The 285,647-nt window shown below is 38.5% G+C and overlaps 3 protein-coding genes across 4 annotated transcripts in view; 1 reads left to right on the top strand and 2 right to left on the bottom strand.

Moving 5' to 3' along the window:
* The first annotated feature begins 42,055 nt into the window (after positions 1–42,055).
* LOC146003764 (uncharacterized) lies at positions 42,056–161,047 on the top strand. Of its 2 annotated transcripts, none has more exons than XM_083142185.1 (12): positions 42,056–42,497; positions 124,319–126,895; positions 127,521–127,752; positions 130,111–130,275; positions 134,397–134,533; positions 137,610–137,737; positions 138,186–138,441; positions 145,512–145,728; positions 146,517–146,642; positions 148,802–148,985; positions 152,416–152,673; positions 160,240–161,047. In XM_083142185.1, the coding sequence occupies exons 1-12, from the start codon at positions 42,416–42,418 to the stop codon at positions 160,387–160,389; spliced, it is 4,512 nt and encodes a 1,503-aa protein (XP_082998311.1). In that variant the 5' UTR covers positions 42,056–42,415; the 3' UTR covers positions 160,390–161,047. The 2 variants fall into 2 exon arrangements, with proteins under 2 accessions (XP_082998311.1, XP_082998305.1); XM_083142179.1 differs by having other exon boundaries at positions 152,413–152,673.
* A 15,244-nt stretch (positions 161,048–176,291) lies between these two features.
* Positions 176,292–177,988, bottom strand: LOC145989901 (uncharacterized). The gene has a single exon (XM_083125399.1). The coding sequence runs from the start codon at positions 177,329–177,331 to the stop codon at positions 176,468–176,470; it is 864 nt and encodes a 287-aa protein (XP_082981525.1). The 5' UTR covers positions 177,332–177,988; the 3' UTR covers positions 176,292–176,467.
* A 19,364-nt stretch (positions 177,989–197,352) lies between these two features.
* spdo (sanpodo) overlaps positions 197,353–285,647 on the bottom strand; it is a 281,416-nt gene continuing 193,121 nt past the window's right edge. Inside the window, exons 2-5 of the mRNA XM_083142171.1 lie at positions 247,315–247,377; positions 215,242–215,425; positions 203,050–203,170; positions 197,353–200,145 (exon numbers count right to left, since the gene is read on the bottom strand). Of these exons, the coding sequence (XP_082998297.1) occupies positions 199,910–200,145; positions 203,050–203,170; positions 215,242–215,425; positions 247,315–247,367 (594 nt within the window). The 5' untranslated portion in view covers positions 247,368–247,377 and the 3' untranslated portion in view covers positions 197,353–199,909. The remainder of the gene's footprint in view (positions 200,146–203,049; positions 203,171–215,241; positions 215,426–247,314; positions 247,378–285,647) is intronic.

Here is a 285,647-nt window from a genome sequence, read left to right as displayed (position 1 = left end):
TAATTACACTGGGGAACAAAAAAAAGATTTTATTTTGTGGCATAAAGTTTAATAACAGTTTCAGCACACAAAACAGCTGTGATTGCCAATTGTATGATTGATTCAGTTGAATTGACTCCAGTTACAAAAATAAACACACCATGGAAAATGTAGGAGGTAAAATTACTCCACACTTTTCTCGGTAATATCAAAATTTGATAATTGGCTGAAATTCCCATTAAGAAACTTATTTATTTATTTGTAAATTGTTGCTAGCCAACTTATGAAGCATTGCTAGGCAATATATCTCTTAATGTTGAATTTTGTAGTATAACTAAGCGAAATGCGTTTAATGTGAATACATTGGAAATATGAGTTCCTCACGTAGTATGTGTTTCAATAACCCTAATGTTTTTTGCTATATATGTGGAATATAGCCTATTGTCTACCATCACAGAGAAGAAATATCACGGATGTAGTGAGAGATTTGTATCAGGCTTTTTTTGCCAAAAATCTGGGACAACAGAATAAAAAATGGGTCCAACATATAGTTTGCAAAACTTGTTTGGAATCACTTCGTTATTGAGGCCAAGGTGGACCCAAATTTGGAGTGCCCATGACATGGAGTGAACCAAAAAAATCATGTTAATGATTGCTATTTTTGTGCTGTAAATGTTAAAGGCATGAATAGATTCAAAAAGCGTAACTGGGTGTACCCTAATGTAGAGTCAGCAAAGCCGTCAATACTGCACAGTGAAAATTTACCTTTACCAGTATGTATCTTTTCGCAAAATATCGACGATGACGTTGAGATATCAGATGAAAGTGCTAGTGACAATAAAAACGAAAGTGATTTTGAAGGATGTAGTTCTACACCGCAAGCATTCTCCCAAAGCGAACTGAATGATTTGATTCGTGACCTACATTTGTCAAAAAAATCATCTGAGATTCTAGCATCGCGACTAAGAGAAAAACATTGTCTTCAGCCTGGTGTTACTGTAACATCATATAGAACTAGAGAACACATTATTCTTCCTTACTTTAGCGAAGACAATGATCTTGTGTATTGTAACAATATTCCTGAGCTTTTGCTGCTGTTAGGTCTATCAACATATCACCCAGAGGATTGGCGTTTATTTCTGGACAGTTCTAAAAGAAGTTTGAAATGTGTTTTACTACACAATGGTAATAAACATCGTTCAGTTCCTATCGGACACTCAACAAAGCTTAAGGAAGAATACCAAATCATAAAAATGGTTTTAGAAAAAAATGAATATACTGAACATAAGTGGCTCGTGTGTGTGGATTTGAAGATGGTGATTTTTTTACTAGGACAGCAAAGTGGGTACACAAAACATCCCTGTTTGCTATGCGTGTGGGATAGTCGTGCTAGAGAAAAGCATTGGACGATAAAATTTTGGTCCTCAAGGGAAAATATTACAGTGGGAAAAGCTAATGTCATTCATGAACCGCTGATAGATAGGGACAAAATCATCCTTCCCCCCACTGCATATTAAACTTGGGTTGATAAAACAGTTTGTCAAGGCCTTAGATACAAGTGGTGATTGTTTCAAATATATATGCCACACTTTTCCAGGACTAAGTATTAAAAAATTGAAGGCAGGAATCTTTGACGGACCACAAATTCGTACACTTATAAATGATGCCAATTTTACAACTTACATGTCCTACATCGAATCTGAGGCCTGGCTGAGCTTTGTGTCCGTCGTCAAAAACTTTTTGGGGAATCACAGAGCAGAAAACTACCGCGTTATAGGTGGAAATATGTTGAAAAAGTTTGAGAAGTTGGGAGGTAATAAGAGTGTGATGATACATTTTCTACATAGCCACATTGACAGATTCCCTCAGAACCTTGGTGATTTTAGTGAAGAACAGGCAGAAAGGTTCCATCAGGATATAAGGATAATGGAAGAAAGGTACCAGGGACGGTGGGATCGCCACATGATGGCCGACTACTGTTGGAGCTTACAGAGGGATTGTCCTAAAAAGCAATACAGCAGGAAATCGTATAGAAAACGTTTCACATAGTTTGTTACTTCATTGTGTACATATTTTCTTAATTATTATGATCATACGCCTATATAAATTTATTTTTCTAATAATGATTGTAATCACAAAAAGAAATATTAAATTGTTGTTGGAAGTTCATTTATATGTATGTCTTATGTTTCCGCCATTTTGGTTTAGTTGCATTTATTTCATAAATTAGAGCCAATTCAGGAAATATATTATTATATCATTATTCAGCAGCATGAAATCACCCTAAATTAGCTCTCAAACACTGTGCCGCAATTTCACTGTTCCCCAGTGTTATTAATTTTAGATGTCAAAAGATAATACTGTTACGTTACTACAAATTTTATTATGAATTTGTACTTCAAGTGGTACGATAACCCCACCCCCTTAATTCACCTAAGGTAAAGGTAGTTTCCCCCAACCAGTGGCGATGATCGAGTGCCAAAACAGAGGGGGTGCAAGTGACAGTACTGGAAAAAATCCGACCTCTATTTTCTGTTCATCTCTCAGAAATATTCTAAAATAAATGGTTGTGACTGTGCATGGATTTATGTACTTGGCGTTTAAAAGTTTATGGAAACATTTCGTGATTTTTGTGTTAACTAAGACTAGAGCTTCAGCCATTACGCATTCGGGGATATATTTTTGAATTACTCTACCTGATAACACCTTAGCTTGCTTTTATTTAAAATTAGACAAAGTTAGAGGATGTAAGAACGCCCACAGTTTTTTTTTAACAACACATTCAAAGTATACTCGCATTGATGGTAATGGAGAAGGGCTATCATGCCTGAACCCCCGAAATATCCTTGAATTAAAATTTTACTTTCAATCAAGGAAGGTAACCAACCAGTATTACACAGATTGATTGATTGATTTGGTTTATTTTACTTCGCATCTGCCACATTTGTCTAATCATAAAGATGTGAAATTGATGAAGGGACACTCACAAAGAGCACCCATGCCAGTCCGGGATTCGAACCCGGAAACCAGTATCAGACAAGTCGCAGGTTTTTTCTTCAACTTTTTTCCCAGTCACTCCAGACAATGTAAATGTTAATTAAATCGCCTTTTGCATTCGAGGATTATCTGGTATAAAATCGGGAAAGAGAATTTCTACCGCCACAGTATTGATTGAGTATAAAGGTACATAAGAACAATTGTAGTATCAGTTACGCTCAGAAATGGCTTAAATAAAAACATGAACTATTATTTCTAAGTTAAGAGACTGCGACGTACAAGCATAGGTATAAGTCTGCAACAGCAGTTTACTAAGCCGACCTCCGTGGCTGAGTAGTTAGCACAGATTGATTGATTGATTGATTTAGTTTATTTTACTTCGCGTTTTGTGCTTCTTGGCAAATTCGATGGGGATGAGTGATGAAATGATGAAATTGATGAATGGACATTCACAAACAACCAAGCCCGAGCGGGATTCGAACCCGGGACCCTTGGCGTCGCAGCGCGATGTGCTAAAAACTCGACCCCAGGGTCCGGCCGTCTCGGGATCGAATCTCGGCCTGGGCACGGTTATCTCTTTATCAATTTCATCATATCATCATTCATTCTCGTCTTCGCGATTAGCCAAAAGTGGCAGAAATGCGAAGTAAAATAAACCAAATCAATCAATCGACATTTTACTAAGAGCTTTTGTAACCATAACCTTTAGCTGCATTCGTTATGTGGACTCCCTTTTTATCCGAGTTGCAATAAACACTACCATAAAACGGAAAACTTGTTCCTATGTGTGGGTGGCAACATTGGTATTTAGTTGTAACCAGTTTTCAGTTACCTCCCCTTTGACAAAAACCGCACCAGATGGGACACCCATGTTGGAGTTCCCAATGCACAATGGGCTCAAGAAGCCGCGCGTCTTTCCCAATGTCATCAAGCCTGGTATAACCATTTTCTATGGTATAACCCTCCTCCACCACCTACCCCTCTCTCTCTCTCTCTCTGCAGAATATGCATAGGTCTTTGATGTAATTGGGCCTTGCCTAGCAGCCATGGGTCGAAAATAAAAAAAGTTAGACTTTTTACACTACGCCTAATGTTTCCTTTTTCTGGTTGCGAATACTAATTCAACAGCGGAAGTAGGAATCTGATATATACTTCTCAAAATTGAAACGAAAATGTATTAAGTGCGTAAGCGCATGATATTTTTTATTATTATACACTATGACACTGTACCCTATCCGATATTATAATATTAATTCTTTCCCCTCCTATTTTCGTCCTATATTTCTTTGGTTTCAACAATTTTAAAATTATAGTTCCTGTAAATAAGAAAGCGGTAGAGATTGCGAGACATGAAACAGAATATACAATATTCTTGGCAATAACTTTTCTCTATAAATGTGCATGTATAAAATAGAAAACCATATTTACTAGTCATGAGGGAAAAGTATGATATCACGTTAAAAAAAGTTAGTTACGAAATAACAACTATAAAAATAAGAATACAGTCGCGTGGAAGTATTATGTATTATTATTTACCAGATTCACAAGAATAAAGCACTTAAGGGGGTTCTAAAGCCATGTTAAAGCATAGGCCCAAATTTCAAAATATAATCGTACAACTAATATAGATTCGGTAAGGAAGAAATTTTCCGATATAAAAGATTGTTTTATTCACTAAAAAATGTGAGCCTTATATTTTTGTAAAAATTGAAGGTATATAAGAAAATAACAGAAAAGTCTCCGTCATGTTCAAACTTCTGCGTACAGATGGCGCTGAAGTGGTAGTTTTGTCAATACCGGTGCATTTTTTATTGTATGACTAGTATGGAAGATTTCGTGGTGAAACAAAGATCACATTTTCTTCCCCCAAGCATCTGAAATTCTATGTGAAAAAATGCAAACATTTCGTACCTTCAGAGAGTAGTGCTTATCATCAAAATTTTTGAAGTGGCGTTTCGTCGCAATTTAGTTCGTGGTGCAGATTTTAGCCAACACTGTTGCCGAGATTTCACTCCGTGCTTTCTAACGATATGATCAATGCGAGTGCTTCGAAATTGTGAAAGTTAAACCAAGTTACTAGAGAATAACGAATCCCAGTAAATGTTGGAAGAAGGAAACATCGGATCCCACTTTAAATTGTAGGTCCAGTCCTGATTAGCCTATCTGTGCATAAAAAGAACTTAAATCATCAATTCAAGGTTTTCAAAAAAATAATTTGCTTAAAGTATAGTAATTTGAGCTTTAATTTCCATTGTAACACTGTTAAGCCTTGTTTCCATGTCATTAAAATGTTGAAGGAAAGCTTTTATAGTATAAAAAATATACATAAAAATGCAACGTTTCCACCCTCTAACAGGGTCTTCATCAGACGAATATTCAAAATTGACAATAAGCAAAGATTATTTGGTCTTATCATCATCCTGAGAAAATGGAACACTTTTTTGTATCAATTGGAATTCTGCAAGAATAATACATTAAGAAACTGAAATTTACGGCCTTGTGGAAAAATTAACATTAATACTTTTAAGCATTTTCCAACAATGTTTATAATTAAAAAAATTGAAAACTTGTTTTATCTTTAATTTCATTTTACTAATACAGGGTGCGGAATTGCAAATGGCATTTTAACAATGAAAGCACGGTGCGTTGCGTTGCGTTCTACCCAAGAATATTTTGAACGGTCGCAACATACACAAGAAAAGAACTTCGCTGGAGCAAGCGAACGAAAGCAAGTCTCTTCACACAATCCACTTGACGATGTGAGATTCAAACTGTGGGCTGCGAACTGGACGCACATAGTTCTCGAATAGTTCTCCCTGATTCGAGCCTGAACACCACTAATGTGTCTTGTCTTCCCATGTATGCAGCTCTTATAACAGCTGAAACCCACCAAATTGTTCATATTCAGGCCTAAGCACTTGCAAGTGTTCAAAATTGTCCGTCACACAGCTTCCACAGTCTTGTCATAATATATCGGCACGAAACAAAGGAAGTCTTCTCGAACACAGCTGCATCGAGAAACAATTAGGCTAATGCACAGTGAAAACCCTTCCGTTCCCAACACATCTAATGTTTCGACTTCAATATGATAAAATGCTCACTCATTTATCTCCAGTGGCGTGACGGGGGTCATAACCCTCCTTTGGCCCAGTATTTCTAAAAAAAAATGAACGTCAAAGGCAGACAAATATGGCAAAATGAGGACTGACTACCGAAAAAAGTATACGTACCCCCCCCCTTTTCGAAAATCCTAGGTATACCAGTAGAGCGCAACGGCACGACATGCCAGAGACCATAGGCGTAGCTAGAACTTTATATTTGGGTGTGCACAAAGAAAAAAAAAATGAGTTCTTGTACCTTTCTAATAACATATTTTGCAACACAATCATTTGCTCTTTAACTGCACTGATGTTTGTAAAGGAATATAAATTCACTAAATGACAGTGTTGAAAATTTCTGAATATATGTAATAGAAAAATCAAATTGCATAGAAATTACACACACACAAAATGTTCATAAATGTTACAAACAAATACATTAAAATACACGTCATCTATAACAAGAGACGTCTGTCAAAAGGTACAATGTTCTCAAACTCCTCAATAACATCATTTACATCAATATAAAAGACAGCTTTTTCCTGTTCCACAAATAGCAAGAACAGGGCTTCCAATCTATCCTGCTTCTGAGTTGCTCTTAATTTAGTTTTAACTTGGGTAAGCTTGGAGAAAGCTCTCTCTCACACGTGCAGCTTGTGACAGGTATAGAATAATGGCGCTGCAGTACAGAGTAGAATGCAGTAAATATCTTCTTTCTCCAATGACATAAAAAAATCGAAAATCTATAGACACTAGTTTCATCAGCGATAATGCACACGTTTGTACCAAGTAATGACATTTTCAACTCCTTACAAACTGCCGCTTATTTTCTCTCTTATTGAAATATCTGTCTCTAATTCTCTTTGATAAAGCAGCCCTTTAGGGTGTGCCTAAGCACACCCGGCACACCTCGTAGCTACGCCAATGCCAGAGACCCTGGTTCGGGTCCTGACAGAGCCTGAAAATTCCGCTAAAATATCTACATATGCAACATCTTCCTGCTTTCTCTTCTCGACATTCATATAATTTTCGGCTGTCCCTTTGTAGTGGTTAAGTGTTTGAGTGTGTGTCGAACCCAGTTGGCTTAAATAAAAGTCCTTTTGGGGCACAAATAAAATTACAGTTGATCTGTGCAACTTATTTATGTCTTAATAAACCGCCCCAACATCCGGTACTCCTGAAATATTCACTTTAGACCTTCGATCTCTTCGGCTCATGGTCCCGGGTTCGATACCCGGTGGAGGCACGTAGTGGTTCGGATCCCACTTTAAACTGTAGGTCCAGTCCCAATTAGCCTTACTGTGCATAAAGTGGACTTAAAACATCAATTCAATTCAATTCTTCGGCTCATGCCCCGAACTAGCACTACACTGAGTCTCCTAGAGTTCCACAGACGTAGTGTTGCCCACGAGACGAGACTTTGGCCTGTCTCGTCTCGTGGAAATGCTGTGAAATGCTGTCTCGTCTCGAAAATATTCGTTTGTTCTCGGGACACATGATCCATCTCGTCTCGTCTCGAATTTTTAAAAGCCTGTCCCGTCTCGTCCCGTGGGCAACACTACACAGACGTCCATATCTTCAACTTTGGACACGAACTAGAAGTAGACTTCGGTAGTTTACGGGAAATTGTGTCACTAGTTCTCTTCATTTTCGAATTACTAACAGATTCTGTTGTACTGATCAACCGAGAAATTGAAGCCAGGTATTTATGTCTTCATTATATTCTAGAATGTTCCGCAGATAAAACGTTTCATTAATATTACCAGTAGTTCGACTCCACCTCTTACTTAAGAACGTTTCCTTTCCCGCTTTCCAAAGAATAAGTAATACAAAGAATAGTCCTACTCGTGGCACGCTTTGTTGTGCAGCTTCCAAATGATGACAAATCTTTACACAATGATCGCTCTCGCTGCGACGGCAACAATGAAAGCGCAAGAAACGTTTGCGTGCAATATTGTCAATGAAAGGGTTATAGAACATTCTCCGTCTTGCCTCGATAATTACTCTCCTTAAATTATCGTCACATTATTCAAGAAGCCAAAAAAACTAATTTATCCAGTGTAAACTGATAGATTTCCTGCGGGGGCTCGACCCCCTGATCTCCACCTTGGATACGTGCTATTATCAATAAAATGGCTATGGAACATTCTCTATCTTGCCCCGATAATTATATCTCTCCTTAAATTGTCGCATTTTAAAGAAACCAAAAACCTAATTTTATCTAGTGTAAACTGAAACATTTCTTGGGGAGGGGGTCGACCCACCTTATCCCCACCTTGGACACGTGCTATTATCAATTACAGGGTTGTAGAAAAATTTACCTTGCCTCGATAATTATTTCTCTCCTTAAATTTTCGTCACACACACAAGAAACCAAAAAGCCTCATTTTATCTAGTGTAAACCGAAAACTTTCGGGGGGGGGGGGCTCTAGCCGCCTGAACGCCCCCTTGGATACGTGTCTGAGTCAACGCAGCATTCTCTTCAAACGCGTTCACAAAATGTTTTCAGTTATTTCAATTACTGTCCTTACTTGGTCCGTTTCGTGTTTGAATTAACTACACTTATTATTGTATTTTCTTCTCTGCGTTCTGAATATTAAAATAAATACTGAACATAAAACAACGGATTTTATATTAATATTTAACTACACTTATTATTGCATTTTCTTCTCTGCGTTCTAAATATTAAAACAAATACTTAATATAAAACAACGGATTTTATTTTAATATTTCGACTATTACTACCTTCCACTAATGATATTGCATATTTCTGTAAGAACATATAACTAAAATATCATGATTATCAATTTCCCTGATTTACTACTATTTTTTAATCCACTAACTCACCTCTAACCAATATGGCGTCATCTCACATCGAGTACCCTAATCGACCAACCTGTATGTATCTACCTTGGTTATATTTACGCGGAGATCTGGCAACATGGCTCTCGGTAGCCATGGCAAACGGTGCTGCCATCTGTAAGCGAAAAATTACCACAAAATTGCCTTTAGTACGGCCTTAAATTGTGAAAAATGTAAGGCTTTTTTTGAGTTCCGATGTCTGTTCTGTTGACAATTGTCTCATTAAAATTCTTAGTGTCACAGCACTGATTAATCGTCTATCATGATCTGACATAATTTCTAAAGTTAAGATGAATGTAATAGAATCACGCTCTGCATCAAATTCCCTATGTATTTAAATGGGAGAACAATTGGCCATCAAAAGCGTAGGGATTGAACAGGGGTGCTGCCAGCATATTTTCGTTTCGCATTCACCAAGCTAATGCGTCATTAATTAGCAATTGCACATTCTAATATCTACCCGTTAGCATGCATGGTTGATTGATTAAAGTCCACATTATGCATGGGTGACCGCAGGGGGGGGGGCACTTGCCTCCCCTGAGATATCTGGAAAGAATTAACGTAATTCGAATAGTGACATTGTAGAGATATTTTATTCGCGATCCCAGTCCCGACTTTTCGGAATCCCGCACATTCCTCAAATGATGTAAATGCTGTGTACGGGATCCTGAAAAGTTGGGACCCGGATATCGGGGAAAAAATTTCCCGTTCCGATCCCGAATTCGGGAAAATATTTCCCGACTTTTCGTTATTATAAGCAGTCGAGAAATGCCAAATGGTCGTTTTAAAATGAAGTGTGTGAAAATTATCGGAAATTGTTCGGGAAATTTCTATCCCTTCCTTTCCGGAAAATTTCCCGACTTAGTCCGGAAATGACTAATTTTTCACATCCCGAATGCAGGGAATATCGGGATTTAAAAAATTCCCGTCCCGACCCAAAAAAATCTTCCCCTCACACCCCTAATGACAGCGAAGATGCCAAAAAGAAGAGAACTGGCAACGTTGGAGATCTTCCACCTCGCAAAAATCTGCAACAAGAAATACCCACGATACCGGTAGATATTGGAATGTGCAATTGCTCATTAATATGCGTGCTGCCCCCTACACACCCCTAATGGCAGCGAAGACGCTGCAAAGAGATCTGGCAACGTTGTACATCTTCCGCCTCGCGAAATGCATGGATCTCGCGCATGCGTATTAATACAACCCAATTGTGCAGGATTACCAAAAAGCTGGGGTACTCGTAAGCATACTCTAAACAACGTCAATTTTTACCCTTATAAGTTAGTATGTATTAATTATTAAGTTAATACGCAATACGCTTTATGAGTTTAATAATTTAGACCATTACATTTTTAAAAAATAGAAGAAATGAAAACAAACTTACTATTTTACAGTACTTTAAGCTCAACAACAGTGAAGCAAAAAGCAAACTAGCTGAACTGGCTGTTTCAGTCTTATGGGAGATTGGTTGACCCATAGACATACTACTACAAGATGTTACAGCTGCGGGTTAAAAATGGTTGACAGTATGGCGGCACTGGAAGCTCGTTTCCTCGCGACCACCGACGGCAGCACCGTCGGGGAAAAAACAGAAGACGAACGATATGCGCAAGGACTCGTAGATTGCTCGAAACGACAAAACACTATCGTGTTCCGTACCATTCGCTTTTCGATACTTTCTAACCGCGTTCAGCCGATTTGCGCGTATAATAAATTATACGCGCAAATTGACTAAACGTAGATAGAAGTGGCGGAAATTAATTATTTGCAATGCTTTCGTTTAATTACAAACTTTTCGCATTAAACTTGATTTCTATCAAACAAAAATAAAAGTATACGAAAGTTATATGGAAAACGTACTATTACCAAAACTTCCTGAAATTGCACTATTACTTTCAGCGGAAATATATAATTTCCTCTAAAAGCATTTTTTTTAAAAAAAAATCTACATCATACGAAAATGACAGTCTTAAAATAGGTAACTTTTTTTCTTGGGTGGAGAAATGGAATGAAATAAGTATACAAGAATTCAGAATGATTTATGTCATGTTAATCCATATTTGCAAAAATATTTTTTTTCCTGATTGATCCTTCGGCTATACAGGATTGTATTGCAAGATTTTACATCGATCAATAAAAAATATTTTCTTTGCCACACATTAAAACAGAAAAAAATAACTGCGTAGAGCAACTACGCTCCATTCGATAATAAAAATGTCAATACTGTCAGGGATCAGTTCACATACCTTATGGCACTGATTAGAAATAGGTTAGTCTGCACAGAAAAAAAATATAATAATTACCAAGAGAATGCTCGGAAGTTTTCTCAAAAATCAAATAAATAAAAAGTACTAGGTTGAATGCTACGAAAAAGTTCAGCCTTTAAAACAAATTTACTGTCATGACACTGACTATTAAGATGAAGTGAAATTTCATACCTTCTTATAGCAAGTGCAGCAGCACCTACTATACACATATGCTTTTTACACTGAAAGAAAAGCATGAAAACATATTTTCGAAAATTAATAGTTGTTCCCTGAAGACTTCTACCAGCAATTGAAAGAATGAAAACCGGTAATATTGAAAATTAATATTTCTACTTTAAAAATACACAGAAAATATTAACAAAAATAACATCTCTTACATAAAACAGCTTATTTAAAAACCAAATATTCATCATTTACTAAATAGCTGAACATGAATGAAGAAATGTTGATTTATTTCCCTCCACGATGAACTTTGTGCCAGCTGATACGAGACTTAAACAGAGAAGTGCCATATTTATTACACTTCCCACGTCCAAGTCCCATACCGGACTTTGCATTTGCATCTCTTCTACTATCTTGATGTGTGCATAAAACACGCACAACGGTGGATAATTCCTAGAAATTAAATAAATCCTCTACAGTGCTGTACAGTGGGATTAATTTTCTTGCTTTTTCATGTTCAAATACTATTAAAAAAATATGTACTGGGAACTGCCCAATGGGTAACATAGTTTCCCTGGTGACAATAACATTTCAGTAGCCAACATGCTAGAGTGTTCACCATACAAATGAGAGTACACTTTGCAAAAATAAAGTCGACCAAAGCTATGGCAAACAAAAATAATGTACTTAATGTACTCACTTTAAGAAATGCATGACTTCATTATCAACTTTGGCTGCTTTATCCTAGGGACATACGAGCGCCATTACAAAATGAAAAATTCATATTGGACCTTGCTACTCCATACCTCCTTTCTGTAGTTATTACGTATAGTTTTATAACATGAGCAACTAGTATTTAATGAAGTACAACATAAACAGTGTGGAGCAGAGACTAATTACTTTCATACATATCACTGGACTTGATTAATCTGTTATATCAGTAATTACTGTACTGTGTGTATCATGATACATGCATGTTACTGAACACAAAAATGTTCATCTTAAAATAGATAAATTGTGGAAATGATCACACTCTGAAGTGTTGTTTTTTTTTTCCAGAGAAAGGTTTCTCCGCACTGAAAATTTGTTTGCAGTACTGAAAGCACCTTTTCATTCTCTTGTATAGCTTCTAAAAAAAACTTCACACAATGGGAACCATGATTTTCAGTAATTATTCTCAAAATAAAAATGTGCAACTACATTCATGAAGTGTTGGGACTAGCAGAACAAGTTATTTTCACCAGTTTATTATTATTATTATTATGGTAACAGTTTCATACATCGGAGACACATCGGAAATGTTCTCTAAGGTTTCCAACGTTAGTTAAGGTATTTTATTTCATCGTGGTACCTATTTGACCGGGAAATCATGTCAGTGTTTCCAACCCCCCTTTTTTTCACTATGCTTGCCTAACCTAACCAAACCTAACCTTATCGAAATTGTCCGTGGGGCTATCCGTCAGCAATGTACAATTTGCACACGTGACGAACACGATAGTAGGTATTTTTCGGTGAAGAAGGTTGGAAAACACTGATATTGGAAAACAAAAGAAGCGATATCACTCACAAAGTAAGTGATATCGCACCGTTACGTGCATTCCATAGCACATAGATAAATGCATTTTATTTTCAGTAGAAAAAGTGTTTGTTTTTGTGTAAAAAGCATAATAGCACCTTGAACTATGTTCCGCAATACACAATTGGTAGGTACGAACCATGCAAAACACAAAATATCTGATTTTAATGTGTCTCCGATCTATGAAACTGGTACCTTTATTATTAAGTACAGATGCTATTATATTTCACACATTGTCAATTTTTGCAAGTTAAATCACTCAACTAACCATAGAGCTTAACACAAATTAAAAATGCTGATTATTGATTATTATTACCAGTTTTTAGAGAGAGCAGTGATATCACATGGTATAGATGATTATTTTTGAGACATAGAACCTAACAAGCAATGCAAAACAAAATCTTACAGGAGAACGTGAATGTTTTATAAAATAATTCCCACATTGTGAAGAATCAAGAATTTAGGTGAAAATAGCACAAAAACTTGGTGAAAATAGTAACTGAAAATATGCTGCTTTCAATACAAAGTTGCATTTACCTCAAATGATCCTTAAGGATTACCTACATACAAATAAAAAAAGGCTGAGACTATTTTCACCAGGTGGTGAGAAGAGCATGTAGGGTTATTTTCACTAGCAAAATAATTACCGGAATCATAACATAAGTAGGTTAGGATCATTAGGTGTAATTATCTGATTATTTCCGCGCGTGTGTATAATTATTATATAAAAGTAAGCGAACCAAACCTGGTCCACCTAAACCACTCAAGCAAGCAAATGTGAGAGGAACTTAAAAATAAGTTATTGCAGAAGCATAACATCACAGATTAAGTTATACACATGGAACTTGGCCCTTGCAGAACAGTATATAATATTATTACCATTTCATTAAAATTCCCGAGTTTTTATTTCACACAACAAATGATACATAATTGCAATCAGAAAGTTCGATTTCGATACTGAATGCAAGCCTGTACTGATGTATGAAATGAACGGAATTTGGTTCGCGTTTGGCGATACTTCTTTATCACTTTTGAAAAAAAAGCTTTGATACGTCTTACGCAGTGATTTCATACAATGTTAAATTACGATTTCATTAACTACATTAGGCAACACTTACCGCATCCCCAAAATAATATTCTAATGACAAGAATCAGACGACACAATTTCAAAATTTAAACAGACTGGTCGGCCGGATGAAGCTACTTATCCAAATTAAAAACTAAATATTGTGTAAATGAAAGAGTTGTAGAATACGTACATTGCTGGTACTATTTGTAAATATTACACGTATTCTACTCACATTCTTGCAATAACATTTAAGCCCCTATCACACGGAACTAGATTTCTAGTAGGAATGCTCTAGTTGATGCTGGACTGACTATCCATTAGTTTTCGTCTCACACGGTACTTGTTACACCGTACTTGTCGATAGTCTTTCGTTCCGATAATGGCGGCCGCGCGAGATGTAAACAACGTATCACTTCACACTTTTAAAATACGATAACTATTCAACCGAGAGGAATATCGCGTCGTATTAAATAGTTTTAGGTAGAGAAGAATGGCGCTGATAAAATACATACTTTACAACGTTCATTATACACGTATGGAAGAATATTTTAGCTTTTTCAATTGTAAACACCGTGCACTCAGTCACCATAGATGATACTCGACATGCCTTTCGTGCTGTATGCACTCGGAAACCACAGACAAAAAACGCTACTTTGCAAACTCACAGATTATCTTCACATGGCGAAACTTTGCTCTGATTGGCTGTTCCACAGAATCTAGTCGAAGAATTAGTAGCAATTAGAACATGTCCTATTCCTCCAAACCAGTCAAGCAGTCAGCCAGGCAGCCATGATTGCTACCTGAAAAGTTAGTTCAGCGCCAACCTACTAGAAATCCAGTTCCGTGTGATAGGGGCTTTAGTAGAAGAAAAGGTTCGTAAATATATGGACACGAATTTGACTTCAGCCGGTTCGCGAGGAACAGTAGAAACACAGAATACTAACTACGATCAACCAATCTCCCATAAGACTGAAAGCATATTCGCGGATCCCACTCAGTTCAGCATAGGAGGAACAATTCTTGCTTCCGATTGGTCGACTTGGCGGAAGTGACCTACCACTTGTCTTCTGCTGGTATTTTGAAAGCAAGACACGTATTCGGCAGCCAAACGATGTATTTGTTGAAAATGTAGCCTAATGAGAATTGTAAAATGTCCACTATTTTCTAAAAATTTAATGAAAATGCGTATTTTTATTCTGATGGTACGTTCCTCGGAAGGTAACTGTAGCTAGTAGAAAATAAAATCCATTCATTTAAATCGTAAAATTAATCTTTAAATATTCCAACTTAGTGAAGCTTTGCAAGCAAAATAATTCTTGTACGTCCTTTGATTTGCGTTTCATTTTTCTATCTGCGAGAAAGCAACAAAAATATACTTGGAATATTTTATCAATGAGTAGTACGGTAAATTACTGGAATTATGCCTGCTTCTCGAAAATTTGAATATTTTACAATTCCCATGCCAAGACACCTAAATGAAATCAACCGATTACAAGTTTCAATGTAAATCGTGAGATGGTACATAATTATTTGTCCATTTTGGTACTTGTTTACTATCCTTCGGGCACATTTATTTATTTTTACAGAAGAAACTACTTACCGTAATAAGTTCCTGTAGCATTGTCGAACATCGGGAAGGTGTTTTGTGTGATGTGGGAATGTTTCATAACTGAAATTCATGTTGTTCGTTGAAAATTAATTCTCCGACGGAGAATAGCTAGCCCCACGAACCATTGGCGCGTGGATAGGTTAGTTCTGTTAGGTTAGGAAATGTAGTTAAAATTTGGTGTCATGTTAGTATCAGGATCTAGAAATTGGAAATAATTGCGAACCATTGGCACTAGCCCCACGAACCATTGGCACGTGGTTAGGTTAGTTCTGTTAGGTTAGGAAACATAGTTTAAATTTCATCAAAACAACGTTGATACTCCTTCAGGAATGTTCCGCGAAGCAGATACGTAAGTACAAATGTCAAAAATTGACGAAACAAAAAAATTAGAGGTGTCCGAAGGATAGTAAATTTTTACCAAATTGCGAAATAAATCATTGATAGGTGTCTTTGGTATAGTAAAGTAGTACCGTTTTAAGTCCACTTTATGCACAGTAAGGCTAATCGGATCGGGACTGGACCAACAGTTTAAAGTGGAATCCGAACCACTATGTGCCTCCACCGGGTATCCAAATCGGGACCCCTTTAGGTGGCGACGCTACCACTGCACCATCAGGGAGGCCCTGTACCTAGCAGGAATCTTACCTGAGACCATTTGATTACTACACGTATTTATTGATTGATTGATCAAAGGATCCCGGGTTTGATACCTGATGGAGGCACATAGTGGTTCGGATCCCACTTTAAACTGTAGGTCCAGTACAAATTAGCCGTACTGTGCATAAATGGACTTAAAACACAAAATCATAGATTAAAACAGAACAGTCATATTTCAACAACTTGAATATTATCTCTGCCTCTTTAGGTTGAATATTGTTATGTGAGGACTCAGTCTGCTTTTCCTTTAAAAGTAGACCATGTCCCGGTATAAAAGTACAGTTCAATTTTTCTTTATATTTTTAGGCATATGTAAAATTGCAAGTTCAAGAAGTGGCAGAGGTTACAGACAGAACTTGATATATATACTGGGCTCAGTCGGTAACGCGTCTGACTACCATGCTAAAGGTCCCGGGTTCGATCCCCGGCCGGTTCAAATCCGGGAACTTTTCTAACGTTGGAAGCGTCCACCCAGCGTCGAATAACATGGGTACCTGGGGGAAACCCTGGGGGGTAAAGGCGGTCAGGGGCGTGATGCTGATCACATCACCCCCATTCATGACCGGATCAAGAAAGTGTGGGGCGTTACCCCCACACCACCTATACGCCTTCATGGCGTGGTGCTAAGCACAGGGGAGAGCTTTACCTTATATATCAAGCTCACTTTATGTATTAAATCAGGGTGGCTACTCTCCGTGAATTCCGGGAATTATACCTGAATTTTTCACTGCAGACGTGAAAAATTGTAATTTTTATTAATCCAAATCCCATTCAATTTATACTAATTTATAGATCCCCTGGGGCAAGTTTCACCATTTATCTTTTATTAAGGAAGGCATGAAAAAAATATGCATAGAAAATAGAACAGAATTCTCTCAATCCATGACCTATGTGACAGACGAAAGATTATTGCAAGATATCTAAGTTTATTAGGTAATTTGAGTATGAAATTCTCATACAACTAACAATTTCTGATAGGTTACTATATCTTGTAACATTTGTGACTTGTGTTTGTAGATGTATTTCAAGTCTGAGTATGTGAAATAGCAAATGTAAATTATGTACCTTAAATTATTTTAAATGGATATAAACCATTTAATTGAATTAGACTTGTTGGATAAGTTTGAATCACACGGGACTCTTTGTATTGTTAACATATTTGTGTGGATGGTGAGAGGCGGTAATACGTAAAGTTGAAATAGAGAAAACATCTTCTTGTATACCTCTGAATTTTTTGAAAGTTTGTCTTGAAAACTGGCAATTATAATTGAATTTTATCATGTTCCTAGAGTAGCCACCCTGTAAATGTATCCATGTTATAGCTTGTTAATTATTTATTTTTATTACTTGTTCAACATACCAGTGACCATTACCTTACATACCAAGATTGAGAATGGTTTCTCCAGAGTGTCTGACATGCCACTGTTGATTTCTATTTTGCAACTGCAACTATATAATTTCAGAATGTCCACAAGTACTGGAGGATTATTACCTTCGCATTTCATAAATTTTTGTTTGTGAATAAAAAAACTGATTTGGAGTCTTATACAGAATCTATTTGGTGAACAAATAATACCATGGAAAGAAGCATGCTAACGGTAACGAATGTTAATATTCAAATATCCTGCTTCATAGATGTGAACTTAGAAATGATTCTTATCTTGGATAAAAATGATTGATTTTAATGTGATACTTCAAGTGGTTCTGCTGTCTTCACTATATTTTATTTTTTACACTTGTTCATTAACTGAAAAACTCCCACCTAAAGTTTGAAAAAGATAATAGCAAAGAAATTGCATTTTTTCGATGGTATAACGTGTGTGTTAATGATGAACATCTTGAAAATACTAAGCCATGCAGAAAAGGCATGAGGATGGAGAGCACAGAAGATTTTATATAAAGAAACTTCAAAAGATAACAAACTGTACAGACCAATAAACTTCATTATACATTCTTCATATATTTACATATGACTTAATTTAGCCTCTTCATGAAGCAAAGTTAAGTTGACTCATGATCTCACCACCAAACGTTCCAGTCAAGTGGTCAGGAGTGGCATGTTGAATTGTTTCTACATGTAACCACTGACTTTAGTGTTTGTATGTGCCTATGTTTCAGAGACTGGTTCTGTCTCACTCTTACATGGGACAAGATGGAAGCAAATACAGTACACTACCCAGAAAACGGGAGCAGAATCAGTTTCTGAAACATTGGTACATATGGAAACTAAAGAGAGGACTTTACACTAAAATGACGTCTCACCTGGAATGAATAGCAATGATTCACACTGATCCACTGCACAAGCCACCATTGGATTGTCTCATCCTCAACTGATACATGTTGCTTCAGTGTAAAAAATATCCCTAAAAAAACAAGCAATGCAAAGTCCCAACCAACTTTGTCTTGGTTGTTTTTATGGTGTTAATATTTGATGTAAAACAACCTTTTTGAAATAAATTCCCCATACCCGTCCATAGCTTCCATCACAAGGAACAATGCCTCGCCATCCTGAATGACCTTTTCCACAGGGCAGTAACCTAAAAGACAATAGTGCCCATCTCAAAGCACATCATCTCCCAGTCGTGAATATTCTCGCCCGCAAGGTTGACACACACACACACACAGAAAGTTGGTATCTATATTTATTTTCTACATCTGCAAACCAGTAGAAACATACATGCCTTGTCCAGGTTTGAAAGTCAGCATCCCTGGTTTTACAGTGCAGAATAGAAGAAACAGCATGCCAAATACAATTTGCTGGTATTACAAACCTATGTATTGTTTAACTGCTTGCTCTTTTAATGCACTGATTTCTAGTGCTGCTTGTAGACATACCTTCATGATCAGTGCTTTAAGTGGTTTCAGTCAATAGCCAGAATGTCAACCACAAATGAATCAACATGAGTACTACTACTAATGATGACAATAATAATGGTGATTGGTATTATTATTATTGCATACAAAGTAAATATAAACACAAACTATCACATCTGTTATTTCAGAAAATTTAAGTTGTCATTTGGATTATAAAAGACAGCACTTGCCCATTTATAATATTTTTTTCCAAAATTTCCACACTGCTTACTGATGAGAGACAAATTTAGTATCTATTGTTTGCAAAAAATAATGTAACAATGGACAGACTTTTGTAGTGTAGTAAATAAATAAAATGGATGACTGGCAGGAACTGAGTTCTGGCACAAAAGTGATTTACCAGAATGGAGTTCCAGCTCACTTTAAGCCCTGTTCATGACATGGCATTGTAAAGGACTTTCTAGATTTGTACGCATCCATCATTGGTTTCAAATTTGAAGCATTATGCTTAAGTAAGAAAAACACATGTTTCTGTAACTCAATACAAAAGATAAGCATTTGCACTACTTTCATTTACAACCTAACAAGACTGTTGCATGGGTGTATTTAATCCAGGATCACTTGTGTCTATAATTGTTACAAGTGCTCAAAGTGGCGGGTAACATGGAAAAATTTCCATAAAGCATCCATCAGTTTGGATAACTTGCACAGGCATCTTCCCACCTACTGCATTGTTTCCATGTTGGTTCATACAAGCACCCTCCTATCCCCAAGCATTCCACCAGCCTAGCTATTAATTTCCACTTCAAGCATTGATGATAGGGAGACTCGGGAGGACCACTAGTGGCAAGATATTTTCTATCCTATTTTCCATCAATCTTTGTTTCTATGATTACAATTATTATGAATGGGAATGAACGGCAATTTATAGTAGATTCAATTGCTGAATATATTAGGTGATCACATTTCAAAAGTGTCACTGAAATTCCCAGGTTTGAGTTCCAACCTGTTCATAGATGTTCTTCGTGGGTGTGTCTTCATCAATTTCATCCAATAATCACTTATCCTCATCATGATTAGCCAAAATGACACAAGAAGAGAAATTAAATAACAATACAACAATAATTTGAAGGTAATAAAGGGTGTTCCATATAGGGTGCCGAATTTGAATCGAGTGCTATTGTTTTGTTTTGAGGTTGGCAGACCTGTTCTTACCAATGTTGGTATCTGTTGTTATGCAGATTAATGTAGCCTCAATTGTTTTGACTCGTTTGTTGTGGTTACGATATGGAACTCCATGAAAAATTCTCACAAGAAGTGATCTCTTTGCACGGTGACCAGGAATGGCCGGCAAGGTCATGTGATCTTACACCCTGTGATTTCTTCTCATGAGGGTTTGTGAAATCACAGGTGTAAGCCAACAAACCACAAACCCTTTTGGAACTGAAGGCAGAAATCATATGGGTAATTGGAGGCATCAGGACAGACATCTGCGAGAGGGTTATCAGTAATTTTGTGGAGCGCATAAATGTATGCAGACTCAGTAGAGGTGGACATATGCCTGACGTTGTTTTTCATACGTAAATGGGAGATGTTACTGCTTACATATATGTTAGATATAAATATTTTCATGATATTTTCCCTATTGTTATTTAATTTTCTAATTCGGCATCCTATACGGAACACACACACACACACACACACACACACACACATATATATATATATATATATATATATGTACACCCAACGGCGAAAGAAACAGTAGGCGAATTGTCCACCACCATTTTCATTCGGTCTGAATTACACAATGTGATGACAATGAATTGAAATAATGACTTCAATAAGCAATGCCTGCTTCGAACCAACATAGTTTCATTCCTTAAAACAACACAGGATGTAGAATAAAGAAGTAATGAAAATGGCAGTGGACAATTCGCCTACCATTATCTTTGCCATTGACTGTACATGTAATGTATATGTATCGCTAGTAACAATCTACCAGATGCGACCACATGCTATATAAGCAAAGAACAAAAAGATGTAGAACTAAGTAAACTTTTCCCCAAAAATATTATAATGTTTAAGAAGAGTGGATGTACATTTTATGCATAAGTGAAAGTCTCAAGAGTAGCACACTTCAGGTTGCACTTATTTTTGGTTGTTTTTTATTTTTGTTAGTAGTGTGAATTGGAATAGGGGTATGGGGAATTAATTATTTTATTGGGTTATATTTATCAAAGTGCGAACGTAAGAAATTTCAAGGTGGCAAAAATAAGCATTTTAAGTTAGATATACACCTATACTAAAATTCTAACACACACAGACACAATCAGCAAAGCAGCTGAAATGTTAACATTTTATCCACCCCTTGACAAATGACCATCCTTATTAACACACCCAAAGAACATGAGAGGGAACCCTTTAACTGGTTTATTGGACTTCGCATACATGACCCCCTGTAGTTTATCTTTATTTCTTGATTTGGTTTCACTTTGTTTATTTTATGTCACTTTTATCCACAACTTTGGCTAATCACGAAGGTGAAGATGAATGATGATAAGATGAGAGTGATGAAGGGATCATCACAAACACATATGGATGACACAAAAACAAACTCCTGGAAACTCATACCTGTTATCACATATTGTGAAGTTTAATTGTTTGGTTTGCAATAACAAATTTCTTCACTCGACAAATGCATACCAAATGAAATTAAAAAGATGATAATGAATATATAATAAAAAATATAATACTACATCTCCTCATTTTAAGAAATAACAAATTTTGTCAAGGAGACCAGGAGAGACTCCCAGCTGTTCCGGGAGCAAGCCTATTCATCTCATGACACATTATCATTGTTTTCACACTCAATGTGTTAAACACCAAACCATTACACCAGGTTAGCATACACTAAAGCCCCTATCACACGGAACTGGATTTCTAGTTGGAATTCTCTAGTTGACGCTGGACTGGCTACCCATTTGCTAGTTTTCGCCTCACACGGTACTTGTTATACCGTACTTGTCCATAGTCTTTCGTTCCCATAATGGCGGCCGCGCGAGATGTAAACAACGTATCACTTCATACTTTTAAAATACGATAACTATCCAACCGAGAGGAATATTGCATCGCATTAAATGATTTTAGGTAGAGAAGAACGGTGCTGATAAAATACATACTTTACAACGTTTACTATACACGTATGGAAGAATATTTTAGCTTTTTCAATTGTAAACATGCCTTTCGTGTTGTATGCACTCGGAAGCCACAGACAAAAAAAAGGCTACTTTACAAACTCACAGATTATCTTCACATGGCCAAACTTTGCTCTGATTGGCTGTTCCACCGAATCTAGTCGAAAAAGTTAGTAGCAATTAGAACATGTCCTATTCCTCAAAACCAGTCAAGCAGTCAGCCAGGTGGCCATGATTACTACCCAGAAAGTCAGTTCATCGCCAACTAGGGCATTCCAACTAGAAATCCAGTTCCGTGTGATAGAGGCTTTACCCTGGGTATATGTAGTGTTCACCACTGCTGTTTAAATTGGAAGTTTATTGAAAATTAAAGTTCTTGTCTTTGTTAATTTAAAAATATTGACTGGATTTAATGAGATCTGTCAAATGTAGTTCTTTTATAAATATATTTGGAAATAGATTAGTTTTTCCAATGGTAACACTTATAATAATCTTGTAACTAGCTAAAGATAAATTGTATGACTGCTTTTTTATTTGCACAATTATGACATTCTTGTTCTAATGTTAGTTTGGTATGATATATTTAACCATAATATTCAAAATTAAGAGCATTTCAAGTGAGAAAAATAAAACTACAATGCATTTATGTTCCCTATCTGTATTGTGACTGTGACCAATAAATGTTAAATACTGAAATACGCAATGAACACACATTAAGAAACAATCATGTCTTATATTTGTTGAGAATTGTAAGGAAGAATTCCTGGCTTCACAGCCCACAGTGGAAGAAATAACTCGCCTAATGGGATTTGGTAGTGCACCATTAAACTTAAAACTCTTATTTTGCACCATTTCATGGTGTTTCACATTGTAGACATGCACACAACATGAATGGGCATTGTCTATGCATAATAATATAACAACATTTTTTAGTGGTTTTCATTTTTCCTGCAATGTTTCGTCTGGTTTCCCAGAACATTTTCAAGCTTACATCAAAATTAAATAAACACACACACATGGCTAGCCATTCTACACTTCTACATAGTGAGCTACACTGTGTATCAGAAGAACTTTCCATGTGCAATGTTTTCACATCAAAACACAACAGTGATGTTTATTTTTTTTACTTAGAATTAAATAACAAAGCTCCCCACACGCATGCATGAACTGAAGCTAAAACCATTGTACTAATCTGATATTCCCCGGACAAATTTCTTCATTTTTACACAAGAAACTACTTACGGTAATAAGTTGTCTAATATCTGGAAGGTGTTTTGTGTGATGTAATGGATTTCTTCAAATTTAAAAGTTTTGGGGCTCATTTGGGGGCAGGTGACTCCGGCCAATTTCTAACATGCCTTTAACAGAAACTCTATAGATAAAGCCAGGGAGCCGGAGCGGATGCGGGGCCGCGTTAGCGGTTGGGGGTGGTAGGTCAATTACCCCAGGGGCAGAGCCCGGAATCGGTGGGAAATTTGGACTCAAAAATTTCAAACAAAAATAATTTTTTAGTTTAAATTTCCCACCGATTCCGGGACGAAAAACATATATACACCTTAAAGAATGTTCCACGAAGCAGATAGGTAAGTACAAATGTCAAAAATTGACAAAACGAAGAAGTTATAGGTGTCCGGGGAATATCAGATTTTACCAAAACTGCCTATCAGTTAAACAGGCATATACTGAACAAATTAGCAAATTGCTTTTTCCAAACTTGAAGCTTATTTCTGCACACATTTCCAATATTCTAAATGAAGTGACCAGGTTTCTAAACTCCACATGTGCATAATCTACCTAACCTGGCCTCTTATATGCATACATGCACTCTCTAGTTGTTAGCATGTATCAAGCTTACGTCAGTTTGCATTTATTTTCGTTTGGGTGACAAGTACTTCTACTTCTGCACACCATGGGTTTGGAAAAATTACCACAAGGTGTTCCGATATTCACTGCTACTATGTCACTTGACATAGGTACGAACGTGTACTTAACACATTCCCAAATGCTTTTGTTGTTAGGTTAGACAGGTCAGGTTTAGAGTTATTAGCGTTAAAAATACTTCTGTACATAATTCCAATACCTGATAATCATAACGTGATTTGTGGTATTCAGCACTTTCCACTGTCCCATATGTTATTCTCAGAAACTGGTGAAAATAGCTCCCATGCCATCCTCACAACCTGGTGACAGTAGCCTCATATACTATTCTCACCACCTGGTGAAAATAGTCGCGACGTATGTAAATGCATTTTCCACCCTTCTAGACAAATTGTTATAATGATTACACAGTCAAAACTTAGACGCATTTTAGTGTAAAAATAGAACGAAAGAAATATTTAAAGGATAAAATTAAAGTTATCAAGAATACTGCTTCGTACTTAACAACGTGTTTTTATTTTCTGCACATTACACCATTACAATATTTCTCTGCTGTACGAAACTAAAATTTAGCAGGTGATAAAGAATTTTATGGTTCACTTCAAATGTCTACGTTTTCGCTTCTGTTGATTTTTTTAGACTGATATATGCTGCAATTTTTCCAAACAATCACAAACACCTTTTGTCATTATTGTACACTATTATGTTAAAAATACATACAGATATCCTTCTCGCTTTGATTTGCTCTTACCTCAAGTAGCACTACATTTTGTTATATCTCCTGTTTACAGTACGAAAGTGACTTTTTTGTACACACTACACACAATTTCCACCGTTGTTACATTAATATATACATTTTTAATGCACACACGCATGTTTGTTGTTTATTAATTCGCATTATCCATTCATTTGTTTTTGTGTTGGTGTGACGTCACATCCGCAAAATCAGCCAATCGGAGAGGAGAATCAAATCGCCTATGCTGAACTGAGTGGGATTGGCATATATGCCTCCAGCACGGAGGTCGAGTACCACTGAGCTACCACCGAGCCGGTCTGGCTGATTTTTCGCTGGCGGTGAATCACTGCAGACGTCGACGTCTTCTAGTATGAAGTTGCGTCAATAGATGGCAGTTTCTTACTTCTGTGTAAAGTTCGGTAAGAATTTCAGCACCATCTGTTGGCAGTTCAGGAAACATGTCCTGGCAATAGCGAAACATGAACATTGTGCAACCAGCCCAGGCGCGGATTAACGGGGGATGAAAGGGGCGATTGCCACTCCCAAGTGGCTATTTTTTAAGGTTTGATTTAAGTCAATTTTATGCTCATATAGGCTAATCGGAACTGAACCGCTGTGCAATGTTCCTCAAAAGGGAATCGAACCCAAAACCTCTTGAGAGAATAGGTTTTTGTCTGCTTGGTTTAATCACTTTACTCCTCATCTGATCGTTGAGTTTACAATGGCAATGGGAAGAACTATGATAACGACATACAATAATAACCATCTACCCTATTCCAGTCCTACGTCCCTATTTTGCAAAACAATATTCTAATCTCTAGAATATGGAAGCCAGCTTGGTTTCTTTATACAGTACTATATATAGTAGTATATAAAAGAGTGCAAGTGCAGGTTAGAAATGCCTCTCGGCGAGTTGAGGCACCCGACTGAAATTCGCCTCTCTCAATCTCAACTGTAACTTCCGGATTCGCCACGGTGTGCAACCGTGGGTATTCGTGTTTTCTTCGCTTTTCTACCACATCGTCTAATCACAACGATGAGGAATGATGATTAGATGAGACTGAGGAATGAATACACACACACACACTGGAACACCCAGACCAGGATTCAAACCTGGAACCTTGACTGGCACAATTGTGAGTCCAGGAGTTATTCAGATTTTTCTTCTTCTTGGGGTGTAAAGATCATACTTAGCGGCACAATAACCTTGAATTGAACTTTTGTGAAACATTTCAGTGGGCACTGAAATAAATAAAAACTGGGGCAATGTTAGGGCTGCCGACTCGCGTGTGGCTTCATGTCAGCACAACAGAGAATGAATACAATTTGGAAATTTTAAAATACTACGGAAGTCGGTAGGGAATTAAGAAACGTTTCTATGCAATAATCCAGAACCACTGAGGTGGAAAGGGTCTTGCATGACGTATTGAGAGATACAAGAGTTATTTATTTATTTATTTATTTATTATTATTATTATTTTAGAACCATCTACGGAAACTAAACTCTGTGGTGCAACAGACCCTTGAGGGCCAAGCACTACCAAGGGACTTTCCATTGGGTCACATGTGATCATCGCATCGGGACCCATCGCCACTGTTACCTGGCTCCTCATTTACCATCACGATGCTAGGTAAGGATCGACATTTTGGAAGTCCCACTGGTGGTCGAACGTCGAACCTGGGAAAGCTCTAAAAAGGACGTGAGTGCATTCTCTAACCATTCGGTTACAGCTTGACCAAGATAAGTATGCCACTGTGGCGCTTTAGTTGAATTTTGAAACTTAAGCGAGCTGAGGGTGCGTGGGCGTGGGAGATGCAATCAGCTGCTTGCATTGTTCCCGTTGATTTCTTTATGCAGATATAGGCTAATCGGGATTGGGATCCGAACCATTTTATGGCTCCACCGAGTATCTAACCCGTGGTTCATTGATTAATTGATTTTGATTGGTTTTATTTTACTTCGCTTCTTTTGTGCCACTTTTGGCTAATTTGCGAAGTTGGGAATGAGGGATGATATGATGAAATTGATGAATGGATATTCGCAAACATCCATGCCCAGGCCAGGATTCGAACCCGGGACCCCTGGCGTCGTAGCGCTATGTGCTAACCACTCCGCCACGGGGGGTTCATTGATTAAAAGGCAACAACGTTAGCAATACCAAGTATGCACTAGGGATTGTATTGAGACGAGACAAAAGCTTTCCAGTGTTTCTCTTGTCTGAAATTGAAAATGCCTGTCTTTTACAGAATTATAAACATCCATCTGCTTCTTGGTCCTGTCTCAAGTTTTTTGAGTTGGCATTTTAAGTCCACTTTATGCACAGTAAGGCTAATCGGGACTGGACTTACAGTTTAAAGTGGAATCCGAACCACTATATTCCTTACCAAGTATCGTACCCGGGACCCCTTGATTACAAGGCGACGACGCTACCACTGCTCCATCGGGAAGGAGCAGTACTATATTAATATTATACTAATATTAATAGTACTACAAGAGAAAGAGAGAGAGAGAGATTCATCTTACCAGTTCCAATAAGTTTATGGGAAATTTAAAATATATTTGCACTAAGAATAATTATTTGATTATGTCAATCATAACTTCTCAAAATAAATTCGCACAACTTGCATTGCCTAACCAATATTTATACATCTTAATTTTTTCCCACGCTTTTGTTTTGAAGAGCTTCAGCCGAATAAGCCATACACTTGCGTACGCTCTTGTTGCAGTTGTTCAATGGGTCACCTGATCAGCGCTGCTGCGGGGCACATTAATTCGCTCGTAAAATTAATTGCTCGAAGTAACAGGAAAAAAACGCCTTGATCCGGAACGGGACAGTTAGTCTTATCTTGTGTTTTCCTTGGCAGCGTTCTTCTTGACCAGTAAAGTAGCCACTCACAACAGCGGAAAGAAAGACCCACAATGTTCAAGCACTCAAGCGTAACGACGAGAATTTCGTACAGGAAAGCAACGAGTGCCTCAATATGCTATAAAGCAGTGGTTTTCAACTTTGGCGAGAATGCGGCCCTGAAATTTAATATTAATTAATAAATTATGGCAGAGTAATAGTTCGATTATGTCTAGGCTTGTTGATAAATATAAATTTGGTTTAAATTGTTGACAACGACTTAATCCAGTGGCAACGATTAGGGGGGGCGAGGGTGGGCATTGGCCCTCCCCACTTTTCGAAACTTTTGCTCCAGAACTATGCTAAACAGGGTTGTTAAAGGTCAGGAATTTTAAATAAATTCAATTCCGGTCCAGGAGAGAAAATCAGTAAGCGTAAATGGATTCTGGACCGTAAAGAACCTTTTTATCTGTAAAGTATTTCAATTCCGCCCAGGAACCTTTTTTCCCGATCATCTTAAATACGATCCAGGAACTTTTTTTCCGGCTGAATTTAAATACGGTTTAGGGTTCTTTTTCCTGCTCAATTTAAATTCGATCCAGGAACCTTTTTTTCAATGAAACAATACGCAACTTGGACCGAATTTAAAGTGTGCGAGACATAGAACCTATTAGAATTTATGGGTTCATGAACCTTTAACAACCCTGATGCTAAACCTAATATACAAAGGAAAATATACTGTCTTTGCCCCCCAAGTTCTGGCACCTTGCCCCTCCCCCAGCCGCTCCCGGTTTTGGAAGCCAATCGCCGCCACTGACTGGATCTAATGGAATCTTTTAGTTTCATCCCGCGAATATAATTAAATTTATTTGGCAAGTGCTGATTTTCATTAGCATGTTCATTTAGGACACAGAATAATTCAAATTAATCAGAATGCTTCCACTTCAATATATTTGTAATGAAAATCGACCGTGACTCCCGTCCGCCAACCTCCAAATTTCGGGACGAGAACCAACACGCCCCCGGGTTAGATCGCTCATCGCCACTGTCGCGATAGGATTTCCTGTTGCAGCAGTCGAACTGAAACTCGAGAAAGAGCCTTAAGATTCAAATTTGTAGGCTGCACGGATGACAGTCCCCTCCCAGAGGCTTTGATTTTCACCAACACTAACGAGAAAGGATTTCCTCTTATCGCCAGTGAACCCCGAACGACCCCAACCAGGTGGTTGCCAGCTTGGGCTGCAAGCCGCAGACTTCAAGAACTTCGCGTGGCCCGGTATAATTGACTCCAGGGCCCGGTATCTGACCGCTGCCTCCTAGAGGTTGAGAAACACTTCTCTAAAGTAAGGGAGTGGAGATAATTTCGTGTTAATTTCTTCCACTCCCTGAATCACGCACACACACACACACACACAACCCTACCAAGACGGACAACTAACAAATTAAATTCCACACAACTTTATGAACTTTGTTTTCTTAGAAATATACAATGAATAATTTACATTTTGTTTTTGATCGGTAAGAGTTTTCATTCCGTCTCCTGAATGATAAAATTATTCTGATTGATTGACTGGCTATAAAATTCTGGACACCATATTGGCTTTTTCACCTTAGGAATGTAAAGTAAAAAGTAAAGTGCTTCCCTGTGCTTTGCACAACGCCATGAAGGCGTATAGCATGTGTGGGGTTAGGGCTGGGGGTGATGTGATCAGCACCACGCCACTGGCCGCCTTTACCCCCCCCACATACAGTTTCCTCCAGGTACCCACTTTATACGACGCTGGGTGGGCGCCGGAGCCGCTTGAACAGGTTGAAAAAGTTCCGGTTCTCCCGCGCCGGGGATCGAAGCCGGGTCTCTCGCATGGTATTCATACGCCCTAACGACTGAGCTACATCGGCTTAGGAATGTATAATGAATAATTTACAAATGGGTCGGAAACCGAAAAACAAAACCATGGAAGATCAGGATGGTCTCACCACAGATAAAATACATGAAGGGGTTGCGGAAGTAGCATGGTTAATTCCAATTCGAAAGATAACATCCTTTCGTTATCTTTCACACGTTGCCATTACTAAAATCAGTTAACACTTATTGTTATCTTCTGGATAAGGTGATAATCGAAGTGCTTTGAGCTAAATGTGCAAAACTGAGGATGACATTCATTAATTATTTATCAGTCATACTTCTGCATCACACATGGTAAATTTCTATATTTTGTAAATTAAAATAAAAAATAATAGCAACACCACAACGCATGTTCTGTCTTTGTATTTTTCCTATTTTACGTCACTTTTCTGCCCCTCTTGTGTAATTTCGACGATGTATGATGCTTGTACATGAAATTGTTAAAGGAGCCAGCCACTCATGAAGAACACCCATGCGTAGACCAGAACTTCTGACAGCACCTTTTTGTATGACTGATAATTTCTCAAATATAGTTATGCCGGCCCCCGTGGTGGAGTGGTTAGCACATCGCGCTACGACGCCAGGGGTCTCGGGATCGAATCCCGGCCTGGGCATGGATGTTTGTGAGTGTCCATTCATCAATTTCATCATATCATCACTCATCCCCATCTTCGCAAATTAGCCAAAAGTGGCACAAGAAGCGAAGTAAAATAAAGAAAATCATTCATTGATTCATTCAAATATAGTTATAACAATTCATCAGTTCACACGTTACAAAAAGGAAATCTTTACATGGGGAATGCTGAGCAAAGTTAACTAGAAAATCAAATGTCGTTCGCCCAGACGATACCAACTGAATAAACTGCTTCCCATTATAATTACAATTTCATCAACCAAAAGATATACGGCGATGCGATTGGTTCCAAGGAGTCTATTAAAAAGTGGCACGTCACGCCACAGAGAGAAGGGTGGGGGTAATTGGAATCATAAAATTACAGCCCCAAGAAAATCTGTAGTGGACAGATATAAAAATGACAATAGTTCAAACTCTTGTCAAAACCACACTTCCATTATTCATTTAGTGTTAGGCCGTCTCCTGTCTTTAGGGGGATGTACCCGATGAGGGGTCAAAATTTCGATTTTTCAAAATAAGTATTTTCTTGAAGTACATAACTTCCTCGTTACACCATGTAAATTTTATGAATGAATGAAAAGTCTAAGGCACGAAAACTTTACTTTATATGTTTGAAGATGTGAGATTGTTTAAAGAAATAGTTAAGTTTAATTTCCCCCCTGAGCTCAGCTCTTGCTTCGTTCTTTCCTTACAGGATAGTTTCTACGAAAGTGGCATTTTTCTTCGTTCATGCAGGGATTGTTGATATCATGAATGACGATGTGGAATGTAGGACTGATATTTGTGTAAGTGTAGATGGAACATGGATGAAAAAAGGCCACACTTCCTTATATGGTGTAACGTCTGTTATTAGCATAGACACAGGGAAGGTTTTAGATATGCAATGCATGTCCAAATATTGTCATGGTTGTTCTACTAAACTAAAACTGGATAATGAAAATGCAGAATGGAAGTAAAATCATTTATCATCATGTTCAAAGAAATACAGTGGATCGAGTGGAGGTAGAACTGTACAACTGTTCCGTCAAGGAAATTAATATCACATATATAAAGAACTGAATATTTTTTGAATAACAAAAAGGAGTTATATACAATTGACAGAAAGTAAAGTTCCTGATTAACATTTTATGCATATTAACATGAGTAGTAGTGTGCATAAGTCTTTGGAACTGTCCTTCAAAGACGTATTATCCCAATTTCTTGGCTTCCAATAGGTTCGGCGGAAACAAATAACCATCGCTTACATAACAAGTGCTAAACAATTATATTTTGTTTATTTATTTTAGTACATGGTAAGTCTTTCGGGGGGGGGGGGGGTGCTAAATACGTCCTTGTCCAACCTATACACTGACAATTATGACAAAGAAGGTGGAAGTTAAGCATGGCCCGCTTAACATATTGTTGCACAAGGGGTCCGGACAATTGCGACTGAGGACAATTGCGAATACATCCCAACCACACCAGTTTAAGATAAAAATTGTCACGGACAATTGCGATCTAAAGGCTGAACTCCTCTCCCATCACCCGTATTTCTTTGTTTATTTGTAATTAATTACAGCCGACCTCCGTGGCGGAGTGGTTAGCACAGCGCGCTACTACGCCAGGGGTTCCGGTTCGAATCCCGTATGTTCTTTGTGAATGTCCCTTCATTAATTTTATCATACCATCAATCATAGCATTTCATCAACAAAGTAACAATGATTTTGCCACTCTGTTACACGTACCGGCGATCTAGTAGGCAATTACGCGAAAAAATTCAATCACTACAACATATAAATGGTACGCACAGAAGGGTCAAATACATTCAGCTTAGACTGGGGATTGCAATGCTTCTTGAATACGTATAGTAGGTGTATGTGGGAATTCCAGCTTGTTTCCGCCAAAGGTCGGTCGACGTGGTCGCAATTATTCGTCCATCAACATTTAAAGAGTTAAGCGATCGCAATTGTCATGTTCTTGGTATTTTTAAATCTTAGGCAGCTTTCAGACCGAGGCGACACATGTTGCTCGGGAACGAGCCAATCAACAGCAACATTTCACACCTTACTGACATGACAGACCGCACAAGCCGAGTTCGGTGGGGAGATCATGAGTCATGGCTCAACGCACTAAGCTACCGACCCTTTGTTGGTAAATATACATTTACACCTGTTGAGAAAATTCCCGTACTGTCCTTGCAAATTGAAAAATCTAATTAAATTGTAGATATATTTATTTATGTGTATAAGCGGTACACGGTTCTATTGGCATTTCTTAAATGTCTGTATGCTACGGTAAAGCAACGAATTGGGTTATTTTCTTATGTAGTACAATAACCGTTACGATTTCAAAGCAAAGTAACTTTTACTTAGTAACTTAGATAACACTACTTCCTATTTTCGAGAGATGATGTACGAAGAAATCGTACATCATCTCCCGCGCTATTCTCTAAAACTGAAGTCGCCTTGTAATCAAGGGGTCCCGGGTTCGATACCCTGCAGGGTGCGAAATCATTGAAAACTGGTGGGGGGAGAAAATTCTTCATCTACAAACCCCCTCCCCCACATACGATACATATTTGTAATGTTATTAAAAGTAAAAATAAATTACTCAATTAAATATATTATTATTACTATTATTATTAATTACATAAAGGAAATTAATTTGTTACTTTTATACATATAAGATATTCCAAAGCAGATAATTAATTCCTTTACTAACTGGTTAAAGATGTTAATAAATTATGAAATAGTTCAAGTGGTTTTATTATGTGTCAGTTTTTGTTAGTTTGTGCTTTATGATAAATCAGATTTCATAGTTATTATTGTCTTGCATTCTTGTTTTACTTTTATTGTGTGTATTAATGTAGATTTGTTAATGATCTCTTGAGAGAGAAGGGATTCAATACTCACAACTACACTAATTTGTTTGTGTTTTTGATATTATTCTTAGTAAAGTATGTTTGAAATTAAAAGTAATTGCTTATCTTTTGTTTGTTATAACAAAAACTCTCCCCCCGAAAATTTTTTTGGGGGGGAATTTTTGAGGCCAAGATTGTTGGTGGGGGATTTCGCACCCTGGGTACATGGTGGTTCGGATCCCACTTTAAACTATAGGCCCAGTCCCGATTAGCCTTACTGTGCATAAAGTGGACTTAAAACACCAAATCAATCAATCAAATCTAAAACTGAAGGTAATGTTCCTATAGTGAACAAATCTGGCGATCGTGTTTGCCAATGAAAATTTTTTAGAGTTTGTTCTTGAAATTAAAACGTAATTAGGCCTTATACTTTTTCCCCCGGTTTTACTGTTCACTCATGGCTCGTGAAAGTTTCTTGAACTTTTACGAATGCTAGTGTTTCATCCTGGAGAAAGACAATATTTAGTGTTTCGTAATCTGAGATTACGAATATCTGAAATTACACACGAGCTTGGTTGCTTAGTCACACTCTCCGCTCCACAGACCTACTCGATGAATGAGCCATGAAGCAGCGGACACTTCGAGAAACAGAAATGCACTGCAGAAAAGTCATTAATGTTCCATTAGCAGAAACTGCACTTTGTAACAGTTAGAATAGATTAATAAAACATAAGCCATATATCTGTATACGTATCGTGCAGACAGTATGTAATCTAATGCAATTCCTTTGTTTATTGCATCGTCAAATTATTTCATGCAATATGACACTCATGTTACGAGCACCGCATACGGACCAATCACGTGCATGGATGGTATTTGTAGGTGGGGATACTTGCATCTCTCTTATGCGGAGGATATAGTATATAACTGTTGAAGAGGTACACGGGAAAATTAGAAGATTTGTTTCCGATAAAAACCTACGGGACAATGCTTCGGAATTGTAAACTCTTACTTAAACTGAGATGCTAAGTCATTCTATGCACAACCGCTTGAAATTATCCTAATTTAATTTGTTATTATTGGAAAACGAATCTCCGAGTACGAACTCAGTGCATTTCTTTTTAAAGAGCCAGAAGTATGTGTTTCTTATGGGATAAATAACTTTCAACTGTTAATTAGTTTGAAGACAAGAACTTAACTGCATGTCCAGGAGGATGTCAACTTCACTGTACCAATCCACTTGTCATTCTTTCTTTTCTTATATTTTCAGTTTCTATTTCGGTCGCTTTTCTACCTCCTGAGTTAATTTTTGCGATGATGATGGACTGATGATAGAGATGATGGAACAAACACAATGATACATCCAGATCCATGCCTTCGAATATGTGACCCTTGGCTTTATAGCGCCTGTGTTCGGTCCTTTTAAACGACTAAAAGTATGGTGCTGTGGGCGAAGCGCACAGTGATTGAAGCACACTTCGTGGCCTTGACTGCACCTAACTTGTGGTTCGCGGAACCGGTCATATGACTAAGATAGTAGAGTGGAGGGTTGTAGGAGTTGTCAGTCGTAGGAGTGCTATTATTATTATAATTATAGTATAGGAACAATATTGTTATTGACTGATTAATGGATTTGGTGACTTAAGTTCACTTCATGCACAGTGAGGCTAACCCAGACTGAAGTTGAGCCCGTGAATATTATTATTAGGTTAGGTTAGGTTAGGTTGACCAACGAATACGGAGGGTTGTGAATATGTACTTGTAAGGATATTTGCTGAAATGCTTACGTACACTGGCGTATATTACGAAGCTAGAATAAGGGTTATCCCTGTAAATGATGTCATTTTGTAATTACTTATGACACATTGTGCGACACGACACGAAAAACGCCATATTGTATACATTTTTAAATATGGTGTCATAATTTTAAGTCTATAGCATGCCAATCTCTGTAGATGGGGATGTCATTTTGTAAATATTTGTATATTTTCTGACTGTATTTGTGGATTAGGCTTAGTCATTCTAGTAATATGCAAGTTGCTTGTACAGAAGAGTAACCCACGACCTGACCCACCGAATACCCTTTGTGCGTTTCGCTCACCGAACGTCCCCTGTGCGCTTCGCCCGCGTGCGTCTCGTCCACGGAATCAAAAGTATAACTACCAAATACAAAGTGTCGAATTACACAAGCCGAAACGTAGCGAAAAATGTATTAGCGTGCAAATTGTGGCGTAAAGTAACACCAAGCGTCGTCTTTCAAATACTCATAGTTGGGGGGACACAGAACATTCCTTTTTGGTGTTAATGGAACATTGATGTTCAGCATCATCTTTGGTGTCTTGTTACTGTTCACTGTCAAACAACACTCGATTAGGAGGCGTGTTATAATATTTTTGGTAGCTACTGAGTTGCCAGCATGCGGATCACCGGAAAATAGGCTTCTTCCTCTTTCTCTCTCTTTCTTTCCCTGTTTTCTGTCCTTCTTTCTTTCTATCATTCTCTCTCAGACATCTTTCTCTTCCCTCTTTTTCTATCCCCCCTCTCTCTTTTTCTTTCTCTCCTCTCCGTCCCTTCTCTTCTCCACTACATAAAGGATATTAGCAAAATATTTGGTGATCTTGGAAATCACGATTCTTCTATTCAGATTGATACTTCAGTTGCCAAAACCGTATAAAAATCACGACGAGAGCGAGCAACCATAATATGATGCAAGAGCATGTTCAGCGAAAAAAAAAAATCTGACTAAATGCCTACGGACTTCTGCATCTCTTCCAGAATCACCCAAAAATATTGTTCTCCACTTTTTCGTCGATCGCGACTGATTATGTTTTAAAGTACGAAACGATACTTATTTGATGAAAATATTTGTTACAAATGTGAATGTTATTTATGGGGATGGCGATCAAATCATTTCTGGCAGAGTTGAAAATGTATATCTGTTGCCAGGGAAACCTGGGTCTATGGGTGGGGGGGGAAGCGGGAGAACTTCTGTTATACCCTCCTTAATTAACACACTGCACTGAAAGAAAACGCTGGTGTTAAAGCAGTGATTTAATCGCACACCCCTTAACGCTCCCCAAATTTTCTCAACACCCCTATAATTTTTCACAAAGGCCCAATTTATGGCCAGTTTGGCTCTAAATTTACCCTTACTCCCCTAATACGAACTTATACTACTCCGATGGAAAATTCTGGATAAACACCTGGGTTAAAATGGTGTTGATTGATTGATTTGCTTAATTTTATTTTGCCTTTTGTGCCACTTTTTGGGCTATTTGCGAAGATGGGAATGAGTGATGATATGATGAAATTGATGAATTGACACTCACAAACATCAATGCCACCCCGGGATTCGAACTCGGGATCCCTTGCGTCGTAGCGCGATGTGCTAACCACTCCGCCACGGAGGCCGGCAAAATGATGTTTTTTACAATAATTTATATATGGTATTTCAACACCACTGAGGTCAAACGTTGACCAACACGTGGTGTGGACCTCCTGGGACAACTGTGTGTGTCGCTTTAACACCATTTCTTTAAAACCATGGTGACATGTATGTTACAGGTTGTTTCAACACTATTTTCTACAATATTTTCCAATACAGTTTTATTTATTATTTTTTATTTTTATCGAAGGCCGGAAAAATCCTAGTTGCGCCTTTGGATCCTGAGAAATTCCTCCAAACGTCATTGGATTTCGTATCAAATGTGACTCCAAATGACTGCGTGACAACGAGGGTTCTCGACACTCACATTCACCGGCAATAAATTACAGCTATCGTCATCGCCTACGATGCCAGTTCCGTTTCTCGATCGAAGAGGATTAATTTTCACCACCGACATCCTGGAACGGTCCCACAAACCCACTTTGCATCGCCGTCGCGGGTGAAAGTTCTGCAGCCTCGGCCGCCTACTATTGTGTGGGTCCTCGCGACCACTCTCTTCCTTCCACAAAGCTCACGAAGGGAATCCCGGTGGCATAACAAATTTCGCGAGGGGATTCCGACAGGACATCGGATATGCTTTCGGTGAAAGTTTCTTTGGGGGGAAAACCAGCCGGAACGTATGCAGAAGTAACTATTTATGACGTGTTACGTAAACAACTGTGAAAGCTCTCTTATCCTGACCGTCGTACCTTTTCGTCCTATCGTGCCAACTAATCTCATAAATGGCATAATATTGGATATTACCATATATATATATATATATATATATATATATATATATATATATATATATATATATATATATATATATATAGGGACATTGAATTTTCGCGATGCGCGAAATCGCGAAATGTGAAAAAAAGATTAAATTTTGAACATTCTGCACGTAACTACACCCCAATGATAAAATATGCAGGAGTTTTATTCGCGAAGTAATGCGAAATGTTTGCTTTTCCACGAAATGAACGCTTTTTCGCGAAATAACCGTGAAATATCATCAAATTAAGTAGAAAACACGCAAAAACCGGCAATCGAGGTTGCGCGCGTAAACTTTCGATTTGTAACGAAACGTTTGCCTAAAGTTTCCTACCACTAGCAGCTGAAGAACGTTTTATCTTCGATCACATCAGGAAGACGCTGCAAATTGGGATTTCCCATTCACATAATCTCAGTTCGAAAACTTCGTTCCCTGTCAAGCTGCATGCCTTTCTTCCGCCGAATGTCTACTCAACTTCCAGTTTCATTGAACTTGCTAGCTGTAGCAGCGATAAGATTAGTCTGTTCCCGCACATGAAGGGAAACAATGGTGTCATTGGTGTTGTCATGAATGAATTTTGTTTATCATCATGTAATTTTTAACATGTGTTTGTGTATGTGCAGTAGTGATTATTTTATTTGTTGGATAGCAAGGATATCCTTTAAATACATACAATGAATAAATCACTTGAGATATGCAATTTAGAAATGAAGTGATTTTGTGTTAATGTTTTCTTTTTGGTTGGACAGCTAAGTACTTGTGCATGTGTACAGTATATAAAAATGAAGTAGTTTATCAATTTATAGCTCTTTTGTATGTTGTTTCCTCTCATAATGAAAAAGTATGTGCAATTTTATTTTCACCGCTGGTGTATACGCTGATCTAACATTTTATTTACCGCTCTCCTCAGTTTTTATTTACCATAAATTTGTGTCCCTATATATATATATATATATATATATATATATATATATATATATATATATATATATATATATATATATGTATTGAATATAAAGCATACGCAAGAAAATATATCTTATCTTTATAGAATATGCCAAATTAAGTAAAATAAATTCTGTGGCACAACAGCCTCCATTGAGTCAAGGATGTTGTGTTAAGGGAGGCCAGTGCATCCCCTCCAAATTTCCATGACTTTGATGAAATTTACAAAATATTTATTTAGAAAACTTCACACATAGATCACAATCAGTTCCACCCAGTAGCGGCGATTGGGTGCCAAAACGTGGAAGGAGGGACGGGAAGGACAGTTTACGTTTTACTTAACAACAACAGGGGCAAAAAGTGTGGGGCGTACTTGTTCGGATATAGACTAAGTTGAATGTAATGTGCCTCTTGTAAGTGTTTAAAATTATAGTCAACTTGCATTCTTTTATTTCAAGATTGACGAGTAACTCCATACTTCGATGTTCATGTTATATCTTGTTGAAATCATTGAAATGCTCTCTTGTTGTGCATATATTAGATAGAAATGCTGCTCTTTCGGAAACGTCATATATATAGATATATGTATTTAATTAATTGCTTCTTTTGGTATATTTCACTTCGCTTTTCTGCCACTTTTGGCTAATCGTGAAATGAGGATAAGTGATGATACAATGACATTGGTGAAGGGACACTCACAAACACACATGTCTAGGCTGGGATTCGAACCTGGTACCCCTGGCGTCGTAGCGCGCTGTGCTAACCACTCCGCCATAGAGGCCGGCTATAGGTATTTAAAAACAACTACTACTGTATATTAATAAAACTTAAAACGGCACATAAACTATATGTTATTATATAATTGTATAAGGAATATACAATATTAACGTGTAGAAAACAATACATAGTTTACAATATATAACTAAAATAAATATATTGATAAGGATGAAGAAAAATTGATGAAGCAGAAATATGGAGAAATTGAGGATCTGAATTTGATGTATCGTGAAGCAAACTGTATGGACTTTGGAAGGAAGAAATGGAAAACAATGTGGATGATAGAACATGACAAAGGTTGCAAAATCACAGACAAACCAGAAAAATATGAAGTTTTGGGGAAAGTATGTAGAAGAGGTATATGGCAAAAGGAATCGTTCAGATAACGTATGTTAAGAAAGGAAGAATCCATCCTAAAGGAAGAATTCGAGCAAGCTTTGAAGGAAATGAAGAATGGAAAGACAAAAGTAGGATGAGATCCCTATCTAACTAATGAAGTGCTTGGGTGAGGGAAAGAAGAAGATCTTATGGTTATGTAATGAAAGGCGATTAGCCCGAAAACTTCATCACAACTGTTCTAGTTATTTTGTAGAAGAAAAGTATGGACAATCAGCTTGATATGGCACTCAACGAAAATTCTCTGCGAGTGCTAAATAGAAGCTTATGGGCTAAGGTTGACGGAGAGTTGAAAGAAGAACAGTCTGGTTTCAGGAAGGGAAAAGGTACATGAAATGCAGTTGGACTACTCTGAACAATTAGCGAGAGATAGCTAGAGAAAGAAGAGGAAGCATTTTATAGTATTTGTGGATCTAGAGAAATAATTTGAAAGAGTGAAAAGTGCAGACATACTGAAAAGGACTGGTGTAGATTGGAATGAGAGAAGATAGGAAACAACGAGTTAAAGTGAGTGAGGGAAGTGAAATTGTGAGGAGTATGAGAAGGATCAGCATCCTTCGACTAGCATTATGCAATATCGACTGAGAAGAATTAGCAAAGAACTGCTTCCAGTATAAAAGAGGGTCAATAATATGAGGAAAAAATAAAATGTACAATATTTGCGTACGACATGGCCTTGGTAGGAGATGAAGCAGTTCGGTATGAAAATAAATGTGAACAAGACAAAGGAAAATGAACGTCAGAATAAGAGGCCAAAGTATTGAACAAGTTGACAATTTCAGATAATCTGGAGGTACCATAAGCAGTAACATGAACTGCAGTCAGAATATCAAAGTATGAACAGCAATGACAAAAGAAGCCTTTAATAGAAGTAGAAGAAGAACTGTGTTTTGTGAAAGTGTGGACAAACAATTCAGAAAAAGACCTAAGAAGTGATGTGTGTGTGGGGGGAGGGGGTGAAGCGTTGTATGGTGCAGAAACAGAATTAGAAGCTTTAGCAATGGACAAAGTAAAGAAAATAAAGAAACTGAATTGGAAAGAGTTGGTGAAAGACGATCCATGCTGGAAGTGATCAAAGAAAGTAAGAGAAACTGGCTGAGACACTGACAGAACCCAAAATGTGTCAATTGACACGAATATGTTGACTCCAGCAGCACATTAAAGACAAAGTGCATAAACTGCTAATGATGCACTTTTGGTGCACCAAAATACACACAGTAATGCATCAAAGTGTACTTTTATGAGCTGTTGTTCCATGTGATGCACTAAAAATGCATCATTGGGCAAGATCAGACACGATTACTTCAAATAAACAAATATCACAAGTTTAACCATGTCAGTCGATGCACCGAAATGCATCAACCTTGATTTGATGCAATTCGAGTTCTGTGTGTGGCTAAGAAGGAACTGCATGCTAAATGATGTACTGGAATGAGTGGTTAACGGGTAAATGATCCGTGGAAGAAGGTATCAGCTAGTAGATGATCCTAGACTGACATGAAGCGTAAGGCACAAAGTCGGAAAGCATTGAAGTTGCAGTGAATAACTACTCCGCCACGAAGGTCAGCAGCTATTTGCCTGTTTGAGGGCCAAGGTCTACCAAGCAGTGTTTGATCGCACTGATGCCTGGCCAGCGCATCAAGTCTGATCGTCGCTGACTTCTGACTTTCTAAATGAAACTTATAAATGGACAAACACAAAGGAACACCCACTTCCAGACTTAGACTCAAATCCAGAACCCTCGCTGACTACTTGTGTATGAAAAAGAACTGGACTCTGTTATGAAAGGCAGATAAACAATGATGAGGGAGTCTATGCAAACTACAACTCACCCCACCTCAGACCCGCCCCCGTAAAAAAAAAAAAAAAAAAAACTCCTGGTAGGACTTGACCATCAAAGTACTGTGCAGCGCCATTAAGTATTCTAAATTGCAATAATTGTTCCAACATGTCACAACAATGAATTAAATCAAAAGAACGGTATTTATGATTTGTATTTTTCTTCTTTTACGTCGCTTTTCCGATACTTTTGGTTAATCGCGGCGATGAGGATAAATGGTGATGAAGGGACACCCACAAAAAAGCTAATACCCAGGCCGGTAGTGGAACCTGGAACCTTCGACGGCGTTAAATACAAAAATTAAATTTCATTTTATTATTAAAATATAATTAAGCGACAATTGTCTGCGAGATGTGTTCGTTGCCAGAACCTATTGGAAATAACACCACTAATCATTTGAAATTCTTGACATACTTAGGCAAATTATAAACAATGCAAATAAAAGCTGGTGCTGCCTTTTGAAATGCCAAGAATTACCTTCGAGTACATCCTTCTTGTAGCAGTCAAGGAAAAGAACAAATTGACGGTAAAATATTCCGCAAAGTTTGTAAACATAAGGTTATTTTTCAGGAAAACTTAAAGATTTTGTATTGAGATATATTTTCTTGGGCATTGACCTTCTATTTGATGAATGGACGTGAGTTAAATCTCATCTTTTAGCTCCAACGCGAAAGTTTCTTCCAGGTGAAATTCCTTACCTGAATCGTCGGCGCGTCACCTGCACCGCTCTTCTTTCTCACGAACAACCTGTACTTCCAGTTGGAGAAGAGACTTCGAAGAGGTAACTTGGATAACGTCCGTCGACCCGGCTGTCGCCTGCAGCGACCATCAGCGGGCATTCAGTGTAACATGGCGGCAATATCAACGCCATCTTTAAGCCAGAGACCATGAAGAGGCGGAGGCGAAGAAAGATTTTTCGTGATTTGTCGCTTATTAACTTTATAATTTGTGGATATTATTTGTGTTTGAAGAAACAACAGTGATTTTTTTTCTCAACAATACATTAGTGCAGCAATGACACCGTTTAGTAGTGACACGATTTTGTGTTTCAGTGGTAGTGAATATTTGTGATTTTTTTTTTAATGTTCCTTCTTTGACGATAATTCTTGTGAAACTCCTGACAACAATGATGCTCAAAGTGGTGTTTGGAAATTCTCGGATGTGGATGTTTTTGGTGGTGGCGCAAGTGCTGCTAGGAGTACATGCAGGTAAGTGTGCTTCTGCATGTGTGATTCCATTACCTTTTTGTCATTTTTTTACAGTGCTTCATATAACTAACGTTTTCAATATTGTGAAATTATACATCATCGCATTATTGAATCTATTTACAAGCAGTGGCTGATTAATGACTTTTCCTAGGAGGTGGTTGTAGATATCTGTCGCTAATCTTACGGTTGTCAGCCTAAAGTTTTCGCTCTTTTTACTCTCTATTAGGATAAATGATGAATCGATGAAATAGATAAAGGAACAAAAATAATCATGGGCGAAGGGGAGGGGGGATCTACAGTTTAAAGTGGGACCCGAACCACTATGTGCCTCCACCGGGTATAGAACCCGGGAACCCTTGATTACAAGGCGAGAACGCTACCACTGCGCCATCGGGGAGGCCCTACCATCCTATGAAGATAGCGTCCAGGATTATTTGCTAAATAACTGTTACACTTGCGAAATCACAAATATTACTCTTTATTACAGGTCCAGGAGGTCAATAAAAGCACTATCCTTAACTTGTAAATTTTAAAGAACACTAAAAATTCAGCATGGGGGAACAGGCAAGTGCCCCCATACCCCCGCCAAGTTATGAGATAATGATCATAATTCATACATGAGCGCCATCAGGGAGGATCCAGGGGTAAATTTTCCGTAAGCCCTCATTTCATTTTACTCATATCTTACACAGGGCAAATGTTTGGTGGTTAGTCTCGCATACAATAATAATACAATCGTAATTCCTATTTATTAACACTGAATATATTATTCAGGAAGACATCTTGGAAGAGGCGTTCACTTCTGTACCCTCTTTAAACTTATCATATAGCCTGATATATTAGATCAAGAGAAGACTAAACAATAGAATCGACTAAAATCCTGAAATCCTTGAGGTGTTAGAACTACGTGATTCACAACCAAGAATCATATCAATCGGCTCAAATGTCCTTAAAAAGGAGGAGGGTTTTGAAGGGTTGAACTTTGAACACTCCCCTTCGAGTTGCATATTCGAAATAATTTAAACATGAAGAATTAGATTTCTTTGTCTACTTTTAAAGTTGTACTGTGTGCGTATTCAGGCCCGTAGCTAGAATTGATCTCCAAGGGGGGGGGGGGCGGTCACGGGTTATCAGGGGGCTTTGTAAACCAAGCCCAGTTTCCGAAAGTTTAACAGTATTAAATGAAGGTAAATTGGGGGGGGGGCATTATATTATTATAAAACATAAAATTTAGAAATATCATGCAAATACTACCGTTTTTTCTATATCTTCTAAAACATCTCTTGATGTGTTAATTGACTGCTACTGACACCATCCCTTAATACACACACTATACTATTTTTGATGATACAGGTATTTATGTCATACAAGTAAAATGTACAATATTCACTTCAATCATAGTGCCTACCGTGCCCTGGCCGAAGCAATAAAACTCCTCTTCGTTCCCAAAACTATGGATCTGTTGGCATGTGACGCAGCTGTGGAAGGAATGTGGACGATGACGTTCAAGTCCCAGATATTTGTCAAACAAGAGGCTGCAACAGGGGCAGGGAAGATCCCTTATGAATGAACTTTCTAAAGTCTAGAGAATCTTCTAAACACTTGCCGGTACTTAGATTTCTTGCCAAGAACAAGATGAACAAATATAATAGCTACTGTTCATGAATTTATCCCCCGCGAACTTGTGAACAAAATAATATATGCTGTCTACATTTTCACTCTTCACCTCAAAGAAATTAGAATACAAAATAGTTTTACCTAATGTCAAGGGGGCTGGCGGCCCTACAGGGGGGGGGGCTGCGCCCCCTGGCCCCCTGCCTGGCTACGGGCCTGTGCGTATTGTGGGGGTATGCGTGTCTGTATACTGCACACGGGCTGCTGGCAAAAAAAATAATCAAGGAAACAAAATATAATTTTTCAGAAATAAAATGAATGTTGGCTACCATTTACTACAAATACAACACTCTCGTTAAATTATTTTAATTCAGCAATCCCCTGCGCTTATCACCGTGCCATAAAAGCTAGTAAGGTATGTGGTCATCACCACACTCCGTTCACCTTCACACCCCAAATATCCATTGATTAGAGGCTGGGCGACCACCAGAGCATTGCTGGAAAGTTCCCACCTGAAATGACCCCCATCCGGGAATCGAACCCTGGTGCTCGGCATGGCAGACTTACTTTTTTTATTGGTTTCAGACTCCTCCAACAGTCTGTAAAGCTTTCAGGAATCTACCCGTTTCGATCATCTGGAAAAATCGCACTAACCAATGTAATCATAGTTAAGATTGTTAATTTTGATACATGAGTTTGGTTTAATAAGAAAATATCCTCAGTTATCTCTGAAAAAAATAACTCTTACTTTTCATTTTTGATACTTCACTGTCCTAAGCGACCAGAGCATGGACGTCTGCAGGATTTTTTAACCCTGAGAAGGACCATGCAAGGTATATTTTGCAGGAGGCCCTTTAAGTAACAGATTGAAATTTTGGCATTTCTGCAACAATCTATCTCATTATAACTGATAATTATCGGTAATTAACGTAAATTTCATTATTGGGACTGAAATGGAATTATGTGTGTAAAACATATAATTTTAGCTGACATCTTCCGAACGCACATGGACCAGAGGCAATTTGAACTCGAGTTTATTCAAATCTGAAACCAGGTTGATTAACTGATTAAGCGAATACTTAGGTATAAGTTTGGATTTTCTGTAAGACATCTCTCTCCTTTCAACAATCATAGAAGATATCGCCTCCCCTAATCCGTCTGTAGTGGAGATATGGCTCCAGACCGAAGAGGTACCCAAAGTGACTCAGTTCTCTGAACTAGTTGGCCTAATTTTTTGCCACCACCCCTAATTCTAATCCATATCAACTATTAAAGAAATCTGCAGCACTTTTGTTCTTTTCTCTTGATCTGTGCTATCCGGTGGTGTCATACAACATTAAAAACACTTTTTTGAAATCCCTGAATTGAGGAATTTGCTATAACAAAGCAAATCACAAGAGTAGCCAGCCAACCTTGAATATAAGCTCCAAAACATGCGTGAGCGCACATTATGTATAACAAATTGGAACACTCAGGTCGACATGGATACATTGGTGTCGTGGTTATTTCACAAGTATGCCAGAGAAATAACGAGAGCTGAATCAGATGAAACAAGGTTCTCTCTGCCTTTTAATCCTGAAGTCTTTGTGCCATTGTTCTTTGGCGAATTGGCGTCCATAACGTTTTCGCTGCAGGTTATCGACGGAGATGAAAATAGGCGGATAATGGCGATGCAAAGTAAATGAAAGTGACTATAAAATTCCCAAATTTTGATAAAAAATACAAACAGACAGTTTTGGTGCATAAATTGACACAGTTGAACGTGTCTTTTTTTAAATGATCACGTCTGATCAACTGATGCATTTTTAGTGAATCACACGGTATAGCAGATGAAAAAAATTGCCTTCAATCAGGCACGTATTTAGAAATATATTTCAGGGGGGGCGAACCAAGTGTCATAATATTATAATGTTTTAATTGAAATAATTGCATTAAATCAAATTAATACTAATTACAACATATACATTAATATTGTATTATTTACATGAATAGGTAAATTGGACGTTATAAGAATAAAGATATAACAGCGCATATTCGTTATGTAGCTTACCTGTAGTTAAGATCGGAATAATTTATATAAAACAAGTGCTCTGGCAATGAAATTAATCCCAAATACATGAAGAATTGAATATTTATTGAATAACAAAAACAATGTTAGATGCAGTTGGAGAAAAGTAAAAGTTTCTGATTAATATTTTATGCACATTATTATGAGTAGGCTAGTAGTGTGTATAAATCTTTGTAATGTCATTCAAAGCTATATCCCAATATAATTCTTGACTTTCAATAAGCTCAGAGGAAATTAATAACCATCAAATATACAACAAATGCTAAACGAGAATATGCTCATTATTTAATTTTAGCACTAGGTAATCTGTTGAGGGGGGTTCGGACACCATGGACCCCCTAAATACGTCCTTGCCTTCAATGCACAAAACATGCATCATTAGCATTATATAGTTACTTTAGGGTGTTACTGGAGTCAACAATTGATTAATTTTCGATTATGCATTTACGGGACAATTCCCCCCTCCCAAAAAAAGTCAGCACCATGCTATAAAAGGAACAACCAATTTTACGATAAAACTAAAGAAAGAAAATAATTTTTGATTTTTCTATTTTTGAAATGTAAAAAGAGATAAAACATTAAATTACCTTGATTATAGTTTTCGACACTGGCACAAGGGGAAAAAAATGTGCACATTACAACGTGCCGTGAAATTATATGGAAGGATCTGTAGATTGAATATATATATATATACCCCTCTCCTCCTAGGGTTGCCACCAGGTATCCATTTATTTGAGGCCGGGTGAACCCCAGAGCTGCTCCGTGCAGGGAAATTACTGGAAAGATTTCCGCCTGCGACCACGCATCCCGGGAATTGAATCCGGGTCTTCCGCGTGGTACATTACAGTGGTTCGGATCCCACGTCCAGTCCCGATTAGCCTGTCTGTGAATAAAGTGGACATAAAGGCAACCATATCTGTGTGGTTAGGTTTCGCCGCTGTACGATTCCAGGAACGTTGATGGACATTTTTCAGCGACTGGGCAGGCATTGTTTAAGACCAATGAAGTAAACACGTGAAGATTAATTAAAATATAAACTCGATTTCATGTAATAGGAAATACGCAAGATGATATTTCTTACGCTTTTGGTACTTCTCGTTGCTTTTCTGCCACTTTTTGGCTAATCGCGGCGACAAATTACAATGACGTTTTCCAAGAGACACTCACGAAGGAGCACCCATGCCCAGACTGGGATTCGAACCTGGAACCTTCGGTGGGCAACCGAGCCTTCAACGTCCTACCTTGTGTCCATATACAGGGTGTCTCATAAGTAATGGTGCAAACTGACACAGTTGAAAGTACACGATAATAGAAGCAAAAAAGTGTCAGTAAACATGGGTCTGCAAATGTGCCGTTTTCGAAATAATTGCGAATGTGTGGTTACAAGTCGCCACTGACTTCATTGTTTGTAAACGTCGTCCTAGTTGGTAAAATGCTAATAATGTGTGCGAATGTGTGGTTAGAAGCCGTCATTGATTGCATTTTGTAAACACCGAGTGCTTTACTCCTTGCGCGTTCCGAGGTTTGCTCTTTGTTTACAAAATACAACTTTCCGAGAGGTGGCGTTGTAATCACACAGGATGGATACAATCAGTACACAGAGTCTAATCGTACTGTGGGAGTCACGTCAGTTGTGCTGTACCGCGTAGAGAAAATGGAACCTTACTGCAACGAAGAGTACATTTTACTACATTGTAACATTGTAACCACACATTTGCGATTATCTCGAAAACGGCTCGTTTGCAGACCCATGTTTACTGAGACTTTATTTCTTCTATTATCGTGTACTTTCAACCGTGTCAGTTTGCGCTATTACTTATGAGACACCCTGTATACGAACAGTGAATCGGAAAGCATAATCCTTCAGTCACCACGTTGTTCAACGCTCCCGGCCATAATCCCTGTCGCCGTAAGCAAACACTGCTGGACGCAGAAGGATCCTCGCAAGCTTTTATTAATGTAATATTGCGGTAAAGGCAACGTTATACAAACAGGGAAGAACCTCATTAATATTTACGAAGCGCCACTTTTATTCCCACGGAAGCCTGCGCTGTGTTTCCATTGTGCTAGGTTTGTTCTGTTGCCATCTGACAAGCTTCATGTTTTTTATACATCTCGCCAAACCCCTCACTGTTGCACTGTGGCGTCCATGTTCGCATTATGATGAGAGTGGTAAGGAATGTTACAGTTTACAGAGATGCACTGGCATCAACGTGCCAAATAAAGTATGCATGCCATAGAAACAGCTCTTCACAAAGATATTCACATGTCAACGTGGTTTGGAAACTTCATCATTGGAGGTTATCTTTAATCAGCTAGGCAGTGACCAGGGGGGCTGAGCCTTCCCTGGAACTGCCGTCAGCCCCTTTGACATTAGGTAAAACTATTTTGTATAACTCGTCTGTAGTGAAGAGTGAAAATGTAGACAACAGATATTATTTTGATCACAACTTTGGTGAAGGATAAATTCACAGAACATGAACAGCAGATATTACATTCGTTCATCTGACTTACAAGAAGAAGCAATTACTTAAAAGATTCTCTTCTCTAGACTTTAGAAAGTTCCTTCATAGCGGAGCTTTTTTATCTGTACATTCACTGCCCCTGTTGCGCCCTCCCGTTTAAACAGAAATCTGTGACTTTGACGTCATCATCCATATTCCTTCCACATCTGCGTTAAAGGTCAACAGCTCACAAGTTTTTGCAACGAAGGGGAGTTCCATTGCTTCGGCCGGTGGTTGAATGTACTGTAGGCACTATGATTGAATATTGTGCATTTTCTTTTGTGTATCATCAAAAGTAGTAAGAGTGTGTAGTAAGGGATAGTGAATTAACACTTCAACCGATGTTTTAAAAGATATACAGAGCATTCCCTGACATTCGCTACGAAACTCGGCGGCAAGGGGCCCGGCATCAGCGCTTGTCTTTTTCGGTGAACGGGTCAGCGACAGTCGCTAGAGTCGGCTATTAAAATTACAGTTTTCATATTGTGTACTAACCTTGACTACAGAAGGTGTTGAAAATGTTGTCCCTCTGCTGCAACACATTCCTGGCATCTCCGAAGAAAATTGGTATTTACACGTGCAAGTTCGTCTACTGTAATTCTCCCAATTTTTCGTACAATACTCGCTTTTAACTCACGGATGGTGTGCGGATTGTCTTTGTATACTTCATTTCCCCATTTTTCTTTCCACTTTTATTCAGAACTGACCCTGTTACTCTAAACTTTTTTTACGAGGTTTACTATAGTGGTCCTATGTGGGACGGGAACACCAGGAAGTTTCGTTGCAAAACGTCGTCGCACTTCTCCACAATGCCTCTTTCCGAAGTAATACTCGACAAGATAAATCCTTTGTTGTAATGTAAACTTTTGTGGTGTCATATTAAGCCACAATCTTCAACACACGGACACGACACAACACAACTTCCGAGGGAAGATTATACTGGCGTCAGTCTGCAACGTCAACAGAAAGGGAAAGAAAGCGAAGGCAAGGAGAGCGAAAGAAACAGACTAGCGAGCGACTGTCGTGGACCCCGTTCACCGGTAAAGACAAGCGCTTATGCCGGGCCGCTTGCCGCCGAGCCTCGTAGCGAATGTCAGGGAATGCTCTAGAAAAAATGTAGTATTTGTATATTTCTAAATTTTATGTAACTTAATGAGCCCCTCCCACACTCCACAAAATTTACCTTCATTTAATACAGTTAAACTTTTGAAAAAGGGACTTGCCTTACAAACCCCCCCTGATAACCCGTGAGCCCCCTCCCCCGGAGATCAATTCTACCTACGGGCCTCTCTTTAATGAGTTATGTCAAAACTATTCACCGTGCTTCTAATGTTACTGTCTGAGTTTAACCCCTCACCCCCGAGTTATGACAGTCGACTCGCATCCGAAGGCGTTGAGAGTTCGGTTCACGATCTCGTCACAGAAGGTGCTGGGTTCGAGTTCTGGTTCGGATTGATGTTCCAAAGTGTTTCTTCTTTCATTCATTTCGTATAATCACCATTTATCCCTTTCGTCTTTATTAACACAAAGAGGCATAAATTAAAAGCAACAACTTACTGCAGACTAGCTCTGGCATCTGGGCCCGCCGTCAATAATAATCTGTGCTGTTCGTGTGTGTTTGTGACTGTCATATCATCAATTTTATTATATCCTAATTCATTCTCATCTTCGAGATTAGCTGAAAGTGGAAGAAAGGGAAATAAAATAAATCAAACCAATCAATCAAAAAGGAATGCCAACAGATTGCAGGCATAAATCTGGATCTGACAGTCAATAATCGAACAATGGGCTTTAGTTGGCGCAGTGGTAAAGTTGTTGCCTCGTAATTAAGTAATCCCAGGTTCGATCACCGGTGGAGACACATTGTACAGTGGTTAAGATCCAACTTTAAATTGTAGGTCCAGTCCAGATTAACTAATCACAGCTCAAAGTAGACGTAAAACAAATTTCGTTTGTCGAACAAAAGAAATCAAACTGTTCATTCTATTTATGGCTAACATTAACACTCCAACACTTCCGAAAGAATATAAGGTTCCTAGCGTTTTTAATAAGCGTGCAAAAAGAGGGGGAGGACTCATCATTTTAGTGTATATCTTCCAAAACTTTTTTCATGGCATCTTGCCCACAACTTCGTAACACGTTGAACACATAACAAGCATAGGTTAGTCTTTCGTGCAACCTCTGTAACACCTAACGTAACTTTCATACCTTGTAGCCTTCGGCAAAAGGAGCTTGCCGTTAAAAACTCTGGTAAAAAATGCAGTAGGCCAAGTCTGGATCATCATGTAGCTCTGAGCCAGAACCATTGGAGGTCAAGAAGTTTTTCCACGTAAAAGGTTTCGGGCACTTTCCAATGCCGCGTTCCAAAGCCGGTCGCACCGCACGGCACAGCAACGCAGCCAATATCAAGTACTTCATGAACAATGTTGCCAGTTTGTGTTTGTCCAGGTACTAAAATTGGGAGAGTTTTTTTTTTTTGTCTCCAGCATGAAAGTCAGTGGTTGGTGTGTGGAACAGGATTCAACACTTTCGGTTGCAACATCTCTTTCTTATATCATTCGACTGCATGATTTGGTGATGAAGAGATTCGTTTACAAATGCAGCAGGTTAATGTCTTTACACAGTATATTTGGAATCACATTGTTCAATTACATTTAACTCGTATTTTCTGTTTTACAATGCATTTTTTTAAGCGAAGGTGAAGCTTCTCTGCAGCATATTTTTGTAGCAGACCGTAAAGAAAGTCCATTTTTTTCTCATGGCCATACTGGACTGACTAGACTCGCTGTTTTTGTGAGACCTAAACCACAGCAGTTTGTGTTTCCACCCCCGGCAATTGAACCCAGAATGTAATTTATTTATCCAATTTCAACAGAGATTTTTTCAATTAGTTACAGAAGACTTACACGTAAATATACATGAAGCAGCTTTTACATAATTATTAATAATAATAAAATTATTACACTTGGTCTTAGACTCATTTGTTGATTGATTGAGTTGGTGTTCTAAGTTATGCACAGATAGGCTAATCGGGACTGGATCTACAGTTTATAGTGGGATCAAAACCACTATGTGCTTCCACCGGGAATCGAACCCGACACCCCTTGATTACAAGGCCACGACGCTACCACTGCCCCAATCTCATTTGTTGTAGGCTTCTCTGGACAGAAATTTATAGTAATTCCTGTTACACTCATACTGAAAACACTATTTGTAATGTTCTTTTATATCAGACATTGTAAGTCAGAATTATGTTGTGAACGGAGAATTATGTTGTGTGCAGAAGACATCTTAATGAATGGAGAAAAAGGTTCGTCGGTGAATGGTCGACCAACCATATCTCTTCCGAAGGTCTGGGCATCGAGTCCTGGCTATGGACTTTGGTATTTCTTTGAGCATCTTCATCAATTTCATTAATCATCATGGCCAAAGTGGAACCAAAGCGATTTGAAATAAGACAAATGTAAATAATGCAGTAGCATTCCTGTAGCGTTTACACGACTGCATACACGAGAATGCGTGAAATAAGTGACCAGCCTCATTAGGATTCGAATATATAGCAGTGTTGGCCCAATCTCAGAGCAGAATTTCATTTTGTCAGGTACGTACAAAATTTCCATTTTTGATCCAATTTATCCCGTCACTTTTATAAATTGAAATCCGCGATCTCAAAAGTTCATTATTATTATTATTTTCTAACCCATACACTACATCAACATAAATAAATATTAGAACTGACTGAATGGACGAAAATAACTGAAAATGAAGTTCAAATTTTATATTTTGCGAAGAATGTGGCAAAATATATTTCTTGGGAACGGTTATATCGTTAGGTTTATACTAGTTGCATTATTACAATCATTTTACAAAATAGATAATGGGAATGTATTAATTATTATTAGCGCAAATTAATATTATTATTATTTCGGTGAGAATAATTTACGGGACGAAAGTCTTCGAAGAAACTGAATGGATTATCTGAGCCCCATATCTTTAACTTTCGATGCCATTTCTCTTTTTCTTTTTCACCTCAAATATTTGCCTGAATTTCCGTGCAATGAGGGATTTCTTTTTTCATGTGGCAACACTGATTTATAGTGAGATTATTTCCGTAAAGTCTCTGGCTGTTATGCATTTACAGCTTGGGAGCGAGTCACAACTCCCAAAGCATCCAATCAACAAGTGAGCCGCTGACGTCATCTTAATCCAGCACCATTCGCTGATCTTCTTGCTCACGCTCTACGTGTTGGTAGGCTTGCTAGCTAGCTAATTAAGTCAGTTGGAGATGTTCCAGAAATAATATGACTCTACCGATCAGTCGTATTTCTCTATACACCAATAAATGAACTTTGCTGAAGAAAGTAGACTAATATATTTACGAATTAATTCACGATACACGTACTTTCACCACGCAATTATCCAGGATGTATTTCTACAACACTTTTCAGTACGTAATAATAGAATCACGCCCTGTGCTCCGTTCCGAAACAAAATAAGATTTATGTTCGAGATTTTCAGTGCAACGAGTTTGGCTGTAAATAATTACAAGAAGCTAATTAGTCCTTACGTCACGCAGGACTTGTATGAAGGTTGATAATTGTATTTATACCTTTGGAAGTAAAAAAAATCGTCGTTACTGTTAAAGCGTGAATGCATTTTGTTCCGGCAGTTAACCGTTCTTAATAATATTGAATACAAACATAATGGGTACATTCGACGAAAATGGGTTAACTTCTTTGAGAACACGTTTTGACCACCCGTTGTTTGTCACTAAAATATGCAACAATGAGAACCTTCCGTTTATTTATGTATGTATTGAATTACACTTAAGGGTTCGATCTAGATTTCTTAAATCTAACCAACACGGAAGAAGACGAAGAGGAGAAGTTACAATGTCTAATTTGATTAAGTAGCGGATTAATTTGATTTGATTTTGTTATTTAGCGTCGCTTTTCTGTCACTTTTGGCTAATCTTGACAGTGAGGATGAGTAATGATATGATGAAATTGATGGAAGGGACACTTAACAATAAACACTCATGTCCAGGTCGGGATTCGAACTCTGTAAAATAGCGAATTAAATCATTGAAATAGGCAGTTCAATGGGCACCAGAAAGAGTTGTTAAAAAGACACAAAAGATGGAAAATAGGACGTGTTATATGCAGGGCTCGAAAAATCCAGGTCAGCCTAACGACTTTTATGTTTTGCTGTAATATTGCCATTTTTTAAATTTGCATTTACGAAATTTTGAAGATTATTTGAAATTGCAGTACAGAGTAAATTATTGTTTTTTTTAGCAACGTTGTGAACATTCCATAGAATTAGTAACAATTCCTTACTCTTTGTCCCCCAACCCCATCGTCCTGCTTTTCCTTGGCAAGCACTTCGTAAAACGCTCTCAAGATTTAGCCATGTTTTGAATTCGGTTATGGTCAGCTTCTTATAGTATGCACAATTCCTAGTAGGTGGCCTAAGATTTCCTGGCGCCTGATTTATCAGAGCTGGCGCCTAGCTCTGAAGAAGCTTTTTCGAGCATTGGTTATATGTAAAACGGAATAATGGGGAGAATGACAAATTTCAGGGGAAATATTCAGGGTGATTTTTGAAAGGGGGATGAGGGGGTAATTTCCCCTTTGTCTTTTATGGCTCCCCCTGGAGGATTGAATATTTATAATATCCTGGTGATTCAAGAGTAGTAAATGGAATTTCCCCTCACTGGAAATAGCTATGGATTTTTATACGAAAAACAGTTAATAAAATCCCAATATGACACATTGGAGGATTAAGGGAGAAGGTGAAGGAGTTGATCACCCCTCGAGATATCTTAAAAAGAAAAAGACCGTCATCCCATTGACAGCTAAAGTTAAGCGATCACCCGGGATGTAAAAGGTAACCCTTTCTCAGACATCCAAATGTCAACCCCACTTCCTCGTAGTACACCCTGGACTACATTTTGCAGATTAGCGAGCTCTGGCGTGTGGACTCACAGCTAATGTAATACTCTATGGAGCTCGTGTTGTGTTGTGTCGTGCATTTATGTTTGCAATTGTCCTTTCGCCCATCTCATCACCAATTATTTTCATCTTCGCGATTAACAAAAGTGGCAGGAAAGCGAAGTTAAAAAAGAATAACAAAATCAATCAAAGCGATCACCCTTTCTGATTAACAAGAAGTCGTGAAATAACCTAAGAATCAATGATGATCGCCTCGCGCATTTCTGTTGTCCAGAAATTAACAATTAATAAGGCTTCTAAATCTAGCAATTAACTTTCAATGATTCTAGTGGACGAGAGCTAAAAAAGAGAAGAGAAACCGCCCCCAGGAGAGATCACTAATCCGCCATTGTTATGATATGATATAATATGGTGTTGCTATGTGCCACAACGACCAGGAAAACCATATTTACAAATGCAGAAAGGCAGCGGAGTGTACGACGGAAAACGCATTTATAAACAGGCAGATTCCGTTAATCTCCCGATTGTTTCCTCCACAGAACTTGGCTTCTGGATACGAAATGGATACATAAGTGGACGTTCACCAACTGCCAGGAGAGACAGAAAAAGCGGTAAAATGTAATTGGAGTCCTGTGGTGTCCATGGCTTGCATCCACTGTTACCAGTTGGGTGAATAACTCCACGTAAGTTTGACAAGATGTCCAGCTGTGTACCTTAACCTATAAGCTGGTTACACATGTTCTTGCGGTGTCCCGTTACGTTCCTAACTGTATCTCGGTGGACCAAGCACCGCTCCTTGAAAGGAAGGCGTAGCCCCGGCAACAACATGGGTAGATGAGCTATGGGAAGTGTTTCCAAACAACTGTATTAATCTTCATATCTTGTTTCTCGGAATTCGATTATATACTGCCCCATATTTCCAAGTTAAGATTAACCGTGAGAATGAAGGAAAAAAAAGGGCAAAACAGACATTTTTACTGCTGCTGGCATAACTCCAGAAAGTAATTCCTAGTAATCTAATACCGTTGAGAAGGCAAAGCTAATTTCTGCTGATTGCAACATGCCATGACAGTATGCATGGGAATTTGTTGGTGTGGTACAACTTTAAAATTAGTATTTGTACAGTAATTCCTTGTGCTCTGGACTTCCTGTCAGCATTTTCAGGTAGGAAAACAAATGTTCGCTTCACGAGACTAAACACAAACCAGAAAATAATCACCTAGTCGTCGACATCGAAGTGTCGTACAGTGGGATCCATGAGTATTACCGTACAAATTGTCCATCACCATGTTCGTGTACTTTGTTTGACCTATTAAGAGCATCAAGAATTAAAAGAAACCCCAAAACAAGCTGTTGACAACTTCTGCACCAGCATAAATAAAAAAACCATCTCTTAAAGACACACAGGATGCAAGAGAAAAATTAATGATAATCGTCATGGACATTACATACGTATGGACATTACATATGGACACGTACATACCACCATTGGGAAAAGTGGTAGAAAGGGAAGAATATGAATACCAAGACGAAGCAAGCGGGGAATTTTACTCGCAGAGTAAAAGTGACGAGAGAATGATCTTCCTTTAAATTCGCCTTTCCGTTAATCTTGAGTTAGAAACAGTGGCGTAAATAGCACCCCAGCAACCCCCGTGGTGCGGGGGGGGGGCGCAATAAGAATGATAAATTAAGATAGACTAACAGTTCACAAAAGTTTTCTTTTCCGCGTTAAAATATATTTTCAACCGAACATATCATATTTCTATGCCCCTACAACTACAAACAGAAAAATTAGTTAATAGAACAGTAGAAAGTGGATTACCAGATTGGAAGTAATAGCTGAATAGTTTACGTCGCCGAAGGATAGACGACAAGCAAGAAAATGCGTTGGCAACGCTGACTTTCACCGCTCCCCACCCCTACTTACAATTTCTACCAAGTTATCAACATAATATCAGTAACTTTCTCAACCCATTGGACTGTTTTAAAGTAAAGATTGTCTACCGTGCTTTAGATATTCTTGTAAATCAAATAAATAATAGATTTCAGGGCATGAAACAAATCAAAGAAAGCCTCACCTTTTTAGTTTTTAAGCCCTATGAAGATGTATCTTGCACTACAGCCACAGAAATTGTTTGTTTTCGGAATGTAATGAAAAGAAGAAACATGTCGAACATCAGAGAAGTTGCATAATTGCTCTTGATAGAAAACAAAATTCTGGCTAGTAGCATTCCTAACGTATTATATGCTGTACTTGACCCTACATGTGAGGTCTTCATCAGCTGAGAAGTCATTTTCCAAGCTAAAATTGATCAAACATTACTTGAGAAGCACAATGACAAGAATAAGATTGAGTGGACTGGCGCTCTTAAGAATCGAAAACGAGCTACCTCGAAAATTGGTCTCGACCAAACTAGCACAAGAACTTGTTTCCATAAGAAAACACAGAGAACTAGTAATGGGCATTTACCAGCATTGTAGGCTAATTTTTGTAGTAACAGTGCACTGTCATATGTAATTACAATATCTATTTTTTTAGTTGCATGTTGTCATAACCTTTCGTACCAGTTTTTACATTGATTCAAATTCATGTATGTATTTTCATATTTGTATACCTAATATAGCCTAAATGTAGGCGTGAATTAATATTTTAGAAGAGCATTTTTTATAACGAGTAGGGGGGTACAACTGAAAGTTGCGGAGGGGCGCAGACCGTGTTAGTTACGCTACTGGTTAGAAATATGGGAGACGAAAACGTATTATGGAGAGGGTCCAGGGGGTCTTAGCAAATATATAAATTATATATTAAAAATGTACTTGTTTAGCATTTTTTATCGATTATTATTTACTTCCTCTGAACTTACTAAAAGGCAAGGATTATATTGGAATCATACGGCTTTGAAAGACAATTCCAAAGAATGTTTATGCATAATATATACTACTACTTATTAATTAATATTAATACTAATACTTATTATTACTACTACAGTGTGTTTTAAAAGCCCTCCATGTTTCCTCTGTGTAAGAGCCAATATTTCGTTGTAATGCACGTATTAATTTAAAGTTATACCTTTTTAGAATCCTGCAGGACTTTTAAAACACGCAGTAGCTACTTTATATGCAGGAACTTTACTTTTCGTTACTTTTTTATTATTTAATAAATAATCAATTCTTTATCTATTTCACACCTTGCCAGGACAGATTTTGTACAAATTTTGGCGATCTTGAATTCTCGCAATCTAGATAATGAACACATGCTATTATATCTCTATTCGCATATTGTTTTTTGATGGAATAATAACAATGCAACATTAATTTAATACTATATTAATATTTTAATTTTAATTTAATATAATTTCATTATTTTAATTTATACATTATTATTTCTGAGACATTGGTTCGGACCTCCCTCCCCGAAATATATTTCTAGATAGGCTACGTCCCTGCTGGGAAAGTATAGAATCGAATTCCAAGAAACAAGATATGAATAATAATAATGACAATACAGTACGATCTGATAACCTTACATGGCTGCATCTGCACATGCATTGCTGCAGCCTGCCGCCTTCTCATTGTAGGCTATGGATGGATGGATGCAATGAAAACGAATACACGTGGCTTGTGATTCCAATGGCCGCTGTGCAGAAAACTTAGGCCAAAGCATATGGTGCATATCATAATGCCATACCACTCAACGCGTAAGTTGTGGAACCTTATATTCCGAGCTCTACAGTTATAAACCACTATATTCACGAGCAAAAAGAACTATTTCTCTAAAGTCATGTGATTTTTGTTACATTCATATCGTTTTTACGGTGGCTTGAGAATAGTGGGATTCAAATCCAGTAGCCCTCATCGGAATTTTCAAAAGTTACGGTTCTACCTTTCTGCGGTGATCATAGACACGCAACCAACGACCTCTTGTCCTTGACTAGCAAGGAAAGAAGTAGGTCAACCGCTCTCTCTTTCTCTTTCATAAAACACCCACCCCCGTTTGCGTGGCCAGGTAGGGTGAGTGAAGAAACACCTGAATTTCAACTTGAGCTGGAGACGTGACTTTGTGCAGGGTGGTTGTGCGGAGAGTGCTGGTACAGCAGAAGACGGTGGTGGTTGTTGGTATTACGCCAGACACACACGTACTTGAATACGTAGTTAAGGATAGAGGTGAAATAAGTTTGAAACTTTATCATAAAGAAATAGATCCATAAAAAAAGTAACATTCTTTTTATTTGCTTATTTTTATGCGATGTATTTTTTCATATAATGAATGATTGATAACGGACAAATGGATGGATAGTCGTGTACTTTGACTGAAATTAATATTAAAAAATATTTCAGTTTAGGGAGATCATAAGAGAGAGAGAGTGTGTGTGTTCTAATAGTTTTGCCCGTTAATATCTAACATTGCAAACACGGTTGGATCATTTATTAAGTTATCGTAGAAAGAGAGGCCCAATCGCAACTAATTTTCAAGTATAACGTGAACTCGATGCGTGCATGTAATACAAAATAATACAAATTAGTGAAAATAGTTACAAATATTTATTGAATTTCCTTGTTGCAGAGGAGTGTAACTCCGAAATGTAAAAGTCACTCCCAGCAACAAATTTTGAGAAAGAAACCCTCCAAAAAATACTAGGCACTTTTTAATCATTTTGGAGGTTCTTCAATTTTAAAAGCGACATCGAAATTCCCTACAATGTGAGAAAATATTTAATTTACTACTTCCATTAATATTCATTGATATGCATAGCTGTATATAAGGGGAAGGTTTAACGGGTCCGAACCCCTCCCAATAAACATTTTGCATTAATTGAATAATCGCCTCCAAAGACATAATAAATGCTCTTATATTCTTCATGTACAATAATCTTATTTTATTCATATTTTGAGGCTAACATTCATTATTTTAAAAATAAACTATAAAATAGCAATAACTCGTATAAATTTTCAAAAACTAATAAAAACACAGATATATAATTTGAAAACAGAAATCTACATTTATATAATGAAAAATAATATTGTAATTCTTAATTAGTGCACGTCGATAGGTGCTGCAGCGAGATATTTTGAAATAATCGAAATCGTTTGAAGACAGTAATAATGTAATTATTGACCAGTTTACCACAAATGAAGAACAATTGTAATCACTGTAATCAAGATATTATTAATATTACATGTGTATAAATGTTACTATCTTCCGACTACTGACAGTTCAATACATGAAACAACCTAATCGTTGATTTTTTTTCATAAGTTGGTACTACGAATATAAAAATGCGAATGGAGAATTAACAGGTTAAAAAAGTGAGAAAGTGTTCACCTCTGCACTGTTTCGTTATAGGCAAAGCAACATTCCACAAACAAAAAACGTTCATAGAACAACTACTACCGCCCTCTAGTACTAATAAATTCCGCGCGCAAAAACCGTTAACGAAACGCCTACAGTCAATTCGGTTCTTTCGTTCCACGATATTTTTTTTTCTTTTAACGAGGCATTTGGTTCTTCGATATCCGAAGCAGTTGGTGCAATCATAGCGGTATCTCGAGGAATATTATAGGTTCTCCGGGGGTATAGCGTCCATGGCTTAGCTCTTGGCAAGGCATTCCACGAAATATCTCAACCTGCAAAACACTCTCCACCACGCCATTGGATAACGGTGACGCGCTCTGTCGCATAAAAACCTAATCCGCATTTTAATGAAGACGAAAAACATAGTGATACGTTACTTTAAGCTTTTACGACGGAACGAAACGATCAACTTTCTTTATTTTTTAAAATTCTGATCAACTGAAGCCATTAACTTAATTTGGAACCGTAGGAATAACTGTGGAAACTGTAATATCCTTCTGCCTCTTAAGCTAGTGGCGGTTTGATGTGTCTACTTATATTTCTAAATTAACAACCATGTTAAAAAGAAGAAAAATAAAACTACTCATGTCGAAGTGTTCATGATGTTGTTGCTTATGATGGAAACGAAATGTTTGTTCCTCTCCATGGCTATTATAGAGAGGGGAATTTGTAGTAAACATTAACAGATTTTGACCGAAATGATTGATTATTCAACTCCTAAGTCTGTGTGTGGCCTGGTCATGAGGTTGGGGTTCTTCTGTGCTTATTTCGTACATCTAATTCGTCTGATTTTTGACGCAGCAATGTCGTCAACACAAAGGTGAGTGGCAAGGGGCTGGGGGCAGGGTTGTGCAATTACGCGTAAAGGAAGATTTTCTACATGACACATAAAAAACGCGTAAAATACGTAAGAAAACTAGAATCAAACATAAAAACTAAAAGGGAACATGGTTTTTGCTATGGTTATTGTTATGTATGGCAGTTGGCTATGGTAGAAAACAAAAAAAATGCTCTTACATTATAATTTTACAAACTGACATATTCACATTGACATCTTAATTAGCCTATGCAAGTGTATAATACGCATAAAAATGAATTTGAAGCTGTTATTAAAACTTTGAAATCGAATCCAAATAAATTACCATTAATTTAATCGTTATGTTATGTTGTAAATACAAGTAAGTGCAAGACGTACATATCCAACAGGTATCTCAACTTTTAAAAATTTTTTTTAAAAAAAATCTGTTAGTGGGATGGAGGGCGTGAGGTGGTTGTATAAACAATTTTTCAGATATAATGATTTTGCTGAAATATATGAGAAAATTAAAGTTTAAAATGTAAAAAAATTAGTATTTTTTATATTACTAATTTACGAAAGAAAATTAGTTTTTTACATCTGCGTAAAATACTGTTTTTTAAGCGAAGTAAATTACGCGTAATTATGGGGGGGGGTAGTAGCGTTGAGCAATAATTGAGGAGGAATTCCCCCTTCTGGTATCTGTACCTCCTCCCCCCGATTGCTAATTTTCTGGCACTTGTAGAGAATTATATGCCCTGGGTATAGATAATTTATACCGAAGTGGTATTTGCCCCAACTGGAAAATTTTTAAATACCACTGTTCATACCCCTAAATATCCACCCAAAATAGACTATGTGCAAGTTGGGCTGGGGGGGACAGGAAAGCGAACGCCTCATTCGTCAGCCAGTCCTCCCCCTATGCGACCCCCTCTGGTAATCAAGTAAAACTAGATATTAAATAAATAAATGCTTGCATTCAAAATACGTAATACTACTTTTGTGTAATTATGAAATTTGACTGCCTCCCAGGAATTATTGACGCTCCCCTCAACGATATTGCCTATTTAGGCCTCTTGCACAATGCTTTTGTGTCGTCATCAATTTTTGCATAGTTGTTTAGTTTAATAACGTACCCAAGCCTCATTGATGTCCATGTTCGGGAGGTTTTGGGAAGGAAGGAGAAAAGCTTTATTGTAGTTACCGTCTTGACTCGTCCTCACCAAACAGGTCTGTGGATAAGAGGGTTTTCCCTGTAGTGGGCGAAAATCATCCTCTTGTGGTACTGCAAGAAGAGAACTATCAGTCCACACTCAACCCGATACTTTTAAGTAGCACCCGAATCACTGAATCGGATCCCAGACCCTTGATTAGAGTCGAATCATTTTCGGAACATCTCCAGCGGATTACGTGAGTCTGTCTAGTGAGCCTAGTGGGCGTGTAGAGCTTGAGCAGGGGGAAGAAGAATAGGTTCTGGGTTGAGATGACGTCAGCGGCTCGCTTCGTTGATTGGCTGGTTCGAGAGTTGTGACTCGTTCCGAAGTTTCAAATGCATAGCAGCCAAAGATGTTATGGAAATAATCTCCCTCTACCAGGCGGAGGGTGGCTTTCAACTGTTTCCGTAAATGTCATTGCTGACCTTTCCAAGGCGGCCATAACCGGACACAAGATTGCAGACGCCCGACCTTGTCCAACGTTGAATGGACCGCTGGTTACGGAAGATGGCGCCTACGGTTCTTTTATCAATTACATTATTCAGTGCTTGCAACTCTAAATCACGGCCATTTTCCCCATTGCCTGTTACTCCGTAACTTCACGCACATGCGAATGTGCACGCGGGGAGCGAAGGGGGCAAAGAGAAACAGTGCATGGCGACTATATAGGCGCTGTGAACCTGCTTGTTCCATTAGCCGAGAATCGAGTGCTGGGCCGGCCTCGCGTTCGAATCTTATTTTGCCCTATTTAACTCTACTTTATGAACGGATGGGGTCCCTCATAGCTGAATGGGTGGATATTTCGGATTTATGTCTAGTAACGTTCACAGGTTCGAACCCCGCCCCAAGACCCCATAATTTCGAAGTTGCCCCAGCATCGTGACAACTGGAGAGCTATTTGAAAGAAAACATTGGGAACTGGGTCTTGAAGCCAGATGGATAATATCTGTGATGGAACTTGAAGCACTGACAATGTGTCACTCAAAGAAAAGTTGTTAGTATGTCCAGGCTCCTCACAGAGTTGTTGCCATACGTAGCTTATGCACAGAGGGGCTTATTCATACAGGGTGTGCCAGTTAAAAGTAGCCCGGCTCCGATCAACAGTTACATGCCAAGGATCATGAAAAGAAATGAAGTGTGTGTACTGATGACGTCCAGTACCTACCACGGTTCACGTTATAATGGACCATTCCATCTTACTGGTGTAATATAGCTGTTATTTGCCTCATAGACAAATGTCTTTGAGCCAGGTGACGTTTAACTGGGACATCCAGTATTTTCTTGCCGGCCCCCGTGGTGGAATGGCCAGCGCAATATGCTACAAAGTCAGACATTCCAGGTTCCAATCAGGAGCCAGGCATCACATGTATCATTGTGTTTGTCATATCACCATTTCATCAATTCATTCTCGTCGTCACGATTAGCCAAAGAGATAGAAAAGCAAAGTAAGATAACCAAATATAATAGTATAACTTTCTTATATTACGACGATTTGCTTCTTCTTTAGACTAATCGCGACAATGGGGACCGATGATGATTAGATGAAATTCATTAAGGAACACAAACACAAACGTTCATGCCCAAGCTGGGTCTTTAGGTGGCAAAATCATAAGTTGATCATCCAATGCACCCACAGAGGCGGCAGATTCGGAACAGTACATACATTTTTTTATATATAAAATGAGATACGAATCGGCTGAATGTGACATCAAAGGAAATAACCCCGCAATCCTTTGGTAACAAGTCCATATCGTTAACCACTACTCTCTACGGCATCCATTTTATTATGCCCATTTCAATGTATTGTATTTCTTTACAGAGGAGTAGGAAAGGGTTGATACTTTTGAAGATGCACGTTAATGAGTGTTTTCTTTCTGAAATTTTCATTTCCTCTTCAGTTCCTGTTTTATGGTCTCTCTTATTCTCATTTGTCTCTCTTCACTGACTTTTCTAAATAGCATTTCTCTCTTTTCATAGCATTTTTAGTGCCTATTTTCTTTTAGTAAAGTTACAGTACCATATCTTGTTAGTGTCTTGTTCCACGGCTTGGACTAATTGTATTAGCGATTAGACAGACACGCACAACAACAAGGATGTGTTCTCCATCGCACTTCTGAACATGGTCAGTAGCGGTGATGAGGAAGAATTTGATGAAACAGCTGAAGTAACGAACGCAACGAAACGGCTATGCTTTTCCCTGGATATGAACTTGAAACCTCTTGGATTGGCAGTGCGCTACCATTACCTCGTCTCGTCACGATTAACCCAAGGTGTAGAAAAACTAAAAGCGTTCATCACAAGGCATGAAAATGCGCTTAAAACGAGCGGCGGTCGTGCCTACCTATATTTCCTGTTGCTCAACTTTTGAATAGTGCGTAATACTCGAGAATGCGGGTACCTGCGGGAAAACATTTTTAATCTGGGTTAACCGTGTTGGCGCGTATCTATATCCTACGTTTCGCAGCAGCAGAGGCATTCAAGGGCTACATGAGAGGGGCTAATGGACGACTCCAGTCCCCCAAAATGAATAAAGAAAATACGGAGAAAATTGGTGATATTGGGGACCAGTGGCGTCGCGTGAAGTTCGCATACGAGTGTTCACAATAATGTTTTTGTACTGAGATTTACTCCTCTCTCTTATAACTTCATTTGAAAAAGTGAGAATAACAGTTCAATTTATTTTCAACATTTCCCCCCCAAAATCACGGTATATTTGAAGTAATACAAGATGACCATGGGGAAATTGTCCCTCTCCCCCTTAAAATTCGCTAGGTTTAGCGAATTCTCGCTAAAGTTTGCAACTATGTAGGACAGACCTTTTCGAGTCCCCCTAGACATGCCTTGTATATGCTGCACTCTGGTGCCGAATGTAAGAGGTATAGCCGCTTTAATCAGTGTTAGCACAGCGAAGTGAACATCTTCGGGGTATAGTGGCCAACAGCCCCTTAGCTGTCAGCTCTATGCAACAAGCACAGCAATTGTGTTCAACGCCCTCCGTGGAACACCGTGAGAGTCAGTGTTACCAACTATCTAGAAAAGTTATCAGACGTGAAAGAAGTCGTGTTAGAGTAAATTGTGTGCGTATACTCGTACATTAAACATAGTATTTTTTCGAATAAATATATGTATGCGTGTGCATTTAACATGTACGTAGCTAATTTAAGACATATACATGAGTGTTCACGTGCTCATGCGAACATTATCAGGCGACGCGCCTGTTGGGGACGCTGTTGACAGCCATCCTCTATTTCGCACATCTCAAGTATTGAAATTACAAAATATTTTTGGGTAATAACAATCAAAATTATGTTGTTTTTTTCAGCTGAATTTACTGTGAGATAGCGCGATGGTTAGTATCAATTGCATAACTCTAAGAAACAAATAAACAGCAGTAACAATGCATTTGCAGAAATTTGTAGTCCTTGTGCAAGATGTCGACTTGCCAACTCTCCTGGAATGACCGGGGGTCTCCCACAATGACGAGAATCAGTATTATTATATTTTTATTTTCTTCACAATATTATTTTGAAGACTCGTATTTCACTTTGAAGAATTCTGTTATAGCTAGTATCACGGCTTCAGAACATTGATCGAAGTGAGGGGAAATGTTATCCCTCCAGCTAGCAAAATTTTCGGAAAACATCCTTCCAGTTCTCTCATTGTCAGCATGTTTAACCATAAGACCAAACATTCTCCCAGCTAAGAATTTTCACTCTAAGAGCTGCTTCAGAAGAGCTTCTGTAACTGTATGTTGACCTTGTTATGTTTACTTACAAATTGTAGTTGCTAGGTTGTTTTGATCAAGTTGATTCAATCTTGTATTCACAGTAGCAAAACCCCAAGCAGATATCAACTGAGATTCAGGATATTAGTCTTCCAGAACATTTTAATCTAAAGGGTTTGAAGGCTGCAAAGATATCTCCAGGAATTTTAACTTTAAGTTAGCTAACCTAGTAACATGGTAAAATTAGATGTGGTAATTCGTTTTTTACATTTAAATGAGGGTTTTTATACGGGAAAAGTGCGAGACACACCCAGTTCCTAATACGTCGCAAAAAGGTGTAGCGACAAAACGTACCACTTGGGTTTTCGCGACGAAACGTACCACTAAGATAAACAGTTACCTGTGAAGGATTAAATAACTTCAAAATATTTACTCCTCGAAAAAACCTACCACTTCAAGGAAATAGAGCTAAGTGTTACTACTATAGCTTTCATGTGAATTTCCTGATTGGTCGTTTTCATATTAGTTTAGGGTAGGTTAGTTAGAGTTTGAAACGCTTTGCTCATTTTTCTTGGATGGTACTATTAAGTGCTGTAGTAAACAATTTTCTAAGATTTACAGCATCCATGCAGATTTTGGAAGCACGGCTGAAGAAACAAATATCAACCCCGTAGTTTTTGTTCTCTTGCCCAATAAGGATAAAGAGACCTATATTCGCTTGTTTCGACTCATCATTCAGGCTGTTCCGGAGTGGAAACCAGAAAGAATGAACGTGGATTTTGAATTGGCAGCGATATCTGCGATTCGCCAAGTGTTTCCTTCGACAGAAATCATTGGGTGCTTCTTCCATTTCAAGAAATGCCTTTGGCGTAAAGTTCAAGATATTGGATTTTCAAGTGGTACGTTTTATCACATCGCAAATACTTTAAGACTCATTAGAAGACCCTTCCCAGGTAGCCGCCCAGGTGGTAGGTACGTTTTGTCGCTGGTATGTTTTGTCAATGGTACGTTTTGTCGCTGGTACGTTTTGTCAATGGTACGTTTTGTCGCTGGTACGTTTTGTCAATGGTACGTTTTGTCGCGTATTCCTCGAAAATGGGTTGATACAGCCGGCCTCCTAACCTAACAACGTAGGCATTATTAGAATTGTAATTGTGAAAATAATGCATGTAAGTTGGTTAGGAAGGTTAAATTTGTTTATATCAACTTTTTTGAGCAACTGGATGTACCCCTCAACAAATCCGTTTTTATACTTATCTGTTTCGAGCAGTAGTTAGTACTCAGTACTTTCCTTGCCATAACACGTCCATGGAAACCTTCTGTAACCTTCAGCGAGGCCATTCACCCGTCTCGTAGGTGGCAGCGAGAGACACAGGGAGGAATTATAATGTTTGATATTCACTTCTATAAGCGGATGTGGTGTGGGCTTATCGGGGTCAATGACGCATGGCTTAAAAAAAGATACCTCCGGGTAGCGAGCAGAAAGAAAGTCGATGGCGGCAGGAGCTCTTTTTATGGATCCGGAAGCGACATGTTTTATTGTTTCTTTTACTTTCTTCGACGGCTGACGGCGACCATACGTGATTATAGCGCATTGGTTTAGCCCTGTTCAGAGAGGTGGCATCAGGAAATTCTCAGCTGGTGGGTGGAATGAATGCAATTATAGATCAGGGTGGGCGAATTCAAGTTTTCTTCTTCTTTTTTAAATCAGTTTCAAGCTGTCAATGAAAGTGGAAGTTGAAGATTCACTCCTTCATGAAAGATGTTTCATCTGCTGTTAATGTGCTATTAAGAAATGTTATCATACTTGCAGAAGAATGGCTGTTAATAATCTTTGATGCTACAATACTAAACTCAAGAATACTATGAAAAATAAGCTATCCATGTAATATACACATAAAAATTAAACTTATCATATATCTTTGAGGTGGGCGATTGAGTGGGCAGTTACTTTTTCGGCGAAGGGTCATTCACTCTCGCCTGTCCGCCCCAACACTGGTTGTTGAACAACAAAATTGCTTTCATAATTGACGGCTTTCCATATTCTTATAACTGGTCTAAATGCAAGAGTTTCATAATCACAACGGTTGATGTATTCTTATTTTACATAGTTTTTCTGGCCCTTTTAGGCTCATCGCGGCTATGAGGATGAAACTGACGAAGGGAGACTCAGAGATACATACACCTATGACCATGGCATGACTCTAAGCCGGAACCATCGAGTGCAAATCTTGTTTGTATACCAGTAAACCGCAGACAAGAAAACATACTTTGTTATTTTCTGATTGTTTTTGATTTGATTTGGTTTATAAGTCCACTGTATGCTCAAATAGGCAAGGCGGGGTGAAATGTATCTCCACCGTAGATCTAACTCGGGACCCCTTCATTGCAAAGCAACAGCGTTACAACTACGTCATCGGGGAGGCTCTCTTTCGTCTTCAAATCCTCTAATACGACTAAAGAAATCTTGCTCCACTTATTTCGTATCGTCCCAAGCCAGTAATGCAACATGAATCCCTAAGTTTTATAACGCAGGTTGGCAACCCTAGTTCAAATGCAAGTTCTCACAATTGGCAACACTGACAGAAACTTTGTTTATTGCATTGAATTTCCTTCCTTTACACCGGAAAGTTAAAGAAACACAATAAGCGAATCTCACACACTTTATTGTTTCCGTCACGACGACGGGAGGGGGAAAAAAATTGAAAATCTGGCAAGGACTCGATCTAAATAACAATGGCTTCCAAGTAGGATGGTTGTATTTGCCTGTTCCCACGGGTAAGAGGAAGTAAGCAGTTCCTCTTCGTGAAGCGCTAAAACCATAGCAAATATTGAAGTTCCATTACAAGTTAGAACTTAAATTGTTTTATCAAATGTTTATATGTATGGTTTATACTCATTAAAATTATCATGACGTACAAGCAAACAAATATTTGAGTTTGAGGACTGCTAATTTTGGCATAACAGGGGTAAACACGAACGAGCACAAATACAAATAAAACTGAGTACACATCATTAAAGAAACATCACAGATAACTATTCAATAATGCAGTTTATAGGGTACAGAAGCGCCCCAAGATAAATTTTTCACCCGAGCGAGGTAGATTTTTCCCCTGCCCCCCTTTAAACCCTGCCATCCCTAACTCTGCACCCTGGTCCTACTTTCCACCCCATATAAATACCTTGGCCATATTACATATTTACGGTTTTAAATAAGAATAATAGCCTATTTTTTTAAATACTCGTATTACTTTAAGTATTACCTACTGTTAAGGAATACGTTTATTGTAGGTATGTATTTATTTAATGCCTACATAACGATATCAAAATAACAGTAATCTCTTAGTTTAGATTGCAACATGATTTTGCAATATATTTATTTTGTTAATTCTTATCTACACAAATCCATTTTTTTCAAAAACAAATAGCCACACTTGAATAATTAAAAATAAGATTTTACCGCTCCTCAAAGAGGACACGCCGGTTTGGCGCCCACTGAGAACGACGCCCCGGGCATTCGTCCGGCCCTTAAGCTTGATAGGGTGCAATTTTTACATCTCGCGTGTGAGGAGGTCTGTCTTGTTCCCCAGAAGCCTTGAAATACACATTATTGGAAACATGCATAGCATGTCACTGTACAAGCACTTAGCGGATTTTACAAAAATTCAAAACCAGGAAATGAAAAAAATGTGGTGAGCCACGCTGGTATCACTCCAAATATAAAAGATATACTTTTGCGACGTATGGAGGCCATTAAGGCAAGCAGCTTTTCTTGCTAATGCTCTTTTTTTCGGTTTGATGTCTCGTTAAGACGCTACGAACCCTCTAAAGCGGCATTTTTTCTTGAAACGCCGGAAGTTGGTATTGCCCGCCTCAAACCTTGTCTCTGAATTTTTTCTGAGACTAATAATGTAGTTACAATGAAAAAAATATAATTTTCTGAAGTAAATACCCTAGCAGTAGCAATGTTGCCATTCGAGAAGACAGACTAACTTAAGAAAACAAACTGCAATCTTTGTGTTAAATTATTGATTGTGCAAAAAATGCTGAGAGGGAAATTTTTTTAACAGTTAACTTCGAAAAACGATCGATTTAATCGTTGCATAACCGAAAAGTTAATTACAAGAAAACAGTAAATTCTATTCTCTAAGATTGCAAACATAAATATAAGCTATTTGTGTTCAGAGTTTCCCGGTACGTTTCAGCTAATGTTACATAATATGTAGTGTGCAATGAAGCAACGAATCAGGGAAAAATGCGCCCGGGAAAAATGCGCTCTCGCAATAAAAGTGGGAAAAATGCGCCCTCCCAAGAGTAACCACATTAGAAAGTGGGAAAAATGCGCACAGCACACATGACCTTCACCAACTAATCCATTGAAGGGTTGGAATTTCCGGTTATCTAACTCTGTTCATTTGTTTGCTTCTATCGCACATCTGGTAAGCTTTCCAATGACTCAGTAGTCATTACCAACCCACCTCTGGCACAAGTCAGGTGTGTGTGTTTGTGTTTCTATTTGTGATGACTGATTTGACAATCACCGAGACGAACAGACGCATGCCGTGTGCTCTGTTCAATGGATTTCAATATCGAGTTAAGAAGAAGACGGATGAGAAAACTACAGTGCGTCCATTTCGATCTTCAGCCGAGAGATCGGGAGAAGCGTGGCGGGTGGCGCTGACGGAGATGCCGACGTTTGCGGCCTGTAATACCCGCTTATTTTTATGGACATATGCAGACATTTATATAAATATTGCAAAACGAGCACTAACCTGTGTTATAATTTATCATCTGTAATTCATCCAAGTTCTGCCCTTATATACACAAATAAATACGCTTTAGAAACGATGTTAAGAGCCACAGATAATAAACATTTTAACGTCCTGCTCAAGTTTATATCCTTGAAAGAGTTTTGTGTCGATGGGGATCGTTTGGAGGTTTCGAATGTGCAACACTGTATCAGCGTTAGAAGTCAATGGTTTTCGTGAGCTTCCTCGCAATCCGAAATCTCCGAGCTCGAGTTTTTTTTGTTCCTTCGCGACTAGATGAAGACAGAGCTGTGAATATAGTGGCGAGCAATGTAAACCAAGAGCGTGTTAATTTCGTACTGTGCGCAAGAGTGTTATTCTTGGTTACTTGCAGTTACTTGTTTGTGTTATTGCAGTGTGTATGTGTGTTGTGTCAGTTAGACGATTGGAATGCCAGCCGCAAGGTTCACGTTAGAACAAAGAATTTTTATGAATGACACTTACGTGAAAACAGACTCGTGTCGAGAAGTGTGTAGGCAATTTGTACAGAAATTCTCAGGCGTTTCACCTCCACATAGAGATACGGTTAGACATCTTGTCCTTAAATTACGAGAAACTGGATCGTTAAATTTTAAAACTAGTGTTGCCCACGAGACGAGACTTTGGCCTGTCTCGTCTCGTGGAAATGCTGTGAAATGCTGTTTCGTCTCGAAAATATTCGTTTGTCTCGGGACACATGATCAATTTCGTCTCGTCTCGAATTTTTAAAAGCCTATCCCGTCTCGTCCCGTGGGCAACACTATTTAAAACACCTAAGCAAAAACGACGGATTCTAACCGAAGCAAAACTCCATGATATTGGTGCAGCGTTAGAACGTTCTCCAAACAAACCTCTACGCCGTGTTTCAAAAGAGGTGGGCGTGTCAAAATCATCGGCACATACAGCTACGAAGCTAACTAAGCTACTAAAATTAAAACCGGAATCTTATAACACAGGTTAGTGCTCGTTTTGTAATAAAGTAAAGTAAAAAGTAAAGTGTTCCCCTGTGCTTAGCACCACGCCATGAAGGCGTATAGGGGTAACGCCCCACACTTTCTTGATCCATCGTTAGAAAAGTTCCCGGATTTGAACCGGCCGGGGATTAATATTTATATAAATGTCTGCATATGTCCATAAAAATAAGCGGGCATTACAGGGCGCAAACGTCGGCATCTCCGTCAGCGCCGCCCGCCACGCTTCTCCCGATCTCTCGGCTGAAGATCGAAATGGACGCACGGTACTTGGCTTTGTGTTAAAGAGAAGAAAGAGACAGTTAGTTACGAAAGGAAAATAAATCATCAGCTCAACACATCACAAGTGCAAACCGGACGTCGCCAAAACAGAAGTCCGAATTAAGCGAGTGGCAGCTAAGAAGCGAGCAAAAGAAGGTGACGACTCTATGTCTAAGCTCTACCAGGAAGAAATGGGTCCCTTCTTTAATCAAGGATTCGACCTCGTGGCGGAAGTTCCTGTGTACTCCAGCTTCAAACGCAGCATGAACTATGTGAGGAGGCAGGCACAAGGAGATCGTCGGGACCCGAATTCCAGACAGAACATCGTTTTATCTGAAGAAGACCTGAAAATGGGCGACAGTTCAAGTTTCCTTTTGGTAGATGAAGGAAACAAGCAGAGAATCCTCGTTTTTTGTAGCTCGAAAGGCAGGGAAATACCACAGAATCACAATCAGTTCTTCATGGACGGGACTTTCAAATCGTGTAGCAAGCAGTTCACCCAGCTCTATACAGCTCTTTTTTAAAAAAATCTCTTTCCTCACAGTCCCAAGCCTGTGTTAAGTGTGAGGGGAAGCTGCGTAAAGGTTGTTTTAATCAACATATTATCATATTGGTGAAGGTCGTGTGTGCTGGGCGCATTTTTCCCACTTTTCATTGTGGTTACTCCTGGGAGGGCGCATTTTTCTCACTTTTATTGCGAAAGCGCACTTTTCCCGGGCGCATTTTTCCCGACACCGAAGCAACATACATAACCAAATCAAATTAAAGATGTAAATGTTTATTTCTCACAGAGATAAGCTTAAAATATATTTTGTTCTTATAAAATGTATGACCTCTAAAATTTACATTTTTTCTTTGTAAACATTTGTAATGTATAAAAATATATTTTTACAATTACAAAAATGTAATACGGATTTTTATACTAAACCGCGAGAAATGTACTAAACCAGCAACAGCTGAACCTCGGCAGGTAATAAAGTCACTTCAATTTAATTGATTTAAAAAAATAATACCGAAATGTTGCCCAAAATAACACAGGAGGGAAAATAAAAGGAGACATACACGTCCCTACTTAAATGCAGTTAGTTTTTTTCTTCAATTTATCTGTATTTGTACCTTCTTGCTTCAAGAACAGGATTATCCATTGCTTAAAAACACGTAGGAAGCAACGGGTATATTAACGAAAATAGTCGTGAACAAATTGCTGAGCAATAGTTATGCATCCCACTGTACGTTCTGTTGGCAGATATCAGCTGGCACATTGTTACGCAATCATGTTCTTACGTAATGCAAACAAACATATAAATTACGCAAAAAATAAAGTGTACCATTGCACCAGTTAGTAAGAAATTTGCATCGCCGGGTGCAGGCGAGATACGCAGATAGGAAGAAATGAAGGAACGCAAAAACAGTTCAGTGTGACGATCTTTGCTGTGATTCTCACGCGACCGCCATCCTGTGGGAACATTCTCACTGAGCATCCATTAGAATTACGATTCCAGAAGAAGCTTTCTTTCTTTCCTCACTCTGTTGTGTAAAGCGACGCCAAGTGCTGACGATTGTTGAGAGAAGATGGACGCGGTGATGAGGCGGATTGAGGTTAAATGCTTAGCTTGCACCAATTACACTCGGTCTCTGCAGCGGCGGCATCGCGTGGCGGGGACGAACCAGTTACGGAACCATGACACTGATTGGCCCGACTCTTGATCTTGACAGATAGGATCCGAGAGATACATCCGCTCGTGAGAAAACAAATTGTTTGCTTTAGCGAAGTTTTGATAAAATATGTTGTGCACCAGGATGGATTGGAAGGAAATGTGCTATCTTTCTGTAACCGATAAATGCACGATGTTGTGTATTGTTAGTAAGTGTTTATACTACTGCTGCTACTGGTACTATTACTACCGCTAACAAAAACAGAGGAAAACATTAGGATAATTAACAAGTTCACAGAAAATCATTAATTTTCTCACACTGCTGGCTCTACTAAATATTTATTTTCATTTTTAATTGAATTCTGAAAACTTATTAGTCCAGAAGTCTCGTTATATAAGAAACTCAACTGTTTTCTATAGAACTAATATTATAAAATATTTACTAGAGCTCTCTCTATAAATGAACTTCCGAAAAAAGTTCATCAACTCTACTGTGAAAAGTTTAATATATGATTGACAGAACGAGAAGGTTTCCATTACAGTCATACCTTTTATTCCTTTTTAGCCAATAACAACAAACATATAACATATTTTAAGTACGTCTCGGTGATAGGTAGGGTACAGCACATACATACATGCGGTCAGTTTTTCAATGGTTCGATGTAATATTTCAAAACATGAAAAGTTACTTGTTTCGCGAACCTTTAGAAAATATTTGTGAACCCATCGAGTCAAAAAGTTTGTTTGAAGTCCACTCTTGTGCTCAGATGGGATAATCGGGACCGGACTTGCTTCAGATTGAAGTGAGACCCGATGTGCTTCCACTAGCAACCGAACCCGGGTAGGGGGGGGGAGGGGGCTCTCATTACAAGGTCAGAGCTAAGCCACTACACTATCGGAAAAGCTTCTCTACCATGAGCTTGCACCAATTACGCTGAGCGCTGAACGTGGCAACACGGCACACAGCGATATCCGTTAAACCGTGGAAACTGCAGGCTGTCACTGTCGATTTCTCAATGTGAATTGACAACAATAATGGATTTTAAAAACACATTCAAAGAAGCTTCCAAACAAGACCAATATTGTATTTGTAGGACTATCCAATACTAGGAAAAAGTTCTTTCGCAAAATTGATGATAACGGGTTTTTGACAAATTTTTAAAATCTGAAAATTAAGATTTATGTTTAAAACATTTCTGCCTGCACCATACCAAAATTTCATCACGATCGGACAACCCAATTTTGATTTACAGAATTTCATAAAGAGCAATCGTTTGCAAAACTAGAAAAAATGGCCCTTTTTGTTCTCACGACGATAAAAAATTTAAAGCCTACTCGAAAAAATAATTGTTTAGCATAGATTAACGCAGAATTGAATAAGCTAAATTTTGATGTAACTCATACTTTTGTAGGTCTACTGGTTAATTTTTTAATTGGAATCCAAACTCGAGTATCTATGATTTTTAATCCGATAGCAGGTGGAATGTCCTGTTGGTTGATTTGATAAATTGTAATTCACCGTCGTTAGGGACTGAAACACTGACATTTTTACAATTTATACCGGTACCCTATCCTGAATCCTGTATTGCTACCATTACTTGGAATTTGAGGGTGTGTTTTAATATCATAACAACGGCTATTTCTTCTTGACCGTGCATTGGAACCCGCATAATGTGAACAAACAAGAAGTATGTGAACATCCCAACATATAGCATTGATATTTAGAAAAAAAAACACGTATACATACGACAACATTTCATACTTCTCAATAGTTTATATTGTCTTTATTCTTACATAAATAGTTCTGCTCACGAAGCATAGTACATGAGAAAAGACAATCTATTAGTTAGAAATTTACGTTGTTGTTAGGATATATTTTTAGTTTTACGTTATATTTACGGAAATTTTAGGTCATATGTGCACTACCTTGCATATTTTGCCGACTTTTAGTTCTAAACCCTATACTTATTGATGTTCAGTGGGATCCATGAGTATTACCGTGCAAATTGTCCATGACTATTTTCATTAATTTCTTTTCACATCCTGTGTGTTTTTAAGAGATGGATTTTTACGTATTCTGGTGCAGAAGTTATCAACAGCTTGTTTTGAGATTTCTTTTAATTCTTGAAACTCTTATTGGGTCAAATAAAGTGCCCGAAAAATGATGATGGACAATTTGCACGGTAATACTCATGGATCCCACTGTACAGTGGGATGAACAAGTGATGCTCGGCAAATTGTCCATGAGTATTTTCATTAATTTTTATTTTGCATTTTACGTGTTTTAAAGAACTGGGTTTTTACGTATGGTGGGGGTGGGGTTGTCAGCAACTTGTTTGTCTATTTGATTCGAAAACAAAGAGAATAAACCTGGTGATGGACACTTTGCTTGGGAATACTTATTACTTATGCATCCCACTGTACACCCATTCGCGTGTATTCGGTGGTTCTTGATGTCTGGATCCGTTTGTACACATTCATTGCACATCCTCTCGGCAACATATACCGCATAGGTAGGAACAATCCATGTGCAGAACTGGCAAACCCTTGTGACATTCGTAGGAAATAAACGTAGTTCCTCCATCATGCAACATATTTAGTCTGCCCTTGTACATTTTGCGATCTTTTCCCGCAGATGAGGAGTTCAGTGAACCTTTATGGACTGCACGAGTCATTTTCTTCGCTTCATCGCTAATCTTCCACCACCGTATCGAATCTTCCCTTCTGCTCCACACAATGGAATAACTCCTTTGGCGACTGGGGAAATTGCTCCAAGAGGAGCTGTCGTTTTCGTTTCAAAACTTTCTTCTTCTTCTCATTTTCCCCCTTCATCCTTCCAGACCAGAAAGAATTCAAGATCAATGGACTGAACCGTGACTTGAAATCCAAGCATGTGGTTAACGAACGTGGTCCTTCAAAAACTGTTAATCGCAGAAGTCCCGATAGCTTGCACACTTTAATTTTAAAGAGAATCAATCCACCATATGGGTTTTTTTGGTGTGCAAATTCATATTTTTACCGCCCTCTCCTTTCTCTATTGCTTTCTTCATACGAATTTTGTTATCAACATTTCTTCAGTGCTACACAGGGACGGTCACAGGGGTGGGCGCTGGTGGGTGACCGCCCACCCAAAAAAATTATATGCCCACCCGAACAAATTCACAAAATATTTACGTTTTAGGAAAATGTTAAATAATATTTCAATAAATAAGCATGTTCATGGTATTCACTTCATGAATGTATAGTGTAAATATGTATAGGTATATTTTACTTCTGAATATTATCAATAATATAAATGTTCACAAATTATCATCCCTTAACAAATTTCGCTGCCCTTTGGCGATAGAAAGTAATATAAATTTTTCTTTCATCTTTCTTAACTCTGTTATTTGAAAGCGAAAGAAATAACCAGAGCTCTTGAAACAAAAGTTTTGATCTGATGAACAATTTGGCGATTAGAAACAAACAACGGACATCTAAGCTGTTCCAAAGGCGTTTGTTTTATGAGGGGACTGAAAAATGAGTGAAAGGGGGAGGGGGACTCATATAATATCTTACATTTATACCTGCCCACCCTAATTTATCAATATACAGCTTCTGCCCACCCGGTCGAAATACTCTGGCGCCGCCCCTGGTACCACATGCTGAATACCGACACTAAATTGGGAACTCCTAACAATTTGTTTCAACGTGGTACTATTCGCCGTAAATAAATAATCAAAACCTTAATGTGACCGTTATTTTACTATGTCTCATCTCCAGGCTGCAATTTTATGGTGCCTGGAACCAGAGAACCAGTACAATTCTCTGTTGGGGACTTTGTTTTGTGATTGTCGCTTTGTCCATAACATCTTATCACTATTCAACCCATCCTCGCGATCAGCCAAAAGTGGCAGAAATGAGACATAAACTACATGAACGATTGACAATTTTATCACAAGAATATTTACTTTAATGATTATGCACTTTTTATTGCTTCACGAATTACCAGGTAACTGTTCTAGCTTCATTCCAATGTGTGTATTTTGAAATATTTAGAAAAATTATGGTTGCATGTTCAGTGTATATATTTTACCATTTGGAACGGAATGTATTTATAAATTGTATTTGAAGAGTGATAGGAAGGAAGAGAGGAAGTGGGTAGAAATATGAACGATTTGTGATTATTTTTATTTAGATATTCAGAACGAAAACTTTGTGAGAGAAATGTAGCAAAAATACGGAATGCCACAATGGTATGATCAAATATTGGTTGTACTTGAATAAAATGACTTTTTTAGTCTTAGCTAAAGTACGCTTTCTGAAGTTAAATACGTTGTTTTTAAGTTGTATTTTAATATTTTCCTTAGTTTTAGGCAAAGCACGTTAATTATTGACAAAGGGACACTTATAAAGGAACACTTATGCCCAGACCGGAAATGAAACCCGAAACGTTCGTTAAGTGAGAAGACTATACTCACTGCGCTCAATAGCCAAGGAGTTTTTGTTTGCAAAATAGTATTTCAGGCAATTAAAAGACGTAAGCATCTTTAATGTTTGTGGAAGCTCTTCTGTTTTGTGGTGAGTGGGGAACATGACTTTGAACAGTGTGCAACATATATTTGTTTCTTGAGATGTACACAAAAAGTAAACGCTATGTGGAGTAAAGGACGGCACTTCTTAACTTATAAAGTGAAGAAACCAGTGCCTTTATGTGTGCCAGTGTTTACCGCCTCAAGTTAATAAAGAAATTATATGGCATAATCTGGTAGCACCGGTTCTAAAGCAATAACATAAGTGCTTATGACTTCCGGTGGAGAAGAAGAAATGATGAAAAGTCGAAATTGGCATGGTGCAATTCGTAGTGAGGCCTCAAACAAGAACCTGTATATTGAAAGAAGTCACAGTGGAACTATAAGAAAACTCGGCAAGTCCGAAAATGTATTAACTAGCTCTGCAACATCATAACAAGAATGTTATGATCATTGTAACCGAGATGGGGCTCGTGACACGTGCAATTGTTAACTGAAGAACAAACGTGTGAACACACAAACAAATGCTTCCATGGACAGACAACTCCATGCAACAGCTCCTTGAATAACTCGCAGAAACCGAAGTAGGTTGTCCCCCTTACGACGCCCAAGTTGTGTTTATGAAGGAAGATATGTGTTTCCATTCTCAGAACCCATGCCGTGAATCCTAAATTGAGGTTATGTAGTACGTCTTAGCAGGAATTTGTAATAATGACGAAGAGTCGATCTGGAGTAAATTGCACGATGCTACGGTAGTAATCATGGCTGTTCATTGATGCATGGTCAAGTCAGGTTCATAAAAAAACTGGAAGGAGGTAAAAGCGCCACGGTGTAAGTTATCGAAAGTTTTAATAACCATGGAACGATTTGAAAACATACTTGGAAACGAAAAAAAGCATTTAATAGAGGAAAAGCTTAATTTAGCTCATGAAAGGGGAAATCTACAAGGAAATGTGGTACACGAATCAATTGTAATGCTTACATACTAAGACAAACCGCGCCAAGAAAGGAACTCGATCCATAGAGATTGGCTTAACATGTAGGTTGATCAGCACTGTTGAAATTAATTTTTGTGTCTCAACCTCTCAACAAGGAAGATTAGTTTGACCTGTTTTGACTAGGCACACAAATTTTGCAATAGTACTACTACTTTAACTCGAAACAGCATAGATCGTGTGCTTCGAACGTCTCTACAAGATTGCTGCCCTGAACTGGATACCTTGTAAGCCGATTGGTAATTTTTTACAAGAATCAGAAATATACTTGGTCTTGAATTCGGATTTGGAATGCTGTGCTATAATTTAGCCCTAGACTTTGACAAATTGGAATCCATTAAAAAGTAGATTTCTAAGATTAATCTGCTTTAGTTTTTAAGTATTTAGAACATAATTAAAAACCGTGAGTTTCTCTGAGGTTATTGCCCAGGAGGTTTGTGAAATCTCGATAAGCCAAGCGTATCTATTCATCATTCGCCACTAGTAAATCTTTCGGACGTATTTTATAATTAAAAATATTGGTTATCAGATTTAGCAGGCATTGGCCTTTGTGGTCTATTGGTAAGCGTAACGGGCTGCTAAACCATGGATCTTCTGTTTGAAAATCTAATTCGTCTTTCACTTTCACTGATGTACGTACTTATCTAAACAGACAGAAATATTCGAAAATACAAATACGTACTAATGTTTGTGCAGAAAAGTTTCCTCTTGAGTATCAAAATTAATTAGAGGTTGCATGTGGTGTCTTGATATGTAGTCTCGTGTTGACGTTTCACGAGCAGTTAATTGAAGAAATTATAAATATCCATGAGTTCCAATGATAAAAGATGATCCTGATTCGTATTCATTTGAAAACAATATTTAAATTTGACTCTATCTTCATGTAACTGTTTTATCAAATTATGTATTTTGCCATACTTGGTTCTTTTCAAATTTAGGTGGTGTATTCACTTTCCTTTACGGTTTCACGGCAATAGTAACAAAAGCAAATTATGCTCAGAATTATCACTATTCTCCCAGGGCACATTATCGCTAACATCCAGAACAGACTGGTAAGTTTCGTACATAACATAGCTTCATGTGTGACCACTTCGTGTAGCGAGGAAACGTAACATGTACAACGAACATAGCGTAGCACTTTGCGTGGCTGTAGCATCATGCTCCATACATGCTGCTCCAGTATGTTACATACGCATCGTGAAGGGATAGATATAATTTACTTCCACGTTGACATATTACAAGAATCATCCACCATAGTCCATAACGTATAGAGACGCTCCACGCTGATTATGAAGCTTGAAGAGAAAGGGACGTCATGGCGTAAAGATTTGAATCCATCGATAGCTAAAACATCACAAGTATCAAGGGTAAAACTATTGGATAAGTGCGTTTTTCTGGAACCAAAGTTTACCATCGAACCTTTATGTGCGAGGTTTGACGAACGGAAGAAGCAGCAGAGAGTTACATTTCATGCGTGACAGGCAGGAAACTGATGATCTTGACTTCTTTTACTCTTGTCATTATCCTGGCGAGGCATTGTTGCCTCATTCGTCACGCCATCTGCCGCTTGGTTCCAGAAACTGAGAAGAGCAGGTGCATGTCTTCGAGATCCATGTTGGAGGAGAGTCAACGTCCAGAACAGGAGCAGACACAAAAGTTGCTTTTCTTTCGATTGGATCGCCTCGGGAGGGAGGTTCGTGGCAATAACAGTGTTTTCTCATGGGAAAAGAACGATTCATTGGCTCTCCTGGACCTAACCCCTACCAAGGAATCCATTTGTCTTGAGGCCAACAACCATTGCAGCAATATTTCCAGACTGTGTGGCAGAGAGTTTAGCGTAGTGTGCTTAAGAAAAAAGCTAGAGGATCTACATCAGAATCCAGTGGGGCATTCATGTTTCATTATGCTTCTTCTTTCATCCGTTTCATAAATTGAATATTCATTCCCAGCATCTTAATTCAGAGAGATGATTTTAAAATGAAAATAAATACCATATAGGAACTATACTGCATTGAGGTAAAAGTTCTGCTTACTTAGCTTCAATCTTTAATGCTCGTGACAACTAAGCCTTGTGTGCTGATTGAATTGCTCTGAAGATGGTTGTTGAGGACTGTAAGCGATTTTGTTTCAGCTTTCCTACGATCCAAAAATCGTTATACATGTGAAAACTGGGTAAATTTTATTGTACTTCTAACAGCAGTTCAACGTCACGTAACAACATCGCAGGTGGAAAACCATAAACATCGTGAACTCCTTTTAATTCGAACTCCAAGGGGATACCATAAAAGATCGAATTAACAAAAACATCAGATCATTAAAGGTGATTTCAAGGGGAATAAACGTCTGTTCGAATTATCTAAGCTCGAATTAGAGTCTGATTTTCGAAGGAAAACCTAAGCTGGATGCTTAACATAACCATTACTGGATATAAATTAATCCATGTCGAATAATAAATGTCGAGAATTAACCAATATTATGCAATTTTTATGTTGCCGTTTCCTGTCGGGTGTTGGAAAGACAGAATGACTGACTTTGCTCATGAAATTTGAAAACAATTGAAACACAATTTTCTATACTCACGAATCACAATCTTATTGTGGTTACCACCGCATCAATAAGAGTGACGTAAAAAAGCATTGCCTAAATAAAAAATAATAGCTACTATTTCATTTCCTTACGAAATTTGTGAGCACGTCCCTAGTTTCTGGGTACATCACTACTCTGTTTACGGCAGAAACAACATAATAAAATAATGAGTAATTTGGCGCATTAGTCTCACAACTATTACAAAAACAAGCAAAATTCGGAGAGTCAATGTTTCACCTCTTCACAGAAGGTTTTCTCAAGGTCCAAAGGCTATTAATTATTGATTTAGCACACACATTAGTAATACCCTTTGACAATAATTATCTACGAACGTGAAATCCGTGAAGTGGACTGAAAACTAGACATATCGTGTATGTCAAAAGAAGATAATTGAGATCTAAACTAATGAAATTTGAACCTTTGCTGGAAGTCGATCCCGAGATTTTTTAACAGAAGTTTTACCCACTAAGCGTTGGAATTGGCCTATAGATAATATAATATTGTGGAGAAGCTGTTCGCTTCTCAATAACCAGAAAATATAGTTGAATAACATGCAGACCTAATACATTTTCTGAATTACAAATCTCCCTCTCTCTTTCTCGTCATTTTTTAAAATTTTAGATTCATTAAAAATGCAGCCTTCAATATTCTTCGCTTAAAATTTGCGTTAGGACTAGTCACTTTAGCTTTCTAAATGTGATAAGAAAATCAAGGGTTCTATTCTCAACGACATGCGCGTCGGCAGGGGTGTAGGGGAACCGGTGGGTCGACCTCTCTCCTGGAAATTGGCAATGTTCACTTCAACTTACAAAAATCTGGAACCTTGCTTTTTTGTAGTGAACAGAAATAGAGTTTGAGTTAGTTGACAATCAAACAAAATAACGAGTACAAATGCCTTAAATCGAAAAAAATGAGTGTAAAATACAAGAACTACTTTAAGCTATCATTTAACCATAGAATAAATAGTTTGACAGTTTTCAAATTCTCAAAATTAGAGTTATATGTCAGAGGTCACACAGATTAAAAATTTCTCCTAACTTTTACAACTTTTTTTAAGCGAGGTGTGTAAAAGTGAATAACAAAATAGAATGATTATGGATTTCAGTGCACTAACTGTATGAAATGTAAATAATAATAATAACAATCATAAACAGTTGAGCTGGATATTCATTCATCCGATGGATCGAGTAGAATAGTCTCTCAAAGGATTATACTTCGGATTTCACTTTATACTGTCCTGTACCCTCCCCCCCCCCCCCGCCTTTCATCAGTCTGTCCGAGCATAAAGTGGACTTGAACAAACTTCACCTTCTAAATCTGATAGATGCAAAAGCCAAAACGTGTTCGAATTTTCTCTTCTGTCCTAACTGTATTCTGAACAAACATAGCGGTTTATCGTTAATATTTGAGCTACACTGACTTTCACGATTCCAAACACGACGATTTCGTACGCAGATTTTTATTTCACGGTTTGGCTCTTTATTAAAGGAATGTGGGGCAACCAGGCTTTGCATCTAATTACCCGAGTAGTAGAGCAAGACCGAAAAGAAGACAGAATTGCACGCAGAGATTGTCTTTCGGTTTCTGCATAATAGAAAAGCGCAGAGAAAGTTACCAGAAATCCGCTTCCTGAATGTAATTTGAATCACTAGGCTTGCTTCTTCAGAAACTCAAGAACTTGAAGCAATGACTCCAAAGTGATAAAACGGGAACAGAGAAACAGTGTACTGAACTTCATTCCTTCACAGTGAAGTTTAACCGAAATTTGTGGTTATAACTATAGCTCGACCACAAGGAAAAAAACCTTCCGTCCAAAGCGTTCGCGCAACTTTCCTGCCGTTATCGGTGTTCGGGGCAGTGTTGCCAGGTCAGATTTGAAAAATTCGGGAGATTGTTCCTTGGAAACCAGAAGTTCTGCTACAAAATCAGATGATCTAATAGTAGCGGATGAACGACGTTCTTGGGGGGGCGGCATAGTTGAGCGCACGCGGGGGGGGGGGGGGCAAGGGGAGTGGCGCGCATTGTTTACGGTGTAAACGTCACAGATACTTTTGTAACAATGGTGCTAAACCCAGCACCCTGTGTTTGGCGAAAATATACCGAAGATCTCCATTTCAGGAGTGGACATGTTTCAAACAAAAGAAAGTAAACCGCCCGAAGGAACGGATAGGGAACATCTCTTCCGCATTTTCCGGTTAGAGGGTGCGTGGAAAACACCATCAAATTTGCCCTTTCTCAGCACCGACACAAGGGGTTTGCGATGCCTCTATTATCGCGAGGAATTTTTATGACAGGAAATGGTAGAAAATTGTGTTCACAGATGAAGCTAACATGCCGCCTTTAATTGTCGGCGATTTTCCACAATCTTTCAAGTCGAATGTTAACAATAACAAATGAATTTGCCTTCTGCTGGTGTTCGGTGTACAGTTATCGATAGGGGTGGGCACGCGTGCTGCACCATAATGAAAAAAATGCATTACGTATGTGAAATATATTTGGTGAATTAGACAGCATGTAATGTAGTAAAAGTAATAAAATAATTTCCTAGCACAATTGAGTAGCGTTTGACATAATTTCACAGTTCAAACAGCACTTTTCACGGCTGAGTGGAGTTCCACTCCACATCGCCCCTCCATGTTCAAGTAAAGATGAGCAGGAAACGTGTTTTTGAGCTGGCCGTTGGAGGTTCCATAGCAATAGTTTATTAAGGAATTCTCCCGAGAAATCAATAGGCCTGGCAACGCTGACGTGAGCCGGCTGAATTTTCCTTCTCCCCTGCCCTTTCCCGCACCCGCCGGCGCGATGTGCTTCTGCGCAGGTTTTTTTGCTTGTGGTTCCACTATAGTGGCGTGTCCAGGATTTTCGAAAGGGAGGGGTTATGTATACTTTTTATTAGTAGTGGGCCAAAAGGGGGGTTATAACCCCCACCATACCTCACTTGGGCACGCCACTGGTTATAACTCACATATTACACTATGCATATTTCTCCCTAAAATTCTGTCTTTTCGCTAGGTCTTGCATGCTCACCGCGTCGACCACAGATTATTGTAGATCCACCGTATATGAAACCCTGGTACAGAAGCAATGGCGCTAAAGCTTCTAGTTCGCGTATTTTTCGAGTTTCTGAAATCTTGGCTACTTTTTTATAGTAAGTACGTGCAGGCATGTAGCCACGGGGAGGGCTAAGGGAGCTGAAGCACCCCCGAAATCCTACAAATACTATCTAATTTAAATAGTGTATAGTGGTAATTAATTTTTACTTCCTTAGCTAGATTAAACATTAGATCGAAAAAAATTAGTGTATAATTTTTATATTCTACCATTTAATCCAAAGAATAGCTAAATTGGCTCCCAAAATTTATAGCGTTCTTTCTGAGAGGTCACACAATATAAACTTTATGAATAATTTTTGGCCCTGACTTTTAAAACCTTTCTTCTTAATGGAAGGTGTAAAAGTTAGTAAAAAAATACAATAACTATGAATTTCAGTACACTAACTGTACAAAATGTAAGGAAAATAATCGACAACAGCTGTGTTGGACATTCATTCATACGGTGGATTGAGTAGAAAAGTTTCTCCATTTATATAATAATAATAGCAACAATAACAATAATAAATTTGGATTGAGTAGCAAAGTTTCTCCATTTATATAATATTAATAGCAACAATAACAATAATAAATTTGAATTATTTTTATTTTTAATAACTTATAATAGTTATTATTGTAAAATGACAATTGGGCCTATAACCGTGGTAATAATTATTATTGTTATTATTATTTCTACTAATGAAGTTTCTTCAGTGGCCTACTCCAGTCTACAAAATATTTCTGGCTACACCTGTGCTGAGTCTTCCCACGAAATAAAATCCTGGCTACGGAGCTGGATACGTGACGAGAGGATAGGTCAGGGTGCGAAATCCTTGGCGGGAGTCAGGCGGCATTTCCCCACTAACAATCTTGTCCTTAAAAAATCCCCCATCGAGAATTGCAAAATTGCCACCAATTCGTATCCGCACCTTGAAAGTAAATAAATTAGGATATTTTGTGCCTCTGCGGAGCATTTGGAAAACATGTTTTTATAGCAGTGAACAAATAGTGTACAATTTGCAGCAACGTCAAGGGTATTTACACTCAACTTCCTTGCTGTATGCACTGTGCAATGTGTGCACAAACCTTTTAAGACTCGCAGTAATGTATTCACGAAGGCCAATACTGAAGCGTGTCTCTCCAAAAAGGTTTGGAGAGCCGCGTGGCCTTCCCAAGAGAACATTGCTCCTGCAGGAGGAAGTATGAGAACGAGAGAGGCAGAAGAAAAACCGAAGATCGAGGTCGTTACAATGGAAGATACAGCCCAAGGACTTTGTAGGTCATCCAACGAGCTCATCGGCAGCAAAGAATGCCCGCTGCACCTACGGAGGAGCTTTCTCTGATGTATTCTCGCATTGTCTGCAGCTAGTCGAACTGGTGACATCTCGTCACAAGAGCAGTGGCTTTTGATCTTTTGTCCGAAAGCGAGAAGCTGCGATAAACCAACCGCCACGACTCCCCCAAGTGCTTTGGTGTTGTGCGTTGCTTGCAACCTTCCAGTCATCATGGCATTGTATTTCGATATTGTGATATTTTATATAAGGTTTTTTACCAGTAGAGTCCACCACTGAACTTGTAAATCACAAACACAAACAAAAAATAATTAAAATATTACTGTCGATTAAAAAATATTCATAATCTAAATGGAGCAATACTAAAAACAAAGTTCTCTCAAAGGACATCTACCTTATAGCAATTCCTCGAGATAGACGCGCTTGCCTCCCACGGTATTACGGTATACCAGGTTTTTTCGGATGGAATCACCAAAACTTGAAGTACTATTTTCTGTCCGCTGTAAGAACGAAGTCAACGTAAACAATTACACGTGACTTTCGAGTACTCCCATTGGATATTCCAATGGCAGGTGTTAGAATCATCCGCGTAGGAATCTAGTGCGTGTGAGCTCTCAACGTAGTTGCTATGTTCTGTTTGTTTGATTTATTTAGTGTTTTAAGTCCACTTTATGCACAGTAAGGCTAATTGGGACTGGACCAACAGTTTAAAATGGGATCCGAGCCACTATGTGCCTCCACCGGGAACCCGAGACCCCTTGATTTCAAGTCGACGACGCTGCCACTGCGCGATCGGGGAGGCCACCTTATATTCTGAGGTGTGAAGCTATGACCAATATATTCATGCACAAAATAACACTACAACTACAGCATAGGAGAAGTCACTTTTTTTTTACATTAACTTCGTTCGTGTGGATTCAGATTGAAGTAATGTTGCCATTCTAAGGATTTATAAAACCTGTAGAAGTTAAAAAATGAAAATTACAATCTATGAAGTTCCCCCTGTCCTCATAACAATACATTATTCATAAGCCCGCGTTAAGTCTCCTGTGTCGAAAAGCAGCCCATTTCATTGTAATACTCCGCATGTAAATCAGGCCGCCAGAAAGTAGTTCAGCATGCATTCGCACGTTCTCCAACACGCATGCCCAACCCCATGAGCTTTCAAAGGCTCGGCTGGTGCACTGAATATTAAAAGGTATTCTGCCAAGGATAACCAGAGAGCATCAAGAATCACTAGGACATCTCCTACCCCGGAGGAGCCTGAGTGAACTTGTTTAGCTGGTTGAACCTCGAATGACGATTTGAGTCCATGTTTAGTTCTAATCGACATTTTCCAATGTCCTGAATGGCGAACTAACACTTGTAATATCGTTTAAAAACCTTCTCCAAACATTTTATGCACTGTGCAATGTATATAATGTAACTTATTGTTGACAAACCTCCAAAACTAGTTCGCAAGGAAATGTACAGCACATTGACCCAGTCACCACAACCAGTATATCCAGCATCTGAGACAAGAAATTTCTGTCATTAACGGAACATTCCGCGAAAGTTGTTTCAAGGCGTTCCTTGCGTGTTCAGTAATGTGCCCAGAAGTTACTCCTCTTTTTACTTGACGGCCACCATCTTTTTACTTGTGTTACTCCTGACCAAATATCCTCTCTACTGGATACTAGGGATGCCCAAATCCGATGGATTTCAAATATCCCAATATTGGATATTCTGATATCCAGATTACCCGAATTGTACACACATTCGATTTTGATTTGATTGATTTGCTTGATTTTACTTCGCTTTTTTTGTGCTACTTTTGGCTAATTTGCGAAGATGGGGATGAGTGACGATATCATGAAATTGATGAATGGACACCCAAGCCCAGGCCGGGATTCGAACCCGGGACCACTGGCGTCATAGCGCGATGTGCTAACCGGCACAGACATTCGAATTGTCCTGATTATCAGAATTAACAGGATATTCGGATTATCCGAATTACTCGGATATTCGGATTATCCGAATTATTCGGATTATACTAATTATTCGGATATTCGGATTATCCTAATTATTCGGATATTCGGATTATCCTAATTATTCGGATTATCCTAATTATTATGATTATCCTAATTATTATGATTATCCTAATTATTCGGATTATCCTAATTATTCAGATATTCGGATTATCCTAATTATTCGGATATTCGGATTATCCTAATTATTCGGATATTCGGATTATCCGAAATGTCCAGATATCCGAATGTGTGCATTATTCGGACAGTTTTATCATGTATCCATTTTAGGGGCTATCCACATATTCTTTTATTCGTCATTTTCGTATTTCACTGTACGGATTTTCTACAAATCCTTCATCAAATCTGTTCTATCCAGATATTCTCCGGAAATTAAGATATCCGTATTATCCGTTGCATCCGAAACGGATATCGTATCATCTGAAATTATTCGTATGGCAATATGATCGTAAATATGATAGGTTCGTATGCACGATGGTGTTTATTTATTAAAAATAGTTTTCTTATTTTAAGCTGCTTTTCTGTCTCAGCAGGCTGATAGCTTCGATGAGGATGATTGGATGAAATTGATGAAGGGGACACATACAAAGAAAACACCCATTTCTATAGGGAGACTCGAACCCAGAAGGTTCGATGCTAGTGTTTGTTAGTTACTGATTGGTCTGTGCTACTAACGCTTCATATTGTTGCGTGCGTGTGTATAATACTTGTTTATAATTGAGCCCATTAGAAACCCACACGGAGGTGTAAGGGGTGACCCATTCAGAAAGCACCCAAATGTCAACCTTTCTTCCACGTAGTACACCATGGACTTCAATTTACAGACTAACGAGGCTCTAGGTCTGATTGGGATTGTGTTGTGCCCTGTCTTATGTGTTTGTTTCTTCATCCATTTCATCTTATCACCATTATTGTTCATCCATTTCATCTTATCACCATTATTCTTCATCCATTTCATCTTATCACCATTATTCTTCATCCATTTCATCTTATCACCATTATTCTTCATCCATTTCATCTTATCACCATTATTCTTCATCCATTTCATCTTATCACCATTATTCTTCATCCATTTCATCTTATCACCATTATTCTTCATCCATTTCATCTTATCACCATTATTCTTCATTCATTTCATCTTATCACCATTAATCCTCATTTTCGCGATTAGTCAATTAGGCGTGGTAAAAATAAAGCAAATCATTGAATCGAAACAAATACCGAACTGGAATGCAGATTACGTGTTCTGGTTGCTTAAACACAGCTTGTAACTTAATTGTACACTCTGTCTCGGTAATCTTTGGAGCAAGGCCGCGCATAACGGTGGAGAAGGGGAGAAATAGAGTTGGCAAAGCAAAACAGTGCGCGCCGCTGCAAACTGTTGGTATCCGCAGTCATGTTTTCCCCTTCATGCAGCGACTTCCTTGTTCATTGGCCGAGCACTCTCGAGTCCCACTTGCGCAGAGAACTTGTTCTCGTTCGCTTGCTCCAGAGATTCCTGAGACAGAGTGTAACACTCTTGGACAGTTTCTGTACGGAAAGCTTGAAAAATTCTGTAGGAAATTCCTTGTATGTACGAGGACGGGCGTTTGCAGGTAAACAGTTATTTCGTGACAGAAGAACGGGCGAGGCAAGGATCCGGTCAATGCATGAAGTCATCCGAATGTTTCATCCATGTCTTCAGGTTTTTGGAAGAAAAGAAAGCGTTAATGCCGGAGGTATTTAATCATGAAAACGCTGACGTAAGTTCCTGAATCCATCACGGGTAAACTTTTGCGGAACTCGATCTCGTATTTCACGCGGATCTCTTGGTCCCGGAGTCAAATGAGCCAATCATCATTGAGGCGCGGCAGCGGGCGGCTGACCTACTGCTTCTGCAGTGACATGGAAAGAGAAAGGCCACAACAATACGTTCCACTGGAACTTTCACGTCGGCCAAATCCTCAGACTGCAGTGAGTCAAGGAGTGAGAAAGTCCGACGTTACTATGAACGGGGATTATGTGACATACGTGACTATGTATGCAGAGAGGTATTTGTACGGGGGGATGAGGGAAGAATTCTCTAGATACTAGCAGTCCCTCACTTCTAGTTGCAAAAAAAAATTTTCTAGGGGTAAAGCGAAAAGGTAATCCTTAGAATCAGATATATTGACAAAACCCAGAAGAATAAAAGTAGATTTATTTGAATTAACACGTAATTGTAAACAAAAAATCTGGCAGCATTAATAATTTTTTGGTAAATTAAGCAAATGTGTACGATCACTAAAATAATTTGTTTCTGGTGAACAATCATTTGTTTGTTGCCTATTTATACAAATAATTGATTACAATAAACTATTTTGTTATTCCAAACTTTTTCTCTGTGTATCTACATACGTATAAGTTTTATAAATGTGTTGCAGCATGGACTGAGGTGTTAAAGGAACTAAACAAGACATATGAATCCAAACACGTCTTTTCAATCTGTGTTACGTAAAATGCTGAAGGGCATAAAAGCTGATAAGTTCTTAAATATTTTTTATAACATTTGAATCAATATCTATTGACTTGAAAAGTGATTAAAATTTCCTCCACCTACCGGAAAATTTTCGAGTATCATCTTGATTGTATTTAAACCGCACGTACCGATTATTTACATATGTTGCAGTAAGATAAATAAATCTATAGCTCTCTAACAACGGCAATTTACTTCTGAGTACTAAGTGACGTTAACTAATTCCCCAATACAATTGTCGGGGCAATGGACATGAAAGACTGACCACCTCGTTAGCTAATGCGAACGCGGTCCTGTATTCAAGGAGTTTTGGTGTGGTGAAAGCATAGTTCACAGTGGTTCTAAACTTAGGATTATATTTTAAACTGCAGGTTTAGTCTCGATTAGCCTGTCTGAGCATAAAGTGGACTTGAAAGAAACTTTAAAGTGAGAGGCAACAGATAGTTGCCAGTCTGCCTATCATTCGTCTTTTGTTTCACCTTTTACGCTAGTACAGCGACAGAATTTAAAAAACGTACCAATCATGCAGATCCGTTAGTGAGAGCTTTCGATATCTCACTAACTACTAGAAGCAGGCCTTACAAGAGTTATGCCATTGGAACAAAATTAATTCTGACCTGTCTGTCTCTCAATGTAAGTTATAAGCAGGAACCCCTAACAGGCCCCCCAGAGATTATCGCTGTGTGGTATGGAATCAACTTGTCTACCTGAACATCCGATCTCCAGAGCTGTAACAGCAAATAAAAGCGCGATAGAACGTTTGAATAGCTACCAAGACAGGATATGAAATGGCCCACACAAAAATGAGAACGTTCAGTACTAAGTTTGTTGCGTAGACACTGAAGTCTAAATACAACCAACAACTCCAGCATTGACGGTGGATAAAACCAGGGTTATATCCGAGGAATCAGCAAGAAATAGGCATATATAATTTAATTTCAGCCACAATAATGTGTGTTACTTATTGCACGAACATGATAAATTCAAATTTGAGCAATGTTTTTTGAAGGATGAACACTATTATTGGGGAAAATATGCCATGTTGGCCCCCCCTGGAAAAAATACCTTCCTTGCCCCTCCCATGGAAAAAATCCTGCGGACGCCCATGGAAATAGGATGAGTGTGCAGGAAAAGTGAACAATGCCACTCAGGCCTGCACACCTACTGAAACACAATACTGATAAAAATATTTTATCCAAGAAAATGGACGAAGTGAAAGTGACGGGTATTTGAGAACAAGCTGTATCAGCAGAAGTACCGTTGTCTTCTTCAACAGGGAAGATAACTTACATAATCTGGGATAGAAAACCCATGACAGCTTCAATCAGAGATAAGCTGATACGCCGGAGTCGATTGAAGTTTCCAAAAGGTATTGCTGACTAATAATACCAAAATCAAAGACGTATTTAGGAGGGGGTCAAGACTCCCCAGAAAGACTCACCAAGCCCAAAATTAAATGAGCAAAATACTTGTTGCTATTGTATAAGCGAAGTTATTTATTTCCGCAGAAACTACACAGAGGTAAGGATTAAATTGTGAACATGCAGCTTTGCGTTAACAGTGCCTGTGAAAACACTGCCTGTGAAAAAATGCTGGTGCACCACACATTATGATCAGGGGCTTTACTTTGTTTTCATCAGTTGGACCTAACAACCTTCTTGTTATTCAACAAATAATCCATTATAAAATTTTTGACACTAATTTCATTTATAGGACAGCTGATTTTGTACAAAAGTTAGTGTTCTTAACTACACATAAGCCAGATAATGAATACATACTTTGTTTAAACTGTTATTGTAATAATAATAATAATAATAATAATTATTATTATTACTTTAGATATTTTAAAATTATTAATATTATTTTAATCTTGTTAACCAATTGATTACGAACTTTAATATTATTATTATTATTATTACATGTAAGACACTTGGTTCGGAAACCCTTCCCGAAATTTAATTCTAGATAACGTCTCTGACCAGAAGTGACTAATTTTTGGTGTTCTGGAATTTATAAACTCATTTGTAATATTTTCCATCGTACACTCCTAAATCAAGTGTGACGCGATACCACGCCCTTACTTGGAAAAACCCGAACAGATAGAAATTTCTCCAATCCAGATCCGGACTTCGACACACTGGCTTTGATAAAGTAATAATATTATTATAATCAATATAAATCATAATGGGGCCTCCCCGATGGCGCAGTAGTAGCGTCGTCGCTTTGTAATCAAGGGGTCCAGGGTTCGATACCCGGTGGAGGCTAATAGTGGTTCGGATCTCACCTTAAACTGTAGGTCCAGTCCCGATTACTGTGCATAAAGTGGACTTAAAAACGCAACTGAACTCAAACTGAAATCATAATGATATAATCTAAGCGTAATAATATTAATAAATTATATCCAAGAGGATATTCTTCTCCACGATACACCAGGTGAGCGCGTGTCTGGCATAACTGTTCTATATTTTTTCCAGGTTTTTTACCATTAATAAAGTAAAATATAGTGTTTTTAAAGTTAGGTAAGAGTAAGATTGGAACAATCGGTACAAAATGAAAAACATCAAGTTCCGATTAGTTCCGGAATACTAATTACTCGAAATTTATTTTATTGTTAAATTAACTAAACAATATCAACTTACAGTGGGCAGAAGGGTGACTTACTCATTCAACATCACTTCAGCTCAAGACTCATTGATATTCCATGAAAATATGCCAGGCTATTCAACCACGTGTACTTTGAAAACACATGTGGCACAAGCTTCCTTTCATGAATGGCAAGTGATCATCATATCTAGTTCCATCACCATTGTTGTCTGACTATCTAGACACTTCTTTTGAAGTATCTCCAAAATTATTTTTCCTATGCTGGATCAACACGAAAATTTTAATATTCATGTACGTATTTTCCATTTTTCTTCCTATCTTTTATTATGTATTCGTCTTTCATTGTCCATTCTATTTCTTTTACGTGTTAGTCTGTTAGTCAGTATTTAGTGTGTACGAATCCGTAAGCGTCATTACCTTTGAGTTCTTGGTGGTGGGAAGGACATGGTGCATAATCAGTGGCGTACCCAAGGTGGTGGTTGGTTGAGGTTATAACCCCCCCCCCTCCCCCGTTGACCCAGTATTAAAAAAAACATCAAATGCAGGGAAAGATGGCATAAGAGGGTTGACTACTAATAAAAATGTATACCTAATCCCTTCCTTTCGAAAATTCTGGGCACGCCACTGTGCATAACATACCAATATATTACATACACACAGTTCATCTTTAAGGATTATTTGGGGGATGCGCCACCCTGTCCTCCCGTTAACGACGCCCGTGTATGAATCTGCCTCTTTATTCTGGAGGCCAGTCTTGAATTTTGAGATAACTAGGCATCACTGCCAACTTCAATTGAATTTTTGGCAGCAATATTGAAGCAAATTTTATTTTATAAATATATAAAATATTTGCCTTTCTTGAGAAATTTGGGAGTGGAAAGAATCTTGCGTACCTCCTCCCCGCCCCAAGTCAGCGCCTATGCAATGCGAATTGGTTGGAGGACGTGTTTTGGTTTGAAGACCTGTGAACAGCCGCCTGTTTTCTTTTCTTCCTGTTCCCTTCGGCTCCCAAGGTGTCATATCTCCGCTCCTACCTTTCGCCTAAACACGTGGTGATGTTCCGTTACCCAACGGTATCGCTTGCAATGTTGCCAAGACTTCCTCGTCGAGCGCAGGTATAATCAAAATTCTACAGAACCTACTTGATCGTTCGGTGTTCCCTTCCCACACACGGATACCTGAAGGGAGAGTCGGAAGGGTGCAGGGGCTGCACTCGGCCTCCCTTTGGACAACTGAAAATTGTAGCACCTTAATTTCTACTTAAATACTGCATACAGTACTTTCCTTTCTTCACTTTCTATCGTCTTTAATTTACTTCCTTTTATTTTCTTCATTTTTCTGAATATTCATTTTAGTTTCTTTTTCTATTATTTAGCCTTCCTTTCTCACAGCCCTTCTTCCTTCTCGCTTTTTTCTTTCATTTTCCACCTTTTACTTTTCTGCTTTTATTTGTGAATTTTCATCTTCTTTTTCTTCTTGTATTAATTTTCTTTTCTCTTTGTTTTCGTGTTGTAGGGTTATTTATACTTCTTTTGTCGTATATTTTATACAATTTCAATAATTGGCAGCACGAGTTAATGAAGAAAAACAACTAAGCTTATGTATATATTTAACAGTCTAATCTTGAAATAAGAAACACTTGTATTATTTGTAGTTTTCTCAATCGCTTGGTTGGCCTAGATAAGGTTTATAAATACTAATAGGAATATATCAACGATCCAAACACAGACCTTAATAACTGATATCACTTATATTATAATAGGACATGGATTTGAATTCCCACAAGAATAATTTCTGTGAACACCCATATCTGTGTTAGATTTTTAAAAACCTGACAAACTCGATCCATCTACTGAAATGCAACTCATAATACGAACATTACTTAACAATGCAAATATAACTACTGGAGGAGGAAACAAGTGATCCTTCTGTTCGAATTTCGGGGGAAAGGCACGTAATTAATTGCCTCTCCTTCCTAGGCTCTATATATAAAATTTCCTTCCCTGTACCATTACAGTTAAGTTCTATTATTCATGAATAGTTTGCAGTAAATAAATCCAATACGAAAGTAATAATTGTAATACTGGTGTTCCAAGTGTTTCTTCCAGCAATGCCCCCAGGATGCGAAATCCTGGGGGGATGGGGGTTATTTCCCCCCACCAACAATCTTGACCTCAAAAATCCCCCCACCAAAAATTTTCGGGGGGAGAGTATTTGTCACAACAAACAAAAAATCAGGAATTACTTTTAATTTCAAATATACTTTACTATGAATAATATCGAAAACACACACAAATTAGTGTGGTTGTGAGTGTTCAATGCTTCTCTCTCTCAAGAGATCTAATCAATATCTATATCAATATGCACAATAAAAGTAAAACAAGAATGCAAGACAGTAAAAATTATGAAATCTAATTGACTTACATTAACATAAAGCAAAAACTAATTAAAAACTTACATATAATAAAACCACCAAGTATTTAATAATTTATTAACATCTTTAACCAGTTAGTAAAGGAATTAGTTTGATATATATAAAAGTAACAAATTGATTTATTTATTTGTAATTAATAATAATAACAATATATTTTTAATTTAGTATTTTTTTACTTTTAATAACATTATAAATATGTATATCGTATAATTTATACATATGTTTGTGTGGAGAGGGGGTTGTAGATTAAGATCTTCGTCCCCCCACCAGTCTTCAATGATTTCGCACCCTGAATGCCCCTACATGGCGTGACCCTGGGATCCACTTAGCCTCTAATAAATGGGGAATGGCATTCTCCCGGCGTTCCATCCCTTCGGAACTGTTCAGCATAAGAATACGAAATCTCAGAATTGGCGTTAAGAAACGAGAGCGAAGTACAGGGCGGCTCAAAAAGTCACTTAACACCCCCGGTACAAGGCCACTGCAGCGCGCAACATGGAAATGGTGATGACCAATCGTTGCCAGGCCAAGGGGGAACCACATAGACGTCACCCGCACTGTCGGCGGTCATCTTGATGTCTGCCATCTTGAATTCAACTTCAGAATTTTAAATGGAAAGGGGGTGATATATATATCAAATCAGGCTAAACTTTCACGAGAAATGCAATGGTGAAGGTTTTTTCGACATATCTTTAACCAGTAAAAAGTTATGACTGAATTCTTGTACCAATTTGCTCCTTTTCGAGGTGTTAGAAAAATGCCTTAAAATTTGTTTAGCGCATCGGTAATGCATCGAGATCAAAGTGATGTCTAAGGAGAGAAGTTCGCATGCCATTGCACAAGATTTTAATCGGATACATCCATGAAGAGCTGCGCATTATGAATGGTTGTCGCGAACAATTACAGTGTGACGCTTCCATTGAATGAAAAGTCCTTCACAGTGACAAGGCTAATGTTTATGTTCATAAGGAAGTTCATAAACAGAATAGTCGATGCTTTTTATCTGATAACCCATTTTTGACAGATCAAAGCTGAATGGTTAGTGCTGGTAAGTTAATGGTGTGTCGTGCTGTGTGGAACACGATTGGTTAGTCAATTTTTCATCAACGGAACCTTAAATGCTTAGGGCTACTTGGATTTGTTAAATAAATAGGTTTTTCATCCTTGCTTATGGAAGAAGGTACTTTTTACAGAGTTTTTTTTCAATAGGAAGGAACACCAGAACACTATGGGAACGTTGTGAAGCAGTTTCTGTCCAAAGTTATTTTATCAGATGACAAAAGTCGCATATTCTGTTTATGAACTTCCTTATGAACATAAACATTAGCCTTGTCACTGTGAAGGACTTTTAATTCAATGGAAGCGTCACACTGTAATTGTTCGTGACAACCATTCATAATGCGCAACTCTTCGTGGATGTATCCGATTAAAATCGTGTGCAATGGCATACGAACTTCTCTCCCTAGACATCATTAATGCATTTTTCTAACACCAAAGGAGCAAATTGGTACAAGAATTTAGTCATAACTTTTTACTGGTTAAAGATACGTCGAAAAAACCTTCACCAATGTATTTCTCGTGAAATTCTAGCCTGATTTGATATATCATATCACCTCCTTCCCATTTAAAATTCTGAAGTTGAATTCAAGATGGCGGACATCAAGATAGCCGCCGACTGCGCGGGTGGCATCAATGTGGTTCCCCCTTGGCCTGGCAACGATTGGTCATCACCATTTCCATGTTGCGCGCTGCAGTGGCCTTGTATCGGGTGTGTTAAGTGACTTTTTGAGCCACCCTGTATATCCACAAGCCTTGTATTTCTTGCAAATTGAAAATGTATTGGCAACTTCCGCATTTCACATGAAAGCTCACAGCAAATACAATTATTACATTATTTGTAGTTGTAAATGTATGTTTGGTCAAGTTTATTTTAAGTCCAATTTACGCATAGATAGACTAATGGGGGAATGAATATATAGCCTCAAAGTAGATCCCCAACGACTGAAATGTGCCGTCACTCCAATTCGGGACCTGTTGGTGACAAGAAGACAGGATTGATACGCGTATGTACACTGTGAATGCAGACGACAAAATTAATCGATGTTCGACCGCCATTCACGCATGAATCTCCTGGAATGACGAGATTTTGTATTATTATTTTATTATTCTTACCTTTTAGCAAGCGAAGCAATTTGTCGTTGCAAACCGAACAATTAACTTTGCAACTTTGACAAAGAAGGGCTGCAGAAAATGAAAACAAAGGAATTATTGTGTTCGAGTCTCGAGACTTCTATATTTCCCCCACCCAATTTTGCTTCATTATATAGATTTGTTTGTCGTATTTTACAGTGTTGTCATGGCCAGTTCGAAGTCGATTTTGTTTTGTTTACTTAGAAATTGTAGTTGTTAGGTTTTTTTGATCAAGGTGATTCGATTTTGTATTCACACTAGCAAAACCACAAAAAGAAAATGACAGATAATGACGACATTAGTCTTCCAGAACATTTTAGTCTAAAGGGTTTGAGGGCTGTAAATATATCTCCCGGAATGTTCTTGTTTAAAGTTGGTAAGCTTAGGTAACGCGAAGCCGCCACCCCCCCACCCCTTTGGAAAATTAATATCAACCCAAGATAATATATTTCACATAAAATTTCATTTCGGTCGCATTTCAAGCTGAATGAGTGCTTTTGAGGGGGCAACGTCTCATTCAAATATCCAAGATGTAGATCAACTATGGGAAGAAAGATATCTATCCTCTTTACACCGAATTCTTGGTGTAACTGTGAGCATACCCACACAATAGGCAGGCGTTAACACTTCCGACATCACGTCCGGAGGGTAACATAAGGTGCAGTTAGGGTGTATTGACATATTCGAGGTCGCGGTCGGTGAAAGTCGTGATTCTACGGAAATCTTGAAGATGACAAAATCAGTGTTGCCAGGACACCGTTACTAAACGCCAAACAATACGATGTCGGGTGTCTTTCCGCGAGCTCATTTCTTCTCGACCGATTTTTTTTTTTACCCTTCAAAGAGAGCCAAGTCTTCACATTTCCGCTGCATTCTGTTCAAGACTTGCACGCCAAAGCATCCAAGTAACGTTACACAGGAGGGGTGATAATTGCAGGCTCGCTTGCATTACGGAGACGAAAGGAGGAAGGAAAGAGAGGAGGTATCCTCCAACAGAGAAGGAACGATTTGTCACACATAGGAAATGTACAGTTAAAATTATGGGCTGGATCCGGGTTCGAGTCCTGGTCGAGCATGCATTTTTTGCTGAAATGTTTACAAAGAAAAATTTGGAAATATATTGATCTTTTATTGTTATTTATTTATTTGCACTAGGGTTAAACGTAACTCTACAATATATTATTTAAATATATACTATTCTCTAAGAATATAAAGCAGCTTCTTGCCCTACACACTTTTTTTATGGCGGTACGCGAAGGTACACCTTGCCGGCACCTTTTTAAAGGTAATCATTCCCGAACATCATACAATATTTTGAGAAGCTCTGATGAACACAATAACAAACCAACTTGAAGATAACCGGAACCTTTCATTCCAGAAAAAAAAAAAACACTCTGTAAAAGCATTATGCTATACAATGAAGTAAACTCCATAGCCCAACAGCCCTCTGAAGGCCAGGGCCTACCAAGTGTTTTTTTTTTTCATTGGGTGGCGCGTGGTCAGCGCATCGAGTTCCACTGGCGCTGTTTTCTCGCTTTCGAGACCGGAGTCAGCGACTTCTTCTTTTCAAGTAGCTCCCCAGTTGTCCTCACGATGCTGGGTCAACGCCGAGGTTTTGAGAGCTCCCACCAGGAATCGAACTCGGACCGCTCGTACAAAAGGCGAGAGCGATAACCATTTGGCTACGGGGGAGCCTGGCTGCAAAATGCTTTCAGAATTTCAAACAGAAAGGGAAAGAAATAATGAGAAATAAATAGATATGTAAGCAATTTTGCAGCTAGGAGGGAGCAATGAGGTGAAAGAAACACACCTACATTTTACGTGTGATATTTAGGGCCATATTGAATTCCACTACAGCACACAAAATACGAGGGAGAGACGAATAAAAAACCTTAAAAGTCCGACAAAAATTAAGGCTGCATACAGCTCAGATTTACAGGAGGTATCGAATATAATTTACGAAACGACCTCAAGGTTACAACGCTGATCAAGTGAACTTTAAGGTACAATTTTGCCATTTGCTTCTCCTCCGCACACTTGCACCAGAGAAGAGCAGTGGTTTCTTGTCCTCTGGGAATCTAAAACTTATAGAAATTCACTGTATACTACTATAAGGTATTAGAAGTATGCTGGGATATGTTGTGTATTGGGAAAATGGTATTACTTTTCTATTTATCGGTAATTTCTCAATGCTACGAAGGTTACTGTATTGTACAAGCGTTGAAATTTATTTCTACATTTCATTTATTCTCTCCTGTTAGTCTTTACGCAATGTGATAGTCTGATATTTCGTCCAAGAATATCATCGCTGTTCCATTTCAGTCTAAGAGGGCAGAATGTTCAAGAATATTATTGTCGTTATTACTATATTATGGTTATTTAACTTCGCTTTTCCACACACTACTGATGCCAACTGTATTGGACTTGGTTTTCTTTGATTTGTTAAGACAATTCCCACACAGGTACACAACATAAGCGAAATTAATAGTAGAGCAGTGGCCACAGACAACTGGGTTCGAGACTTACTCCATTCCCCCCCCCCCATTCAGAATTTGGGTGTAAGGGCTGTTGCTGCCAACGAGTTCTGCTTTGTCTTCTTGCCTGATAGCTAGGATAATCCACTTGCGTGTGATTTTCTGTGTGTAATCTTCGTGTGTAATGAGTGTTTCAACATGTCATCGTAGTTATTGAGATTTTAGACATCAAATAACATGTTTTGGTTGTTGCTAACGACTTCATCGTTCTTCAGTGACGCCAGCTTCCATTAAATTTGGAAAGGACTGACATGAACTGACAAATTAAAAATAATTTAGAGAAAATATTGGCATGAATCGAAAAATATACATGTACACACAACGGCAAAAGTAATAATAGGCGAATTGCGCATCACCATTTTCATTCCGTCCGTTTTTCACAGTTTGACGATCAAGTATTGAAATATAAACGTCAATAAGCATAGAACAGCATCATCAGAATTCCATTCCTTAAAACAACACATGGATGTAGAAGAAGAAAAAAAGATCGATGCACAATTTGCCTACTAGTATTATTTTTGTCTTTGACTGTACACATGCACTTCTCCGATGGCGTAGTGGTAATGTCGTCGCCTTGTAATCAAGGGATCCCGGGTTTAATACCCTGTGGAGGCACATATCACAGTGGTTCGGACCCCACTTTAAACTGTAGGTCCAGTCCCGATTAGCTTTTCTGTACATAAAGTGGACTTAAAACAACAATTCAATCAATCACATGCACTAACATACTGAATATATGATTTAGAGAAGGGGAGTGTAGAAACATTTTTGTTGTATATTTTTTTCTCTACAGTTAAATTAAAAATTGTTTTTTGAGGCGTGGATATTTGGCGAAGGGGACGGCAGCCTGCCTTCTTGGGGAATTTGGAACAGCAGAGTGTGTTTCGCGCACCATCCCCACCTTCCAAAAGGTGCACGCTTATGTCCGTATTACTTTTCAAAGGATGCAGGCTTAGCTTAACATATTATTCATTTCTAAATATCTATCCAACATATTGTTGACACGTCCCTAATGTAATTAATCCATCATTTTGCTCAGAATTTGCGACAGAACTTCCCCATTGTTGATATGCGTGCTTGACTGTCGAACCAACGAAACATTTGTTAGAGGTAATACAGATACACCTTTTAAGGCTTAGAAAGCATACGTTGCCATCTACTGTACCTGCATGTAGAAAAGCACGGCAGGGTTGGTCTACGGTGACCAAACGAGATGCGTTCTGCCTTTGCCTATTTAGGCCAACGCGCTGCTCCTTCCATTGTTGCAGCCCAAGTGAGGAATATTGTCGTCTCTAATGGAACAGTGGCCGTGTTCAACAATTACCTCTCTTTCACTTCTCGGAAAATGCATGTCTTCACGAGAAAGGAAAGAAAAGGACGGTAAAAAATGAAGATGGCTTCTGTTTGTTTGAAGAGAAAGATGTTTGTTTCGCGAGCGATGTGGAACGATGAATATCATGACTCTTCGTTCGGTTAATTCCCTTCTGAGTTGCAGGTCGCCAACCTGCAGCCAGTAGGCCGCACGCGGCTTAAAAAGCATCTGTACAGCGGGCGTCCCACTTCAAGCCTCTCACAATGCAGTATTGCTTCATAGTTTTGTTTACGCCGACTCCATAAATCGGCAGATGCTATGGATGTCATTCAGAATGGAGAAAATTTGCCTGAGGTAGACAGGGGCGTCGTCACCGGGGAGGTTCTAGCCCACCGTGAAGGCCTGCGCTGCTGCCTATCCAAATAGGTTGCGTGAGAAGTTTCCAGGCGGAGTGATTATCCTTTGCATGGTTCCCCAGTTCGAATTCCGGCCTTGGCATGGGTGTTCTTTGTGAGTCTTCGACCCTTCACCAATTTCATCATAGCATCACTCATCCTCATCGTCGCAATTAGCCAAAAGTAACAGAAAAAGCGACGCTAAATAACAAAATGTAAAAAAATCAAGAAGTTTCCAGATTCATTTATAGTACACTGTAAAATGTTGACAGGATAAATGAGGGTCAAAGACCGTAAATTTCTGCTGCCACTCAACTACCGTGAAAAAAAACGACTATCACCGTTTTTAAAGTATTAACGGCCATTTCGAAGTCAACCTAATTAATGTAATTTCATTAACACAGTGTTTAAAAATATAGTTATGATGCGCACCCAACTATAATTTATAATCATTATCTGCCTTTATGCACGATAAAATATCCAAATTTTAATTCAGTTTTTATAAATTAACATACTGTTAAATGTTACTCTTAAGTTCTAACAGTGTAGAGTAAGAATCACTCGCATACAGATGGATAAAAAGGGAGAAAAAATAATGGGAGGTAGAAATAAACAAAGAGAAAGTGATATAAATAGAGAAACAGAGGAAGAAAGAACGAGAAATAAGGTGTATAGACAGGACGAGAGAGAGAGAGAGAGAGAGGTGAAAAAGAAAGTGAGAAACAGATGAAGGCATAAAGAGAGAAGGCTAGAAAGAGAGGTTCTTCAGCAGCTATGACCACTGAGTCTGCCTTTTTTTTTGTAGATTTTTGACCACTTTCATTTTAATGAAATTTAAATTTGCACCATTTTCTTGTGTTTTCGCAATTTATTTATAATATTAAATACGTTCAGTATATTTAAAACAATAATCAGTTTGGATTTTGAAAACATTTGGTGTGTGTGTTTGTAATTTTCAGATTTATCAAATGGATACAAATTAATTTTTTATAGCTACATAACATATGTGTGTATTTAGTACGAGTAATTATGTAAAATTTACGTAAAATGATGTCCTTACAACAAAATCATGTGAACACTATTTGCTAATGTGCTGCTGCTATCAAACATGGCGTTAATTATATATTGCTCTTCAGAATACTTGGATACTTTGCACCATTATATATTGTGCCCATCCCCTCAAAATCATGACATACGCCCCCCACCAAATCATGTCATAATCCCCATAAAGTATTTAATTACGACAGCGTGTCTACAAAAAGTAACTTTTTTCTTAGCTTTACTAAACACTATACTTGATCTGCCCATCCTCCCTAAACAGGGGGCCCATCACCTCAAGACCCTCCCCCTCAAAATATTTTTTCACAATCGCCCCAAAATAGTTTGGATGAATACGTAATTGATGTTTATTTTAATACAATACCATGTTAAACTATCCATATTTTCTTAATTGTTCAATTTTCGAAATTGATTGGTTAAATGTAATAGATTATATAAATATGCATTTAAACAGAGTATGTGTGTGGTGAATAAGATTTTTAAGACCCACAATTTGAGTATTTAACACAAATTGTTACACAACTTAAGTAGAAAATTCAACCTGAGCAAACCAAGTAACATACTGCAGCAATGTGACTGCTTGAATTATTGTTTGACGAGATATTACAGAACTCTAGAATTCTTAAGCTCAGGACGAGAATATAATTGCGTCCACAAACCCAACTGTGGGCACCCCTGCCCCTAAATACTTCCTTTTCTTCATGTAATGGATTAAATATGGTTCATTTAAGGTGTATTTTTTTACTTATATTTTAGAAGAATATATAAATGTTGAATATATTACTTGAAGAGAAAAATCTCTATGGCGCAGCCCCCCTGTGGGCACCCCTGGTGTCAAAACAAGCGGCAGAAGAAAACACTGTAAAATATGTGTGTCTCACTCAGTATTGTCCACTGCAGGCTGAAGAATCTAACTAACTAACTAACTAACTCTCTAGCCTTCTTAAACCCGAAGGTTCATGGCTGCAGCAACACAGGCCTTCCATCTGTCCCTATCTTGTGCAAGATCTATATACTCTTTTCCATCCCTACCGATTTCCCTTAGGTCCATCTCGACGTTGTCCCTCCATCTTCGTCTTGGCCTTCCTACTGGTCTCTTACCATCAGGTTTCCCAACAAGAATCCTGTAAACTCCTCTTTCCTCTCCCATTCGTGCCACATGGCCTGCCCACCTAAGTCTTCTTGATTTAATTATTCTAATAATGTCTGGACATAAATACAAATTATGTAGTTCTAAATTATGTAACCTTCTCCACTCACCTGTCTCCTCATCCCTTTTAGGTCCAAAGATTTTCCTAAGGATCCTATTTTCAAATACTCTCAATTTATGTTCCTCTTTCAATGTAAGGGACCAAGTTTTACACCCATATAATACTACAGGCAAAATTACTGTTTTGTATATTTTAACTTTTAGTTTCTTAGATATTAAACGAGAAGACAAAAGTTTATGAAGAGAGAAGTAACATGCATTTCCTGAATTAAGCCTACTTTTTATTTCCTCTTTAATATAATTTTCATTTGTTAATATTACTCCTAAGTATTTGAATTTGGAAACTGTTTCAAACGAGTTGTTACCAATAATTAGATTTTGATTATTATCTAACACTTGGTTTCGGCCTGTAAGCATATATTTAGTTTTCTCTTTGTTAACTTCCAAACCTATCTCTTTAGCAGTTTTGAAAAATATTTTAGCATTATTCTTAATTGTATTCACATCATCCCCCAGTAAGTCTACATCATCTGCATATGCTAACAACTGAGTCACACCATTTAATTTTAGTCCTTCTTTAGTTTCGTTTACCTTCCTAACAGCATATTCTAAGGCAAAATTAAAGAGCAATGGAGATAATGCATCTCCTTGAGTAGTAGTAAAATATGCATCTGAAAACAACTCTGAGTTCTTGACCAAACGACCACAAAAAGTTGAAAAACTCATTTTCTCTCCCCGTTCCGTGCCTCATTTATTACGCTGACGACGTTTCACGGGGGCAAAAAGGCAGTGATGAGTGAAAGAGGAGCTCTCCTCCTCCTCCTCCTCTCCTCTTCTCATCTTCTTATTTTCTCATTTTCTCATTTTCTCATTTTCCCATTTTCTCATCTTCTTATTTTCTCATCTTCTCATCTTCTTATTTTCTCATTTTCTCATCTTCTCATCTTCTCATTTTTTAAGGACCAAATGTTTGTAGATCGTGATCTTCGTAAACCTCTCTTCTTATTTTTTTTATTTTCTCATCCTCTCATTCTCTTATTTTCTTATTCTCTCTACCTTTAGAACATTGTCGTCAACATTAGAGATGAAGTTGGAGTGCTGGAATCAAGGGGGCCAAATGTTTGTAGATCGTGATCTTCGTAAACCTCTCTTCTCATTTTTTTTATTTTCTCATCCTCTCATTCTCTTATTTTCTTATTCTCTCTACCTTTAGAACATTGTCGTCAACATTAGAGATGAAGTTGGAGTGCTGGAATCAAGGGGACCAAAATGTTTATATATATCGTGACCTACGTAAACTTTTCTCCCTCGGGGAGGGAACGATGTGCCACACACATACGTGCGCGCGCTTATGTATTGTAACACAAACAAACAAACAAATAATAATTGTTGTTTTTTTAGGATGCCTGGCCCCTATAACCTCGCCAGGGTGCGTGGTGCCCAACCAAAAATGTAAAAGTTTTCTAATGGCTGCGGTTATAGATTACCGCACCTCTGTAGAGTTTCACGTGTTTTTTTTTTCCCCCAAACTTCCATGAAACCCTACAGAGGACCTCCGTAATGCATGCAACGTGTACTAACGACTCTAGTGTTATTTAATGTTGTGATATTTTTGGATATAGAGTTTTATTATGAGATAGATAAAAATGATTATGTTTATTATAATATTTTCTTAATAAAAATGGAGAATGTATGTGTGTGTTACAAATAAAGTTGCATGCTTATTTTTTTAGTGTGTGTATATGTTTTTGATGTTTCGACAGCATCTGAAACGATAAAAAAGAAATTTTATTGTTAATTTTCACGTGTAAAAACAACAACAAATTTTTTTGTGCAAATTTTCTGATTGTTTCGTGCTATAGTGCAAAAAGATATTGTGAGTGATAATTAATGAAATTGACATTTGTAACTGATCTGAACTAGTGAAATTCGTATTGTGCCATTGTAACTGATTGTGCTAGTGCAGAAAATTTCTTATTGTGCAAGAAAAGATGTTAAAAAACTTGTTAAAACTGCTCTGTGACCCTCTCGTTCTTCACGTCGTAGGCGAAGGACTTCTCTGCAATCAGGATGACACTGCATAGGGTATCCTCGGGCAAGGCATCATGGAACTCGCAGACGATCTTGATGTTGGTTCGATCGTTGACCACCACCTGCTTTCTCTTAGATGTGTTGATGACGGCCATGGGTCTCCGTGCTTTGAATTCGCTGGGCGTGTAGTACATGTCCACACTTCCCTCGGTCACGCGTTTGTAAGCCGAAAACGCTTCGTAAAGTTTGAGATAATCGTCTTTGGTCATGTCGAGGTTGTAATTCTCGCGCGGGAACACTTCATTGCGTCCATTCTTCAGATAAATGTTCTTGATCTTGCAGTCGTCGAATTTGCTGGAATCTTTTTCCTGATTTTTGTCCCTCCCGGTCTGAAAGAGCACTACGACGAAATCTGGCATGTCGAACTGTATGTTGTTGAACTGCGTCGTTACGTCGAATTCCATGTGACTTCCGGACGCCATCTTTTGCACGCACTGGTAACCGTGAAAGTGAATCGGTACCTGCGGACTTTTCAAGATCTCCGCTTTGTACTTGAGGGCGTAGTTCGTTTCGTATTCCACCACCGGCATTCTCAATTCCATGCTTCGGATGACGCATTTCGCTGCTTCGGGTAAAGTGTTGGCTATCGGCGTGGTGCCGTCCGGGCCCAAAGTAGCGTATCGCATCAGTGCGTCGTTGTCGTTGGCCGCTCTTCGAAACGTGACTCTCAGTCCTCCCTTCCACATGATCTCCTTGTAATCGGAGAAGAATCCCGGAAGCAGACGCATGGGAAAGAGCACCGTGTGACTTCTCGTCGATATTTTGGTCCCGGCTTCGAATCCTCCCGCTTGATAGTACGCTGCGTCTGTTTTAGATAATTTCAACGTTCCCACTGCCGTCGACGTGATGCCTGGATAATCTATTCTGTCGATGACGGTGTTGTGTTTCCTCACCTCCACCTGCGAGAACAGGTGAGGCACGAAGTTGTCCACGAGTATCAAGTTTGCTGCTGCGGGAAACGCGTCTCCGCTTTCTTTCTTCACCACGTCGAATTGAAGGTAGAGGTCTGCTCTGTGAGGATGAATAAACCCATCGCCTATGTCCACGTCGTATTCGATCTCCCTGTTCGCCTCGTTGAGATTGGCGAACGTGCGACGGTTGGGAGGGAAAGATTGCAATTCGTAACTTTCGATTTGCTCCATTTTACATGTATGGTTATTTATTATACGTTGATCTCCACGATGGCAGTAGTCGTTGCACCTGCGAAATCCACCACGTCTCCTTTCTCGTTCGTCACCACCAACTCTATGTCGTCTATGCGGTTGCGACATACTGGAAAATAGATCGGCGAAGAGGGCGTGTAGATGATCGGTTCCATGAATTCGGAACTTGGTTTGAAAGTGGCTATGATTCCCGTCTGCTTGTGACTTCCTAATAATCCGTCCGAGGATTTCGTGATCATACCTTCCGCCACGTTGCAGTGTACGTTCAAAGTTTCTATGGCCAAGAATTTAGGAATGTTGGTTGCCACGTGCTTGATGCCAGCTTCGAGTTTTGTGTCGTTCTCGAAACCTAAAAGTTCTCCTATGGTGCCCAGGTCCACGGTCTCCGTCGCGGATAGGATTTCCACTCTGTGCGTGACCGAATTTTGAGAAAGGTACGTGCCTTTGGGTAATTGAGCTTGCAAAGTGGAAAGATTGTATTGTCCTGGCGTGACGACGATGTGTTCGCTTCCGACGCTAATTTTGTTGTTGTGCTGGGTGACGTTAGGTATGAGGTACATGCTATAGAACGCACGCAGAGCCACGGATTTAGGATAGACGATGTCGTCGTGCAGCGTGAGTTTCAAAATTGAAGATTCGCTCGTGAGATGGAACACACCCATCCTAGTGATGCTGTTTGAGGTTCCACAATGCTTTCTGGAAATCCTCGATCGTAGGGTTATTTATTTTAGAGAGAAAGGCGAGCACGGAGAGGCAGAGATGACCGCAGTTCACGTCTCCGAAATCTTGAATGCGTTCGTCGTTGTAGTATATGGAGGTTTTGTTTGTTTTCAGATAATGAACTAAATTTGTAGGTGGAACACCTCCGAAAGAATCGAAAACAAATGTTTTATCATTATTGTTTTTGTGGTAACATATCCAATGCGTGCCTGGATTTTCTTGACCGTCCAAGTTGACTACTCCGCATTCTCTTCTTTTGACGCTTGAAGGTAGCGAGTCGGACATGAAAACTCCTCTGAAGTGTTTGATTCGTAACGGTTCGATCAGAGATTCAATGTCTCGGTTGGTGAGTGCTTCTGTTTCTTTTTTTTATATTTCTTCAAAGCATCGAGGTTGCTTTTTTGTTTTTTGGTTATGCCTTTCCCCTTCTTCTCCATGGCCAGGTTGTGACGTTTCTGTTCTTCCAATTCCGCCTTGTTCTTCTTCGAGTCGATGACGGTTTTCGCAATGGCGGCACTTCCGCCGGCCAAACTTCCAACGGCCCCCAATGCTGCCAGGATGGCCGGGATGCTGAATATGAAACCTCCGATCTTTTGCTGTTTCCGCGAACGTTGCAACCTTTTCAATTGAGGTGTGCTGAGCAGCAATTTCATTCCATGTCCTTTCGACAAGCAAGAACGTTTCTTCTCGCGTTGTTTCTTGGTGAGTAACCCATCAAGGGTACCTAGATTTTTTAGATTCGAATATGGTATCTGGTACACGACACCCTTGGGCTTCATGTTGATGCTCTATGTGTTATTTTCACGGTATGTTATTTATATATATTCTGAGATTTTTTCTTGTGTAGTTTTTTACGGTATGTTATTTATATATTTTTAAGGCCTCGCAGTCGTTACACAAATTCTATTACGTGCTTTGTTTTCTTGCCAAGAAGTTCTTTTGTCCCCTTGTACACGATTCGAGTTTTGTTCTCGATTAAAATAGATAGCTTCTCGTCCGATAACATGTTAGCGTATCGATCTGGTAAAAATAGACTGTATTGTGCGTTGAGCAACAGGCGTACCTTAGGGCCATACTGGGTAGAAACGATTGAACCGGAAGTTATCGTGTAAGATTTGTCGACTTCCAATTCCCGAATTTTTACATACTCAAATGACAAATTTAGCATTTGTTTTAATGCTTGGAGCTCACTCATTTTTTCAGTTGTCATATAGAAGAAGAGAAAAATTTCAGTGTGTGTGTTAGAGAAATTTAATTGTGTTTTTTCACGATGTGTGTTATTTATATATACCGAAGATTATTTTTTTTGCGATGTGTGTTATTTATATATCAAGTTTTTTTGACGCGTATATATATTATTATTTTTTTTAACAGAGGAAGAAAGTTCGTGCTTCGGAAAACGCGAGGATGTGCGTAGTGATATCTTCCCTCTCCTGCATAGACTTGTACCAATCATCAGTATACCGTCTTCTTCCCTGCATCGCCTCGTACAGTTCGTCCGACCTATCGTTCAATTTCTCCCCTGCAGCCGAAAGCAGAATGTTAAGATCACCGCACCTCAGGCCGCTGATCTCCCGAAGATGGTCCTTGAGAACCATTTCACAAGGGATGCGAAATTCCGGCGTCATTCTTGCCATGATTAGAAGTTTATTAACATCTCTGTTAACTACCTTTTTGAATATTTTAGATAGTAGCTCGGGTGGCAAATCAGTTATGCAAGCCATGTTGTTTTTTACGGTATGTTATTTATATACCCCACCCCAATTTTTGTTTTGTGTTCATGGCGATGGTGGTACCCAGTGCGGCGACCCGTTCACCCAGCGATGCGTCTTTGCTGACGAACCTTTCGAAAGCTGCATGCTCTAACTTTCTGTCTGCTTTGTGACGTGCATCCAGATCCGTCTGCGTGGTGTTGTAAGCGATGTCGTGATCTTTGCATGCCGCGTCTAACGGATTCACACCCTTGTCTCCTCTCTCCAATCTTTTCTCGAGTTTGGTACCCGGTCCACAGTACTGGTAGCCTGGTAAATGCATCTCGAAAGGTAACTTGTTGATGATGTCGTTCACAAGCCCCTTTCCTTCGGCCACGTTCCAAAATTTCGGAGGCAGCGTGTTGATGATTTTGATGAGGTAACCTATGCCCTTGTCATCGTTCACGATGAAGTTGGAAAGTTTCGTGCTGATCATGTCCAGGATGCCAACCTTCTCGTTGTAGAAATTACGGTTGCCTGCATTCTCTTCGCCGGCTATCACCAACAATCGGTCCACGAGTTTCCTAACGTCGTCCACCCAAACGAATTCTTTGGGTAACGTGTTGTAGCGTTTGACGCCGCTGCCTGTTTTAACCTGGTTCCAAATCGGTTTGATGAGATTCCTGTACTTCTCGCCGCTGCTCGATTTCACCCTATTCTGCGAGGCGTCGTTGTTTTGGTACAAGGCATCCGTCATGATCAGAATTTCCTTGTAACTTTGGTAATCTTCGTCGGTATAATCTTTCGGCTGCTTTTTGGCAACAAGTTCCCACAGTCCCACCGTACCCGGATACCTGGTCCAACTATCCTTGTCGCCTAAATTGATTTTAATGTCGTTGCCTTCGAAGGTCACCTTCGATTTCCCAATCTTCCACACCACACCGCCGCCTTCGTTGGTTTCCATGCTGGGATACAATCCGAACACTTCATCCTTGTCGAACTTCCCCGTGCTCAGGTAGTCTCGTGCCAAAGGTCCCAACTCGATTTTATCCGAAGACGACGACGTGCTGCCTATGGCTCGACGTCGTGCCGGTGCATCCTTCAGTTCGAACGGCGTCGAAGGAATGCTTGAAATAGGCGTGGGTACAGCATAACTTTTAGCTGCGAGCGGTACGAGTTCATTGATCAAATTTTTATTTTGTTCCGTGACACTTTTAATTTCTTTACCTAGACCGCTGATGGCATCAATCACAGGTTGATCCTGACGTTTCTTCTCTTCGTAGAATCCGCGATTTTCGGATTTCCAACCTTTGAAGCGTTTCGCGAGGTAATCGCGAAGCTTGAGATTTTCGTCTTCAATTTTTCGTTTCGTCATGACGTTATTTATATACGTCGTTTCTCACAACGTTGCAACGTTTAGAAAGTCGTTGATTTTGTTTCTGTATTTTCCGTCGTTGGGTTTCCTCGTCATGTCGATCGTCACGAATCCGAAATCGTCACCGTTCCAGCAAGAAGAGCAGCCTTCCGAAAATTGATTGTAGTTCATGTCTCCCCCTACGTAGTCATCGTACGCGTGCTTGAGGTTGGTGTGATCTTGACGAAACAAACATATGAAATTAGCATTGTCGCGTACTAACTGTTTTGGAATTTTGGAAAACGTTTGAGCTAGGTAAAAGCAATCCATTCCTTTGTGACGACCTTGCGTGAAAAAGTTGCGAATTTCATTTTGATTTTCCAGGATGGCGTCGTCGAACACAACGACTGAATTTTCACGACAATCGTCAAGTGGTTTTATTTCCGAGGCGAACGTTGCAATGTCCAGACCATCGTACAGTTTCATCAGTTGCTGGTATTTGGATTGCTCCAAACTTTTCGAGAACACGTACAGGTGCCTGTTCTTCCAATCTAACCAATTCGGTGCGAGGAGAAAATTGTCCACGAGCAGTGTTGTTTTCCCACACCCCGAAGGACCTACGATGAGACAGCGGATGCTGTCGGGAAGCAATTCGCCGTTCTTTTTCTTCCTTCCATTTTCCGAATTAGGTAAACGTTTCACAACATTCCACGTACTCATAGAATCACTTCGTTTGAATCGATCCAACTTGTTTCCGGAAGTCCCAGCCATTTCACCAAAAGTTTGTTGCCTCTCTTGCGCAAAACTTTTTCAATAAGGTACGTGTCGGGGTATTTAGTTTTAGAGAGTTCCTCTTCATAGAAGCGCCCCAATAAAATTTCACCGCCACTGTCCTTTATTATATACGTGTGACGGTTCCCGGGTAGAACTCGAACCACGGTAAAAAGTTCAGTACTCCAGTTTCGTGTGAAACCCCTGTCGAACGTTCGCTTCAATTTACTAACCCTCACCTGTTCTCCAATTTTGTATTTAGCTTTTTTTGTCGTGGGCGTGTATTTCGGACAGTAAACGCTAGAAATTAAACGTTGCTCGTCAGACTTGGTAACGTCAGCTGGCTTCATGCCTATCGTTCCGTGCCGTGTGTGATTATAGTCGTTAACAAGTTCCGGAAGAATAGTGACCCACTTGTAGCTTCCCTGAAGCGTGAAGCGTGACCACATGCGCGATTTCAGAGTGCGATTGAATCTTTCCACGATGCTGGCCTTGACGTCACTGAAGGTCGAGTAATGTTGAACGTTGTGTTTCCGAATAAACTTTTGGAATACGGCATTGTAAAATTCCTTCCCTTTGTCCGTGTGCAGAAACCGTGGTTGTCTGCCACTGCTTTCGCGAAAAATTGTCTTGAATGCTTCCGTGACGCATGTTCCCGTTTTCGCCTTCAAAGGTAGGGCCCATGCGAATTTCGAAAACGTGTCTATGACGGTGAGGAGGTACTTGTTGCCTTTGTTCAATTTATGTACGTTTTTTAACTTGCCGCTACTCATCTCCACGAGGTCACTTTCCCAGAGGTCGTCAATTCCCTTGGTTACCACGGCCAAACGTTTGTAGTTGCGGCGCGCAGGTTTATGCAATTCTTGGACGATAGCTTGCCTAGACATTTTTATTATTTTTAGAGATTACGTTTGAAGAGAAGCACAAGCGTGATGGGATTCAAAGAGGGTGGCACTTCGCTCGTGTTTTGAATGATCAGCTTATCGCCGGCACTCACGTCGAAAACGGTGAGATCTTCGTCTTCGTGTATTTCATATATGTTGCGCGTTTCGTTCCAACGTGCCAGAGGAATATTTCCTGCTTTCTGGACACCACGATTCGATATCAAAGTCATGGTGGGAACGCTAGCTTTTCTACCGTGAGACCAGTACGAAAATTCGTTTATCTGAATCGTGCCACCGAGGAGAAACTTGTAATACGGATGATAAGGATGCAACATGTACAGTTTGTTACCTTCGACGAACGTGGAGATTCTCTGTTGATTGGGTACGCTGTTGATTTCGATGGCTTGCAGAGAATGCAGTTTAGCGAATTTAGTATCGACGCTAACGAGGTTGCTGTGAAGCTGACCCAGCGTGTTTTGTACGGGCAACAAATGCTCGACTATGGTATCCGTTACGGTAGAAAATGACGGTTTGATTTTCACTTCCACGTTCAACTGCTTGTAGCTTTCGTTGAGTTCTTGCAACTTGGCACCGAAAGAGGCCAGCGTTGATTCCTGCGTTGATTCCAGCACTCCAACTTGATCTCTGATGTTGACCACAATGTTCTGAAGGTTCTCGACTTGATTCAATTTCGAGCTCTTCTCGGTAAGATCGTTCACGATGCTTCGCATCTCTGTAAACTGCGTGTGAAGGTCGGCGACGCTCTGCGAAGTGGGTAGCGTCGACACCAGCGAAGCAAGTTCGTCTCGAATCTGTTCCACGTTCGTCGTTTCCGTTTCCAGTCGTTTCAGCATACGTGATATGTTCCTTTTCAAAGCGTGTAATTCTTTGGAGGTAGGGAGATTGGCCACTTTACTCTCGAGATCGCTCAACGAACTTTTGATGTCACTCGAATCGGATAGTGCCGTCACCGCCGTTTTCAATTTTTCCAAATCTTCGCTCGAAGGCACGCTTGTTCGTAACGATTCCAAGTCACCCTGTATGTTGTCCAGTACGTGATGAAAATGAGGAAGATTGGATTCGACATTCAAATTTTCCAAATATTGGATCTTCTGCTGAACTGTGCTTAACGTGTCCTGAATACTCGTCAACACACTTGCTTCAGCGTGAATATTTTTAATTTCTTCGTTGATCAACTCCAGAGACGCCTGAAGCGTAGCGATGGTGGTTTGAATGTGTTCGAAATCTTGATAAGCCTCCAGTTGAATTTTTATGTTCGCGACGCTTTTACCGATGACCTGCAGTTCGTCCGACGATGGTAGGTTCGTCATTGTATCTTCCAAAGTCTGCAACTTGGATTTAATTTCTTCTAACGTGCTGGTGAATTCTTCTTGTAATTTGGAAACGACGACATGCAAGCGTTCTGCGTCTATATCATTCACCACAGTTTGAAGTTCAGAGAAATTCTTTTCTATTGCGGAAGTTCGTTCTTCGATTTCGAGTTTCAATTTTTCCAAATCTTCATTTTTCGATTGAAATTGTTGTAATTTGGCCAAATCATTTTGAAGCGAATCCACGTTCAACTGTATATTTTGAACGCTGTCGTAAGAAGGTACGTCGACATAATTTTTTATCAGCGTTTTTAGTTCGGAATCGATTTTCAGAATAGGGTCGAGACATTGCGTTTGGAGCGTAGCGATTTCCGACTCTAAACTTTTGTTTAAGGTTTCCTGCAAAGCGATCAAATCGGTCCTCAACTTCTTAACTCGAATGTCCAACATGAGAATCTCTTCTGCATGGTCCACACGCTTGGTATTGCCGAAAATGTCGTTAGGCATTTTTGGTTAACGGTTATTTATAATAGGATAGACGATTCGTAATTCTACGAATAGAGGAATAAGTTTGTCGTAGTCTCCGAGGAGTTCCACGTAAAGATAATCTCCTGCAGACACATCGTACGTAATGTTAGAAAGCATCTTGTCGTGCTTGATTCGAAAAATGTTCTTGCCGGTAGAAATTTTGATTTCGCCTGCGTTTTCCGGATTCACGGTGATTTGAAGTTTCCCGTCGATCGGAATTTCATAGAAATGTAAATTGTTATTAAAAACATAAAACATCTTGCCCACATCGTTATTTATTTCCGTCCATATACTATTAAGATGTACAATTAGTAGACCATTGAGTTTAGATAACACGGAAGGTAAGAGGTTATTAGAATTCGGTGAAGGAGTGTCCATCTTGTTTTCTTTGCGAAAACCAAAAAGATTCATTGTCCCTGTTAGTTATTTTAACACGCTGTGTCTTTTCCTATTCTTCAAAAGCAGACAGAGGAAGAGAATGAAAGTGGGAGCCCTCGGGCGATGAAAAGTTGCAACCTGTTATTAAGTTGTTAAGCCCGCTCCAAACTGAGGCTCATTAAATTCAACTTTTATTTTTCATCGCCCGAGGGCTCCCACTTTCATTCTTTCCCTCCGTCTGCTATTCTTCTTCAAAAACACAGCGGACTTCATGGCTATGAGGTTACGGTTAACACGCGTCACATTTATCACTTTTATTGTAGTGCCCCCACTCTCGCGTGTGGGTTTGACAATCGAGAACACGTAACTTGTTGTCCGTTGCATCCAATGCTACTTTGGTTACGCGCGTCGTGTACACATCATGCAATTTACTTGCAATGCGATGATCGGTGCTGAGTTGCCTTTTACCATGAAAAAGGCATTCTTTGTAGTCTTGCATGCTAAATTTGCTGGTACTTATTTTTCCCACCCCCTTCGCCTTCTTGATCTCTTTTTCTTCTGTAATCTTTACACAGTACATTTTGGCACGAAGCCCCGCAAATTCGCTGATGTACTCCCCGCCAACTTCATCTTTGTATTTTCCAATCGTCATTTTGTTTTCTGCCGAATGTAAGTGATGGCCTGATGGTAAGTTGCTAAAATCAAACAGATGCTTCATCTTAGTCAGATCATGTTCGAGGCTTGGTGTTTGGATTAGAAAAATGAAGCTATCCGTGTCAATGTAACATATTTGGATGTTATCTCCATAAAAAGGTTGAAACTGATCGTAGTACGATTGGTACATGTGCAATTTTGATAGTTCAAGGACAGTGGCACCTATGGCAATCGGCTTGTTGAGCATCACTTGCTTCTTGTTCCTCTCGACGAATACTAGATTCTCGTCGAAAATAGTGAAGTTTTTGAAGTAGGGGGACGCGACGATCTTCTCAAATTTCTTTTCGTCCGTGACCAACGTTGCGTCGATGTAATTACGCACGTTCTCCATCGTCTTGCCGTAGATGGCGTTATTGAACAGTTTGTACAGATCCTTGTCTGCAGGCGATGTCGATTGCGCTCTGCGGCGCGTGTTCTCGGCTATGTACGCTTCGAGCCACTTGCTCTGTTGGAACTTCAATCCTCTATGAATTTTCTTCAACTGCAAGCCGTGACTTATGTAAAATTGGAGGAGTCGGTAGTGCAGAACGTAATTCCGCTTGTTCTCCATGCTTAGTATGAGTTTTGGCTCCGATCCTCCAGGTGGCTTCTCCTTGGTGGGGGCCAGGGCCAATCCATGATGTTTCTCGTGAAGTGTTTCGGGATAATCGAGATCCACTTCCAAGAAACAACCCCATTCGTTATCTTCGCTCCAGTTGAGAAAATCCTCGCAGGAGAGTTCCTCTTCGGTCATCCACGCGTAGTCGCTGATGGGAAGACACTGAGACATGGAGTGGCCGTACAGGTTGTTGACATCCCAGTAGACAATATAGGTGTTGGGCTTCGATGCATCGTAACCAGGCGTATGAGGATTGTTTGCCTGAGCATGGCGTCGGGGACATTGGACGATGCCACCGCGTATCGCACTCTCCATGAAAACATACTGTTCCTTCTCTGCGATGAGGCCCAGTTCCACGTTAGTGTATTTCATCATCGATTCCCAAGTCAATCCCGGCGTGGTGAAGAAATACGCAGGATCCAACTTGTATATCGTGATGCATCTCTTACGAAATGATTCGAAAATATCCATCAGAAGTGTCACGTCCAATTTCAGATAAAGATCGTGATAATCACGAAAAGTTTGGCAATTGAATGCCGTCCACACACTACGAGCGTGTTCGTAGTCCTCTTCGGAACAGACGTCCTCCGTGAGAGAAGAATAAAATGCCTCCCGGGGTGGAAGTTCCGTCTCGTCAAATTTGTCGAAATTGTTGACGTACTCGTAGGGGTAGACGCCCTTGCGACGCAACAGATTCAAATTCTCATCTCTCCCCGAAAAACATTTTTGCTTGGTGGCCACAAGATCTTCGTCGCCAAGTTGAGATGCAAGGCTTGCGAGGCTGGAGGACAGGAAATTGTAAGAGTCCAGGATTCGCACTTCCACACTTTTTCCTTCTTCGAGAGGGATCCACACTCTCACTGTAATATACTTCTCGCTCGTTCTCGGAATAATACTGATTCGAGAAGTTATGTTGTGGAGCTCTTTGACGAAGAGATGCGTGTCGTACTTCTCCGTGTAGTGCAGAAACACGGCAACAAAATGCGACTCCTTAATCTTGAGATTGCACGAATTACAGATGGTGCTTAGAAATAACCCATTCTGGTGGTTATGGTGGACGACCTTGTAATTTTCGGCGGTGAAAGTCTGGTTACACTCCTCGCATCTTGTCGCCGCGTCATGTCTCTGTTGTTGTTCTGTTGTGAGAGCAGGTGGAGAAACGTAAGAGCCTTTCAGGCTGGGTGCAAGTTTTCTCGCGCATTCCGCTATCTTCTCAACAAAATGTTTTGCCGCATCAGGTCCGCAATACAAGATGACATCATTCAATTTTTCTCCGTAGATGGAGAAACTGCAAGGCTCGTGGTGAAAAATTTGGGTCGTGCTTGAGGTAGAGGGATTAGGGTCGCAAGACGTCATGGGAACTTGGAAGCTTTCAAAGTCGGCATAAAGGACGACGGGATGGTGGAGAAGAGCCTGGTGTTTGTGAAATTTCATCTTGGTTCCGGGTTCCGGCATGACATCTTCGGGTTCTGCATTCACGGAGCCAAAACACTTGTGCTGTTCTTTCATCTTCTTTCCCACACGAAAAATTCTCAAGCATCGATCGCAAATTTCGATCTTATCGTGATCCTTGCTGATCTGTCTTCCTACTAATCCTGAGAAATTCCGAATTAAACTGTAACGGCCATCTACAAGCAAGAGTCGAATTACATTATTCTGGGTTCTAGCAGGTCTTAAGACACGAATATTGCCGGAATCGTCAACCCCAAAGACAGAAATATCAATATCTTCTTTTTTTTCCTCTCTATAGTTTTTTAAAATTTGATTGATCTTATTCAGGGGCACAGGATAGGAAATTCCTCTCATCATATTCTCGTATCTTCCCTCGTATCCTCTGTAATTGGACAGACGTTGGGGGTTATTATTTGCTGGGTGTAATGCAGCGATGACAGACCATAGGAAACTCTTCTGATCATTACTTTGTATGTTCAACACTGCATTTTGCTTTTTTTGTTTTTTTGTTTTTTTTTGAGTGCTGCGTAATGGTTTGAAATTGCAGACTCGAAGTTCTAACATGTGGTTGTGACCGCAAAGACTCCATCCACTTCCTCTACCTTCAAACTCTTCTTGTTTTTGTGTCAAGTGCTCAAATAGCTGTGTCACTATCTCGTCAAGATTCTCGTTATTGTCATCGTGTAAGCTTTCACACCCTACGTAAAAGCTAAAAGTACTTGACTCGGACGAGACAACTTTCTCATACAGCAAGGTCAAGACGAGATGAATTTTAATTGCAACATTGGCGAGGCAATCACGTAATTTATCGACTACCAGAGATTTCACGTTGTCGAGGAAGATGCTTGAGTCACATTTTTCGTCGCTTCCAGATTTATAGGTCATGATGCGTGCACTTTTATTCAAAGCACCGCATTCATCCCCATCAGTGCGAGATTTTTTTGCCGGCGGGGCTACATCATCATGATCCGGTCGACGACATTTTTTCAAATGTCTAGCAATATTACGTTTAGAAATTGATATTCCGCAGTTGCGACATGCCACTTTAACGCAAAGACCGGAGGGACCTGGTTGCGGTTCCATTTTTTCTCTCTGTTATTTATATATATACAGAGAAATTTTTTTTTGGGGGTTGTAGTAATGGTAGTGGAAAGCACACTGAAACAGAAGGAAAAAAAAATTGAAAAATGCTAGATATTTTTTCCTTCCACATATATATTAGACGCGAACAGTATGTATGTATGTATGTATGTGTGTGTGCACTGTTGTAGGGGGTTAAAAATATACGACATGTAAGTGTGTGTCAATTTTTTATGCCTCCTCTGAATATGTGTGTGTCAGACGCAAAACAAAAAATATTAATATATCATGAAAATAAAAACTTACCTTTCAACAGGGATAGAGAGAGAGACTTCAAAATAAAAACTTGTAGCTCACTAAAACTTCCACGATGATATATATGTATACTGCCAGATAAACAATTAAGAATACTGAACTGCCACGATTGACGTTCACTTTTTAAGAGAGATAGAGAAACTTCAAAATAAACTTGTAGCTCACTAAAACTTCCACGATGATATATATGTATACTACCAGATAAACAATTAAGAATACTGAACTGCCACGATTGACGTTCACTATGATAATAATGTACAAAAGAAGAAACTGGTACGTTATATAGAAACTCCTCTTTTTTTTTCTCCTTCCCTCCTTCCTACTCCACGCGACTCTTTTTGGTGAAAACACAATAAGCGCTATAGTCAATGTTCCAGTAAATAAAAACTCTTGTTGACTATAGCGCTCATGCTATATTTTTTTAACAAAAGATTTTGTGATGCGCACAATATCCTGTGGGGGACAAATAACAATAAACAGGACGTTGATAGTTCCACCCATGTATGTATTGTCGATTATTTCCCCCTCGTCATCTATTCCACGCCCCGTCAGGGTGTGGTGTGTGAAACAAATAATTCCCAGTATAAAACTCAAAAACGGAAGATGCTGCTGTGTTTGCTTCCGCCACATCCCCCTCTGATTCTATTGTTATCAGGGATGTGATGGATTCTTTATTCAGAACCGTGGGAAAGCTGAAAAAAAATAGAATCTCTTCGGGCGAAAAAAGATGCAAGGTGAATAGGTTCGGGGAGGGGTTGTCGTGGATAGTTTGGTCCGTGATGAAAATGTTACATTGGGCGACGAAACACAATTGCTCCACAGGAACAGGAAAAATTCTACCGAGCGTGGCTATCCACGCGAACATTAGAAATTGCCTGAATGCCTTGGGGGGGTTTGGCATAGGATTATCGATTTTTGTTTTTAGAGAATAATTTATGTAAGATTCTAGCATCGAGAATAAACAATATTGATTAAATTTTTGACAACATTCACAGTACAAATCTAAACTCGTGATGATTTCGTCGCCGCCATGCACCCCCGGTGAGGTTATATAGGGGCCAGGGATCCTAAAAAAACAACAATTATTATTTGTTTGTTTGTTTGTGTTACAATACATAAGCGCGCGCACGTATGTGTGTGGCACATCGTTCCCTCCCCGAGGGAGAAAAGTTTACGTAGGTCACGATATATATAAACATTTTGGTCCCCTTGATTCCAGCACTCCAACTTCATCTCTAATGTTGACGACAATGTTCTAAAGGTAGAGAGAATAAGAAAATAAGAGAATGAGAGGATGAGAAAATAAAAAAAATGAGAAGAGAGGTTTACGAAGATCACGATCTACAAACATTTGGCCCCCTTGATTCCAGCACTCCAACTTCATCTCTAATGTTGACGACAATGTTCTAAAGGTAGAGAGAATAAGAAAATAAGAGAATGAGAGGATGAGAAAATAAAAAAAATAAGAAGAGAGGTTTACGAAGATCACGATCTACAAACATTTGGTCCTTAAAAAATGAGAAGATGAGAAGATGAGAAAATGAGAAAATAAGAAGATGAGAAGATGAGAAAATAAGAAGATGAGAAAATGGGAAAATGAGAAAATGAGAAAATGAGAAAATAAGAAGATGAGAAGAGGAGAGGAGGAGGAGGAGGAGAGCTCCTCTTTCACTCATCACTGCCTTTTTGCCCCCGTGAAACGTCGTCAGCGTAATAAATGAGGCACGGAACGGGGAGAGAAAATGAGTTTTTCAACTTTTTGTGGTCGTTTGGTCAAGAACTCAGAGTTGTTTTCAGATGCATATTTTACTACTACTTCCTTGTTTTAACCCATCATGAATTGTAAATTTGTCAGACATATTAATACCCACACGAATTTTACTTTCTGTTTCACTGGTGCATACTTTTATCATACTAACAAGCTTCTTAGGTATTCCAAAGTCTACTAATATATTATATAATTTATCTCTTTTGACCAAATCATATGCTTTTTTGAAATCAACGAATAGCTGATGGACATTTTGATTATATTCCCACTTTTTTTCGAGTGTCTGTCTGATGTGAAAAATTTGATCTGTAGTTGATCTGTTGCGTTTAAATCCACATTGATAATCACCTATAATTTCATTAGCATATGGGGTTAGTCTTGTTAAAAGAATGTTAGATAATATTTTATATGTTGTTGAGAGTAGAGAAATTCCACGGTAATTATTGCAGTTCATTTTATCACCTTTTTTAAACACAGGAACAATTATGGATTCTTTCCACTGTTGAGGGATTTCTTCTTTATTCCATATTAAACAAATTAATTTATGAATTTGACATATTAATGAATTTCCACCATATTTAATTAACTCAGCTGGTATTAAATCAATGCCAGGTGCTTTGTTATTCTTTAGCCTTTTAATAGCATCTTTAACTTCAGTCAAGTTAGGTTCTGGAACTAAAGGTTCTGCTGTGTGGACTTCATTTACTTCTGATTTATCTCCTACATGGACATTTAAAAGGTCATTAAAGTAGTTCTTCCATCTATTTAGAATATCGCTTGGGTCAGCTAGAAAATCACCGTCTTTATCTTTTATCAAATTTACTTTAGGTTGCCACCCCTTTCTAAACTCATTTACACCTTTATATAAATCTCTGAAGAATCTGGTGGTAAGAAAGTCTACTCTGAGATACACACCATTGACAATCTCAGGATTGCGTGAAGCCATTGTGGTTAAAACAAAGGGACGGCAAGCCTGCAGAATTGAAATCGTGACTTTAGAAAGGGTAACCAGGCTATTAGGCTACAGTAAGAAAAGAAAGACAATACTTTGTTCCGAGGTCTAACTTGTCTCTTGCATTCGGACATAAGCTGCAAGGACCGGTTTTCACCTTGCAGCGGACAATGTCAACAAACATGTCTCGAAGGCAGAGCTGCATTCGTGTCGTGAGGGAATTTCCTCAACAGGTAACTTGTGGTTCTGTCTCTGTAATTTTGTCCAGCAGGGTTATTTGGTCCGTCACGATGCGATCTCCAATGGCAATTTCCGAAGACATCACCAACCGCACATTCTGCAGCAGAACAAAGAACAATGGTAGAATGACTGGATTTGGCCGTCAAGAACCACACAGAAAAATGTGTTTCACCGAATTTGAACTAGGAGATGAACCAGATGACGTAACTTTTGGCGATGATTACCAATTCTTCTAGGCAAGGGGGGTGAGTTGATGCGGTTTCAGCCCTTCCTGAAATTTTGAGAGAATCTTTTTTTAAAAAAATTGAAAGCAGTAGTGGTAAATGCATATCCACCTTAAAATGGTCCAGATTATCATTTTTGTCTTTGAAGAACTTTTAAAACGAAGTTAAAAATGTTTATTACAAAATATTTTACGCCGTTTAACGCCCACCCCTTAGAATTCAGCATATATCAACCTTTCCAATTCCAGGCTGCTCCGAAAAAAATCCTCTTTGTTATAAACACAGAGAGAATTGTCATTGAGAAAAGTGTATTCATGTCGTGAGAGAATTTCCTCAACAGGAGAATGAATGTATTGCCATTAAAATAAAATCGAATGTGTGTAGAAGTGTGAAGGTAGGGTTCCACCCATACTCGATCTCAGCCATAGTGAAGGTGATGCTACAGTATCACACTCCGGTGGTCTTTTACGGGTTGCATTCAGGTAACCTTTGATAAGGGGCGGGGGAACCACAGCGGCACTTATGTAGGGATCCACGTTGAAAATCTCACCCGAGTCTCACCAAGTCAGTCTATTCTGGTTCCCAAATTACGTGTGTAAAAAATATGAATGGTGGACGTGGAATCCTTACAGTGAGGCAACCCGAATCTCACAACAAATTGTTGCATATCGTGCAAGGATGTTTGTTCTGAGTGTTTTAGAACAACGACGAATAACGAACACATTAAGTGCTCTTGGCATATCTCTCTACTGATAAATCTCTAGATACGATATTTGTACTTTCTTGGATGTTGATATTACCTTTAAGGCATGCAAATACATTGAAAGAAGTTATTATACTTATGCCATTGTCATAAATATAACAGTTGTAGCCAGTTTAACTACAGTTTCAGCAATAATGTTCGAAGATGGTTTTGCTCTAGTAGGATTTTATTACGAAACAGTAGCACTTACCCATTGTAGTTCAAGATGCTGTTTCACCTCTTCACTTTGTATGGATCTCCTGTTGCCATAAACGGGCCACCTGAAACAAGGAGAGAATTTTTTGGCATCCTAGCTGTTATAAGTTTCAATGTGCCGGGTGGCCAGAATTAAAGTTGCTCAACTCAGACCCCTCTGTAGCCTGTTTGAGGCATCGTAGAACTCTGAAATTTGGTGAATCCTCTATGCAGACCATGGGGAAGAGGATGGCGATTAAAAAAAATGTTCAATTTTCGGCTACCAGGTTGAAATGTGGCGCTGTAATAATGAATATTGAAAAACGTAAGTCAGGTGTACAAATCTTTATTGTTGGTTTCTGCCAGTACATCAGTGTTCAATATACGTGCCAGAAGTGTGAATGAGCTGTTGGAAGTAATGCACGTTCTTACTTATTTAATGGCTTGGTGATCATTTCCGAACTTTTGTTCAGCACTCATGTTAAGTGATTTAGCTGAGTTTTTAATTAGAAAGACATTTGTTAGTGGCTGGAAGTTGCGAGAAAATAATCTCTCATTTATTGCAAGATTGTAAGGTAAAGGAAAATCCACAACCAATTGGAGCGGTTTACGTCATTATTACAAACCATCATGGAAGTACAGCGCCACATTTCAACCTGGTGGCGGAAAATTGAACTATTTTTCTTTTATCGCCATCCTCTTCCCCATGGTCTGCATAGTGGATTCACCAAATTTCAGAGTTCTACGATGCCTCAAACAGGCTACAGATGGCTCTGAGTTGGGAAACTTTAATTCTGGCCACCTGCTATATACATATACACACACACGTCTAGTTCTTTTTCTAACGATAACCGTTTCATGCCAGCAACCTACAATACTAACTTCGGTACTATAGTACCGAAGAATGAAATATATATAGGAAGTTTGAAATGTGCTCACAATAGATGTTCGGAATAACAATAATGATTCTTAATGTTGTTTCATTTTCTCTCTGCAGAAGCTCAAGACGGTGTAGCAAACTTTCTAGGAGTTCCACCAGAGGACAGAGATCTGCTGGAAAACGCCATAGATACAAATCCAGTCACAAAAGTAGAATCTACACAAGATATATCACCTGTTCCTAAACAGCCTGACATACGGTGGACTGGGAATAACGTAATATTTTCTACGGAAATTTCGAAGTCGCATCCTTTAGATAGGAGTCCTCTAACTGGGGAGGGTCACAGGTGGAGTGCGAGTCATAGAAGGACTTTTAGTGAAGGGGAATCTGAGAGACGTGTTAGTGAGTCATCCTCGTTGCCTTTCGGCTCAACTGAGAATGAGAAGTTCGTCAAAAGTAGAGAAAGAGAGGAGGCGGTAGTGTCGTTAGGTTCCCAGGACAGTGCGCGACGCAGCAAGTACAGAGAAAGAGTCGGTAGGGATATGAAGTTGGAGAGGAACGTTGAAAGGAGAGTGCCAGAAGTACAATCGTTATCCGCCGTAGTCAAACCTACGTCCGTAGAAAACTTGAGTCGGGAGACGATAGTGTCTGACCAAACATTTCGGGATCCCGAGGTGAAGACAGAGTACGGGGACGAGGAGGCGTCGAGGGTGCCGACGCTGCTTTCATCTCTGACAGACGAAGACGAGGGATTTACACGAAATGCCAAAGCCCAGTCTCCAGGTTCTGGAAGGAGGCTTCAACGATCAATTGCCTTCGCTCAGACCCCGACGTTGGTTCTCCCTACAACGCAGCTTCCGAACGCGCGCAGAAGGACCGTCCATTCTGGGAGGAAAACTATTCGCGAATCTGGACTTGCCGACAACGAAATCGTGCCGCGGCCCGCAGGACGAAGCTTCATCGAGCCTACCTACACGCTAAATTCAGAGAGCATCTTCTCCTCACAAACCGCCAGGCCGGGGGAAGACCAGAGGGCTCCGCAGGGAGGGAATCCCCTGACGGAGCCCACAGCCAGCTTCTCTGCACCGGACGAGGAGGGGACGACTCTGGGATCTGGCTCTCAAGATCCCATTCGGACGTCTCCACTTCCGACTACTGCAAGATCAGCGGACGGTGTGAAACTATTCTACAGGAACGAGGAACGAAAATCCAACCCTGACATTCAGGACATAATCAGTGGGATCGTGAAGCTTTTAGGAGGAAACGTTAATGTCCAGGCAGCTCCTCCACAGCCAGTCAGACCTCAACGGCCTCTGAGTACTCGGATCAACAACAGAGGACCACCGAGGATTACCGAAGTACCTTTCGAACCGATACCGTTGGAAGTCATGAGCTCATCCACCAGTCCTCCACGAAGACCCATTCCTTCCAGAAGGCCACCGTATCCTTTCGATCGACCTCTCACCACCATACCGCACCCTTTCGCTACTGGCGTACCTGTCCCTGAGCAAATAGTGCCAGGGCGTGTTCCACCTCAAACAGCAGTTAAGCCAAGCCAAAGTCCTAACAAGCCACCTCTGCAGGAATCGAAACCGCAGCAGGGGCATGCGAAGCCCCAACCACCACCATCCAAAAACCAACATCCGCCCCCGAAACCACAGCAACAGCCAATACCTCCGAATCAAACTCAGCGACCAACAAGACCTCGTCCAAGGCCAAGACCAGGAAACAGAAGGCCTCCTCCAGGTGCAACGACCTATAAACCTGCTATGAAGAAGCCACCCATATCGTCCGAAGAATCAACAGCAATACAAGCAGAATCTCCATCGACCACAACACATAGTCCTTCGACGACTACAAGTGAATCTCCTCCAGTCAAATCTGAGGAAGAAAACTCCGATTATCAAGAGAGTCAGCCTTCTGCTGTCAGCACACCTCAGGAGGACCAGCCTACTGATGACAAAATTGATGAGGTTGAAGATTCGAAAGATGACAGTGTTCAGGGAGAATCTTCAGATGATGGTAAGGAAGACAAGGCAGAAGAAGATAGCCATCCTGCAGTTTCTCAGGATAATACACCATCCATCGTCATCGCGCCTACGTCAACAGTTGAAGAAACTTACTCTACATCATCGGCAAGTGACACTCCAAAGATAACTCACGAAGATAGTTCATCTGTACAGTCCTCGATCGCAGACTCTGGCGTGGATTCAGCAACACCTGTTCTGGAATCTTCATTTCAGGAAATCTCTTCCCAAGAAAGTTCATCCCAGGCCTCCTCTGACGTAGACAGCACTGCCATTCCAACGACAACATCAACGACAGTGCCCATTCAGACCACATCCACAGATACTTCGACTAAAGCTTCCGAAGATCAATTAGCCCAGCCTACGCAGCCATCAATCACCACCAACAATGTTCCATCTGGTAGTACACCAGAATTACCTCATCGGCCTTCATTGCCTCAACATCCCCTCGGGTACCCACCTCAGCCTCATCGCCCATCGTACGGAAGACCTGGAATAGTACTTGACGATACGGAATACAAACCACGGCCACCGCATGCTGGAGATATCATAACTGCCCCAGCAATCGGCAGCGGCCATGCAGGAGAAGTGTTTGACGTCACAGTTTCAGCCATCCAAGGTTTAGGAGGTGAACCACAAAACACAGGAAAACCTTATATTTACCCAGGTACGTTTCTTACATTGAAAGTCTTCGTTCTTGCGTTATTTATAAAGCATGTGGTTCCTGACACTAATAAGAGGAATACTGGAAACAGCAAGGTATTATAATTAACGCCAAGGCTAATAGTTCTTGCGTTCGTTGTAAAGACTAAAGAAAACTTGAATATTTAATGTCATTGCAATTTGTCTAATGTAAAACTGCGGAAGGAACATTGTCGTTGACACTGCAAGAATACAACCATTACTTTCGCATTCAATACTTGTGCCCTCAGTTGATTGATTTAGTTTAGTGATTGAGTGATGATATAATGAAATCAATGAAGCGACAATCACAAAAAAATACTCATGCTCAGGCCGGGATTCGAACCTGGACACGGAGTCGTAGAGCGCTGTGCTAACCACTCCGCTTGTTGTTCGCTCAGTTGAATACGATCAAATGTGAACAGAGACATTACACAATAACTTTTCACGCGATTGTTTTTGCTATTTCAAGTGCAGTTAGTCTCATAAATTATGAAGAAGCTGTGAAGAGCCAGATGTCAATGACTAACAGATCTCTTAGCGATATTGCATGCACATATACTATAGACATTCCACTATTGATTGTTGACTCAAAATTTTGTTCTTCTCAGTGGACGTAGATGCAGTTCGTATTCCTGGAGCCGAGGTCATCACTTCAGCTGGAGGGACACAGAACTTCGTCTCCATCGATGGGAAGAGGACTTACATCAACCTTTTCCAAACAGACTCGCAACCATCTGGCGTAACTCCAACAGCTGGTTCAGGATTTGGATATAGCCGACCTCCTCATCCCCCGTCAACACCCCAGCAACCTCCACTCGCCCCTGGAGTTATTGGCACTGGGTAAGTAACACCAGCGCTAAGTGAAAATTGTTAAGTGGAGGAATGTTTACTCGAACCTTGGGCCTAGCTGGGAGGATGTCCCATAGTTTAACGTGGTGACAATGAGACAACTGGGGGTATGCTTTACATAAATTTTGCTAGCTGGGGAGTACTGTCCACTCCCCGCACCCTCCACCCTATCTTACCTCAAGCAGTGAGTGTCACACTCTCCTAGTCTAGTCCAATGCAATTTTTGACTCTAGATGTAGTACATGTGTATCCTGGTGTCGGGCTGGTGCAAGGAAATTGTGTTCAACCAAGTAGATGCTTAGCGGAATTCAAGTTCAGAATATTCAAAAACTGACTGTCTGCTACTTTCAACGTCCATTTGATTGATTAGCACCACGTGACCATGCACTACATCATGCACCACTCCAGAAAGTAGTGCTAACGGTGCAGACACCAAATACACTACTTCACACCTAATCAACTCTGTGTTTCGCTTTGTAACAAACCAGACGCGTGGGTGCAGAGTCAAAAAGTGTAGCGTACTAGATGAGCTACTGTGTAGATGGTTAATCGCTGTTATTTATTTTCACATAAAGTACAAATTGTATAAATGTATTTGATAAATTATTTTCTCTGGTTAACTTTATATTTGAATGGTGCTTTGGAAACAGTAAAGCTGAAAAGCAGTAATTTTAGACATAATATTTTACTCATAAAGATTCTAATTGAAATTAGCGCTAATTGTAAATGATGAATATTAATATAGCTACTTGTATTAGCCTTAATGTATTGAAGAAAATTGCTACGTGTATAGACCACCTCGGAGGGATACATACATGGACTCCCGTGAAGCAAGTGTGGGACGAAAGAGTCTCACAGACGAAGTTCCTTAAAAATTTACAGTCTCTCCCCAGCATAAAAAAATCGCTGTGCTAACATTTCCTTTCTCGTACCACTGGACAGTGGACAACGTAGTTTATCACATCCAGATCGGGATACGCTCTGAAGGCTGTATTTGTTAACTAAAATCTTAGGCAACGACTCTACAGTGGAGAGAAAGGGGAAATATCCGTACCATAACTAGTAGTTTAAAGTTAACTATTAAATAACATTAAATAAGGAATAGTATAACCAAATACTAATCATTGCTCATTCACAAACATACACGCTCAAAGAGAACTTCAAAATCGTGTGTCATGGACCTCAGTAGATGTAATTTTCTTTCAGTTTTCTGCCAATGTTTCGTAAATGGCTTGAGCACTGAGTCATATGGTGGTTTTGCAAAGAAAAACTGTAACTGGGAGTATAAAAAAGTGGAAAAATGCAAGTACCGAAACGTCTCTCTTTTTCGCTTGACAGAGGCCGCTACTGATCTTCCTGCCTGCCCTTCCGGTGATGTTCAAAACGAATTATGACGGTTCCTAACCTGACATGCTCGATGACAGATCATTAACATTGTCATTTCCGTTTCCTGAGAACTTCGTAAGAAATTCTCAGCTGTGTCTTCCTGGATGGATACACAAAAAAATCACAAGTGGAAGCTAAAACGGCTCTTTGAAGACAACACTTTCACTTAAGATGAACAAGAACAGCAAGAAAACCTAGCTTATCACTAGTGTCGGCGATTGGGTTCCAAATCTGGTGGGAGAGAACAGTTTACTTTCCCTTGATAGATAAAGTTTAGCATAGTGCGGATGCAAAAGTGACAACAAGTGGGGTGAAATCGCCGCCATTGCTTATCACAGGATCAAGAGCATTATGAAAGTGGTATTTGTGGGGGGGGAACCTTGAAATTAACAGGGTAATCTAATGTGTTTCCAACCCACAGTAGTCTTACACACACGCATGGATATTGCTTGTCAGCTTGTTTTGATTGGAAAAACATTCCCTTCTGAATAACTAAAACTGTGCAATAAATGACGTGAGTCATGAAGTTTCAGTTTTCAACACTAGCTGTAGGGCTGTACAATTTAGAAACTCAATAGGTTGGGCATATTAACGGATATTATATGCTATAAGAAGATTTGAGTTAAAGAAGGGTTAAAAATTTACAACATTTGGAAGGTTTTAATTATTTCAGTAATAACATTGTAAGATAGAAACCTCAAATGGTCATCTTGATTAATATTTAATATTAGTAATACATGGATACTGTTGTTTTCCTGAAAAGCTGGTACATGTAAAGTTTGAAGGAAAATTAGCCCCCCTCCCTCCCAAATACACTCTGTAATAAAATAAAACTAGAAAAACACCTGGCTGCTAATCTGCCAATATGAAATCACTGTATATGCATCCACTATTAGGTTGACATACCATATTGACAATAATTGATGCTGTATTAATAGTTGTTTCAATATATAATTTTTTCAGATATGCAGTTCCCGAAGCTCCATCTACAAGACCAGTACCAAATAGTGGCCGTCCTGTCCGACCAGCTGGACCTCCAAGACCTGGTCCACCTACCAGACCTGGAGCAAGACCTGGTACCCCTCCCAGACGACCTTACACTAGAAGACCAAATAAACCGCCCATAAGGTACTCATTTCATATTATATTATAACAACCAAGGAGCTTTTATTTTTCTTAATCAGTTTGGTAGTTCTGAATTAACTTGATTTAATTTTGATTTTATTCAGTCAACCATAAAATAAAAATATTGCTTTCATCATGTTTTGATTAGAATTTGAATAACATATAACAAAATTTGATATTTTACTTATAATACAGAAACAAGAACCTAGTTTCATAAGAGAAGAGCAGAACATTTTTTTGAAACCTTGGAACATTTTGATTCCAGATTTCAATTTCAAATAAAATAATATGTAGATGACATGCATAGAATTTTATGTCAGAGTGGTGGTTTGTGGTGGTGAGCCAGAAATGTATCAAGAATAAAGGTGGACACAGAAGAGATGCAGGTAGTGGAGAGTTTCAAATATATAGGAAGCATAATTGAAAGAAGTGGAAGAATAGATGAGGAGATAAACAGAAGAGGACAAATGGATGATGGACTGTATCAAAGCATTCAAAGATTAATATGGAACAGGGGTGTATCTATGAAATGCAAGAAGGTAATATATAACACATACTATGTGCCAATAATTACGTATGGAGCAGAGACTTGGACAACGACAGAGAAAAATAAAAGAAAGAGATGAAATTGGTGATGAAATTTTTAAGGAGTATATTGGGGAAAACTAGAAGGTATAGAATAAGGAATGAGGAGATCCAACAGACAGTGGGTGTGATGAAACTTCAGGACAGAATAGATCAGGCACAGATGAGATGGTTCAGACACATGAAGAGATGTGTGCAGAAAGATTGCCAATAAGAGCTTACAATGCACAAGTAGTGGGAGTAAGGTTAAAGAGGAGACCAAGATGTTGGTTGAAAGAGCAGATAGTGGAGAATGTTAGGAGAAGAGTACAAGATTGGAACACCATGGCTAAAAGAGGAGTGGTGGAAGACCAGAAAAAAATGGAGAGGCTTGATGGCTATGCCGACCCAGCCAGAGGAGGTATATGGCCAAGGATGATGATGATGACGATGAGTGGTGGTTTGTAAACTTTGTACACAGAGAACCAACCATTGATTACAAAAACAAGCTACATACTACACAACCACAGCATTGTAGTACCATCAGATCTATAATTATCTATAGTATGTACAAACAATAATGAATATGTTTGTGTAGATGTCAAAGGCAGACAAAGAGGATATTCAGTTAATAGTCAATGAACAAACTATTCAGAAAATTAAAGAGCAATGTAATACAAATGTTGCCAGAACTTCAATCAAAAGTAGCTCAACATGATTATTATGGATGAACTTATAATGCATGGAAAAGCACATTAATTTTGCTATTACTTAATCACTGAATTTGACACTTCTTAAATATTTTTCCTCTTCTGCACAGTGAAACTTGTCTGAAGCGACTGGGCCAGAAATAATGATGTGAGAAATGAGGTAATGAAGGTTATACAAGAGAAGCTATATAGAAATATTGAAGTAACACACAAAAATATACATGATATTCAGAACAGATGTAAAGTTAAATATACCTTGGCGATGAATGATGATTTCATCTTGAAGTAAGTTCTGGTTTTACTTCCAGAATTCACGGGATCAATATCCCAGAAACATTCACAATTCCGTTAACTGTGAATAATTATATGATAGATTATTTTTAACCATGCAGTTCGAAAACTTTTATTGTGAATGAACTCTGTATACAAATGTATAACTATAATGGCATAAATTAAAGCTCACCAAGCCATGAAAACAGTAATCTCCCAGTGCACATGAATGAAGGACTGACCCACTTTATATGTCTGTAAATGACATGCTTTGGCTTCTTCATAAAATTTACCAGGCAGTTTTCTGTCATGCTCTATATGTTGTGGTGTTTTGTAAGCCTACTTCTCTTGATTTATAATTGTCTCAATCTTGATTTGTTCCATGTCACAATCATGCACACACACACGCATTTGAAGTATCCCTCCCTTTGGCTTGATCAATTACATTCATTCATCCTCTATTCACTACACTTTTCTTCCAGTTTTGAATCTTCATATCTCCTGTCATTTCTACCATCAACTATCCATCTAATCATAGGTCTTCCATATGATCTTGTAGCAATCGGTTTCCAGTTGCATATTTGCTTTACTATTCTTTCTTCAGGGTTTCATTCAATGTAATCCAGTCTATAGGTGTAATCCACACCTTCTGGTATGACTACTATGTTACGACTTATCTCACCTACACAAATGAGAGTGACAGGCAACGTGTGTATGCCATAGAGCCAACAATCAAAATATATATCTAAAACAAACTACAATCAAATCCAAGTTCAATTATATTTCTCAATATACTATCCGAATTAACACAATATAACCCATCTCCTCCCATTAATAAGCTGCACTTTGAGCTGAAATATTTTTTAAAGAAAAAAAGAAGGTATACATATATATAAACTTAAATTACGGCGGTATACAAACTGAAAAAATTTACAATAATAAGCCAAATAAAACGGAATATTGATCACGGGACAGGCTCCTCTGAATAGAATAAAGCACAGCCAAATTCTTTGAGTTTGAAGATTATAACTAATACTACTGAAGCCCAATTAACAATGATAATAATAGGATATCTAATCCTAGTCTAAACATATCACCTTTGATATGTTTGCTTTGAATTATCTCATATTCTTATATTTTATTAACATATGCAACTCTTCACTTGTTTTCATTTGCCGAATACCATTATACTCTCTCTCTCTCTTGGCCACACATTTTCCTTAATCTTTCTTTCAAATATCATCAGTTTCCGAAGTATATCTTCTTTGAGTATCCAGGTTTCACAGTCATGTGTAACTACATGCCTTATAATGGATTGATATAATTTTTAATTTTGTTTTCCATGGAAACTAATTTAGGGTGGAATAATTTTGGAACATTATAACAACATTGGAATAATTTTTATGTGCATAGTATGCTGAAACTCTTTCTTTAGTATCTTCTTCAATTGAGTTGTTTTCATTTACTATTGACCCGAGATATTTAAATGAGTGGACTCACTCACTGTATTTGCATTGAATCTACATCTGCGTTATTTGCTTCAATTTTTTCTTCTAGAACATCTCATGTATTTTGTCTTGTTTTCTTTCACTATTAAGCAACATTTCATTACCTCTTGCTTTAGTTTCACAAGGGAGTCAACCATTGATTGTTTTTGGTTAGTTATTGCAGTAATTATAATGTCATCTGTGTATAAATAGATTTGTTTTACCTTATTGAAATGTTGCCTGTAATTTCCGGTTTTGAATTATTACTTCCATCACTAGGCTAAATTAAATTGGTACTAAGGTATCATCTTGTTTTACATCTGTGTTAATCTCAAATTTGTTAATCTCACTCAGATCATTATTTACTTCTACTTGGGCTGTAATCTTTTGTAGTAATTTGATTAATATTTATAAGTTTATCTGAGACATTATTTTTTTTAAAAGAAGTAAGAATGAAATTTATATTTACCAAGTCAAAGGTTTGCATAAAATCAATAAAATACATGATGTAATTTGATAGTATATTCATGGCACGTTTAATGTTCCTTGGGCGGACCTAGGATTTTCTGTTGGTGTTTACTTCCCTGTCTCATACAATCTGGCTTAAGTGCTGGTTACTGGCTCTCACCCTCCTCTTTCTGCTTCAGTTTTCAATGAATTGCTAAACAGTCTTCAGGGACATGGAGTCCCATGTTGGTAGTATTAGTAGATGATATACCAGCTGGTATTCTTCAGTATTTACAGAGGATTTGTCGGACCTGGTGGCTTGCAAGTGAAGCCTGCTGATGTCGATTTGCAGCCACCGCTTTAACTACAGGGCCTTTCCCAGTTCAAGTGTTGGAACCGGCACATATTGGTCTTGAAACTGACACCCGGTTCTTGGTGATCACTCCCCGAGACTGCCATTTCACCCCACCTATTAACCTCACCAGTAGCGAGATAACAAAATAAACAAAATATCCATAATGAATAGAGTGAAAAATATATTAAATGTCTAGGGAGATGATACTGTCTGCTTGATTTGTTGTGCATGTGTGCACATGTATGTGTGTGTGTATCTGTATTGACCTGTTCTTTTTCTTTTTCAAAATAGAATTGACACGTGTATAGTGGGAGATGACTCAACTTGTGACATTGAGCAGAACGAGATGTGCAGAACAGAACAAGGTGTCTCATCGTGTCATTGCAGACCTGGCTTTAGCCGGAGGAAACACCGAGAACCCTGTAGAAGTAAGAAGCTATTGCAATAGTAGATTAATCTATTCATATAGGCCATAAATAATATTCTGTAAAAAAATATATTGCTTTTCTGTGAGGTTTTGATATGTTGTATTTTTAGTATTGTAGTGACACCAGATGGAGAGAGAATCTCATTTGTGATGGTGCTATGGGATCAATATCCAATGTGATATGGTGCAATGAATAGAACCATCATACCTTTGAGAACCAATACCGCACATTTATGGTGGCAGTCTTGTTCTAGTGAAGTCATGTACAGTTTCAAACATGTGCTGTATCTTACCATTGTTCTACTGATATAATTCTGTCTTTTTGGTCAGTATGCTTTGCAATCTTTGCATGGCCTTTGGCAATGGCAGATCCAGAAGACACAGTTGGGAGGGGCGAATTTAAGTCGGGAACCTGACCTCACCGAGACTCAATTCTAACCTACACTTGCTCTTTTTATGTAAACAATATGTAGTACTGTAAATAGGAACAAAGTTGACTTCCATGCTTTAGAGATTAGAGGTTTTTTTTTTTCAAAAATAGTGTCAAGGGCTGGGATAGATGGTTATTATTGTGTGTCATTATCATTATTCAACCCATTGCCACAGTAAACTGAACCAAAGAAAACAAAACCTATTATCCCAAGGAGTCTCAGGTTTGATCCGCTTTTGAGACATATTTCACAGTAGTTCAGATCCAAATTTAAACTGTAGGTCCAGTCCCAATTAGCCTATCATGAAGAAAAGGTGTCCTAAATCAAACTTTATTCTCGAGCCTGTTAAACTTGGTGATGAAAGATAGAACATTTGAGTCTTCAAAAATATTAGGCATGATAATGTATCGAAAAACTAGCAGTTGGGAGGGACAATCTCCCCTATCACCCTCCCCATGGATCCACGCCTGGTCTTTGGGCATAATATCAGCATGCTGATCTACTATAAGATCAATTGATATATGTACTCGTCAATAATTCATAGGCAGATTAGTATTTACAGCTTGCAACACTAGAATTTGGTCTAATTGCTATAGACACTGGCATTAGCATTACTATAATTCAGTTGTGGTAAGGGAGAGAGGAAGTTACAGCAGCTCCAGGCCTCTGGGGCTCCCACTGGGAAGAAGAAAACCTTTGAAAAGTGTTTCACCATGGGGGAAAAAATGAGATTCTGGAAGATAAGAAACAATTATCCACCTAACAAAGTCATCTAAACTAAGATTTCCTATCTTCCCCTGGCTTCTGATGTCTATGAATGTTCCCCTACCAGGAACTTTGGTTGGGAAGGACCCTTGAAACAAATATATTGGCGAATTGGATTGAAATGTTGTTTCAAGTCCACTTTATGCACATATTGGCTAAACGGGACTGGACCTACAGTTTAAAGCAGGATCCGAACCACTATGCGCCTCCACCAGGTATCGAACCTGGGACCCCTTGATTACAAGGTGGGGACACAACCACTGTGCCATCGGGGAAGCCTAATATATTGGAGAAAATGAAATGAAAGTAACGTTGTTGATGGATCATCCTGATAAACACATAATAACAGTGCTTGAAGTTGGGAAAGGTGGGGGGAGAACATCACATCAGCTAGACCTAAGGGTTGAGCAAGCATGCCCTTACTTAACAATCTCCACTTCAAGCACTGCAGAACAAGAACAAGCATTAGTACTATACTTGGAAATAAACATAATTATATTTTTTTATTATTTTACATTGATGTTGTACCTCCATATCCAATAATGAGAATAAGGATGAAAATGGGGTGATCCTTCCACGTAGGACACCCAATCGTCAATTTCACTATCACGTAGTGCACCCTGGACTGCATTTCGCAGACTAACGAGGCTCTGCTGTCTGTGTTTTGTCCTTATGTGTGCTGAGTGCCCCTTTACAGACTCAGCTTTTAACCGAAGTCAGAATGTTTTAATATTTCAGTTAATGACATTACAGTTAATTTAGGTAAGGTAAGGGGCAGGACCCGTATAACATGACGGGTGCAAAATAGCCTTTAAGTGCTGACGCACCCAAAAATTCAAATTCAATAAGGATGAATGGTGAATTGATGAAATGGCTGAAGAAACAAACACAATGAAGCATCCATGCCTCGCCCAAGATTCAAAGTTAGCATATTATAAAAGTCATGAGTCCTTAGAAAACCATTCAACTACAGATATACTAGCTACATATATTACATACATTGCAATATATTGATCGTTTGATTGATTGATTTGGTTTGGTTTATTTTACTTCCCTTTTCTGCTGGATGCCAGAGCCTCTTAGTCTGCAAAAAGCAGTTCAGAGTGTACTACATGGTTGATAGATTTGCTTTATTTTACTTTGCTTTTTGTGCCACTTTTGGCTAATTTGCAAAGATGAGGATGAGTGATGATGTGAAGAAATTGATGAATGAACCCTCACAAACAGCCATACCCAGGCTGGGAATCGAACCCGGGCATCATAGCACGATGTGCTAACCACTCCGCCATAAAGGCCGGCTTTACTACGTGGAAGAGAGTTTGACATTTGGGTATCTTACCCCAATATTGCAATATAATATCAAGTAAATGCATGCTGTGCATAAACAGTTCTACGTGGAAATCATAAAGCATGAAATTAGTAGAGGGAAACAAATTCTAATTCAGGATGACAGTTGGTGTGAAACACCTTAAGCCTCCAACCAATAAATGTAGTTCTAATTTAGTATGGCTCATGTTGTTAAAAAATAAAAACATGTTCATTTTAAAAATATACTTTTGAGCAAAGCTGTGAGTTCATATTGTATTTTCTGACTAATTTTGGAAATGAAAATTAATTAATATGCTGAAATAAAGTACTCACTTATCCATTACACTAGTCTTGATCATGTTCTATTCATTTCGGTTTCCACTGCCACCATTATCTTGGGAACTTGTAACAGTAACCAGTGTCACAGATAATTGAGTACTGTATTTTCGTATATTACTTTGCTACCACATCTTTCTTTCTCTGAAGCATGAATTTTAGCAATATTGATTAAATATTGAAGGAAATATTTACCTATACGTTCCTGTTTCAGTTTATATTTTTTTTATATTACAGGAGTGGTGTCCATTTTGATGTCTATGAGGGTAGACAAGTTAAATGAGCATAGGATAGTTTGGAATGGGAACTTCAGAAATCCTGACTCGGAGGAGTACCAGGAACTTGAATGGGAATCTAGGAGAGCTGTAAGTGTTCCACTTGTTTGATAATTCTAATGCTATGGTGCATTTACTGTGATGCATTCTTCTTTTTTAAATTTCCAACTCTACAAATTATCTACACTTCAGTTACACAGAACATCATTATGCTTTATGTAGCTGAAGCAGATGTCTTTATTTGTAATACTGAAATATCCCGATAGATGGAGATGTAAAATTAATTATAATTAATTGAATCATTAGAGCCTTCTGGTGGCATTTCAGAAGCATATTTTTTTTAGAGGATGGATAAGTAATTGTTAAAAGTTTACACTGTGCTAAATGCTGAGAATTCATGTAGTAAGATGCAAGGGAAAGTTGTAAAAATAAATTTAAAACTAAACAGATATGGGGAAACATAAAATGAATATATTAATGTAAAATATTATATTGGAAGACTTTTCCTTGTAACGCTTTTAATGCTTATCTTTTCCAGCTGGATTCTGCAATGTCAATGACTCCATTTTCAGATGAGTTTCTTGGAACAAAGATAAACAAATTCTACTCCCAGAGTGGCCGAGTTATGGCTAATGTTACTCTGCAGCTTGAGGAGAACTCAGAAACAACCAAAATGTCCGTGAAGCATGAAATCCAGCGCCACCTTATCGGAGTCATTCAGAGACGTCATAACAACATTGGAGAGAGTGCTTTATGGGTTGATGGTCCCAATGGAGCTGTATCAGGTCTTCAAGGTATTACACTTACTCTGTAATTTTAAACATTCTAGACATGCTTATGTAACAGTAGCCCAATAATTTAGAGTTGCCCAAGTGCTACCTCTGATGACCAAAATGCCATTATACTAATGGTAATAAATCCGAATTGGTCTCATTCTCCCTTTAACACTGCAGTGGTCACATACTTGTATATTTTCACATGCTACTGAAGTTTGGCAACACTCTTGACCTTAGCTCTCAGTCTACTTTCCTGGAACAGTCGAGGAACTATGTTCGTGCAGCCGCTATTTAAAAGTTATCCATTGTTGACTTGTTATTAGAGTTCATATTTCAATGGAGCACAATAGTGATCTACGTGACCAGTGACAGAAGTGTTTTTTGATACGTAGTTTTTCTACATATATAAGTATGTGTTTCTAAATCATCATCCTTCGCCATTTCCTGTGGCTGGGTCGGCACAGAAGTCAAGCCTCTCCATTTTCTTCTGGTCTTCCACCACTCCTCTCTTTCCACGATGTTCCAATCTTGTCCTCTATTCCTAACACCCACTATCTGCTCTTTCCACTGACATCTTTGTCTTCCCCTTAGCCTTATTCCCACTCCTTGTGCATTGTAAGCTCTTACTGGTAGTCTTTCTGCATCCATCCTCTTCATGTGTCCGAACCATCTCATCTGTGCCTGATCTCTATCCTGTCCTGAAGCTTCACCAACCCCACTGTCTGTTGGATCTCCTCATTCCTTATTCTATACCTTCTAGCCTTCCCAATTATGCTCCTTAAAAATTTCATCTCCGCTGCCTGCATCTTCTTCTATTATAAATATATGAAGTAGGCATGTCCTGACCACCAAAAACTCATTTCGGATTTTTTTTTGGAAAAAATGTAACAAAAGTAAGATTGTAAGGTATGCATTTTTGTTTGGTTTCATCACATCCAAATGTAATGCACTAGATTCAGAATTTCCTCTCTACTGTAATGCGTTGAGTGAAATAACTTATAATGTTTTGTTAAGTGAAACAAAATTCTTCAAAAAGGACATTCTCAATATAAATCTTAAAAAGTACATACAAGACCAATTCAGCCTTCCACTCGGTAAACCAAAGTTTAGAGTTTTCAGTCAGCAGTTTTGGAATGAATTTTATGCACTGTGCTTCATCAATCCCATATAGCTCTAAATTTCGACCAATAATGGGTAAAAATGATAATATTCTATGGATCACAATAGTGATCCATGCCATCAATGATGTAAGTTTTTTCCACGTGACCAGTGCAGTGTTAATATGTTAACATAAGAAACCAGAGGCGTGGCGTGCATGTAGCTGGTGTTTCCGCAGGTAACAGCAAAATGTAAAGAATTAAAAAGTTGTTTCAATAAAATGACAACATTGTTAAATACGTTAATGAACCCTGTTGCCGTCGAGTAGATATTGCCTAGGACATTTTTTCTGCAGCCCACAGAAGCGAAGAGGGAGGCCGTTCTGCTACCCTGAAGAGGCAACAAGGGAGAAGAGGGCGCCAATGCAAGGAAAGAGTGGGGAAGGACTTTGTGGGGTTATTCATATACCTGTTAAGGGGCCCTGTTGCTGTTCAGACCCACCGGAGCAGCCAGTGTTGTCACATCGGATTAGCAGAAAAGAGCTAAATCCCGCCTAAATAGCAATACAATTTCTGTGAAGCAACTAGAGGTAGACTGCAGAGCCAAGACTGGATTGAACTACAACTGAGACCAGTTAGGTAATAGACGAAAATATAGTTCCTTGGTGTGATTCGTGATTTGGACAAACCTTGCTCCAAAATACTAAGTTGGCAACAGTAGTATGTACAGTTGGGCTTCCCTTCCACGAAGGAGCGGAGTTCTGTCGTCTGCTCAGTGCTCACCACACAAACGTCAAACTGACCCGAGAAAAGTGTGGTTCTTCTTCTTCCCCTTCGCAGCTCATTGCAAAGAAACGGAGACAGATGAAGAATTGACAAGGGTCTACCACTATTCATTGGATTTTCGTGGTAACTGTCTCATGAGTGGTAGTTCTTTCTAGGAGTGTTTGTAGCTAAATCACTGTGCTGATTGCAAAACAAGAACGAAATGAACAAATATCTAGCTCGAAGAAATGTTTTCTTTACCGAAAGGAGGGGAGTTTTTTTTTAATAATGTCTAGCAGGCATAAATGTCGTACTGATAGCCGGTAACACTTTTTAAAAAGTCACGCCACGCCACTGTAAGAAACATACAACCATATATTTACTGTGAAGCAAAAAAAATGTAGGGATTTGAGACGTCCTTTAATGCTATTCTTTTTCCATATTTTGTAACACAGCATTTCCATCTCTTTATGTTAACTGCAATTACAAGGATGAATGATAATTAAATGAAATAGAGAAAAGAACAAGCAGAATATTTAATTCATGCCCTGCCAGGACAGGGATACGAAAATTTCTGGGATGAGTTTGTCAATCGATTTTATTCAATGTACTCTACCACCACGGTTGCTTGCCTAATGCTTCAAGAAAACAAACTTCAGGTAAACACCTTTGTAAGGTATTGTTATGTGCTTTCCTGCAACAATTGTCAAAAAGTATTACACTATACAGGGCCAGGTTGCAAAAACTTAAACTTGGGAAATGGGCTTGAGCATAAATTTTGAGTTCTGAACATGGGCGTTGGCAGGGGAGTTCAAACCGGTCAGTCGACCCCCCTGGAAATTTCCATCTACCTTTTTTAAATTTATGGCAATTTATAAACGAAACACTTTGTTTCACCTCATTTTGCGTCTTTGTTTAAAAATTGTCTTGAGATATCGAATTTGGTACGAAACTTTCATAATTTGCAACACTGAAACTCTGTTAATTTGTAACTTTCACACGTTTTGAAGCTACTGTGTTTGCTGCTGCTACTGCTACTAATGTTTGAAGTAACTATTATGTAAACTTGGTTGTAACAAGTACTATATTATTCATATAAAAAAAACTTATTGGATGCAAAATAAACTAATAAACTAAACTAAAGCTGCTACTACTGCTGCAGCTACTACTACTACTAGACCAGTGGCATATGCAGAAGTTTGTCAAAGTACTAGTAGTAATAGTAATAATAATAATGATAACAATTTAAAATACCGATAATGCAATAATTATAAAATATGAACCCCACTTTGACAAACTTCTGCATATGCCACTGGTCTGTATCAGAATATTCTTGAGGGATAGGGGGTGTCCTCGACATTTTCGATTCGACCCCTTTAGGAAAATTTCTGGCGATGCCCATGGTTCTGAACATTATGAACTGATGAAAGTTTGTTTGAGTTTTTGTTTTAAGTCCACTTTATGCACAGTAAGGCTAATAGGGAATGGACCTAAATCTTAAAATGGGATCTTAAGGCTTGGCTAGACTTCCGACCAGGGCAGCAGTTTTCGAGTCATCCTCTTCTTTTGAAAAACTGAGATGATATACCAAATTCTGCATAATTACATAATTACACGTACATATCCTTACACTTACTTCTAGAGCATTCACATGAATCTTCATGTGGTTTGCTTTCACTGTTGTCTAGATATTCTCAATAGCTTAGTGACTATGTAATTCTATCAAACTTTTGACAATATCAGAAAGTACCAGCGGGTGTCATAGGGTTCAGGGAGGCATGCTTTCTCTCTCTCTCTCTCTCTCTGGTCATTGCAGATCTCAAGAACTTAACATTTTAAGAGTGCTTGTCTGCAGAACAACTTGCCCCATGCTTCATTACCACACGCCGGCCCCCATGGCAGAGTGGTTAGCCCATCACGCTATGATGCCAGGGGTCCCGGGTTCGAATCCTGGCCTGGGCATGGATGTTTGTGAGTGTCCATTCATCAAATTCATCATATCATCACTCATCCCCATCTTCGCAAATTAGCCAAAAGTGGCACAAATGCAAACTAAAATCAAATCAATCAATTATTACCACATGATGCTTTTGTATAAATGGGATTATTTATTATCAAATCGAGACACTGCTCGTGCATTATTTACCCGGGGGTTCACTGAAGTCATGTGACATATGTTCAGTTTCCGCAAAATAGACTTCCTTCGCCTAACAAAAGGATGGGGGGAGGGCTTAAAAGATTTGTCCAGAATTTTTTTCATCTGGGAGTATAAGGTTTTGTATTAGGGGTGTGCGAATAAATTTAGGGCTGAAACTACAATAAATTGTGCCTTTATGAAAAAAAGTTGAGTTTTGTTGGAATATCATGGATGTCCTCAAGTAGGGGCAAGTAATATATTTTTTTTTCCCAGGAGGGGAAAAACACTCCTTCAGTCTGAAGTTACTGCAACGCTTTTATAATAATTACCAAAAATTACTGTGACTGAAATTAAATTATATGCGTGTAATATATAATTTTTGGTTGACATTCAATTTCCATGGGTGGCGGCCCCCTTTTTCCCTTCCGGGCGTCCATGCGGACTAATCAGAACTGGTCCTACATTTATTGAAGGGAAATGGCAACTAATGGCATGTGCATACTAGAAATCGAACCTGAGACCCTGTCATTGATACGCGAAAGCTTTGTTCAAATTTGGGGCTGGTCGACCAGCACACGATTTTTTTCAGTGGACAAGGAAGTTTGTTTACGTTCATTAAGTGCATTTCTATCGGTCATTTCTTACCTGCGCGGACAGCAACGCCTACACTGCATCAAATGACATAACCTAGGTAAAGTCCATCCCTCGCTTCACTCGCAGCATCATGTAATACTTTCCAACAAGTATCCAAGCACTCCAAAAACTAACAAACTTGAGACATTGACACTGAGCGACAGCGAGTCACGTCTTCGCACCTTCTTTCTCTTTCGCGACCCGAAGTGTTTCCACCTTTAAGGAAAAACCTCTTAATGCATGCACGAGCTATTTTGGTAATGTATCTCCTTTATTTTAATTCATCGCATTTAATTCCAGCTTTTATTTGTTTCCACTCATCCATCTCTGCCACAATCTTGCATTTATTCCAAGAAGTTCGGTGCAAAAATGATACAAGAGAAGATTGAATATGTAATGCGTGCGCTTCAAACTTGAACCCCACACAGCAACACTGGAAGGGAGGAAGCAGCGAGAAAGGAGCCTTGTCCTGCGGCTTCTGCGAGAGAACGAACTGCGCATGACTGTTGGGTGGAGACATAGGTTCTGCAATATCCCGTTCCATGTATTTTGTCCTATACCCTCCTCGAGCTTCTACTCCCGCACGGAGCTTTCACAATGGCACGAGCTGTCCTGTGGGGGTTCAACTGAGGGTCTGTATCAGGGTGGCCAATTCGCGGTTTCTTCATCTCAGCAAGAGTTCGCCGTATTACGGACACAAATACATGACTTATTGTGTAGAATTTTTAGCGAAATTATGTAAAAATGTAAAGACATTGTTTATTGTTCATTCTCGAGGTGATTATCATATATTACTGGGGGTTCACTGATCCTGTGTGCTATAGGGCTAACCGCGCCTGCACTATACACTATTTAAATTAGATATTTGTAAGACTTCAGAGAAGAGATTCAGCCCCTAGCCCTCCTCCTGGCTATATGCCTGATTATGCCATTTGGAAGGCTGCCTATTGTTGAGGATCTGTTATGGTTTACATAGAAGATACATTTTCTCCTATGTGGGTGAATCAAGTAAGTAAGTTACACCCCCTTGTAAAAACAAACAAAACACATTAGAAAGAAAAAAAATTATTGGATGAAAATGCATGAACATTTAACTTTTTTTCGACATAGTCACCAAGGTGCTCCAAGCACTTTTCGTATCGTGTGACCAGTTTTTCGATTCCTTGTGTGTAAAAATTCCATCCAATTTCTTTGAACCACTTTGAGACTACTTCCTGCACTTCCTTATCTGACGCAAAACGCTGATCCTCTAGATCTTGTTTGAGAGGAATGGAAAGGTGGTAGTCACAGGGTGCCAAATCGGGGCTATAGGGAGGGTAAGACCACACTTGGTAGTATTGTCATGAAGAACAACAACCCCATCACTCAATCTTCCGGGCCTTCGATCTTTAATGGCTTTTCTCAGATTCTTTAATGTCTCACAGTATCTTGCAGCATTGATTGTTGTTCCTTGGGGCACAAACTCACTGTAAACAATGCCATCGGAATTGAAGAAGATCATCAGCATGACCTTTCGAACCGTTGGACAGGTTTTGGCTTTTCTTGGTGGTGGTGAATACTTGTGTCCCCATTCCATGGATGCCCTCTTTGTCTCGGGAGTGTATTGGTGCAACCAGGACTCATCGCCTGTGATGATTTTGCTCAGAAACTGCGGACCATCCATGGGATAATGGCGAAGAAATGACAGCACAGCATCAAAATGTTTTTTGTGGCCGTCGGTTAACAAGCGTGGCACCCAGCGTGTGCATGGGGTGTGACATCACATTCTCACCATACACCTCGACAATTTGGCGATGGATTTCACTTCGATTATGCCTTTGTGCGCACAAAAATCGGATGACGGAGCGCACCTCAATGTTGGATGCCACCTCAATAGGACGTGCCATACTCACTTTGTGACTACTCGCATACTAAACCAGCTGAAGCATGGCTGCTTCTGGTATGTGAAGAAAACATACCAGACAGTGTTGCCACCAAGCGTGATTATTTTATCTCTCTTAGTACAGGAACATGGGTTGGGTGTAATGTTGCAGCATTATATTGAGCCTCCATATTGCAACCTCTCCATTCATATCTGTCTTTCTCCTCTAATTCCTAACTTCTAAAATTGTGTTCACATTCTTCTCCACTGCCTCCATCTTCTCCAGGGTTTTCCTTTGGGTCATGTACCTCCTATTGTAAATATTATTCTACTGTCTTTGGTATTCAGTATGGAGATACCTAGAATTGATAGAGTATCTAAAAAAGTAAAACATGTGTTTAGAGGCTACCTTGGGAGCACAGTTAGAAGATTCATACAGAATACAAGATGTCAAAGTTCAAACTGAATAATTAAGGTTTCCATTTACTATTTCTGTTGTGGCAAATGTTATTCCCAAATGTCATTGCTTTATTGAACTTCTAAGTTAAATTTGACTAACTACCTGTGTTTCTGATTTCTTTTTCTATCATTGCAGATGTTAATGAATGCAGCAGTGAAGATCTTCATGACTGCCATCCTCAAGCCACTTGCACAAATACTTTTGGATCCTTCCGGTGCACTTGTCCTGACGGGTATAGGGATATCTGGCAAGGAAATCCCCATCGAAGTGGAAGGAACTGCGAGACATGTTCTCCCGATCACTGTGGAGGTCGTGGTGAATGTAGATTTGAACATGGGGACAAGGTTTGCTAGTGAGTAGTTTCAGAATACATGTATTTTATGAGAACATTTGGAATGTCTAGTTTTGAGACATGGTTTACATGAACAAAATTGGTTTCAGATACAACTGAATAATAACATGTTTTTAATGTGGAAAGGAGATTTTTAGATGAGTACATAGTTTCTCTGCATTTAAGTTAGCAAGCGTGACCAACATCAAAATTATGAGTTAAGAAATCAATTTTTATAACATGTAAAAATGCATATCCTCGAGATTTTATGTAAATAATTTAAATTTTAGCTTGGGTTAAAGCCATTTTTCTGCTAATGATCAATTTTGAAACAAAAGTTGGGTGTTTTAAATAAGTTGCACAAGGATATTTGTTACAGATATATGCCAATCAAGTTTATGTGTCATGTACACAAAAACAGAAACTTATGCAAACTGAAAACAAGTCGAACTTACTACTCTCAAACACACACAAAATATATTAGAAATAAAAATTACTTGCTCTGTGAAAAGTTGCTCAAATTTTGGAAGACTACCTGTGGGTAAAATTGATGATTGTGCATTATCTAGCATTATCTACCTTCATTTCCCCAGTGGTGACTTCCTTTGTGTATTAGGACTGTTTAGAAATTGTTATAGCCAATCTAGAGATTAATATTGTACTTCACTGCAAACGAAAAAGATCTGTTAAGTATTTTTTTGCCTCCTAGAATATCACTGAATGCATTTGAATGTTTTAAAAAAAGAAAGTTTTACACAGCAAAGATGTATTTATTGTAGATTCTCAAATATATGGCATATCTCTTTCAGCTGCACTGGTAACTTCTATGGCTCCCAGTGTGAAGTTGATGGAGAAGTTCTGGGTGTGGCAGTGGGTGCATCGGTTGCAGCTGTAATCATCATCATTCTGACTCTTGTGTGTCTATGCATGTGGAGGTAAGATTTTTTTAAAAATGGGTTCAATTAATACCAGTCTACCTAATCTTTTCGAAAGGTTGGTGTATAACCTTTTACAGTTATGGAGACCCAACATTGTTACAGGAAAGACATGTAGTTTAGTACAAGAAGACAAAAATGAATACTACACAATGAATGGTCCTGAACATGACCATGCAGTTTAAGGTGCAAGTTTGGGGCTCCAACTACAGGATGCATGCAGGTTCGAGTCTCCTGGGGAAAGTATAACAACTTTTCCGGAGATTTCGGCCTGTGTATGGGATCAATGGCCACCCATCACCATGAGGAAATTGGGGAGCTACTAATGAGTAGTGTAACCAGTCATAGAAAACCAACAACAATGACTGGGGGTTTGTCGTGCTGACCTCACGTCACCCTGTAACTGGTTGAATGACCTCCCACCAGAGGGTTATTATTATTATTATTATTATTATTATTATTATATAATGAATGACCATCATTGTTGCCAGTTTGAAGGGAACACAAGTAAATTAATTATTTTAAGTTGCAAATTTAGATGGAGAAATATGATGAAGAAATATTTCTGTCAATCCCAAGTTTTTTTCTATGGTAGAGAGAAAGTGCTACAACTTGAAGTTGTTTCTTCTGTTGAAACTAAAAACTTCTTATTGTTAGACTTCATTTCTTTGCCTTATGCATTGTGATATTAAATAGATTAAAATGTTTAAAGAAACTACCTAACTAACCTAACCAACTCCATTTCTGTACAACTTTTCAGGTACTAAAACATTGATTGTTTCACAATGCCTCATTTGATAATTTTGAATGCTAAAGTAGAATAGAAATTATAATTTGAATTAATTTCCACACATAAAGAAACGTTCTTTTCTGCAGGCATGGACATTTATATGGGACAGAAACAGTGGCGTAGTAGAAATTATAATTTGAATTAATTTCCACACATAAAGAATCGTTCTTTTCTGCAGGCATGGACATTTATATGGGACAGAAACAGTGGCGTAGTGGCACTTCGAGCACTGAATACATTGTATACCCTGCGTGGCAGAATTGGGGTTACTGGGCCTAAGGATAAAGGGAAATCTTCACCTCCCGAGTTTTTGGGTCCCTTTGAAGTAAAATATAACAGGTGTGAAGTTCACACCTGTTATTGTGAACAATGTGGGAAATTTATCTCAGATCTTATTTCAATCTCATACTGAGGTTTGGGAGCCCCCTTCAAAATATTTGGTATCATGTAATATATAACTGGTAAAAAAAAAAAGGTCATGAATTATCAAGTTTGTTTCTTTATGTATTGTGTAACAATAAGGCATCGACCGGTTCAGCAACTGAATATTTCTACTCGATTCACAACTGTACTACACACACTACGAAAACTACGAGCTATAAAGGTATGACATGAGAGAAGTTTCCTATTGATTGTCATCTGTGAGCCAGTAACTTAATTCTGAATTTCGGAGGAGACCAATAATGTCAAGTTGCCCGGCCCCTCTGGCTGAGACAATACGCCACTGCTTATTATCGCAGACTTCGTCACATGATATGTTACTGGGAACCATATTTCGGTCTCATAAATCCATTTTTCAAATAAGCGACACTATCAGCTTAATTTCTGGGATTAGCCGATATAAAATGTCAATTATATGCATCCATTTACCATGAAATTTGCTGTAAAATATTTAAAAAATTCATCAGAATATTAAAACAGAGGTTACGTAATACAAAAATACAATTTTCATGCAAAATTTGTGCAAAATAGAATAAAGTTTGAATTTTGCATAATTTCCAGGATAATCAGACTCCGTGAAAGTGTCGCTTGACATTTTTGCAGAACCAGTGAAAGACCAAAACTCAGGAAAAGTATCGGCTGGTATCGGGAGATGAATTCCAACCGATACTTTCCGATACTGATATCGATACATCGACATCGGCATCGGTTTCAGCTCAGCCCTAGTAATAATATTATTATCACATTTCACATCTCATTTTTTCCATTTTATGGCTTTGTTTCAAGCCAATCCCCCTTCCCTCCAAGTGAAGGATCCCTTGCAGGTGGAGGTCCATGACTGTAGTCTCCATAAATCCACACCTGAGTTATATGTTATATTTTATGATATAACTATTTTTATATTGCTAACACTGTCCCATGTTTTCAGCCGGCGATGGAATCAAGAACAGAAGACTGAAATGATGTCTACTAGAACAGGTATAACATCTCCTGTCTTTGGCTACATGGCTGCTTCAGCAACCAAAACACCTGGCAATCCTTACCAAGTGTCAATAGAAGATCGCTTACGTTGGGCACAGATTGCTGATGTCATGGCTCAAAATCATTATGCTGTAAGATATCTTCTTTTTTTGTCATCTAAAGCAATTCTTTCACTCTCAATATCTCTATATCTTTCACTCCTTACTTTGACTGATTTTTATTTGTTAAATGTGTGATCACATGAAGTGTTAAGTTAAATTTCAAATTTATCTGTTCAACAACCTAATATATGGCCAGATATCTCGAAGTGGATTGGTAATATTTGATAGAAACATGTAGCATTTCTCTAAAATAATGCCAACTATTCTGTTAAACTATGTAAAGAATATATGTATGATTTAATCTTACACTTTACTTTCCTATGTAATGTTGTATGAACATAGCAACATTTGTTATTAGAGCCGCCTTATATGTCCTCTGAACAAGAATCCATGAATAATCTGAAAGTTATGACCCCACTTTCAAACTTTAAATGAACTAAAGCAAACCTTAAACAATTCAATTGCAAAACCAATAATACGTCTCAGAATTAATTAATTAAGCTAGCGAAAATTCGATTTTTTTTCACTGTCTGGTGAGTGTTTCCTTTCTCCTTCTTTGATTTTTGTAATTATATATATATGGCAATATTAGTGGTACGGTGCTGGGAAAAATAGTTATTATTGCATGTTGCTGTCATAATTCCTCTCATTGCCATGGAAAGATGGTATGAATGATAAGACGAATATTAAAGTGAATTAACGCATATTCTCTCCAAGGGTCTCGTGTTCGATCCACTTTTCAGGCATATTGCACAGTGGTTTGGTTTCAAATTTAAACTGTAAGTCCAATTCTGACCAGCCTATCATGAGTATAAAGTGGACTTTAATTAAACTTTGAAAAAAAAATCTCCTCGAGCCGTTACACTTGGTGATCAAAGACAGAATATTAGAGTCTTCAAAAGTATTAGGCATAGTTGGGAGGGGCGATCACCCCTATCGCCCTCCTTGTGGATCCATGCCTGACCATAATAAATGATTGTTTAGTAACAAGTTTTTGAACAACTTTGCACATAATATACATGCAATACCATATGCTCAGACAGTAGCAAAGATATAGTACAAGCAATGTGAGCACTGCTTACACTATTAGAATACTATTTAATGTCCTTAATGCTTTAGCCTTATTTAGTCTCCATCGCAATCGATTTGGCAACATTTTATGGCTGCAAACTCCCTCAGTAGCTCTGTAGAAAGCAGCAGCCTCAATGCTTGCGGCCGCTGGACGGTAAAACCAACGCACCCAAAGGATCATGTGGTGAAGCATGAAATCTTGTTGGAGAAATGGGCCTCAATCCTCAGAGAAGAGCTGAGCCTTCGGTGCTTCTCGGAAAGCAACCGAAAACAGAAGGAGACATTGCCAGTAACCAATGTGTGTCTTCATCCACTCGTAAACAAGATCGCAAGGATAATATTAATTATTAGTCATAAAGTCACTGAAATAAACTATTATCATAGCTCTAAATTGCATACAGGTCACTTATTACATCTTAGTTTGTATTTCGCAAATTTTAAACTGCATCAAAAATTGGACATTAGGGTTTGGTTCAAAGATGGAAAGGGCGAGTGCTTGTGTTTCCAGGAAAGGGAATGTCTGCAGTTTTAATCCTGTGTCCAGCTCAAATTACGTTACCAGTGTTGACAGCTACAGTGTTGGCAACTGTAATTCAAGTGAACTGTTTAACAAACTTTTGGATGAAAAAAAAGTACTTGAAGAAAGAACTATCTTCTGATATTTGTAAACAGCAAAAAAGTAAATCGTACACATTGCACACACTAAGAACATAAGTATTATTATGGCATATTATTACTTGAATATTATATGCATACTCTTTCTGTTGTAAAGATTCTGATTCCACAACGTAATTTCTATCTCCAAATTGATATATCTTCTCTCCCGTGAGCGATAAAATTAAGGAAATAGGTTGGTATCACTTTCTGTTGTTTCAGAGCTTTTCAAAGTGATCTTGTTTGGATGTTTTGTAGTTGGGGAAAGAATTTGCGAGGAAGTGAGTGTTTGTTGCTGGTGTTTGTGCTGTGAATTAAACTATCATAAATTTGGGAACGGTTGATACGGCGAAGTGCAGATGTTTTACTGTTTGTTGGAGATAGGCTGACTAGGACTGGACCTACAGTTTAAAGTGGGATCCAAACTACCATGCAATGTGCCTCAACTGAGCATCGAACCTGGAACCCATTGACTACAAGGCAACAACCTTACCACTCCACATTCGGGGAGGCCTCAGGGGTGTATTATTTTACAATTTAAATTGGGTGGGGGAGGGGGTATGCGACACTTCGAGGAGTTCGGAATTTATTGTAGTGAGTAAATCATCCATGCATGTGTTTCTGTGCTTGGATGGAAATCTTAATGTTTATGTCCTGTGTGTCAGGGGCCTGTACCATACTTGAAATACATTTGGTTGGGGGAGGGGGGGCTCAAGTTTCGAATCAACAATGTATTATATATGTAAATATTAATGTCTTTCTTCCCACCCCATAGTTGGCACCTATGCTCTGTATTCGTGTAACAAAGTAACTCCGAATGCGGTTATTAGAACCCTCACAAATTCTCAATTACAATCACGGAGCATAAAGAAATTACATACCCCTTTCGTCGTACATGGAACATTTGTTTGTAAGGTATTTATGAATAACTTTACCAGGAAAGTTGAAAGAAAATATGATAATTGCGAATACTATGGATTAATTTTATTACCCACTTTATTATATTTTGACAAATCTAGTATTTTTTGTTATGTTTTTTTATGAAACTAACTGAGTCAATAAGGATACATAAATTTTACCCTCATCCCCCTCTTCTGGCATGCCATCGTACTATATGCATTGTTGTACTGAACATCACTTGCCTCCTTCGTTAGTCCACACTTTGCTACTGTGCTCAGAAATACATAAACAAACTCTATATAGGCAATAAAATGAACAAATAAACTAACTCTTTCTAATTGAGCTTTGCAAATATGGAGAAGAGGCATTGTGCTAAAGAATCTGCTTTACTCCATAGGATGATAGGGATAATCTCTCCCTTAGCAGGGATGAATAGTACACTGCATAATTTGATTGAAAGAGCAATTACTTATAAAGGAGATAAATTTCTGCCATGCTATCACCAGTTGCATCTTACCTATAATGAGCATTATAGTGTATGTGGTACATCCATGTAATTACATTCAATGCTGGTAATTTCTGTTCCTAATTCATCTGTTTTCTGAAATTTACTAGATTATATTCAGGTATAGCCCATATTGTCTTCATAATATTGGACCAACAAGGAGAAACTGAAAAGTCAGACTGGACTCTGTTTACACTAAAGAATACAATCCATCAATTACAAGGAACTCTCTAATTGTCTAACTTGATTGTCATAGGTGGAATACCTGAAACCAAATCAACTGCAAGTTTATATTGAGTTGTGTTTCATACAATTTGTTCTTTTCAGCAGCCTGAACCAGTTCCACCTCCAACGAGACCCTCCTCTGGAATCTTCAGCTTTGCTGGAATGACTCCTCTCCCGGGCTTGACTTCATCTGGTCCAGGCAGCGGTGGAGGAAGGTTGGCCCCACCTCCACTACCCTCACACAGGCCACCGCCATTGCCAAATGCCCCCATTTCATCCATAGACAGCAGTGAAGAGGAAGATGGCCAAGACCTTCTACGAAATTTCCAGGTTCCTAGGCCTAAGAGTAGGTCTTCTTTCACAGTAAGTTTTCTCGACATTATACAGTAGTTTATTTTCCTTCAAATGTGTTGTTAGTTAATAATAAATAGTTACATTATGCATTCAAACCCTTCCTGTATGTACATACTAATATTTATCCAAAATTAATTAAGGTGAGGTACAGTTGAACACATAACAAGTATTAAAATATAGCAATTTTATACTCATAAAGTTTCATATAATGCATACAAAGCTTGGAAAGTTCCTAAAAAAACCAACAGTGGTGACAGAAGATATAAAACAAGATTTTGTAAATTTCTTCAGTGTCAATGTTTAATTGCTCATGAGACTGATAATGGTCCTAGTGTACTGCAGATTAAATTATGATTATTGTTATTAATAATCCTCAAAACACTGATCAGGCTAAAGTCCAGCAGTCCAAGCTGTCCTGTTGCCTATGAAAACTAAAGTCTTCATTACCTAAAAGAAGTTTATTTCAGTTCAAGTTCCTCTTAAGAAGAAGGGGGAAGAAGGTTCCAGTTCAAGAATCTGAAGAAACTAATCCATATTTACAACCTGAAGTGCAAGCTCTATCTTCATACATATGAGACACCAATCACCTTCTCCAGATGTACATCATCTACCTCCTACAGCAGACCTACTCTTTTACATTGCTGATGTTACTATCTTTTACACAAACATAGCCCATACCCAGAAACTTCTCACAGTTGATTACTTTCTGAATAAACCCCACATACCCAATACCTCCTTCATAATTCATCTGCCCAACTTAGTCCTCACATCCAACAACTTCCATTTCCAAGATACAGATTCAATTCACAGTGATTGGACTGGAATAGTACATTCCAATGCCAATCTCTTCATGGCTAAACTTTATTATTTCCTAGCCTGACAACCACTACAACCTTCAATGGCTCTGACCGCATGAGAAGATTGCAGTAACGTCATTCATGAATTAATGTAACCAGTCACATTCACCTGCAACATATTTTCAAGACAGGTAGCTTCCTTGGATATTGACTTTCATGCACATAAACCTACCATATACAAGGGTAAGTAATAAGTCATGGCAACAATTTTTTTTTTCTTGTGAACAGGGGACAACACGAAAAATCTAAGATATACGTTTGAAAGTGTAAGGAATGTACCTTTGAATGAAGCCACCAGATCAAGTCTGGATGCAGGAGACTCTCGTAGGGAAGAGGCAGAACACAGGACATTAGACAGCAAATCTTTATTATGGCATGAACAACAAGTACACAAGATTGCACTGTTTAACAACCTTCAAAGTATTCACTCAGGTTATCCACTGTTTGTTGCCAGTGATGGAGCAGGTGCTGAATACCATCTGCTGCATATGCAGCACTCTCACCGAAATATTGTTATGATCTATTCTTTGTTGACAAACCGTTTCCCATGCAATTGCTTCTTCACTTTGGGGATGAGATCATAGTCACATGGACTTAAATCAGGAGAATAAAACGAGTGTCGAAGAACTTCCCATCCCCACCGCTGTCAGCGACGCCTAACAATGTCCATTGTGTGAGCTGTCACGTTATCGTGTAGAATAATGGCATTGTCCAAAAGTTCTGGACATTTGATCCGTACTTCACGGTGCAATTGTGACACCAAAATGAAGTGTAATATGCTGCATTCACAGTGTGCCCCTCACGCACTTGATGGCACACAAGATCACCCTGACAGTCGTATTCCAGAATGACCATAACTTTTGTGGGCGACGGATTTTGTCGAACCTTATGTTTCCATGGTGACCCAGGATGCTGCCATTCACTTGACTGTTGCTTGAGTTCAGGTTCATATGCATGTGCCCATGTTTCATCAACTGCAATGATGCGATTCAACATGGAATGTCCTTCATTCTGAAACCTCACCAGATTGATGCGACATGTTTCGTAGCGAATCCACTTCTGTACCTCCGTTAAGTGATGTGGCACCCACTTTGCACAATGTTTTCACATCTATAGGTCCTTGTGTAAAATGCGACGCACTGTCGATGCCAGTATTCCTGTATGCAGTTGTAATTCCGCCGCAGTCCAGCATCTGTCCTCACGTAAACACTGTTCAATCACCATCACCCGTACAACTTTGTCCTTGGCAGTTGACACTCTGCCCCATTTGAAGGTTCCACCCAACTCGCCAATGTTCGATAGGGCATGGCATGCACACCCAGTGCTTCCCGTAGCTCTGTATGGCATTCCCGTGCATTTCTTCTGTGGAGAACTGCTATTTTAACGTACGAATGTTGCTCCTGCTTCATGACCTCCATTTTCGAATGCTGTCACTCACCGACTGAACTTGGGTGTGTGCTTACTACCCCACCGTTGTTCACATACACCATCTGGTGGCTTCTTTCAAAAGTACATTCCATGCACTTTCAAACGTATATCTTAGATTTTTCGTGTTGTCCCCTGCTCACGAGAAAAAAAAAAGATTGCCATGACTTATGACTTAACCCACGTATCTTCAATAAGTGATCAAGGGGGGTTGGTGAGGGTTATAACCCCCACCCCCCTTTGGCCAAGTATTCATAAAAAAATGCCAAAGGCAGGAAAATATGACAAAATGAGGGATGACTACAAATAAAAAGTATACATAACAATTCCCTTTCGAAAATCCTGGGCACGCCACTGCCTATGCCATACTAATGCATCTTTCATGACAGGAAAACATCTCATTTTCATTCCTGATACTCTGGAAACATATCACATGTGCTTATTTATATTTATATTTGTATTTCTGTTATTTATCACCACTTTTCTGTAATTTTTGGCTAATCGATAATGAGGATGAGTGATGAAGTGACACTTAAAAACATGGGCATAACTTGGGACTTAACTTGGAGGAGCAGAAGAATTGAAGAAGGGGGAGGGGGCAGAATCGATTTTTTTTTCTAAACCATAAAAATAGCATCCAGGACTATTTTGCTAACTGTTACATTTGTGAAATCATAGAAATTACTCATTACTTTGTTCCTCAGGTCTCAGGAGTTTAACAAAAGTGCCATTAACATCTAAATTTTAATAAACCTGAAAATTGGGGGGTGACAAGTGCCCCTCCTTGCTCCAGCCAAGTCACGCCTATCCTCACAGAGAATATTCATCTCCAGGCTGGGAATTGAACCTGATAAGTTTGTTGGCGAGATTAAAAGTTTGCCACTTTACGCACTTGGCTACTGACCCAGCTATGTACATTCAAATACTCTAACAAACTGAAGTTATTACATTGGTCTAGTCACCAAGCAAATTCGCAGAGCCATATACTCGCAAGAAAAGAAACAGCAAAAAACATATGTCATTTGCTGATTACCAAATTTCACTCAGGTTCTGCAAGATTATACCACACTCTGCTATCACACTTGCACATCTTACAGTCTGACCCAGACACAGTTTACAGTACCAAACCCAGAGTTGTCTTCTGACAAGCCACACCTGCACCAAAAGTAGATACAAAACTTGGGTTATCTTCATAACCTTTCCTACCATTAACATCCATCCTGTGAAAGGCCAAAAACTCATTTGCACCAAAGGATATCTGCACAACATCCAATGTAATACTGGTAGATATTCTTATCTGCAAGAGAAACTGGAGGCACACTCAATCCACACTTAAGACAACCATGGATCAGCCTCCAATACCAGTAGGTCTGATTTGGCACATCCACCTACACACACACAGAAGGGGCTGCACTTTATTCCTCTGCTCCACAGCCTCAATGAATTATTAAAAAAGTGCTGTTGGTCTGCTTTTCTTGTTCTCAATAGCACCATATTCATCATTAGTTTCGAATTACTACAGGGAAAGTGTGTGTAATTATAATCTGTGTTCTAAGTAGTAAAAATTATTTTTCAACAATAAATGAGAACCATTCTCAACCTAATGTGCAACTAAACTTTGGCAAATGAAAGTAAAAGAAAAGTAATGAAGAATTTCCAAGTGACATAATTTCTATTTGGAATTTTCTCAGTTTGCAAGAATGTATGTGCTCTTTTGCAACTTAAATATTTGTACATACATGTACTACATTTCTTTCTGATATCCACCAATGACCTGTTAGTTCAACAAATATGAACCTTTTGGACATTGTGATAATAAGATATCACCTAAAAGTACAAAAGAAAGTAGAGAGATGTGAAAAGACCTATTACCATTGTATTAACATGTCAATGCAATGCTCAGTGTAGGATTTCAGTAGAAAAATTTAGAAACATTGTACACTTCTGTTCACAAAAAGTGGCACACTCGTTTGAGTTGAAGTCAAGCTTCGTGGCCGGAAGTACAGCCGAAGTAAGTGTTCGGAAAGCAGCAGTGTTGCTTACTATCAATCAATTTAACCATATGCAGGGAATTTTGTGTCTCTCAGACTCAATGAAAAGGGATAACGGAAAGATTTCAGTGCAAATATTAATTAACTGGAATTTCCACGTCTGCAATAAAAGTAATGTAAATGTGAAATATTCCTGAAATTTATTTTAAAAAGAAACGAGTTTTTGATGTTCGTGATGCAGTAGTTTTCACAATTCATTAGAATGCGAGGGCCCTGGGTTCGAATTTGGTCTGAGCATGGGTGTTGAGTCTCTCTTCATCATAGCGAGTAGCCGAAAATGGAAGAAAAGCAACACTAAATAACGAAATGGAAAAATATGCCAAAAAATAAGCAAGACAGAAATAGTGATGTTGCTATTCCTGAAAATAATGCAAAGAAATCTTTCGGAAATACTGTTATCCTAGTCCAGGAGAAGGTTTGAAGAATAAATAAGGTCCTTCCCCATACACTTTGGCAAACAGAATCGCAAAGTTGGCACTGAATAAGTGATGGCAAAAATGATAGAAATCCTAAAGGAAGAAAAGTTTATGTCACAGCCGTGGGGGGGGGGGCACATGAGAGGAGGTACCTCCCCCCCAAACATCAGTCATCCAGGCTATTAAAAATAAGTCAATGGCTGTCCTCTCATTTAACTTTAACAGTAAATTGAATTTTTGTAAAATTAAAATTGTCGGGCTTTACTTTTGTTACACGTGCATGTTGGTTTTGTAATGGAGCACAATAATAGAATTGTGAATTGTTTCTGCTTCTCGGTCGCAGAGAAGAAACAGCTGGATTGACAGGCTCACGTGACTAAGTCACTGGTGCTTACCTTACTCGAACACGGCGAATACTTGACCTTGACCTTGGCAGTCTAAAGCCAACAGACAAGAGGAAGCTTTTATTCAGATAGTTCGTAACAAGGAAACAAACTTTCTATGGAATTTTACCCCAGACGTTACCTGCGTAGTATAATGTGAATGGAAACATATTTGTCCCTTTCATCTCTCTATACTGCAATGGTTGTATATGCTATTAATATTAGATTGCAGTCCACATTCAGCTGTTTTGCTCAAATTGCACCTCAAAAGCAGAAGTATGCAGAAGTATAATATAAGAATAATAATTCAAACAGCTAATTATCCAAAATACATATTTTACAGCTCTATTCTAACTGCCATATTAGTTATGTTTAGGTCAATAATAGTAGTTACTGATTAATTCTGTGAGTTTCTGATAATAACATCTACAATCTGCGCACATCTTGACTTTACAATTTGAACCAGGCTTTTCTTCTTTCCCATCTGAAAATTACTCTTAAGATGCGAGCATTCATCGAGTGGGTCACTTGTAAATATGTATTTATGTATAAAATGAGGAGAGTGACACGTGAATGACGGAACATCTTAAAATACATCTGCTGATGTTCCTCAAAATTTACTCATTTAATTTCAGTGGTTTTCTTCTTGAGAATATTAACAACAACAATTTTCAATTTTAGCACTTGTTGTAAATTTCGAGTCTTAGCAGCAACTAAAAAATCTCAGTTGCAAGTAGTCTCGAGTAACAGTCACCTTCTCTGAACGAGTAATAGTTTCAATACATATTTTCTTATTGGCATGCAAACAATAACAAAGTTCCAGGCCTGCAATTGGTGTGACGAGAATAAAATACATTATGTAGCACCCATTTGGTAAGAAAAAATATTTTGGAGACATGGGGATTTGAACCTAGGATTTCAGCTTAGAAAGCTGGCCTTTAACCGACATGGCCAAAAGTCATGGTGAAGAAACCAAGCTATTCGAGTAATTTATCCATAAGATTGCACCTTTTCTTGCCCAGCTTGAAACTTTTGATGTCGCTTTTCACTAATTACATTAATTTGAAAGCTATATGCTTCATCAGATAGGCTTCATACGCTGCACACATTGCTGACAAAATACAAGTGAAGCTTGTGCATGAAAATTAATGAAGACTTTGGCAAGTCGTGCTTTTGTGGAAGGTTAGTGTTTCCAAACCTAAATGATTACCGTTCCCATCAGTATAGCGGATTCTGCTATGTGACGAGGAATCTCATTAACCAATGGCACATAAATTATATTATTTTAAACTATTTATTTCAAAATGAAGAGTCAATATTCTGGAATGTACGGAGACATTCATTCATTTGGTAAGAATTTTACGAGAGTCACAATTCTATTATTGTGCTTCATTTCAAAACCAACATGACATGTAACAAAAGTAAAGCCCGACAATTTTAATTTTACAAAAATTCAATTTACTGTTAAAGTTAAATGAGAGGAAACCATTGACTTATTTTTAATAGCCTGGCTGACTGATGTTTGGGGGGGTACCTCCTCTCATGTGCCCCCCTCCCCCATCTGTGACATAAACTTTTCTTCCTTTAGGATTTCTATTATTTTTGCCATCGCTTATTCAGTGCCAACTTTGCGATTCTGTTTGCCAAAGTGTATGGGGAAGGATCTTATTTATTCTTCAAGCCTTCTCCTGGACTAGGATAACAGTATTTCCGAAAGATTTTTTTGCATTATTTTCAGGAATTGCAACATCACTATTTCTGTCTCGCTTATTCTTATTGCATTTTTTTTTTCATTTTGTTATTTAGTGTTGCTTTTCTTCCATTTTCGGCTACTTGCGATGATGAAAATAGACTCAAAGAGAACACCCATGCTCAGACCAAATTCGAACCTGGGGCCCTCGCATTCTAACAAATTGTGATAAATACTTCGTCATGAACTTCAAAAACTAGATTCTTTATGAAATAAATTTCAGGAATATTTCACATTTACATTACTTTTATTGCAGACGTGGAAATTCCAGTTAATTAATAATTACGCTGCAATCTTTCCGTTAGCCCTTTTCTTTGAGTCTGAGAGACACAAAATTCCCTGCATATGGTTAAACTGATTGATAGTAAGCAACACTGCTGCTTTCCGAACACTTACTTCGGCTGTACTTCCTGCCACAAAGCTGGACTTCATATACCATTTATGAGCAGTGTAGGTTATCGTTATGCAAATAATGTAGACAATAAAAATAATGAAAGTTGTTAAGAACTCTAAAATAAAGATGATTTCTCTACTGTCTACAAACGTATTTCACTTAGCTAAACAACTGAAGGATTCAGACTATTCATTCAAATAGAGTACAGAAATTTATAACTGTTTTTTTGTTGTTTTTTTACCTAAATGACATTTCCAAGATTTGATTTGAGCACTAATTGTTTTTGTTGTGTTTTGCAGAACCAGAGTGGAATATATTATGATGTGGATTATGAGCAAGCAGAACTTTTCAACCGGAGTGGACACAGCAGCTTGCAAACACAGCCACCACCACCTATACCCATGACTACATATATGCAAAACATTAGTCGGCCATTTTTCAGGCCGTGAATGACCACGAAATTTATATAAATCATCTCCCGGTGCACCATGATAATGTGGAAAAATACTTTTATCAAGTTCATATGTCAAAATATATTTTTGTGAATTTTTCATGCCTACTTCCAAGAAGTGATACAACTCCCAAAATCAAGATGTTATTAGTTTGAAACTAAGTGCTGAGCTTGCAAAAAAAAAAAAGAAAGAAGAAAGACAATTGTATAAAATAATGGGTGAATGGACAGTATTGTCATTGTTCTGTGACTGTGAATAATTTGTTAATTATTATGTTAAAAGTGCAACTACGTTTCACAAGAACACCATTGAATTTATCATCTGTGACAAAACCCTATGAACATATGCATATAATGATGAAATTGATTATCATCATATGATTAATTTTACGTACCTTGAACATTTTTCAGTTATATGTATTGATAAGTATCTAAATTGAAAACACTGTGTAAGCATTACTAACACATATAAGTATGTTCACGTTTTGAAAAATCTCTTGCAAAAACATAAGTGAAGCATTCATTTAAGAAGAACTTAGAAAAACTAATCAATGTACTGCAAACGTTTTTTATACTACATTACCATGTAAACTTATTTATGTATAAATATTGACACATAAATAGTAATGCAGCAAAGAAAAATAAATATTGATGTGTTTTTGATGAAAGTCATTCTGTATTTGAATATGTGCATTACTTATTTGCTAAAATATGATGTCATGTTGTGTGAGAAAAGCTTGGTTTCTGTCTTGCAGATCTTGGTCTCTCCAATCTGCAGAAATTTCAGATGTAATGCTTTGATAAGAGTCACGTTTTGGTCACAATCTATATAGGAATTACCTCTGATTGAAAGATTACAGTGACCAATTTCAAACGCTTCCTAATGTGGACAACATAGCATAAAAACCGTATGACTGATTTTTTTATTTTTTATTCTTTTATTTAGCCCACAGCAGGAATCACAAAACATTCCAAGAATATGAAAAATGAAATCGTAAGCACAACATCATCTGCACCTTTCTTCCCTATAGTCTCATCATAAGTGAAAGAGCCTGAAAGAACATGAATGTCAAAAAAAATGATGACTGTCTTTTGTAATAGACATAATTTGTATTGACATTGGGTAAATTTTAAGTTCTTTTGAAAGTCAAAACAAAGAGCCTCATGTGAAGTGACATTCTGACAAGACAGACGTGCTTGGCATTTTCTTCTGCCCTTTGCAAGTGCAACTCTTGTTGTGTTGAGCTCTTTTAACTGTGCATTTAGTTGAAGCTTCTCTTCATGATCTGCTGTATTGGACAGTCTGCTCTCAAGACTTCACTTATTAACTTTGATCACATCTCATCTACTACATGTATCAGTACGTGAATAACCGAAGGAGATGTTGAATTTTGTGTTGAAGATGTAGTGGTAAGTTTCATATGACGCAGGTTTTGTAGAGTTCATAGCATGAAGCTTCTTTATATTCAATTCTTCTGATAGATAAATACGTTCACTGTCATGAAAGCTGTAATGAGATGCCCTGTCTTTAAGTGATTTAATGCAGCAGTAGCTCTAAGGGGAGAGCCGCCGTGCCATGGCTCTACCCTCAGAAAAAGCACTTGCTTCGCCAAAATATAGTTAAATTAATACATTTACGAACAAGGAGATTCGAATTTCATAAGCATTCGAGCTTACAGCTGCCTCAATTCCTGCGCCGTATACCCAGATGTTCTCTCACTTGCTCAGGGCCAGCATAGTGTGGCCATTGTGCAGAGGCATTAGTATCATGCAACCAGCCATGCCCATTTTCGGCTGGCATGACGCGAAAGCTTTTGCATTGTGTTGACATAGTTGCAAACTTCATAGAGAAGTGATCAATCCTGACTGATATGTAATACTTGGAGATGTAATTGGGGAGAAAAATACTTTCCTACCTACTTGGGAAGAACGAACGTAAAATATTCCCAAATGTATATAACCATTTAGATAGATGTGTGTAAAGAGCCATCCAGACTTTTGTTGTTATCAATTTCTTCCTTAAGAAAATATATATCCCTTGCTCTAGCGCACACAGACACTCACGTGTTGCAACTGACGTTGACAATATTGAAGATATTTTCTGTAAAAAAAGAGGAATTCGCATCACCAGGGGATTTTTTACTTTAATATTTGTAAAAAATCACACGGAAAATCTATCAGTATAAGAATTTTACTTGGAGATATAATTCAATTTCTTGCATTGAATTTTAAAAATCGTAGATCCACAGTTCATTTAGCAGATAATCATATTTTAGTTGTTGGTAACACCGATTGTTGATGTGCCGTGTGCCGTGCTCGGGTTGCAAATTATAAACAAAGCAAGGTGAGAATACAGTGTTCGACTCTGTGTCTCTAATTGTTCAGTGTTTTTCTTTTTAGTGAAGTGAAAGTGTCTGATGGTGTGTGAAAGTAAGGGTAGTGAGTGAAGAGTCAGATTAGAGCATTATTACATACACCATTTTCCAAGGTACTATACGATATTAAATTAAAAGTTAAACAACGTGGTCGTTCCATGCCAGATTTAAACATCATTTCTGTCTTTTTTAAGAAAAAAGTGGTAAAGGTGACAGGCGTCGAAATTTTAATAGTCGCATTTATTTCCTAGAAACTCTGGCTGACCTCTGTACACAGCATGCTACAATGCCTGGGATCACGGATTTGAATCCCAGTCTGGCCTGGGTGTTCTTTGTGAGTGTTCACTCATCCTTATCTTCATGATTAGCCAAAAGTAGTACAAATGGGAAGTAAAATAAACCAATATTAGGAACTCTGAATCTTTGTCTGCAATTTTAGTAAACAAAGTTCCGTTAAAATTATCTGTTTCATTAGATTTCTATGACATATGCTAGCAAAATTTTTCTGATTTCTTGATCACGTTGGCACTACCCATCATACTAGCTGCCAGCCACCACTGATTTAATGTGAGAGTAAATGGCATTCAGAGTTTCCTGCTTTAATTTGTTTGGCCTATTTTTGTGTTTGCCATGTCCATCTTCATCAACAGAACCTGTTAGTGCTAGTTTAGACTGAATTGTCTGAATACGTCTTGCACTGATACCATGCAATGCTACTAAGAATGCTTTGTAACAAACAGGTACTTCAATCATTTCATTACCTCTAAGAACATGGACTTTTTAAACTGTAGGAATGTGAGTGTAAACTGGCATGGTCCTGATTCTTTCTTGGTCTTCTTCACGAAATACAGCTAACATTAACTAGTCCTCCTAGGTTGCAGATTTGTGCATAATAATTGTTCATTTTATTGAATTTCAAAATTATGTTATTTCTCTCTGTTGGATTTATCATTTCAGAGCATTTGAAATGAGAACACTGGAAATCTGGCTCAGTCTCATGGGTACAGCATAGTATTTTTTTCTTAACATCACTCATGATTAAGACTGTGTGAACTCAACAAAAGCAGGAATCGCAAACATGATATTATGAATCAGCACATGACGATCAGTTTTCTCCAATGAACATGTAATGGGCAATCAATCATCATTTATACATTATAAGCCATGGACATCTATCATTTTCTCCCTGTATATGTTACTTTCAAAACTTCATAAAATGTGCTTATGTGCACTTTTTGCCTGTTTTACTTTTAAAACATTACTATGGAATGCTACGGTTCGAGTCTCCTGGGGGAAGCGTAACAACTTTTCTCCTGGGATTTCAGCCTGTGTATGGGACCGGTGGTCACCCACCATCATGAGCAAATTGGAAAGCTATAAATGAGTAGCATAACCTGGTCATGGAAACCTACAACAACGATTGGGGGTTTGTCTTGCTGACCACACATCACCCTGCAACTGGTTGGATGATCTCCCACCTCGGGTGAGTGAGAGTAGAATCACGTAAGAGTGAGCCTCACAGTCGGTAGGTAGGCCCAGACTCTCAATGGGCTGTTGCACCACAGGTTATTATTATGGAATGCTACAATTTAGACATTCGAAATCTCTATTTTTGTGATTCTGTGACCTTCATCATTTTACCCCTGTACTCTTCATGTGCTTACAGCATATTTTGTGCCCATTTCAGAAAAAAAATCTGGATCTGCCTATGTCTTGGAGTTCAATGACTGAAAGATTGATTGGGGATACATTGGAATGAGAGAGAGGGAGATACAGACACATGTTGCTATGAGTCAAGACAACTTCACAGACAACACTGTTGAAACCACTCAAACGTATAAACCTACAATATATGTGGACAATAGCATTCACATAAATTTGTGTAAAGAACAGTGGCCTTACAGCAGCTCTCCCCACAATGCAAGGAGTACCTGAGGTGTAGACCCCGCAATGTTCTCTCTGTGCTCCTGAAATTTTGTATAATCCCTCATGTTCAACAGATAGTGTCGTTTACATGCGAAAATATTAGAATTACCAAACGCATATGTATCAACAATAACATGTTTCAAAGTGGAATTTCTTTTAGATGAGCACTGAATAGAAAAACTTGCTCCTCCTCTTCTTCTTTTTAACTGTCGGTGAACAGCTGTACTGTAGGAGTCAATGGACACCCCAATTACCTTTACGACTCAGTTTTCATTACTATTATTTTGTAATTTGTGGGAGATGGTCAAGTGGGTTCCAAGTAACATATTGTAAGACAATGTCTGCGGTAATGATCAGGGAAGTACTGGTTCAGCCATATGGATCCTCTCCGACCAAATTAACTTACTTGCTTGCTTGCAAATAGCCATCAATATGAAAGAAAACTCTCATACCTGTATGTAATGTTTATTGTCAACTCCTAGAGTGTAAAATGTCTAGTTATGAATCCAGTAGGAAAAGGAGCTGACCTCTGTGGCAAAATGATTATCATAGCTACAGCATGCTACTATGCCATGGGTCCCAGGTTCGAATCCCACCCCTGGCATTGGTGTTCCTTGTGAGTGTGCCTTCATCAATTTCATCACATCATTACTTATCCTCATCTTCGCAATTAACCAAAAGTGGCAGAAAATAGAAGTAAAATAAACCAAATCAATCAAACCAGTAGGAAGATTCAGTTGCTGAGCTAGTCTTGCTCTTATTGCTACACAATAAACAATCAAACTTGGTATTTCATGAAATTTCACAGAACAACCAATGGCAAGGAGGTCTCAAGCCTTTTCATATTTACTTAAGACATGAGATAAATTTCCTACATTGTGCACACCTGCTATGTGTTACAAATGATTCTTGATTTTTAGCTATACTGTGGCAGCCCAAAAACTCACTAGGAGACCCTAACCACCTCGAAGTCCAAAGGGGAATTGTTTACTATATTTTAAACAATTCCCCAAACAGTGTTTTTTGAATGCCTGTGTATGCATGTGTGTGAGCTAATGGTTTTTCTTAGAAATTGTATCAAGCAAATAATACCAAAGATCATCATACACTATATATTTGCCTGCATGAAATCTCCTATTTTCTCTAAAAAAAGAATATTTGCTGCACTACCAGTGGCGGCGATTGGGTTCCAAAACTGGGGGGGGGGGGGCAAAGGCAGTATATTTCTCTTTGTAGATAAGGTTTAGCATACTGCGGGGGCCACTGCACCCCTCGCCACACCACTGTGCACTACTGTGTTGATGCAAAAGAAAATATTTCCAATTCCCCTATCCAGTTATTTATAACAGATTCATTTCATCCATATTTAGTTGCCAGAAGCTAAGTTGATATGGATAAATGAGAAGGCGGGATATTTGGAGTAAACGTTAATTTCTTGTGCACATGTAAATTATCGTGGTTCGGATCCAACTTTAAACTGTAGGTTCAGTCCCGATTAGCCTTACTGTGCATAAAGTAGACACCAAATCAATCAATCAACCCAAATTTATTTAAAGTTGCTACTATTAGCGGTAGCGGAATTGTTAGCGCAGTACGAATACGTGTCGGTGGTGTCCACCAGGGACGGCGACAGGGGTGGGCATGGGTGGGCAAGCGCCCACCCAAAAATTCCTTTGCCCACCCGATTGCCCACCCAATCAAATTCAATAAGTACATATACTTAGGGGTATATGAATGATTCAATATGTAAGTGTATTCAGGTGTTCATATTGTATAATTTACTTGTGAATATTATCTATGCTAGAAATGTTCACATATTAACAACCCATAAAAAGCCAATTTTGTCAGAATATGAAAGTAATTACTAGAGCTATTGAAACAAAAACTGTGATCAAATGAACACTTCCATGATTAAAAGCAGCTAGTAGGCTTAGGAGGCTCAAAATTATGCAGGGTATGATCAAGATTAAATCAGAATTTAGGGTGAACTTGAGCACTGTAGCTACGGGCCTCCACATACGTATATAAATCCCGGCCTGGGTATGGTTAAAATAATCTCCAAACAAAGAAATCAAAACATCATCTTAGCGTTACTTCCTCCAGCAACACAATAAATTATTTCTACTTTTTAATTATTATTAGAATAATTTATTTCAAGAAGACTTAGATGCGCAGGCCATGTGACACGAATGGCAGAGGCAAGAATAGTTTACAGGATTCGTGTTGGGAAACCTGATGGTAAGAAACCAGTAGGAAGGCCAAGACGAGGATAGAGGGATAACGTTGAGATGGACCTAAAATACATCGGTAAGGATACGAAAGATTGGACTGATCTTGCCCCGGATAGGGACAGATGGAAGGCTTGTGTTGCTGCATCCATAAACCTTCGGCTTAAGTATGCTAGAGAGTATAATATAGTTTTAATTAGCTCTGCATTGAAATCTCAGAAGTGTCACTTTTTATTTCATTACAATTTTCATATACCTGTCATCTTCAAATATCACCTTTATATTCGTTCTACTAATTAAAATGAATCACAATAATCACTACAATACCGAAGTGAATAAATTTCAAGTATGGAAAAAGCTACAGAATTATTCAATTGCTAATGAGTGGCTTATCCTAATTAGAAATCCTCGTTCCACACATAAATTTTGTCACATGAATCAGCCAAAAATGTCAACAGAATCTGTAGATGCAGATGAAGTAAAGAAAAAAGGTTATGTCACGAAGTATCCAGAAGACGATTTTGTTATAGATCGACCACAAGGAAAAAAACCTTGGGACGAAAAGTCCCCTCGCAGCTTTCCCTTCTTCCCCCACCTCGGGCCATAAGGAAGCATGGTCCACTCTCCCCCTCCCCTACTCGCGGGGGTACGGTGCGCATGAGTCGTGGGTCTGCGCAGGTTGTTTTGCTCATGGTTCCACTATAGTTTGTTTTTAAGCCCACTTTTATGCTCAGATAGGCTAACCGGGACTAAACCTACAGTTTAACGTGTAGTCCGAACCAGTGTGCATTGTGCTTCCACCAAAAAAAGGGGGGAGTCGAACACAGGACCTATCTATTATAACGACAGCTTTATGTCATTGGGGGAAAAAATATATACAGAAAGAACGCACCAAACGTGTCATTTTATCACTACAGAAGATGCGTCCATTTTAAGAGGGTGATTGCCTGATACAAATATTTGAGACTTTCGGAAATAAACGTCATTGTTCACGGAATTAGCTGCTTTGATCCACTAATGAAACGCTGTCCAATTGAGACTACCACCTCAACTTTCTAAGAAGTATGAACTAATGAAACTTCATTTTTGGAAGAGTAAGTTGTGGTTGATTTGTTTTATTTTAAGTATTTTTTTTTGCTAATTTTGATAATGACGACGATAAGGTTCAATGGTGATTAGATGAATGTATGGAAGGGGTAAAAACAAACACATGCTGACACTCAAAATACAAACTCTCATAAATTATTACTTTGACAGTGGTTTCAAGCACCAGGGACTCGTTGTCCTGAAAGAATAAAGTTTCCAGGGTATGCTGCACAGGTTAGAGGTTGACATTCTAGTGTGTTTGAAATGGTCACACCATACAACCCAAGACATCTATGAAAAATAGATGAATTATTACTGGTACGGTGATCAACTTCGATGAATTCCTTGTGTCCTAAATCATATTGTTACCTCAGAAAATATGTTCATGTAACATACCATACCATACGTGTATTGCTTCTCCCGCATTAGTTCAGAAAACAAATAGCAACTTAGCTAATAATCTCTTCAATTCTGAACAGATTTCTCAATCTTACTTGTTTATTACATATGAGTGATATTTTGTCAAAATAGCCTTTCATTAGCCTAGGAATACTCCATGCATAATGAACAAAGAATTGGGTTTCCGTATGTGATTTAATCATTTCTAATAAGACGTTCATTTTAATCCAAACATTCAGTGGCGGCGATTAGGAGGAGCGGGAAGTGGGGGGTGCAGTTCCCCCGCCACACTTTGCCACTTATTGCCCCCGCACTATGGCCACTTTATGCTAAGCCTTTTCTACCAAGAAAACGTATATTGTCCTTGTCCCTCAAATGTTGGCACCCAATCGCCCCTACTGCAAACATTCAGATAGATTTGTAAGTTGTAGAAACCTTGTAAGCTAAGAAAAGTGACCCCCAAGGAGTAAGAAAACTCATTCAGTAAAGAAACCATACGATGAAAATACTATGCTCAGGAACATGCATTTAAATTACGAGAAACTTCACAATTGTCTACCATCGAACTTTTTATCATTATCGCCGAATACATAAAATCAAGTATGTGCCTTGTATTTGCAACACAAGCTTAAACCTAATTCAACTTTTTTTCATTGTATTAACATGCATGAAAGAATGTGATTAGAATGTATGGCTGCGCATGGGTAAACACTTCCTTGAAATAATTGTGTCCATCAGAGACAAAGCGAAAGGAAATGGAACAAGATGCGAAAATAGATAAGAAAAGAATAAAGAGGAAAACAAGGAAAGGAAAGGGAAAAGAAGTTAGAGGAAAATCGGGAGTGTAAGAGAGAGGGGGATACATACGTCTTACATACACATGTATACTATATATGGTCTTACATTTATACTGCCCACCCTAATCTATGAATATGGAGCTTCTGCCCACCCTGTCGAAAATTTCTGGCGCCGCCCCTGGTCACCACAAGAAACATACTTTGTAAAGGGGAGAGTACAGAGAAGATATACGAAAGAAGCGGTAGAGAATGGCAGAAAGGAAGAGAAAGAGGAGGAGCAAGATATAGGGGAAGGAAAGTGAAGAGTTGAAAAAGAAGAGTTAAGAGATGATAGCGGGAGATGATGAAGGAAGGATAAATAAAATTGAACATAGACAGAGAGAGGGAGAGAGAGAGAGAGAGAGAGAGAGAGAGAGAGAGAGAGAGCGAGACGAAAAAAGTATAGAAGAAGACCAAGAAGATAGAGGAAGTAAGCACGAACAATGAGATACGAATATTTTTTCTCTACACTGTGCAACATTCCCAAGGCATTTTTAAAGAATGTAGGTAAAGACGTGACTTCGCAGGTTGCAATACTTCTTTAAAACAGTATTGTTTATTAATGTTGAACATGTACATATTCACACATATCTTTCACATTAAGAAACAAGCAGGAAAATCTCGCATTCCTTCCACGATACGGACACATTAGGAATGTTTATAGTTACAAGAAACTTCTCTTTCTTCATCTTTGTGAGAGTGAGAGCCGCATGTGGCTTGGAAGTCACGTAATGTGAAACTAAATTAGCCCAGCGATTATCTTGCATTTCAGTTGTTAGTTTAAGAAAAGTGCAGCAGAATCGTGACCAATTATAAGCGATTTTGTTCCTCTGCCTGGTCGCTGGGAAGTAAAGCTTAGGCATACTTTCCTTTTCCATCTTCTTAATGCTTTCCTATGCTCTATCCCCTTTGGCATTTTCGTGTTTCCAGTGTTCTAAGTATAGATGCGAAAGTGAGAAACATATTACTGGGACCAACTTTTGGTTTTTACCAGCCTGTGGGACATATTCATATCAGGGCTACTGTGTTCTTCATCTCATAATCATGTCCTAATTGCGAACAATGCCTGAATTGTCCTAATTGCGAACACATAAAAGTGAGATATAATTTTATGTCCTAATTGCGAACACATGAAACTGAGAAACCTGTTCTCAAAAACAGATAAGGTAGTGACGCAGAGAGACAGCTGGTTTGACTAACAACAAGAGTCAACCTCATTGACTTATCATGGTCTTCTGCTTTGTAAATCCGTCCAAGGTCATTTCACCCTTTCAGTCTGTCAACGTAATCTGGCTTTCATTCGTGTGTTAATGACTCGAAAACCCCTTGGCGCCTTAAGTGATGTGAAGTTGAAGCACAGGACAAATAATGTAGTGGAGACATGGAACCGCAAAATCAACAGTGAGCTATAGGTAGTCCTCATCCGAGAGTGGGAGACCTTATATAAAGCTTAAAGGCTGAGGCAGAAAAGTCTAATGGCATGATTCTTAGGATGGAAATGAGCTGGAAGATGTAAAACGGAAGAAAAAAATGTGTTTTTCCTTTTTTGGTGGCATTCCTAATTTTTAAGAACAGCGTCATATGTTTGGAAATTTGAATTTAGGTAAAGTTAATAATTGCACTATTAAATGACGAATATATTTTCACTTAAGAAGTGTGCAGTACATATTCCTATTCACTGATAGATAGACCTCCCTCCCGACCCAACAATCGGCATCACAGTCACTTACACTTATATACTTTGGCGACGACTTTATCATGTCGAATTTTCTATGAGCCAACAAAACACTGACCAGTCTCAAGTCTGGAACTGAGTCCCTTTTAAAAAAAAAAAATCGTTAAATAGACTGGGAAGTGTAAGGGAAAGTTGAAGGTCCCAAGGCAAAAAAATGTGTTCACGATTAGGACATAGTCCTTCGAGTATATTCCTGTTCAGGCAGCAAGTGTTCGCAATTAGGACGACACCATATTTACAGTCGTGATTAACCTCAAGATATAGAAGAGTGACGTTAAACAAAATGCAAACCTTTCTTTGCATATAGAAAACAACTGGATGCACTCACTTTATGAAAGTTACGCCAACTTAGTCCAATTAGTTTATTTTAAGTAAGATATAATTCATATAACATGTTTCATCAGTGGCGACGATTAGGGGGGCATGGGGCAGTTGCCCCAACTTTTTGCTCCCGCATTATGGCCTCTCAATGCTAAGTCTTGTCTACCAAGAGATAATATTTTGTCCTTGCCTCCCTCCCCCCCCCCCCCCAAGTTTTGGCACCCAATCGCCGCTACCGCGTTTCAGGCATGATTGCAACAGGTTTTCCCTTTACTTCGGTGACAATAAACAATTAACAAATGTTTATTAATGATATTACTTTTTGTGCTTCAAAAATATAAAAAATATATACGTATAATGGATATAAAATTCAAAATGAATTCATTTGTAGTTGAAAATGAAGATTAACATATTTCTTTTAGAAAACTTTAATTTTGTTTTAGTAACTTTAAAAGTAACTGGGTTACTATTATGAAAGTTATTCATTTCACAAAATAACTAGTTACAGTTGCCGTTAGTACAAGAAAATAACTGGGGGTTAATGGGTGACTTTTCCTAAACTAAAGCAGCCAAATGTCAACCTCTCTTCCACACAGCACATGCTGGAATGCATTCTTGCAGGCTAACGAGGCTCTTGCGCCTGGAGTCACAGCCAGTATAATCTTCTATGGTGCTTGTATTGTGTCACCATTCAACTTCATATTCACGATAAGCTTAAGTGGCAGAAAAGCGACGTCAAATGAAAAAAAAAAAATCAATGGAAGAAAGTAACTGTTAGCCACGTTAGAAGAAGTAACCCGTTACTTCCAAAGACTGGCACTCACTGCCAACAAATAGAAGTCAACATCAATTGTTTTGGACATCGTAAAATGAACAAGTAACAGAGAGGAAACTAAAAACAGTGGAACATATACTGGGTTGTCAACACTGTTTAATTGGACTTTATTGTTCCGAAGTTTCGCTTTCACATCGCCCCATTCCCCCCAATTACGTTCGGTTGCACTTGTGCATAACTCACGTCATCAAAAAATGAGGAAGAGCGACAGAAGAGTGAGAGATAATAACGGAAACTTTCACCGCAGACGCAGACAGCGAAGTGCGAACGGCCAAAGATGAGAAAAATTGGAAGAGCGTTTTTCCTCCTTCCCTTTTGGTCTGGGACACGATAACGGAAGTGTGTTCCCGCGGGTAGAAAATCGCCTTACAAATGGACGAAAAACAAAGTAGGGGGGCGATGTTTTCTCCCCGCCAGACCATTGTGTTGAACAAACATAGGAAGCAATCGTGTATCGAGAATTCCGGACGTGCTCACAGAATCCTTGCACCACAAATTTCGCTTTTTTAGCTTCCCACCGAGCAGAAAAAAGGAATTAGAGGGCTTGCTAATACACCGTGAACATGGCTTGTGAAAGTGTAGTAGGCCTACGGAATAACGAATGAGGCAATACATCCATGGCGTAACATCGATTTTTTTTTTACTTTTTAAGGGAAAGCTATGTAATGCAAACATGACACAGGAATTCAGAATGAAGGAACTGGTTGAAATGTTTGAAGATAAATGGATACCGTGCATTGGACATTTAAGTGTCCTGGAATGGAAAGGAGTTTCTGTGTGTGCCTTAGTTTGTAGACAAGAACGTGACACGCACACGGACATGTAGGCAGATGTATATTTGGGTATAGAATTCGGTATTCGGCCTTTGTATATAGAATCCAATATTACAGATTTGCAGCCATGTAGCTAGATATTTTGGCGAACTACGCAAGATTTTACTTTGGTACCCGCCTCCCCCGCACATTATTAAGCGTGAGTTCTTATATATTTTCTTCTTATGCCATGGTTTGTAAATTTTTTATCCTACACATTTTAAAATGAGTAAACAAAATATAATCAATATTATATAATAAAAATAATATGGGTTATATTTGAAGATTCGTATTTTGCAATTCTAATTTTAAAAAGTTTAGCATATTTAAGGCCATTTCAGTTATGTCTCAGTTTCTGAAGAACATCTTTAAAAGTCTACCATTAGTACTACTTCTGGAAACAGAAAATTACGGCAGAATATAAGCCTACAATTAAACGAAGGAAAATAAGTTAAGAAGAGTAATAAAGATAACTATAATTAAAATAATAAAATTGTCACATGGTAATACGCCTCCCCCTCAAAGAAGAAACTAGGGGTCACTTCATCACTTGAAAATCTTCAATCATAATAAGCGTTGAGTAACATGTATGCTTTCCTCCTCGCCTTACATCTGTAAAGTGTAAATTTCTCCGACATATTCTGATTTGATGGCGCCCTAGGTTTCAGCCCCACCAGCCTACCCCTCGCTACGGGCCTGCAGATTTGGGTATCGGATTCAAGATGAGAGATTTGGATATCGAATCCAGAATTCGAGATTTGGAATCCAAAGTTCGGGATGCGGATATCAGTTTCATAATTTTAGATTCAGATATCCGTTCCAGGATTTAAGATTCCGACCCAGGATTCGGTTAATTCGAATAGACGATATTAAACTTGACGTCATCACACAATGTATTCTGGAAAGAAATCGAGCAAACAAATTCACGCGTTTTAAGGAAGGCGTATGATAAGCCTTCTTACAGCGAGAAAATGTGCATTTCACCACTTTTCGCTGTTTCTGTAGAGCTCCTCATTCCTCATATGATCACGATAATTATACCTTGAATCACCTCGGCAAAGACCACACGCACAATGCTTTACCCGGCATGTTTTCAACGCAGGATCTGATTGATCTGTTTGCCCGAAATATGATGCAATGAACTGTGAGGGAAGTTGTTCGCTAAATACAATCCATTCAAATATGTGACGTTTCGTGGAACCTCACAATATGATTATGTGTTAATTAAAATTACAGTATTAATTTAGTCCTGACAATTCACTTTCTTTTAAAAGTTGAAAATTTGTATAATGATTACTTTTGTACAAGGCTGATTATGTTTTATGTTATTCATTTTCGCTACGTTCTGTGTAAATGATGTAAAAATGTAAGTTTGGAATTTTCCCGTTGCTGTGGTGATGAAATCCAGCAGCCATATAACAGCTGGGAAGTCGAAAAGGTTTGTGAATGTGCAAGAGTGAATGCAAGGAATATCATTGTTTTATTTCTAATACGTAAATCCGAAGAAGTATTATTTTCGCCTTCGTGTTTTCCTTAAAGGCATTTATGAACAAATTAACTAATCGAAATTGTATAACATGATTACAAAATCATCGTTGAAAATACCAATCCCTAATATACACACATGTATGATGATGAGAATGAAAAGAACATTCATGATGTAGTGAGGTAAACTCGGTTGATAACTGGAGATGGAGGCTGTTTTCTATTTGTATGCTACTTCCATTTACGCATCTATTAACTTTGGAAGTCTGCTGCCATCATAGTCTTCATCTATACTTGAAGACAATGAAGGCAGTCTTCGAAAATAATGGATTCATACTACTAAAAAAAAGAGTAGCACGGAAATAGTAAATAATTTCCATCTCCATAGAAACACCATATAAAAGGGATCGGGACGAGATAGTAACAGTCAAGTCACATTTATGTCCAGTACGCACTTGCAAAATATTTCAAACGAAATTACGTGAAAGTTCGCTACAGACATTATCAAGACAACTTTCTCGATCGGTAAGACTACATAGTGTGAGTGACGGAAGAAATTTCGTGTGAAACTCAACTCAGATTTGGCGCACAAAACAGTCGCTTATCATTAATGATTTCTTAATATCACAGACTGTTCTAGAATGAAGTGGTTAGGACTTCGGACTTGCCTCCAAAATAAATTAATTGTATATTAATTAGCATACTATGCATTATGATTATGGGATACGCTCAATATTTTAGACTGGAAAAGCAGGGTTTCAAATTTTTCAGGCCTGTTGCACCCACTCACCTAAAGAACCTTAACATGAACTTAAAAACGAATTTCGACTTTCTGTGAATTACCTTAATGGAAATTTGTAACAGAGTATACTTGTGAGAGTACACATGCCACTAAGCTATTACATGTAGGAGGTCATGAAACTAACATAAACACTCACCGTTTACCAGAAGAAGTTCGTGAAAGGATCCTGAATAATTGAACTTCACTCCTTGAACTCGACTTTCAGAATTCGAAACAATGAAGTTTCACTAAACGAATAATCTAAATCTACAAGCAACTATTAGCGTAATCGTGATTCAACTATTGTCATAAATTTAAAATTGTGTTGCTTTACCACCGCTACATTTCATTTCACAAAGAATGGTATGTTTCAAAATTCGTTTTTAAATAATTCTAGAAAACTTCCCTCCAATTTTCCAATCTTGGTCAGTTACTAATAATTAATCATTCATCTTTAACAAACAGTAACTAAAGCAAGATGATATAGACTCTATTCCATAGATACGTGAACTTATTTAGATTAAGAGGCACGTTTCTAACATAGTGCGAAATACCAGAAGGAATGGCAGTGAAAGTTATATCCTCCCATTTCAGCATTTTCATATCCCTCCGTTTTTAAAAAGGATATAAGATATGAGGCAATAGAGGTTGCAATTCCGTCACCCCCATTCCTTTCTTGGAAAGGGAGTAAGCGACACCATATATTAAATTTCTGGATATGCAACCCTCATGAAATTCTCACTCTTCTCATTATACCTATAAAGTATGTACGGTCACCGGCAATAAAAATGGGACACCTAGATCCTGAAATTCTTCCTTCCCTGCAAGGCGTTATGTGTGTTGCCTAGCTCTACGGCGATAAGTGAATATGAATAGCAAGTTTTCAATGGCAACTTCTACCACCGCCATAGATTTAGGCAACACACACAACGCCTTACACGAAAGCGAGTATTTCAGGATCTAGGTGTCCAATTTTTATTGCCGGTGATTGTGCCATTAACGAAAACTGGTTAAAATTCCAGAAACAGATATCTGCTTCAAAATTTTAATAGAAAAGTACTATCTAGATTCTAACATTCTAACACATGCAATGCAAGAATGATCTGCAATATTATGGTGTACTTGTAGTTTTTTTTTATCACTTTCCTTGTTCGCTTAATATTTGCACTATATTCGTTGTATATTTACTATAAAAAATATCACTTGAGACAATAGGCACTTGCAAATATGACACATTTTTTTCATATCACCACTGAATCATGTACTCAGAGAGTCGTGGTTCGATTTCGACGTGTTTTCCAGGGACGGATGCTGATCTGGAACAGCTTCCTTGGGAGACGTCGTGGAGTTTAGAAACTTGTTCACCCTCTCTTGGTACTCCAACGTGCTCTCCGAAGGTAGGTCCTGCCCCTGGGGCCCCAAAGGGTTCACACGAGACACAGGCAAGGTTCCTGGAAAGCGGGCTAATTGGGAAATGATGTCGGGGGTCCTTCGGGATTCTAAGGTGGTTGACACTTTCTTCTTCTTCCAGTCCAGTGCACCTGCGGCGGCGTCCTCGTCTGTGTTCGTCATCCCTTTCCAGGCAATCTTGGCAGACAGAAGCGACCACACGAACTCTATGGCCGAGGCTACAAGAACGTTCGTTGCCACAACCGTCTTGATTTCGGTGGGGGGCGGCGAGGACCTGGAGCTTATCTGGTAGAAGTTGCGGACAAGATCCGACCTAGCTTCGTGCAGCATCGCCATCGACAGTCCGGTCAGTCCGATGCACAGTAACGACGCTAGGGACGAAAACAGGGAGAAGGCGAAGAACCAGTGTATCTGGGTGTCTATGTACCATCGCCTCCATGCCAGCATCCCGGCAATTCCGGACGCCGCTGCTGAAAGACCGAGCCAGATTCCGCCTCCAAATTGGTTGCCGTCGGGTTCCAGAATCTGGCCGAGGGAACCCAGGAGCAGCAAGGTGATGGCTAGGAGGAGATGTATGGCCCCCAGGCCCGCCACTGTGCTGGCGGAGTAGCGCCTCTCCGATGGGTAAAGGCGGGATGGATCGGTGGCAGACCGTAAGCGGATGACATAAATTTCCTCCATGCCTTCCTGGGAATTCAAAGAATGGGTCATGGGGCTTCACAGTAACAAGCACTGGCAGACATTTCCAACAGCTGGGCAATATTGCCACCCAAGGTAGAAGCACTACAAAACCTCCTTATCGAATCACTGATACAAAACGTAGCACAAACGAAGCCAAATCCGTTTGCTCACTGAGCGAAAAAGAAAGTGAAGTTCCTGCACATTAGACGGCGTCAAGTGCTTCTCATGTTCCACCACACGCAAACTGAGACACTAAATGCAACCAACACAAATCTCTCCCACCTAACGGTCACCTTTTTAAAAAGTCATGAAGCGAACACCTCCACGCGGGAATCCAACAGTCTTTTTTCCCCTCTTCTTTGTCTTCAGATATAGGGCAGCTGACTCCGGCCACGGCTCACCTGTTGAATCCAGCACGAACGTTTTTCCTCGAGTTGTTATCGTATTACGCAAGCCTAAATAACTTTTAGGACCATCGAAAGCTTTTCCCCCTGCGAGTTTCCCCCCTCTGGGTGGAGATCGCATGCGTTACGCCCACTGGTTCTCTACATCCGCCACCACGCAAATTAATCTACCTTCGCCAACGCCAGCACTTCCGTTGCATACTGGCAACGCAGCGAGAACAAACTGCCCGAACAAAGAACGGCTCGTTGCTTTTTTTCGTACGCTCTTCCGCCTCTCTGTTCGTACAAGAATGTCAGTTGTGGAGAAAGAGAGAGAGAGAGCGCGCACTACGTGAACGTCTTGTCTGCCGCGGATGGAGGAACCGACTGAGGAGGCAAGCGGCTTGTGACGAAAGTGCGCTGAGGTGAGAGCCTTTCTTCGCACTGCAAGTCCGTGACCCTCGGAAACTGGAACGTCTTTACCTAAAAATGAAACTGATTCGAAGATTGTTTGCCTTTTTTAGTTTGATTGACTTCGCTTATCTGCCACTTTGGGCTGATCGCGAAGATGAGGATGAGTGGTGATACGATGAAAGATACAAAGAACACCCATGTCCAGGCCGGAATTCGAACCCGGAACCCTTGGCGTCATCGCCCGCTGTGCTAACCACTCCGCCACGGAGGTGGAGCATTTTTTTTCGTATTTTACGCCGCTTTTCTTCATGATTATGAAGATGCATGACGAATTAGATGCGTCACCTGAAGAGACAAAAAGTTACATCCGGATCCAGGTCAGAATTCGAACCGGGAAACTTCAGTGTTGAGATCGTGACTTGACGATGTCAGACATCGCGGATAGAACGAAAAATATACGTCAAAGTTCTAACAGAAGAATCTAACAGATCCAGCAGTAAGAAATACGCCCAGGACAATGTTTGTGGTAGGCACTAAAAAAAAACCTCTAAAAAATAGTCAATGAATATAAGAATATCAACACGTAAAACATAGAATATGGGATTAAACAGAGAGTTAGTTGATCGTTTAAAAAAACCCACCAAAGTAAGGGGAATAGACACTTAAAATACAGAATGATGAAGCTAATACAATTCAACATAATACCAGTATCCTTACTTTAATCGATTTTTTATCACATTAGGCCTATTTGTGTGATTACAGATCCAAATTGTACCGAGATTTCAACTGTTGAAAATGTTGGTACGCAGCTTCGCAGAATTATTTCAACAGTCGAGAATTTCAAATAATGTTGGAATCAAATGTCATGATACGTAACTAAATAAATATTTAATAAAATAAATAACACGTACCATAAGAAAACATAAAATTAGAATTGTCTAATTCTTCCTGTTAATAACAAAAGAGAAACGTTCCTCAGGCTTCACAAAATAATTCGGATACATGCATGGGCGTCCGAAAGGGGGGGCAAGGGGGGCGTGACCCCACCCTGAAAAATGATAGTCAACCAAAAATTATGTATTTCACACATATAATTTCATTTTAGCCACAATAATATCTGTTAATTATTGCATGAACACCATAAATTCAAATTTAAGCAATGTTTTTTTAGGGAACAACACTATTTTGGGGGGAAATGTGCCTTGTTTGCCTCCTGGAAAAAATTACCTTCCTTGCCCCTCCCTGGAAGAATTCCTGCGGACTTCCATGGATACATGATGAACAAACGTCATTTTTAATACGGTAGTGATTGCTGCTACAACAGTTTTAAGCATTGCAACTGGCTGGTAGCTTTATTGGGTAGTAATAATCTGCGGTGTTTAGGTTAGGCTTGTTGGGTTTGGTTCTCTTAGAAGAAGAAGACGAAAATAGTTGTAGCAGCCAAGTACGTATTTAGGGGGTCCAGGTGGTCCGGACCCCCCCCCAAAGACTTATCAAGTACTAAAATTAAATAATGAACAATATATTGGTTTAGCCTTTGTTGTATAATTTCCTCTGAACTTATTGAAAGACAAGGATTATATTGGGATCATACGGCTTTGAAGAACAAGAAGGGCGTATTTAGGGGGGTCCAGGGGTCCGGACTACCCCCAAAGTCTTACCAAGTACATTAAGTAATGATAATATTAGCATTTGTTGCATAATCGATGGTTATTAATTTCCTCTGAACTTTTTTTAGAAGGCAAGGATTGTATTGGGAACATACGGCTTTGAATGACATTACAAAGAAGATTTATGTGCACTAGTACTCAAAATAATATGCATAAAATATTAATGAGAAACTTACATTTTTCCAACTACATGTAACATGATTTTTGTCATTCGATAAATATTCAATTATTCATCTATTTGACATTAAGTTCATTGCCAGGGCATTTGTTTTTATGTAAATTATTTCGATTTTAACTACAGGTAAGCTACGTAATGAATATGCGCTGTTATATCTCTATTCTTACACAGTGTTTTTACCTATTCGTGTAAAAGTAATATAATATTAATTTATGTATTGTAATCAGTATTAATATGATTTAATATACTTATTTTAATTTAAACATTATTATTATTATTACTACAACTACTATTCACTTGGTTCGGACCCGCCCCCGAAACATATTTCTAGATACAGTATGTAACATTCTTATTCGTACACACGGATTTTCAAAGAAAATGCTTTAATATCTGAAAGGAAATACACTCTTTTGAAATTGTTTCTTTACAATTCAATAACTAATATCATTAGGAACATAAAATCTTACCCAAATTCTGTATAACCCATGACAATAACAAATTAAATGAAACTGAAAGAGGAACATGCCATTTTTTGTACAACTTTTATATTCGTACACTTAATAATATAAAAGAAAAAAAGTATATTCATAGCAAATTGACTGACAGTTCTAATACTTTGATCCGTATCCTTTGGCTTTAATTACTGCTTGACACCTGTTCTTCATAGAATTAACCATTTTTCGACATGTTTCAGAGCTTATATTATTCCACTCGGCTTGCACAACAGTTTTCAACTCTTGTTTGGACTTGACGCCTGCTTTATGGACTTGCCTCTTCAAAATTGTCCATAAATGCTCAATCGGATTTAAGTCTGGACTTTGAGCTGGTGTTTGTAGTAGTTTGGGCACATTCCATATTAGTTAATTCATGTTAACTCACGCCTTATGCTTACTGTCATTATCTTGTTGGAATCTGTAGATAGGCGGCATGTCCATTTTTTGGGCACTCTGCTTTACATTGTTCTTCAATATGTCCAAATAGACACATGCATCCATGATACCATCAATGAACTGGATGGTACCAACACCTTTGGACGACTACAGCCCCAAATTATTAATGACCCACCACCGTGTTTAACTGTTGGAACTGTGTTAATATGATAATTGTCTTTATTTGATATTCTCCAGACCCTATTTATCCCATCTGACACTTATATATTAATCTTGGACTCGTCTGACCATATGACACTATCCCAAAATTCCTGGTCCTTGTGGATGTGCTCTTTCGCGAATGAAAGTCTATTCCTGCGATTCACCTTATTTACATACGGCCTCTTTCATGGTATTCTGCCATGATATCCATGCTTCCACAAGGCACGTCGGACAGTTTGATCGGACATCATCTTGGTAGCAACATTTTTTACTAACGGTCGTAACTGAGGAACACCTAGTCGGGGACGCCAAGGGTCCCGGGTTCGAATCCCGGTCGGGCTTGGTTGTTTGTGAATGTCCATTCATCTATTTCATCATTTCATCACTCATCCCCATCTTCGCAAATTAGCCAAGAGGCACAAAACGCGAAGTAAAATAAACTAAATCAACAACAACAACAACAACCTAGTCGGGGGTTTTCTCGCACTCTTTTTAAAATAAAGCGTTCATCACGTTTATTCAACAGTCTCTCTTTTGGTTTTCTCGGCACATTCTGTGTTGAACCTTCCTCTCTAAATTTGTTTACTATGTATTGAGCTGTGGAGTGTGGTCTATTGACTGTTTGTCCAATTTTTCTTAACGAATAACCTTTAAGGGCCAAATTTATAATAACATCCATCAGATCGGAACTAAGATCCTTCACCTTGCCCATTTCGAACACGCTGATAGATAGACGATAGGCCTACAACAATACCTACGCCAGCATTTCGCTTGACGGGGAGCGCGCATGCATGTTCAAACTTGTTACGAAGTTGCAAACTGCACGAAATCGCCCGAATAGCGGTGGCGCTGTATGCGAGGAAGATTGAAACTCTTGCCTGTACGAATAACAATGTTGCATGAAACAGCGTGTTTTTCTCTTTTCACACAAATTATATGCACTGTTTATACACTTCGAACATACATTTTTATTGACATTTGTTGGTGAAACCTTCATTAACATTAATTTCCAGGTACATATGAAAGTGATTAAATTTACTAGTAGATATGACATTTTTTCCTCGGAAATTCTATGTGTACGAATAACAATGTTACATACTGTACATGCCTGGTAGCAGCAATTCAGAGCCTTTATACGACCACGAGTGGAATGCCATGACAGTTTTGCCAATTCCTTACAACACTTACCTATTGTTAGTGATTTTATCGTCTTCATCAATCGCATTTAATCAACGAAAGCGTACAACATCCTTTTATTTGTTTTAAAATCTGATGCGCGTGAAAGTAGAAGAAATGGGTGGGTATCCGAATAATTATGTAAGCTTGTGTATACTATCGTCGTATATCCTTGGTTGATTGTAGTTGACCAAATAAAACTAGTTTCAATCTATGAGAGCTTATGCTTAATGTAGCAATTTTACGTTGGGTTCGAACTATTATTTCCCCGTTTCATGTTTGTCTCATAAAATTCCCAACTTTGAGGTTTATCTAGTCATAAGCAATACGAAATTCCAAAATGTTACAAACAAAAGAAAACGATTTTAAATAAATTACACACAAGTTGGCCACGGTTGTCATTATTGCTAAATGGTTGGAAAAAAAACATTACACAACCATAAATAATGGCAGGTGCTGTTCCAAGGAACCAGAATCAACATGTATTGTAATTTATCATGGTCTGTCTTTTGCCTCCACTGTGTACTACCAGTGCCCACGTACCCCCCCCCTTTTCCACAGCTATATAAGGCAGGTGGTAGGAAGCAGGCGTAGAGAACATCCTCTTTGCCAATAGCATGATTGACTCTGCATGTAGAACCTGTACACCAACAGTGAGAGATAAGAAAATGCTGCGGGATTGCTTCACAAACGTGTCTTGGCAAAGGTAGATAACATTCGTTATTTTGCCCTTGAACTATCCCATTAGAACACCAAACTGTGCTTCAAAGACAGCAAATTGAAGATTTGCCTTAGTATGAAGAAACGAGGGAGAGAAACGTCTTAAGTTACGTAAACAATGCTCGATTCGATGGCTTAGTAAAGTTTGTGCGCACTAATAGCTAACACGTGTATGCTATTTGCTTTAATATAACCAATTGGCAATAGCTAACGCCGATGTAAAGTTTGAATAAGAATGTGAGTATCTGTATACAGCGTTGGCTACGTGTATTTCCTTGTATATTCACAAAAGTAGCATTCGAAAGAGAAAAACGAACTCGACAAACAAAAGACAATCGGTCTGGTAGGAAGTTATCACATATATCATATATAAACGTTCGAATCTTATGAAATGAACTTTATAAACTATAAAAATTACATACCAAAGGAATCCGCCTGTCTTTTGAACACTAATAATGAAGTAAAAGGCTCAAAAACTTTCACTTAACACAAACACAGCACTTTTTACAGTTGATAACGTCTGCAAATATCGCACCTAAAATGAAACCTCACAACGATGCCTGGAGTGATAAGTCGAAATCTCGCTCTTCGTATGTTTTTGCACAGTGTCCCGCCCTACGTCTTTGGAAGTGAAACTAGGATAATCGAGAATATACGTGCGCACTCGAGTTATCATGATGCTAGAGCCGCTATGGTGTTGAGTAGTAATATTAGTAGTAGTATCAACTACCTTATTATCCGTTATTATTATCACGCAAAAAGGCGGTCGTAGAAGTCGGTGCTAAAGCATTTGTGTTGGAACAAACGATTTGAAATATTTTTTCAGCACATTCAATTTGGCATTAGATAGTAATGGAAAGCAAGCACACAAACTGAATTTTTTAAATACAGAAAATGCATGACGAATATAATTATTTTTGTACATATTATGACATGTACAACTTTCATGTACAAGATATGTTTTACACATATGCAACATGGAGCGACGTAAAATAACAAAATACATATTCATGTTAACACTAAATTGTGTACGTATTCAAAGTTTCTTTAATATATATATAGCATTATTTAAATACATTACATAATCAATTGATCCGCCTCATAACAAACCAACAGCAAAAATGATATAAAATGTCTCTCAAATGTGCTCACTCCTGTTCCTCAAGACAATTGTTGGTGCATTTAAGACAAACTGTTTAGCAGCAACAGTCTGAAGTACATAGTTGGTCTTACTTCTCTCTCTGGTTTACAAGGCGTTAGAGAAAGGAATCATATTGCGAGCGAGAAAATTTTTAGATCCAAATTTTTGCAAACTGAAAACAATATTGATTTAATACGGCGCAATTAATTTCACGGGCCACCATGGAATTCCCTCATGGCATTCAATTTTTTTGATTTAGATCATTCGACTCTCAGGGCCGACTTCCCCCCCCCCCCCCCCCCCGCACCCTAGCTACAGCTCTGAACTTGAAAAGACTATAAGAAAAGCAGATATTGCGAGAGAAGCGAGCAAGAAAATTTTACGAAATGTATTTTTATTTGCATAAAATTTGAAGTCGGGGGTACAATTGCCCCACTGTGCCCCCCTTGGCCGTGTGGAAGAAAGAAATACAAGAAACACATGAAAAGTAATTCAATTTTGAGTATCCCATTCTCCTGCTAATCTTAGATTCTGCTAGTCTTTTCTTTTACTTCAATGTTTGCCCCCTAGAATTGACTTTCGTCCAAGGTTGGAGGGTGGGGCAATGCCCCTACTGCCCCCTGTGGTTGCGCCACTGCCATCAGATAATAATCAACCTAAATAAGTAGAAAGGTGATGTGTAATAAATACAAGCAAAATAAATGTATATTTTAAAAATATGCTGAAAATGATGATAGATTGCTTAATAAATATTTCAATACTTATTCGATATTCTTACGTAATTTTTAATCATAAATATTATTGATAGCTTAGAAAGATTTTGTTTACTATTGGCATTAGAAATAAAGACTCTAATTTTCACAAATTATTCTCAATAGATGAGTATGTTAATAAATACGCCTGATAAAGGTTTGCAATATCGGTTATGGATTTTGAAATGTGTTATAATTTCATTTTAAAAAATTACTGTCACACTTTATAATTGAGCTCATACCCCGTGAAGGACAAAAATATAAATAATTTATGAACTCAAATTTTTCAAGTCTCGTAAGGTTCAACGAATCTCTTATCTAATGAGCCTTCATGGACCACAACGTGCAATTGACGCAATAAAATGCTAGCGAAGTTGAGTGACCTATTTAAAACGTCACTTTTGCCCTTGAAGACCATGGAAAAACATAATTATGAATGTGCCGCATTGGAGCCTCCCAGATGGCGTTGTGGTAACACGGTGGAGGCGCACAATGGTTAGGATCACACTTTTAAACTGTAGGACCAGTCCCGATTAGCCTATCTGCTAAAGTGGATTTAAAACAAAAACTGAAACAATGTTTCGCATTCGCATTTTTTTTATTTTAAAATTACGTGAAATTTCATTTCTATTAGCTTTTATTCTAGAATTACACATACACACGCCACGCACATAAAATGTACTACTATGTAAGAAAGATACGTTTTGTATTGTAGATAAGGTATATATGAAGCTCTCAAATTCAAACGGAAAATCTTGAATATTATTATTTTTACGGGTTCTTCTAGAATATTATGTTCTTATTGAAAAAAGACGTTTGCAACACTCAGAGAATCCAAAATGTGGTTTCTTTTTTTCAATTATAAATCATTCTCGTGGCAAGGAGTGCAACCAGTGTCTGCTGGTAACAGCTCGCATACAACTTGCATCTATTTTTCTCTTCTTCTTCAGCAAAGGACACTAATGAGGAACGCCTTGGCACCATGACAATAGAATAACGCTAAACGCAATTCCACGGCCGGCACAGACTACGTTTTGTTCACGCTGCCTGGGAGAGGGCAGCACCCAGACCTTTCACAATCGCCGTGCCCAACAAAAACAGTGACCTAAATCACGAACCAGCAGAAAATACATCGTCACCGGAGGAGGGCGAGACGAATTATCGTGTTTTCATGAAATATCACTCGGGATGGTCGAGGGGAATTGCAAATTAGTGTTGTTAACATGAAGTTGTGTCCATGAATGTCGTTGTAAACCAGCTTACTGGTTTCCCATGGTCATTGCAATATGCACAGTACAATCGGTGGCTAAGATAACAGCAAGCAAATTGCATACAGCTATTTTCGTTCTCTTTTATTTCGCGTAATATCCAGTGGCGTCGCCAGAGTTATTGTTTGCAAGGGGGTGGGGGGGGAAGGAGACCACAAGGGACAATCATCAGCCAACTACTCAGATTTTCTTCCCCCTTTTTTCTTATCTTTTTATCCCTCTGTATTCCACTCTCTCGTCCTCTGTCTATCTCTTTCGTCCTTCTTGTCCTCTTTCCTTCTCGCTCTTGTTCCTCGATCTCTTTGTTTCCCTTTGTCTGTTTTCTTCTTCTTTTATGCCATCTTTCTTCACTCCTCTGTTTCTCTATCCCTATCACCTTGTCCTCCTTTTCTTTTCTTATTCCTCTGTTTCTGTATCTCTCTCATCCTTCGTCTATCCTCTTCCTTACTTACTTACTCTCGTTTCTTCCTCTTTTCTCTGAGTCTTTCGTTTCATCTTTTGCCTCTTTGTCTTTCTTTCATTATTTACCTGTCCATCATTGTTTCTCCTTCTACTATCGCTTTCTATAATCTTCTTTCTATTTCCTACTCTTCCTGTACTCCTTCCCCGGTCTCTCTTTAATAATTATAAGAATTCCTTTTCTCTCTCTCTGTTTGTGTGTGTGTGTGTGTGTGTGTGTGTGCACGAGATTCTTGCTCTACAATAAATGATATGTTGGGTATTTGTGTTAGATTATTTCACGATGACACCACCCTCTCTCACCTGGTGGCGACAGCCCTGAAAATCTGCGATTAAGATTTCATGCTAACATTATCTTGATCAATGATAGTGTCACTGGAAACGTTGTCTCAATATAGCGGACGAGATGCTGTGAAAAGTACCTTGACAAAATGGCACCGATTCTTCCTTTTACGTACACTCCACCGACTTTATCTTTCTCAGTCGCGGTTAAACTTATACTACAAATGTGCAATTTTAAGAAATTAGTAAAGCAACAAATCAATTACTCATCAAACCATTCCTTGTAGCTTTCTTTGCAACTTGATTATGTAAATGCTATGTCATCAATAGCATGATGCTCATTATTGTGAAGCATATTTACAACTGGCGCATTATTGCCGAAGAATTCCTTTTCCATAAAAATGCTTTATCAGCACACACTAGGAGCGTATCTTCTAGGCTATCTGCGAAGCTTGAAGCCTCCAGACTACAATACGGAAGGAAAATCGATTGAAATTGTTCAGTTTAATGAGTGAATCTGGAGTTAGTAGCGTGATTTCTTAGGAGTTTGCGAGCTACCCTTGAAATGGCAAAGTTGCTTCCTTGAAGACGCCGAGAGCAAACAAGCAAGAGTCTAACCACTTATACACGGAGTTTCGCTGGTAGGCTATAGCCTTCTCCTTGCCTTCGTAGCCTAGGATCACTGTCATAGTGAGATAGGCGGCATACGCGACTGGCACACATGTATGTTCAAGTACATTTTCACAGATATACTGCATAAGAAATTTGTAGACATTTTCAACTGTCAACAATGCAGTTCAAACACTATTGTTTAAAGGTAACTAATAAAGCAGAAACAGAGTAGTGTGTGCTGATGGAGCATTCTTTAGTACCTAATGGTATTGTTATTAGTATTATTTTTCAGCACGAAAAAATATGTATATGCACATGGTAATGTCGGATTCTAGACACTTCTATCTTCCCGAACTGATTGATACTTTCCCCATTTATGGAGTAAAAGGCCGACATAATTTCAAGTAGTTTTCGACATTTAAGCTCTCTTCTCTGCGCGCCTGTAACACTGAAAAACTTCCCATTTCAGCATTTGTTCCCTGATTCGCTTGATACCTCGCGAACTGAGTATGCTCATGCAAATAATAACAAAACAGTAAGAAAGAAATATGGATAGCATTATAGTGAACTGAACGCCGGTGAAAGGTTGGCGCTCGGGGCACCGTTGTTACTGTGACCTTTCTTTGCACAATAATCTTTTCCTACTGGTTTCATCGCTGATATAAATAGTTAATGACACTAGGGATTGACCTTCAACCGCTGCTTCCTCTAAGTGGTATTTAATTTTAGTAGCAAGGCCTTGATTTGTCTCCCTGAGAAAAATAATGAAATAATACCACTCTTTCACACTGAGATTACATGTATTCGAGCTCTTGATTTCCTTGACAAATAATGGAATGTCGCTCTTGTTTTGCTTATTTGATCCCGAAATGTGTTTAATATAAAGTGTTTTCCCAGTTCTCGTTAGCAAAAGGGTAGAAAATGTCTTATGCAATGATGCGCTTCAGGGAGTATGTGAATGAAGTCGGTAAAACATTCTTCCTTAGTTAATTTCAGCTCGTATAATATGCCGGTTGTTTTACATCACTTTTTATCTGAGAAAATATCGAAATTATGAAGGAAGAAAAGAAAGAAATATTCAAGGTTTTGTCAGGATTCAAACCTAGCATGTTTGAACACTAACCACTCCAATTTCTATCTTGTGAGGCACTGCTGCATTTTTTATCTTCTCATGTTAATCGCGGCAATGAGAATGAATACTCTGGAGTATACTCGAACTTTGAATCTTTGGCGGTGAGAACATAAGTTTAACCACAAATAAACGTATAATACGTTTATTTGTGGTTTAACTCTCAACTCACTCGTCCTCAGAAAAGACAATTAGTGCGGGACTATTACCAATACAATAACAATTTTTACTGAATAAAGTAAACAGAAAATAATATGTACTAAATGATTCGTCACAATGTAGAACAAAATTCGACCGGTATGTTCCTAAGTTGCGCATCAGTTTTTACAATTTACAAAGACATAACACAGACTTTGAAATCCACCACATTCTGCGACATGGACTTTATCCTAATTATTATTAATAATAGTCTATATAGAAGAAGTTAAGATAATTTCGCAAGTAACAAACCTAAAGTAAATTATTGAAAATTGTTCATGTGTTATTAAGTTGATATCGAGAAAAATAGATGGCGCAAGAGGTGATCGAAATTTATATATAAAATGTACACGTTTCTCTACAGAATTTGACAAGATTTTAGCTACAAGAAAAGAAAAACGAATCCTCAAAGTTTACCGTATTTAAGTCGTTTCTCGAGCTGTTATTGAGTTTCCACCTTTAGGCAGTGTTTGATTTTGGGCTTTCTTTATTCATTCATAATATTTCAATATTCAAATTTTTTGTAGAATGCTTTCAGAGATTGAATCGGATTCTTAGGTTTTGTATTCCTCATCAAAATTTCACTTTATAATAGCTCATTGTGCAGATTGTATGGTACAGCATACTGCACTATCGGAATCAAAAGTAAGTTGTATAAAAAAAAATGAAAGAAGTACTTCGATTTATATCTGAGCTATATATAGTACAATTCATGGAAAAAAATATGCGATGGTATAGGTGTATTTGCATTAGTAAAATTGCCTACACTCAAAATCAGTGGCGGCGATTGGGTTCCAAAACCAGGGGGGCAAGGTGCCAAAACTGCGGGGCAAAGGTAGTATATTTCCCTTTGTAGATAAGGTTTAGCATAGTGCTGGGGCAAAAGTGGCAAAAGGTGGGGGCAATCGCCCCCCTAATCACCGACACTGCTCAAAATAGTAGATAAAACAAAATTAGTTTCCTGTAGCTCGCCACATAAATTTATGTCTGTGGCCACAGAGCGCTTAGGAAGCGTGGGGACAAAAGGGCCGTGTCGCTCAATATAGGAAAATGCATTGCTTATATGTATAATATTGATGCATTACAGACTGTATCTCCATAAATAATTCAAAGGTAATGATGCATAATCTCTGTCTATTACGATTAATCGCGACGATAAGAAGGAATGACGACAAAGTTTGGCTAATCCGGACGACCTAAATTTAAAAGTGGAATCGAAACCTCCACCGGGAACTGAACCTGGCTAATTGATTTGGTCTGATTTTTGTTATTCAGCGTCGCTTTTCTGCCACTTTAGGCTAATCGCGACGATGAGGATGTGTAATGGAATGGTGAAATTGATGAAGGAACACTCACAGTGAACACCCATTCCCAGGCCGGGATTCGAATCCGAGATCTCTGGTGTCGTAGCGTGTTGTGATAATCACTCCGATATGGAGTTCGGCTTGTTCATTCAGTGGCATGCTCAAGAGGAAGGGGTGATGTTGGGGTCATAACCCCGTCACCTTTGGGCCAGTATTAAAAAAAAAAAAACGCCAAAGGCAGGAAAAGATGGGAAAATTAGGGGTGATTATTAAAAGAGAGTATACGTAACCCCTTTCAAGAATCCTGGGCACGCCACTAGGTTCATTGATTGCAATGCAACAGCGATAGCCTCTACGGTATCGGGGAGGCTCAGGATGAAAGATGAACTGAAGAAATATCCAGTAGGAAAAGGACCCAGGATTCGAACAGTAACTCTCTTGGTTCTCAGAACCTGACCATAACAGCTTCGTCAGAGGCTGACCTAGCATGTATTTATTTATTTCACCTATAACAGAGCTTTCGCTCCAATTACAATAGCCTTACATATATTGTAAACAATTAAAAATTACAATTTCAATAATACAAAACAAAAGAAGAAGAAGAAAGAGAGCAAAACTACACTAATCATTGATTAAAAAATACTAGTACAAATTTTATAGAAAACATAAATCTTAAAATGACATTTACAGAAGTGTAACAAGATACATACCTATATGCAGACATTGATATATACATATATAAACAAATATACACACATACGGGCATAATAATATTTACAAACTACTTACGTACACAGAAAACATCTATAGTTGTTTGATTTGTTCATGACATTCTTCGAAGTACAGACAGGAATTGCTTGAATGGCATAGCGAAATCCAAGTCTCCACCGTTTCTGACTAATTCATTGTGTTTAATACATAATCTTAGAATGGGCGAATTCTGGTGCACCGTTGAGTGAGATTTGCTGTAATAAAAAGGCTGCCTGAACCGTAACATGTCCTTCTTAGCATTAAAGTTTAATGTTTGGAGGAGACTTGGACTGTCGACTAACCCGTTGACTAAAGGTGTAACATTGAATTCACTGAGTAGTTGTTTATATGTATGACTGACTATGACTATGTATAGAACATTTTGAACGTAGCATGATATGCGTAAAATAACTAAGATATAAGTAAGCCACGATTTAATAATAGTATCATTGCATTAGCGGTGTGGCATGCAGATTGGTGTGGGAAGCAGCTGCTCAGAACACAGGCGGAAGTGGGTCGCCTTAGGATGGCTGAATATGCATTGGGCCGTGGCATTTGACACTTTGAGGCGCCGCTCCGGAATGAAGTTTCAATACCTCAGAAGGCTGCCAATTCTTCTGATCACAATGGAGCGTATGGAAAGAACTGAGCTTGGAATGTGAAAGTGTTGCTCCTTGTCGTGGCTGACCTGGGTGGCGATGGGTCACGTTCCTCTCGTTTCGCCTCGTCAGATGCGGTTTTGGCAGTGGTGCCACCCACGACAATATATCTCTATTTGCTCTTATTTGTGGTCCTCCTTTTTCCCCAAATAGAGAAACTTCATGATTTTTCTAAGCTGTGATGGCGCAATATGATGTTCAATTGAAGAAGGCTAAGTTATTTTTTCTGGTACTGTGCAAGTTTGTGTGTGCCTCCAATCTGCAAACACCATATTGTATTTGTGACTTTTATATCATGAGCGTCAACAGTAGTTATTGCAAGAGGAGAAAGTAAGGAAGCTGATATAAAAATTGATTATGTACATACAGGGTGATCCGTTTGGACATGGATAAAATAAAATGTATGTGAAATTTTTTTTGGTCAAATGTAATTACCTGAAATATTGTATACAAAAGACTGAAAGTGTGAGTTTTTATTTTTATATACTACTTACAGTTTGCTACAGTCTTCAGTTTTCTACATTGCGTACATTAAGAACTCTGCACAACTCATAACGGTGATTAAATTCATTCCACGTCTGGTGTAAAATCTCTGGGGTGATTCTGTCGAAAGCCTGTGTGATTTTGAGTTTCAAATCATCAATGTCTGTAGGTTTCTGTGCATAGACAGTGTCTTTAACGAAACCCCAGACGAGGAAGTCTTCAGGGATTAAATCTGGGGAGTTGGGAGGCCAAGCAATCTGTTCCCCACGGCCACACCAATGACGATTGAAATGTTGGTCAAGAAAATCAAACTTCATTGTTGCCAACACACTACAGCAAAATCCCCATGTTTCACGCACGAAAACACCAATACGAAAATCTTTCTACTATCACATTTACGTTTCTATTAATGTTTCATTTTATCCATACCCAAATGAATAACCCGGTATATTATTATTATTAGCAGTTTCTTAGAAGAGTGCCAGCTCGGTGGCCGAGTGCGTCGTACGAGTTGCTTTTCGACTTCGCCACCGAAGTTCTCGGTTTCTAGTCTCTGTCTGGGAGTGGGTGTTCTTTGCAAGTGTCCCTTCATCAATATCAACGCTCATCCTCATCGCCGCGATTAGCCAAAAGTGACATAACAAAGATGCACACGCATGTACCGTGAAAGAGTTGTTTGCAGGTCACATCACCGATTCTGAATACGAAGTGGATCTTTCATTGCTTAATTTGAGTTTTGTTATCTAACGTCGCTTTTTGGCTAACCGCAACGACGATGATGAGTGATGGTATGATGTTGTTGATGAAGGGAGACTTACAAAGAACACCCATGCCAGGTCGGAATTCGAACCCATGACCCCTGGCGTCGTAGCGGACTGTGGTAACCACTCCGCCATTTAATTCTAGCCATTTCAAGATAGCCTCCATTTTGGTCACATACCTTACCTGGTGTTTCCCCTTCCCTGTAGCATGTTTGGGTCGGTTTTATTCCTGTTTCACCGTCATTAAATGTTTTGGACAGGTGTTGCCGTACTTATGGACAACAAGGGAGCGAAATCACTGCAGATTGGTTTGGGGGGGGGGAGCAGACACACAGAGACACACACAATATATATACACATATAATGTCATTAAATATAGGGTCAATTATCAAATAATTAAATTATATTATATCGATTGTCCTTCATTCAAAATTCGATTTGAAATTGAAGATTTTACTACGCTGCTAATGGTATGAACAATGTTTTGCGTGAGTAGGGGGAGTAGCCAAAATGAAGAGACATTACGAAGATAATAGTTGCCAACATAAAAATCACATCTAAAAGCTAATAAGTTTTTTATTATATATTTTGCAGTAGCTGACGGAAAGCGATGAGAAATGGAGAAGAAATAACATATCGGATTAATTACTGTGTTCTGGGGATTGCTGGGTTGAGTGTCCTTAGAGATGAGGCTCTGTTGTTCGTTTTTTGTGTATTTTATCGATATTATTCTCGTGAAGTATATTCGACTTCAAAACTAATTGTTTATAATTTGTTGTTCGAACAAAAACTCTCCCTTCCTGGAAAAGTTTGATGGGGCGGGGGGAAGATCGTTGGTGGGGGAATTCCCCCCTGTTCCCCCAGGATTTCGCACCTTGTGGACAACCCTGTATAATCCCAGCATTTGCCTACTGTGACTGGGTGAAAACGACAGGGAAAACCTTAATGAGGATGGTCGGCCACGAGATTTGAAGCTGCGTCCATTACTTTAACCCGTCAACCAAACTTGTTCGACACTAGAATAACCGGGATGAATAAAGCAGAATACCGTTACTAGAGCTGTCTTCTTTCCGAAACATCCTTTACATGTGAAAATTGCATTCGAGCCATGAAAGTGACTCAGCAAGAAAGATTCTTTCCCACTCACTACTATCCATACCTATCCAAATTTGGCTATAATGCATGCTCATCCAGTACGGAATTTGTCCAAATACGAAAGCCGCTTACCTAGAGAACACACTAGGATCTAGGTGTCCCATTGTTATTGCAGTGATCGTAATCTCCCACTTTCCATAACTTACTGATTGTCCTTTACATTCTTAATAGTCATGGACAAGGCGATCAGCCCCTTCCATCCTTTTAGTCAGCTCCTCCACCCCCCCCCCCCCCATCGAAGATGTTACAGCTTTAATCCCTGTGTCAAAAAATTCTGTGAAGGTCTACCCGGTGGCGTAGTGATAACGTTGTTGTCTTGTAAACAAGGGGTCCCTAGTTAGATACCCACCGGAGGTCCATAGGGTTCGGATCCCACTTTAAACTGTAGGTTCAGTCCCGATTAGCATATCCGTGCATAAAGTGGACTTAAAACAACAACACAAAGAATTGCAGGATTCGAAATATATTGTTATCGTATGAATTACTACTCTTTATTGATTTACTTTATTTTACTTCGCTTTTCAGCCACTTTTGGCTAATCGCGAAGATGAGGATGAGCGATGATAAAATTGATGAAGGAACACTCACAAAGAGCACCAATACCCAGGCCGGGACTGCTAGTACCGGGTGTCCCAGAAGTCTTTCCCTGATTACAAACTTTATTCATATCTACTATATGCAAGGTAGAGATATGAAAGTGGTGCCAAAATGTTGGAAAACTAACCAAGTTTTTTTTGTTGCAGGTTTGAGTAACGTGGCTGCAGTGTAGCAGTGTCAGTGCCCAGAAAACCGGAAATGTTCACAAATAAGGAAAAAGCTCATCATGTCTTCTGGTATCAGGAGACCCGGTCACCAATAACAGTGCAGAGGAACTTTCAAACGTACAGAATTCTTTCGTCTAGAATATCTGCCATCAATAAGTTGGTATTTAAAAAATTGAATTTATCTTCATTCTCAAATTCTCAAAGATTCCACCCGATGTCAAGAGCATTAATTCCGGATTCCTTGGCACTGACACTGCTACACTACAGCCACATTACTGAAACCTGCATCAAATAAACTTTGTTAGTTTTCCAACATTTTGGCACCACTTTCACATCTCTACATTGCATATAGCGGATATGAATAAAGTTTGTAATCAGGGAAAGACTTCTGGGACACCCGGTACCTATAATCCTCTGCTGGGTTTGTGTCTTGTTCTGTTCATGTGCGTTTGTGATTGTTCTTTTGTCAATTCATTTTATCACCAGTCATCCTCGCCTTACCCTGTGTAGGTCCAGTGCATAAAGTAGATTAAAAAGAAACTCAAACCCAAAATTGGTAGAAAAGGGAATTAAATAAAGTAATTCATTCAGTCGTAGCTACCATCCACAATCACTGGAGTTTTTACCAAGAGGATATTGGCAACACTCACGTAATCCGTGAAAGAAGTCCCCGATAAAGGCAAAAACAAAGAAACGGTACTTGAGGAACCAGAAGGCCGTGGGTGATTGGCGATGTGGGGCGTCGGACACAAGAAACCATCCAAGGACACAAATTCTCTTTCTTCTGCTCCTAAAAATGCGGGTTGTGGACGCGCTCTATATGCCCTTGCTATGCACAGAAGACCTTCAGTTTTTCTTTCTCTCTCTTTCTTAAAAAGACAACGATCGGTTCGGTTTTGACGTTACTGGAGTTCCTGGTTTCCTACAATTTAATGAACTGTGAAATACGACTGAAATGGCAACCTACTTTTATTATAACAAGTGGCTATACGAAAACGTGGACGTCCAGAAGGAGGAGCACGTTCTGTCCTTTGAAATTGAATGTCAACCTAAAATTGTACATTTCACATACGTAATTTCATTTCAGTCACAGGAAGTTGACACGTTCTTTAGTCAAAAGAATATTATCTAACTAAAAGAGTCAATAATAAGTTCACATGAAAGACTCGAAAGCATTCGCGTGATGCCTCTCAGGGTATGGGGTAATATATCTCTGTTAGTTCGTCAAATAAAAATCAAAGTTAAGTTTGCACTAAGAAAAAGGAAGTCTATTTTACTTCTTTGCAAACTAAATACTTATATCCTAACATATAATCCATGTCACTCAGAGAAATTAAACTTCTTATAATTCAACTTGATCACTCTATTCAAAAACCGAGCCCGAACTTCCAAAGTCAAGACAAAACACACTCGTAATTGCCATGGCAACAGCTCTTAAGAAGATAAGTATATACAGGTTAGTCACAATCCTGACATTACCAGTGATAGGTAAATTACAGAAATTAAGATTAAAGAACAATAAACATTTGTACAAGAGAAAAGTTAATTAATAACAATAAATATTAGTGCAATGGGAAAGGACGTGTCAAAGTTATATTAATTATTATTATGGCGTTGGAGGAACATGATAACTTCAAACTGTTTCTTTGGAGGTGGCAGCACTATTAGGGGAGAAAATATGCTTCGTTTGCCCCCCTCTTCTCTGGAAAATATACCTTGCGGACGTCATATATACACTAGTTTGTTTACAAGGCGTAATCACCAATTAGTTGTTTTTTGCATACTAGGTTGTGCGCTAAGTCAACTGCTTTAAAAAAAATGAATCATTCGTATGCCCCATATGCGCACAACCTTATAGGTATAACTTATCACTACTGAAAAAATGAGCATGTAATTTGAAAGGGATGGTGTATGCCAGGTCACTGTGCATTATGCAAAGGCTTTACAACATTCCTTGATAGTCTTTATGTGCTGTTTGAGAATGTGTGAATGTGTAAACGTATTTGCGTATGTGTAATTTTTGCTTATTGGTATTTGAGGGCCTCCCCCATGGCGCAGTGGTAGCGTTGTTGCCTTGTAATCAAGGGGTCCCGGGTTCGATACCCGGTGGAGGCACAAGTGGTTCGGATCCCACTTTAAACTGTAGGTCCAGTCCCGATTAGCCATACCGTGCATAAGGTGGACTTAAAAAACACCAACTCAACAAGCTTATTGGTATTTGAATGTTTTCGCTTTATCTTTAATATACATATTTGTATAGTCTATGCGTATATACAAGTAGTATATATATTTGTAATGCATAGTCTTTGATAATGTAAACAACAACAATAAATAAAATGTAGGCTTTAAATGGTCAAGTGGAGGATAAGAGTACCATAACTGCAAGGTTCAAAATACGAAATAAATACGTAAATGCTCGGTACTGATGCTTCTGTATGACAACTTGTAAAATCGGTCCAAACAGGACGAAGTAAAATTTGACTTCTCAGACACACATGTAGTTTCACTTATCAAGCTCATTGGAATAACTGCTCATTTTACAGCCTCTTTTCAAGGAAATTTCATCTTGTACATAATGTAAACAAGGTATAATTTTGTATTAATTTTTGTACTCTTTGGGAACAGTTGAAAGGTAAGATACTGAAACACGTAATTGTAAATATATTTATCAAATTATTTGTAAACGTTTATTTTTTGCAACCACAATACAAAAAAAGTGCAAAGTTTGTATACATAAAAAATCCAGTACAGGAAAACTATAAGCTATAACAAGAAAGTTTCTTGGCCCAATAAAACAAGACAACAATTTTTTTAAAACAAAAATCAAGACAAGACTGAAAAGCATGTCTATTGGAGAGTGCTTAAATCTCTAGCTTTCAATATAAGAGACATTTAAACTTTACTAAACAGTTTTTTTGTGAATTTATCTCACTATGATTGGTTGAAAAAGTCAAAATAAAGAGATAAAAAACTAGACAACATTGATCCAAATATATGGAGCATCACTTATAAATTCTGTGATGTAACGATATTTTGGATGACGTGTACGCCAATTGTAAATAAAATGGCTTATTGTCGGGATGTTCTAAATCTCGTCTGAAAGTTATAGGAAAGTAAAAAGTAAGCACAAAACTAAAATACAAAATTTTCATGGCGGAATGTAAAATTTACAGGAGAATCATGGTTTCTAAAAATATACTGAATTATGAGTTCAATCCTGAAAATTACTGGTATACAGTCTAACTTGTGCATTGTCAATTGTCTACTTCCTATCTATTTTTTTTTCAAGATTCTTCTAAAGTGAATTTTTATGTTGATTTTTCGTAAAGGTACACATTCCTGTGAGGACCCAAAACGCTCAAAGAAAATTGGAAGGAATATATCACATGTAAATACCACGATCTTTGTTTCTTTTGCAACTTGTATTATTTCTCTATATTTTCTCAACTCCAAAAAGAGACATTGCTTGAAAGCTGAGGCTTACATATTATTTGTACTATCATGAAATTGACTATTTTTACACCTTTTTGCCTTTCACAAATTTATTTACAGACCAGCGATTTTGGTATATAATTTCTTACATATTACTTTTTTTTAAAAAACGCTCTTCGAGCAAGTAACAGACTAGAAATACCGAAGCAAGGAAATAGAGTAACTATTAAACTGTTATTATACAAAATTGTAACACTACAAATTGCTAACCTTCTTTCACACATATTATATAGTGCAAATATTCATGCAAACATCATATCTTAATTGATTCTTCTAACATACAAATTGTTTGTTTCCAATATGCTGCTTGAGGTAACTTCATTCACCACTGGAATTTATTATTTATTTACAAGAGTGATCAGTATATAACAACCAATTATTTACATATATAAAACTTATTATGCACAGACCATAACTTTGATTACATTCTCTTAACAAACATAATCTTATGAGATATTATCTTCAAATTCATGTTGATTTACATACTTCTATTTCTTCATGAATATACTCCATTAACTTGCTATCTAATTTACATTATTAATGCCTTAAACAATATTTTAAACAGAAAAAATGTTGGGTTTTATATTTCGTACTCGATAGTGTGTATATATAGAGATTACTGATCGAGATAGAGAAAAGCGACAAATATTCTACAAGCTCATTTGCTTCTTCAATTTATTAGCATAATTTTGAATGTTTATTCTGGCGTGGAAGGATTAATTCTGTCCCCAATATCACTCACTTGTTACGGAAGTAGAAATGCCCTTTCATACTTCAATAAAATCTCACCAACATATAAGAGTAGATCGTTTTTCGCTTAAGCTTTTTGATTAAAATTTCCTATTTTTCAATACAAACTTAAGCAAGCATCTTAAGAAAAATGTAAATATTATGCTGACACAATCATTCCTCTTTCTCTACCCAAATGTTTTACTTTCGACTTATTACCGAAATATTCTGCACAAACAACACTGCACTTTCCAAAGTTCACAATGCAGTGCCAACTATTATAATCAAACACTTCTCTTCACACTAGATTGGTTTGATATTCATCAGTATGATGGCAGGGAATTTTAAAATATTTAAGTTATTATTAATTGGATTACAATTAAGCCATACAATAGTTCCTTAAAAACAATATTTATGCAACTGTGTAACAGTATGTACATTCACGGACACTTCTGGGTTGTAACGATTTCATTGAAAGTTAATGGGATTGTTACAACCCAGAAGTGTATATGACAGTACATAAAGGACATGCATCTTTCAGTAGCTATTAATGGATAAGTTGTGCAGTCATGGGCAATTCTTGGTTGTAATGGTCCCATTGAAAGTCAATGGGGCTGTTACAACTCAGAAGTGTCTGTGACTGTAACTCTCAACAATATGTGTACACAAAGCTGTAGCACTATTATCATGATTGCTGCATTGAAGCTGCAAGTCCGTTGTCTGTATACAACATGGTTTGGTTTAGTTATCTCCAGCATAGCAAGTTAGCATTCTTAAGGTTCAGAACAGCAAACGCAAAAACAACAACCTTTTCCGTCACGTGTGAAAGTGCAGAATAAACAGCGCTTCCGTGTGAACTGTACATGAAAACCTGCCCGCGATCCACAATAAAACTCAATTTACATAATGTACAACTCACTTCTCCAGGGAAAAATTTCACTCGTCAAGCGTTTTTCTTTGAAGAGTCACGAGATTTTGTGAGGAACAAGTTCAGGAAAAACATCGTAACTTTCAACTTGCCAACAACAACACTTTCAGCTACAAGGTTATTCCTTCGGCGCAGTGGGTCACCCGATTGTCTGGAGGTGGGTACTTGCAGCAGTATGATGACAAGACACCAATCAGCGCCAGAAGCAGGGACAATATTGCGATTCCACACTCGGCTCCTCCTACCAAGTCCACTATAGGGCCAGTGTAATGTCCGGAGGGAACAGAAGCAAGGATGATCAGTCCAACGCAGGCCAGAATGCTGAAAAAGCTGAGTATTATGTGACCTGTAAAATATAGAACGAACAAATGTTAGAAAAAGTATCACTCGAAAAAATGTGTGTTTTAGCAAACTAACTTACAAAATAATTTCGAATAATCAGTACCATGCATTTAGGAACAACGAACCACCGTGCTTGGAATTCGACATACAATAGCTGCCGCCTCAAGTATGGCTAGTCCACTGGATTTGCTTGTTCATTTTCTTCTTCTATCCGTCATTCATGTACAGTAGAGATTACTAACCTAAAAAGCAACATTAAAATTACAGTGAAAGTGTTTCTATCATTCTAGATGAGGATGGAAGAATGACAGAGGAGAATGGCAGAAAATGAACCTACGAAATGTATGCTTTGGTAAATACAGAATATGAAACGAGAAAGGTATGCAGTAGCGTCGAACAAGAATTACACTCACGGACATAAAGAGATAAACAAAATTAATAGAGAAAATGATATGTAAATGGAGAAAGTAGAAGGGAAAAACAAAGGAAAACAGGGAGAGAGAAGAAATTGGACAGAAAGGTCGAAAGAAGAGAAGGAAAGAAATAAACAGTGAAATGAAGAAAAAGAGATGGTAAGAAATATAGAGAAAGAAGTGAAAATAAATATAGGCACGTGGAAAGAAAAAGGGAGAACGAGACGATAGAAAGGTTGAAACAGATAGAGAAATGATAACAGATGAAAAATTCGTCCATCCGTACGATAGCTGACGATACTACTGAAGGCATAGTCTCGATACGCGGGGATGCCATCGATATATTTTTATACATCACTTCATCCCAGTTAACTTAGCAGGAAAATTCAGAAAGGAAAGAAATAACATTACATCTGTAATTAGACTAAACCACGTACTGCAACAGCCCATTGGGGGCTAAGGCGTGCCAGACCGCTTCTTGTAGGATGACGGGTGGTTAGCGTATCGAATTCATTGCCACTGTTTCCTAGTTTTTGGACCAGTTTTCACTGCTCTTACTAGTTAGCCCAATAGTCCTCACGGTTCTGTGTAAATATCAAAGTTTCGGATCTCGCACTGGAGATCAAACCTGGGAATGCTCACACAAAAGACAAGAGCGCTAGGCATTCGACTACGAGGGAATATTGCTAAATGAGATTTCAATATTTGACAGTATTCATAAAAGTTACACCGAGACCTATTGAGGTTTCAGTGGCTACTCAAATACGGAATTTTTTTTTTATTCTTATTTGTCTTTCCTATTTTATTTTATCTTTACATCACACGATTGATTGATTTGGTTTATTTTACTTCGCTCTTCTGCCATTCTTGGCTAATCACGAAGATTAGGATGAGTGATGATATGATGAAGGGGGCATAAGAACACTCATGCCCATCGCGCGAATTAATAATTCCCAGCAACATCCTTCGGGCACGTAATTGGTTTGCAAAATCATGAAAAGGAAGAAGAACTAGAGCACTTGTTTGTAGATAGTCTGTAATTTTCCATCTTCACAAAGCCTTGTAATTTGTAGTAAACTATTGGTTTCCGTTCCACGTTCTTCGCTGTCACCGTGTATGCAGTGTTTAACATCTCGAAGGCTTCACCTCGCTCTACAGAACAGATAACCACCCTCGTGAGCTCTGTCTCGCCACAACCCAAGGTTACGTCCTGCCTGCAGCTCGTGCCCAGAATGGAGGCTAAACGCCGCAAAGTCGTCCACTGGAACAATAACGAAACCACAGTCTATTTCTGTCTTTCACGCAATAGGCAGGTGTTGCATGATAATGTGGCCCTAAGTAGTACCTCCTCGAACAACATAGAATTTCCTTTTTGGAAACGTTTCCCTATGACGTAAGGCTGCAGTAAGGCTCTGAAAACTTTCGATTTGATGTTGTTAATCACTACTGGACATTGATAGTTGATAACACTCGGAATGTTAAAAAATAATCTGAATGTTACCATCAGATGCATAAATATTTTCATTTGGGGGCGATGGGTTACCACTTAGCTCCTATCATTTTAAGAATGCTGGAAATATAATAGTTTCTGATTGTATAAGTCCCGGGTTCGAATCCCGACCAGGACATGGGTGTTCTTTGTGAGTGTAAAAGTGGTAAAGTGTTAACCTGTGCTTTGCACCACGCCATGAAGGCGTATAGGGGGTGTGAGGGTAACGCCCCACACTTTCTTGATCCGGTCGTGAGTGGGGGTGATGTGATCAGCATCACGTCCCTGACCGCCTTTACCCCCCAGGGTTTCCTAGGTTTGCTCTAGTTCTTCTTGTGAGTGTCCCTTACTCAATTTAATCACATCAACACTAATCCTCATCTTCGCGATTAGCCAAAAGTGGCAGAAAAGCGAAGTAGAAAAAACAAATCACAACAATAAGGTGTAAAAATAACACACATACATACTTGGTTAATAATATTCTAGGCAGTAATATGAAACTACCCAAGTATTTTGCCGCTGAAATCTCAGCGTTCAACTTATTCCATTTTTGCTTCTTGCAATAGCCCTGCTAGCGCCTTGAATACTCTCTCACTGATTTACGGAGAACATGTAAAGGCAGTGGCTGGAAAAAGGTGTCATACTCCGATCACGGAATAATACTTTTTTTTGTATCTGTCGTCGAGAGACTCGAGGGATAGTGGGGGTAATCATAACACTCTGAACATGATTTGGCATTTTTTTGAAGTTTTTTTATGTAACTTTTAGGTTCCAGAAAAGACGATCGTTTCTGCCCCTTTAATTTGCACATACCATTGTTTCAGTAATGCGAAAGATTTTCAGCAAAGTTGAACAAAAGAATGTGAGGCAATCTATATATTTTGTATTACTCTCTTTCCAGATGTTCATCCCAAAATATTTTAGTCTTTATTATAGAACTAGCATGTTGATGTTCGAAATTTTTGGACATTTCGAAATAATGAATAAAAATTCTTAAAGATCTTACCTGATACATAATTTCTATTTGGAACTTGCTGCCAGTACTGAGATCTGAACCCAAGAGAGCCAATGAGAAGAAAAATTATCCCAGCCATTAGACTGAAGATGAGATAATACCTGCTCCCGACCTGAAAAAAGACAGAATCAATTACATAAGAAACATAATAGGGAAAGAAATAAATTACTTTTAAAAATACTAAGAAATAAAAAAAAAACTAATATGGGGATGGAGGGGGCTGATCGACTTGTCCATGACTAGTAAGGCTAAAGGACAACCAGTAAGTTATGGAAAGTGGGAGATTACGATCACTGCAATAACAATAGGACATCAAGATTCCAAAATATCCCTGCAATGCCTTAAGTGTGTTGCCTAACTCTTGGGCGATAGCGTAACTTCTTACTCAAAGATTGCTACTGAAGTTGTCTCATCGCCGTGGAGTTAGGCAACACGCATAACGCAATTCGGGGAAGCCAGTATTTCAGAACCTTCTCCCATTTTTATTACCAATGACAGCACTCCCATCTCTGTTGATGCCTGTTTCTGAAAAATTCTCCTTGCATAAAATAATTCAAGATTCCTTTCTATAAGTACATGTTTGCGAACGCAACCCCTGTAGTGAAAATCGAATCTTCTTTTGAAAATTAATTAAAATTAACGACAACGTAAAAGTTTCCTTAAATACTTTCAGAGTAAGACTCTCTTCGTCGAGAAACCGCCACCACTGAAGAAGCCAACGCAATACCTGGCGACTCTGAGAAGAGTATATACCCCCCTCCCCTTTCCAGACAAATAGTTATGCTATCCAGTTAAACAAACCATTAAAACCAACCGAGTCTCTCACTTTACCATCTCTTCTTCCTTGACGCAAAAGTGCTCAAATTAATAAAAATCTCTAAAATATTTTTCGGCTCATAAAGCTTCTTTTTAAAGCAACTGGATCTAGATTAGTAACAATAGTAGTTACATTCACTCAAGTCTCGTCTTCTGGATATATTACCCGAATTATTTATTCTGATAAATCTTGAGATCCACTTATCCGGAATTAAATGCATGTCATTCTGTATTATAAAGAACAATATTAAAAAAAAAATTACGTGTTAGATTTGGAATATTGTTTGAGATTTCAAACGAAATTTGAAAATGCTTTATGTCTTTGTTTTCGTTTCATGTCCCGTTCTTGTAACGATGACACCGTGGAACTGGAACGTGGAAAGGGCTTGTGGTAAAACAAGGGAAAAGAAGAAAGTAGCACAAAAAAGATGGCACCAGTCTGTGAATGAGTTGAAACTTCTTTCATGAGAAAGGAACAGGGTAAAACAAGGAAAAGATAGAATGATAAGGAGCTTCAATCAAAGCTTACCCATTGTACTCCACGTCGAGATAATTTTGAAAGTTATAAAGCACATTTTATTCGTACGTTCTGCAGACTGAATTTATGTCTACACCAGTGGCTCAGACTGTAATGAAACGTCTTAGGGCCTCCCCAACGGCGCAGTGGTAGCGTCTTCTCCTTGTAATCAAGGGGTCCCGGGTTCGATACCCGGTAGAGGTACATAGTGGTTCGGATCTCACTTTAAACTGTAGGTCCAGTCCACATTAGCCTTGCTGTGCGTAAAGTGGACTTAAAACGCCAAACAAACAAACGAGCTCAGAAAGTGTGGCAGAAAGAGGGGTGCAAGAGGGCTCATTTTAAAGAGAAAACGTTAGGGAATCTGATTCCGTGTTAAAAAATTAAATTTGAACATTACATTCAAATGTTCGGGTGTTAAAATTTGAATACCAAAATCACGCCGACCTACCGATTTCTTTTTTTTTTTTTTTTTAGTATTTTGTAATACTACCCGTTACCTGACCTTCTGGAAAATCTTATTTTGTGGTTCACATATTTAAGGGGGGAAACAATTGTGAACATTTTATGTCAAGTTGCTACTATGGGAACGCACGGGATCGCGTCTATATGTTGCTCAAAATTCTGTAAAGACTTGGAAAGTACATTTTCACTCCTAGTTCATGTTATTAAGGTAACAGTGGACTGGACATTAAATTTCTGTGTAGCTCAGCACCACACACCCCATCTCGATTTTGTAGTACCACCCTCTATCTAACTTTCTGGAAGCGTAAGGTAGTTAACTTCTGGTGTGTTGTAGAAACTTATTTTTTTGTTGTGTCTATTTCAGAAGATGTTTTCATTAGACAGCACTGTTTATTTTTTCTCAGGTTGTCCTTCGTGGCATATTTTATATTTTCAAGCATTGTGTTCTTGCACGAACAGCCAGTGGCGGCGATTGGATTCGAAAACTAGGGGGTAAGGTACCAAAACGGGGGTGGGGTGGCAAAGACAGTTCACTTTCCCTCGTACATAAGGTTGAGCATAGTACGAGGGCAAAAGTGGCAAAAAGTGGGGGGCAACTGCCCCCTTCGCTCTCCCCCCTAATCCCCCCTCCTGACAGAGACTGATTACTGGCAAAGCTCTAATAACTATCTGTGAGTAATTTCAGTTCAGTTCACTCGAATAACACAAATCGTGTATTTAAAAACTTCAGTTGTTATTCACCATGAAAGTGAAACCGGAAGAAAAGAAGGAATTCTGTTAGATGCCATTGAGAAATCGAAAGTTCTTCCTATGCGTGATGCAGAAAACGAAAAGAGACGACACCACGAAGAACAACCATAATCTATGGATGAGGTGAAAGTAGTGGAGAGAAGAGTGACATTAATAACAGGTTCAGATGAAACATCTACTTTCTATTGTGTACAGAATTTTTCTCCAAACCAACATTATCGTTCTTGCGCATGACGTGGTGTAGCTCAAGCTTCAACGTTCTGTTTAAGACACTAGCGCCTCATGGCGGACGGTGTTGTCTTCCGAAACGAACGGGTTGCCTTTGAGAAGAACCTTGAATTAAATCGCGGGACTGTACCTTAGAGCATAACTGAACCACGCCTATCAAAGGACAAATACACGGCAATTGAGATTTGCTATTTAAATTATGAGAATGTACGCCGTTGATATCAAGGGATCCGGTGCAACTTTTCATGTAAATGCATTTCTTTCTTTCCCTTGGGGAACATTCACATGCTTTCAACATGAAAACCATTTTATTGGATAAGAATTTAGTCCATGCAATGAACATTGAGAGAATCGTGCATATAATTATTGTGAAATACCCACGTGACCTTACTCTGTTCAGTTGTAAATTTTTATGCTTAGCAAGAAAATTATGCACAATAAACCCATTTACATGCTGCACTACTTGTTATACATGAAATGTGTAAACTTTGAGATTACTTTTAGTTAAGGAATTTTGTAGCCAATGTATATATATATAAAATACTGTATTTATGAACGATGCAATTATTTCTGTAACAAGCTCCATATCTGAAATAAAAGCTCACAAAAAAGTATGATTTCAGTTGTTCTTAAGAGGCTTATAGCTTTGTTGTGAGTGGTTCCAGCTTCGATTCTCGGGACGAGTTCGAAAATTTGATTTATTATTTAGAGCAATTTTTGCATATAATTTCATCTGCTTGTAATAGATTGGTTTCAAGGCATTATAAAGGTCTTTGTGTGTGGAAATTTCAAGAACATTCATGGCATTCCATCCCCGAATCAGTGCTGATCCAAAATAAATATAAAAGTTTAATTTGAAGTTATGGTTTTATGTGGGTGAAGGTGCAAAAGGGTGGACAAGAAGTCGGTTATGGTAAGCAAGACCAGAGCAAAGAAAGTTAGAAGAGCCAAAAGAGGAGACATCATCGAAAGAAGCATAAGAGTGTGAAGAAAGAAAGCAACAATTGACACATGCCATGAATATTTTGTAATGGGTATTTCTAATGTGAAATTGATGTCATTTTCTAGACTAGGAATGACAAATTATTCTTAATCATCAGGAATTAATGTAAGTCCATGTAATTTTCTTCATTTATATATTACCCACTTTTTAACGTTAAACTTACTCATTATTAAATTACGTTCATTTAAATATAATTTTAAGTTGAGAATGATTTATAAGGCGAGACAGCGTCACTTATCCTTTACTACTGTCCCCAGCCAAGAAGAATCTATAAATACATGCTTTTTGAGCCCAAATATGGATTTTTTGTATGGCATTATGAGGTATATGAAATGGGACTGTCCTCAGAAAATATTACCTCTCGCAAAGACGTATTTAGGGGGTGCCCAGGAGGAATGGACCTCCCGAAAGACTTACCAAATACTAAAATAAAATAATGAAAATGTACTTTTCAGCATAATACTGTACTCGATTGTACTATAATCGATTGTTATTTATTTACTATGAACTTGGAAGGCAAGGATTATTATTATATTTATTTATTATTATTTGGATCACACTGCTTTGAAGGATAGTGCCAAAGAAGATTTACGCACACTCCTACTTATGATAAATACGTAAAATATTAATGAGGAACTTTACTTTTCGTCAACTGGATCTAACGTAGTACTTTTTTTTTATTATTCGATAAATATTCAATTCTTTATCTATTTGACATTAATTTACCTTGTTTTTTATACAAAATTTGGCGATCACGCAATGTGACTGAAATAAAATTAGGGCTACATGTGTAAAATTGGCATTCATTTTCAAGAGAGGACGTGCTTCCTTGCCTTCTTCTGGAATAGACTATTGGAGGCACTGAACAAATTAACGTTGTAGGGCAGTAGCCTGTAATGAGCAGTAGCAGTGTGATTTGGTGCCAAAACTGGGGGGCACGGACAGTTATTTTTCTCTTGGTAGACATAGTGCGGGGGCAAAAAGTGACAACAAGTGTGTGTGGGGAGGGGGGACTATACCCTTAATCTCCGCCACTGGTTAAGAAGGTATGAAAAAGTAGAGGTTGCAGCTGATAGCTTATCTTGAAAATCGAACCCAGGACTCCAACTCAACCCTTTGATCATATACTGGTTTTTATCCTCCCTACAGGGTAAAAAAGCATTGCCAGATGTTCCGAGTTACTCGATACTACGTTGGCGAAAGGTATTTAACAAGAAATGGCGGAACCTCAATGAAAACACCATCTACCCCCCACCTCCCCCGACGCTTTGGCTGTGCAGCAGCCTCTGGGAGAATGGAGGGAACATGTGATGGCAGCTGGCACGTGCCTAAGAGGAAGAAGGGGAAGTAAAATGGGGGAACCAAAGGTGCATGGACATCTGGAAGCTTCCACATTAGCTAACCTCTCTGTTGCTCCTGGCCAAGGCTCGCGATGTACGCAGTTCTTTTGCACGACACGCACGAAACACCAGACTATATAGGGTGTTTTGTAAGTAACATGAGCATGACACTATTCGACTACTTGAAAACTACATGTTGTATTCACGCAATACCATATTATTGTCAACGTGCGAATTATACATATGCGGCCGGAAGGGGAGACACGGCCCCTCCCTAGAAAATGAAAGTCAACCAAAAAGTACGTATTTCACACATATAATTTCAGTCACAGTAATATACGTATGTTAATTATTGCAGGGGCATGGCAGGAACATGATAACTTCAAACTGAAGCAATGTTTTTGAGAGGACAATACTATTGCCGGGGAAAATGTACCTCACCCCCCCCCCCCCCGAAAAGTCCTACGGACGTCCATGAAATTGTACTATATATTTGCTGTCTGAGGATGCCTTCAATAATAATAATAACAACGATAATAATTGAAGATTAAAATTGGTAAACGCTGTAAGTGCCACAAGAATTCAAACAACGTTTTCCACGTTAAACTGTGAAATGTGCCATGCTTCATAATGTGGTAAACGTGAAAAGTGGCTGGTAGCCCTCTAAGTAGTTCAAAGCGCGTGCAAAAAGGCACTAGTGTGAACGTTCGTACGGGCTGGTGTGCTGAACGATGCGATTTCCCAACACTTTCGATTTTGGCACTTACAACGTTTACCACTTTTAGTCCTCAATTCACGGTTGTACTCCTCGTTATTGAAATTTCAATTCTAACTCTTTGTGTTACTACGTATAATTTGCAACGGTGTGGCTTGAGGAAGGAATCTGATGGGGCGCACTCACTTTTGGCCCAGATATTCAACTGAAAAAAGTTAAATGTAATAAAGATGGTAAAATATACGAATGTATCCAAATAGAAAAAGCATACCTCCTCCCTACGAAAATCCTATGACTCAATATGAAATTCATGTAAAAGTTCTTGTTGCTTAGTCCTTTTTTCTCGTGCAGGAAATTCTGGAAATTACTTATTTAAGGGCTCAATGTATAGAATATTTTTTTTTGTTCCACTATTCCTAATTTTGGGGGAGAAAACAAGGTAAGAAATTATCGAAAGGTCTTAATTCACAGTACTGTGAAATGGTGCCATGCAAATCTTTGATTTGTGGCCACAAGATGTAGCACTTAATGGATTTTGAGAATGACTATATTATCGACAAGATGAAATAGTGACACTTTGGTGGCAGATAATCTTGGATGACAACACTAGCAGTGCAGAATTTTCTCAGACGACAAATGAAAGTATTACAAAATATCGCGACGGAATGGTTTCATAAACAGAAAGTCTGATGTGTAATAAATCTTAGGGCTTCCATGTTATGAACCATTAATTAAAGTTGAGTTGACAATATTGAAATGTTGTTAAAAAGCTATCTGTAAGTTACATTTGACTTTATTTCTTGCCAAGAACGTTAGAAGTATGGTATTGATAATAACAGAGGGATAAGAAGAAGTATGCATGTGTGTGTGTGTGAGAGAGAGAGAGAGAGAGAGAGAGAGAAGACGTGATTCCCATCTTGGGGTAATGAATTGGGAAATAGAAGTTTGTTACCATAGGAGTAACTTAGAGGGGGCAAGTGAAGGCACCTGCTCCCTCTCCTAAATTTTCGGGTTTATAAAAAATTACAAGTTAATGGCCCTTTCGTTTTCCTCCTGCAACATGAGGAGCAAAGTAACTAGTATTCTTTTATGATTTTGCAAATGTAACAGTTACTTATCAAAATAGTCCTGGATGATATTGTTATGGTCTTGAATACTTTTTGATTTTGCCTCCCCCTCCAAAATTTAAGCTCCATGCTCTATTATGCGGCCCCCACTAAGGTAAGGTCCCCAAGTTACGCCTATGTTTATTACTGTATACAATACACAAAAAATCAGAATGATTTTATGCTACTTTCAATTTACTACTTACATCATATATTTTGGGTCGTCATTTGACATGATATTTCACATTGGTCGCCTTCATTGAATAAATTATTATTCAATTAGGTAGTCCTAAAAACATTATTATTCAATTCACGCACGGGTTTTTGTGAATAAAATAGTAATATACGATTGAAATAATATTAATAAGCAAATAATATATTAAATGGAAGATCCAAGGGATTTCGATTTAGAATTAAAGAAACGTTGAGGAAAGAGGCTGCTATCTTGATACAGTAGGGCTCTTGCCACTGGTATAACTTTCAAGCATTCTAATATAATTCTAAGAGGTACGAAAATTGCTGTCCAATAAAAGATACCATTTTTTTAGAAGACCCATTATACCAAGGCACATTTCAGTTTTCTATTATATTGAAAAGAAAATAGTATTTTTTTATGGCTACATGTGCCAAGAGTCTGACTACTTATCAAAACTTGCAGCTGAATGCAATGCCAAATTCCCAGCCCAAAATACACATCTGAGTAATTTGAAGAGACAGAATAAATAAATATAATTTATTTTACTTCTCTTGGCATTTGTTCTCCCTTGACAAATGTTCTCTTTGATGATACGAGAATACAGCCTGATATCATACTTCTCAGTACCAACAATAGAATTTAGAATACCGACTCACTGTGTACAAACGTATTGTCCACTAATTATACTCAATAACAGTGGCGGCGATTTGGTTCCAAAGCTGCGGGGGGCCAGGTCAGTTTACTTTCCCTTCATATATAAGATTTAGGATAGTCCAGGAGCAAAAGTTGCAAAATAGTGGGGGCGGGCAACTGCCCCCCTTGCTCCCCACTAATCGTCGCCACTGATAAATATTAGTAGATAAAACACTGTTAAATAATTATTTATAAACGTGCTATATAAGGAAATATAATGCAGAAGTAAATATCCAACAAAATTTTAAACTCTTGTTCGTATGGTAACTGAATTATTGATATATATATATATATATATATATATATATATATATATATTACTTATATTAGTATTGTTTCCTTTCATAGTATTATCTATGCAACAGAAATTATGAAATATACCACGGGCAGAGCAAATTCTGAATTTTGATTTTATTCTGTATTCAAAACATTAAAATAGTGTATAATAATACCACATTGCATACTGTCAGTTTTAAAACTTAGATTATTTTCATGAAGAGAATGTAAGAAAGGCTATATTTAAATTATGATGATCACTGGGGAACATAATTGAACTTTTTTTCTGGCACACGAGGGAAAATAGCTGATCCTAATAGTTGCGCTAAATTCAAATGTGTAAGTAGTTTTTCTCCATCACCCACAGTTTCTTTGTGATACCCAGGTTAAGTGTGAAATATGTTTGTGCATCGTACGACACTACTCAACTTATCTAAAATGTGAGAGTTGTTGATTTCTATCTGCATTCTGCACCTGGAATATCCCTCTTCAGCATCCAATAGTAATCAGTAAGCATTCTTGCCCTCTATTGTCCCTGGTACCTCTATCCATGGGAGAGATGTCTTGGTGGAAACGCTCCCCGTGTTCGCCACTTGACGACACCGAGATTTTCAGAGAAGAAATCCAGGTGAGAGTAAAAGAAATGTATTTTGAGGGACATATTACACCCCATATCTTTGTATGACTATAACAGTTCACCCACAATATAACGGTAGTTCGGAACTTTACGATTTCGTAACACGTTTATACACAACGCTTTTAAATTAACTCCACACTGATCTTTCAATTTCGCTAAACAGACCTTCAAATATTTTATTCGTTATCGAAGATCTAATTTGGGAGCACACAAAAATTCCTTCCTTGAATTTGGCGTCCTAACACGAGGAAATGTTTCCTTCAAATTATGAAGCTCAGCACCATTTTTGTCCATCGCCTTAACGAAGCTTTTGATAAGCGCTCCCTAACTTGATATGGAGTGGAGGAAGAAGAATCATATTAGAGTGAACTAGTGAGGGATGTACAACAATTTGACTGTCCAGGTGTACGTGATTCACGATTTGGTCATTCTTTCTTTTTGCAATGATTATTCTTGTCCCTGGTGTCCCATTCGCACAAGAAACAGCAAAACAGCTGCAAACCCTTTAACAACGGAATTACTTTTAAATTGAAGCATATGATCCAACAATACTTATCATACTGATTTTTTTCTAACAGTTGTTTTCATATTTTCATGTGTTTCCTTCAATTTACTTGTACAAAGTAACAGCACAGGAGGAAATGTGTTCCCATTGTGCAAGAGAACAGCCTTCAAACTAGTTTTCGAGGAATCAGTGCAGGCTCCGCTATATTGTTTCATATTCATGATCAAATAAATCCATAACATCGCAAATATTATTACAATACACTATGGTTTTCTCTAGAATTAAACTCTTCAAACTCCCTTCCTGTTGGTTACGAAAGAAACACACTTTGGTGTCTTTCTGGACATTCCAGCCTTTCAGCCTACTGTAGTTACCAACAATTCGGCCAATTTTTCCCAATTTCAAATCCCGAACAGGGTTCTTTAATTCACCTTGTGTTAGCAGATGAGGTTCACAGGAAGAGACTTCGCAAGTACAATGATCTTGCTTCTCATTTTCAACTTTGGTAGCTACCTCGTGTTCCCATCCATCTTCTACAGTTAGATGTGTACTGGGATGTGGTACAGATACTGGCCTCACAGCAGATGGCAAATTTGGTTACCTTACTGTTTATTTGCATTTACTACTTATTCCTTTTACCTTTGTAAAACAGAAATAACAGTCTGATGAGTAATCTCGTGGTTCAAGCTACAACATTTCATTTCCATTGAAGTCGCATCAAATACGATGTTCGCCCTCCCACTCTTTTTCAATGTGATTCAGCCCTCCTCCCGAAATAAAATTTGCGTGCGTCATTTTGCGTTGATAAATGTTAAATTGTTTGTGCCCACCTTCTGTTCGAAATCATTTAAAATATTGTTTCACATACATTACTTATCACAGAGAAAACACCAAAAATTCTGAAAAAGCAATACTTAAAAAATGTAATCGTACAAAAACTGTGGGTGATAGAAAAATTCTGAGTGCATACTTGAATTCAGCCTAAAATTTTACATTAGAAACACAATATACATATCATGTGCCAAAAATTGTGTTCCCAGTGTTATTTGCTGTTGTAACATTAACCGAGAGCTAGAAGTTTTTACAGAGGGAACATCCTAATGTGGAATCCAATGAACCCTATCTGGGAGAAGGGTTAAACAGTCCCTCATCAAATCTGTAAATTGTTGATGCTCTTCCTATACTACTCTCTTCCACATCAGCGAGAACCAATTACTAACAACAGGGATACAAACGATCAGTAGGTCGACACGATTATAATTTGATAGATTAGATATTCCATAGTTCTACAATTCTGCTTTGTTATTGTCCTTGAATTTATTTCAGCATGAAAGGACCAACTTTTCCCCCTGGATCGTTCCTCGTTCCTGTCAACTTAAGTTAGTAACGGAATCCGTTCGTTAATTTACAATTCTAATTTGCTCTCTTTCTAATGAAAGTTCGGTTCTCTAGCCAGGCAAGTATCTAGAAATACATTTGAGGGGGGGGTCCGACCAAGTGTCTCAATAATAATAATAATAATAATAATAATTTTTATTGTATTTAATTAAATTAAAATAATATTAATTGAATATGTAAATTAATTAATAATGTATTATTATTATAGGTAAAAAGATGGTAAAAGAATGGATACATAACAGCACGTACTTATTATGTAGCTTACGTGTAGTTAAGATCGCCAAAATTTGTATAAAACCAACTGCCCTGGCAAGGAAATTAATGTCAAATAGATAAAGAATTGTATATTTAATGAATAACAAAAAAGAAGTTACATCCAATTGACGAAAAGTAAAGTTCCTGATTAATATTATATCAATGTCATAAGTAAGTAGTGTGCATACATTTTTGAAACTGTCCTTCAAAATCGTACGAGCCAAATTCATGCTTTCCAATGAGTTCAGAGGAAATAATATAATGTTAATATATAATTTATATAATGCTATAATTATATTAAATAATGTTTAATGCTAAACAATTATATTTTGATTATTTAATTTATGTACATGGTACCTAGTCTTTCGGGGGGGGGGGGGTCCGGACTCCCTGGACCACCCTAAATACGTCCTTGTGTCTGATTTAAAAAAAATCGTTTCTTGAGTCAATTGTTGGTGAAACGTAATATAAATCCCATGTGTCAAAAAAATTGTTAGACGCGGTTGCGTGTGTGTTTAAAATTACGAATATAGTCTACAGCCTTTCTAGGCATTATTTTGTCAATAAACTTCACTTGTTTTTATATAAGTGTTCATGTTCTCATGATTTCTATGCAATCTTAGTCTAAAGTTTTGGTACCAATGGCTTTTTTGTCAACATTTGTCATCACTTTCAATGATACAACTAGTTAAATCACTCAATTAGTTGCATAAAAACTGGCGGTCATTAAATACAGTCGCGGACACTACTTGGTTGCAATAAACGTAAGTGGTCAGTGACTGTACGTTGATTATTGTTTCAAAATTTACAGCTCTAAATATACCTCTGTGCTAAATCTCAAGCTAAATCCGTTAGTGTCGTAATTTTTTAATTCTTGGGAAGGGAGAACGAAGGGGTGCATCAATGTCGTTTTGTATGATTGTAGAACTCGACATAACTTGTAGTACACAACAGTTTAACTCTAATCTCGAAACATACATTCAGTTACAGTTTCTCCATCAAATCGCAGCTCTTTACTTGCGACTGGAGAGAGAGAGAGAGAGAGAGAGAGAGATAATAAAAGAGAGAATGTAACTTGTTTTGATAATGTTGCCAGTCTGGTTGAAATAATTTGATTTCGCTTGTAATAAGGTGTTTACGAAAGAACTGAATATTTCAGTGCAAACTGGTAATGTTACCATACCAGGCAATACGGATTCTATTACATTGGCGTTAACATTTTCATACTAGTGAATCTCTAATAATAAATACATAAAAAGATAATAATTTAGTGTTGTACTTACTTGTGAAAGTCCATAAAAGCACATTATGCATGCAACGGCACCACAAAACAATAGAATGATGTTTGCAACTGTCAGAGTTCCCGTCACTGCAGGCTGCGGAGGGATTTGCAGATGTATCCAAGATGCCTTCGTCTTCCTTGTAGCCATTTTTCGTTGAAATGATCGTTGCTCCTTGCAAGAAACACTGCAGACAAAACAATAGTAGAGAATTGACGTGTGGAGTTTCTAAGCACCAGCTTAGACACTGGTCTTCAACCACAGGCCAAACTTCAACACCAAATCACACAATTTCATGCTGTAATTGCACTCAAACACAAGGCCACGACACCATCAAACTCCCAATGCACACCAATAGCCCTTGCACACGATAAAACCACTCTTATTTTTTGGTTGCTAACTTCACCCAACTGGTGACATCTTCATATCTAGCGTCAATTGCCCTTGCATCTATTTCCTTCAAAACATTGCAAGCGGACTGGTTCGCAAGAAAAAGGAGGGAGGGTTTCCCAGAAATTACGATTAGGGATGTTTGAGGGAACAGAGGAGGGGAAGGGGGCTTACCAGGAGCAAAGAGTCAGCTCGCACGTGCTGCAGAAGGGGGCCACAGAAGAACCCCTCCATGACCCATAGCTTTCGAAGGGTGGGAAAAACTCCATGAAACGTTGCTGCGAGCCAAGGATAGAACAATGGCGTATGGGAAAAACACGCTGGGAACTTCCGAGAAAGAGCCGAGAGAGGGGGGAAACGGCACACACTCGACAATCCTTCTGGAAGTTCAGCAGCGCCACCTTTTGTTCGTTTCCGACGCGTTCCGGCGGAACAAAATTGTGATTGGTGGATTTCGCTGGCCGGTTCCTCCTGTTGCGTTGTTGCCTCCATGGTGGCAATTCCGGTCCAGCTGCCCCTCGCAGGGTATGACGGGTGGGGTGCTGGCGCTAAACATAAGCTTCAAACGGAGCGGGAAGAGAAGGGAGGGGACAAAGTTTTCATTTCTACATTCATGATGACCTCTGGGAATGTATTGTTTTCCTCCAGGTAGATAAATTGTGTCATGGTATACATAATATCTTTGCACTTTATATTTGTAATTTTCAAGTAATTGGAAATGAAATTTCTGAGCACAACGCTGGGAGAAGCAATATAAAATACAGTGACCTCAATCACATTAATTAATTAAAGTTGAAACCATAAAAGAAGCACATATTCATTTTACAAAGCCCAGATATTCATTACTGCTATACATGTTACACTATTAGAATATAATTTACGAGCCTTTACAGTTGTACGTACAGTCACGGATATTTCTGAGTTGTATTAATTCTACTGAAAATCTACGGTATTGTTACAAACCAGAAGTGCCCGTTACTGTATGTACAGTCAACGGCAATAAAAATGGGACACCTACATCGTGAAATACTCGCTTTCTTGCATTAAGGCTTTGTGTGTGTCACCGAAGTCTACAGCGGTGGCAGAACTTGCCATTGAAAATTTGCTACTAACATTCACTCATCGCCGTAGAGTTAGGCAACACACAACACCTTGCAGGGAAGCGAATATTTCAGGATCTAGGTGTCCCATTTTTATTTCGAGTGACTTTACACTCTTTACAACAGTGGCACTTTTCTAATCGCCCCTTTCATTTCCCTTTTCTGCTCTTTTTCTATTTCGAGTCCAGAACTGATTTCCTCGCTTCCATTATACTTTTACTGTTAACAGCAATTTATTAATAATTTTTTGTTAGTTTTTTTAATAGAGCTCTTATATTCATTGTCGTTCTCCCCTATCAACGATTTCGCCCTCTTTACCCAGATATAATGTAAGAAAGTTCCCATGTTACTTGCTTGCGCTTCTTCTGCCCCCTGTCTTTCCTTCTTGTGTGACCCATCCTTATTTATCTCTCACTTTTATATGGATTAATTCATGTCAGAAATATACATTTGTCTTGCGGTTCCTTGCACGGAAAGAGAATGTGAAATTTTGTCTCTTCTTTTTCCTACATTCTGGCTGCCTTCCTCCATTCATGATCGTTATCCACAAGTGTTGTCGTTAAAGCCACATTGCGCCAAGATTTTCTGTTTGCCAATGTCTTCCAATATACCACGCATGACCCTAATCGCCTACATATAAATTTCCCCCATACTCACTCTTCACAGATCAACAGACTACGTAATTATATTCTTTACTTTGGCTTTTATACCGATTGTTGTTCATTTCCCTCACTTATGCGCAATTGTATTTTTTCTCCTCCATGGTCATCAGTACTTAAAGCTATAGCTCCTCATTTTAGCTTCCACATTCTCCCTAAATTCTCCTATTTCCTATACCTTATATTTTTATTTATTATCACTTTAGTTTTCCTTATATTCACTTGTAAGGTCCATTATTCACAAAACCCGTACACAAGGACCTTGTCATACAGTGACCGGGAATTGTTCTCTAGGCCAATCGTAAAATAGTCGTGAAATTTTCTGAAACCTCTCTCCTTAGAAGAATAGCCCACAATTTAAACTTTCAGCTGATGCAAAGAAGCATTCCAAGTTAGTGAAATGCTTACGGTAAAAATGCAATATTTTTAGGAGCTACGATCACTGAACAGAAATTCAACACATAAGATTTCCTCCGTGACTATGTGTCCACGTGAGCAAAACTCTTTGGCGACAGAACTGGCTTTGAGGAATTCTTGTCCGAAGAACTTGATGTCGAGAGATTTTACTCGTAACAATTCAGTGATACCCACGTGTACTTCTGGTTAGGAAAGGGCTATTTTTAATCAATTAACTGTAGTATAATGAAAATATTTGGTACTGTCAATAATCTTATGACACTTTCCCCTCCTTTTCGCACCGGCATGTTGATCTAAATGATCAGCATCAGTTGGCCACTCACTCTCCAGACAGGGTAGCGCGTGTCCTCCCCCTGGGTATATGAAGTGTTAAAAGAGTCCGGCCAAGCTAAGAACCGGCGCGGGAACCGCCTTTATGGCAGTGACCCGCTGTTGACGCGTTTACCTAGTTGCGGTCAAACAGCCACTTAGGCCTATCGTTGGCCTTTGTCTGTCTGGGCAACAAGCGGCAACCTTAGAAACCCACCTCCCTGAAGAAGTCAGCAGGAAAACAGATTTCGTCAAAATAACAGTTCTGCACTGTAAATGGGGACAGGGAGATAGCGTGGCCGGGATAAAAGACTTCTCCTCAGGCCCGTAGCTAGAACTGGCCTCCAGGGGGGGGGGGGCTCACGACTTATCTGGGGGGGCTTTGTAAACCAAGTACATTTTTTTTAAAGTTTAATAGCATTAAATTAAGAATTATGTGTGCCGGTGTCATTAAGTTAATTAAAAATATAAAATTTAGAAATTTCATACAAATACTACAGTTCTTTTTCTATATCTTCTAAAACATCTCTTTAAGTGCTAATGACTGCTACTGACACCATCCCTTAACACACACTCCATTCTCTTTTTGATGATACAGATATTTTTATCATACATGTTAAAATGTACAATATTCACTTCAATCATAGTACCTACCGTACATTCCAACCCCGGCCAAAGCAATAAAACTTGGGATCTGTTGATATTTGACGCAGATGTGGAAGCAATGTGGATGATGACATCGAAGTCACAGATTTCTGTGAAACGAGAGGCTGCAACAGGGGCAGGGATGGTACAGATAAAGAAGGCTCCCTATGAAAGAACTTCTCTAAAGTCTAGAGAATCTTCAAAACGCTTGCAGCTGCTTAGACTTCTGCTCATAAACAAGATGAACGAACGAAGTTGTGAACAAAATCATATATTCTCTCTACATTTTCACTTTTCACATCAAACAAATTAGAATACAAAATAGTTTTACCTAATGTCAAGGCGGCTGGCGACCCTGTCGGGAGGGGGAGGGGGCTGAGCCCCCCCTGGCCCCTGCTGTGGCTACGAGCCTGCCTGCTTCTCCTGCTACATAGGTTGCTATTTATGTATCCGGAACTGGCAACACTAATGTTGCTAGGTAACATCTAATATATCCATCGTAAAGTTGGACATTTCTATGGTATATGTACCCAGAACGTTGTGCTTACGGATGCTATTTTTGTTTGTTACAGAGACTTGAAAATTTCATCGGAGGCCAACAATGGAATTAACTCGAGAACACTTTCGAGCAATGATTTTCTACGACTTTCGACGTGGATTAGCTCAACAATAGTGCATCGATCAACTCACTTCGACTTTTGGCGATGAAGCACCATCTAAAAGCACTGTATATCACTGGTTTAGTGAATTCAATCGTGGCCGTCGTTCGCTCACGGATTAATCTAAAGAAGGCCGTCCAAAATCTATTGTTGTGCCAGAAAACATTGATGCTGTGCGAGAACTGATAATGCAAGATCGTCATGTGACATATCGTGAGATTGAGGCATACATAAGATATTGCATGAACATTTAGCCGTGAAGAAGATTTGTTTGCGTTGGATCCCGCATAATTTGACAATAACTCAAAAAAAGGCTCGTGTCGATTGGTGCACTCACAAAATACAATCGTGGTGCTTCAAAAGCCGTGTATAACATCTACACAGGTGACGAATCTTGGATCTATGCATACGAGCCCGAAAGCAAACAGCAGTCGACAGTGTGGGTGTTCCAAGATGAGCCAAACCCAACAAGAGTTGCTCGTGCAAGAAGCACTTCGAAGCAAATGGTCGCCTGAGAATCGTAGAACCTTCAATTCTGAATGGTACACAACCATTTGTTTGCCAGAAGTTTTGGGGGAAATCAGAAAAAACAACCAGCGACGCAGGATCATTCTTCACCATGACAATGCGAGTTGTCACACATCGGTCCAAACAACTCAGTATTTGACCGGTGAAAACATTGAATTGATGAGTCATCCGCCGTATAGCCCTGATTTAGCAACCAATGATTTATTTTTGTTCCCGTACGTGAAGATAAGCTACGTGGTCAACGATTTTCGACTCCAGAAGAAGCGATTGATGCGTTCAAAATGCAAGTTTTCGAGATACCTCAATCGGAATGGACAAAGTGCTATGAGAATTGGTTCAAACGTATGCAAAAGTGGATCGATCATCATGGAGAATATTTTGAAAAACAATACAACCATTTTCAATGATACATATTTTTTTTGTTTGTTATTCCGGATACATAAATAGCAACCCTCGTATCCATTATTGTGCCGAGATGGAGCGACTCCATGTCGTTGACTATGGACACAGTCTACACATGTACTGCCAGTCAGTATACGTAGCTCCACCGAAACTCACAATCTACGCCTGGCGAGAATTCAATGCGGCACAATCGACGAGAAACAGACCGAGAAACAGAAAAGGAAACCGGGATTGGAGGGTACGCGACCCTCAGGAAGAGCTGCTGGTTGAAATCCCCCCTCCCCCCTTCATGAGAAGTTCTTCCGGGGCGTTTTCCCTTCGAATAATAAACATTGTGGCTTGGTCTTCTATTTACCTCCACGTCTGGCCACGATGTATAAACATCACAAGCAGCGGACACCATTTTTGACTGCGCAAAGGGAACACGACCGAATTCTATTGTGTTTGTAATGCACACGGAGAGAGACGTCTAAAAAATTCCTTTTTTGGTTTTGTTTGATTACCTTCAGACATTACGTAAAGTGCTTTGGACACATTTATCTGAAATTTCGTGTAAGGGACGATTCTGAACCAACAACCAATATATTGCAGATTCGTCGAATTTGAGAAAGGAATGTAATATTTCAATGTGCATATTTCTTAAAGTTTTGTTGGAACGCTCTACTTTTGTAGATTGCTACTGTACGTAGACAGCGCAAGATTTTTCTACGTCCGGTGAGAAGATAATTGTCACTAAACGCACGGCCATGAAAATAGACGGCCGGGCAGAATTGCGCTGGTGCCACGTATGGGAGAAGCAAAGCGAGAGAGGGACAAATGTCGCTGATTTCAGCGCACTATATGGCAACGTCAACCGTGCTGTGCTGCCTAGATCGAGCGTCAGCCAACCTCTCTCCGGGGCACTTTTGTCTCACCCCTGATCTTTCGAGCTAATACTGTCAGTTTGTATCACATGGACTACAAAGACCACCTCTACAACGAGATCTCCTCCGAACACACGGGGTTGTGCTCCGACGTGGCAACAGCGCGAAATTTTGCCACCCGCCTAATTTTATGGCCGTGCGTTTAGTAAGTCGCCTATTTGAACAATGGAAGTGGAATTTTGTGTCAGTTTTACGTTATGCACAGATAGGCTACTTGAGACTGGACCTACGGTTTAAAGTGGGATCCGCTATGTGCCTATCAAACCACCTGAGACCTGTCGATCACAAGGCAACCACGTTACCACTATACTATCTGGAAGGCACAACAATGCAAGTAAAGAGAAGAGAATTGTAATAAAGAATTGCAGCAAAATGATTACAATTTTGTCCCAGGTGGTTGCATTATTACAAAACCCTATTGTGTCATAACTGTCCCTCGACAAAAAGTTCAGAATCCGTACTTACTTCTTTACATCTGTGTTCCATTGCGTAATTTATAGTGCACTACTGCGTTTTATGGTGAGTACAGTTATGAATTATTATTACAGCACATAGAAAAATGTTAAGAACAACACTGCAATAGTAATGCATGTACTTGAAACAAACAGCAAAAATAAAAATATCAGAGATTTATATAAAGGTGTAAATGAGTTTAGAAAGGGGTGGCAACCTAAAGTAAACTTGATAAAAGATAAAGATGGTGATTTTCTAGCTGACCCAAGCGATATTCTAAATAGATGGAAGAACTACTTTAATGACCTTTTAAATGTCCATGTAGAAGATAAATCAGAAGTAAATGAAATCCACACAGCAGAACCTTTAGTTCCAGAACCTAACTTGACTGAAGTTAAAGATGCTATTAAAAGGCTAAAGAATAACAAAGCACCTGGCATTGATTTAATACCAGCTGAGTTAATTAAATATGGTGGAAATTCATTAATATGTCAAATTCATAAATTAATTTGTTTAATATGGAATAAAGAAGAAATCCCTCAACAGTGGAAAGAATCCATAATTGTTCCTGTGTTTAAAAAAGGTGATAAAATGAACTGCAATAATTACCGTGGAATTTCTCTACTCTCAACAACATATAAAATATTATCTAACATTCTTTTAACAAGACTAACCCCATATGCTAATGAAATTATAGGTGATTATCAATGTGGATTTAAACGCAACAGATCAACTACAGAACAAATTTTTCACATCAGACAGACACTCGAAAAAAAGTGGGAATATAATCAAAATGTCCATCAGCTATTCGTTGATTTCAAAAAAGCATATGATTCGGTCAAAAGAGATAAATTATATAATATATTAGTAGAGTTTGGAATACCTAAGAAGCTTGTGAGTATGATAAAAGTATGCACCAGTGAAACAGAAAGTAAAATTCGTGTGGGTATTAATATGTCTGACAAATTTACAATTCATGATGGGTTAAAACAAGGAGATGCATTATCTCCATTGCTCTTTAATTTTGCCTTAGAATATGCTGTTAGGAAGGTAAACGAAACTAAAGAAGGACTAAAATTAAATGGTGTGACTCAGTTGTTAGCATATGCAGATGATGTAGACTTACTGGGGGATGATGTGAATACAATTAAGAATAATGCTAAAATATTTTTCAAAACTGCTAAAGAGATAGGTTTGGAAGTTAACAAAGAGAAAACTAAATATATGCTTACAGGCCGAAACCAAGTGTTAGATAATAATCAAAATCTAATTATTGGTAACAACTCGTTTGAACCAGTTTCCAAATTCAAATACTTAGGAGTAATATTAACAAATGAAAATTATATTAAAGAGGAAATAAAAAGTAGGCTTAATTCAGGAAATGCATGTTACTTCTCTCTTCATAAACTTTTGTCTTCTCGTTTAATATCTAAGAAACTAAAAGTTAAAATATACAAAACAGTAATTTTGCCTGTAGTATTATATGGGTGTGAAACTTGGTCCCTTAGATTGAAAGAGGAACATAAATTGAGAGTATTTGAAAATAGGATCCTTAGGAAAATATTTGGACCTAAAAGGGATGAGGAGACAGGTGAATGGAGAAGGTTACATAATTTAGAACTACATAATTTGTATTCATGTCCAGACATTATTAGAATAATTAAATCAAGAAGACTTAGGTGGGCAGGCCATGTGGCACGAATGGGAGAGGAAAGAGGAGTTTACAGGATTCTTGTTGGGAAACCTGATGGTAAGAGACCAGTAGGAAGGCCAAGACGAAGATGGAGGGACAACGTCGAGATGGACCTAAGGGAAATCGGTAGGGATGGAAAAGAGTATATAGATCTTGCACAAGATAGGGACAGATGGAAGGCCTGTGTTGCTGCAGCCATGAACCTTCGGGTTTAAGAAGGCTAGAGAGTTAGTTAGTTAGTTAGTACTTAGACAGAACACAAGGACAAAATATTGCTTTGTAACTGACGCTCTTAAATAATCATAAACATTTCATCAGTATACAGATTATATACAGCATTTCCGACTTTAGTCGTTTCCTACTTTAAAAACGCCCCTGTTATTAGTTAAGTTTTACGTCATATTCTTTTTCTTTTTTTAAATCGTGGTGGCAGAAGAGCAGCCAAAATAATTGCAGGAATATGGACAAGTATCTTGTGAATGGAAGCTGGCATGTTGATAGAGCGAGAGGTGCAGCTTAATTTTCTGCTTGGTCCCGATCTCAAATTTCACCACGTGTAGGCCCAGTCCATAAGATAGTGCCTGTAGGATCATTTCTTCAGGAGGTTTCTGTCTATTCCCGTTATATCCACCACTTTCTTGGAGTTCTGGGAAAAAATATTTTTTCGGTATTTTTGTCGTTGGACGTCCACTTCCTATTTGCCTTGGTGCATCTATAATGATGCCTAATTCCATCATCATCATCTCAGCTTGTATCTTCTGTTTTTTTTCTTCATCAACTGTTTATTTACCTTTCAACTCACCTGCCATGCTTTGATTTCCATGCAGTTCTACGAAGTGTAACGTAACCTTAAGAGCCTAATCCGGAATGTGTCCAGATTTTCGTTCCTGCTAATACGTGCTAATACGACGTGGGTCGTTTAATATATAAGTTTCCCTATGCTGTAAAAAAAAAAAAAAAAAAAAGATACATTAGAAAACTATACATACATATGTAGGAGGAATCCTTCCTCACTTCTCCACATAATCCCCATAGAGATCCAGGCATTTGTCCCACCGTTGCATCAATTTGTCCATACCCTTTGCAAGAAAATCAGGGCTCTGGCTATTGAGCACTATTCTCACATTCCGCTTCACTTCTTCATCTGTTTCGAAACGGTAACCTTGCAATTCAGACTTTAACACCGGAAAAAGATGGAAATCACTCGGCGCTAAATCGGGGCTGACTTCAGGTGTATTGTTACTGCATGACAATGCCCGACCGCATACTGTCCGTTTAACGGTTGCTACAATCCAGGATATGAAATTTGAATGTCTCACACACCAACCTTATTTACCAGACCTCGCCTCCAGTGACTTTCATGTGTTCGGACGGCTCAAAGAGGCGATGGGAGGCAAACATTTCCGAAGCGATGGAGAGGTGAAAACCGCGGTGCACGAGTGTCTACAGTCACAAACAAAACAGTTCTTCTCGCGAGGTATCCATGCACTTCCGAAGAGTTGGAATACATGCAATGCACGTCATGGGGACTACGTCGAAAAATGATGGATGTATAATTTTTCTGTATTTTTTCATTTGCCTCATAATAAATAATTAAGGCTTTCATTTGAATCACCCTCGTATAAGATGGTTTAATTTTAAATTGATCTTGTTTGAGTCGTTTTGTAACTCAACGAGAAGTATCGAAAAAGAAGAAATCTGTGGCTAACTTGAGTTCCGACACGTTAACAATTTTATACTTGATTATACCAGATGACAAAAGTATCTCCTTATAATTAAAGCTTAAAACTAACAAAAAATAAGTTTCAAACCGCAATTGGCACCCGATAAATGTTTAGAAAGACACAAAACTAACTACGTGGAAAAGTCCTTTCTGCAACAAACTAACAAAGATCACATCATATCCACACTTCGAGGGTTGCTAGCCAACTGACGGCGACACGATTGATTGATTGATTTGGTGTTTTAAGTCCACTTTATGCACAGTAAGGCTAATCGGGACTGGACCTACAGTTTAAGGTGGGATCCGAACCACTAGTGTCTCCACCGGGTATCAAACCATCGGGGAGGCCTGACGGCGACAACGACACGTATTGTGTAACATCAGGTAGTTTTCAAGAGAATGGACAATTTACTCTCGAATTATAAGGCTACCAAAGCTACTTTCGCAATTTCAGTTTTGAGAGGCCAGGTTTTGCATTTACTTGGACCACTGCCGCCATGTTCGCTGAAAATAGAGAAGGTTGTTCGGGATCTCTGGTGACGATTTTGAAAGCCGCTGGCGGCGCTGTTATCAACGTCAGTCCGTCCAAACGGTTCATGTTGAGTCACGTCAGTACCGAGAACGCTTGTGCAGAGTGTTGTGCCATTTACCTACAACATGCCGAAGAAAATTGAACCATACTGGGAGGGCTACATAACAGCCCTTTCCGATGCTAAATATAGCTATTCGGCAATCAAAGGAATATGCAAGAAGCGTGGTTTTGTGATATCGAAGAACGGGATCGGTGCGGTATTGTACAAAAAAGGCAAAGGCCGACTGGGCCTAATTCCACAGGGGAAGAAACAGGATATCCACGATCAGCTATGAGTCGTACACCGGACATAGTGAGAAAAGTGAAGGCCCTTGTGTCAGGTGGTAACCCTGCCCCCCAAAGGAGTATCGCAAGTAAGTTGGGAATGTCTGTGTCAACAGTGAACACTATAATCAAGAAGGACCTGCAACTAGAAATGCGGCATAAGCGGCGAGTTCACAAGCTGTTGCCTCGTCACATTGCGGAACGTCGCACGAACGCTAGAAAGATCTATGAGACCTATCTTGCAGGGGAGAGATGGAAAAATGTGGTGACATTAGACGAAGCATATGTCTACCTTAGTGCCTGTCACAAACCCCGCGCGATTTACTGCCGCCCTCACGACAAAAACAATTATCAAACATTGTATCCAGAATGCCAGGAAAGTTTTCCACGGGGTTTCATGATCATCGCTGGATACTGCTATAATGGCAAGCTAGCAATTCGCCGTGTAGCTAATAATGTGAAGGTGAACTCCACGTACTATCAGGATGAGGTTTTAACACCCATTTATAACATAGATATCCTGGCACTGTATGGGGGGGGGGGGGGCAAAAACCAGGTCTGGGTGCACCAAGATAAATCATCCAGCCATACCTCCCGTTCGACTCGTCTGTTCTTACAGCGAATGGAGATGGAAACTGGCATCCGTGCATTTGGACTCCTAAAACGGGCCTTAGGAAAGAGACGTCCACACACTCTCAATGCCCTCTGGAAAGCCTGTCAGGAGGAGTGGGAAAAGTTAGACATGATAACTCTTCGGAAAAGTCTGTTGCAATGGAAATTACGTTGTCGGGCTATAGCGCGGAATGCTGGTTTTCGGATTGAGCATGAACGTTGGTGGCGACATGGGTTTTCATGAACTTATCATCCTTCCAACATTGTCCTCAGAGATCCCGAACGACCTTCTGTAGTTTGTCGTCCGCAAGGAAGTACACACCACGTAGCGTTCGCTACATGCGTTTTTTGTTAGTACTGTGCAAAATGTCGGTAACATTACATACAATTAATGACAATGTTGTGCCATCTGGAAATAGCGGTAAAATTCATGTAAACTCTTTGCGCAGTCGACAGAAAAAGATATGAAGGAGAATGAAAATCTTTTGCGGTGTAGATCCATATGAACTGGACGATAACGAAATGAAAAGAGGCGTAAACCTTTGGCCAGCTGTAGTTCACGTGTGTTTATTTACTTGGCCCAGCTACCTGGATATATGATATATTTGTTTTCGTATTTATTAGTTGTTCGGATTCTGCTTGAAATGTTTATATACAGTACAGATTAACTGTAAATTCGAAAGCTCTGCCATTATTGCCACTGTTTCCTTTTTAACGTTTGTTCAAGCGCTGTAATTTAAAATGTTGAGTTGCTCGAAAGCAGTAATTTCACTCCTTGCTTAAACAATTTGGGATATGTCGGCCTCCGTGGCGGAGTGGTTAACACAGCGCGCTACGATGTCAGGGGTCCCAGGTTCGAATCCCGGCTTAAGAATGGGTGTTCTTTGGGAGTGTTCCTTCATCAATTTCATCATATCATCCATCGTTTTCGCGATTAGCCAAAAGTGGTTGATTAAACGCACCAGTTCGATCCATTTGTACTAAAAGTCAGAAAGAAAAGTGATACATGAACTTAACTGAGAGGAAATGTTCATTCCATTTAATGTTAGATTTGTTCGTTAATGTTGGCACGATTTATCTCGCCAACAGACACTTTTACTTCGCGTTTTGTGCCTCTTGGATAATTTGCGAAGATGAGGATGAGTGATGAAATGATGAAATTGATGAATGGACATTCACACACAACCAAGCCCGAGCGGGATTCGAACCCGCGACCTTTGGCGTCGCAGCGCGATGTGCTGAACACTTTTTATTATTATTATTATTATTATTATTAAAGGAAAGCCCCTATGCGGAAGCTTCCCCCATCACACTTCATTCACTCATCACTCATATCATTTCATTCATATTTCAATTTCAGGACTTTTCAGGACAGACAATCACAAACATCCATGTCCAAGCCAGGATTCGAACCCGGGACCCAAGGCGTCGTAGCGCGATGTGCTAACCACTGCGCCAAGGGGGACGACCTAACTCTCTAGAAGGTACTACTCGGCCACAGGGTCCGGCAATTTTGGATAGTTTGATACATCATTAATATATTAACCAAGCAGCTCTTTCTATTTCTGACAGTACACAAAGCCTACTACTGGCACTTTTTCTCGTGGATCGGGTAACATTTAATAACAGTTTGTGCTGTTAACGAACAAAATATAAATAATGACTTTAACTTTGTATGTTATCATTTTTATCGTCAAACTTATCGAAGTATCAGCACAGCACGCAAGTGTGACTGAACACACCAGTTTGATCCATTTTAACTAAAAGTCACAAGGAAAGGTGACATAACTTACCTGAGAGGAAACGTTCACCCCACACTCTGTAATGTTTGCTATGTTCATTAACATTGGCACGATTTATTCTCACCAAACAGAGACAGCGACTTCTGATCAACAATTATCGAGTCCTTGCACCTCCCGTGCCGTGAAGCGCACATTCTTTCTCGAAAATTCGAGGATAAACGTGACTTTCTGTTTAAACAACCGAATACTACACAATGTGCCATCATAAATAACGTTCAAATGTACCACCCGCCTGCTTGAATTCCGTATGTTTACAAGAACTGGGCTCCACCATGGCTGCTCGATCCCACAATACAACAGTGTGTGACGTAGGTGAAACACACCTATTGCAAGCGAAACGAGGAAGAAACGTTTTACAAACTATTGTCTACCAAGCTGAGGATAATATTAATTTATAGGGCGTCAATATTTTGAAAGGGCTGTGCGATTTACACAATCCCAACCTTTTCTTTCGCCTTGGATGATTTCTTCCTTTGCCTTAGAGCCCAGGGTGACTTTCCCCTCGGATCTTTGTAGCTCCTTAGGGAACTTTCAGACCGAGGAGACAAGCGACAGGCAACAAGAAAATCTGGGATTTCACACAAAAGTGGCAAGCGACAAGCACCCCTTCAATCTAAAGGAAAACATTCACCTCTCATGCGTGAACAGAGCGCGGCAGCACGATGCACGGTATTGAGAAAACGGCCAGTCCGAGCGACACGTGCAGCTGTTCGTGTCGCTTCGGTTAGAAAAGTTGTTTTTATTTCTGAAGGTCGGTTTCCAAAAACATATGTCGATTGTCGCTTCGGTCTGAAAGTTCCCTACGGAGATTTCACTCCAAAGCGACAAGCAACACGCGACACGAGTATAGATGGAGGATTTCATCAATAGAACGTAGCATTGTGCGGGCTGTCATGTCGCTACGGTGTGAAACGTTGCTGTTGATTAGCTCGTTTACAAAGGAAATATGTCGCGTGTCGCTTAGGTCTAACTTTCATTCAGAAGTTTTCAGACCGAACCGACAAGCAAAACGCGACAGGCTACAAGCAACACTGACAATTTACATCGAAGAGGCAAAGGGCAAGTGAAACGGGCCCATTCAGTCTAAAACAAGACATTCACCGCTCATGCTTGAACAAGAGACTGCAGCACGATGCACGGTATTGATAAAACGGCCCAGTCTGAGCGACACGTGCAGCTTGTCGTGTCGCTTCCTTTCGAAAGGTAGTATTTATTACTGAGAGTACGTAAGTTACCAAGAGAAGTGTGGCGCTTGTCGCTTCGGTATTAAATCTGCTTTAAGAAACTAATTTTAGGGTAGTAACGACAAAAGATCAAGAAGAGTTTGGTGGGCAGGCCATGTGGCACGAATGGGAGAGGAAAGAAGAGTTTACAGGATTCTTGTTGGGAAACTTGATGGTTAGAAACCATTAAGAAGGCCAAGACGAAGATGAAGGGATAGCGTTGAGATGGACCTAAAGAAAATCGGTAAGGATGGAAAGGATTGGATTGATCTTGCCCAGGATAGGCACAGATGTGTTGCTGCAGCCATAAACCTTCTAGAGAGTTGGTTAGTTAGTTAACGACAAAAGATACTAGTAATCGTGATGAACTAAAATTTTCTACATTAAGTATGTGCAAATATATTTTATTGTTGCCCCGCCCGTCTGTTTATTATAAATACTACTTTGAGTACATCTTTAAGTTTATCCCGATAAATTCAATCCGCCATGTACTTTCGAATGATTAGGGGAGTTTGGTGATATCTGATGTAGCACTTGTCCTTAAGAATGTGAAAACTACACCCAGACGCTATAAAGGGTCTCACTTATCGCACAACACTTTAGCAACCTTGCGTTCTGTCGTCACCGAGAAAGCTTTTTAATTTTAGGCAAAATGCCTACGTTGTTAGGTTAGGCTAGCTATGTCCTCATAGCCTAAATAATAATTTTTCATTGTATTTATGCTAATGGAACCTAACCTAACAGGCATTCCTCGTCTGACGTCAGAACACAAGGTAGCAAAACTGTTGAGCGACAAGGAAAACCCACGCTATCAAGTAAATTCGGATGGGCTGAGAAGGGGGGGGAACCCCCACTAGAAATCTCCAGAGTCCAGACTTCTGGCACGGAAATTCCTCAAGCCGCTTCCGCAGCTACCGTGGCCAACTTCAACGGATCCACTTTAGTTGACGTCGCCGAAACATGCGGGCATCTGCTGATTCCAATTGTGTCGCTATTGCACACGCCCAAACCAGCTGCAGCCTGTGTTTGCATATGTGGGCGCTGGGAGGTGGGGGGGGGAGGGGAGACAGGGCGTACACATCTGTCACCCGATGGACTTTTATTTTTAGTTGGATTCGAACGCTGGAATACGTTTCCTAACTTTCCGTTCAGTGTGCAAGGTCTACGCGCCAGAACTTCTGGTCAGTGTTGCCACCACATGAAGTGAGAGGAATGTTTAGGATGCTTGAGTTTTTGTTTTGGCTATAAGTCCACTTTTTGCATACATAGGTCAATCGAGACTGGACCGCTTGATAACAAGGCAACAACGTTCCCTTTACGCCATCGGGGAGGTCCACATGCATATTTATAAACAGCTTTAGGTGAGAAGGTGCAAATATTATGCAAAATCTAGTTGCAAGAGAATCTGAAGATATTTGTTTGTAGTAGACGAAAACTTTTAGGAGTGTGCAAAAAAGCCCCCCTCCCCCTCAAAATGTCTTTGAAAAAGTTATTAAGTTCACTCTATGTTCAGATTGACTAATCGGGACAGGACAGTTTGAAATGAAATACGAAGCACTATGCAATGTACAGTCACCGGCAATAATAATGGGACACCTAGATCCTGAAATACTAGCTTTCCTGCTAGGTGTTATGTTTGTTTGCCTAACTCTATACCGGTGGTAGAAGTTGCCATTGAAATTTGCTATGAAAATCCACTTATCGCCGTAGAGTTAGGCAACACACACAACGCCTTGCAGGTAAGCTAGCATTTCAGGATGCCCCATTATTATTGCCAGTGACTGTATCTCCACCGTAGATCAAAAGACCCTCTAATTTTAAGGTGACAGCATAGCATTAGCTAGGAAAAAATGAATGGAGAGCCGGAGGGAGATATTTTCTGATGAGCCAGTGACCCAGATACCATGCAAAAATATACAGGGCTAGCATAAATGATTCATTCGTTTTGAAAAGGCTATATTTTCAAAAGTATTACACGCACACACATGAAAGATATATGAAAAGAACCACAAACTCACCAAGTTTATACACCCTCTACAAATGTTCGATATGTGGCCGTTTGGTTACACGACACACGTCCAGACGATACTCGCGCTCATTACATACATTTTGTAGCATAGTCCTGTCAATGGTCTGCACTGCAGCACTGATGCGTTCTTTGAGCTCGACTAAGGATTGCAGTAGTGGGGGTACGTAAACAAGGTCCTTAACGTACCCCCACAGGAAGAAGTCGCAGGGCGTTAAATCAGGAGATCTGGGAGGCCAGGGAAACAAAGCTAGGTCATCCTCACAAATACGCCCAATCCGGCGATGCGGAAGTTCATCGTATAGGTAGTCACGAAGTGGGATGTTCCAATGAGGGGGTGCCCCGTCTTGTTGCAAGACAAAATCCCTGAAGTCAGCACTGAGTTGCGGGAACAACCACAACTGCAACATATCCAGGTAACAATTACCGGTCACAGTTTGCTCAGCGAAGAAAAAAAAACGGCCCATACATCTTTGTTTGTGACACTGCACAGAAAACATTCACCTTTGGCAAATCTCTTTCAACTGCCACGACTGCACGTGGGTTTTCCGTGCCCCAGAATCGCACATTATGGTGATTCACGTTCCCGGATAAGTGGAACGTTGCTTCATCGCTGAATATCAACTTGGCAGCGAAATAATAGATAATAGAAAAAGATAATGATCTCGTGCTGCCACCTGGAATACACAATACAAACTTGGTGAGTTTGTGGTTCTTTTCATCTATCTTTCATGTGCGTACTTGTAATACTTTTGAAAATATAGCCTTTTCAAAACGAATAAATCATTTATGCTAGCCCTGTATATTTAGGCAATAAAAGCATTTATTTATCGAGTTTTCGAGAATCCTAGGAGAGGTGGTAGTGGGCCAGAGAGGTCGATCAGTGGGGTACCCGACCTCCCCGCCCCCCGCCTTGTGCCGTCACTGCTTAGCCACTAAATTATCTGAGACGCCCCAGCAAAATATATAATATATAAGTAATTATTATGCAAATGATGGAGATAAACTTGCAATTTGCTTCCATTGTTGTAGTAGAATTACTTGTAAAACATATTTTTTTTATGCATTTCTTACAACACCTCCTCGAAATTATATCATTGGTGAAGGACACTTAATGACACTATCGTGGATAGGAAAGGCGATCTTTCCTGCTCTTTTGTTAATTGAATTTAATTATTAGTTTTAGATACGGATAGTACCGGGATTGTGACCGCGCTTCAAAACTCGAGACGTTGAGAAATTAGTAAGTTAAATTTAATTTCGCGTAAATAAATATTCCTTTACTGTGCGACTTGCTCAGATGTATCAAGTAATTTGTGGGCTGTATTTTAAGTTTGTTGTAATAATTATTTTTCTAACTCGCTAGACTAAGAGGATGGACCTAGTGTTCGAATTAAATGAAATGCAGAGAGGGGGGTTTTCCAAACTTTTTTTTTTGGGGGGGGGGCATTTTCGGATTTTGTGTATGAATGCGGCAGAGGTCACTGGGGTAGGTCCGCACATTTGGGTGTACTGAGCGTTGCAGCATGGCGCCCTTCCTTTAGCCACATTTCAGAAAAAAATTGTCACACAGAAATCGTCCACTGCAGGTAGAGTTGGAAGTGGTTGGAGAAACACCTTTGGAGAAAACAGTTTTTTTATGCGGCTTTTCAATTGGACTTTTGTCAACTTTTTCCCTTGGCAACATTTGGCATTGCAAACCTCTAAACTCACAACTGAAACTGCAAGTGAAATAGGTTAGCTGCAGTTGTCAAAAAGCAAAAAAAAAAGGCCAAATTTCCGTTTTTTACATAAAAAAGCCGGAATGTTATCGAAAAAAAAACATCCATTCAAAAATTTTTTGCAACTCTGATTGCAGGGCCATTGACACAAGAAAAATAGAAATGCTTGTACTGCATCAAGCTTCGTTAGATTTTGTTGTTCTGTAAGAGTCACGTTCATTTTACTGAAACCTCTCAACACTAAGTCGTTGATTGAAATGGTCTGTAACTCTATAGAAAGTTCACTCAGCAAATCACCTTTTAAGCTCGTCTTCACATCTTTGGATTATTGGTACCACTTTGAATTTCTTCACCATTTCGCGTATGGAGTCTCTTTCAATTTTAACCCTATCACCAAACAAGAAGATTCGTAAGATACAGTAAAACCTCGTTAATCCGGACTAATAGGGTGATAATTTGACCGGTTTAACGAAAGTCCGGATTAACTGAAATAACCTAAAAGAACAGTAGAAAGTGCATTAAAACTCCGTTTATAGCAACAAAACACGTTTATTATGGTTTATTTAAAGGGCATAGGCCTAAATACACTATACAGTACAGTACAAAGTCTGCGAGAAACAGAATTTCATCAGCCTTTTCTTTGAGAAGTTTTCTTCTTGACTTTTAGCCATATTTAAAACCTTGCATTCTGCTTTTTTTTGGGGGGGGGGGGTTTGCTGGTCCGGATTAAGCTAAGTCCGGCTTATCGGGCTCCGGATTAACGAGGTTTTACTGTACTATATTCCTGTATTGTAGATTTGAATTGTTTCGACGCCAGGGGGTCCGTGTTCGAATACATGCATGGTCATAGGTGAGCTTTGTGAGTGTTTCTAAATCAATTTCATCACTCATCATCATCTTCGCGATTAGCCACAATTGACAGAAAACCAAACTAAAATACAACCAACGAATGTCAAACATTTTGTTAATATACTTCATTGTTGTTGCTACTGTATGATTGATTTATGATTCAAGACTCACGAACAAATCCCTCTTTCTTTTGCTGATTCTGAACACACAAAAAGTGCACTCATAGAAGATTTAAAGTGCAATGACTGAGTATCTTTGTTCAAAACATCGTGAAAAGCAAGCTCGAATTTATGACAAACAGTGAATGCATGTTAGGCCATCCAGAATAATAATAATAGAACACACATTCAGAGGAACACATTATCTTTCCTGGTTGGGATTGAAAATATACATGTAGAGCCTGGGATGAAAAAAATAGAAAGGGGGGAAATTCCCTGGCTTCCCTCCCCCCTTTCAATTGAAACACTGCCTTTATGTAAAGATGGTGAGAGAAAAAAAGAGATTTGTCAGAAACATAGACACATGCAAGGAAGAACACTGAACTGGTGTCTTGGTGAATGAACGATATTGAATTTTAATGGCATCTTTCGTGTTTCATATCAAATGTAAGAGCTAATTGTTTTCGCGTTGTTGTTATGGTATGATAGAAGTGAATATTCCTTTTCATCAATTTCTGTCTTAAGTGAGTAAACGAAGTTATAAAGTTTAATTGTAATTTCTTGTTATTTCCACTCCCCTGGAAAGCTAAGAATAGCTGTGTAGAGTTTCCTTTCTTACTGCGACAGGAAAAAGGAATCTTTGACTGCAGTGGAGGTACACGTACGTCACAGACTGGAACGAAAATGCAGTTTAATTAGATATCGAGAGCATTTATAAGTTAGGGCGAGACCGAGAATGAAACAGGTCTCCTCATTATTGAAACGAGACAAGAATGTCTGAAATATACGAGGGTCGTTCAAGTCAATCGGGGACTTTTTTTTAAAAAAAAAAATAGAAGAACAAATTTCAAAGTGTGGTAACTGGATTTATTTTTCCACATAACCTCCTGCTACAGTTATACACTTATCCCAGCGTTTAACTAACGACTGAAATGCTTCGGCATAGAAAGATTTATCATTACGGCGGAACCATTGTAGGACAGCATTCTTCACTTCATCATCAGTGTTGAAATGTTTTCCTCCAAGGAATTCCTTCAGGGGTCCAAACAGGTGAAAATCACTTGGCGCTAAGTCAGGACTATATTGGGGTGTGGTAATATCTCCCAGCCGATTTCCTGGAATGTTTGTAATGTGCGTTGAGCGGTATGCTGTCGTGCATTGTCTTGCAAAAAGAGAACACCCTTTGTGATGAAACCCGGACGTTTCTTCCATAAACTCTTATGCACATCACGCAGAACACTGCAGTAATACTCACTGTTGATAGTATAGTATTGATACTTGCAATTTCACGACGATTTTCCAGGATCAGCTGCTCCACGCGCTGAATGTCCCCAGGAATGACTGGCGTGGGCTGTGATCCACCACGACCGGGATTGTCAGTAATAAAGATACGGCCATCTTTGAAGCGCTTACACCATTCAAATGTCTTACTGCGACAGAGTGTCTCATCACCGTACTGAGCCTGAAGTCTTCTGTAAATTTCAGCAGGTTTTCTGTCCTTGTTCACTAAAAAACTTCATCACAACACGCTGTTCCATGTAGACGTCCACACTGTTGTCCGCCATCTTGAATAACGGTCTATGCAGAAGCGCGGGAAATAAGCGCCGCCTACCAGTAACAGCACACAGTTGCCAGTTCCTACTGCATACAAAACCTCCAGCCTAGGGGTCTATTTAAACCTGGAAAAAAATAAAGTCCCCGATTGACTTGAACGCCCCTCGTAGTTTTGTCTGGATATTCGTGAGAGACATATCTAGAAATATAATTCAGCAGCGGTCCAAACAAAATGTCTCAAATAATACTACTACTACTGATACTACTAATACTACTACTACTAATAATAATATAAATATTCACAATTAATACGTTAATATAACTTGTAAGTCTATACACAATAGCCAACCCCCATGGCGGAGTGCCAGGGGTCCCGGGTTCGAATCCCGGCCTGGGCATGGATGTTTGTGAGTGTCCATTCATCAATTTCATCATGTCATCACTCATCCCTATCTTCGCAAATTAGCCAAAAGTGGCAGAAAAAGCGAAGTAAAATAAAGCAAATCAATCTATCTATACACAATAATAATTAAATTATATGTGTACAGGGTCAACGAAGTTAGTAATAAGGTGTGTTTTATACAGCGTATATTGATACACTTGTAAGTTGAATTGTATCATCTGCAAATATGCTGTATATAGAAAGAAACTGCCGGAGTACTAATTGAGGCGAGTGTACATTAATATTGCTATTGTTACTATTACATGAATAGGTAAAAAGGAGGTAAAATAATAGAGATGTAACAGTACGTATTCATTATCTAGTTTACGCGTAGGTTCGATACAAAAACAACTGTCTTGGCAAGGGAATTGATATGAAAGATATAAAAAATGGCATAGTCATTGAATAATAATAATAAAAAAAGGAAATCAAAAGTCAAGTTCATGGTTACAACTTTATTATTATTATTATAAGCAGTAATGTGCATAAATCTTCTGAGGTACTGTAAAATCAGTCTTACGATCCAAATGTAATATTTTGTAATGTCGGCGGAAATACATAACCATCGATTATACAAGATGTGCAAAACTAGTATATTTTCATTATTGAATTTTAGTACTTTGTAAGTCTTTCGGGGAGGACCCCAACAACCTGGACCCCCTTCTAAATACATCCTTCGTATTATTTCTTGGGTTTTGTAGAGTGAGGTTTTGGAAAACCAAAAACAACAGGAAGTGTCAAATGATTTCAACATCCCTGTAGTTAAGATTCAAAGAAGGTAGGGCACACCTAAAAATGGAACACCGGTCAAAAATGTTATGACGTACTAACACTGCAAGGCTGAAGACCTTCTCCACCGAAAACGCCTGGTAAAATATGACCAGAAGTAGCTTCCCCGTTGCGGAATTACCCATTCCATCCACGTCATCCCTTTGACTGCAGAAATCTGGAAGCCCCCCGAGAAGATTCTCCGGCTCTCGACCCCCTTTCCGAACTTTGATTACCCTCTGAGCGTCTTCCGCGTTGCTGGGAACACAACAGCACTCCTGGGAGCCTGGAGGTTGACGGAAGTTCTCTGGGCGAGGGAAGAAATGGATGAACCTGGTTCTTGTACGTTAAATAAAGAATGGAGCGTCGTCTGGTAAGGGATGGAGATGGAAAGGGGTGAAAACTCCCGGGAATGCAACCCTGCAACCTTTGTATTCTTCTTCCTTTCAAAAATACATTAAAGGCTTATCGTGTCTTGGATTTCATTACGAGCATAATTCTTCTCGTTCGCTGCTTTTCTACCACGAGACAAGGTGAGTCATAAGTAGAGATATATTTTTATCGATTTGTAAGTTCTTGTTACAGATATATGGACAGAGAGAAAGAGAAAGAAAGTAGGGGAGAAAGACATAGGGAAGAGAGAAGGAAGAGAGACAGTGACCGGCAGAGAGAAAGAAGAGCAGACTAGAGACAAAGAAAGAGTGTGTCGCCCCAGTCGAATTTGTTCATGTTACCATTTGAAAATAGAAAGTGCAACATCTGCGTGAGCATACCTTATCTATGACTCGCACAAGATTGAGAATGTTCGAAAACTAATTTAAATTTCTTTAAGGCAACAAAATTAATCATTGTATAAACGGTTTTGGCTTTGAAAAATTATATTAGAAAGGTATGTTATTTACAACTTGAACTATTTAATGTAAATATTGTAAACATCTATTTTGCATGTCGTAATTATGTAAATCTATAGAAACCTGTAAATATCCACCAAGTTTCCTTGGTTTTTCGTAAATAACCGTGTAGTATAAATAGAAGCCGATTTTCTGTATATTTCGGCCATCTTGCCCGATTGCCGGTATCACAAGTTTACCTTGTAGGGAGAACTGCCCGCTCTTCGGACGCTGCAATTTGCTTGGGTTAGTTTCTCAAACCTGCTGCTTCGGCTCTAGTTGCTTGTGATACCGAAAAGCAATCGTGACTAATCCTGGAAGGGTTACCCGTTTCGGATGTCATAAAAATCTGCATCAGCTAACCTGAATCTATTATTGCCAAGGATTAAGTATTAATGTATATTGTGCATTAATGCTAATAAACTCGACTTTTGTTGGAAGAAAGTTCCATACCTTTTCATTGCTAAAAACTAAGGAAAGGTAAGATAGTTACCCTAACAGCTATCTGAGAAGTTCGATCCTGGGTAACGTAGTAATTAACGTAGACCCTAGAAGACCGAGAAGGTGCGTGTCAAGAGATGAGATAAGAGAGAGAGAGAGAGAGAGAGAGAGAGAGAGAGAGAGAGAGGAAGCAGAAGAGGCAGAATGAATAGAGAAGAAGGAAAAGAGAAAAACGCAGCAAGAAAGAAACATATACAGAACAGAAGGAAGAGAGAAAAGAGTGGGAATAAATAGGAAAGAAGGAAAAGAGACAGTAAAAAAGAGGCCCAAACAGAAATAACAAATAGTAGGATGGAAGAAAGAGAGAGAGAGATAGGAAAAGAGAACGAAGGGAGAAACAGAGCCAGGGAGAGAGAAGAGCAGACTAGAGAGAGAAAGAACGAAAGAGAGCAGAGGGAAGGGGGAGAAAAAGAAAAAGAGAGGGAGATAGATAATGTTTGAAGACAGGGAGTACTAGGAAATGTTAATATATCAGAAAAAGTTTTATAAGTTTATACCATTCCTTTCTTATTGACCCTCTCTCTTACTAATTGTCTTTCTGCTCTTTACATCTCAATATCTCTCTTTTTTGCATTTTTTCCCCACCTTCTTCTCTCTCTTTTGTGCCATCTTTCGTGTAAATACGAAAAGGAACTGTTCGACACTTGAAAATATGAAATATTACAGAAATAATTAACAAGCAGTGTGCTTCCCTAAAATAGCATTCTAGAAATTTCAATATACTGTGGAATGACATATAATTCTTATACATACATAAGAATTATTAATTTATGTCTATTAAAAATTTCCACTTTCATGGATAACATAATATAGTTTTGAATTGGGAGTGGTTAGCACATCGCGCTGCGACGCCAAGGGTCCCAGGTTCGAATCCCGTTCGGGCATGGTTATTTGTGAATGTCCATTCATCAATTTCATCACTCATCCCCATCTTCGCAAATTAGCCAAGAGGCACAGAACGCGAAGTAAAATAAAATAAATCAAATCAAATCAAAATAAAAAAAAGTTTTGAATTGGCATCGGTTTTTAAAAAATCATAAACCGTACCACATCATGGATAAAACGAAATTGGGAAGAAACGTACAACATTGAAATATTCACCCACTCATGGTTTTAGAGATTTAGTGTCGACTTCAGCAGTTCTTACTTACTGCGATACGCAATGATACGAAACAAAGTAATTGTTTATTAATGATGACACTATGTAATATGACTTGAATGTACATAGCAGCCTCGGCGACTGAACGTGTTGAGTGCTTCACTTACCACCGAAGGTTCCAGGTTCAAGTCATGGACTTGTGCGTTCTATTCATCCTCATCTTCGCGATAAGTCAAAAGTGGAAGAAAGAACAAGTTTTCTACAAAAACTCAGCGGAATCAGACTTAGAAGCGAGAATCTCCAATTTTCCCATAGTTCATGAAACCGCTTTATGCAGATCCTGCGCCCGGCCCAAGGGCAGCCTCTCTTTTACTCCCCCCCTCCCAGCACTTGCCTATGGCTCTTAATACAGTTGAACGTACATTCAATCTCCTCTGCATTTATACATGCTTGTTTTCACATCTGTGAACATCACACAGGAAAAATGATGTTTTCGCAGTGGCGTAAAAAAAATGTTTGTTTTGAACGAACGAGCCAACTCGTGTTTTGCTCGTTGCATGGCATTCGTCTCTCTCCAAGTAGTTCATAATATGGACACGAGATGCCAGCACAGGCGCCGAGCAGTCTCGTGTCGATTTTTCACTCCGCCATCTGCTGGAGATACTAGGAAACAGCTCACATGACAGCACACACACACACACACACACGCACACTGGGATTGATAGTTTTTAATAATGTAAATCAGACGTGATATACAGTGGCTCCGGAAAGTATTCGTCTGAGCACAATCAGACTGTCAAACCACGTATAGCACTTTGCAAAAGAAGAAAAGCATGAGCAAAATGTAATACCGACACACGTCCACATTCGTTCTGCTAAAATCAAGAGAAAAAGCAAAGATATTTCCTGCTGTGTTCGAACAGACACAAATATCGAAAATCATGTCATATTACGCACACAACTAGTATTCGTCTGCTACATAGTTCCATGAAATCACACCCCCTAGGTACTCGCTTTTGAGAAACAAGGTGAATCTCGTGTAGTGCAATTACGAGCTTTCTTCCGTTTCAACAGGGAATGTGCGTTTCGGAGGCCAGGGTTGGACCTGTGTGAAAAAATGGGGCGCAAATCGAAGGAAACTACCGAAGAGGAAAGGAGTATTGTGGTGAGTTTGTTTCGTAGTGGTAACCAAAACACTCAGTAGGCCAATCACCACAATTAAAAGTATTGTGTATAGGTTTAAGAACACAAGAACATACAAAAATGCCCCAAGAAATGGCCGACCTCCAAAGCTCACACAGAAAGAAAAACGTGTGATAATGCGGAAAGTTGCGAAAAATCCGAAAGTGAGTGCCCCAAAGTTGGCTGCTGAGGTTTCAAATGAAACTGGAAAAACGGTCTCAGCAGAAACAGTAAGAAGTGTTCTCCACCAAGCTGGGTATCGGGGAAGAATTGCCCGTAGAAAACAGTACATCAACAAACGCAACAGGAAGAAAAGGACTGACTACGCCAAAGCACACAAAAATGACACATATGACTACTGGAAGAAAGTCATATTCGGAGATGAGAGCAAAATTTAATCTTTTCAAGTCAAATGGACGGGTTATGATGGTGTGGTGGAAGAAGAACACAGAACTGGCTGAGAAGAATCTAACACCGACTGTGAAACATGGTAGAGGTTCAATACTTGTATGGGGTTGCATGAGTGCCAGTGGTGTTGGGGATCTGTGCTTTGTGGAAGGCATCATGGATCCTAAAGTATACATCAACATCCTGAAGTTCCACCTTCCCAAAAGTGTGCATGATATGGGTCTATCCGATGGATACATCTTCACCCAAGATAATGACCCTAAGCATACAGCTCACAACACCAAGTTGTGGTTACTCTAAAATACACCACACTGGATGGAAACACCTCTACGGTCTCCAGATGTTAATCCCATAGAGCATGTGTGGAATATGCTGGAGGAAAACATACACAAACATAACATTTGTAATAAAAATGATCTGAAGAAAGCTCTAATGACAAAATGGCGTAATATTTCACAGGAAACGACAAGTAATTTGGTTCGATCAACGCCACGAAGGACGGAAGCCATCCTTAAAAGCAAAGGTGGTCCCACCAAGTATTAACCATTTGTATAGATGCGACACTTTTATTTTTATGTATTGGAGACGAATATTTATTTGGCATCGGATGATGCGTGTTAATGAATTTTCTGTTGTAATTCACTTTGTATGACAAATACGACATTTCCTTTTGTATATTTTTTTGTGTGCAAACGAATAAGTAATCGAGTGCAATTTGTGTTCTTTTTTATTGTAATTTAATGCCAGTCTGTACATCCAATAACCCATTCCTCTATACAGACAAATACTTTCTGGAGCCACTGTACATGTCCATTGCCTATGTGTGATATGTTGATTGTTTTTGTTATTTCGTGAGCCCACGGCCTGGTAAATTCGTCTTTTAAAAGTCGATGCCCATCACCACAATAATTTTACTCGTAAATAACTTTTCTAATATTATTTAACATCATAAATTAATTAATATATACCGTTGAAATGTATTATTAATAAATAAATTATGGCGTACCATGCCCTGTTCGATTAAGAAATATTGACCCTGGCAGACCTTGTCAGCTCCTGCTCAGAAATGTGTAGAATAAGCTTTCTACAGGAAATGGTAAGAACACTGGCCTTTGGCAAGAGGTGACGAGAGGCCAAGCGAGGGTTTAAATAGGTGCGCATGAGAGCGACACGAGGTCTTTTAATCTTGGAATCATCGGAGAAGCAGGAGCTATTGGGCTATTTTCTAATCCGAACAGGGTAAGCTAGTCTACACCCCTTATCTGCCATTCGCATTGCTCACTTCAGTCTAAAACGAATCATGAGTCTATTTTAATGAATAGTTAGATATTTGTACCTGCCCATTTAGGGCTGTCTCTACCATCAACAAGTACTAATCGGGAGGGGCAAGTTACATCCCTATTTAAGATCCCCGCGTTCAGGTAGGAACGCTACGTGGTGAGATGCTTGGGCTTTTCATCCATTTTACGGAAATGTGATGAAAATTAGAGATACGTGTTCGAGTTGCGCAATTTTTCATTTATATCATTCGAAATAAATGAAAATTGAAATTTGTTAAATAGTGACATGTCAGAATTGTTAGCGAATCTTTATTTTTGGGGCAAGCTGCGTAGCACGCAGTTTTAATGTTAATGATGGTTAACGTCGATACTCAGCTTTAATTCAGAACACTTTACCTTTTTTACCAATAAGTGATATAAATTATAAAACAAAGTTTGAATGAAGGCTAAATAAATAAAAGGCGGAAAATGTCATTTGACGCCGTAACACTGGAACACCATTAAAATGAAAATATGACTTCATCAAAAGTAATATATGTATATATTGACTAAATTATATATATAGCCCCTGGCTTCTCCCAAAATATAAAATAATGTGCAATATAAAACTAGTTATGACATGGCACAATAAAATAAACGAAAATATCTAGGATTAAATATTGATAAATATATAAAAGTAATATGTAGATGGTATAAAATATATCCCCTGGTATCAGAAAATTAACCCGACGAAATCCATTAATATCATGTCAGAAGTGTCAAAGCATTGTAAAAAATGAGGAACTGACGAAAAAAAATAATTAACCCAAAATCTGGTAACGTCACAGCTGTTAAAACGGACCTAGCCACAAGTAAATTCGGGAGCACTAAGATATAATAAAGAGTAAATGACAAGGCTCCAATGACGTTAAGATCATTAATTACGAAAGATACATAAAAATGGATGAATAAATCAAGGCGACATAGTGACGCATTGTTAACGCTCACTAGTCAAGGGTGGTTTGCGCTTGCATAGGCCTGACGTATAGCATAAATAAACAGTTAAAATGAAGTTCCAAATTAGTAATAGGATAACAGTAACGGGAAAATGGGACAAAATATTTCATGAAACAAATTGATCTAAATAAACGGAGAAAAATGGAAAAAAACCGGTTTAGAATACTAACAAAAAAAAATCAAATTAAAATTGCTCAAAGCAAAGCATAAACATCCCGGGTGTGACCCTAGGAGGTTGCCTTGACCGGTCTGAAACCGTCGGCAAAATAAGGGGGGGCGCATTTGTCTCTCTTAGGTAAAATGTAAATTCAAAACTGAAACTAATCTGGGTTATTGATTTAGAAAACATTTCTTGGCTATCTGTGAAGTAAATTTACGGTTCTGAACGCTACGATGGCACAATCATAGTTCGATTATTGATTGATTTAAAATTTTTGGGTGCGTCGGCACGTTTGGGCATTTTGCACCCTTCAGTGTACACGGGGATATATCCTCTTATCTACAATTTTTATCTAAGAGTTCGATTGTGTCTAAACTTTTGTCAAATATAAAATTTGGTTTAAATTAGTTGAATTAGTTAAATTAGTTTGTCTATAGATTTTCGATTTTTTGATGTCATTCCACGTCAATTCATCCAGGCCATGTCACCCACCATCCCCGATTTTGATGAAATTCGGTATGCTTATAGAACTTTTGATGCTGATTACAAAAATGACAACTTTTTTTAAATTGGTCAACGGGTTCAGAAGTTACACGCTTTTTAAGATCTCCGTGTACGCCACATGCGGCTCCACTTTGAATGTCACGCATTAGGTTATAAACGATTGTATCTTCCCTCGGGTTTGCCGTAGAAACTTCAAGTTTGTTTTTTTTGTTCAGAATAGTATAAGCTTTCATTTAAATAACGTTTCAGATGAATGCATCAATAAACATGTATTTTTATATATAGTTTTATGTATTTTTTTAGAAAAATAAATGACTAACTTCAAGAGCGAATTTCATGCAATGCCCCCCCCTTCAATTTCCACCCAATTTTATATGTAGATAGCTCAGAGTGTGTACTAATGCCTGATGAAAAAATTGTGATGGGCGGTTCAGAGACAGGATGATTAAAAATCATTTGCATAAAATGACATTAAAAGTAAATCTATTTAAAAATTAGCACAAAACCTGAAGCACAAAGGGAAGCTCTTGCCCTCTCCCAAATTTATAGATTAATTTAAAATTTGCAAGTAGTAATTACAGTGGAACTCATATTGAAGTTCCTCGATTTTACATTTTCCTTCATTTTGCATTCAATCTTGGTGGTCCCAACATAGTAAATTGTTTAGAAATTTTCTAAGATTTTACATTTTCCCGCGTATTAATTTTTTTTCAGCTTGGTCTCCTGGATAACGTAAACTCGAGGTTCCACTGTATCTAAGTTAGTTTCAACAGTCTTCATTTTTTTAAAAAAAATTATATATTATATAATTATATATATATAATCATTATTAACATTCTCAAGTTTAGCAAATTTATCTTCGAGAACATTCTTTTTGTGCATTTTATCTCAATATGGAAGTTCTTTTTTGGCTACTCTTCATGGGGATACGGAATATGAAGTAAGAATTAATACTACACATTTGTGCTGATTGAAGTTTTTTTTCAAATTGAGTTTTTCGCCATATACACCACAGAAAATATCCTTGTGACGGGATGGTTGGAACAGAAAAAAATACTTGTATAGACTTCTATAGTATAATGCAACAAGTACGGCAATTATGTACCAATTCCGTAGAAACAGTATTCAAGGCATAAATTTCTTTGTAATCATCTAGGGTGAAATGACAACCCACAGTACAATGTGTCAGCGACTGCAAAGTACTACAACACTACCAGGAAGTATGCACTATTTTGAACTTACAGGTTCCGTAAGTTACTTTTTACAAGTAACTGGGTTTCTTTTTCAGTTACTGTAACAGTAACGTACTGTTAATGATCATTGATTTGTGTAAAAGTTACACAAAATCAATGATAATGAAGACTTCCGTGTTTTACTTATGTTTCTAGTACATAATATGTATTCATATATTTACATTATTACTGCTAATAAATGATGGAAAACACAGTCAGCTTTGCTTGAACGATTATAATTAAAAAATCATTTGTATGCTGACCACGGTATTTTGAATATGGTGTCATTGATACCACTTGCACCTATTTCTTTCTCCTCCATTCCAAGTTCAACAAGATCCAAAGATCCACTCCCTCGACAATGACTTTTTCCTAGCTGGACAACAACATTCCAAACGAACACAGCAGTCTACCAAAAACAATGGAGTTTTCACATGCAATTAGAAATGAATTACAGTAAAGCGTGGATGTTCTAAATTTAGCATGCAACAAAGCATAGCTTCCTTGCCAGCAATTCCAAGAAAATCCTTTCACGTAGCATCCGGAGAAGGTACATATTTTATTTTTATAGTCTTGAACAGAATTGTCCAATTTAGCTATTTCCCTACTGCAAAAAGTAACTCTGTTACCGTTGTTAACGTTACAGGTACTTACTTTTAAAAGTAGCTAGTTACAGTTAGAATTCCTAAATAAAAAGTAACTGTACTTCTAACTTTGTAACTATTTACTTCGAAACACTAGTTGTTTAACAGTCAGAGCAAAATAGTATGTGCTGATGTAATATGTTTTGTATAACTGTATGGTTTGACTTTTGTGAAGAAGTGGCTTTCCGAATTCAAACTGTAAACAGTTATGTAGTAGCATGTGTGTGCGTGACTCAAACTTGTTTGTAGGATTGCTTCAAAAGTCCACGTGAAAATGGAGATGCAGCTATTAAATTCTCGCATCCACTTGATCCATCAACTTCCTACTACTGGCCACAAAATATTCTGTGTCCAGTGGACATTAACAATACAAATCTATGGACATATGTACTTATTGATAAGTCAAATACTTTAGTGTGTTTGGAATGGTCAAAATATCCATGTAAAATGTGAACGGCACAATTTATACAAGTAGTACATGGAATTTTGGCAATGCATAGAGTACAATTTTTAGGTACTATCTTAATGGGTGTCACTTGGAAACTATCTTCGGGTTGAGATAATCACAAAGTTTTCCATCGCATAAAAATAGTGTCCAGGATTATTTGATAAATACATTTGAAAAACCACAATTATTACTCTTTATTCGTTTGTTCCTCAAGTGCCAGGAGGATCACAAAATATATTTAACTTGTAAATTTTAATTAATATATAAATTCGGTAGTGGCAAGTGTTTCCCCTTGCCCCGCCAGGTTACGCCTATGCTTACATTCACATATAGTGAACATAAATTTTGAATATTGTAGCTTGAAACATATTGTACTTCAGGTTTTGTGCTAATTTTTAAGAAGATTTAATTTTAATGTCATTTTATGCAAATGATTTTTTAATCACCCTGTCTCTGAACCGCCCATCACCATTTTTTCATCAGGCATTAGTACACACTCTGAGCTACCTACATATAAAATTGGGTGGAAATTGATTGTGTTGCAAAATATGTTATTATAAAGGTATAAGACCTCATTTTTTTTCTTTGTGCACACCCAAATATGAAGTTCTAGCTACGCCTATGGGTCCCGGGTTCGATACCCGGGGGAGGCACATAGTAGTTCGGATCCCACTTTAAACTGCAGGTCCAGGCCCGATTAGCCTTTCTGTGCATAAAGTGGAATTAAAACACCAACTCAGTCAATCATAAATATCACTTCTAATAATCGACTCTCTATTTCTCTTCCTTTCCTCAATGGTTCCGGGCTTAAGATACCAACCTCGGAATGGGTGTCCATTCGTCAATATGATCTTCAGCATTCTTCCTCGTCATCGTGGTTAGCCTTAAACACAGAAAAGTAATGTAAAAATAATAAAAAATTATACAAATACAATTTCAGTGTTGTTTATAGTCTTAGCTACTTATCTTGGCTGCATATATCAAAGCGAGATTTTAAACCTAATTTTTTTCTTGCTTGTTCAAAGCGGTAAGAGCGGTATACTGCAGGGGAAGGCGTTTGTGAGATCAGGCATGGCCAAAAGGAGGTGAAGAGGGAAGAAGTGGAGAATTATTTCCGTTTAAGTAGCCTGACCTATAGGTTACCATATTTCTCTGTATCTATCTTTCTCAAAAATAAATCTGGCCGAAGTAGGGGTGTAGCGAAGAAACTACTGTGCTGATATAAATCTAAAGGATCTGTTGCCTCTGTCTGTTCCAGGAGTCTGTGGAGCAGCGTCGCGAATAACGGTAGAGAAAAGGAGAAAACGAGTGGGCGGAGCAAAGCAAAGTACTGATGTGCCATCTCACGCGTTCATTGGTCGAGCCCTCTCGAGTCACTACTTGCTCAGAGGACTTGTTTTCGTTATCTTGCTGCACAGATTCCTGGAATAGAGTAGGGGAACAGTCCACGTCAACATTTTTTTATTTTTTTTTTTAAAAAAGGCAACATATCCCGTCGAAAGAGATAATTCCACACGGGTAAAAGAGCATCATTGAAAGATCACGCGAAAACAGGGCTGGCTCGGTCGCTCAGTTGGTAAAGAAATGGCACCGAGTTCAAGTCCTGATAGTGCCTGAATTTTTCACTGAAATTTTTACATAGAGTGATGGAAGATTTCTTCAATTACAGTGTCAACGATATCTCATATGAACTTCTATTCATTGAACGCACTGTGAAATGTGAAACAAATTTCACAGAGAATCTTGTATGCTGACTACGAAATCGTTGCTCTTTACAGTACGGAAACTTTTTGTTGCGTTTTTCAACTCCATCATTTGAGAAATTCATATCTGTTCGATATACAAAATTCCAGATATTTAGAGTAACGGCTCCTTAATGACTGTGGTACGAAACTAAGCGTTTGAGGGGCTTCATTAACAACGCAATGTCTCGACTCGATTTGTCAAACATGTATCTAGATTTCATCTCTAAAAGTTTTGGGGCGTTTGGTCTCATTCTAGATATTATCTGTTAAATTTAACTTCATGTCCTCTAATAAATGAAACACCACCAAAAGATCGTGTATATATATAAAATACCAATTTATCCTTTTGACACTTCATTTCAGAGACATATTCCTTACAACTGTACATGTACAATCGTAGAACGAAATCCTTCCCCCACAAGACTACTGTTATTAAGGCCTGGGTTGTTAAAGGTACAGGAATCCATAAACTCTAATGGGTTCTATTGGGTTCCGTTGCAAGACTGGAACCTTTTTCCTCCCACAATTTAAATTCGGTCCAAGTTGCGTATTGTTTCATTGAAAAAAAGGTTCCTGGACCGTATTTTAATTGTTCCTGAAAAAAGTCCCTGGACCGTATTCAAATTGATGCGGGAAAAAGGTTCCTGGACCGAATTGAAATTCTTCCGTAAAAAAGGTTCCTGGACCGAATTGAAATTCATTCGAAATAAAAAGGTTCCTGGACCGAATTTAAATTCATCCGGAAAAAGGATCCTGGACCGAATTGAAATGATTTAAATATGAAAAGGTTACACACTGTCTAGAACTCATTTAGGTTTGCTGATTTTCTCTCCCAGTCCGGGATTGAGTTCATTTACAATTCCTGGACCAGGGTTGACCGATTAAAAATTGCCTTCTAAAAATGTCCGCGAGTATGTTTTACATTAGAATGTCACACTGCGGTTGTAGAAAACGTAGTGCAGGGAATAAATCAAAACGCTGTTGTTCTCTCGTGGGCCAGGTTCAAAAACTCCCTTGTCGGAGAGTTACTGTACATAACGCAATGGACTATATTAGTGTGACGTCACATTGAGTTCAAACAAACCAGTCACGTGTTGCTCCGGCATCCGATCCAGGAACCGCAGCCAATAGGAGCCGTCGATGAGGTAACGTGAGGCTGATGTGTTCCCAGCAGATATTAAAACAGGAAAGGGCAGTGTTGCTACAACCAAGTGAAGAAACGCGCGCGAGAGAATGGGGCTACATGGAGAGTGGTAACGTGACTGCAGCGTTTGCGTCTCGCCCATTTATACCTTGTTCCTTAGATTCTGGAGACAGCCAGCACCTGGATTAGTCTTTCATGCTCACAAGTGGATAATTGTTTATCGTCAGGTCCGTATTCGATCCAAGTTGCGTATTGTTTCATTTCAATACGGAACTTGGACCCTATTTAAAATGATTCGGAAAAAAAGGTTCCTGGACCGTATTTAAATTGAACCTGGAATAAAGGTTCCTGGACCGAATTTAAATTCATTCAGAAAAAGGTTTCCTGGATCGTATTTAAATTGATCCTGGAATAAAGATTCCTGAACCGTATATAAATTCATGCTGAAAAAAGGTTCCTGGACCGAATTGAAATACTTTACAGATAAAAAGGTTCTTTACGGTCCAGAACCCATTTACGCTTGCTGATTTTCTCTCCTGGACCGGAATTGAATTTATTAAAATTCCTGGACCATTAACAACCCTGATGAAGGCTCTACAGGGAAAATATTTTTTTTCCATGACTGTACACCATTGCTTCACAAAATCATACCAACAAAGTCACAGAATACTAACCTGTTAGTTCAAATCTGTCTTCGCTTTCCATAACATTTAGCCATCTTTAATCTCGACACTACGCATAGCTGAGAGCCATGCTCAATGTCTAGCCGACTTCAATTTTCTTTCATGCAAAATTCTCCGAATATACTTAAGACGGTAATGAAAAAACGGAAGAAGTCAGGAAGGGGGAAGAGATTAGCTTAAATGAGACGTATATTGGACAGTTCATTAAATCTCAAAGAACATGAACATAAAAGAAACACCGAGATTATGTAAAAATAAAATAAAGAACCAAAGCGAGCAGAATATAACGTAGCCTCATGCAGTGAGGAAAACATGGTAAGAAGCTATTCATCAACGTCTTTTAATATCCACGGAGGGGTAAACCAAAGCGATAGCAGCAGAAGGAGGGTCCGCAGCCAGCAGAGCGCGCTAAGCAATATATTACACAGGAGAATCGCTTACGTTCAGGTCCGCGCGAAAGTCCTCGGAAGCTGGTTTTCGAAGGATTACGTTACACACGAGCAAACACGGCCTGCAACCTCGTTTTGTAGGTAGAGGAGGAAAAAACCAAGCGCTTGTGCGGAGAATTTACGGTGGTTGTGCATGTAAACTCAAAAACCCGTGATTTAGCCCAGACTGGTCTAATTAGTATTAGCTGGGATGACATTTTTTTTGTTTGAAGTCAATGCATCCAGATTATCTCCTTTTCTCTCTATTTCCCATCCTGCAGTGTATGTGTGTGTGTGAGATAGAGGAAGAGTATGTGTGTTTTAGTTTGAACGGAGTGTTCAAATGTATGTATGTATGTTTGAGATTTTCTTTTAAGTCCACTTTATGCACAGGTGTGTATGTTTCTAGTCATTACTTGGTACATCATCATTAACAAAACACGCATAACTGTTGTGAATAAAGAGTATACATTTTTAAAAAAAATCTTGTAGCATTGTTAATATAACAAGCAATTATCAGTGGAGCGAGTTTTGAGTTTCTTCTTAAGTCCACTTTGGGCACAGAAGGGCTACTTGGGATTGGACCTACAGTCTAAAGTGGTATTCGAACCACTGCATGCCTCCACCGGGTACTCCTGATTACGAGACGACGACACGCGGAAGTACGGTGAACAGGAGTCGAGGTTCTGTGCAGGTCCTTTTGCCTGTGGTCTCACTATACTAATTCTTGGGACGGCGTAGGAACCAGTGGCGGCTCGTGGTCTGGCTCTATGGGTGTGCACTTCAGTCTACCGTCCAGAAGTGTTATACCACCCCTGTGAAATACTCACACTCGTTTGTGCGTACATAATGAAGCTTAATATATTGGCAACCCAAGTTTTGACCACCTTTCACTGAAAATGGGGCTATGACATAGTTATACGTATTTCATGATCTAAATCTTCTTATGTAGATGTCACTCTTGTCTGATGCATGTTTTCTAACTAGGAATTTAATCATAGGTGATGGTGATTATCTCGAAGATAATAAAAATGTTCGAAGGCACTAAAAACTCTCAACTAAGCACCGAAAGATACAAACTGCAAGTTATTTTAATTGTTATTATTTTCTTGGGCACCATGTGTAGCCTCAGTCGAATATGTGTACATTTTTAATCTAGCATTGCAACATTTGTGCTTACATGAATCAGTAAGATTCATAAAAATCGAAACATATGCAGGAGATTTGTTGTTATTTTAGATATCAAGATTAACTATTGTCAAATTTCGTTTGCAATTAGAAAAAAAAATTAAGAAGTTATGTCAATTTCAAATTTAATTATTGTATGTAGAAGTTGTAAAGGCCATGAGGGTAGAATGGCGGATTTCTAGCCCCTGGACGGAAACAGACGTTGCTAGGGAGTATGAAACGGGCATTTTCACCCTTTCAAAAAGGATAAGTGAGTGTCTCGTGCTCTCGCCGACGTGGTTCGCTTATTTGAAAAGTTTTCAATGTAATGTTATGTGTGTATGGGCTCTAATATGGTACAAATATTGTATATTTTCTTAATAATAAACTAAGTAAGTAATATCCGTTTCAAGATAGTTAGCAGGATGTTTTGTATAAAATAATTCAATAGCGACCTAAATCGAATAAGCAATACTTTCGTCTCTTGTCATTTTCGCATTTTTAAACGTAATTGAAAAATAATTGTTTTCCGTCATTCCCCTCGAATCCCTACCTCTTCTCTGTAATTAATTCTGATGCTCATGTTTTGAAATTCGAAAAGTCTAGCATAATTCCCTTACAGTAGTTTTCGGTGTGAGAATAAACATTCTCAAGTTTCCTAGCAACGTCCGTTTCCATGGTCAACAACAAGCACGGCAAGCTCTAAAGAATTGCTTGTTATTATACCTCCAAACATTAAGTTGAAACAAGCATGATGTAGATATTTTCGCATTGAGTATACCAATATATACGTAATTTTATTTGGCTGGACTGAATTTTCTTCTTATGTAGATGTCACCCTTGTTTGAGGCACTTTTTCAGAACCGAGAGTCCATTCATCTGTGTGTGATCTGTGAGAAATATAATGTATCTCGACAATTAAGAATTGAAGGAAACAATGTGTCCTGCAAGAAATGCCCGTGGAAACGGTTGCTAAGGAAGGTGAAGTGAGCGATTTTTAAATTTTTTCGGTCTTTTGGGACGATTTCATGGGGGGGGGGGGTCCTTCATGGAGAACATTTATGTCAGCGAGTCAGTGGTGGGATTGGGGCTTTATATAGTATATTTGATTAGCTTTTAAGTATTCACAAAACACAAGGGTTGGATAAAAAGTAATGGCAACACTGGTATAATTGCTACTTGACTGTATTGGCAGAGGAGCACGTGTTACATTCCTTCAATGTAATCCCCCCCCCATCTCTACGACCTTCTGCCACACGTATGGAAGGCGTCGTACACCGTCAGCGCGCCCATCTCTGTCGATGTCCCGCAGTGACCGCCCTATAGCACGTATGATGGCTTCGCGCGTGTCGTAGTGCTTCCCGCCCAGTGGTTCCTTCATTTTGGCAAAAGAATCGCAATCACACGGTATCATACCGGTGAATACGGCGGATGTTCCAGTACCTCCCACTACCAGTTATGCAGGAGCGCCGTCACAGTGTTCGCAGTGTGACACTTTGCATTGTCAAGCAGGATGATGGGACACCGTGCCAGAACGTGCCGTCGCTTCCTTCTTAATGCGAGACGAAGGTGGTGTTGCAAGAAGGTGCAGTAGTAGGCTGCGTTGACCGTCTGCCTAAGAGACGATGTTCTTCTTGCCTAAACATATTGTTAGGGCGCTTGCACTCTCGTCCTCTGCTTCAGAGCACTGCTGTTTTTGAATGAATAACATACAATCGCACCCCACTCACTATACTTCCTCGTCTGACATTCCTTTATCAATCACGAAACGGTTGTGGCGCTGTGACTCGCCCCTTTCACGGGACAGCAGTGTTGCCATTACTTTTTATCCAACCCTTGTACATAATCTCGGTGCAGGTGCACCCAGTTCTTTATGCACGGAAAGGCCTGTGGCACTATATATATATATATATATATATATATATATATATATATATATATATATATATATATATATATATATAAATATTAATAAATATTAGTTCCTTGTTCTTTGAAAGTTTTCGGAAATTCAGTCAGGAGATTTGGGGAAGCATACAAGGAGGAACCAATTGCTTAACTTTCGGAGCCAGAGCTCACGGGGGTTGATCTTCGAGGCAGCTCGTGAGAAGACTAAATCTCGAAGCGCGCGGCGCGGAATATCAATAGCCGAAGCTGCTTCAAGCAGAGACAATTTTTCCATCTCCCAATGGTGATTCGGTGACTGCTCTGATGGACATGCTCGTACGTGCGTGCCATTGCTTATGACCCTGGAGAAGCTGCAGACGCTAGAGTTTCTGGTCACGCCGAGGTACAAACACTGTACTTTTCCTACGGGAGTTCAGAAGCCAGCTGGCGGTGTAAAGATGCGTTTAAGTCTAAATAGGCTAATCAAGACTGGACTCATAGTTTAAACTGGATTCCAAAACTCTGTGCAATGTTCTTCAACAGGGACTCGAAGTCGGGACCCGCTGATTACACTAAAAGATGAACATACGAGGGACAGCCAAATGAAAGAAAAAACGTAATTTGTCTTTTTATCTAGTAGATTTCTACATGTAAAGTTTCACAAGTTTGCTGCATTTTAGCATAGACCGATTGCTGATCCACAAATATTTTCAAGTCTCAGTTAGTGCCGGTATACCTCAGAGGCGAAGATATAGTACAAGCAATGCAAGCACTGCTTGCATAATTTGAATATCATTTAATGTACTTAATGTTCTAACAGTATTTCGTTTCCATCGCACTCGATTTCGCGAAAAAATGCGGCCGCAAACTCCCCCAGCAGCTCTGTAGCAAGCACCAGCCTCAATGCTTGCAGCCGTTCTGAGGGAAAATAAGGCCTCCGAAGGAGTCACATGGCGAAGCGTGAAATTCTGGTGGAACCCGTCCACAAAGCTTCTACAAAAAGCTGTGCTTTCCGAGCTTGCGTGATTCCCGAAAATAGCCGAGTTCAACCGAAAGCAGAAGGATTAATCTATGGGTACGTTGCCAGCAAAAACTAGTAACGAATATTTGTCTTCATGAACACGTAAACAAGATCGCAAATATAATAATAATTGTTAGTCATAAAATAACTAAAAGAAGTTATTATCACTGATCTAAATTCCATATATATCATATTATATTACAAATTATTTTCGATTTCGCGAAATGTAAAACGCGTAAAAAAAAGTTGACATTGGGAGTTGGGGCAGTGGAATTTCTGCACCCCCGTGAAGAGTTTTCTCAGGGAGGGAGGGAAGATTGGACGGACCTTGGTCCTGCACCCTGCTTCCTGGTCGGTCCAGCTCAAATTACGCCAGAAGTGTTGACCGCTACCAGTGTTTGCAACTGCCAAATTATTTACGCAGTAATTCAAGTGAGCTCTTTCACAAATTTTACAATCAATAAATTGACTGTTTTTGAATAAAACTTGGGGTGAAAATAAAGCTTTCTGAGAAAGAACTATCTACTGATATTTGTACATGGCATAGAAGTAAATCGTATACATTCTGCATATTATGAGCACAAGAATATGTTTTAATGATTGATTGATTGATTTGTTGTTTTAAGTCCACTTTATGCACAGTAAGGCTAATCGGGACTGGACCTACAGTTTAAAATGGGATCTGAAACACTTGTGTGCCTCCACCGGGTATCGAACCCGGAACCCCTTGATTACAAGGCGACGACACTACCACTGCGCCATCGGGGAGGCCCGAATATGTTTTAAGTTCTATTATTATGACGCAAGTGGTGTTCCCAGGGTCTTTTTACGGTCCCCATTTTGTCATCTTTTCCTTCCTTTGACGTTTTTTCTTAGATATACTGGGCCAAAAGGGGGTTATGTATACCATCCACCCCCTCCCTTCGCCTCGGGCACGCCATTGAATGACACTTTATTACTTAAATATTAATGTACATACTCGTTCTGCTGAAATGATTCTGATTCCTCCGCGTAATTTTTATCTCCAAACTGATATATCTTTCCTTTGTGACGGATAAAATTAAGGAAATAGGTTGGTATCACTTTCTGTTGTTTCAGAGATTTTCAAAGTGATCTTGTGTGGATGCTTGCATTTGCAGTTGTGGAAAGCGCGTGGGATAGTGTGAGTGATTGTTGCTTCGTGTTTTGTGCTGTGAATTTATCGGAATGAACGCGTATTTAGGAACGGTTGATGTGAAGTGCGGGTGTATTATTGAGCAATTGAAAATTGCTTCGTTTAGCTCGAGAGAGATAAGTGTTAAAATGAAAATCGTGGAAGGGGGTCGATCAACACCAAGAGTTTGAAATTTATTGTGGTGAGTACATCGTCTATGCATGTGTTTCTTTGCTTTGAAATGATTTTTTTATTGTTTGTGTTTAACTTTTTATTTAGTGTTTAAGTTACTCCAATGCGGTTTTTAGGGTGCCCAAAAATACTAAATTACATCATGCAGCGTAAAATAAACAAATGATTCCCATTTTTTAAAATCTAAATCGGTTTGGTCACCGTTTGACCATATTAAATAATAATGAACAAATAAAGGTACTAATAAGTAAGAAATTCCGTCTCCCTTTAGTCGTATGCGGAAAGTTCGCATATGTAAAACGTTTAATATCATGTGAATAACGTTAGTAGTGTATATTGAGCGTTTCAAAGTCGTACTTAGTAGGTATTCTCTTTTTTTATCAATTGAATATCACTTTTTGACATATTTTGACAATTTTTTGTTGATGTTTTAGCGTTTGACGATTTTTCAGTGCAATTTTCACTGCATCTCATTTTTTCCCACTCGTACTTGGTAGGTATGCATTTGTAGCCTCTTTTTTATCAATTGAAAATCAGTTTTTGACATATTTTGACAAATTTTTGTCGATGTTTTAGCGTTTAGCGATGTTTTTGTAAAATTTCCTATTTTTCCCTTTTTTCTCACTCGTACTTGGTACGAATGCCACGATCTTACGTGATATAACTTAACCTATTCATTTTTTTTTCGTGCTAAACTACACGAGAGCCTCTACGTGCTTTGACCTACTTTAGAGTAGAACCATAAAGACAGAGCTGCAACCGAAAGTGAGGCTCGAAGTGAGGCTCGGTGAGGCTCGACTTAATAGTTTGCTCTTGTAAGACATAAGCCTTATTTTCTCGCAGTGTTGCCAACATTTTACTCGAAATAAAATCACCAAGGTTTTTTTCTTGGTCTAACCTATGTTATTGAACTGCGTCGTCACGTCCAAACCTGCATGACTTCCGAACACTATTGGTTTTATTCATATTTTTTCTTACGTATAGGTGTATATGATGAATCCCCAAACAGATTTTTCCTAAGTCTTACTGTTTCCAAGATAACCCCACTTCCGGTTGCCATTTTGGATTTCTGAACATAGGTTCTATTCATACTTTTTCTCACGTATAGGTGTACCTGATGAATCTGCAAACAGATTTTTCCTAAGTCTTACAGTTTCCAAGATAACCCCACTTCCGGTCGCCATTTTGGATTTCCGAACATAGGTTCTATTCATATTTTACTTACATATAGGCGTACGTGACGAATCCGCAAACAGATTTTTTCTAAGTCTTACCGTTTCAAAGATAACCCCACTTCCGGTCGCCATTTTGGATTTCCAAGCATAGGTTCTATTCATATTTTACTTACATATAGGCGTACATGACGAATTCGCAAACAGATTTTTCCTAAGTCTCACCGTTTCTAAGATAACTAGTAGTGCAGATTAGACAGTTCACAAACCGAAAATGGAGCTCGGTGGAGCTCGGTGGGGCTCGCCAAACCTCAAAAACTCACTTTCTCTCCACGTTCCGCGCCTTATTTATTGCGCTGACGATGTTTCACAGCGTAGAAAACAGCACCAAAACATCAAAAACTCATTTTGATTATTTGGAGCTCACCAAAACCTCAAAAACTTATTTTTATTAATTGAGGTTCACCAAACCTCAAAAACTCTCATTTTCTCTCTATGTTCAGCGCCTCATTTATTGCGCTGACACAACGTGATGAGTAAATAATGCAGTCTCTTATTCTTGAAGGATGAATGCACCTTATCGTAATTTTCCAAGCCCCGGTCAAATGTTTGTATATCGTGACCTTTGTAAACCTCTCTCTCGGGAACGATGTACCACACACACGCGCGTGCACGCCTATATTGTGACGCAAACAAACAAACAAATAATATTTTTTTTAAGATTCCTGGCCCCTAACCCCACTTCCGGTCGCCATTTTGGATTTCCGAACATAGGTTCTATTCATACTTTTTCTCACATATAGGCGTACGTGATGAATCCGCAAACAGATTTTTCCTAAGTCTTACCGTTTTCAAGATAACCCCACTTCCGGTCGCCATTTTGGATTTCCGAACATAGGTTCTATTCATACTTTTACTCACGTATTCACCCAGCGATGCGTCTCTGCTCACGAACCTTTCGAAAGCTGCGTGCTCTAACTTTCTGTCTGCTTTGTGACGTGCATCCAGATCCGTCTGCGTGGTGTTGTAAGCGATGTCGTGATTTTTGCATGCGGCGTCCAACGGATTCACACCCTTGCCCCCTCTCTCTAATTTTTTCTCGAGTTTGGTACCCGGTCCGCAGTACTGGTAGCCAGGTAAATGCATCTGAAAAGGTAACTTGTTACCTTTTGAGAACAGGCACCTGTACGTGTTCTCGAAAAGTTTGGAGCAATCCAAATACTAGCAACTGATGAAACTGTACGATGGTCTGGACATTGCAACGTTCGCCTCGGAAATAAAACCACTCGACGATTGTCGTGAAAATTCAGTCGTTGTGTTCGACGACGCCATCCTGGAAAAACAAAATCAACGACTTTCTAAACGTTGCAACGTTGTGAGAAACGACGTTTATTGTATATAAATACAATCGTAGCTTTTTATGTCTGGCAATACTGTTGGGGGGGCCTAGTGTTGGCAACACTGTGGGTTTACTGTAGCCTTTTATGAGGGGGTCTATTGCCCTCTGTTTACATCTGGCAACTCTATTGGATGTTCCTTTTTTGAGGCTCGAAATTATTATTTGAGGCTTGAAATCATAATTTGATGCTTGTCGGTGTTGCGTACCCACTCTACAAAAATTCCACTATATGATTTTTCACTGGCTAAGCTAACCTACAAATAGGAATTGGCAGCACTGACTTATAAACCCACTGGGTCCTCTTGGCATGTTTTTTTCATGATGTGTTGCTAGGCTATTGGGCATCTTGGCGTATACAATGTATATATTTTGAGAGGGGGGTTATAGCTTTTTATGCTGTACGAATACTGGAAGCTTGACAGTGACAACCAACAGAGTGGGTAAACCTACATCCAGGAACTGGCAACACTAGTTTCTGACAGTGAATTTGAAATAAAATATTAAACAAAATACATGAGTAAGCACTGTGATTACAAATAGTACCAGTGTTATGCCCCCAACTCCAACTGGACAACTGGGGAAAATAATTGTACAACAATTTGTACCTAATTGTACAATACTTGTACCTAATTGTACAACATATACACAGACATAAAAGAGAGAGCCTTCCCGTAACTTACCTCATGTACAATTTATATGATTTTACAACTGTGAAAAGAAAGCATATGTGTTCTGTATGCACACATTCATTCTTATTTTTCGAAGTTGAATGAAAGCACATGTTTTTACGCTCTCGTAATACTAACCTTGCTCCACTGATTTTAAATTGCTTCCATCCGCTTTTTTTTTCTGTGTTATTTCCGCATGCACGCAACATTCGCTTTCAATAGTTTAATGAAATACAGAAGGAGTGTTAGTTTAGCAGGTTTTGAGTTTACAATTTATTAAATTAAACAATAATTTATGTAAGAATATACTTGTACTTACCGAACACAAAATAATAAAAAGCACATGTGAATATTTGCGTGTGTTCATGTTATATGACGGCTGAGTAAAAAATAATGTTGACGCCCCGAAAGATAAAAGTTCCCGGTTCGACATCAGATGCATGCAAATTTTATGTTTTGCTCTCCAAAATCTTGATTTTTATGTTTGTGCTATTTGTCATACAGCAGAGATATTTGCAAATTTAAGATTTTTTTAACGCTGTGGACTTAGAAAATTTTCGATTGATGAAAAAAATTGGTTCCATGACGACCTATGTTTATTTTGGTATGGGTGGACAGAGGACACCGAGACTCGACCGACACACTAAACCCGACCTCTCTACGCGTACTCCACGTCACCAAAAAAAATCGACAAGAGGAGATTTTTCGATAACTCTTATTGTTTGCAAAATACTTAGGTTTTTTTTTTTGATAGACGACAACGACGGAGTCATCAATGAGTAAACGTCTGAACTCGGTGAGCAAGCCAACTTCTGCAAACATTCCCTGACTGTGCGTGCGTGTGTGTATATGTGACGTCGACCTGTTAAGAATGTCACGTCAATAATACTATAGTTTAAATCACAAACCCTGACACCTTCTGTAAACAAAACCACCTGCATGCAGAAAGCATTGCAAACTCATAGAAGTAAAATAATCCACACGAAAATCCAGCGTTGTTACAGGATTTATTACGTAAGGTAAAATAATGGCAAATTTGTAGTATGGGATACGCTGCCGTAAATGACGTCTCACTTTAAACCCAATGCTTTTTTTTTTGTACTTATTGCTTCACTTTTATGATTAACTTTTTGCACCAGTAATTAGTTCCCATAAATTTGGCTTTTTTTTTTTGCATGCGAATTGAATATATTTTACTTGCATCTCTTTAGACAAAATGATATAACGTGGTAATGTATATTTCTAAGGATGATATAGATAGGAGTGTATTTGAAATTTGTTTGTAGATTTTATGTAAATTGTATCTTATGTAAATAAAATATATAATGGGCATAAACAGCCATATGCAATGCTGTAAGTCCAATAAATATATTGATGATGATGACAAAGAAAGTTAGTAAATTTATTGCGGTTGGAAACTTTGACAAGCATCCTAATAACGATTTTTCTTTCGCCAAATAGAGTGCACTTCGTAAAATAACTTGGTGACATGGCAAGGCAAGATAAGTGTGAATATTTTGTAGTAATATGCATTGTAACTTTCAATGAGCTTAGAGATTCGTGTACATAATAATATTTTATAACATTGGTTATTTTCTAAAAATAATCATGTGAACAGCAAGGAAGTAGTGCAACTTAGTAATATTGCCTGACTTATCCTTAGAAAAATAACATGCCGAGTTCTGTGCGTGCGGGAAGGTCTCAGTGTTCTCCGAACTTGTTTTCCAGCAAGGACAGCCTTTGAAAAGGGGTGAGAAACAGATTCTACTCAATATTTATGTAACGTTCTGTCAGTGGTATCCTGAGAAACCAGCAAATGAAGTGGCTAAGTTGATATCCCAGTGCAGTGGTGTGTCAGTGTCTGCAGTTTTAAGGGTTATGAAAGAGAGAATGACCGGGAGAGTAACAATGTATGCGGCTGCATATTCGTCTGATGTTTTGAGAGCGGGTTCTCACATTCAGAGGCTCTTATATAAAATGAATAGGTGCGGCGAACTATGAGTGTAACAGCAGATGATTGCGGTCATGGATCAGCTGACGCGGAGTGATACATCGAATCGGTGAGACCGTTTGTTTACAGAAGGTGTCGGGGTTTGTGATTTAGACCTTAGCTTGGATTAGAGATTGATGCGCTTATGTATGTGTGTAAACATTAAGGCATTGACTTGTTAAGAATGTTACATCAATAATGCTGTCTCGGGAATGTTATGTTTTTTTTTCTCTATAAAAAAAGAGAAATGTTTGTTGATTGTTTGGTTAAAAAGAATTTCCTAATTATTTGTTTTGTTTGCATAAAGATTGATACACTTACAGCTATATATGTGCATTAACTTGTTAAGAATATCACATCAATAATACCGGCTCGGAAATGTCATGTCCTCTTCCTCTATAGAAGGTCATATAAAATGTGCTAATTGGTTGGCTAAGGGGGATTTCCTGATTAGTAAATTGAGGTTATAAATACGTACGTATAAAGGTTTTGCTAATATGGAATGCTAAAGCTCAGTACTTGGCTCTCTCAGGGATTCGAATTCTATTAGGTTAAACAGCATAGAAATTTCACAGCAAGAATTCTCATATTTACTGACGATATTCTTAACAACCTGTGTTGTGATTCCACTATAAACTGTATACAAAATATGCAGTCCCTAGAATGAGATGGATGAGGCTTATGAACCTCGACCTATACAGTTGTACAATCTGACAATGATTGGATGTTTTTTTTTTTTAAGCATAGCAGAGTGTTTTCGCTTATTTTAATATCAGGCAACAATGTTAGAAAGTGGCCCCCCAAGAATACAATTTAAAAAATTACTAATGTGATATGAACTTTTTTACTTGTGTGTATTTGAATATGAAAGTGAGGTACTTTGAATAATTGAGGAGAACAATCACAAATAAGCTTGCAACGGTATTGGGAGGGGTCACGAGTTCAAACTTCAGACGATTTCTGTTAATCTGCTAAGGCGATATCAGTACGAAAATTTGTAAAAAAGAAGAGGCAATTTTAGCTAATGGCAACGATGAGGATGAATAATGATAATTATGATGAAATTGATGTGTGGCACTTAGAAAACAAAAACTTCAAAGTGTATTGCACCAACAGCTACCCCCTCCCCAAATACAAGGCAGTTAACAGAGGTGTATTTTTGTTGGTTTACGAGTCTGAGGGCTTAAGTTAGTATGTTCACTATAGCTATACATATTAAAAAATGAAATGACCTGAGCAATAAAATATAACAATACCGATTCTGGCTTTTTGTCGGATGACGTAGTGGTAACGTTGTTGCAATCCCACGCCCTGATGGTGTATAAACTTAAATGTTTTGCATAACATGAAATATTGTTAATGGGAATGTGTTGTTTCTAATGTTAAATATAGAAAGCAGATAACAAGAAAAAAAAAAGAAATAATGTTGCAGGTAGATACGAAACCTCAGCCCAAACACATATATGATCAGACAGGATGTCAACGATGCATTCATAACTAACATGTGATTATTCAAAAATTGAAATAGTACAGTGGGAAACAACCAACTAACTAACTCTCTAAGCTTTTTTTTAAAACCCGAAGAGAGCAAATACAAGCACAAGCGTAAATAATTAAATAAGTTACAAGGGGTTCGAATCTTTTGATCTAGGTATGGATGCAGACAGGTACTAAGTTTTGTGTGTGATAATGGAAAATCCCCCTTCAATATAATAACATAGTGGTAATGTTTGGTCTTGCCTTGTTCCTATCGATAACATAGTGGTTACACGAAAGAAAGAAATAAAAAAAAATTAAAACACTGCGTCCCCCTATTAAGAAATACTTCTCGAAATTTATTCAACTTTTTTTGTTCTCTTTCTATCTTCGTAACTAAAAAAATGTTTTGTCAAACGTTTGGATGACTATGAAAATATTAAAACATATGATGTAATAATAAAATGTTGTTGCATTGTAATCAAATGAATTTGTTGAATATGTAGAATATGGTAGGATATATCTTAAAATGTTAGAAGCTATTTGTTATGGTATTTTTTCTTTCTCTCTCTCTCTCTCTAGTCTTTCTTAAATTTTCATCATCATAGTTAAAATTAATCCAAGAGAAAATATATATTTTGTGTTGACATGGGAAACATGCAATAAAAAATGCATGATCAGTAGTTAAGGTCAAGAGCTGAATAAACAGTGAGGGTGATACACGCAAGCTTCCAGCTGTGTGATTAGTACAAAATTGAGAGATGGAAGGCTTTTGTTGCTAAATCTTCAAGTTTAAGAAGGCAAAATAATTAGTTGGTTAATACGGAGCTAATTAGGAACTGGCATCCTCGAAGCTTCATGCTGCAAGCCTCGCTTTTTACAAGTGCATTTCCAACATGATCCTCATGCTTTTTTTTTTGTTACAGATAACATCAAATGCCGTGACATGCGATTTTCCGGCTCTTCTATTCACAACACAAATACTTATGTTTCTTTTTATATCGCAACGATGAAGATAATTAGTACTATATGGGGTTCGGTGAATCTCAGACTTCCAAGAAAAAATGAAACTCCTGTAGGATTTTCCGTGTAGCAGTGAGACACACTAACTAACTAACTAACTCCCTAGCCTTCTTAAACCCGAAGGTTCATGGCTGCAGCAACACAGGCCTTCCATCTGTCCCTATCTTGAGCAAGTTCTATATACTCTTTTCTATCCCTACCGATTTCCTTTAGGTCCATCTCAACGTTGTCTCTCCATCTTTGTTTTGGTCTTCCTACAGGTCTCTTAAGTAGGTTTAATTCAGGAAATGCATGTCTTCTCGTTTAATATCTAAGAAAATAAAAGTTAAAATATACAAAACAGTAATTTTGCCTGTAGTATTATATGGGTGTGAAACTTGGTCTCTTACAATTGAAAAAAGAACATAAATTGAGAGTATTTGAAAATAAGATCCTTAGGAAAATATTTCAGCCTAAAAGGGGTGAAGAAACAAGTGAATGGTGAAGGTTACATAATTTAGAAGTACATATTTTATGTTAGTTTCCAAGTATTATTAGATTGATGATTAAATCACGAATACTTAGGTGGGCACGAAATAGAAAGGAATAAAGAAGATTTTACAGGAATCTTGTTGGGAAACCTGATGCTCAGGATAAGTACAAATTGAACTGTAACCACGAATTTTCAGAATCAAGAGTGCTAGAGAATCAGTTAATTAATTAATATTTAATGTAATAAATGTAGTAATATAGTATTCTTATTGAGAAGAGAATTTCTACAAAACTTATTTTCCTCGTACGTTTATTAATAGCAGTTACATTTGACATGTTTGACCAATCGCGAATCAACGTACGGAAGCTGTTGGAAGCAGTTTGAAGACTGAAATGGCCATGGAAGGACATTTATTATAATTTTAATATTTTAGTATAATGTTTTGGGAATTGTTTCTCGATAATGTTTGGTATTTAATTTAATCTGTTGTTAGATAAAATACATAATTATTAGAATTTAAGGATGGAATATATGAACAGCCAATGAATGATACGTTTGACTAATCGTGAAGATGAGTATCACAGTACGTTCTATATGTTCTTATATAAACGTTGAAACGTTTAAGAACGTTTACCGAAACGTTGAAACGTTTAAGAACGTTTACCGAAACGTTGAAACGTTTAAGAACGTTTACCAAAACGTTGAAAAGCGAGGCTTGCAGCATGAAGCTTCGAGGATGCCAGTTCCTAATTAGCTCCGTATTAACCAACTAATTATTTTGCCTTCTTAAACTTGAAGATTTAGCAACAAAAGCCTTCCATCTCTCAATTTTGTACTAATCACACAGCTGGAAGCTTGCGTGTATCACCCTCACTGTTTATTCAGCTCTTGACCTTAACTACTGATCATGCATTTTTTATTGCATGTTTCCCATGTCAACACAAAATATATATTTTCTCTTGGATTAATTTTAACTATGATGATGAAAATTTAAGAAAGAGTAGAGAGAGAGAAAGAAAAAATACCATAAAGTAGTTGTATTTGTGGTGGGATAAACTCACGAAAGGAAGAGCATCCCCTCAAGCAGATTTGCTACACTTAAAACTTGCTCAACATGCCCATATGAGTTTTTTGAGCAAGTGTGGAATCTTGTCTAATTCAAGATTTTGTAAAAAAATGCCCTCGGGAATTTTTCAGAAAAGAAGAGCTTCTTCAGATTGATTTGCACATACTTACAAAAGTTGCATCAGCCAGATTTTTGTTCATAAACTTGTCAATTTTTGGCCACACCAGAAATTAAGCAAAAACCCATACATACACATACATATTTACTTCCAGTTTAAGTTTAATTGGACCCCAACCTCAATTTGCATATCTAATATTAAAACAATGTAATATGCAGAGCTCTCTTCTAGAATTGCTCCGTATTTGCATGTTTCCCCTCTGTGGCAATGTGCGCAATTCCCGAGACGGTAGTATTGATTTTTTTCCTCAGCGCCAGTATTTACAGAAATTCCCGATTATTGCATCAGCCAGTTATGAGAGAGTGACTGAGGGGAACAGATGTGTTGATACAGTGCTTCTCATACTTACAGGTTTAAATTCATATTGAACATTATAAAATCTGATATTTGTTGTAATCCATTCATATTTAGAGTCAGGCTTATATTTGTCCCAGCCTGTTATACATAACAAGGTTATTGCCATTCTATACATGCATGTCCGTGCAGGCATTTGCGCCGGGGCAGTGTGAATGAATATTCCACTTGTAAGCTATTGGCTTTACAACCCGTCATAAGATTAATATTATTAATATTAATCCATAGAGATTAGATTTAAAACCCAGGAAATTTTATATAAATACCAAAACCAAAAATATTAAGTGTATACACACGTATATACATACATACATACAAAGCACAGTGCTGAACCCAACTGATATTTTTTATTCAGTATAAAGTTTTGAATTGAAACCCGGGAAATTGTATATAATAAACAACAGTAAAAATGCCGAATCAAAAATATTGCGACCAATGCAATAAAAATATATCCAGCTCTAATTGGGCCAGACACCAAAAAATTTGTAACCCAGACAAATACAGAACTCCCACAAAAATTTGCCCCAAATGCAATAGAAAATACAGCATGCAATACTTCACATATACACATAAAGATACTTGCTCTGCACAACCATCTACATCTGGTCTGAAAAGAAGGCACGAAGCACCTGTTAATGCCAGAGCAGCAAAACAGCTACGCCATGAACCCATCCGTAGCAGTTTTAACGGCCAATTAAGAGATCACCGGTTTGTATCAGAGCCAAGATGTGGCATTGAGAATTTCTTGAACAGTATAAATTCTGATCTCCAGGCAATTCTAAATGCACAAAATGGTTCTTATAAACTGTCCCTCAAATTGTTTGTACAATATAAGAAGCCTAATGGCGCAAAATTTACACATCCCCACTTAACAGAAACTGTACCTGTTTATTCAAATGCAAATTCCGATACAATAATAAGCAGGCTGATAGATCAATTGAACATTAAACACTCTGAATTTGCAGCAAAAGAGTCAGGATGGAGCCTATGCGGTTCATCACACAAGCTCTATGTTAATATTTCTGAATTCACTCCATTACAAGGATCCACTTATGTGCCATTGCCTGCTAATATCAAAAACAAAAGAGCCGTGGTTAATATAGAAAATACCGACCAGAAATGTTTTCTGTGGTGTATATTAGCTGCTTTGTATCCAGTTTTAAGAAATCCTGAGAGAATAACTTATTACAAACAGCATGAACATGATTTTGATGATGTAATGGAGGGTTTGGAATATCCAATGTCAGTTCAGAATATTGATAAATTTGAAAAAAGGGCCAGACACATCAATGGCAAACAATTATCTATTAATGTATTTATTTGTTCCACTGGCAATTGCCCGATAGCACCTCTCAGAATCAGTACAATTGATGATGAATCTGCTATTCCGATTGATCTGCTCTTAATTGAAGGAGATGATACATACCATTATACTCTGATACATAATCTTGAAGCTTTAGTGAGAACACAACTAGACAAATATAAAAAAATATTTAAGTTGTGCAGAAGATGTTTAACCGTATTTGATGGTAGAAAAATGGTGAATGGTGTTTGTGAAGAGAATGCAGAAATTGCTAAAAACAAGTTAATTGAGCATCTGAAATACTGTGGGAACCATAAACCTGTTCATATGGTGATGCCCAATCCAAGTGAAAATTGCAAATTCAAAAAGTTTGAAGCCTTGTTGGAACACCCAGCATATATTGTCTGTGATTTTGAATCGAACCTCAAACCTATTGCATTCTGTAGCCCAGATCCAGAAGAATCTTCAACTACACCATACCAGCTACATGAACCTTCCAGCTTTTGTTTTATGGTTATACGGGATGGTGTTGTTATTAAAGAATATTCATACAAGGGACCAAATGCCATCAAAATATTTGCACATAGAATAGAAAATGTGTGCCGTGACATAGCATCTAACAACTTATTAAAATCAAAACCCATGTTGCCTTTAACAGAGGAACAGATTGAAGATTTCAACAATGCAGAAAAATGCCCTGTATGTGATTCTGAATTTTCAGATACAAATATCAAGGTGAAACACCATTCTCATACAGATGGTAAATTCTTAATGGCCCTGTGTAATAGCTGTAATATTAAGATCAAGAGACCAAGATTTGTCCCCATATTTTGCCATGGAGCATCCAATTATGATTTCCATCATCTGATCAGGTACGAGGGGTTTGAGAAGCAGAATTTAAATATTTTAGCTGAAAATGATGAGAAATATATATCTATTAGCAAGATAATTAAAGTTGATGGTGTTCCTATTCACATAAGATTTCTTGATTCTTACAGATTTTTACCTGCTAGCCTGGCTACACTGGCCTCTCAATTATCTGATGATGACTTGAAAATCACACGTGCATTGTTTCCAAATCTGGACCTGAAATTAATTAGGCGGAAGGGTGTATATCCATATGACTATGTCACAGATTTTTCTAAATTTGATGAGTGTTCCCTACCACCACAAGAAGAGTTTTACAGCAAAATCAGAGGATCTGGAATTACTGATGAAGATTATCACCATGCCCAGTTGATGTGGAACAATTTAAAATGCAAGACATTTGGTGATTATCACATGGCATATTTGAAACTTGATGTCACTCTCTTAGCTGATATATTGCAAGCATTCAGAAAATCTTCCATGCAAAATTATGGACTGGACCCAATATATTTTTTCAGTGCCCCGGGCCTAGCATGGTCTGCAATGTTTTTCAACACCAAAAAGCCATTGGATCTGATCCACGATCAAGATAAGTATCTGTTTATGGAGGAATGCATAAGAGGAGGGATGGTGCAATGTTCTCAGAGATATGCCAGAGCAAATAACAAGTATATGCCTGATTATGATCCAGCACGGCCATCAAATTATATAACGTATGTAGATGCAAACAACCTCTATGGTTATGCCATGATGGATAAACTGCCATATGCAGAGCTTGAATGGGTTGAAAATTTCAATATTGAAGATCTTAAGAATTATGATGACAGTGAATATGGCCTATTCATAGAGGTTGATCTGATAATTCCAGATGATTTGCACAACAAATTTTCTGATCTGTCCCCAATTCCTGAGGTTAAGTGCTCACCTGGCTCTAAACAGAAGAAGCTCATGATGACTTTGGATCCGAAACAGGGATATGTCTTATATTACAAAAACCTCCAGTTCCTGATGAAACATGGTGTCCAAGTAACCAAAGTTAGAAAAGTTTTGAGGTTCAGGCACTCAGAATGGTTGAAACCATACATTGATACAAACACGGAGCTTCGAACATCTGCAAAGAGTCAATTTGATAAGGGCTTGTTTAAATTGATGGTGAATTCAGTGTATGGCAAAACTATTGAAAATGTCAGAAAACATACCGATGTTAAAATAATTACTGACCCCAGCCGGAGCAAAAAATTGGTTGCAAAGCCTAATTTCAATTACAGAAGAATTTATGATGAGCACATGGCACTTTTCAACATGATGAAAACAAAGATCAAGTTTGATAAACCTATTTATGTAGGGGCTGTGATATTGGAATTGTCCAAATTACATATGTTAATATTGTATTATGATGTGCTGAAACCTTTTTATGGTGATCGTGTAAAATTATTGTACATGGACACGGATAGTTTTATTCTTGATATTCAAACAGAAGATGTTTATCAAGATATGTCACAGCCTGAATTGTTTCAATACTTTGACACCAGTGAACATACAAAGATTCAACACCACCACAACAAAAAGGTGCCTGGCAAGTTAAAAGATGAGACACTTGGTGATGTTATTGTGGAATTTGCTGGGTTAAGTGCCAAGATGTACAGTTTTAAAACATGTAGTGGTGTTGATGCCAAAAAGGCCAAGGGTATTGGCAGAGTAACTGTTGAAAAAGAGCTTGTATTTGAAGATTATAAAAATTGCATCAAATCACAGAGTTCAATCAGAACATCAGAAAACAGAATTCAGAGTGAGAATCACTTTTTGACTTCAAATGTTGTAAGAAAAGTGGCCCTGGACCCACATGATGATAAGAGATGCATTTTATCATGTAACATACATACTTTACCTTGGGGGCATTGTGATTTGAAAAGTGGCAAACAATGCCCAATTACAGAGCATGATTTGAAATAAATAAACATGCCTATGAACTTATTTGGGTTAAAAAAACAAGCTATTATGGACCTGCCTACACCACAACCCTCTTCTGATATGCTGTCTAAACTGAGTGGCTTGTTAATTATTCATCTGAACAGCATATTTACAGATAATGATGAAGAAACAGGCAAAACATTGTACATATTTAACAATAATTTAAATCATTACCAATTACCTGTAGGTGGGCAATTGCAATTTATTACAACCCCTGAGGGTGATGTCAAGATTTCAGTAGGGAGAAATATTTATAGAATTAAGCACTCAAACATGATTTCTGGCACTGTATATACTGTTTCTGCCGGTGACTGCTTATATATTGAGGTCCCGGGATCCTATGACAAGCTTATACCTTTTTTTATAGAATTAAGAATCAGATACTCTATAATAAATAACCATTAAAAGAAAATGCCTAACGATATATTTGGCCATACAAGACATGAAGATCACAGTGATGAGATTCTGATGCTTGATGTCAGAGTCAAGAAATTAAGAAGTGATTTACAAGCTTTACAAACCACACTCAATGCCAGTCTTCAACTAGAAATTACAAATTTACAATCACAATGCATGGACCCTCTTCTTAAAATTGATTCTGAACTCAAATTGCTGCTTCAGAAATATACTGACCTGGCTACATTGGATAATTTTCAAAGTTTAGAAGAAGCTGTAGCAGCTCTTCAAGCCAAATTTAAGACCCAGGCTACCAACTCTGAGCAATTGAAACAACAATTGGAAGAACAAATAAATAATGTCCAGACACAGCTCCAAACAATTGTCAAAAGCATAAAATCACAAGAAGATTTTGATCTAGTGATTTCCACTCTAAAGGAACAGATTCAGTCACTCCAGATACCTAATCTGGATCCTCTGCACAATGCCATAGCCGAGGTTAAAGAAAAAATTGAGACACTTGAAAATTTTATGAACAACTTGCCATCTTCCGATGCTTTGAATGCAATAACTCGGAGTGTAGCAAATATTAAGCTGCAACTTGAAAGATATGAAGATTTTGGAAAAATTCAAAGTACCATAACCCATCTTGAGGGTACAATAGCAGCAGTGCAAAGTGATTTGGCAAATGTACAAGAAACTCTAGAATCACGCCTGCCTGGGATTGTAGATACTCTTCACAGTGTCCAGCAACAAATCACAAAGCTTGAAAACCTCAACACTGAATCTGAGCTATCTCATTTTCATCACTTGATCGATGATATCCAAACAAAACTTGAAATTTTACAACAATCCACACCCTCTCAGGCAGATATAGCCCTGCTCCAAAATGCTATGCAAAATGTGGCTGATGCATCTGAATTACACAATGTGAAATTGGCACTTGAATATTTGCAAAATACAGTATCAAATCTTCCTACATCACAGGAACTTAAAAATATTAAGAGAGCTGTGAATAGGATATTGAAATCAGAAGATATCAAGAATATCCAAGCAGAGATCAAACATCTCACTCAGACAGTGGCTACTCTTCCAACTAATCAACATATTAATGAATTGCATGCCCTGTTTGAGGATATCAGAAGACAGGTCCATGATCTTACTGCTCAGAATTCAAAATTGGCAGTTGTTGAAAATTTGCAACAAATTGTAGCTAATATCAAGCAACAGCTAGGGACCATGGAATCCAATCAAGCAAATGCTCTGTCTGTTTTTGCCACCCAGCTTCAAGAAATTGTGCAACAATACAAGAAACTTATTGTGGACATAAAAATCAAGCCAGGCCATGATGATGTTGTTAGGACCATCAATGAGCACCTTGAATCTGTAACAAGCAGATTGCTTACAGCAGAAAAGGAAATAACAGGCATAATCGAGAATCCAAAACATACAGTAATTCTTGAATTGTACAGCATCCCCAACAAAGAATATGATTCACCATTTACACCAGGTGGCAAAATATATATGCTGTCCCCTGCACAATTTTATTACCAGTTTTTTGTTGGGGGCACACTGAGACCAATCAAGATCAAATATTGGCATCAGCCACAGGCACACCACTACCCTACCTTATCAATAACAAATGCTGAGAACAAAATGAAAATCACCAGTGTAGAGTTAGAGGATTTTACAGACCCCAATACATTAGAAACAGCATATGTTGAAGATGATGGCTCTCTGGAATTTAAAATACAAATAGGGGACAAATTATATTTAGAAAATCCTGTAGTATCAGCTGCTGAACACCCTATAGTTGCAATATTCTTGTTTACATATTATGTCTAGACAAATTATAGTTGATGAATTACACAGACAAGCCAGACATAATTTTAAGAGACTGCCAGTAGTGACAAAAGGCATAGATGATTTATGGCAGAGCGACTTGATTGAGTTGGCAACTGGACAGTTGAAAAACTTAGACAAAATCAACAAGGGCTACAAGTATCTACTCACTGTCATAGATACATTTTCAAAATTTGCCTGGGCTGTGCCACTCAAATCCAAGACTGGAACATGTGTTACAGAAGCCATCAGGACAATCATCAATCAGAGTGGAAGATCACCGCGCTATTTCCAAACAGATAATGGCAAAGAATTTTATAATTCTGTGTTTCAACAATTTATTAAAAGCCAGGCAATAAAACATTATTCGAGTTACAGTGACCTCAAGGCATCAATTGTAGAGAGATTCAACAGAACCTTAAAAAATCTTATGTATAAACAATTTACACTTCAAGGTAATTATAAATGGATTAATATTCTTCCAGAACTTCTACATAAATATAACAACTCGGTTCATTCCACAATCAACATGAAACCCTCTGAAGTAACTTCATCTGATGAGCAAAAATTGATCAGCACTGTTTATTATCCTAAATACCAGCCAACAACAAGAAAGGCCAAATACAGGGTGGGTGATCAAGTAAGAATCAGCAAATATAAGCACTTATTCAAAAGAGGCTTTACAAGAAACTGGAGTACTGAATTATTTACAGTGGTTCAAGTTAAACCCGGGACCCTTAACACATATATAATAAAAGATCACCGAGGAGAAATTCTCAAAGGCAGGTTCTATGAACAAGAGCTCAGCAAAACTAAACAGCCTGACACATATCTCATAGAAAAAATTATCCGCAGAAAAGGCAACAAGTTATTTGTCAAATGGCTGGGTCATCCGGAAAACAGCTGGATCGATGCAGACAAAATAATAATATGAGCACCTGGGATGTTATAAAAAGGCTGCCAGAACCTGAACAGCAGAATAAGAGAAATGGCAACTTGCTGCCTGATAATATTAGATGTCTTATTGTCGGGCCATCTGCTTGTGGTAAAACTACACTAGTGGTTGATAATTTTTTATTGGCCCCCAACTGGTTAGACTGGAAAAACAGGCACTTGTATGTTTTCTCTAAGAGCTTGGAACAATTAAAATATCAGCAGCTGATGAAGCTATATGATGGATTGGATATAGCCACTTTTGAATCAGATGTTAAGCCACTTGATGACTGTCTCGATAATTCTGTTGTTGTGTTTGATGATGTTATACTGGATAATCAAAACAAGGTTAGAAATTTCTTTACACAGGGGCGGCACAAAAACATTGATTGTTTCTATTTGGCACAGACTTTTTCAAAAATACCGAAGCAGCTGATCCGAGACAACAGCAATTTTATATGTGTGTTTCATCAAGATCATACCAACCTCAAACACATACATGATGAATATGTAGGTGGGGACTTGAGCTACAATGATTTTTCTAAATTTTGCAGCAGGTGCTGGAACCAGGACAGATATGGGTTTGTCACAATTGATATGACAAGAACACCTAATACTGGAAAATACAGAAATAAAATCAACGATTTTCTAGACGTTGAAACGTATATAAATAACCATGAAACGACCAGTCATTGACGATCTTAAGTTAAGAGATTATCTTGTAAAAAGATTTAAGGGATGGAAATCAGAGAACCGAGGAATTTATGAAAAACACAAGCAAACAGAACAGCCTGTAATTGATGCTATTAATAATTTAGGTAAGAATATCAAAACTGTTACAGAGCAAAATCAAGATTTGATCACGGAGCTTGTACCTGTAGCTGCAAGGAACATATTAGATTATCCATTCACCCCACTTTCCAGTATTCATACACCTAGTCCTGTTGCTCCTCGAAGAATTGAAGCTACTCAGGATCCTATTGAATTGGGTCTTCTTGCTCAAAAATATTTAACTACACCTAAAGACAACAAAGATGAGGTCTTTGGATTATATGCCGACACGGAGCTTGACGGGAGCATCATTCATAGAATTGGCAATTTCAGAGTAACATTTATGGGAGATGATATAATTGTATATTCAGAATCTCGTCTCGGAGAAAAAGGTGGTTTTGTTAAGTACCCCGGAACACCTGGATTGTGGGAACTGATGACTAGGAAAAGGCCTGGCAGCTATACAGATCAAGATTATGAACATTACAAAGAAATATTAATAAAATCAGATGCTCTATACCAGAACAATGATCCCACACAAAAAAGAGTCAAGTCTAGCAGTGGGGCAAAATACAACAATTTAATCAAGCCCATATGGTCACAGATCAAGACTGGCAGTGGAATCAAACAATACAACACCCTGCCCAAAGAATTTGTGTGGGTTGATGATGTCAGGAAACTTGTAGATAGGTTGCTGGTCATAGCTGGGGAGGAAAATGCTGGCAACCACAATTTTTACAATGAAAAAGTTGGAATTATGGACATGATAAGCACAAAATTGTCTAATTTTATAGTGAATGACCCTAAGGGGATTGGATATCTCATAAAAATTATTAATACTCTACCACCTAAATTTTGGAATATTTCTGAGGGTCGGGGCCTTGTTAATGACATTATAAACAAGCTGCCATTTGAACTACACATTCCAGGCTATCAGTATTGCGGTCCAGGCACAAAATTGGATCATAGATTAAACAGAGGGGATCCTGGTGTAAATCCCCTAGATGCTGCTTGTAGAGACCATGACATAGCATACAACACACATACTGATCTTGACAAGAGACATGTTGCAGACAAGAAATTAGAAGAGGCTGCATTTGGTAGATTTGTAAGCAAAGATGCTTCTTTGAGTGAGAGAATATCAGCATTGGGAACCACCATAGCTATGAGCACCAAACAAAAACTGGGGTGGGGGCTGTGAACATGTATATAATAAACCTACAATGAAGGCCAAGGGTGTTATGTATCAAATACCTTATGCAGGTCTCAAATCTCTTAAAACTATTGACAGTCTCTTGACCAAAAAGCAGCGCAAGAAAAAAAATTCTTGTCTTGCCAAGGGCCATGGTATGAAATTGTTGCTTAGTACCCCCCAATTAAAAAAATTACAGCAATCAAGAAAAAAATCACATGTAGGGGGTTTCATATTTACTATCCCTGCCATCTTAGCTGCTCTCGGGGCAGTTGGGAGCTTGGCTGGGGGATCAGCTGCCATAGCAAAAACAGTAATAGATGCCAAGAAGAATAGAGCAGAATTAGATGAGCAGAAGCGCCATAACCTGGCCATGGAGAAAAAAGGTAAAGGTGTTAAGAGAGCCGTGAGTAAGTTTAAAAAAAACAAGAGCCGCTTACAAACCAAGATATTGAAGCTTTGATCAAGCCACTGGGCATCAAACATTTTAGGGGTGTGTACATGTCTGATTCTTTACCGGAACAACCACTCAACAAAGAGTGTGGCATTGTTAATTTGGATGAGTACAAAAATCAGGGCACTCACTGGATTTGTTATCTTAAATATTTAAAAAATGAGGCATTTGTGTTTGATTCTTTTGGAGGTGTTCCACCTGAAAATTTAGTAAAATATCTAAAATCAGCTAATCTTTATTACAATAATGCCCGTGTTCAAAACTTCAAAGATGTTAATTGCGGACATTTGTGTTTATCTGTTCTCAGATATATGTCTCAAATAAATAAACCATCAATTGAAAATTTTCAAAAGGCTCTGTGGTATTTAAAACATCATGGGGGTATTCCATCTCACCAGCCAAAATTCAATATTGAAACTCAAATTACATGATGACATAGTGTATCCCAAAACAATAGCTCTCAGAGCATTTTACGGCATGTACCTGATCCCTAATATTACACACCACAACAACAAAATTGCAGTAGGAGATCAAAAAATTGTCATCACTCCAGGGCAATATAATCTGTCCACTCTAAATGCTCAATTACCCAGAGGTGTGGTGTTAAGTCAAAATTCTGTCACTCACAGAGTAGAAATTGTATCTGCCACAGAAACAGTGGATCTGGGTACTATAGGAGAGCTGTTAGGATTTGAGAACAACACAAAACTTGAAGCGGCCATCAAACACACTGCTATGAATATACCTAAATTCTTGGCCATAGAGACTCTGAATATTCACTGTAATGTGGCCGAGGGTATGATCACCAAATCAAATGGCATAGGCACTCACAAACAAACTGGCATCATTGCAACATTCAAACCTAATTCTGAATTCATGGAGCCAATCATCTACAATCCATCCCCAACACTATATTTTCCTGTGTGCCATAATAGAATAGATTACATTGAGTTGATGGTCACTAATGAAAAAGAAGAATTAGTTGATTTTGCTGGAGCCACAACAACTGCTATCATAGAGATTAACATTTAAATAAAAATACATACAATGGAAAATATTGAGAGTTATGAGCTACAATCATTCCCTCCAAACAGGAGGACATTTGCAAATTTAAATCAACCCAACACGGAAATAGAGGTTGATCTTGATGTAGGGGACGGCTTTATACACCCCCACAGAGCAGATCTATACATCAAATTTGATGTTGTAAAGCTCGATGGTACAGATTACCCTGCAAATTCAAACATAAGATTGGTGGACAATTTTGTGCCGTATCTGTTCTCTGAAATTGAGATCAGAAAGCATGGAGTTGTTATAAACAGAGTGGATTATCCCGGCATTACCTCCACAGCTTTGGCCACACTAAAATTATCCAAAACCGAAGCTTCTTACTACAAAATAGGTGGGTTTGAAGCTGGTGATAAGATATTATCTAGAAACCACACAGTGCTGTTCCCCATGCGCCTGTTGCCGGGATTCTTCTCGGATTACAAAGAAATTATGTGGAAGGGCGGGTTAAGAATTACATTTAGAAGAGCTGCCAATGATAACAATGCTTTGATGAGGTACAGCACATTAAACTCTACAGGAGAAGCTCTGCCTAATACCCTACCTGATGCAGGCAAATGCATTATTCAGACTATGGAGCTAAGAATCCCTGTTGTTGAATATGAGGCCAGTTACGCTCTTAAATACAAAGCTGATATCCTAAAAAATCCACAGATTCCTCTGCAATTTTATACATATCAATGCGTACAGAAGGTTGCCTCTGGTACTTATTATGAATTTGATGCCACAAATTCATTCTCCAGTATTCAATTTGACATGCCCGATTTTGTGGTGGTATTGTTTCAGACCGGGAGACACAATAATCAGGAAAAAAATTCAAGTAGATTTGATAACTGCAACATCAAGAACATATATCTTAAAAATGGTAGAAATGAGGTTTTTCCTAGAGAAAATTACAATTTAGACATTTCCAAGGATGATTTTCTCAAGTTATATGAAGCTTTTTCGGCTTTCAAGCGCGTCACTACTGGTAGTACTGACCTGTATTATGCACCAGATGAATTCAAAGCACGGAGACCCATGTTTGTAATTAACACTTCAAAAAGGAAACAAGTTGTGGTTAATGACAGGACAAACATTAAAATTATCTGTGAATTCCACGAGGCATTACCCGATGACACCATTTGTAGTGTCATTCTCATAGGGGAAAAATCATATGTTTATGATGTAAGAAATGAAAGAGTCACGGAGCAATTCTAGAAGCACGATTCAGGGCTTCCCCCATGGCGCAGTAGTAGCGTCATTGCCTTGTAATCAAGGGGTCCCGGGTTCGATACCCGGTGGAGGCACAAGTGGTTCGGATCCCACTTTAAAACTGTAGGGCCAGTCCCGATTAGCCTTACTGTGCATAAAATGGACTTAAAACAGCAACTCGAACTAGAAACACAATTCAAACACAAAGGCTTTTTGGATATAAAACAATACTTTACCGTCAGAAAATATATTACCTACCCATTTTATACCACCTCTGCTCGTGGCAGATACCTACCCTAAATACAATACATTTGCCTAAAGCTGAAATACAGAAATATTGTAATTCTGTAAGTTACAGACTTGTGTGCAACAAGATCAAACCTGCTATTCGGTTTGCATGACAATATCCAGAAATTTCCTCAATATGATGAATGGTCCCTGAAAGGGTACATAGTGTAGATAAGAGTTTCTCTTTGAGTTCCATGACAAATGACATGTAATTTCCCTCGGAAAAGGCACAGTACAGGTAATATCAATAGATATAATCACTCAGGCATACAGAAAGAAGGCAATTACTCTTTAATAATAAATAACTCTCTGAAAAGACGCAATATAGATTATATCTCTTGGCATACAACTCACGGGCATGCAATAATTTGTTGTTGGCCGAAACATGGGACTGATCAAAAGATTGGAAAGAACATGCAATGTTGACTTGACCTCCATTCTATTGTATTGTATTGATCAGGCAGTTTCGGCCGTATTGTTGTTACCCAGATAACAAAACTATGGTGATTCTTAATAGAGAATAATTTTGCTCTATTGTATAACATTTTTTACCAAATTTAAGATCTGGGGGCTATCAACAAAACAAAATTATTCTCAAAATCTCACGTATGGAATGCCACATCTCTCAGGACTCGAACCCGGAGCCCCTTGTTTACAAAACAACAATATTAACATTTTGCCATCAGATTTTATGAGGACTCAAACCCGAACCTTTTGATTACAAGGCAATGCACCACGCTCCACTCGGTCTCAGAACCCAATAGATATCAATTCAAGATTCCTGGGATTTTGACAGAAAAACATACTATAAGCTTAATTTCTGGTGTGGCCAAAAATATATCAATTTTTGACAAAAATCTGGCTGATGCAACTTTTGTAAGTATGTGCAAATCAATCTGAAGAAGCTCTTCTTTTCTGAAAAATTCCCGAGGGCATTTTTTTACAAAATCTTGAATTAGACAAGATTCCACACTTGCTCAAAAAACTCATATGGGCATGTTGAGCAAGTTTTAAGTGTAGCAAATCTGCTTGAGGGGATGCTCTTCCTTTCGTGAGTTTATCCCACCACAAATACAACTACTCCATAACAAATAGCTTCTAACATTTTAAGATATATCCTACCATATTCTACATATTCAACGAATTCATTTGATTACAATGCAACAACATTTTATTATTACATCATATGTTTTAATATTTTCATAGTCATCCAAACGTTTGACAAAACATTTTTTTAGTTACGAAGATAGAAAGAGAACAAAAAAAGTTGAATAAATTTCGAGAAGTATTTCTTAATAGGGGGACGCAGTGTTTTAATTTTTTTTTATTTCTTTCTTTCGTGTAACCACTATGTTATCGATAGGAACAAGGCAAGACCAAACATTACCACTATGTTATTATATTGAAGGGGGATTTTCCATTATCACACACAAAACTTAGTACCTGTCTGCATCCATACCTAGATCAAAAGATTCGAACCCCTTGTAACTTATTTAATTATTTACGCTTGTGCTTGTATTTGCTCTCTTCGGGTTTTAAAAAAAAGCTTAGAGAGTTAGTTAGTTGGTTGTTTCCCACTGTACTATTTTAATTTTTGAATAATCACATGTTAGTTATGAATGCATCGTTGACATCCTGTCTGATCATATATGTGTTTGGGCTGAGGCTCCGTATCTACCTGCAACATTATTTCTTTTTTTTTTCTTGTTATCTGCTTTCTATATTTAACATTAGAAACAACACATTCCCATTAACAATATTTCATGTTATGCAAAACATTTAAGTTTATACACCATCAGGGCGTGGGATTGCAACAACGTTACCACTACGTCATCCGACAAAAAGCCAGAATCGGTATTGTTATATTTTATTGCTCAGGTCATTTCATTTTTTAATATGTATAGCTATAGTGAACATACTAACTTAAGCCCTCAGACTCGTAAACCAACAAAAATACACCTCTGTTAACTGCCTTGTATTTGGGGAGGGGGTAGCTGTTGGTGCAATACACTTTGAAGTTTTTGTTTTCTAAGTGCCACACATCAATTTCATCATAATTATCATTATTCATCCTCATCGTTGCCATTAGCTAAAATTGCCTCTTCTTTTTTACAAATTTTCGTACTGATATCGCCTTAGCAGATTAACAGAAATCGTCTGAAGTTTGAACTCGTGACCCCTCCCAATACCGTTGCAAGCTTATTTGTGATTGTTCTCCTCAATTATTCAAAGTACCTCACTTTCATATTCAAATACACACAAGTAAAAAAGTTCATATCACATTAGTAATTTTTTAAATTGTATTCTTGGGGGGCCACTTTCTAACATTGTTGCCTGATATTAAAATAAGCGAAAACACTCTGCTATGCTTAAAAAAAAAAAACATCCAATCATTGTCAGATTGTACAACTGTATAGGTCGAGGTTCATAAGCCTCATCCATCTCATTCTAGGGACTGCATATTTTGTATACAGTTTATAGTGGAATCACAACACAGGTTGTTAAGAATATCGTCAGTAAATATGAGAATTCTTGCTGTGAAATTTCTATGCTGTTTAACCTAATAGAATTCGAATCCCTGAGAGAGCCAAGTACTGAGCTTTAGCATTCCATATTAGCAAAACCTTTATACGTACGTATTTATAACCTCAATTTACTAATCAGGAAATCCCCCTTAGCCAACCAATTAGCACATTTTATATGACCTTCTATAGAGGAAGAGGACATGACATTTCCGAGCCGGTATTATTGATGTGATATTCTTAACAAGTTAATGCACATATATAGCTGTAAGTGTATCAATCTTTATGCAAACAAAACAAATAATTAGGAAATTCTTTTTAACCAAACAATCAACAAACATTTCTCTTTTTTTATAGAGAAAAAAAAACATAACATTCCCGAGACAGCATTATTGATGTAACATTCTTAACAAGTCAATGCCTTAATGTTTACACACATACATAAGCGCATCAATCTCTAATCCAAGCTAAGGTCTAATTCACAAACCCCGACACCTTCTGTAAACAAACGGTCTCACCGATTCGATGTATCACTCCGCGTCAGCTGATCCATGACCGCAATCATCTGCTGTTACACTCATAGTTCGCCGCACCTATTCATTTTATATAAGAGCCTCTGAATGTGAGAACCCGCTCTCAAAACATCAGACGAATATGCAGCCGCATACATTGTTACTCTCCCGGTCATTCTCTCTTTCATAACCCTTAAAACTGCAGACACTGACACACCACTGCACTGGGATATCAACTTAGCCACTTCATTTGCTGGTTTCTCAGGATACCACTGACAGAACGTTACATAAATATTGAGTAGAATCTGTTTCTCACCCCTTTTCAAAGGCTGTCCTTGCTGGAAAACAAGTTCGGAGAACACTGAGACCTTCCCGCACGCACAGAACTCGGCATGTTATTTTTCTAAGGATAAGTCAGGCAATATTACTAAGTTGCACTACTTCCTTGCTGTTCACATGATTATTTTTAGAAAATAACCAATGTTATAAAATATTATTATGTACACGAATCTCTAAGCTCATTGAAAGTTACAATGCATATTACTACAAAATATTCACACTTATCTTGCCTTGCCATGTCACCAAGTTATTTTACGAAGTGCACTCTATTTGGCGAAAGAAAAATCGTTATTAGGATGCTTGTCAAAGTTTCCAACCGCAATAAATTTACTAACTTTCTTTGTCATCATCATCAATATATTTATTGGACTTACAGCATTGCATATGGCTGTTTATGCCCATTATATATTTTATTTACATAAGATACAATTTACATAAAATCTACAAACAAATTTCAAATACACTCCTATCTATATCATCCTTAGAAATATACATTACCACGTTATATCATTTTGTCTAAAGAGATGCAAGTAAAATATATTCAATTCGCATGCAAAAAAAAAAGCCAAATTTATGGGAACTAATTACTGGTGCAAAAAGTTAATCATAAAAGTGAAGCAATAAGTACAAAAAAAAAAAGCATTGGGTTTAAAGTGAGACGTCATTTACGGCAGCGTATCCCATACTACAAATTTGCCATTATTTTACCTTACGTAATAAATCCTGTAACAACGCTGGATTTTCGTGTGGATTATTTTACTTCTATGAGTTTGCAATGCTTTCTGCATGCAGGTGGTTTTGTTTACAGAAGGTGTCAGGGTTTGTGATTTAAACTATAGTATTATTGACGTGACATTCTTAACAGGTCGACGTCACATATACACACACGCACGCACAGTCAGGGAATGTTTGCAGAAGTTGGCTTGCTCACCGAGTTCAGACGTTTACTCATTGATGACTCCGTCGTTGTCGTCTATCAAAAAAAAAAACCTAAGTATTTTGCAAACAATAAGAGTTATCGAAAAATCTCCTCTTGTCGATTTTTTTTGGTGACGTGGAGTACGCGTAGAGAGGTCGGGTTTAGTGTGTCGGTCGAGTCTCGGTGTCCTCTGTCCACCCATACCAAAATAAACATAGGTCGTCATGGAACCAATTTTTTTCATCAATCGAAAATTTTCTAAGTCCACAGCGTTAAAAAAATCTTAAATTTGCAAATATCTCTGCTGTATGACAAATAGCACAAACATAAAAATCAAGATTTTGGAGAGCAAAACATAAAATTTGCATGCATCTGATGTCGAACCGGGAACTTTTATCTTTCGGGGCGTCAACATTATTTTTTACTCAGCCGTCATATAACATGAACACACGCAAATATTCACATGTGCTTTTTATTATTTTGTGTTCGGTAAGTACAAGTATATTCTTACATAAATTATTGTTTAATTTAATAAATTGTAAACTCAAAACCTGCTAAACTAACACTCCTTCTGTATTTCATTAAACTATTGAAAGCGAATGTTGCGTGCATGCGGAAATAACACAGAAAAAAAAAGCGGATGGAAGCAATTTAAAATCAGTGGAGCAAGGTTAGTATTACGAGAGCGTAAAAACATGTGCTTTCATTCAACTTCGAAAAATAAGAATGAATGTGTGCATACAGAACACATATGCTTTCTTTTCACAGTTGTAAAATCATATAAATTGTACATGAGGTAAGTTACGGGAAGGCTCTCTCTTTTATGTCTGTGTATATGTTGTACAATTAGGTACAAGTATTGTACAATTAGGTACAAATTGTTGTACAATTATTTCCCCCAGTTGTCCAGTTGGAGTTGGGGGCATAACACTGGTACTATTTGTAATCACAGTGCTTACTCATGTATTTTGTTTAATATTTTATTTCAAATTCACTGTCAGAAACTAGTGTTGCCAGTTCCTGGATGTAGGTTTACCTACTCTCAAAATATATACATTGTATACGCCAAGATGCTCAATAGTCTAGCAACACATCATGAAAAAACGTGCCAAGAGAACCCAGTGGGTTTATAAGTCGGTGCTATATATAACTCCTATTTGTAGGTTAGCTTAGCCAGTGAAAGATCATATAGTAGAATTTTTGTAGAGTGGGTTGGTAACACCAACGAGCCTCAAATAATAATTTCGAGCCTCAAATAATAATTTCGAGCCTCAAAAAAGGAACATCCAATAGAGTTGCCAGATGTAAACAGAGGGCAATAAACCCCCCCCTCATAAAAAGCTACAGTAAAAACCCACAGTGTCGTCAACTCTGTGCCCCTCAAAATATACATCATAAAAAGCTACGATGAGCCCCACATGATGATTCGAGCCTCAGTGAAAAAACCCAGTAGGTTAACAACACTGTCAAACTACGGCAGTGTTACCAGATGTAAACAAAAAGCAATAAACCCCCCCTCATAAAAGGCTACAGTAAAAACCCACAGTGTCGCCAACTCTGTGCCCCTCAAAATATACATCATAAAAGGCTACGACGAGCCCCACGAGCCCCAAATGAAAATTCAGTACCGGGCCACTTGTACTACAACATTTTCAAAGACACTGTCGTACTTGTGTGCCGGGAAAGTGAATATGTGCAACCAAACTGTGCTCTGCCCCACCGAGCTCCAAATGATGGTTCGAGCTCCAAATGATGATTCAGTACCGGGCCACTAGGTCTACTAACGTTACCTGGATTTTTTTTAAAAAGTAAATGTGACGTTTGCGGATCATATGGTTTATTTTTAGTACAGTCACTTTATTACGATATTTTGACAAACCCAGCGACTGGGTAAATGAGGCTATAAACCTTGAATCTTTCCCCTCGGCATGTCGTTGTACTACATGTTTTGTTGTACTGAAACATTGCTTGCGTCCTTCGTAAGACTACGCTTCGCTACTGGTATACCTGAAGAAGAATATATTTGGAATCTACACACAAAACCCAAAACGTGTCAATTGACACATATATGTTGACTCCAATAACACTTTAACGTGCATAAACTGCAAATAATGCACTTTTTGGTGTGTATAAATACACACAGAAATGCATAAAAGGCACTTTCACCAGCTGGTGTTCCGTGTGATGAACTGAACATGCTTCTATTCGGAAGATCAGACAAGATTATTTAAAAAAAAACAAAATTTCACTTTTAATGCATCAATTGACACAGCTAAATGTGTAATTTTGTTATTTCGGGGTGATGGCAGCTGATGTCTGCTTCATGACAATGCCCCAAGTCACAAGGCTGTGATTGAGAAGGACTTATTGACCCAAAAGGGACTCCGTATATTGTCGCATCCTGTCTATTCACCAGATCTGGCCCCGTGTGATTATTTTCTGTTTCCTAAACTAAAATCTGCACTCAAAGGTTCGTACTTTGATGACGTACCGACCATCAAGAGGGATACGACAAGGATTTTAAACAGCATTACACAAAACGAATTCCAGCAATCCTTCCATGCACTGGTAGGCAGGGCGCAATGGTGTGTGGATGCAGGAGGGTCCTACTTTGAACGATCTCAGGTAAGTAACTTTCTATGAACACTTGTTTATTTTGTACAGCACCAGTCTCGATTTCAAATTGCCGCACTGTGTATATGTGTCAATTGACACGTTTTGGGTTCTGTATGGTGTGCAGTCACATATAAGCCACCGCGAAGCTCTTTGCACCCATCTGTGTGCTGACGGAGGTCAATGTCCTCTATTTGTAAACTTGCTGGCATGGTAAGCATGCATAGAGATATTGAATTTTCATTTGCCGTAGAAGGTTTACACATTTTAGGCTTCCAGAGGACAAGAAATCACTGCTCTTCGCTGCGAGGCGCCATCTTTAAAATGACAAAAATGGTGTTGTGAAGTTCACTTGATCAGTGTTGCAGCCTTGAGGTCGTTTTGTAAATAACAGTCGATACCTTATGTAAATTTGACCTATTTACAGTGTGTCCCGTAATTTTTAGATTTTCATTAGACTCTCTCTCGTAAATATATTGAATTGTTGAAAAGTGCTTGGAAAAATATTTGCACCTAAGAGACGAAGAAACTGTTGGAGAATGTTTCATACTTCTGAACACACAATATCTCTCTCTTCACCTTTCAATTTCATCAGAAAAGTTCAATCAAGGAGATACATTTGTAACGTGTTTCTAATCGAGGCTGGACCTTCATATTATGGTGAAATCCGTATCAATGAAACATGTTTCCATCGGGAATCAAACTCTGGATGCTTTACGTGGTAAGGTATAATCCTTATCCACTATTTTAT

The sequence above is a fragment of the Lepisma saccharinum genome, chromosome 1, assembly GCF_977018435.1.
Source record: "Lepisma saccharinum chromosome 1, izLepSacc3.1, whole genome shotgun sequence".
NCBI classification, from domain to species: Eukaryota; Metazoa; Arthropoda; class Insecta; order Zygentoma; family Lepismatidae; genus Lepisma; species Lepisma saccharinum.
Note: the sequence above shows the minus strand (reverse complement) of the source record. Positions and strands in the feature narration are given on the sequence as shown.

What these genes read in the sequence shown, in the direction of transcription:
- LOC146003764 (XM_083142179.1), top strand. Translation starts at nt 42,416, where the DNA reads ATGATGCTCAAAGTGGTGTTTGGAAATTCTCGGATGTGGATGTTTTTG. An exon ending in CATGGGGACAAGGTTTGCTA is followed by an intron (nt 145,729 to 146,516) that starts GTGAGTAGTTTC and finishes TATCTCTTTCAG; the next exon opens with CTGCACTGGTAACTTCTATG. An exon ending in AGAGTAGGTCTTCTTTCACA is followed by an intron (nt 152,674 to 160,239) that starts GTAAGTTTTCTC and finishes TGTGTTTTGCAG; the next exon opens with AACCAGAGTGGAATATATTA.
- LOC145989901 (XM_083125399.1), bottom strand. Translation starts at nt 177,331, where the DNA reads ATGACCCATTCTTTGAATTCCCAGGAAGGCATGGAGGAAATTTATGTC.